At 42.5% G+C, this 288,358-nt stretch overlaps 1 protein-coding gene and 1 non-coding gene across 2 annotated transcripts; both read right to left on the bottom strand.

Moving 5' to 3' along the window:
• Nucleotides 1–106,720: 106,720 nt before the first annotated feature.
• Nucleotides 106,721–244,396, bottom strand: LOC124556398. Its single transcript, XM_047130360.1, has 2 exons — nt 243,568–244,396; nt 106,721–106,800 (listed from the first exon to the last, which is right to left on the bottom strand). Exons 1-2 carry the CDS (start codon nt 244,322–244,324, stop codon nt 106,721–106,723), a joined length of 837 nt encoding a protein of 278 aa, XP_046986316.1. The 5' UTR covers nt 244,325–244,396.
• Nucleotides 161,249–161,323, bottom strand: Trnat-ugu. The gene has a single exon. It is a non-coding gene; the product is annotated as a tRNA-Thr (tRNA).
• Nucleotides 244,397–288,358: the final 43,962 nt, after the last annotated feature.

The raw sequence follows: 288,358 nt of genomic DNA, 5'->3' as shown, positions 1-288,358 counted from the left end.
GTACAAACTTCGTATTAGTGCTAATTCCTCTGATTTTCTTGTGATCATATCACAAGATGTATGAGGGAGAAAGTAATGCTTTGCTATTGTACTACCAGCTTGCTTCTGACTATGGTCCATACTTGACCTGTCTAGATCATCTTTGTCTAGCACGTTTAAATAAGCAACTAACAACCTGTTAACCTCTATGGGTTCTGCTTCACACACTATGTCTGCAGGTAGTTCCTTCCTCACGCTCACCAAGAGTGTTTTCCTGGTGTCTAGCGCCATTTATTATGTGAACTGAACCTTAGAGATTTTGCCTGCAGTTTAATTAGCTGGTCCTTCATGACGGACAAGCCTGGCGACAATAAGGCACTGGCGGTAGTTTGCCCAGCTGTAACAATCTTCCCCCAAGTTCTACTGTATGTCTTCTGAAGGCTGATTTTATCATTACCCTTTCACTATATTGGACACGAATTCCACATTCTCCCCGAACAATTCCGACCCAATTTGAAAACTATATAATGCTGAACCTAGTGAAGCCATATCACGGCCCACTAGTCAACGTAACCTGTAACATGGAGAGTACAGTTGCTCTTTATCTAATATGTCAACCGTCACCAGTGACAGACGTGCACACGTGTCGAATAAACATTTATGTTTCATACCATTTACAACGCCTACTAAGCAACACTCTACATCTGCATATGGTTTTCCAGGGTTGAAACTTAATGGACACGCCCACCGATGGATATGGATTTTCATTGGTTCAAAATGGTTCAAATGGCTCTAAGCACTATGGGACTAAACATCTGAGGTCAGCAGTCCCCTAGACTCAGAACTGCTTAAACCTAACTAACCTAAGGACATCACACACATCCATGCCCACGGCAGGATTCGAACCCGCGACAGCGGCGCGGTTCCAGACTGAAGCGCCTAGAACCGCTCGGCCACAGAGGCCGGCATTCTCATTGGTGCTTAATGGTTTACTATTCCGGCTGCTCATTTCTATTTACATTCCTCCATTCCTGCTACTGATGTCCAAGCATACCACTTTATCAACACTGCGGCCGGCAGACACTACCTCTGAATGTGGCCTGAACGTCCACGTCTGTAGCGCCTTACATCAGCAGAGAAGGCATCTGTTTTACCCCGCACTCCTGTTACATTTATCCCCTTAAGCTCAGTAGCGAACCTGATGGCAGCAGCTAGGCCCTTCAGGATTTCTTGCCTGTACACCCTTCACCGTATTGATTAGACGGCAAATCAATTAGAAAAGCATCTAATGCACTATGCTCAGCCTTCTGGAGAATAACCTTGTCTGCTTTGTGATTCTCCGTCAACTCATATGTATTTAATTAATTTTCCTTATTGTGTCGACAAAACATTATACTGACAAGATCTGCCTCTGCGATACCCCACTCAGCTGTCCCAAAGGAATCTTGAGTAATTCTGCTTCTTATAGCAGCTTACGAGCCACTTAGTTGCCTGGATGTAAGTGCATTCCTTAACCTACTGTGATACCTAAGTGGTCCGCGATCAGAGATCTGTAACCACACGCGTATATTAGAGCAACTTCATGTGTGTGTTTTTTGGGATGTGTAGTGTCACTCTATACCCCTAGTTAGAGAGGAAACTTAGTGGTGTTTACTAATTCAAGTAGCACCCTCAGTTCCGTTTTAATGCGAGAGGTCGCTCCGAGGTGAGCATTACTTTCCACCGAGGCCACTGTATAGAACAGTCGCAGTAAAAATCATGGGAGTACAGCCAACTATTAACGCCAGAATTTTCCCTAGCACGATAGTCACTATGATGTATGGATGACATTGATATAGGTTTTAGCAGAAATAAGTCGTGATTTTCGACAAAGTGGTATAGACAATTTAGACATGTGTATTACGAAAGCAACCCGCACATGTATAAATAACATGTGTACATACAGGAGGAGTGTCATGGCGTGATAGACAGTAAAACAATGCGAAAATATTTCGGTGACCCCGTCCTACATAGGGAGAAATGGTCATTGTAATAGAATAAGAGAAACCAGAGCTCATACCAAAAACTTTAGGCATTCATTTTTTTCCATGAGCTGTTCGAGTGTGGAATGGCCGATAAAAAGTTTGTAAATGAAAGGCCAAGCACTTGGTTATGAACCGCAGATTAATTTGCTACAGTAGTTTTCCTCTAACATGTAATGTATGGAGTAAATAGTCACAATTTTGTTTACTTATCTGTCGCCGAGATTGCTATAGGAAATCCTAAAAGAATCAGCTACAGAAATTGATTTTGAAACAAAATCTTTTGTTTTCAGTAGAGAGTCACTGATTTCAATACAGACATTGCTGATTTTTTCTTATAATTTCAAACATCTGTAAGCTTAGAAATGCTTCTGTGTTCTAACAGGAAGAGCTGATTTTTATTTAAGCTTGTCGCATCAAAAATAGCATCGCTTTCTAATAATTACGCAGTTCACCCGATGTGCAGTGGTCGCAGGTACTTGCTACGGTACGTGACGCCTAGCACAGAACTGCACTCTCGAGGTTGGATACTGAGGCTCCGGCCTCACGAGCGTGTTTTTGACGCTGACATAATAGACCACTGTTTGTTCACTGAGGCTGCCACACGATGCGTCCGCACGCGGCGCACCCGCAAACTTCTGCGTCCACGCGGCGCATATGCTAAGGCTGCATTCGCTTTACATTTTTTTTTTTCACACTGGGCTCGAGTCACTCCTGCGCGAAACGCGCTGCGTTTACATGATGTGACTGCGGAAAGCCTTCGAGGAAGAACGTAAGTCTCAGAACAGCGGAGCTAGTAGCGCTACTATGAGGATGCAAATCAGGTTTGCCTTAAATACACCCTGCAATGGTCGTGAGTGTTAGTTGCCCTTCAGAGTGGACGTGGTGGGTTGACGTTAGTCAAGAATGCCTTTAAGGGGCTCCGGAACGCCCTATACTTGCAATGATAAAATAACGCTTGTAAATTACATCTTTCCTCACAAAATATTTGAGCTAGGAAGTTGAACTTTTTACAGATTATTTGTTGGAATATGGGCTACAACTTAACACAGGGATTTTACAAAATTTTAGTTCAGTTATTAAAGATGACTTTTTTTCAATTGCAATGAAAATTCACAACATTTTTTTGCAATTTTTTATTTATATATAGTAAAATATACAGTGTTTTTGGAAAAAGGCTGTGTTAAATTATGCAGAAGGTACTGTGTAACATTTACTGAAAGTTTGAAACAAATATGTTTGGAAGATCCTTAGAAAACATGTAATTAGTATGAGAAAATAAAAGTTTTGGGAATCGAGCGACAAAGATTGGATTAACTTTTTAGTGCATTCCAGGTCCATAGGATGGATTATCTTCATCCTCTGCAAACTCCTCCTCCAGCTTCCTCTTGTTCCTCCTCCTGCTTACTCTTGCTTGTATTTCTAGACTCTTTACAGCCCTGTCTGCAGCCCGAAGGCGTTCCTTGTCTAAAGCAAGCATCGCTCGTACCATGTTAGAACCTATCTTCATTCCCATATTTCTAAATACCTTGCACCTTACAATGTTGCCATCATTGAAAGTCGCAACAGCATCATACACACCAAAGTGAAGTGTTTCTATTCCAACAAATACAAGAAACAGAATTAATTATGAATATTTTCGAGATAACGACAGAGTAAATAAACATGAAACAATCGACAATCACACCAGCGATATATATTGAACCATCACAGGTTAGCCACAACACATACTTTATCTCACATCACTAAAATGTACCTGATGAACACGGACGTTAATAATAACACCATTTGACAGCAGTTTAACAGCGCCACAGTGGGTCACGCCCATGTAGAACATATTTCAAAAAAAATTTAAAAATAGTTGTAGTCTTCGGAATTGAATAAATTATATATCTATTAAAAGGTAATAGTCTGCAGATTCAGAAAACGCAAAAAAGGAAAAATTGAACTTTTCATGATTTTGAGCCTTTCCAGAGGCCCTTAAGGCGACATAGATGCTATTATCAACACCTCACTGAGTATGAACGAGGTCTTATTATGGGGCTACGAGAAGATGGGTGTACCTTCTGCGGTATTGAAGAATGTCTTGACATGAATGTAGCCACTGTATATGACTGTTGGCAGTGATGGTCAAGAGAGTGTACGGTCGCAAGAAGACGGGCTCTGGACGGCCAAGTGGCACAGCAAAGAGGGAATATCATCGTGTTTGACGTATGCCTCTCGCACACCGTACTGCATCTGCAGCACACAACGAACTGCAACAAAATGGTTACTTCAAGAACAGCTATGAGTCAGACGTCCTGTAGCGTGCATTTCTCTAACCCCAACACACCGCCATTTGCGAATTTTGTGATGTCAAGCGGTAGCTCATTGGAGGGCGGAGTGGAGGTCTGTTGTGTTTTCTAATGAAAGCTGGTTCTGCATCGGTGCCAGTGATGGCCGTGTGTTCGTTACAAGGAGGCCATTTGAGGACTTCCAAACAGTTTGTCTGCGTGCTGGACACACTGGACCTAGATCTGCAGTTATGGTCCGGTGTACGATTCTGTATGACAGCAGGAGCACTCTCGTGGTTATCCAATGCAAGCTGACTGCAAATTTTTACTTTAGTCTGGTGATTTCACCTGTTGTGCTACCATTCATGAACAGCACACCAAAGGGTGTTTTCCAACAGGATAACGCTCGCTCACTTACCGCTGTTGCAGCCCAACATGCTCTACAGAGTGACGACATGTTGCCTTGACCGTCTCGATCACCAGATTTGTCTCCACTAGAGCACATATTGGACATCATAGGACGACAACTACATTGTCATCCACAGACACATTAGCCATCCGTGTATTGACCGACCAGGTGCAGTAGGCAGAGAACTCTATACCACAAACTCACATCCGGCACCTGTACAACACAACGTGTGCAAATTTGCTTGCTTGCAGTCAACATTTTGGCGGTTACACCGGTTATTAATGTACTAGCATTTCATACTTGAAATGGCTTATCTCGGGTTTACATTAACCTGTGATCTTGCAATGCTATTCACTTAAATACGTTACCTAGACAGATGCACGGTTCCCGAAATTTCATAATACTACATTAATTACTTTTAGGTGGCACGATTTTTTCCTGTCAATGTATCTGGAAGCGCCGTGCAGCGACCGGGATTTACCTAAATTCTTATCGTGTACGTTTCTTATTTCATTAACGCTAGTTACTAATGACTGCATTTTGTGTAGCGTCACGTGTCTGTGCAATGTGCCGCCACTGATTTGACAAGCACCTTGCGGAACAATCGATGAAACAACAGTACGCAAATGTTTCTTATGTCATAGCTGGATAGATGGATTGGGGACTCTGAATTTTGCTGCTCAGTCTGAAGACAGACTATAACATCCTCGCATCATTGTCCTTGTAGCCGTCACGTTGTCTCTTATAAAATGTCCAACTGGAGCGTCTGGACGGCGAAGTAATTGTAATGGATATGCAGAAACACCCATGGCTGGATAACACACTAGAGGAAGAGTACAAAAAAAAAGATAAACAGAGAGAATAACGGCGAATATTTACAGCGCCCGTTCATGGATGAAAGTGGAACGGAATGGATGACAAGCAGAAATAAGATCTTGGTGAATACTCACTAAATATTTCGTTAATATTTATAAACAGTGTACACTGAAATATACACTTGAACAAAATGTGAACAAGCCAAATTTTAGACTTAAAAATCTAGTCTTCATTCGAGGATCTTAGCGTAACGATCATGCCATGACACAGATCATTTAGGGGAACAGAAGTAATCAGCAAAATAATGTCTTATACTTTTCCTGCTGTTAGTTCCTTTTGTCCCACGTGCAGGAATACTCTCCATAAGATTGTGAAGTGAGCAACGTGCGTCAATAACACAGCCATATTAACATCGATTGGACGATGGGAGTTGCTCCATTTACTAGATAAAATGCCAAATGCACATTCTACATAATGCTGTGCACGTGATAGCCTGTAGTTAAAGATGTTTGGTTCATTAGTCAGGTTTTCTTGCGGGATATGGTCTCATCAACGTGTCACTCACTGCAAAAGCCTCATCAGCCACCAACAGGTAAGTGCTTTTCATTTACAAGAATCATTTGGAAGTGCCGCTGCATCTGGAAAACTGAAAGTGTGATTTCGACTTTTTTTACGAAAATCAGTTTCTTTGAATACATTAAAGCCTCCCTGATCACCGTATACCCCTATGTCAATGAACACGAAACATATAATTACTGTCTGCTATGGTCATTAGTACACTAGGAAAGCACTTATTGCAGTTATAATATCCGTTGCCTGCTCTCCATGGTTCTTATCTGTTTTCCACCTTTGAATATCACACTGTGAGGGAAGTTTGCTATCTTCTCATACTAGTCGCCAATTTTTTCCATTCTTCTGTTGTCGGTGGTTTCAGATGTTTATCTTTTAGCACCTGCCATATCATCGTAAATGGGTCTCCAATAATTACAGAAATTGTAGATTTGCCGCGAAGAAGCCCAAAATGTAGAGAATGCATCAGTTTTTCAGTTCCTATATCAGGCTCGTCCAAACTGTGCCCCTGGGGCGCTAGCGCCCGCGATCGCCCGCGGCCAGCGCCCCGGGCGAATTCGTGTGTTGCTGCAGTGACCGAGCCGTGCCGCTTAGCTGGCCGTGCGGACCGCCCGAACGCCAGCCAGTAGATATATTTGTTCGCCCGTTTTCCCTTCGGGCAGACGACGTCTCACAAGTAGTTCAACTAAAGCTGATTGACCTACAGTGCCAAATCCGCCTGAAGGACCGCTTTCTTATGTGTAAAACTTTGGATGACTTTTACAGCTGTCTTCCACGAGAGAAATATCCTCTATTGCACAAGCACGCGGCCAAAGTTCTCTCAATGTTCGGTTCCACGTATATTTGTGAGCGCTTTTTCTCTCTTTTAAAGCTTGCTAAAACTAAGAACCGTTCATTCCTTGGCGATAAAAATTTGACCAATTCTTTGAGGTTAGCAGACTCACGGAATATTGTACCAAGCCTAGACAAAATCGTTTCCTCGAAAAAGAAAAAACGTGTAAAATGTTAATTGCCTTGTTTAACAATGTTGACTGTAAGAATTAAAGAGCTTTATAACCTTAATTCTATTTCAATAAGTTTTCAAACTTGGTCAGTTAAAATTATTACGTACAAAACAGGAAACCAAGGATCCGATTTCTAAACTCTGAAAAGGGATACAAAAAATTGTAGCACGAAGTATAACAAAAAATACTTACTTGTAACTACTAACAGTTAACTTACATAAAATTATTTCTAAAATAGAATATTTTGTTTACGTTAGATCTGACCGCGGGACAGTCCAGTGCAGAGCAGTGCTGTGCGGTCTCACTCGCTCCGCAGCTCTCTCTCTCTCTCTCTCTCCCTCTCTCTCTCACTCCTATGCCGACACTAGCGACATACGGTCGCGGACGGGGCGCTGAACTACACTGTCTTGCGCCCGCCGGGCGCAATTATTGGATGAGACTGCTGTAGATATTTGATTTGATCCATTATAAATGGTTCATGGAAGCCTGTGAATTTTCTTCTTATTTATATTTTACACAATGCTTGTCGGGAAATTCTTCCCATTTTCTGGTGCATTTTCTGTGTACTATGTCGTTTACTCGTGACGGTTTCCACATGTGAGGAGCTGATTTATTCTGTTGTCTTTAATGTAACGTATAAAAACACACTTAAATTTTAATTAGTTACCGACCTTTACATAGAATTAGTGGCGAAGCTATGAAAAGATCTATCATTAACTAAAAATATCACATGTTTTTATACATTATCTGACGCCTGTGGAAAACTACCATAGCACAATGCATCCTTACTGAATGAAATTCCGTTCATAGTTGATACGAACTGTGCGCAATAAATGCTGCCGCCGCTTGCAGTGGCGCACTACACATGGGATTTCCTTGGGCTTCACCATGCATGATAAAAGCGCCCTCGGGGCCTGCACTGACAGTACCGCACGTGTTGCGTGAATTCAGGAACAAACGGGCGCGAAAAACACGTCCATGTGGCTGTAGTCGATAAAATAAATAAAACAATACGTCAAAGGCAGAATAAGACTTTAACCTACATTCCCGTCCTACTACATACAGCGGCGGTAATACTACAGATAAAGAAACGACGTGACATAGACATCTACGATTAGGTCACTATATTACTGATCTTACAAAAGACTGTATTCTTCTTCCTAACCAAGGCAAGGTTTTAAGATGTGTTTTATAAATTCATAGTGGTTCTAGTCATTCCTTATAGCAAACAGCAATATTTTGTGTGTGTTCTGTAGTGTGTTCACTGGGGTTATAAGAATACCATACTGTGCACCTAGGAGCTGGAAAGCGTTTCCCGAGCTTTAAAAACGCTGGAATTATTATAACTTGACCAAGATCTTTTTTTAGTTTAGGTGTTATGATGTGGGGAGAGATAACGTTGCATAGATGTACTGACCTCCAGATCTTTGAACACGGCTCACTCATGTGTCAGAGTCGCTGTGACACTGTACTCCTTCTCCATGTGTGTCTTTTGAGAGTGAATTCCGCTCTGGCTTAATTTTTATGGATGACAATGCTCGACCGCATGCTATAGCGCAGGTGGAGGGTGTCTTGGAACGAGAGGATATTCGGCGAATGGACAGACCTAATTGCATCACCGGCTTAAATCGCATCGAGCACCTGCGGGTTCCACTGGGGACATGTATTGCACCATGTACACATACAACAACGACAATTCAGCAGTTATTTGTCGCACTGTTGGAGGACAGGAACGCCCTACCACAAGAAGTCCTTATCAGTCGTGTGGCCAGCATGTAGACTCGTTGCAGACCATGCATTGCCGTCCGCGGTGGTCACACTACCTGTTAACTGTTAACCCACTAACTACCAAGAACCCTTATTTGGTTGGTTTGGTTGTTTGGGGAAGGAGACCAGACAGCGTGGTCATCGGTCTCATCGGATTAGGGAAGGATGGGGAAGGATGTCGGCCGTGCCCTTTCAGAGGAACCATCCCGGCATTTGCCTGGAGTGATTTAGGGAAATCACGGAAAACCTAAATCAGGATGGCCGGACCCGGGATTGAACCGTCGTCCTCCCGAATGCGAGTCCAGTGTCTAACCACTGCGCCACCTCGCTCGGTAACCCTTATTTGGGGACATGTCTTTGTAAAGGAAATTTTTTACTTTTCGTATGTTGGTAGCAAGTGTTAGTATTTTGTATTGCAGTTTAAACCTTTTCCAGGCTTGTACATTCATTGTTAGTCAGTTGTTGTTAAACGAGTGAGCTACATAGGATTATTTATTTGACAATGTAAAGTTTTTCAGAGTTGCAATAGATGAACATTTTCAAAACAGCATAAGTTATATTACTATGTAAATAACTTCCAGTATATGTGCACTGGTGTGTTCTTTAATGACTTTAGATTTTTATCGATTATTTATGTCGAAGGCTTATTTTATTTTCCCATTAGGGCTCTGAATTTCGATCCATATTTGGGGCATAAAACCTAGACAAGACTTTTTTCCTCCCCCGGCACAATGAGTGGAATGAGACCAATGGTACTGTTGAGCTCCCTGCAGGTCTTGTAGGTGAGGATTCTGACTCTGATAACGTCGACTAAAATTTAAGCTTATGCATTACGGATATTTAAAAACCCAAGAAACAGGCAAAAAGGAATACAAACGTCTCAAAAATGAGATCGACAGGAAGTGCAAAATGGCTAAGCAGGGATGGCTAGAGGACAAATGTAAGGATGTAGAGGCCTATCTCACTAGGGGTAAGATAGATACCGCCTACAGGAAAATTAAAGAGACCTTTGGAGATAAGAGAACGACTTGTATGAATATCAAGAGCTCAGATGGAAACCCAGTTCTAAGCAAAGAAGGGAAAGCAGAAAGGTGGAAGGAGTATATAGAGGGTCTATACAAGGGCGATGTACTTGAGGACAATATTATGGAAATGGAAGAGGATGTAGATGAAGATGAAATGGGAGATATGATACTGCGTGAAGAGTTTGACAGAGCACTGAAGGACCTGAGTCGAAACAAGGCCCCCGGAGTAGACAATATTCCATTGGAACTACTGACGGCCGTGGGAGAGCCAGTCCTGACAAAACTCTACCATCTGGTGAGCAAGATGTATGAAACAGGCGAAATACCCTCAGACTTCAAGAAGAATATAATAATTCCAATCCCAAAGAAAGCAGGTGTTGACAGATGTGAAAATTACCGAACTATCAGCTTAATAAGTCACAGCTGCAAAATACTAACACGAATTCTTTACAGACGAATGGAAAAACTAGTAGAAGCCAACCTTGGGGAAGATCAGTTTGGATTCCGTAGAAACACTGGAACACGTGAGGCAATACTGACCTTACGACTTATCTTAGAAGAAAGATTAAGGAAAGGCAAACCTACGTTTCTAGCATTTGTAGACTTAGAGAAAGCTTTTGACAATGTTGACTGGAATACTCTCTTTCAAATTCTAAAGGTGGCAGGGGTAAAATACAGGGAGCGAAAGGCTATTTACAATTTGTACAGAAACCAGATGGCAGTTATAAGAGTCGAGGGACATGAAAGGGAAGCAGTGGTTGGGAAGGGAGTAAGACAGGGTTGTAGCCTCTCCCCGATGTTGTTCAATCTGTATATTGAGCAAGCAGTAAAGGAAACAAAAGAAAAATTCGGAGTAGGTATTAAAATTCATGGAGAAGAAATAAAAACTTTGAGGTTCGCCGATGACATTGTAATTCTGTCAGAGACAGCAAAGGACTTGGAAGAGCAGTTGAATGGAATGGACAGTGTCTTCAAAGGAGGATATAAGATGAACATCAACAAAAGCAAAACAAGGATAATGGAATGTAGTCTAATCAAGTCGGGTGATGCTGAGGGAATTAGATTAGGAAATGAGGCACTTAAAGTAGTAAAGGAGTTTTGCTATTTGGGGAGCAAAATAACTGATGATGGTCGAAGTAGAGAGGATATAAAATGTAGGCTGGCAATGGCAAGGAAAGCGTTTCTGAAGAAGAGAAATTTGTTAACATCGAGTATAGATTTAAGTGTCAGGAAGTCATTTCTGAAAGTATTCGTATGGAGTGTAGCCATGTATGGAAGTGAAACATGGACGATAAATAGTTTGGACAAGAAGAGAATAGAAGCTTTCGAAATGTGGTGCGACAGAAGAATGCTGAAGATTAGATGGGTAGATCACATAACTAATGAGGAAGTATTGAATAGGATTGGGGAGAAGAGAAGTTTGTGGCACAACTTGACCAGAAGAAGGGATCGGTTGGTAGGACATGTTCTGAGGCATCAAGGGATCACCAATTTAGTATTGGAGGGCAGTGTGGAGGGTAAAAATCGTAGAGGGAGACCAAGAGATGAATACACTAAGCAGATTCAGAAGGATGTAGGTTGCAGTAGGTACTGGGAGATGAAAAAGCTTGCACAGGATAGAGTAGCATGGAGAGCTGCATCAAACCAGTCTCAGGACTGAAGACCACAACAACAACAACAAGACTATTTATTCAATATAAATACAGAACTCAACGCACCAACTTTTCTAAATACTTATTTATTCCACAAACCAGTTTTCGAACCTTTTCACGCTCATCTTCATCTCCAACACATGTTGTTGGTTTACAACGTCGGTATCAGCACTTTACTCTTTTGGAGTGATTATTTCTTATATGTGTGTCAGTATGGTGGAGAATTATGGGCAGCAGGCAATTTCATTCCGGTGGATAGCATACTGTAGCATAGGGCACCCCTCGTTGAGTGTTTCTTGTGATTATCTGTCGGTGCAGTAAATGCGCGAGGCGGTCGGTTTCTTTTACGAGAAGGATGAATTGATAGCGCGGACAGTGTGAATCATTCAGAGACGTGATGCATCAAGGACGAAGCCAAAAGGGGAGTCCAAGGGGTCCGGACCCCCCACCCCTAGCACCTAAACGAAATCACACACGACCTAGTTGCTGTGTAGTGAAACTGAAAGATATATTGATTTTCAATCATATGACGAAGAAAGGGTATACGCTGTCGATAGTCAACAATGCCATCGATAGACTTCAGTCATCGATATGTCGATAGCACTATCAGCTATCGCCCATCAATACTTAGCCAAGACCAACTAGTGCAAATAGTTGGCCTTACTTGATCTCTGTTGTTGTTCTGTTAATCAGTTCAGTTCTTACTTGCAGTTGAATTTGATGTAAGTGCTGCCGTTTATTGATATTTTTGCGTGCTGTTGTGATAGTTTCTAATTACAGGTAAGACTGTAACAAGAAAGAAGAGGAAACCCAATTCTGAATCGTCCACTAGCGTTGGTTAAAAATTTGTACGCTTTACTCTAACAGCTTGATTAGTTATCTATAGTAGTTTAATATTAGCACTGAAGTCGTTATTTGGAGACTGTTAGAACTATTGGGCTGCAATACATATATATTTCACAAGGCAGCGGAGCGATAAACACAACTACAAGTAACATTAAATTAAAATCAGTTCATAAAAATGCACTTACATTTGCCTGTGTCGCCCAGAAATAGCTTTGATAAAAAAAATAAAAAACCAGATGGCGGTAGTTGCATTTCTTTAAACAATTTACTCAAAATTCTATTATTAGTAGCCGAGATGGCAAAATATCACCTATTTTGGTCACCCTGGCAGTTCCCAGCTGTGAAAACCAATTCCGATACGAAACGACAGGGAGGGGATTTTGGAGAATGGAAGTCGTATGTAACGGCAGCACATTCTATGGCTTGTTCTTTGCTAAAAGATTTTTTTAGTGGGTGATCTGAATTCGTCCGAGCCAACTGCGCCCTTCATCACTGTCTTTGCCCTCCTTCCCTGTCATCCATAATTTGCTTACGCTGTTGTTACACCATTTTAACTAAAGCGTTTTCAGATGTTCCACGGTTGTCTCCAAAACTACAATGTTTTTAAATTGTAGAGACAATCCTATAAAAAATAATATTTTCGTTACTTTTATAATAGCACTCATCTTAATTTGGGGAATAGTTATATATTTCTCGGGCAGAGAGTATTTAATTTTAAATTGGGTTTGTGAAGATTTCGACAATAATGTGCTATGAAATGTTTGTAAGCCCGGTAGAGGCGGAAGGGAATCACCCTAACGAAGATATGGGCTGCAGGTGGGGAAATCCACTGAGATAAGTGACTCTTTGAAAGGACAGATTATTATTACTCATAGCCTGTGAACGAGTATCTCGAAAACAGCGAAGGTGGTCGAATATTGGCTTGTTATTGTCGTGAGCACCTACAGAAAGAGGCAGGCCAGTGAAACTCCCACTGGGCGCTAAATGGTTGAACGTCGAAGACTCTTCACAGAACGTGGGTTCGAAGGCTTTTCTGCGCTGTAAAGTAGGACAGACGGTGATCTGTGGCACCTCTGCCGAAAAAGCACAATGGTGATGCACGCGCAAAAATGTTTCGGAGCATATTTTCTTCGTAGACTGTTGAACATGGAGCTTCGCAGCAGATTACCTTTATGTGTTCACATGTTGACCCAACTACATCGTTCATTACGATTGCAGTGGGCACGGGACCATCGCGATTCGACTGTCGACCGGTGGAACCTTGTCGGCTCTTCGGGTGAGTTACATTTTTCCTTCGCTAGGTCATCTCCACAAACGCTGTCATCGAGGTGAACGGCGGCTCGAAACGTGCAACGCGCCACGGACGCAGGCTGTTGGAAGCAAATTATACTACGGGAGACATTTTCCTATGCTTCCATGGGACCTGTGATAAGAATCAAAGACGCGCTGACACCTGCGTACCATCTGTATCATTTCATACTCGATGTCTTCTCCGACGGCGATGTCATCTTTCAGCCCATGCTACAGTGAACTCACGTTGATGTCTCGGCGATGAAATTCACATGATGTAAATCCTATGGAACCCATCTAGGTCGCTATCGGACACGTACGCCTATCTGCGTACGCCTATTTACGTGAATTACGTGACCTGTGCGTAGGGATCTAATGCCACATACCCCCACAAACCTACCAACAAATTGCTGGATCCGTGATAAGCAGAATCAGTGATGTATTTCGTTCCAAAGACAGAGAAAAAAGCTATTAAGCAAGCGATCATAAAGTTATGGCCAATCAGTGTATCATCTCTTCAAATTTTACTACAAGGAAGTTGTTCTACTGTGAAATGTCATATTCGTAATATCCTTGGAACAGTGAGTGCAGTCGTCACAACTCTAACGTATCTGTAAATAAATGTCATATAGACGACAACTAATGTTCTACATCACAGAGGAGTTTAATAGCATCAAAGACCGTACTGTATAATCATATCATCATGGATTAATGCAAAATCATCTGTGAGGCCATATACATTACGAATCTAGTTGAAATTAATGCATGAATCAGTGTTAAGATCTCAAAAAAATGGCTCTAAGCACTATGCGACTTAACTTCTGAGGTCATCAGTCGCCTAGAACTTAGAACTAATTAAACCGAACTAACCTAAGGACATCACACACATCCATGCCCGAGGCAGGATTCGAACCTGCGACCGTAGCAGTCCCGCGGTTCCGCACTGCGCGCCTAGAACCACTAGACCACCGCGGCCGGCCAAGATCTCAAAACTGAGTCATAGTATTGTAACGCCGGAAATGCATATCCTTCTATATCCATCTATTGTACTACAGATTTTTCCTTATTTTGTCACCTGAAGATATGACATTTGTCTCTTTATATATTGTAATTGTTTTACGGTTTGTATATATATGCATTTATGTTGGTTTGTTTTGTGAATATTATTTGTATTTATACACTGGGTCTGGTCTAGGGAAAACTATGCTATCGAACGAATACATCGATAGGTCGTGTGGAGAACCAAAGTGTTTAGGATCTTTGGTAGTGTTAACTCTGTCGCGTGGAGCGCGGGCAGAGCAGAGAGAGTCTGGCTGGAGTGGTGCAGTGGAGCAGGTGTGTTGTGTGACGCTCCCGCGAGTTGCCGAGCTTTCGGGGTTGGGCAGCATGTAATTGCGCTCGACTTGCTATGATAGTTTCTGACACGGTGTCGCGGACGGGAAGCATTAGCTGGCGCATATCAAGAGCCCGTTTCGCCTGGTGACCGTGTCGAGAAGAAGGCGCGCCAACATCCAGCTTCTGCAATAGCGACGGCTGACAATGAGTGACTGTCGCCACCTCCTCGATCGACGGCTTCAAACCTTCAATCAACCAACAAGGAAGACTGGAAGCACGTAAAGTTTTAGAACTGTATGGCAGACCTCAGCCTTTCAAACTTTTAAAATTGTTGCATCACAAAATTACAGCAACTTAGCTTGAACCTTTGTTGCTCATTGTCCCAATTGCATTGCCAAGCAGGGTCCCCTCCTTTTCCGAAATGAGCCCGAGTGTCGTTGAAATTCAAACGCCAGCATCATTCGATTTCACTGCTTTAATTTCAAAGTTCAGTTAAGGTATTCATAGCTGGCTACAACATTTAGATTGCACAAGCACAAATTAAGAGTGCGAGTTTTGTTACCGTATTTTAGTTACCTGTGACTGCAGCTCAGCTTGGTACGTACTAAATTTTACTATTGTTAATTGTTCAGAATCATTTAATTCAAGTTCAAAGTTAAATCTCTTATTTCTAAATTGCGTAGTTTCAAGTAGCTTTTGAAATGATTGTTGAGGTAGTCCAAGACTAACCGTATTTTACTGAATTTCGATGTGCTTCAGAAAGAAAGCTCACTATTAACTTCAGTCACTAAATCAACTTTCGATTTTCCGGTTTTATTATTCTTTTGCTAAATTAAGTCAGAGTGTAGCGAAATTTATTACTTCTGACAAACTTTCAGTTTTCACACTACACGTGTCAACCTTCAGTTGCCACGCTTTTAGTGCTAATTATATGTGTAATAACCTTTCTTTTTTCAGTTACTATAGTAATTGTCCTTAGGACTGGCGACCGTAATTTCCCCCAAATCTCAAATATCTAATTACCGCTAGTTAATTGTTAACGTAACGGCTGCACAGTTACTTTCTTTATTAACTTTACCCCTTTTCAAAATTAATTTCCACCAGTTTCATTTGCATTTTTCCTTTCATTGAGATGTAACCCTTTCCTCCCTCTTTACGGACAAATTGACTTCGGTGACGATTGCTTTTTCCCAAATTTCCATTAGGTACACGCGGTTTAATTTTTCACTGTCATTAAGGTCGATAAGTGAGGGGGAGGTTACAGTATGTGTGTGCTCCATTGTGTTTCACAAACAAATTTGATTGCTATAGGATCAGTTTGACTGTTGAAATAGTAATTTATAAAAAGATGGTTCTTGATCACTTAAGGAAACTGTAGAATTTTAATGAAATGAAAGATACTTTAATCAAATTTGAGATTGAACTGAGGAACCTGGACTGCTTTCATATGGTACAGAAACTCCGACTTGGTTTCAGATAAGTGGAAAATTGAAATGGAAGGTTGTAGTAGGAGAAACGTAACATTGTCAGAAGTTATTCAACCCAACGTTATGATTCTTCTGGTCTGCGGAAGTGAAATATATATATGCAGGGTGGTCCATTGATCGTCACCGGGCCAAATATCTCACGAACTAAGCGTCAAACGAAAAAACTGCCAAGAACGAAACTTGCCTACCATTTTTATTACATATTCGTGTTGTACGTAAAGAAATGCGAATCTTTTAGTTGGACCACTTTTTTCGCTTTGTGATAGATGGCGCTGTGATAGTCACAAACACATGGCTCAAAATTTTAGACGAACAGTTGGTAACAGGTAGGTTTTTTAAATTAAAATACAGAACGTAGGTATGTTTGAACATGTTATTTCAGTTGTTCCAATGTGATACATGTACCCTTGTGAACTTATCATTTCTGCGAACGCATGCTGTTAACGCGTGATTACGTGTAAATCCCACACTAATGCAATAAATGCTCAAAATTGTGTCCGTCAACCTCAATGCATTTGGCAATACGTGTAACGACATTCCTCTCAACAGCGAGTAGTCCGTCTTCCGTAATGTTCGCACATGCATTGAAAATGCGCTGACGCATGTTGTCAGGCGTTGTCGGTGGATCACGATGGCAAATATCCTTCAACTTTCCCCACAGAAAGAAATCCGGGGACGTCAGATTCGGTGAACGTGCGGGCTTCAACGATCAATCCACCTGTCATGAAATATGCTATTCAATACCGCTTCAACCACAAGCGAGCTATGCGCCGGACATCCATCATGTTGGAAGTACATCGCCATTCTGTCATGCAGCGAAACATCTTGTAGTAACATCGGTAGAGCATTACGTAGGAAATCAGAATACATTGCACCATTTAGATTGCCATCGATAAAATGGGGGCCAACTATTCTTCCTCTCATAATGCCGCACCATACATTAACCCGCCAAGGTCTGTGATGTTCCACTTGTCGTAGCCATCGTGGATTTTACGTTTCCCAATAGTGCATATTATGTCGGTTTACGTTACCGCTGTTGGTGAATGACGCTTCGTCGCTAAATAGAACGCGTGCAAAAAATCTGTCATCGTCCCGTAACTTCTCTTGTTCCCAGTGGCAGAACTGTGCACGACGTTCAAAGTCGTCGCCATGCAATTCCTGGTGCATAGAAATATGGTACGGGTTCAATCGATGTTGATGTAGGATTCTCAACACCGACGTTTTTGAGATTCCCGATTCTCGCGCTATCTGTCTGCTTCTGATGTTCGGATTAGCCGCGACAGCAGCTAACACACCTACTTGGGCATCATCATTTGTTGCAGGTCGTGGCTGACGTTTTACATGTGGCTGAACACTTCCTGTTTCCTTAAATAACGTAACTATCCGGCGAACGGTCCGGACACTTGGATGATGTCCAAGATACCGAGCAGCATACATAGCACACGCTCGTTGGGCATTTTGATCACAATAGCCATACATCAACACTACATCGAACTTTTCCGCAATTGGTAAACGGTCCATTTTAACACGGGTAATCTATCACGAAGCAAATACCGTCGGCACTGGCGGAATGTTACGTGATACCACGTACTTATACGTTTGTGGCTGTTACAGCACGATCTATCACAAAGCGAAAAAAGTGGTCCAACTAAAACATATTTCTTTACGTACTGCACCATTATGTAACAAAAAATGGGGGTTCCTATTTAAAAAAAAACGCAGTAGATATCCGTTTGATCTATGGCACCGTCATCTAGGGGGCCAACCATAGCGCCATCTGGTTTCCCTCTTCAAGCTAGACGAGTTTCGTTATTTGAAGTTTCTGGATGATTGCCTTCGTAGTATCTTTCTTTTTCACGAATATATGCTCAACGTTATGACTTTTTAAGTGGAACCCTATATTTTTTATTCGGTAATTCATTTCCTCTCCTAAAGACCTATTCAGAAATGTATCACAGTGTACCATTCACTGAAACACAACATTATTAATTACATAACACAACACTGACTTTGAGCCCGGGATCACAAACTCGCCCATTAGCTGGAGTTGTAAGAAAACAAATGAAAACCAAGTAAAAACATAGAACAAAATTGACTTTGACTCCCCTGTACCATTGCTCAGGAGTAGAACATTCAAAGGTGCTCAAAGTGGTGACCCTGGAAACCGATACACTGGTGGACTCGTTGAATGAAAGAATTATTTACCGCTTACAGTGTTCCCTGCTGAAGGGAATTACAAGCAAACACGATACGTTCCTACATGTCCTCTGGAGTTGTTGGAATATCGCGATAGACAACGTCTTTAATGCCTCCCTAAAGCAAAAAGTCCATATGATTTAAATCAGGATACCTAGCAGGCCAAGTAACTGTTCCTCCTCGACCAGTCCATCTAGCAGGATACCTTCGGTTCAGAACACGACGTGCACTCAAGGCATTATGTGCTGGACATCCACCGTGTTGATACCACATAAGCATTCTGGTTTCTACCGGAACTTCATCCAGAAGAGGAGGAAGAATTCGTCTGAGGAAGTTGGCACACGCTGTGCCGTTTAGACTACCATTGATGAAATATGAGCCAGTAAATCTAGTGCCAAGCATCCCACACCTAACGTTAACTCTCCATTGACGCGGATGTTTCACCTGCCTAACCCATCGTGGGTTGTCGCTGGACCAACAATGCATGTTCCTTATATCTACCTGTCCTTTCAAATGGTTCAAATGGCTCTGAGCGCTATGGGACTCAACTGCTGTGGTCATCAGTCCTCTAGAACTTAGAGCTACTTAAACCTAACTAACCTAAGGACATCACACACACCCATGCCCGAGGCAGGATTCGAACCCGTGACCGCAGCAGCAGCGCGGCTCCGGACTGGAGCGCCTAGAACCGCACGGCCACCGCGGCCGGCGTGACTTAACATCTGAGGTCATCAGTCCCCTACTACTTAAACCTAACTAACCTAATGACATCACACATGCCCAAGGCAGGATTCGAACATGCGACCTTAGCGGTCGCGCTGTTCCAGCCTGAAGCGCCTAGAACCGCTCGGCCACAACGTCTGACACCTATCCTTTGTTTGAGAAGGAACATTCATCGGTAAATAGAACATTGGAGAAGTTCAGGTGGGCGAGGATTTGCTGCTGTGCCCACTGACAGAGCAGTACACGATTCCGGAAATCGTTCCCATGCAATTCTTAACGTAGGTGAACATGGTAAGGATGGAACCGGTGATGTGTACGAATACGACGTATACTGGTTTTAGGAATGCCAATCTCGTGTTCAAGCTGTCGTGTGCTCACATGTGGATTCAAAGCAACGGAAGCGAGAACAGTAACTTCGGCAACTTCGCCTGTACGAGTGCTACGATGATTGCGTATTCGTGGGATGAAACTTCCCGTTTCCTGAAGCGTCGCAACAAGACGAGAAAACATCCATCGGGAAGGTGGGTTCATGACAGGATATCGCTCTCTGTACAGTTCCGCTACCTGCGTAGCATTTCGCCTACCTTCAACAACAACAACAACAACAACAGTAAAAGAAACGTTGTTTTGGCGCAGTTTGGAGGAAGGACAGCCTTTACTGCAGGCGTACTCTACACAACAGTATTCAAAAGGACTACACTACTGTACTCAATGTACCCATACATAGGAAAACAGTATTCCAATTACTGTTCTGCTAACTTACATTCCCCATAGATGAGTAGTATTTCTACCTTCTCTTCGTTACTGTGCATTCTACTCACACAGCTGCTCAACTGAAGATGGTTCACGAAATCATGGGTGTGCATTCTACTTATGTTTACATTTGTCCTCTGTCAACGTCAGTACGTGGGTGTGTTCCATTACGCCGAGTACCTGGACCAAGCGCTGGGAGCGTCAACGTCATTGTTGTGTTATGTAATTAATAACGTTGTATTTCAGTGAATGCTACACTGTGATAGATTTTTGAATAGGTATTTGGGAGAGGAAATGAATTGGCCGACCTCGTCTGTTGTCTGACAGAGACCGCTGACAGTTGAAGTGGATCGTAACGTGTAATAAGCACACGTCTATCCAGACCATCACACAGGAATTCCAAACTGCATCAGGATCCGCTGCAGATACTATGACAGGCAAGAGATAAGAAAAATTGGATTTCATGGTCGAGTGACTGCTCATTAGCCAATCACGCCGCTAAATGCAAACGACGCCTCGTTTGGTGTAAGGAGCGCAAACATTGGACGATTCATCAGTGGAAAAACGTTGTGTGGAGTGACGAGTCACGATACATAATGTGTCGATCCGATGGCAGGGTGTGGGTATGGCGAATACCGGCGAACGTCATTTGCCAGCGTGTTTAGTGCTATCAGTAAAATTCGGAGGCGGTGTTGTTATGGTGTGGTCGTGTTATCATAGAGGGGGTTTGAACCCCTTGTTGTTTTGCGTGGCACTATCACAGCACAGGCTTACATTGATGTTTTAAGCACCTTCTTGCTTCCCACTGTTGAAGAGCAATTTGGGGATGACGATTGCATCTTTCAACGTGATCGAGCACCTGTTCATAATGCACGGCCTGTGGCGGAGTGGTTACACGACAATAACATCCCTGTAATGCACTAACCTGCACAGAGTCCTGACCTGAATCCTATAGAACAACTTTGGGATGTTTTGGAACGCCGACTTCGTCCCAGGCCTCACCGACCGACATCGATACCTCTCCTCAGTACAGCACTCCCTGAAGAATGGGCTGCCATTACCCAAGAAACATTCCAGCACCTAATTGAAAGTATGGCTGCGAGAGTGGAAGCTGTCGTCAAGGCTAAGAGTGGGCCAACACCACACTGAATTTCAGCATTACCGATGGAGGCCGCCACGAACTTGTAAGTCATTTTCAGCCAGGTGTCCAGATACTTTTGATCACATAGTGTATTTTTCAAAAGATCATGCTACGCTAACGTAAAGTAATGTATGAGTTAGTTCGATAAGTATTAATGAAATTGATCTAATATAATTATTTTCCTTCAAAAAGTTAAGTTTGGAATAATGTAAAAATATAACGCACCAAAAGGGAATTTAGTTACGTCACGGACTAATTGTTACACAATTTGCTTAGTGCCGTGCGGCGTTAAATCGTTTCTTCTTCAGAGACCTCAAAGAAGCTCTCATTTCTGGAAGATACGAAGCACCACACAACTGTTACGCAGTTGATTCTGCTTTTTGGGGACAAACTGACAGGATGAGGAGCAAAGAAGGTCATATAAACATGTTCTGACACTCTACTCCTTTTCACGTTTGTCATACGTCACCAAAAATACCCTGTGAGTGCGTTAGCGTCGATAGAACCAGCGACTATGGTTAGTAGTGGAGACTTATTCTAGGACACAGCACATTGGTTTTCAGCTGTAAAATTGGTTTATTCCTATTTTGTTGTTAAAGAAGCACGTGAGTTTTCATAGATTGTGACATGACACTTACAGGACAGTTGTCAAGATAACGCATTACGCCCTGTTCAGCAGAGATAATCCTGAACACAACAATATTAAAATTAAATAGAAGTTTCTCTACAAGTTTATTCTTACTACTACACTGTGAAGTTGGCCAATATTACGACAAATCATCATATTCCTGTTCTAAGTATGGTACTACTTAGGATGACAATCAAGTCTATGGAGGATGATTAGTTTTTGTGACAAGATGAGCAAAAGAGTACACAAGGTTGCTCGAGTTCACAGTGGACGCAAGCTGGTGAACCAACAGGTTTACGCGTCTCCCAGTGGCAAATTACCTTAGCTGTGAGGAGCTGTCGGCTGCATGGCTGCTCTTGCGCTCTGAAAATCCATAAAAATCTAATTAAGGGTATACGGAACGCCCTATGCTTACAATGTTAAATTGAGCTAAAAGTTAGGAACATTTTCTCATTGTTATTTGGACGATACTCTTGATTTTTTCACAGAACGCAGAGATATGTTTTGCTTTTATGCTGAATTATTAATTTTAAAAAAATAATGTATAGTTTTCAGATGTTTTTTTTTTGTAAATGTTAAAAAGTTATACATTTTAACAAGTATTTTAAAATTTACATCCATTAATACAAAATAACTCCACATATCTTTTAATTCTGATATATTAGAAGGTCTTAAGGAACAACTACAGAAAATTTCATCTTTCTACTATAAATAGGCCCTGAGAAAATGTACCTTATACACAAAAAAACTAAAGTTACGGGAAATTAGCTTGAAAGTTTTTACTTCAGTACAAGCCTGCTCCATAGCTTGTATCATCAGAATCGTCCAACAGCTTCCTCTTTATGGCTCTGCTATGCTGTCTAGCCATTTTTGAATATACTTTTATGGCATTATCTGAAGACCTGAGCCATTCCTTTTCCAAACAAAGCATAGCTACGGCAGTTCGTAGTCCTACACAGAGCCCCAACTTCTGCAGAACTTTGCACTTTCTTATATTGCCCTGATTGAATGATGAAACAGCATCATAAACGCCAAAGTGAAGTGTGTTTATACCCACAAACACAGTTTTAGGTAGTCTATTCCATATCACATGGTTCACACACTCATTTGGATTTTGAGTCCGGCCATGAAGACATTTCTTTGGTAGACTAATATCTGCGAGGTTTCGGAATATTGGTTTTATTTCATCCATTATGGCAGGTGGCAGGTGATGAGGGTGACTGTATTGTTTCTTAGTTACCTTGCCTCTGTTGTACTTGCACCAACTATCGTCTCCTTTTGGACATAGCCCATGTTGGGGATTCTTATTGTTTGAAACTGTATGAAAAAACAGAGCCCAGACTGCTCTTCTCATTAATTCTGCATCTGCTGTATTCTGTCTTATTGCTAGACCATAGCACTTCTGAATATGATCTATTGCAGCATCTGTCAGTCTATTTTTCCCATCTAAAGTTTTTCCATCGCTCAATTTCTTGCCTTTCATGCTAGCCTTGAGCCGGCGAAGTCTTGATCCCATCCTTTTCTGAACATGGCCAACACACTCCAGTTTGGAAATTTTCACATCGTTACCATAGGGTCTCAGTTCCTCAATTTCTTTGAAAGCCTTTGAGTTACCATCTCCAAGATAATTTATGTATCTAACGTTGTACCATTTTACTGAGCGTTGATAAATACTTCTTACACCAGCAACTTCCATACCACCACTTGACCCATAGTAGTTTGCCATGCACTCCTCTTCATGTTTATTTTTCATTTTCTCCTTGCATTTGCAATGCTTGGAAAGTATTGTCACATCAACTACCTTACCAGTGTCCACACTTGTAGCTGTTACTACACCATTCAGAGATGTGTGGCCTCTCTTCTGCCAGCTTCCATCAAAAGCTATGGACAAGTCTCTGCTATTATTATTTTCAACAACTGCGTCCTTAACAGCATCTTTCATGTTTTACTGTGCCACATCTTCTACAGCAGAGCCTATTGCAATTATGTGTTTGTTAAATTTTGAAGGTCGAGGAAGGAGGTTCATCACACCACACAACATGGCACCTGCAGCCCTGCCCTTTCCTTTACACCGTAATCCATAAACCAGTCTAATGTTTATATCGTATAGTTTACCTGTATCTGCAGTAACATGTGAGGGATTGAAGAAAGTAACACTGTGTTTTCAATAACTGCACATGAACTCTAATTCACAAGCAAGTCCTACATGTAAGTTTGTTTTCAATGAAACACCACATTTTCCACATTGTTTACAGCACATATTGTTCTCCAAAACGTCTGATAATAAAGAGACGTTAATTACCTCATATTTTGTAGTCCCTGCATTTAGTTTCTTGTATTCTTCTTGAATTCCAGCTAGTTTTCTTCTTGAAGCACTTTCCGGTGTAGTGGCAGCAGCATCACTCAATGTATCACTATCAGTGTTGAGGTTAGTCGCTACTGGGACATCAGATACTGATGAAGATGAATCAGACGAATTTTTAGTACACTTTACTTTCTTGCGCCATTGTACACTCTTTCTAAGTACCTTCAGACTAGGTCTTGGCATGTTGAAGGAAAGAAAACTCAATGACTTCTCCACATACGACTTTCACAACAATGAAATGGATGTACTCACAAAGGAAACAATACAAATGGTGCAGAATCTATTGTCAACCGTCTAGCAGTGTAGCCAACAGAAAAGCTAACTCTCTTGTGCTCAATTATATCTCTGGCAAGGCTGTCTATATCAGGTATATTTCGCGTCTCATATACAAGGTGCGCAACATCGTGTGTCGAAATTATTTTAAAAAATTATTTAAAATAGTTCTATTCACATCATCCAAATATTTTATACATGGTATTAAACGAGAGAGTCTAAATTTTTCGAAAATGCATTTACCCAAAAATCGATTTTTTCATCGAAAAACTCATTCCGTATCCCCTAATACCTTGACCGATTTTATCAGCAGAAAGTGTCCTATGTTTCTCGTTAGGCGAAAAAACATGCACTCACCCTAGTCTGGAAAATATGGCCAGATACACGCGCATAGATGGTGCAGCGTGTATGCTTCAATGACCTCTCACTTCTCGCAAGAACAGTTAACTACTTGGCTGTTTCGTTTCTCTGCTATCGGAGCTCAACGACTCTTCAGCTAATTTCTAGCTGAATGCCAGCCAATTCCTCTTTTGGTGTCGTACAGAGCATGATGTGTCCTGTTGTAAATTGACACAGGTTCAGAGGAGAGTCCTCGAAGTTTTAGATCTTTTGTCTTTCGTAGCAAACTGTTCCCCACCTGTGTCCTTTCGTGCTTCGCGTCACGGCTTTTTCAGGTCAATCTGAGCGTTCCTTTCATCTTGCGTAAAACCACCTCTGCCAATCGCAAAGGGCCTACCTTTGAAACTTCATCGAAATATCGGCCTTTTCTACTCCTTCCGACTTTATTTCAGCCAGTCGGACATTTTGTACCCACTCCTGACGCCTAAAAGTTACACGTGTTTCCTGCTCCCCTCGCTGTATCGCCTGCCGCATTTGTCGTCCCTCTCACTGCAGGTCACCAACCCCTTTTTAGAAGCGTTCTGTTGTACTCAGGCTGTGACGGCATAATTCGCGTCTGCCCCCAAACAAAACGTTTCCTCCAGCAGCTCTTTTCACCTTTTGCTCATTGACATGCAGGATTTGGGTTCAGTGTGTTAATACCATCGAATCGAGTGTCATCCCTTTGCATTACATACTGTACGTGTTGATACGCAAATATGCTCATTAACGCCAAAGTGTGTCAGGTGACATATTCATCTCCTTGTTACAATGTATAATTTCTCATGGGAAGTGCAAAATTGACATTCATTCAATCTGCCACCTTACAATGTGTCCGGAAAACCATCCCAAAACACATACACCCCTTTGAAGGTGGAGCTAAAATATCGTTGACTGTGTACATTTCAGAGAGTGACAGCATGCATGAGAACATCTCTGACAAGTGGGAATGTTCTGTCTGTGCTACTGTTTTAGCTCCAGACTCAAGAGCGCAGTGATCTGGAGCGCTATCATTTAGTAGTTACATCAGCATTGGTATCACTAATGACATAACTTCCAAGGCGATAGGCAGGGCCACCCGCAGTACGTAAGCGCAGATAAGCCTCGCCTGCGAGGTGTTTTGGAGGAATGACTGCTCCCACTAGGAATCCGCCAATAATCCTCACTCACACATTTGAGGCTGAGCCAGTGCTTTGTTGCCTCCACAGCATGGGGTTTCTCTGTAGTCCACTCCTGTAAAGGTAGCCTCATCTGTGAGTAAGAAGGATGACAGAAATTCCAAGTCCATGGTGGCCTCTGCAATGAACCACCAAATAAACTGTCGCCTCGGAGGCCAGTCAGTAGGTAATAAGGTCTGTACACATTGTAAGTGTACAGGTAGTGGAAGTAATCATGGAGATTTTTCCGTACGGTCATCTGGCTTACCCGTTGTTTGTGGGCAGCCTGCTCGGTGCTGTTACAGTGGCCACTGTCATGAATCTATCTCCACCAGCAATTGGGGTGCCTCACTTGGAGTGCATTTCCAGCCATATGTTCATATGACCTTTCTTGCACCTCATTATCTCGTGCAGTTTTCCCACATTTAACAAAATCACTGTGTATAGTGAACTGTCTGGGGCAGAGCACATGATTCAATGATTCAGTCGACTAGCGATCACTCTGATTTATAAGTTTGGAATGGTGCAGCAGGCCGAAGATTCAGCTCAGCACGCCCGTAAACTTGGCTGTTTAGGTGGGATAATGCAAGTACATGAGAAATGAATATTTGTGTGTGCTTCATTTTTTCATAAAAAAAGAAACCGCATGTTATAAGACCGTTATAAGGCACTATAAAAAAGTCCAACATGGTTTCTAATTTTTGGTCGTCAATTCTCTACAGAGCTTGAATCAGATGAATGAAACAATCTATATAGCCCACATCCTAAACTCAACAACGAAATGTGGAAGACTTTTTTACAAATGTGAGCTGCTGCCTAATAACTAGGCTTTCGGGTTGCAAACCAGTAACCGTACTTTTTTTTATTAAACTAAATATGGTAAATAATTGAGTTGTTCATTTCATTAAGAAATTAACAAACTTAGTAGCTTTGAAGGGATTCAGGTCCTGCTTCACGCTTCGTCTAACTGGAATTCTACAATGAAGAAACCCATAATAAATAAACAAATAGTATAACTGTCGTTGATATGGAAAAGCTTCTGTCAACAAATTATCACGGTTTTAGAAATCCTCACTCGTGCTAAGCTCACAAGGTGAAGTGCCACATGCAAATTGCATATTCTTAAATTTGCGAAAACCATTTGATTCGGTGCTTCTTTGCTGACTACGAAGGTACGAGCATACATAATAGGTTCCCAGATATGTGTGTCGTTAGAAGGCTGCATAAGTAATAGGATCCAGTACAATTTAACCGAGAGCGAGCGTTCATCGGAGGCAACGGTAATGTCAGGAGTGCTCCAGGAAAATGTGATAGGACCGCTATTATTCGCTATGTACATAAATGATCTGACGGACAGAATGAGCAGCAATCTGTTGCTATTTGCTGATGATGCTCATGTATACAGTCGTGTCTCGTGGCTGAGTGACCATAGAAAGATACAAGATGAGTTAGACAAAATTTCTAGTTCGTGTGCTGAATAGCAGCTAGCTCTAAATGTAGAAAACGCTAAGTTAATGCAGATGAGGAGGACAAACAATCCCACAATGTTCGAATACAATAGTAATGTGCTGCCTTACACAGTCACGTCGATTAAGTATCTAGACGTGACGTTACGAACTGATATGAAATGGAAAGAGTGTGTAAGTATTGAGGTTGGGGAGGCGAGTGGTAGATTTCAGTTTACTGAGAGAATCTTCAGACACAGTGATCCATCTGTAAAAGAGACCACGTATAGAACAATAGTCAGACCCACTACTGAGTACTGCTCGAGTATTTGGGTTCCCTCCTGGTCTGATTAAATGAAGACATGGAAGCAATATGTTGGGGAAGTGTTATATTTGTTACCGGTAATTTCGATTAAGACTCAAGTATTACGGAGATGCTTCGGGAACTGAAATGGGAACCCCCGGAGGGAAGACGACGTTCTTTTCGAGGAACACTATTGAGAAAATTTAGAGTAGTGGACTGCAGAACGATTCTGTGGCGGCCTACATAAAGGACAACAGGGAGGAACTTACTGTCTGGGGTACTGAGGCACGACTCACAACCCTCTCACCACATTACTAAAAATCATTGCACACTGTTCGCCCGAAAAGTTCCGAGGCGGATTTTGTTCATGGCGTTTAAGCGATATGAGCGTACTAACAACGATGGTAACTACAACTGTAGACAACAGATGCGCATTCGACAATTCGTTTGTGAGAAGACACGTGGCCGAGCGGTTCTAGGCGCTTCAGTCCGGAATCGCGCCGCTGCTACGGTCGCAGGTTCGAATCCTGCCTCGGGCATGGATGTGTGTGATGTCCTTAGGTTAGTTAGGTTTAAGTAGTTCTAAGTCTAGGGGACTGATGACCTCAGATGTTAAGTCCCATAGTGCTTAGAGCCATTTGAACCATTTTTTTGAGAAGGCGCAACTAACTGGTAGACGTACGGCCATAGTGTTTCAACGTTGTTGTGTCACAAAACACAGAGGTGCAATATCTCTAAAACAAGTGTTTAAGACATTCTACAGAATGCTATGAAGAACTGAAAAGTATGTGCAAAGTCTGTCCCGCACACCATGACTACAGAACAAAAACAACGATGCGTGGACGCCTGCCGCAACTTGACTGAAATGCGAACCTCGGTCAGACTTTCCTACAAAAACAAAAAAACAAAAAATCGTCACGGCTGACGAGACTTGGTGTTATCAATACGAACCTACCACAAAACGACAAAGCACAAAAACAGGAGTGACGGATCAGAGCTCTGACGACGTAACTGACAATTAAGCCGATGTGAAGCACGAGTCTGAGCAACATTCCAAAGAAAGACTCTTCTGACAGTTTCACGTGGTTGTATGAACGTTCTGTGCTTTGTTCTTTAATGGGGGAATCCTACACAGAAGACTTAAAGCTCTGAAACCACAACTTTTTCTCTCCTTCTTGGCATAAGGGGCAGTCAAATGAAAATGGGACAGATGAAACAGAAGTAAGTAAACAATTTGTTACTTCGAAAATAATAGCCAAAAGTATTAATAAACTTATCCCACTGCGAGAAAAGACGGTCAGTGCCTTCATGGAAAAATGTTTCCGATTCCAACTGAACCATGATTGTACGAAGTCATGCATCTCTTCGTCCGAAGCAGATGTACAATGCCTTTAGGGCACCGAACATATGGAAATCACAAGGGGAAAAAATCGAAACTATACCGAGGACGTGTAAGGACTTCCAAACGAAAATTCTGAAGCGCAGTCCAAATAACCCACACACATGTTGACAAAGTTGTTTCAGATACGCTGCTGTAGTATCGTTGGGAAGGCCTTACACATCCTCCGCAGAGTTCCAATCTCTGTTCATACGATTCTCATACTTTTAGAGCCTTGAAGAAAGACAGTTTTGGCCGTCGATTGGCTTCGGGCGAAGAGATGCACGCTTGAGTACGATCGGTGTCCGGACATTTGCCACGCCGGACATTTGCCACGGTTTTACCTGCTCCCAAGGGTTGGGTCCCATGTCTCCCCCCCCCCCTTCTCCTCCTCCTCCTTCCCCTCCTCGCCCGCCCTCCCAGTTTGCTTTCGAAGTTCCTTACGTGACCATCAGTATGGAAGTAATTACAACGAACAAGGGCAGGCTACCTGCTCATTAGAAAGGTTATGCGTATCTTAAACAGAGGGAATCTAAAGAAGGTGTTGTTACATGGATGTGCTTACGCCGAAAAGCGGATCATTGCAAGGGAAAGCTGCTTTCGAGGAACGGAGAAGTGTTGAGTGTATTAGAACATCTCTGTGGACCACCAGACAATGCAGCTCTGAAAGTGAGAAAGCAAGTGGAAGGAGCGAAGAGGTCTCGAGAAGAAACTACACAGATATCGGAGATATACGCGGATGAAATGGGAAATCTACGTAATAAAGTTTATGACTTTGTTACAGTGATGCCTAATTCAGAACCTATGAAGAGAACCATGTGTCGTCGATGGAGTCAAGAGCGGCGGAACCAACAAGAGCCTAAGAACTCTTACGAAACTGATCTTCATGAAGATCTACTAAAAATGAGAGATGTCCCTCTGGAAGACGATAGATTAGAGGTGAGAATAATGATTTTTAGTGGAAGCAAAGGAAAAGAAAGTTCAAAAACATGTTCCCATTTTTTTATCGATGGAACATTAAAGAGATGCAGCAAGCGCAGATCTACACCATACACGTAGACTTAGGAGGCCCAATTAAAGAAACAAACATTCTTCCTACTGTATTTGCACTGCTCCCTAATAAGAAGAAAGATACATACGTTCGTCTGTTTCGTCCGATAAAACATGCAGTCTCTGAGTGGTATCCTAAACAAGTAAAGGTGGACTTTGAGGCAGCTGCGATACCGGCCATTCGTCAAGTTTTTCCCACAACTGAAATAAATGGATTCTATTTCCATATGAAGAAGAGTTTATGGAGAAGAATTCGAGTTCTCGATCTAACTGAGGAGTAACTCTAGAACGAGGATTTAAGACTTCACGTCAGCATGTGTGCAGCGCTGGCAGTTGTAAAACCGGAGGACGTAAGCAATGAATGGATTGAGATTCATGCAGAAGCTCCTGATAATGGAAGGTTCTCTCAATTTTTTTACTACTTTGTGGACAACTGGCTAGACAATGAGGATACCGCAACAGAAATGTGAGACTGCTACGGAAAAAGGCACCGAACGACGAATGCTGTTGAAGGCTGGCACAACAAAATAAATAGTATTATTGGAAACCCTCACGCTAAAATCAACTATTTGGTGGAGTGCTTGAAAAAGGAAGATGAGCTGACAAACTGCATGTACATGAAATTGGAAATGAATCTTGAAGGTAAGAAGAGGAAGAAGAAGTACTTGAAGCTGGACGACAGGATAGAGAGAATCGTAAAGAATTATGAAGAGACTAGCAACATTAGGCCTTGCTTGAAAGCCATTGCCCATATTCAGAAACTGGACTAAAATACGTTAAAAATAATTTATTAAAAACTATGAAGACCAATGAGTCCTCGCAGATTACTGAGATAAAATTATTAAAACACTGAAGCAGCATTATCGGAGCTAATATTAAGTTAAAATTGTAAATAGAGTGTACATTAGTTCAGCGTGTTTAGGCTAATTTTACACATGCCAGAATGGTAGATGGTCATTTATCATTTTCACGGTCCAAAGCCTGTGCAAGGTGTGATGCGAATCAGCCTTTAATGTAAAAATTAAAAAGTGTTTCAAGCCTCACAAAAGTATCCCTATTGAAACTTCCTGGCAGATTAAAACTGTGTGCCCGACCGAGACTCGAACTCGGGACCCTTACCTTTCGCGGGCAAGTGCTCCACCAACTGAGCCACTGAAGCACGACTGACGGCCGGTACTCACCTGCCAGTACCTCGTCTCCTACCTTCCTACGAGGTACTGGCAGAAGTAAAGCTGTGAGCGCCGGGCGTGAGTCGTGCTTCGGTGGCTCAATTGGTGGAGCACTTGCCCGCGAAAGGCAAGGGTCCCGAGTTCGAGTCTCGGTCGGCCACACAGTTTTAATTTGCCAGGAAGTTTCATATCAGCGCACACTCCGCTGCAGAGTGAAAATCTCATTCAAGTATCCCTATCGTTGTCACGTTAAGATAACTTTTTTCTACCTTCCAATATTATGGCCACACTATTACATAATTGTGAGTTCTAAAATAATTTTCTGAAGCTTCAGAATCGCAACTATCACCTAAAATATCATGGTTTGTTAAACTGATAGTATACGATTTTGTAAAAGAAAATGGGAACTCAACCTCTGAACTGCACCTAAAATTGACATCCCAAAACTGATCTGATCCTAAGGTTGTCAATTTTGGCACCTCAAAAAAATTTTTTTAAGTTTAGCTGCAAACATTTATAGTAGATGTAAATCTACTCAAGTACATTTAGATATAGTCCTTTAAAAATTAAAATTTCTTACTAAATTGTTGATTATCTTTAACCAGGCCAGTAAAAGCAAGGACCTTTCTACTGAAAATTAATTGTTACTAAAGAACATCAGGAACAAATGTATTAGACCCACTTTTCTTACACATTAGAGACTTTTTGAAAAGATATTTGATCATTTCCTCTGTGACTGACAGTGTAATTTCAGTTGCTTTGCAACGCCAGGGATATCTACTTCTAAATTATGTTTGCAGCTGTTCTCATTACGAATTCTCTTTGGTGAAGGAATTTCGGAAAATGCGTTTACTAACTCTACTTTAGTGGCACTGTCATCAGTAACATTACCGTCGCTGTCGCGCAGTAAAGGTACTTACTGAGCCTTTCCGCTGGTTTACTTAACATGGGACCAGTATCTCTCTGGATTTTCCGCCACGTTTCTAGAGCGAGTTTCGTTGTGGAAACTATTAAATGCATCTCGCATTGAAACCCGCACCAAATTTCGAGCCTCAGTAAAACTTCACCAATCTTGGAGATTTTGTGTTCGTCTAAATTATACGTGCCTTTTGCGGTGCTCCTGCAACAGCTTTCTGTCGTGTTTTGTGTACCATGGGGGATCAGTGCCGTCTCTTATTAATTTATTTGGTATGAATATTTCGAGTGCTGTTGATACTATTTCTTTGAACTTAAGCCACATATGGTCTTCATTTACATAGTTTGGAAGGATTGGAGACTATCTCTTAGAAAGACGTCACCCGAATTTTTAGCTGTTTTTATAAATAGATATATTTCGCGTTTAATTTCGGTGAATTTCTTTGTAACGGAAGTGAGCCTCGCTACGACTGCGTGTTCACTAATCCCTGCATCCGTCGTGACGCTCAGGATTATTTGTGGCTAAGAGTCAAGTGTGATTTCGTAAGCATTTACAATTTGTATGGCCTCGTCAACTAATCGTTAAAAATAATTTTAAAAATGCATTTAAAACAATTACGGAAGTTGTTTTCTATTTACAATAGGGTATGAAAATGTTTTTTTGTCAACATGCAGAAGGTAGATTGAAGTAACTGCCTACTATAATTGTATGAGTAGAGTACCTATTTGTGATGAGACTCAAGTTTTCTTTTCTTTAAACTGTTCAGCAACTGTTTCATCTGAGACAGGGGGTCGGTAAAAGGAGCCAGTTATTAATTTATTCCGGTTGTCGAATATAACCTCTGCCCATACTAAGTCACAGGAACTATCTGCTTCAAAGTAGATTGTGAGCTTACATTATTTTTCCTTAAGTTATCCTTCTTGTTTCTGTTGTACTGCAGATAATTACAATTACGGCCTTTCTCTCCAGAACCTAAGATGCTTTCTCTGTGCCCTGAAAATACCAGACCTAAACAATGTAGAACAACAACGTACGTTACAAGCGTAGCATTCTGTATTACTCCATTTCCTTATTTCTAACATTTTAAAATTGTAAGTCGACTACAGATGACATGTCAATCATAGATGTTCTTATCTCTATTTATTGAAGGTGTTTTCAGTTATGTTTTGAACATTGCCCCGCTACACTTTATTAACTAACGTTTTTAGAGAGTAAATTAATATGGAGTATGTCGTTTTCTTTTCAAACATTCACAAACCCATTTATTCTTGCCCTGTTGTCTTTTGGGTATGCAGTTGTAGTAATTAAAGTAGGCACAAATGCAGTGATCAAAAAGAAATGATTAGCGTACATTCGCATTCTCGTTTCATCGTTCGTTTCTTGTTGCTCCCATGCAGATGGACTGTTTCCATCGCAATCAGTAAGCGTGAAAGGAAGCTACCGTACAGACAGAGGTATCTATATTTCTACTTGGCAGAACTAATTACATACTGACATAATCGTCGGTATTGCTTTCGTTTCCCGAAAGTTATAAATATTTCTAATTCGGAAAAGAAGATCTGTATTTGGTCAAGATGCCGAAGAAGATGGTCCCTTACGTACTGGTTGTATCGAGTAAGATGTGGAGACGGCGGTTTGAAAGCGGACAGAGGTAGTGCGGGAAAGGGCGTCCCTTACATGAGGGATCGCTACCTGGCGAAGGGGCAAGTGTGGCAAATGTCCGGCGTGGCAAATGTCCGGCATTCAGTACGATCATGGTACTGCCATTTTTTTTCATGAATGCACTGACCGCCTTGTGTCGCTGTGGGGTAAATGTATTAGCAGTAATGGCTATTACTTTTGAAACAATGTACGATCTGCTTAGGTTTTGTCTGTTTGTCTCGTTTTCATTTCACTATCACTTAAATCCAGTCTCCCAACTTTTTGGGCTAACGGGTGCGAGGGTTCGTGCCGAGGAAGTACATCTTCTTGCGGTTGAGCAAAAAATCTTCTCGCGATGGTTTCCAATCTACTAACAGAAATTCCATGTACTGGTTAACTATTTGGTTTATTAACCACAAATATGATATATTTCCAAGCTGTGTCGGTATCATATATGAACTGAACATTTTACAGTGGGTCTCCAATCCACATTTTTCTGTTATTGGGAAGTCCATGGCAAAGAACTTGTAACCTCCCCCTTCCTAATCGGAATTGCGATATAACTGTTGTAACCTCCCCACCGCAATTTTTTTATAAGAAAATTGACAATACTTAATAGAAATGTGGACCAAGTGTAACCTCCCTACAAAAATTTTAAAAGAAAAGGACGATACTAATTAGAAATGCTGATGGACATGGCTCTATGCGTAACCTGCCCACAATGAAATGTACTGACAATGGCAACAAAAAATGTGAAATTCGCAATCTGACTCAATTATAAATCCTTCAAAAAATTAAAGTCCATTCAGTGACAAGAAAATTCAATTAAACCGAAATATCGGTTTTTGGCCCTGTGTAAAACAATCAGAATTAAAGTCTTACCTCGGAATAAATGGATGTCACATATCTGCTCTTGTTGTTGCGCACCGCTTGGAGGAACTGCATTGCAAATAATAATATTCTGTTTTTTTTTTTTTTTTTTTTTTTGATTCTAGTGAAATTTTCCTTCAAAAGAAGTGGAATGAAATGGGAAGTGCAACGAGATCTTTAGTTCAAAAAAATTAAACTTTTGAGAAAATGCTTTTGAAATAAAAAATTATTATTGGGAGACTTGTTGGAGAATAATTACAATAAATAAAATTTTTCATTATCTAATGATTATATTAATTAACAGTATACCTTATTCCTCATCTTGACCATTGTTGCCGACCGCCTACATCACACAACCGCACTGGGCTGCTACTACTGACCGACCGCTCTGCATGACGACTACAGACTGAGTACTGCTCTCAACTAGACAGAGCTACAGACTCGCAACGACTGAACTGACAGACTCGCAACGACAGACTGACTGCTACTTTGCATAGCGACAACTAACTCGCAAAGACTACTACTGACTGAGAACCGCTCGCAACACTCGCGCGGTCAAGCGCATACTCTCTGGTCACAGATGCTACAATGCCTCGCCATCGCTGCTGCGTTACATACGTGTTTCATAACCCTCCACTCGGGGGGCAAAAATTTGGCAGCGATGGTGAGTCATTTGGACTTGCCAAGCGCGGCAAAATTTTTCTTTAACTAACAAAATCCTACAACTTACAGAATATTTAAATGTTGTGCACACGCACTAAGTACAAAATATATCAGACAAGGACAAAATGTGAATACTAAACATAGTAGCAAATCAGAAAAAAGTATATACAAACTTTTTGACAGATAAAGTGCACAGGCACTGAAAAAATTCTTTAGCATATGCAGAACAAATAAACAGACTGGCAAGAATAATTAGATGTAGTACATAAAGTAAATGTTGTGCACACGCACTAAGTACAAAATATATCAGACAAAGACAAAATGTGAGTACAAAACATAGTAGCAAATCAGAAAAGTATATACAAATTATTTGACAGATAACAAAGTGCACAGGCACTGAAAAAATTCTTTAGCATATTCAGAACAAATAAACAGACTGGCAAAAAATATTATGTTGACAAGTGTACATGCACTGAAAAATGTCTTTAGCATTTTCACAACAAATAAACATAATGGCAAAAAAAAAATTCATGTCCAAAGTGCACATGCACTGAAAAATGTCTTTAGTATTTTCACAACAAATAAACATAATGGCAAACATCATGTCGACCAGTGACATAAGTGTACTCACACTGGAGTTTAGCGAATCGAAAAATGTATAACCTATGAACATAAATGATGTTACCAAAAAAAATTTTTTCTTTATGTGACAAGAATCAGGATAGGAAAGGGAAGGATTGCATCATGGTTGTAGCACTTTAGATTGCACACAGCTGCTCTGAAAGTCCATATCTTTCCACAGTAGTACAACACCAAGTGACACAACTTGAAGTTCTTTTCCCATCAGAATTTATCAGTGTAGCCAAGACACTGAACTGTCGTAGTAATGTTCCATGTTTTCATTTTGGCAGTACATTAGGTACACCAAACAGTGGGACCATAATAATGTCTTCATCGCTCATGGTGGTGGACAGCATGTCGTGTCAACACCACACTCTTACAAGGCACACCAACGTAGAATTAGTGCAAAACCAAATATAGTGCTCCATGATCACTGGGATAAACAGGACAAATGGACATTGCAGTAATTCAGGGTAGTCAGCTTATGAGGTGAAGGACATCAAGTCACATAATATTGTCAATTACAGTAGTAGTGTGCGGCATTCATAGCCCAGTTATTGAACATTTCTGTACCATGTATGTAGTATTACAGAAAAATGTTCATTAATTGTTTTCATAGAATCAGTCATCTTCTTTTCCTAGTTACAAAGCATTATGAAATAATCGCATTCTTTTCGGTTACAGAGTATAATCAAGAATCATTAACCTTTTCCTAATTACAGTTAATTAATCATTTGTCATTAATTAATCATTTGTCTAATTACAGTTAATTAATCATTTGTATAATTACAGTTAATTAATCATTTGTCGTTAATTAATCATTTGTCTAATTACAGTTAATTAATTAATCATTTGTAGCCTTAATTAATTACAAAGCATTATTAAACAGTACCATAGTTAATTAATTATGTGTCATTCCAATCTATTAAGAATCATTAGTCTTTTCCTAATTACAAAGCATTATGAAACAGTCACATTTATTTCCAATTGCAAAGTATGAACATTGAAAACAAGAGTTAATTAATGGCATAATTAATAACAATTTCGTTGATTGACATTAATTATTGGCACTCAGTGGCCATCAAGTATTGAATAGAATAAAACATAGTTCATCATTCAGTATTATTCAGATCATTACAAAGTCATTATTAAAAATCAGTTAATTACAGTCAAATCATTAGTAATCACAGGCATTACAATAAACAGTGGCAGTTATTAGCTAGTGACAAAGCATTATTTTGAATATAGTCTCATTAAGAGGTCATTACTCGAGTGACATGCTATTCAGAGTTGATCAGTATTATTCAGAATTATCATAAACTAGTGACATTATGTGGGACTGGTAATACATTTTTTTGGTAGCAATGCATTGCGTTAGGATCGATAATTAATTGCTGAGGCATAATACTTTTTGCTTTTGACCTATTGCTGCAAATGAGGATAGGTAACGTCATTCGTCATGAGTCAGCTGTAGCAAGATTATGTAACAAGGCAGTACATGTGATCACATTTATAAATGATAAACACAAATGGGTAAAAAATATAAAAATGCAAGTACTAGAACAGGTATAATAAATAACAGGTTTAGTAAGTGTCATGAAAAACTTCTCCTGGAAAAAAATACAAAAACGGATTACTGACCTGAAAGAAGAAACGCACACTATGCTGAAAAGTAGTGAACTTCGAATTAACAAGTAGTGAAATGTGTATAAAAATGTGTTTCATAGCTGTCCTTTCCAAAACTTTCCGTCATCCTACTATGCAATGTAACACCTGCTGTCAAAGCAAACCGCAACAAATACTTAAATAACTACGTGGCATAAAGAAAAAAAACTTATCATCATAACTTCACCATTATCATCACCTGTAAAGAAAAACTTCATTATTCATAATACCATTTCCTTCATCATTATTCATCAGTATTCACTATCATCTGCAAAAAATCACTTCATTACTCATTTCATAACTATTCCTTATCTCTAGCATATTTCATCACTAAAACTAAGATGTGTAGTTCAGTCTGACAGCCTGCATCAATCACCTTGTATTCTGAAAGAAAAAATTAGTTAAGACTGCTATTCTGTGATGAGTATAGTATATTCTTGTTAATGTTTGTTAATCCTGATCCATTTACTCTTCCTCATAAAGTTATTGCATCTCCTTTCGTTTATTCCGTAGGTGAAATTCCCATTTATGTTAAATTTATTTCTTAGAATCATCATTCCTTTCTGAAATTGATGAACAAAGATTAATGTCTTGCATTTAAATCCTATATCCACTAAATAATGACTGGTTTATGGTGACACAATTAACCATACAGCATAACATGACAGAAAACGTAATATGTCCAAGACATTGACAGTGTTCGGATGCGAAAAATGTACACAGAATAATACAATGCAGTAGCAAAAAAAATGTGAAACAGTCACGATGTTGAGATGTCATAAGGCAAAAAAAAAAAAAAAATGTCAAAGTCGACTGGTGTGTGTTATATCTTAACTATTTCATAGTGCATACAAACAAAACTGGAGTACAGTCATATACACAAAAAAAATGGAAAATGTGCACGGTCTGATGTGTAACGACAAGAAAAGCGACCTGCTAACCTTACCTTGCCGGGCACTTGCCAAGAAAAAAAAATACGATAATCATCAATAAGTAGTCACATAAATATAATTGCAGAAATAGTCGTAAATGTGTAAATTCATCTGGAAAAATATGCACGGTCTGATGTGTAACGACAAGAAGAGCGACCTGCTAACCTTACCTTGCCGGGCACTTGCCAAGAAAAAAAATACGATAATCATCAATAAGTAGTCAGGTGAATTAATTGCATTAGTAAATGGCATCATAGTGTGTTGAATCATACAGTGGTTTCACTCAATAAACGGTTTAATGTTTGAGATATGGTGATTGCCTTTCGATTTTCTGGTTCTCAAAGTTTCGACGTGTACAACATTGGGGTGAGGGATGCTGCGAATCCGATACGGACCTGCGTATAGAAGTTCAAATTTACTGCACTTACCTTTTAATTTGCTGGATAAATAGTGTGTACGTACTAATATCTTCTGTCCAACGTGAAAGTCGCGGCGTGTACAAACCTGTTTTTGCTGTCTTCTCCGGCGCTCTGCGGCACGTTTGATGTTGTTCAGCGCAATGTCAATTATTTCGTGGTGTCGTAGGCGACGATTTTTGGGGAATTCTATTAATTCTTTAATTTTGTTCGGTGGTTCAACGTTTTTCAGTATAACAGTCGGAGATAGCATAGTGGAATCATTTGGAATGGAATTAATTACATCTTGGAATGAGAGTATGTGTGTATCCCAATCAATATGTCTTTTGTGGCAGTATATTCTGCACAGCTTACCAATTTCCTTCATTAATCTTTCACAAGGGTTCGAAGAAGCGTGGTACTTGGATATATAGATCGGAGAAATGTTTCTAGCTCGTAACATGCGTGTCCATACACTACTACGAAATTGAGATCCATTATCAGAAATTACTTTCATTACATGCCCTACATGAAATAGAAAATGTTTTACAAATGCTTTCGAAACAGTTTTAGCAGTAGCTTTGCGTAACGGAGTGAAAGTAACAAATTTTGAAGTGAGCTCAACAGCGACAAAAATGTAGCAAAAACCTCTGTTAGTTCTCGGAATCGGACCAAAAATATCTACTGCGGCCATGTGTCTTAATTTCACAGGTATAATGGGATATAAAGGAGGAATATGTGAAGTGGTGTCTGATTTAGCTTTCTGGCAAATTTTACAAGACGCTAAAACTCGTCGTATACGTTTTTCCATGTTGGTAAAATAACAGTTTTGTCTCAGTATAAGAAAACATTTTCGTGCTCCGTAATGTGCGTAACTTAAATGAGTGTACCAAATTAGTTTGTTAACCAGTTCGTCAGGAATGCATAATAACCAAATGTTGCTGTCAGGATGAGAGCGGCGAAACAGAATGTCATTGCGTACAGTGTAGTGGTTCCTAATCGTAACATTTTTCCTATCTTGCCAAAGGTGTTTAATTTCTTTCCACACATTGTCCTTATTTTGTTCTTGTGCTATGTCCTGTAATGACGATGAAATAAAATTTTCAAATGCAACTTGCTGAATGTACATGACATTGAAATTTGTTTTGCAGAAGTTGGTTGCTACGTCTTGCTGATTGTTGCCGAGAGAACGCGATAGTGCGTCTGCTATAACATTTTGCGTGCCGGGAATGTGAACAATTGTAAAATTAAATTCCTGTAAATAAAGTTTCCATCTACTTAACCTGTCGTGAGTAAATTTAGCCGAGAGTAAAAATTGTATTGCTCTGTGGTCTGTGTAAACGGTGGTATGTCTGCCATAAAGAAAGTGCCGAAATCTCGTAAAAGCCCATACAACACATAATGTTTCAAGTTCTGTAACAGAATAATTTCGCTCAGCAGGTGACAAAATGCGACTTGCAAATGCGATGTTTTTAATTACTGTAGAACCATCTTCTTCAATTTCCTGGAAAATGTGTACGCCTAAAGCGGTGTTAGAACTGTCGGTGGCAATGGAAAAATTTCTAGTAAGATCTGGGTGCGATAATAGTGGTGCATTCAACAGAGCATGTTTCAAATAACATTCTCGTGAGCAAAATTCTGCGTGTCAAAAGTAATGTTTGCGTTACTGTAATATGCAATCTGTGCTGTATCTGGTTAAAAACTATCGTACGTATTATTATTTACGGGAGAATGTTGTGGCATATCCACTGTATGAACTGTTCTGTTATTTCATACTGACGTGTTACGCTATGGATGACACCTATTGTCTGGATCATTCATGATAATGTGTTGTTGCTAATGTTCTTGCTGCTGAAAAGATCGACTGTTATTAAATGTACGCTGAAAATTGTGCTCATCATTTTTACGTCTGTCATGATAGTAATTTCTATACGGCGCATAGCGATGCGAGTTGAAATAGTGTGTTGTCTGTACGTAGTTATTTCTTTGCTGCCATGCGTTACTATTTGTTGGGGCTGGGACTATACGTGCACGCGGCGAAACATTAAAGTTTGGTTGGCCTTGTAGACTGCATTGTTGGTTAGGTATGCTAAGCGGCTGACTTTCATGCTATTGTGGTGAAAAACATCTATTGTTACAAAAATATGGTTCCGACTGCTCAAAATTTTATACATACTGATGATTACGATTTTATCTGTAATTAAAATTACGGCGGTAGTTGTCATTACGGGAGTGCCTACTGAAAATTGTCACATTCGGTAAAATATTTGTCATATCCGGTTTTCATTACTTGTTTCTTAATACTAGGTAGAGCAATAGTTAAAGAGCAGTTTTGATAGATATAAAGGATAGTAGAAGAGAAGGCAGCAGTGCAGAAAACTAAAGATGAAATAGCACTACTACAGCTCGGGGCCCTATGCTCGCTACGGCACATATTCATTAAAGCGTAATGAATCCCCTGAGGTCTTTTACGCACTGCAAATAAATTTTAGCTTTTGTGTTACAGGCAATAGCGGTAAAATTTCAAAGGCAAATTGTTGTATCCGTGCTAATTCCAATTTCTTCATTACAGGCAATGCTGTTGTAAATACAAAAATAAATTGTCGCATCTGGTTCAAAGCTAGCTTCTGCATTACAGGTAATAGCGGTGAATGTACAAAGATAAATTGTCGTATACAGTGCAAATCGTTTATCTGTGTTCTGTCATTATTAAATTCTTTACATTTTCTTACAAATGCAAATTGCTCGAAATCTACGTTCTCGTCACTCAGTTTGATAACACGTTCAGGTTTGTGTGTGAATCTGTTCGTCTGTGTCATTTCGGATTTCAAGTTGCGTAGCTTTTCAGATTTTAAGTCGCGTGGCTTTTCGGATTTTAAGTCGCGTAGTTGCTGTAAATTGCTCACATTATACACGCTGCGTGACTCTGACACATGTTCATAAAGTGGCGTCTGTTGTGTATTATTAACAGAAGTGTTTTTCATTTCTGTTACTTCTTGTTGTAAATTTGATAACTTCCGACGTAACGTGTTGTTAGATGAATCGATTTCATTAATTGTCAGCTGTAAATTTTGAAATTCAGGTGTTTGGATAAAAGAAACCGGTGCAGTATCGTCTGATTTATTGTCATTAGTATTTTCGATAACATCAATACGACTGGCCAATTCATCACATTTTTCAGTCAGTATTTTAACCTGATCATCGGTTTTAGAATCAGACGCATTAATCTGTTTTTGCAACTTGCGCGTAGTTTCGCTCAGTTTTTTAACATCAGCTTTGATGACATCGCAATCCTGTGTTAGATCTAGTTGTTCGAATCTATCTGTCACTGTTTGAATATTTACTGTGTGTGTATCCGTTTTTGCTTTAAGATCAGAAATTTCATCCCGTAATTCCGCGTTCAATTGTTCTATGGTATTAATTTTGTCGGACACAGTAGTAATATTATTGTCTACATACGTCTTCGCTTTCGCGAATATTTTACGTTTGTCCTCTTGTCTTTGTGCAGTGATTGTTTCCATGACTTGTCGTTTTACTTTGTTTTGATCCTGAATAAATCTGCGGAAACGCGTATCACTGTTCTGTATGTGCTGATTAAAGCGCTCGTTAATCTGAGTGTTCTGCTGTTCGAATTTCGCGTCTATCTTTGCGTCCATAGTGCGCGAAAGTTCTACCGTCATTGCTCTAAACTCGTCCCGTAATTGTGTAGCTTTTTCAGAGCACTGTTTGGCGACTCCGCTAATTTCGTCTCTGAGTGTATCTGTTGCGGCTGTTTGCATTTCCCTTAATTCTTGTGCAACAGACTTTATTTCTTCGCTATTTTTTCGTGAACAAGCCTCAATTTCCACGCGCAACTGTTCCTTAGTGTCATGGCACTGCGCGGCAACGTCTCTAATTTGTTCACTAAGCTGTCTGTTCTGTTCCCTAAGTTGTTTGAAATTTTCACTCTGTTGTCGGACCTGTTCACTAAGTTTGTCTTGTTTTTTGTCATTATTGTCAAGTTTTTCATTTAAGTGTTTGAAATTTTCGTCATTTTTGTTCTTAGACTGTAGCATTATTGTCATAAATTGTTCCAAAGTAACATTACCTACTTTATTCTCACTACTGTTTGATGGAGTATCTACAATTGTCGCGTTTTGTGTGACCATTTGGTCATTCTGTAATTTACAAAAACGTTTATCAGTCGGATGTACATTGTCAGACACTGTTCCGGAATTAAATAAATCCGTCGTACTTTGTGTATCCTGATCACTTTCTTTAGACAAATTTGCCTGTACGTTACTTGAATTTTCCAAATCGGGTGTGTTAAGCTCTGCAGCGCTCATTACCATAGAGCATTCTGCGTCATCAATTGTCGTCAAGTTAACAGACGAGACAATTGAGTTCGTTTGTTCATCATTAAGGTGAAAGTCATCATTAGTGGTTGGAATGCACTGATTGTTAGTGAACGCAGGATTGTCATCATTACGTTGCGTATCACAATTACTATCGGTCACGTTGTTTAAGTCGGTAATTTCATTCACAATACTTCGCGATACACTATTCACAGTCTTTCGCGGCATTTTTACAATAGTCAAAATTTTTCACAAAACAAATAAGCACAATGCAAAAGCAACACACAAATACAACAAAGCAGCAAATTGCCGTTGACCTGTAGAAAGAAAGTCACAATATTATTAAAAGCGTTGCGCCAAATCCTAATTATCTAAGCAAATAAGAGCAGATATCTGACTGTCGCTCAAAAGACTCTCAACGAAATACGATCCTGGACTGGGTGTCGCCAAGTGTAACCTCCCCACCGCAATTTTTTTATAAGAAAATTGACAATACTTAATAGAAATGTGGACCAAGTGTAACCTCCCTACAAAAATTTTAAAAGAAAAGGACGATACTAATTAGAAATGCTGATGGACATGGCTCTATGCGTAACCTGCCCACAATGAAATGTACTGACAATGGCAACAAAAAATGTGAAATTCGCAATCTGACTCAATTATAAATCCTTCAAAAAATTAAAGTCCATTCAGTGACAAGAAAATTCAATTAAACCGAAATATCGGTTTTTGGCCCTGTGTAAAACAATCAGAATTAAAGTCTTACCTCGGAATAAATGGATGTCACATATCTGCTCTTGTTGTTGCGCACCGCTTGGAGGAACTGCATTGCAAATAATAATATTCTGTTTTTTTTTTTTTTTTTTTTTTTTTGATTCTAGTGAAATTTTCCTTCAAAAGAAGTGGAATGAAATGGGAAGTGCAACGAGATCTTTAGTTCAAAAAAATTAAACTTTTGAGAAAATGCTTTTGAAATAAAAAATTATTATTGGGAGACTTGTTGGAGAATAATTACAATAAATAAAATTTTTCATTATCTAATGATTATATTAATTAACAGTATACCTTATTCCTCATCTTGACCATTGTTGCCGACCGCCTACATCACACAACCGCACTGGGCTGCTACTACTGACCGACCGCTCTGCATGACGACTACAGACTGAGTACTGCTCTCAACTAGACAGAGCTACAGACTCGCAACGACTGAACTGACAGACTCGCAACGACAGACTGACTGCTACTTTGCATAGCGACAACTAACTCGCAAAGACTACTACTGACTGAGAACCGCTCGCAACACTCGCACGGTCAAGCGCATACTCTCTGGTCACAGATGCTACAATGCCTCGCCATCGCTGCTGCGTTACATACGTGTTTCACTGTCTGCGATCGCATATGCCTAATGAAATTTTATAGTGAGTAAGGCTATCGTTACCGAAGGAAATAACGCCAGTTAGTCGGAGGAAAATGTACAACAGACTCTTCTGAAGGAAGACTCTATTCAAAACTTAAGGTAAATACTGATGATGACTTTGGGATGGGTGGAATATAGTACAATCACCCACGAACCTCACAGGGGGAAAAGGGTATCACGTAATATTTACTGCAAAAATCACTAATAACACAAAGAAAATACTGATTAGCTAAGAAAAAGGGATAATTAAACGGTCGCCACCCCACTAGGGCAATGGCTCTCCAGAATCTTGTGAAAGATAATGGCAAAGAAATTTAAGCAAATAATCACTAGCGTATCGACAGCAGGTTTTCACTCTTTTCCACAGCACAACAGCTCACGAGAAAATAAATGAATCATAAAACAATGAGTTTGCAAGAAAATGGCTCTGAGCACTATGGGACTTAATATCTGAGGTCATCAGTTCCCTAGAACTGAGAACTACTTAAAACTAACTAACCTAAGGACATCACACACATCCATGACCGAGGCAGGATTCGAACCTGCGACCGTAGCAGTCGCGCGGTTCCGGACTGAAGCGCGTAGAACCGCTCGGCCACCACGGCCGAAAATGAGTTCGCAGTTACTTATTCTGAGATACAAAATTTTGGTTCAAAATGGCTCTGATCACTATGGGACATAACATCTGAGGTCGTAAGTCCCCTAGAACTTAGAACTACTTAAACCTAACTAACCTAAGGACATCACACACATCCATGCCCGAGGCAGAATACGAACCTGCGACCGTAGCTGTCGTGCGGTTCCAGACTGAAGCTCCTAGAACCGCTCCGCCACACCGGCCGGCCACTAAATTTTGAAAGTAAAATTAAATGAAGTTACTTGTTCAATGGATGAATGGCTTAACTTAAACTCTGTTATGTAAAAAAAATTACTTTCAGTAACCTCAGTGTAACATAGTGCAAAATATAGAAAAAGGCAAGCAATTTACTTTTGATTATTGAACCATCGAACTGAATTTACTTTAAGTAAATGAGCAATTGGTTTTACTATTAAATTACAACAATAAGATACATACCAAGCCAGATTTATTAGATTTGCCAGTGAAATTTTACTTTACTTTAAGGGGCCTGTGTCTTGGAATACACAGCCGCGCGGGGTAGCCGCGTGGTATGATGCATCTTGTCACGGTCCGCGCGGCTCCCCCCGTCAGAGATTCGAGTCCTCCCTCGGGCATGGGTGTGTGTGTCGTCTTTAGGGTAAATTAGTTTAAGTTAGATTCAGTAGTGCGTAAGCTTTGGGACCGATGACTTCAGCAGTTTGATCCCATAAGACCTTACCACAAATTTCCAATTTTTCCATGCAAAACAACAATGAACATTAACTGGGGCAGAAAATTTAAACTGAAACTGGTATTTAGCAAACACACAAAACTGGCAGTACATAGTTAATCAGTATTCATACTCTTACGACACTCGGTGATTGCATGGAAAGGAAAGGGACCTTGTTTCGTAATAATGTCTGAGGACAATGACAACACAGGTGCCTTACAAGTTTTAACTATTGGAATTTATTATTCAAGTTATTCATACTTTGTGAAAGAAATGTTGCTGGGCAATGCCAACGTAAGTTTATAATTTTTTACTTAACAATCTTACGATGTTGTACCTGTGCTGACGACGAATAATGTAGCCGACGACAATGATGAGCTACAGTTTTTGCTGTTGCTGCTGTTAGGTGAGAACCCTGAGTCGGCTCCAGAGCCACTAATAATCATGGGACAGGCAATAGTTGGAATTACAGCTTCCTCCACCTGACCACTCCTACCGTGCTCACAATACTCGCGGGTAAACGAATCAGGCGCGTCTACATTGGCCCGAGCATAGCTGTACACCAGAATGTCCAAAAAACGCTTCCACATTCTTTCATGACTCAAGCTGCTCTGCTTCCTCTCTCCTCTCAACGCGATAGAGACTCTCCATACGCAAAGATACACAACGGCACAGCTACTAAACTTTCGTCGTTGCTATCGATACATTTCAATAAAGTCCCATTACCTATTACCCAGCAATTTACAAAATTTTCGTTATAATTACAACCAACTGTAAACAGTCAAAAATAAATACACTAGTACATCGATTACGTATTAAACATAGTTTCTGTAATACAGATTACACCTTCAGAATCAAAAGTACAGTGAAAGTTATGAACTGATATTAAGTGACGAAAATTTTGGATGGTGAAGAAGGTATTTTATCTGCATTTTCGGTGTTACAAACTTCTCCAGGAAGCGCTCCACGCCACGGCTCTAGGCTTTGGAGACTCCCGAGTACACATGGCATGATGACGTAAGCACGTCGCAAGGAAACGACGCCCAATGAGTACCTCAGTCATAAAAAATACCACCAAATGAAGACACACCATCATGCTAATCTCTTAACTAACAAACACCAATTACATTTTGGCCGAACCTACTTCGAAATATCTACGCTCGCTCAGTCATGCAAGACCGCTGTGGTGCAAACGATATTCAAACGTTGGTCTATGTTTAAAAAGGGAAACAACTGTAACCCTCACACGGGATAAATATAAACACAAGTCTAAATTTAAAAAAAAGGGGGCAAGACAATAAATAATTCATAATCGATATCAGTTACATGAGTTTCGGCACTTGTCCCAACTTCTCTTATGTTTGCATACAGTTATCGTAAGATATTTTCGTGTATACAGTTTACTTTGCACAAATAAAGCTTCCTCAATTTTGGGTGCATAATCAATACAGTAATAACTGCGGCATCGCTTTAAATGATTGTAGAAATAAAATATTCCTCCCCTGTGGCATGGGACCGCCCAGAAAAGCTACATATAGCTCAGTTTTCCTCTTTCACACTTGCAAAAGACTAACACATATCCGAGTTAAGTTTTTTCATATTCGTATAATATTTATTTCTCTACTGAAAATGTAATAACATTCTCAGATAAAGCACTTTCATGGGAAGTATCCGCTAATCTATATAAACGCAACGTGACTGCTTCGCCATATAGGACGTAAAATATACTGGCTGATAAAAGAAGTGTAGCATTCAGAAGTCATATGTAAGTCAATATACGAGCACACTATTGTCGGGTACGTAAGTGATAAGAGTTTTAATTCTCTGTGACAGGTGGAACGGTCACCAGAGTATATCAATTTTGCTCGTGTTTGGAGGTGTTGGCAGGCCTGATGAGGTGTATATGAGGGGCGTGAACAGCGTCAGACTTTGGATAACCACTGTGAAGAGCACGAAGAATACGCATACTCGTGTGAGTCGGCGTTATCACCGCCAAACATAGTTTCAATGGAGCCCCATTGTGTGACTCCTTTTGGCCTTCCAGTCGAATCGTGCAATATCCTGATCTGCAGGGCATCCGAATATGACAATGGCCACCCTTGATCCTCACAAGGAACCTCTCACCAAATTGCGTGCCCAAGGAATATCGTCTCAGTTGAACGACTGGATTCCTGTAGGAATGGTCATAGTTCTTAGTAATCAACGGAAGGCTTCGAATATAATGAAAATGCTATTTGGCGTTCCCCGAGATAATGTTATAGGTCCACTACTGTTGCTAATCCGCGTTTACGATTTAGGAGACACTCTGAGCAGCCCTCTTAGATTGTTTGCAGGTGACGCTGTTATTTACCGTCAAGTAAAATCATCAGAAGATCGTAACTAATTGTAAAATGACCATACACAATATCTTTATGGTGTAAAAAGTGGCAGCTGAACCTAAAGAAGGAAAAGTGTGCAGTCATCCTCATGAGTACTAAAGGGAATCTGTTAAATTTCTGCTACACGATAACTCACACAAATCTAAAGGCTGCCAATTTAAATAAATATCGAGGTACTACAATAACAAAATACTTAGAATGGTATGATCACATGGATAATGTTGTGGGAAAGGCAAACCAAAAACGGCGTTTTATTGAGAACACTTAGAACATACAACAGTCTACTAAACAGACTGGCTACTCTACGATTGTCCGTCCTCTGCTGAAGTACTGATGAGTGGTATGGGATCCTTTCTAGATACGATTAACGGAGGACATCCAAAAATTTGAAAAAAGGGCAGCTCGTTTTGTATTATCTAGGGAAAGGGGAAAAAGTGTCACGGATATGATAAGCGAGTTGGGGTGACAATCATCAAAAGCGCAGGCATTTTTCGTTGCGGCAAGATCTTGTCACGAAATTGCAATCAACAACTTTCTACTGTGAACGCGAAAGTGTTTTATTGACGCCAACCCAGATACGGATAACTTATCATCATCATAAAATAAGAGGAATCAGAGCGCGTACTGAAATATTTATGTGTTCATTTTTCCCACGTTCTGTTCGGGAGTAGAACAATCATAATGTACTACTTTCCTCCCCTTCCGTCCAACCAGAACATCATATTTTAACAGCCATTAAAATGAAAGAACTAATTACAATGTAGCCGTCCCCTTCTCTGTGCTCAAAAATATGCGAATTGTTAGTGTAAAAATGAGATTTTCAATATTTCCACATCTTAAATAAATAACACTGCATAAACTGCGTAAGAAGTATTGTCAATTATGTCTCCATTACTGAAAAATAATAGTATATCGACTGGCTCACCAGTCATATCTGTAAATTTTTTCCTTCTTCACTGTTATTTCAGCCATCTGCATCCCATATGTGCAAGGGATAGGCTGTCAGTGATACATGAAACCCGCCCGTCAGCCAACAGACAATAAAATAGAAAAGAAGATGAAAAACCAAAAACAGATAGCGGAGATATGTACACTGAATTTAAAACTTTCAAGCAGAAAATTAAAATGGTAAATTTGAGATTTACGACGGATAACTTTTTGCACTGCTAGTTAAAAACAAGGTAAAATGAAATACAATAAGCGTACTTTAATACACTTAAAACGTATTGCCGAAAATACTGATACGTGAAAGAAGCACTTTCCTGTCACTAGAAATTGGAAGGACCTGCCACAGGATAGGGAGTCAGTTGCAGAAGGGGAAAAAGTTGGCCAGCGAAGAGTGTGGTGGTATAAGGATGGAGGAGTGGTGCATTGAAGCAAAGGATTAGGAGTGGCTATTGGGACAGGAAAGGGGGTTGATTAGAGAGGGGAATTGGTGACATTGATAGTTATCGGGGAAAGCGGGGTGGAGAAAGAAAGGCAGAAGGGGAAATAAATGGGTCAGAAAATGTAGTGAGGGGAGGGTGAGGAAGTCCTTATAAGGTGGTTTCGGGGGAGGGGGGGGGGTGGAGATATAGCTGGTAGGCTGGGTAAAGGTCAGGGCAGAGTTCATGATCTGTGAGGGGGAGATGGTTGAAATTTCATTGGGAGAGCAAAAGTAGGGTGTGTAAGTGGTGGGTTGGTGGAATATGTTCGTAAATGTGTAACATCGTATGAGGATGGGAAAATGGAAAGGTAAACGGATGCTAAGAAAGTGAGGAGGAGTGCATGATGTTTGAGGATCTGGAGGGACTCATAGAACTTGGAAGGGACAGATATCCACGTAGCATTTGCATAGCAAAGAACGGAACGGATTAGGGATTTGTATATCTGAAGGAGAGTGGAGGGGTATAGTCCCCAGTTGAGCCAGTTAGTAGTTTTTAGTAGTTTTAGTCTATTGTTGGCTTTCCGTTGGATGGTTAGTAGGTGCAGTTTCCACTCTAGCTGTCTGTTGAAGGTTAGTACAAAGGATTTTAGCGTGTTAGCTAGCTCGATGGGACAGTTATAAATGGTGAAGTAGAAGTCATGGAGCAGAAGGAGCAGGCAGTATATCCTATAATAATTGCCTGGGTTTTGGAGGGCTTAATCTTAAGGAGCCATTGATTACATCAGGAGGTAGAGTGATTGAGATGGATTTCGAGGGATGGAGGGATCATTGGGATTTCTGTAGCATACGACAGGGGGCAAGGAAAATGGTGTCATGAGCAAAATGAAGGAGGTGGATGAGAGGAGGGGTTTGGGCATGTCAGTAGTGTATAAGAGGTAAAGGGGGGGACGCAGAATAGAATGTTAAGGAATTCCTGCTGTGGGGTGGAAGTACAGGTGTTGGTGTTGTTAACAATTACGTAGGCTGGGTGACTGGAAAGGAAGGCTGTAATAAGGCGGACATAGTTGATCGGAAGTGCATAAGTCTGGAGACTAATACGGAGACCAGAGTGCGAAAAGCGGTCGCGTACTTCCTCTAGGTCAAGGAAGATAAATATGGCGGATTTAGGTTAATGTACTGCTAGGGCCAGGAGATGGGTGAGGTTCAGGAGTGGATTATCAGCAGAGAAGGAGGGACAGAAGCCACTGGGTAACAGGAACCAGATGATATTGGTGCCGATGGCTGTGGATGCGACAGGAGAGGATTTATCAAAGACCTTGCTAAACTGTGGGGTGAGGCAGATGGGGCGGTACAATGTCACATCTGGGCATTTCATTGGAAACTTTATACCACTCACTGTGGAGTAATAGAACGAGTATAAGACATAACCCCATAAATAGTCAAGAACTAAAAACTGCTTATACAGGGTGTTACAAAAAGGAAGGGCCAAACTTTCAGGAAACATTCCTCACACACAAATAAAGATAAGATATTATGTGGACATGTGTCCGGAAACGCTTAATTTCCATGTTAGAGCTCATTTTAGTTTCGTCAGTATTTACTGTCCTTCCTCGATTCACCGCCAATTGGCCCAATTGAAGGAAGGTAATGTTGACTTCGGTGCTTGTGTTGACACGCGACTCATTGCTCTACAGTACTAGCATCAAGCACATCAGTACGTAGCATCAACAGGTTAGTGTTCATCACGAACGTGATTTTGCAGCCACTGCAATGTTTACAAATGCGGAGTTGGCAGATGCCCATTTGATGTATGGATTAGCACGGGGCAATACCTGTGGCGCGGTACGTCTGTATCGAGACCGATTTCCAGAACGAAGGTGTCCCGACAGGAAGACGTTCGAAGCAATTGCTCGGCGTCTTAGGGAGCACGGAACATTCCAGTCTATGACTCGCGACTGGGAAAGACCTAGAACGACGAGGACACCTGCAATGGACGAGGCAATTCTTCGTGCAGTTGACGATAACCATAATGTCACCGTCAGAGAAGTTGCTGCTGTACAAGGTAACGCTGACCACGTCACTGTATGGAGTGACAGGAGACCCAGTTGTTTCCGTACCATGTACAGCGTGTGCAAGCACTATCAGCAGCTGATTGGCCTCCACGGGTACACTTCTGCGAATGGTTCATCCAACAATGTGTCAATCCTCATTTCAGTGCAACTGTTCTCTTTATGGATGAGGCTTCATCCCAACGTGATCAAATTGCAAATTTTGACAATCAACATGTGTGGGCTGACGAGAATCCGCTCGCAATTGTGCAATCACGTCATCAACACAGATTTTCTGTGAACGTTTGGGCAGGCATTGTTGGTGATGTCTTGATTGGGCCCCATGTTCTTCCACCTACGCTCAATGGAGCGCGTTATCATGATTTCATACGGGATACTCTACCTGTGCTGCTAGAACATGTACCTTTACAAGAACGACACAACATATGGTTCATGCACGATGGAGCTCCTGCATATTTCAGTCGAAGTGTTCGTACGCTTCTCAACAACAGATTCGGTGACCGATGGATTGGTAGAGGCGGACCAATTCCATGGCCTCCACGCTCTCCTGACCTCAACCCTCTTGACTTTCATTTATGGGGGCATTTGAAAGCTCTTGTCTACGCAACCCCGGTACCAAATGTAGAGACCCCTCGTGCTCGTATTGTGGACGGCTGTGATACAATACGCCATTCTCCAGGGCTGCATCAGCGCATCAGGGATTCCATGCGACGGAGGGTGGATGCATGTATCCTTGCTATCGGAGGACATTTTGAATATTTCCTGTAACAAAATGTTTGAAGTCACGCTGGTACGTTCTGTTGCTGTGTGTTTCCATTCCATGATTAATGTGATTTGAAGAGAAGTAGTAAAATGAGCTCTAACATGGAAAGTAAGCGTTTCCGGACACATGTACACATAACATATTTTCTTTCTTTGTGTGTGAGGGATGTTTCCTAAAAGTTTGGCCGTACCTTTTTGTAACACCCTGTATATAGCATGTGTTAGTGGTACATGGCTGCTAAAGATGTGTTTCGCTTTAAATATTCCACAAAACTTAAAAAGGAGAAAGAAAGTCAACTGTTGATTTATTTATCTACCCTGAGAGTCGTGAAGCATGTTTTCTCTGGTATCTGGTAGATATTTCGAATTTCGTTTCTTCTATGTGTAGATGGAGTCAACCCAAACAAATTCTTCTCAACACACCCATCATGTGACACCTGGAGTAAACAGAAAGAAATAGTTTGCGTCTTGTTACAAACTAAATTAATTTCAAGGTGGAATTTTACATGCCTGTTCGATAGAACAGTCACAAATTAGTCTATTGGGATATTTGTTTTTTCGATATGTATCAACACAGAGAGTAAAACACGAGGAGTAGTCAGTACTCCAACAACAACCGTACAGCGCTGTAACACCTCGGTAGCAGTCAGACCTGTACCGAATGGCCACATAAAATTCCTTTTTTAAATGATTTTGTCTGTAGTGGGAAACAAGCCAAAGCTTTCCATCAACGCTGGGCATCTCATGAAAGACGTTATGAGCATCTGACACCTCTTAGGACGAACAACCTATGTGCGTGTATGTGTGTGTGTGTGTGTGTGTGTGTGTGTGTGTGTGTGTGTGTGTGTGTATTACAATGCTGAAGCCTCGCTGAAGTAAGCATCACAGAGGGAAAGAGAAAATTAGTAGTTATCACCTTCTGCTGCCAACGGTTTTGCAGTTAAGTGCCGTCAGTCTTGGCTATCACTTGGATGGCTGGCCGTCCGGGCTACCGAGCGCTATTGCCAAGCGAGGTGCACTGAGTGCTTGTGAGGCCAACTGAGGAGCTGATTGACTGAGAAGTAATGGCTCCGGTGAAATGAAATGTCGTGTGGCTAGGGCCTCCCGTCGCGTAGGCCGGTCGCCTGGTGCAAGTTTCTTGAGTTGAGGCCACTTCGGCGACTTGCGTGTCCATGGAGATGAGATGATGTTCATTAGGACACCGCAACACCCAGTCCTTGAGTGAAGAAAGTCGCCGACCCGCTGGGAATCGAACCCAGGCCCCTTGGCATGACAGTCCGTCGCGCTGACCACTCACCTATCGGGGCGGACAACGGCTCCGGTAACGAAAACTGAGAAAGACTGAGAGAGTGATATGCTGACCACATGCCCCATTCGCTCCACATCCAGTGACGCCTATTGGATGAGGATAACATGGCGGTCGGTCAGTGCCGTTGGGCCTTCTGAGAAGTGTTTGGACAGAGCTTTATGATCTTCTGCTGTTGCTCAGTGGAAACTACATATGACTTCAGTGAATAGTAGTAAAACACAATTGTAGAGGTAAGTAACGTGGGTTGATATGCCTTCAGAGCCATCCAGTCATTACAGTCACTCTATTTTGTCAACAGTGGTGGTTGGGTGATTTTGAAAAGAAGCCAAATGCACAGAAACCTGTATTTCGTATATGTATGAAGATATTTTCGACAATGGTATTGATTCATAGATAAACCCTGCAGTGAAGCACGCATTACAGGAGGAGGAGGAGGAGGAGGAGGAGGTGGGGATGATGATTAATTCTACTGTCAAAATGTAAATATATTCTATGGAAAAATTACTTTCATAATCAATTTTCTTTAATAAATTTTGCCGGCCGTGGTGGCCGTGCGGTTCTAGGCGCTGCAGTCCGGAACCGCGGGACTGCTACGGTCGCAGGTTCGAATCCTGCCTCGGGCATGGATGTGTGTGAGGTCCTTAGGTTAGTTATGTTTAAGTAGTTCTAAGGTCTAGGGGACTGATGACCTAAGATGTTAAGTCCCATAGTGCTCAGAGCCATTTGAACCATTTAATAAATTTTATATGGAATCTGTTTTATGTTTGAGTTCTTTTGCTTTCTTTCATAGTCTCATTATACAGGGTTATTACAAATGATTGAAGCGATTTCACAGCTCTACAATAACTTTATTATTTGAGATATTTTCACAATGCTTTGCACACACATACAAAAACTCAAAAAGTTTTTTTAGCCATTCACAAACGTTCGATATGTGCCCCTTTAGTGATTCGGCAGACATCAAGCCGATAATCAAGTTCCTCCCACACTCGGCGCAGCATGTCCCCATCAATGAGTTCGAATGCATCGTTGATGCGAGCTTGCAGTTCTGGCACGTTTCTTGGTAGAGGAGGTTTAAACACTGAATCTTTCACATAACCCCACAGAAAGAAATCGCATGGGGTTAAGTCGGGAGAGCGTGGAGCCATGACATTAATTGCTGATCATGATCTCATCCACGACCAATCCATCGGTTTTCCAATCTCCTGTTTAAGAAATGCCGAACATCATGATGGAAGTGCGGTGGAGCACCATCCTGTTGAAAGATGAAGTCGGCGCTGTCGGTCTCCAGTTGTGGCATGAGCCAATTTCCGCGGGCTACGCGTGAAACTTGCCCGCACGCGTTCAACCGTTTCCTCGCTCACTGCAGGCCGACCCGTTGATTTCCCCTTACAGAGGCATCCAGAAGCTTTAAACTGCGCATACCATCGCCGAATGGAGTTAGCAGTTGGTGGATCTTTCTTGAACTTCGTCCTGAAGTGTCGTTGCACTGTTATGACTGACTGATGTGAGTGCATTTCAAGCACGACATGCGCTTTCTCGGCTCCTGTCGCCATTTTGTCTCACTGCGCTCTCGAGCGCTCTGGCGGCAGAAACCTGAAGTGCGGCTTCAGCCGAACAAAACTTTATGAGTTTTTCTACGTATGTGTAGTGTGTAGTGACCATATGTCAATGAATGGAGCTACAGTGAATTTATGAAATCGCTTCAATCATTTGTAATAGCCCTGTAGTTCACACAATACTACATTAGCGTATGTCTCTGTCTTAACAGAGTGTTGGCTCAGCTGCGAGTTATCAGGATAGCTGATACATCTGGAGATAACTCCCTGTACTGGGGCTCCCTCTGTCCCACAGCAAGTGTACACTGCGCGTATGTACTTAGCATGTGTATTGTACACATCTGTGTATCTTGCCAATTAAGAAACTTGGCAAGCTCAGAGTATTACCCTGGGTATGTATAATTTGTATTTGTACAGAAATAATGCAACTTGCAACCTCGGAGTAATACTCTCAGATCGCAAGGTTTTAGTTATACTTTTTCTAAATATTGCACAAAAATTGGCGATATTTTTTAAAAATGTTAAGATGTGAGATTTCATGACAAGACAGAGTGATATGAAATACGAAATTTAAAAGACAAGACAATACAAAGTGCAATTTGTTACAATATTGCTCGGCAAGTTATTACGGGTTTTGGGAGAATTTTGTTACAATTTTTGGGAAATTATTACTGTTTGTGGGCAATTTGATATTGTTCGGGGGCAAGTTGATATATATTTTAGGGCCACTTTATACAGTTTTTGTAGTAATATGATACTGTTTGGGAGAGGGGCAAGCTGATAAGAGCTCTCTCTCTCCCTCTTTCTCTCTCTCTCTCTCTCTCTCTCTCTCTCTCTCTCTCTCTCTCTCTCTCTCTCTCTTTTTCTCTGTGTGTGTGTGTGTGTGTGTGTGTGTGTGTGTGTGTGTGTGTGTATGCGCTTGTGTGTGTTTCATACTAGAGCTATGTACCTAGTATTCCAGGCTCCTCCTTTTTCCGGTTTTCATTTAAGGGCTGTTGACGTATATACGTGTCTCGTTCAGCCGACCTCCCACTGCTGCAAATGAGTTACTACGATACGCGAATGAATAAAAAAGTTCATCTACATCTACATGGATACTCTGCAAATGAAATTTAAGTGGATGGTAGAGTGTTTATCGAACCACATTGACAATTCTCTATTATTCCAATCTCGTGTAGCGCGCGAAAAGAACGAACACCTGTATCATTCCGCACGAGCTCTGATTCCCCTTTTTTTTTATCACGGTGACAGTTTCTCCCTATGTAGATCGTTGTCAACAAAATATTTTCGCATTCGCAGGAGAAAGTTGGTGGTTACAATTTCGTGAGAAGATTACGACGCATCGAATGTTTTGATGATATCCACCCCAGATCCTGTACGATTTTAGTGAAACTCTCTCCCCCATTTCGCGATAATACAAAACGTGCTGCCCTTCTTTGAACTTTTCGAAGTAGTCGGTCAGTCCTATCTGGTAAGGATCCCAAACCGCACAGCTGTATTCTAAAAGAGGACGGACAAGCGTAGTGTAGGCAGTCTCCTTAGTAGATCTGTTACATTTTCAAAGTCTCCTGCCAGTAAAAGGCAGTCTCTGGTTAGCCTTCCCCACAATATCTTCTATGTGTTTCTCCCAATTTAAGTTGCCCGTAACTGTATTTCCTAGGTATTTAGTTGCAAGTACGGCCTTTAGATTTGACTGATTTATCGTGGTTGCCCGTAACTGTATTTACTAGATATTTACTTGCATGTACGGCCTTTAGATTTGACTGATTTATCGTGTAACCGAAGTCCAACGGATTCCTTTTAGCACTCATGTCTATGATATCACACTTTTCGTTATTTGGGGTCAACTGCCAATTTTTGCACCATTCAGATATCTTTTCTAAATCGTTTTGCAATTTGTTTTGATCTTCTGATGACTTAAACGACTGTGTCATCTGCAAACCACCTAAGACGGCTACTCAGTTTCTCTCCCAAATTGTTTATATAGATAAGGAACAGCAAAAGGCCTATAACACAACCTGGGGTAACGCCAGATATCACTTCTGTATTATACGATGACTTGCCGTCAGTTGCTACGAACTGTGACCTCTCTGACAGGAAATCACGAATCCAGTCACATAACTGAGACTATATTCCATAAGCACGCAAATTCACTACAAGCCCCTTGTTTGGTACAGTGTCAAAAGCCTTCCGGAAATCCAGAAATACGGAATTAATTTGAAATCCCTTGGCAATAGCACTCAACACTTAGTGTGGGTAAAGAGCTAGTTGTGTTTCACAAGAACGATGTTTTCTAAATCCATGTTGACTGTGTGTCAATAGACCGTTTTCTTCGAGGGAATTCATAATGTTCGAAAACAATATATGTACCGAAATCCTGCTGCATATCGACGTTAATGATATAGACCTGTAATTTAGTGGATTACTCTTACTACCTTTCTTGAATATTGGCGTGACTTGTGCATCTTTCCGGTCTGTGGGTACGGATCTATTGTCGAGCGAACGATTGTATATGATTGTTAAGTATGGAGCTATTGCATCAGCGTACTCTGAAACGAACCTAACTGGTAAACAGTCCGGACCAGAAGACTTGCTTTTATTAAGTGATTTAAGTTGCTTCACTATTCCGAGAATATTTACTCATACGTCAATCATGTTGGCAGCTATTCTTGATTCGAATTCTGGAATATTTACTTCGTCTTCTTTTGTGAAGACATTTCGAAAGGCTGTGTTTAATAACTTTGCTTTGGCAGCACTGTCTTCGATAGTATCTCCATTGCTATCGCGCAGAGAAGGCATTGATTGTTCATGCCTCTAGTATACTTCACATACGACCAGAATCGTTTTGGATTTTCTACCAGGTTTCGAGACAAAGTTTCACTGTGGAGACTGTTATAAGCATCTCGCATTCAAGTCCGCGCTAAATTTCGAGCTTCTGGAAAAGATCGTCAATGTTATGGTTTTGCGTCTGTTTAAATTAGGCATGTTTGATTCGTTGTTTCTGCCACAGTGTTCTGACCCGTTTCGTGCTCCATGGAGGATCAGCTCCGTCGTGTGTTAATTTATTTGGTGTAAATCTCTTAATTGCTGCCGATACGCCGGCTGGGGTGGCCGAGCGGTTGTAGGCGCTACAGACTGGAACCGCGCGACCGCTACTGTCGCAGGTTCGAATCCTGCCTCGGGCATGGATGTGTGTGATGTCTTTAGGTTAGTTAGGTTTAAGTAGTTCTCAGTTATAGGGGACTGAAGACCTCAGAAGTTAAGTCCCATGGTGCTCAGAGTCATTCGAACTTTTTTTTTTTTTTTTTTTTTTTTTTTTGAACTGCCGGTATTATTGCTTTGAATTCAAGCCACATCTGGTGTACGCTTATATTGTTAAGTTGGAAGGAGTCTCTCAGGAAGGCGTCAAGTGAATTTTTATCTGCTTTTTTGAATAGGTATATTTTTCGTTTATTTTTGGATGATTTGGGCGTTACAATATTCAATCTCCCTTTGACAATCTTGTGTTCATTAATCCTTGTATCCGTTTTGATGCTCGTTATTAACTCAGGATTGTTTCTTGCTAAGAGGTCAAGTGTGTTTTCACAACCGTTTACTATTCTCATGGACTCAAGAACTGACTGCTCGAAATAACCTTCAGAGAATGCGTTTAGCACCATTTCGGATGATGTTTATGGTTACCTGCGGAAATAAACATGCATTTTTGCCAACATATCGAGGGTAAATTAAAGTCCCCACAAACTATAACTGTATGAGTCCGGTACGTGTTTGAAATCAAAGTGAAGTTTTCTTTGAACCTTTCAGCAATTGTATCATCTGAATTGGGAGGTTGGTAAAAGGATCCAATTTTTATTTTATTCCGGTTTCCAACAATGACTTCTGCCAATACTAACTGACAGGAATTGTCTACTTCAATAGATAAACTACTTCTAATAGCAACAAACACGCCACTACCAACCGAGTTTAGCCTATGCTTTCGAAACACCGTTAGGTTCTTCCTAAACATTTAGGCTGAGCTTATCTCCGGCTTTAACCAGATTTCAGTGCCTATAACGATTTGAGCGTCAGCGCTTTCTATTTACGCTTGGACCTCTGGTACTTTCCCAACACAGCTACGACAATTTACAACTGCTATACCGAAGGTTCCTGTGTCTACGTTCTGCGTGTGTTCGTCGTGAACCCTTTGTAACAGAAGCCCTTTTTTGTTTTCCTGAGATCCTCTAACTTAAAACACCTACCAGTCAACGCCACACAGCCCCTGCCACCCGTGTAGCCACCTCTTGCGTATTGTGGATTTCTGAGCTATTCAGCGGAGCCTAAAACCCAACCACCCTTTGGCGCAAGTCGAGGAATCTGCAGCCTACACGGTCGCAGAACCGGCTGAGCCTCTGGTTCAGGCCCTCCACTCGTCTCTGTACCAGAGGTCCGCAATCGATCCTGTCGACTATGCTGCAAATGGTCAGCTCTGCTTTCATCTCGCAAACAAGACTTTATCACTTCTGTTAGCTGCTCGAAACCAGAGAGAATCTCTTCTGATCCAAAGTGACATACATTATTGGCACGGACGTGAGCCACTACACACAGTTGGCTGCACCCTGTGCTCTTCATGGCATCTGGGAAGACCCATTCCACGTCTGGAATTACTCCAGCCGGTATGCACACTGAGTGCACATTGGCTTTCTTCCCCTTCTTGGCAACCATGACCCTAAGGGGCCCAATAACGCGCTTAACGTTGGAGCTCCAATCTGTCAATATTCCCAACCTCTGTGATTACAGGCTGTGAGGTTTCTTCTGAAACATTACAGGCTACAGCATCTGGCTCAGCGACAGTGTCGGCCACAGACAGCACTTGGAACCTGTTTGTCAGACTACCGGAGAGGCCTTATGTGCTGCCCCCTAGGAAGTCTCTCGCCGCGTGCTACGCCCCAGGGCGTCCTCCCACCCGACCACATGTGAGTGGTCAACCTCACTGCGAGCATTAACTGTGCTGGTCACTGGTGAGGACCGATCGGAGGACTCGGACGTGCTGGATATCCGTTGGATCCTCACGGTCAGCCAATAACAGTAGTGCCCATCCACTGCAGCTTCAAGCTGTGTAATCAAATACATCACAGCCTGGAGCTGAGGGCGAAGTGTCACCAACTCGGCTCACATCAGCACACAACAATCAACGTGTACTAAAGAGCGTGGAAAACTAAACTGCCCAGATAAATGGACTATTGGCAAGTGCTGCAGAACTCTATTGTGGAAACTGACGAAAATGCAGGAAGTTAGTGTAATAAATTAGTTTAATACGCAGAGATATAAAAACTTAAGTATCAAAGCACTCAGGTGAAACTAAATGCCGGCCGGTGTGGCCGAGCGGTTCTTGGCGCTACAGTCCGGAACCGCGCGACCGCTACGGTCGCAGGTTCGAATCCTGCCTCGGGCATGGATGTGTGTGTTGTCCTTAGGTTAGATAGGTTTAAGTAGTTCTAAGTTCTAGGGGACTGATGACCTCAGCAGTTAAGTCCCATAGTGCTCAGAATCATTTGAACCATTTTTGAAACTAAATAATTCTCCCCTGATTAGTAACTTGTTATGTGTCACAAAATTGGTTTAATTTCCGACGCAAACGAAAACGCGAGAACTGTGGCTACTAGACATTAAATTAACACCCAGTACCTCAAGCAACTAAACTATTAAATCACACATATGATATTATAAAATTCGCTCCTGGTTAGGAACTCGTAAAAGTCACAAAATCGGTTACTTCCCTGTCGCTGCGTCTATCTCGGCTGGCTGCTGCTGCCTGACTGTCATTTGTGTTACAACATACACGCTTCTTTGTGTGCTGTCATTTCCAAGAAAACCTCGTTTCGATATCTTTAACCATAACTCTTGCTACGACCACATACTCCCAATGCATAGGGACGGAAATGGGTATGTCACATCCGACTGTCCACCAGGTAGGAATACCAATATCCTATAAACGAAATGAGATATCTTTCTGCTTTCGATTTTAAACAAAATTTAGATACGTTGTATTTATTCCATACACAGCACTGTATAAGGTGAAATTAACCATACAAAAAATTTACGCAATACTTATTTACCTCTGCAAACTCCTTAAAATTTCATGTAATGGCTTACTTAAATTGATGCAGCACAGTAACTATCATGAATAACGAAAAGGAAACGTCTGTAGTGGTGACAAGATTAATGATGTAACATGACACCATTTTTACGCCAGAGGGAAGTATTTCTTTGGAAATAATGTAACTCTACACCATTCTATGTATAATTTTAATATAACGCCAGGACTATGTATTTGTACACAAGTTATGCACCTTGATGTCATTTTTATGAATCATTTTAATACTTCACTGTGATTGGCTGGAGAGGAGGTGGATGAGGTGGAGGTATGGGTTTTTAATTTCCCACTAGCACATCTGGGCTATTTCTGCCATCTTCAGTTTCTTTGATTGTTTTTTTTTTTCATTTTTGATACTGAGCTGTGATTGGTTGGTGATAGGGTATGGAGAGGGTGAGGGTTGAGAAGGGAGAAGGGACACGCCTTGATGAATTTACTGATAAAGATGACAAAATCAATGACAAGAGTGATGACATCACTACACCAATGACCTGAATAATGTGATGTGATAAACATAAACGAAGTATTCTGGAGTCGCTAAAGCCTTATTACTCAGTATGTTTAATGGAGACAATGAAAATCATTCTAATGGAGAGTAGGAATGGCCGCTAGAGATTGACGCTAAATAGCCTAATGTCTGAGGGTAGAGATGGCACAAGGAATTACTTACTGTTAATTGTACTAACGAGGTTTTAATGTCAGTTTTCGTGAAAGCAGTAAATAAATAATTTGTTTTAAAACCACATTAAGGCGGGCAACAGTCAGAGCTGTTTATAATCCCGCATTGTGCCACGTAACGATTCGTTTTGTTGAGGTGGTTGTATGGCTCCCTCTTCCACGATGAGATTCACGTACAGCAAATCTGCGGCGGGGATTAGTCAGCCTAACTCGCGGCCGTTGGGCTTATCTTGGCGCAGTGGCAAGTGAGCCATTCAGCAGCCAAGTGAATCGAAGCCATTGTTTGCGACAAAGGCGCGCTGGTGGCGGAAGCACGTACCTGCCACGGCTATCTGCAGCTGTCGCCGCGTCCGGCAGCTCACCACAGGGGAGACTCAACACAAGATTCTTACTGCTAACTTAACAAGTTGCATTACTGTTCACTCGAAAAGCGTTAAAGTGGATATGAAATACGACATAACGTTAATTATCAGATACGCAGCTTATCTCACTATTATATGTTTCTTTTTCCTTTCTTAATGCTTCCCTGCTTTTACCGCTTTGCATCCTGTACATGAAGGGTAGGCACAACAAAATACATAACCATATTCAAAATAGAAGTAGACATCGTGATTTCGTTAGCTGCCAACTTGCCTTATGGGTTACTACCTGGCTACTGAGATAGTTTTGATGGAGTGTTGCACATAACCTTGATAAGAAAAGTAGTTTTTTTGTGGGACAAAATTGAAACTTTTTTGAGGTGTGCTTGACAGGCGGTAAGGGAGAAAAAAAATTGGAAATTTGTGGTAAGTTCCTATGGGACCAAACTGCTGAGGTCATCGGTTTCTAGGCTTACACACTACTTAATGTAACTTAAATTAACTTACACTAAAGACAACACACACACCCATGCCCGAAGTTGGACTCGGACCTCCGACGGGGGAGCCGCCCGAACCGAGGCAACACGCCTGAGACCACGCACCTACGCAGCAAGGGAGACTGTAGCTCATTTTTTAAAAATTCTTATAACACTTATAGTGTTTAAAATTGGTTAATATTATAACATTTTATTAAAGTATAAATTGGTATATTTCTAACGCTGCATTACATTTGAGAGTAAAAGTAATTTTATGTTATCGAATTATATCAGATGAGGCTGAGGGAATTAGATTAGGAAACGAGACATTTAAAGTAGTGGATGAGTTTTGCTATTTGGACAGTAAAATAACGGATGATGGTCGAAGTAAAGAGGATATAAAAAATGTAGACTGATAGGGGGAAGAAATGCGTCTCTGAAGAAGAGAAATTTATTGAACATCGAATATAGATTTAAGTGTAAGGTAGTCTTTTTTGAAAGCATTTTTATGGAGTGTAGCCGTGTATGGAAGTGAAACATAGACGATGAACAGTTTAGACAAGAGGAGAATAGAAGTTTTTGAAGTGCAGTCCTACAGAAGAATGCTGAAGATTAGACTGATAGATCGCGTAACAGATGAGGAGGTACTGAATAGAACTCGTGAGAAAAGAAATTTTCGACACAACCTGACTAGAAGAAGGGATCGGTTTATAGAACACATTCTGAGACAACAAGGAAATAGCAACTTAGTACTGGAGGAAATTGTGGTGTTTAAAACACGTAGAAGGAGACCTAGAGATGAATAGAGTAGAATGGAGAGTTGCATCAAACCAGTTTTCGGACTAAATACCGCAACAGCAACATACTTCTACAGCTACACGGATACTCTGCAAATCATATTTTAGTGCATGGCAGAGGGTTCATCGAACCACCTTCACACTCATTCTCTATCATTCCAATCTCGTACAGCGCGCGAAAGAACAAACATCTGTATCTTTCCTTGCGAACTCTGATTTATTATGATGATCGTTTCTCCTTATGTAGGTCGGCGGAGGAGAAAGTTGATGATTGAAATTTCGTGAGAAGTTTCCGTCGCAACAAAAAACGCCTTTCTTTTTATGATGCCCACCCCAAATCCTGTATCATTTCAGTGACACCCTCTCCCCTATTTCCCGATAATACAAAACGTGCTGCCCTTCTTTGAACTTTCTCGAAGTACTCCGTCAGTCCTATATGGTAAGGATCGCACAACATAGGCTGAAGTCGAGTGCATAAACGTGTCTTTGGTACGGTACAGGTTTACGCACTTACGGAGGCATTTTTACGCATATCATAGAACACAATAATGAGTAAACAAAAAAAGTTACGAAACTTTTCAAAATACGTTTTCTTGGCAGTAACAATATCACAGTTCTGCTTACTCCTGTTGACGTGTAATCACAATAATTTTACCGACAGCAAACAAATTTTTTATGAACTTCCAACTGACAGCATAACTTAAAACGATACGTTTCCTTTTGCACAATCGTCGTGAGCCCACCTTTTCTATCTAAGGCACTACTCCCTTCTTGATTTCGTTTTTATTGATTGCATCGTTTCAAGCAGTAAATGCAAAGGAAATTTTCGTCCTCTTCATCAGGCTGCTGCATGTTATAAGAGAAAGGAAGAGGAACTGGATGGAACATTCTTTGACACGAGAGTGCTTACTAACAGACGCTTTAGAAGGACTAGTTTGTGAGAGGTGATTGAGAGGAAGGAGGAGATACAAGTTGATAAGCGACATGAAGGGAAGCGGAAATTACGCTGACTTGAAGAGGATGGCAGAACACCGGAGACTATGTATAGTTACCAAGCGAAAATCTGCCTTTGAGTAGAACGTTAATGATGATATCAGAAGCAGGCCTATCCACATTATTCCTTGTTCTTACTCTTAGCAATATCTTGCACTTATCAGTCCTTGCTCTTATAGAATTAATTCTTTCTGCTTGAGCGTCTTTAGATTCAAATGTCTGTTTTAAAAATATGTACCTTTTATTCTATTGTGCTTTCCATATTTTAGAGTGTGTTTCCAACGGTTGTTGTCTCAAAGTTTCCTTGACTGGGGTAACAGTTAGGACAGAAAAACGAAACAGTGCGTAAGTGTGCCGCGACAGTTTTGAATTAGTATCGCAACTACAGTAGTAACTTTCAGGCTTTCCATTATACAGATGTGCCTTGTAAAGTTGAATAATCTCCTGCAAACTAACATGTATTTATCTATTGTCTATTCTAATAGGTATGCTCCCTACGAGCTTCAATATTAAAGTAACGAAGTTCACTCACTTTTTTCAAAAACACCAATATGTTTTTCGCGCTAAGCCTTGCACCTAGCAGGTGCGGCGAAGTTCGTGAGAGCCCTCAGTATATGGCAAGCCTTATCTTCCACTGTCGGCAGTGCTCTAGGAAGAATAGTTTCCGAGAAAAGTGCTCTGCTTAAACGCGTCCCGTGCATAAACGTGCCACAGTTTCCACTACGCATCACGTTATCTTCATTAGTTCAGGGACGTACAACCAACTTCAAGTGAACACTGTCCAAGAGAACTACAACCATTACCATTCAAGCAGCATATAAAAATGTAGGAGATAATTTTAATTTCGAATTCCTTTTATCTAATACGATATTTTAGGTGAAAAAAATACATTCTTTTCCAAAATCATTAGTCTAGTTTTGAATACAGCTAAAAGAAAGTTCTCCAATTCAAGAAACATAAAAATTTAATATACGTATTTAGAGTACTGGACTGATTATATGTCATTTACGTCAGTGTTTCTGCGAAGTGGAAATTGGTTTAAACTTTGAGAAGAGGTTTCACTTTGAAGGTAAAATTGATTTCCAGACTTCCAGAAGAAAAATCATTTGTTGACGTTCAGTTTTTAGGCAAACCGATATGCTACGCAGCAGTGCTCATGTTCATCTCAGAGACATAAGTGGAATGTGGTCTGGACCTCGACCAAGCGAGCCCAGAAAATAAGCGTGATTGTCCTCAATCATGTATAGGGCCATTATCACGCTAATAAAGAAAATTTTATGCTCAGTCATTTTGTGGTAGAAGCTCTTTTCTTGTCCAAATGTGGTTCTGCCTCGACCAAACACTATTTTTATTGTTTTAATACCCATACGTGTTTCTGAGAAGTTTCTGCATCTTCAGTGGGTTAATTTATTCTCTGTTAAATAACTTGTAAGGAATTTATGTATTGCAATACATAACAGTACTTACGGAATAAAACTACTTACAGAAGTATTAACAGGAAAAGTAAATGTATACCACAGTATTACATACTGTTGCTCATGTGGCTATCTGATGTTCGAAGTAAAGCTATAACCGTTGCCTTCCAGTATATCATCTGCAATGAATAAGCGTCTATCAACGTTTTGTTATGTAATTTTCCAAAATTTTAGCCTCATTTCAAAATTACCGAGTATTTTAAGTATTTTGTAGCACTATTGGCGTTATATTACGTTCTATTGGAAACAAAGGTTCACTACCCATTATTTTCTACGTTACTGTACTAGTTTTCGAAAAATGTGTTGAAATATACGCTGATTGTGAATAGGCTTTGTGAAATAGAGAGTGAGGAGGGGCCGGAGATCGGAATATGTATCTAAATGTGTTTCTTTACTTTTTGTAGATGTCGCGTTTTCATGCTTCTACAGGGTAGTTGGGTGGAGCTTCCTCAAATACACTGTTCACAGTTTGTGTGATGTTCACTTGTTCCGTCATCTTTTTCTGTGTGTCCTGGCTGGAGTTTTCAATTTTGCGGTGTAATTGGACTTTTGTGTGTGTGTGTGTGTGTGTGTGTGTGTGCTCGCGCAGCTCGATCTTCCGATAGTTCTTTTAGGGATGAGAACAGACTTATGCATAGTGCTGTTTATTCATTCATTAATTGTTTGGCTTCCACTTTGGATTTTTGTATATGGTAATTTTCTTCTATTACGAGTTTCTGTCGAAGGCTTTTGCTTCATCTAAGAATATGTAAGTCTGTGTTTATGCCTGTTGGTCTCTGCTTCTTGTCAATGAAATGACCAACAAATATGGAATGACTGTTGTTGCTCGTAAGTGCCCTTCTCTGTTCAGAGAATCAGATGTTGATATTTCTGCTTGTTTGTCCAATATTAACTGAGTTGCCATCTTGACAAGTGAGTTGATAGATTCCAGATGTTCGTGTTTGTCTGCATTTGTGTTAGTTGCCCTTAGTCTCTTTTATAGGGAGTTGCCCTTTCCGTAGTTTTGTTGATGGAGGTGAGTGGGTGCCCTTTGTTAGTAGCTGTGGATGCTTCTTTTTCAGATGTGTTGTGTGTGTTTGTGTTCTGTATGTTGATGTTCTGCGTGCCTGTGGTTGTATATTGGTGTTGCTCTGTTTGATACTCTGTATTGGATACGTTTTTCCTTTTAGTTTTAACTTTTTGGTATAGTTTGTCTATCATATTTCTTTTGTTTTCATTTTCAATATCTATATTTTCGATTATTTGTAGCTCATTTTTGTTGCTGCCCTCATTGAGAGGAATTTGATTCAATCTATGTAGCATGTGCCAGAGACAAGCTTTCTTGTGAGTAATGGGATGGGTTGATTTTTGATGTATAGTTGTACTGGTGCTTACGGGTTTCCTGAATACGAAAAAATGGCGTTGGTTATTGTGTATTTCTATTGTGATGTCTAAGAAATTAAATCTTTTGTACTTTCCTGATTCTAAGGAGAATTTTTTCTACAGGTCAACTGTGTTTATATCATTGTGGAGTTCTAGTATACGGTCGGACGTTTCATCTTGAAGGCATATGAAGTCATCTACATAACGGTATCAGTATATAGTTCTGTCCTGTTTTGGTTTCACTTCGGTTTCAGGTATTTTGTACTCAATACAGAGAAGAACTGTTCAGATATTCTGTGTCACAATATTATCAATAAGCCGATAATAGGCGCTTAAGTTAGGGAATTCAGTAGCAGAGATGGAGTGTGTGGATATCAGGTCCCTTGACGTTAAGTCGAAGTAAAGAAGCTTCCTGTTACATAGAAGGCTACAGAACTACGAAATATAATGAACAAATAACACTCTGTACATCGAAGATTCGAACGAAATCCAACATCTGATCTTTATGAAGGATACACGAAACTGTGGAACAAAGCGAAGCAAAATGCGCAGGACATCATAATCAGTCATGAGCTCTCTTTTGGGTGCTTCGAGTCAAATTCTCCAGTATTGTGGATAAAAACTCTGAAAGACTGTTATAGAAAAGGCAATATGTGAAGCTTTGCTTCAGTCATCAGCAGACGAAGCAAATTACATTGAATTAAGACACTAAGGAATTACAAACGTTGGCTCCGAACGGACATTGATTCACTTCAGTTGAGAAAGTTGAAAACTTGTGCAGGACAGGGATTCGAACCCTGGTGTTCTATTTATTAGGTAGATGTTCTGACCAGTAAGAGATAGGACACAGTGGTCACCGAAACTGCACGGACTACCATAGCACGCCTCCTGTCAGACCCAAAGACTCGTCTTATCAACACACTACTAATACAGTGTCCCTTGCCAATAATCCTCATTACTCGCGGCATTTCGCCGATTCCGGTAAGAGTTGGAGCCTAGTGTGCATCCGCACTGAAGATATCATTGAATGTCTTCGCCTTAATTGTAGGTATGTGGAATCTGTTCTTTCGGAGATGTTTCTGAAAGAACAGAGACCACATATATACACTGATCAGCGAAAATATTGTGATCACTGACTTTCTGTCGGTATAAACCAGCGCAGGCGATAGCAGCATCACATGGCGAAGAATGACTGCTGGTCAGACACACGCACGGTGCATGTAGTATCAGGGAGCTTCCTGTCCGTATGTGCAGGGTGACAATTATTAACTATATGTCAATAACATCTCAACGGTTTGCGTTCGGACGTTTAAACTGCACGGCTGTCCGCGGGGCACGATGAGAATTAGTATGCGCATGCATGGTTTGGTTTAGCGACGAAGCCTACTTACGTTTGGATGGGTTCATCAATAAGCAAAACTGGAGCAATTGGGAGACTGAGAATCTGCATTTCACGATGGGTAAGTCTCTTCACCCTCAACGGGTGGCTGTGTGGTGTGCAATGTCCAGTCACTGAATAATCGGTTACGATTTTCCTTGATAGCACGGTGACTACCGAACGGTACGTGAAGGTTTTGGAAGATGATTTCATCCTCATAATCCAAAATGACCCTGATTTTGACAAGATGTTGTTCATGCAAGACGGAGCTCGACCCCATCGAAGCAGGAATGTGTTTGATGTCCTGGGGGAGCACAATGGGGACCGCATTCTGGCACTGGGGTTCCCAGAGGCCACTGGCATTGGCCTCGACTGGTCGCCGTGTACTCCGGATCTGAAGACATGCGACTCCTTTTTGTGGGGCTATATTAAAGGCAAGGTATACAGCAACAGCCCCAAAACCATTTCTGAGCTGAAAACAACCATTCAGGTGGTCATCGACTGCATCGATGTTTCGACACTTCAGCGGGTCATGCTGTATTCGTCTGTGCCACATCGTCGCCAATGATGACAGGCGTATCGAACATGTCATAACATAAATCCGAATATCTGTAATGACGTTTACATCTTGAATAAAGTGTGTTCACGTCGTATTTTGTAACTAAGTTACTTTTTTCCGTATAGTTCAATACTTGTCACGCAGTAGAAATGGGAATGCACGCGATCCATTTGAGTTTTACCGACGGCAAATTGAGATAGCCTGGAGGCTCGATACGATCGTTTCGGAAACTGCACGACTTGTCAGGTGTTCGAGGAATGCTAGGTGAGTGTCTTCAACACGTGACGAAACCAAGGTGAAACCACGTTCAGACGTCGTTGGATTGGGCAGCCAAACCTTATTACAGATGTCGGACGTCGTTGGCTGGGCGGACTGGTAAAACAGGACATGCGGTGAACTGTGGCGGAAATAACATCAGACTTTAAAGCTGGGTAGAGTACAAGTGTGTCCGAACACACAGTGCATCGAACATTTCTAGCGATAGGTCTCCGCAGCCGAAGACCCATGCATGAGGCAACGTTAAAATCAGGATATTGCAACTACGACTGAAATGGGAACGTGACTGTCGGCACTGGAAGATGGCGCAGTGTCAGAGCGTTGCATGGCCCGATGTATCGCGATACTTTCTTCATCATGCCGATGGGAGACGCTAATCCGTCGTGTTCCAGAGAAACGTGTTACCTGTGCTGCAGGACGGAGACAGGCGGCCGGCGGCTCCATTATGCTCTGGGGGAACGTTCACGTGGGCATCCATGCGCCCATTGGAGCTTTTGCAAAGCACCATAATGGCCAATGAGTATCGTACACTGATTGCAGACCACGTACACCCCTTCATGACGATCGTGTTTCCCGACGGCAGTGGCATTTTTCAACAAGATAATGCGCCATGTCAGGAGTGTAATGAAGTTGTTCGAGGAACACAGTGGCGAGTTTCAATTGATGTGCTCGCCTCCCAACTCGCCAAACCTGCACCCGATCGGACACATCTGGGATGTGATTGAAGGTGGCGTCAGAGTTCATCGGCCCCAACCAGGAATTTACGAGAATTAGGTGACTTGTGTGTGCAGATGTAGTTCCAACTCCCTCCAGCGACCTACCAAAGCCTCACTGCTTCCATGCCACGACGCGTCGCCGCTGTTATCCGTGGACATACTGGCTATTAGATAGGTGATCATAATTAAATGGCTGAAAAATCGCTAAGAATTAGCATCCATAAGACAGCATCTTCCGCAGCTCGTGGTCTCGCGGTAGCGTTCTCGCTTCCCGAGCACGGGGTCCCGGGTTCGATTCCCGGCGGGGTCAGGGATTTTTCCTGCCTCGAGATGACTGGGTGTTGCTGTGTCGTCTTCATCATCATCATTCATCCCCATTACGGTCGGAGGAAGGCAATGGCAAAACACCTCCACTAGGACCTTGCCTAGTAAGGCGGCGCGGGTCTCCCACGTCGCTCCCCTACGCTCTGTAAAGGAGTATGAGACTCATCATCATCAAGACACCATCTTGGTGACAAATCAGTTTTTCTTAAAAAGTGATTATAAAGGCACATTTCGGAAAGAAATCGTGACAATATTTTATGAGACGGTAGATAACGATGGAGTAAACGTAGGTATGTTTAAAAAGATTATCGTAATTATTATTCTTGTTATTATTGACATTTACTGTTTCTCTCCCTTAGTGATATATATCTTACCGAGCGGAAGCCAAACTTGTATGTATTGTATTGTATGATAGCCGGGGACCTAGAGACGACGGAGAGGCTCCGTCCCCGCCACAGCCGCAGTGGTCCGCAACCCCACGACGACTATCGCAGTCGACTTCACCCCTCCGCCGCCCCACACCGAACCCAGGGTTATTGTGCGGTTCGGCCCCCGTGGACCCCCCATAGAACGTCTCACACCATACGAGTGTAACCCCTAAGTTTGCGTGGTAGAGTAATGGTGGTGTACGCGTACGTGGAGAACTTGTTTGAGCAGCAATCGCCGACATAGTGTAACTGAGGTGGAATAAGGGGAACCAGCCCGCTTTCGGCGAGGCAGATGGAAAACCGCCTAAAAACCATCCACAGACTGGTCGGTTCACCGGATCTCGACACAAATCCGCCGGGCCGATTCGTGCCGGGGACCAGGCGCTCCTTCCCGCCCGGAGAGCCGTGCGTTAGACCGCACGGCCAACCGGACGGGCTAAGCCAAACTTAATTCGACCAACATCCAAGAATGACAACGCAAAACCAGCAGGCACCTCTTGACCAGTTAGCCTAAAGCCTTGGAGTACGTCATTCATAAACAGACGACAGACTACCTTAAAATTTTTAACATCCACTTTAAATATCGATCAGGATTCTGAAAACTCCAGAAACAGTAATTTCATTAATCAAAGTGACTGACAACCTTAAATATGCTACGAACAGACGCGAAGCTAATAGGAGGGCGTGCTGAAAAAGTAATGTCTTCGAATTTTTATGTAATAACTAGTGATGCTTTTTAAATAAAACAAACTTTATTAACTTTCTGCATATTGATTCTTCGTATCTACACATTTATTTCTCAATATAGTCACGCTAGTGACAAACACTCTTCTCTTAACGAGATACCAGTTCGCTGATACCGTCACTGTAGAACGTTTGGCTTAGCTGACGCAGCCACAACCTCACCTTTGCTTGCACCGGTTCATCACTATCAAGGTGAAGTCCTCGAAGGTATTGTTTAAGTTTTGGAAACATGTGGAGGACTGTCACACACACTGAGGTTAGTGCCACCGTTTCGGTCATTACGAGCATAAGCAACCCAACGTCACACATTACTAATGTCGATACAATCATCACCGTACACAGCCTTCATTCTTCTACGGACTTCCAATGGAGGTACGTTTTCTGCGGTTAGAAATCCAATTACAGCACGCTGTCGATCACGCATAAACATATTTACAGTACACCCCGCCATGTTAGACGCTACAATTGCGACCCTTCTAGCGGCAGAGGGTTGCAGATCAGGTCAGCGAAGCGAGAAAGCTGACGAAGTAATATGCATGACATTTAAAATGTAAGCTGATATTGAGGACAGAATAAAAAATTCTGAGGTTTTAGTTTTCAGCATGCCCTCGTATTTTAACACTGCTTGATTGTAGTCAGGTGATTTCCATATATCACTTTTTAAAATGAAACCACTGAATTACTAAAACAGCGGAAAACTTTGTGTCGATTGCTACTCAGAAACAGATATCTATGAGTAGCCTGTGTGTCGGGAAAATCGTCATGGAAACATACGATATCGGGTGTCTTCCAAAGTCCAGTCATTGAACTACAGACTGTCAATGCATATCAATGAAATTTCAACTGTGCTATAGTCCTTTGATGACCATCAATGAGCCGAAGACAGAATTGATGCTGCTGTTACCGGTATGAATGACAACATTTATTCAGTATCACGATGAGCAAAACATGTCAGAAGCAGAGATCTGAAATGAGGTCTGTAAACTCGCTTTAAACTTGCCAGCGGGTTGTATGACATTGTCTCCATACTCGTCGTCTCTGTACGTTTGGAGACTCGACTCGCCAGTCTTCATCGCTGCCCATTTGAGGGGGAACGACAGGGTGACGGACGACAATAATGCCCAAATTCAAGTTTTTTTTATCCGTACTAGAATGTAGCAGACAAATGGGATTTGATACAATGAATAAAGGATACATTGAAGTTTTTATTGACTTTTTTATGATCCTGATCCTTACAGTTGTAATCTTAGTTCATCGTAGTGAATTGCAGAAAAAAAAATTGCGAAATTACAGGTATTTGAAAAAATGGCAATTTTTGGACCCCTCTTTTTTGGCCGAAAAAAATAATAAATAGCAGCATAAATAAACCGGCTAATATGAACTGAAGAGAATTCAGTTTGCTTCATGGAGACCAAAAAATATTAAAATCGGATTGTAGACTGGGCTATTAGAACCATGCCGAAGAACATGGTTTTGAGAAAAATGCTTTTAAAATTTGACAAGTATTTATCATATAAAAAAAAGACACAGCCTTAAATTTACGGGATATCAGCGTTGCGTGATCCATAACAGCTATGACCCCGGATAGCGGATGGCGGCTTTCTACTACTTTGACCTGATAAGCCCTTCTTTTCGTCGTTAAAGGTCTTTTCGATGCTGAGCGCATTGCCGCTAGCGTCTGTATCTCTTCAGAATCGGCGCATTTCATCGCTTATTTTGATTTGAATGGCATTAAATGTAAAAATTACCGAACAAAACTGTATTTCACTTTACGCCTAACAATAAAAACACTCGTCTTTGAATGACGCCGACTGACGCTAACTCAGTCATGCTGGCTGAACGTCTACCAGGGGACCAACACAAGAAAAGTGGAAGTCTACTATGTGTTCGAAATATTGGTAAACATTTCCACAGTTAGAATCAATCCTAAACATCTCACGGACGCAACGAATGGAGCGCTCGGCTTCACACGCTCACAGAATCGTTACTTTTTAGAGTTCGCTCATAATATTTTGTTGAATAATTCCTCAATGTATATAAATTAGAATTCCGTAATAAAGAAAATTAGAGTTTTTTTCGATCGTCACCCTTTTGTTCCCCCTTGATTGAAGACTCATCACCTGAATTTGGCCGGCGGCTGTGGCCGAGCGGAGCCGACCTTAGTGGCCGAGCGGTTCTAGGCGCTACAGTCTGGAACCGCGCGACCGCTACGGTCGCAGGTTCGAATCCTGCCTCGAGCATGGATGTGTGTGATGTCCTTAGGTTAGTTAGGTTTAAGTAGCTGTAAGTTCTAGGGGACTGATGACCTGAGCAGTTAAGTCCCATAATGCTCAGAGCCATTTTTGAACCTGGATTTGTCTTCGGGTACGAGTGGACTCTACCAGCCTAGAATGGAGATGAGTACTCGAGTATGCCAGTATAACCACGCACTCGGGCATTGCTGCTACATATGCAACAATTGGGCATGACTGTTATTATATTCCAGTTGAAGGGTTAGCTTTAAATGTCGTTCTGTTTACACACAACTTTATATAACTGGATGTATGTATGTGTGTGTGTGTGTGTATCTCTATGTATGATATGCATGTGTATAAAATATATATTTGTATGTGTATGTATGTGTGTTGTAGTGCTGCCACTATATTTTGGTTGCTACTATGAAAATAGTAGCTGTGCAACAGTAGTTGCCAGAAGCCTTAGAAGGTGGTAAGAGCTAAAGCAACGCCATGGCTGTTGCAGTAACAGGCCTGTGTAACATTGCTAGCCTATCTGGACCGAGCATCACAATTTGGACGACACAGCAAAACGAGACGACTACTGAGAGAACAGCTGGCCGGTTTCTACAAATTCATACTAGGCAGATCTTATGGGCACTGATGGTACACGTTTGGCCTGAGGGCCGTGTTGGTTCCATTTCTGGAACGTCTTTTTGTTGGAACCAGGTGTACAGCAGATAGACTGAAATGAAAGAAGTGTGATGCTCGACCGATATTGGCTAAGGTACGTTATACAATATTCTTGAACATTTTCCATTTGTACTCAAGAGCTTTAGTCTCAGTTGTAGATATCTGATATTACTTTTATGCAGCTATTCTTGGTCACTTAAGATCTGAAAACAGTTTTGATCCGTCATTTCACGTTATGAAGATACACATAAAGATTTATTATTCAAAGGGCAGCGTTCGTCAGAACACTCTTCATCGGTATTGATAAGTATTCGTGCAACGTCGTGTATTATGCTGGTACTCTGGCTGGAACTCTTTTGAACTTTAACTTTGTAGACAAATTTTACATTCAAAGAAATATTTTGACTCTTCATTACATTCAATTGTGCTCGCGTGACTCATCGATGTATCTGAGCCCCTTCTTAGGTGGCTGGATAAGGAAGCAAAAGAAGAGCCATCTGGCGTTTAAAGTTCTTGTGGTATGGCCTGAATCAATAAACCATACTACTAATATACCGAATTCTTCTAGCAGACTCGTGCGTCTGTATAGTATCGAGGTATTCTCTCGACCTATTTCACATGATCCCGTTACTTGCCCAGTTCAAGCAAAACCTGCAGAAAACACCGTTGAAGAAGAAACGTACAAAGACAGCCTTCTTTCATGACCATCCAACGACTCAGACTCTGCCAACCAACTTATTGAAGATACTCATTTGATAAATGATAAACTTCGCGACCTCGAACGGGATGTGGCACTAACAAAAGGGTAGCCAGAACTATTGGGATCACGTCTAAAGGAACTTCATTTACTTGCGCCACGTGCGCGTTTGACACAGACGCAAAGAGTTTGTGCAGTTATTTGCATTGAGTGAGACTAGTTTCTGCTACCCGAAGGCCGCGCGAGATTAGCCGAGCGGCCAAGGGCGCTGCAGTCGTGGACTGTGCGGCTGGTCCCGGCGGAGGTTCGAGTCCTCCCTCCGGCATGGGTGTGTGTGTTTGTGCTTAGGATAATTTAGGTTAAGTAGAGTGTAAGCTTAGGGACTGATGAGCTTAGCAGTTAAGTCCCATAAGATTTCACACACATTTGAACATTTACTACCCGAATGTTATGTCAGGCTTCATTGTAGAACAGAGACCTGAAGCATGGTTACTGTTCACCTTGTCATTTTAGATGAATGTAAAGGCAGTATTGTTACAGATGTACCTCAATATCAGATGGATAGTCTGATTACTAAAAATGAGGGAATGACTGCATGATCATACTTCTTGAAAATACAGGCTAACGTAATTGTAACACTGGAATACAGACAAGATACACTAAGTACTAAAACTCTATCCAGGAGTGGGACAGCAGAGATGTAAATCAGTACTGTAGAGAAGAACGACCAATCAGAGATAGAGTAGAGACAGGAAATAAAAACTTCCTATGTATGCCATTGGTTGAGAGTGACAAAGAAATAATGTAACTGGTGCTTACGAAATTCGTAAAGGGACTAGTCAGTGTGTGAAACGCTTTTCCGCAGTTTCCGAAGGTGAGTTAAACGAAATGGAAAGAAAGTGTGGTTATTGGCCGACAGATTAGAAGACCATAGATGATGGCCACTTCCAAGAATTGCTGAATAGTTCTTAAAGAGATGAATTAGTGACATTTATGCCAAACATGCCATCTTCATTGGAAATAACAAATATGCTGCCTAGGTGGATACTGCGTACAAATTTATTAGTGCGTATTGACAGCTCGGTGCGAAAAATATCTCAAAATTAATCTCCTCAACTGACATCTGCTACGATATCCTAGGGCCTGTCAGTGATGCACATTGTGTACATCTTCTTAGTGACATCATGGTGGTGAAATCTTCGATGGTGCGCTGCAATGTTGGCTGTCGGATGGTGGACGCTTCAGCCTGAGATGCCAAATGTTCATCACAAACGCAGGTCTACTTCCAGGAAAATTAATCCAGACACACCTTAAATTACAAAAGTGTATACTTTACGCATATTTTTGTGTTTTATGTGTACTATGCCTAAAGCGGTGTTCATTAGCATTTCATGAATAGATACTCCAGGCAAGAAATTGCTTGCGTTTCGTTTGCTTCGATACTAACTTACTAATGTATAAATGATTGGTATCACACATCTGAAGAACAATGGGTAACGAAGACAAATAGCCTCCGTATTACGAACCAGCAGTATATCAATTGCAATAAAAACACTGTTGGATGTCAAGATACCTATCGGTTTTTTAAATTAGTGTTATAATAGAGTAGTCATATAATGTTGACGTACGATTTAAACAGTTTCCATTTCTGAGGACAGACTACACACAAACTGTATACGTCTGAAAAAACATTTGATTTATAACTACCATTAGTAACAATGTTGTTACTGTAGGAGCTCAGCAACGAAATAATAGGCAGGGTGAATTTTATTGCCTTCGTATGGTTTTGTAGTTATACAGAACACTCCTTAGTACACAACACGGGAATGGTACCGGTTTACAACGATAAGGGTACTGAGGAACATAAAAACATTATCTGTGCCCTTATTCCTGGGTTTACGCTGACGAAAAATACACACGCTGATTCCATTCAAATCTGATAGCTATTTAATATATTTCGCGTATAGATTCTCATTTTGTAGTTACTGCAAAATATTTCCTTACAGGCTGCATCTTTGTGGGTGCCTCATATTTACTCGTGATAGATAAATAACTTAATAGACAGTTAATATTAGTGAGACATTTTTGCATACGTGCAGATATTAGGGAAACCATGAAATCATATACGATATGATGAATTTTTACATGTGAATTTGGATGTTTTAAGATGAAATCTCTACGGTGACACATGGAAGCGGAAAAGGAAATGAAAAAAGCTACTTATGGACACGACTGCTTGTAAGAATCTCTTCAAGTTACGGTGAAGTAAACAAGTAATGTTCACCGTATAGTTGACACTCGTGTTCAGAGTTTATAATAGTATTTCATCAAAGATTAATTGCATTAGATTCTATGATAGCTGTGATGTAATGTCGTTAACAGCGAAACACAAAGCAGAAACAACTTATATTGGCCTACTGGACGTGAGCCGAGGTCTACGTTGTTCAGTCTGTTTACGTGTTCTCATCTAAATTCAAGGCAGATGTGATGCTGGGCCTTCTACCTGAGAAAAGCCAGACGGAGGAGAAAGAAAAGTACGAGTCGTGTATCATTGTTAGCTGGGAGAAACCGATGGCAGGGTGAGTGACCTCACCAACAATATTTCATTCTTCCCGCGCAGTGGCGTCTTTCCGCGTGTTATATGAAAGTTCACTCTGTGTGTAGCTTGCTGTAATGACTGTGTGTGTGTGTGTTTTATGGCATCATTTCTTTGTGTTAAATGATGATGAGAGGCGGGAGAAAGTGAAACCGGCTGGCGTCACGTGGCCTAGGCCTAAGGAATAGTCATAAAGGACCGCCGGCGCTGACGTCCCAATACGACACACGGATCGATATCAATAGTATGAGACACTGCGATGACGATTGAAATTTAATTCGGATATTGGTACGAAGTCACGTGATCAGTAACTCTATACACCCAACTCTTCCCCTTGTAAGCCAAATACTGGTGGTGAGAATAATATTGTTCGGAAAATGATTTATTTTCCGGCGCAGTCATAATAACTTCAGTACCAAATTACCCGTTTCGGTCATTACTAGCCATTTTAAGGTCATAATACCGATGTCGTAGGTAGCTCCAACCACTGACGAAAACGAACTGTCAATCATTCATTGACATTGTCACCATTCATTTCTGCTTATTACGATCCTCTGTTGCCTCCATTGTTTCATCTCTCAAATGTAAGCATTCGGCTTCTGTTGTATTCTTTTCCCCGGTTTCAGTCAGTCACTGACTAGTGGTCTCTTTGAAACTGACAGCAATCTTTTGTTCTTTCAATTTATCCATATTCCGTCTCCTTAATATCCAATATTCCTTCATTTTCTTCAGTCTTAAAGTACGGTTCAAAAGCAATAAATTATGTACAGAGTCCTCATTTTCCTGGAAATAATATACAGTTTATAATCTGGTTTCAAAAGATGTCTTACTATGAAACCCTCCTTTGCCTCCAAATCTCTTCTACGTATACATTCCTCTTTCAAGGCTTTAAATCAAGTGTTACCGCTGATTAAATCACGCTCAGTGCAAAATTCCAACATATAGTTTCACGTATCAATCATCCCTTTCATTCCATGTTCTCCTACTACATTTCGTCCTCTTGCTACTATCCCAGGGATATATAAATGCAAACACTGTCAAGTGCTTAATTTCCATTTTCTCTCCTTGCACGATATTTCCACGAAAAAACACTGATATCCCTAATAGTTAACGTGCTGTAATGTATGATGCCGTCTGATACACATATACTTATATGAACATAGCCCACTGACTTGTAGAGTGCTAAACAGGTTTGTAGCCCCCCCCCCCCCAAAAAAAAAAATGGTTCAAACGGCTCTGAGCACTATGGGACTTAACTTCTGAGATCATCAGTCCCCTAGAACTTAGAACTACTTAAACTTAACTAACATAAGGACATTACACACATCCATGCCCCAGGCAGGATTCGTACCTGCGACCATAGAGGTTGCGCGTTCCAGACTAGCTCCTAGAACCGCTCGGCCACTCAGGCCGACTTGTAGCCTCAAAATTAACAGCAACGCACAGTATAAGAAACACATTTTAAATATTTACCAATGAACTTCAATGTCTATTTCTTCTCAAATGCATAAGGGTGCTCAACAAATGAAACCAGTTTTCTAAATCCGTAGGTGTTCATATAAATAGCTGCCTGAACTGGAAGTAAAAAGAGGGCTATTTGTTTATTAAGATCCGATGGGTTGCGAACTGGAAACCACAGCAAAAACTAAAATTAAGTACACCTTGAAACTACTTCTCTATGTATTCGCCGCTCTGACTCACACATTTGTCGTAGGGTGGTACCAACATTCCAGTACGCTCGTCATAGAAGGCAGCCGCCTGTGCTTTCCGTCAATCCTCTACACTGGTCTGCAGACAATATTGTCGTCATAGAAGCGGTTCATGTGAACAGAGATGAAACTCAGACGAAGCCAAGTCCGGGTTGTGTGGTGGGTGATTAAGCACTTCCCATCGAAAACGTTGCAGGAACTTCTTCATTGCCCCTACAGAGTGCGAGACAGATTGTCTTGAAGAAGGAAATGAATGACAGTTACGTTGTGAGGGCTGCATGAAAGCAGGCGAAATCTTTCTGCAGGCACTCAGAGTTGACTCGAGGCACAGTTTTCTAGGCATCTTTACGTACTCACTTTGCGCTCAGAACTGAAAAGAACGACGCGATATGATCGAGAGGTGTACTAGATTTACTGCCCAGCACATCTTTATCGGATTTCCACTGAGGTTTACATTTCACGACAGACTGCAATAAACGAATAGCTTTCGTATATCACATGTCGTCTTAACGCACTAAGCTTTGAAACCTTAGATTCGGATAATTTTAGATTACGGAGGTGAAATATCAAAAAGCTGAATTACCCTTTTTTAAATTTTCATACCCTAATATTGTATATTGGATCAACTCATAATTCAAGAATGTGTTTTTGTAATGAGGATAATATCTGGTATCCACTCTAGAGACTCTTGGAGAAAGTTCTTGAAGTTGTTGAGCATAATGACAAGTGGTAGTAGTAGTAGTAGTAGTAGATTAGTGTTTAACGTCCCATCGACAAGGAGGTAATTAGAGACGGAGCGCAAGCTCGGGTGAGGGAAGGATGTGGAAGGAAATCGGCCGTGCACTTTCAAAGGAACCATCCCGGCATTTGCCTGAAGCGATTTAGGGAAATCACGGAAAACCTAAATCAGGATGGCCGGAGACGGGATAATGACAAGTGCACAGTACATTTGTTCATGTACGAAGTGAGTTGTCAACAATCACTCACAGTTCAGAACCAAGGGTAACGTTCATAAAATATAGAATAGTAGAAGGATAGTTCACTTACACTATCCATCACTGAGCCTTCAATGTGTGGCTGATTTGAGATTAGTAACTGTGTGCGATTTTCGGTCTGTCTGTTGGGCTTGGTCGTAATAAATGTCATCCAACATGCAGAACGGGCTGGTACGCTATTGAGGTAGGGAACCTAATAACAGTCGTAAACGAGTTACCTATTGTCTGCATTCCACTTGTCCTCATTTCCACCACAAATGTTTCAAATGGCTCTGAGCATTATGGGACTTAACTTCTGAGGTCATCAGTCCCCTAAAACTTAGAACTACTTAAACCTAAATAACCTAAGGACATCATACACATCCATGCCCGAGGGAGGATTTGAATCTGCGACCGTAGCGGTCGCGCGGTTCCAGACTGTAGCGCCTAGAACCGCTCGGCCACTCAGGCCGGCTTTCCACCACACCTTAGCTGAAAGGAAACTCTTACTTGATGCTGTGCGATAGCGAGGAAGTAGCTACTCATATGACGTGGACAATGTCTCACGAACAAATCAGTATATTCAAATTTCCTTTTTATAACAGGCAGACCAAACTAACTTCTCAGAGAAAAACTTCCACTTTCTCAGCTCCTAACACAGTTAAGAATCAAAACCCGATTTACAGGTCTACAAATACTGTCTCTATTAAACATCTGCCGGACCAATAAAAGATTGTTTACTCGTCTTAAAAGTGGAAAGTTTAATGCTCCATCCGAAACGGATTTTAATTCGAGTGACGCGTAAGAACTCACGAAACGGTAACAAATGAGGGAAATATCTGCTTACCATTCCCACAAAAGTTCAACTCTGTTCAATAGAATTATGTACGATCACGATCACGATCGAGGCCATCGCGCCTTGTCCAGCTGCTACACACTATTTCTCCCTATCTACTGGGATCCTCCACAGGCTTTGGACAAAAATGTGGAAATGTCACGCGAAATGCATGCTTGATAATGAATACAGATAACAACCAAACTTGCAGGTGGCGTTGCTGGATTTAATCATGAAAGTCACCTCTGCAATGTCCTCAATATCTTCTCAGTGTCAGTCGTGGTCAGGACAACACTCTGAGTAGTTGCGACTGCATTATTTCGGAGCTAAGTGAATTCAAATGTGAGAAAATCACCCTTGCTCGTATGGTCGATGCTTCCATAACCAATGTAGCGGAAGTGTTTGGTGTACTGCATCAAAGATTTGTACCGCATACAGGCAAAGCAGTAGAACATCATTAATTTATTTATTTTCCGTAGGACCAAATTGAGGAGCAAATCTCCAAGATCATGGAACGTGTCAGTACATGAAATTACGACATCTAAGTAATAACAGATAAAAATAAAATATTTATGAACCCAAAAAAAGTCAAGCCATAAGTTTAAGTAAGCGCAATCAACAATGTAACATAAGAATCAGATTAATTTTTCAAGGAGCTCCTCAACAGAATTGAAGGAGTGACCCATGAGGAAACTCTTCAGTTTCCATTCGAAAGCACGTGGATTACTGATAAGATTTTTGAATTCTTGTGGTAGCTTATTGAAAATGGATGCAGCAGTATACTACACATCTTTCTACACAAGAGTTACGGAAGTGCGATAAAAATGCTGATTGGATTTCTGCCAAGTGTTAACTGAGTGAAAGCTGCTTATTCTTGGAAATAAGCTGATATTGCTAACAAGAAACGACAGCAAAAAATATATATACTGAGGGGCCAGTGTCAAAAGACCCAGACTAGTGAACAGGGTCGACAAGAGGTTCGTGAACTTACACCACTTATTGCCCGAACTGCCAGTTTCTAAGCCAAAAATGTCCTTTTAGAATGGGAAGAGTTATCCCAAAAATATAATACCATACGACATAAGTGAATGAAAATAAGTGAAGTAGACTAATTTTCATGTCGAGCAATCACTTACTTCAGATACCTTTCGAATAGTAAAAATTGCAGCATTAAGTCTTTGAACAAGTTCCTAGACAGAGGCTTTCCGCAACAGTTTACTATCTATCTGAACACCTAGAAATTGGAACTGTTTAGTTTCACTAACCATATGCCCATTCTGTGAAATCAAAAGGTGAGGTTTTGTTGAATTGTGTGTTAGAAACTGTAAATACTGAGTCTTACTGTGACTTGGCATTAGTTTATTTCCTACAAGCCATGAACTTATGTCATGAACTGTACTATTTGAAACTGAGCCAATGTCGCACACAACATCCTTTACTACCAAGCTGGTGCCATCAGCAAACAGAAATTTTTTACAGTTACCCATAATACTAGAGGGCATATCGCTTCTTTAAATAAGGAACAGGAGTGGCCCCAACACTGATCCCTGCGGCACCCCCCATTTGACCATACCCCACTCAGACCCCACGTCACAGCCATTCTGAACATTGTCAGCAACAACCTTTTGCTGTCTGTTGTTAATGTAAAATGTGAACCAATTGTGAGCTATTCTCTGTACTCCATAAATGTCCAATTTCTGGAACAATATTTTATGTTCAACACAATGAAACGCCTTAGTTAAATCAAAAAATATGCCTAGCGTTCGAAACCTTTTGTTTAACCCATCCAGTGCCTCACAGAGAAATGAGAATATAACATTTTCAGTTGTTAAACGACCTCTGAAGCCGAACTGTACATCTGATAGCAAATCAAGTGACATAAAATGATCAATTATCCTTACATACACAATCTTTGCAGTCTGATAAGTCATAATGTGGACCAAATTGTATGTTGAGTTATCGTGACGCACGGTCATTGAAGCGGATTTTATCGAAAAATAAGAGGACGACAGCTGCAAAAACCATTGCAGAACTAAATGTGGCTCTCGCGAAACTGTCAGTACCAAAACAACACTCAAGGAGCACTGCAATTGGGTACTGCAGGACGTCGTGGAATTCCCAAACCACTCATCAGTGATGCATATGCCCGGAACATGGAAACGTGGTCCTGAAGTCATTAGCCTTGGACTATGGTGCAATGAAATAATGTCATTTGGTCGGATGATTCTTGGTTCAAACTGTTTCTAACTTCTGTCCGAGATTATGATCCAGTAGTGAAACAATGGGGGATTGAGTAATGGCGATGATCTGGGCAGCCATATCGTGGTATTTCATGGTAGTATAGCTACCAATGTTTACGTGATCATTTTCGCTGATTAGGTCCGATGACCGGCCTCTATTTACACAGCCCTCATCGTCCAGGACGGGTATTGTGTGCACGAGGATGAATTATCGCACCTCCCATGGCCTTCACAGTCACCAGATCTCAATGTTATTAAGCTTCTGCGTTCTACTTTGGACAGAAGGGTGTGTGATCGCTATCCAATTCCACCATCGTTACCTGAACTTACCACTATTTTGAAGGAAGAATGGTGTAAGATAATGGCTCTGAGCACTATGGGACTTAACATCTACGGTCATCAGTCCCCTAGAACTTAGAACTACTTAAACCTAACTAACCTAAGGACATCACACAACACCCAGCCATCACGAGGCAGAGAAAATCCCTGGCCCCGCCGGGAATCGAACCCGGGAACCCGGGCGTGGGAAGCGAGAACGCTACCGCACGACCACGAGATGCGGGCGCGGTGTAAGATACCCTTGAAAACAACACGCGACCTGTATTATCCATTCCGAGATGACTGGAAGCTGTTTTGAATGTCAAAGGTTTCCCTACATCGTATTAAGCATGTTATGTTTTGTGTTTGTGGTCTTTTCATATTCTTTTACACCTCATGTATACATATCAGTGGTGCTGACGGCGAATGAAACATTCGCTTTTCGACAGCCAGCGTATTATGTCCAACATAATTGATACACGGGATCTAAACTGGCATGCTACAGCACAGTGCGCCTAGTTAGTGCCTAAAAGGCACCCTCCTCGATACATTTAATTTCTAATACTTCTCCCAACTCAGATTATATCTGCTTCATAAATTTTCTACGGTAGACACGTTTTTGAAGAAGATCCTATTTAAATTCTGGTTCTCGATTACAGTAACTATTGCTGGTACTATAATTTTAATTACAACTTTGAGTAGCCATTCCCCTCTGAACTGCGCTTTCAGTCGCCCAGTCTCCATTAATGTTACCTTAATTATTTTACATTTGGTACATCTATGTAATTTTGTAGCTAAAATATTGTGCTGTGACGTCCAGAACATAATTCTAAAGAGTAGGTAATTTGTTACACTGTACGAAATTCAGGACGAAAATTATTGTAATAACTTATGAAACATTGAACATAATGTAATATAAACTTCTATCAGCATTTTTATGCTAAAACACAGCTACTATTACAATTTAAACTCTGTAGATTCTTATTTCAGACGCTCTGAGGTGTCTAAAGGCCATCGATAACGTGAAAAATACTAACATAGCTCCACAGGAACATTTGCACAATTATTTTTACTAAATGATATTTTCTATTGAAATTTCAGCTTTGTATCGCCTAATTTCAGCGGACGCGAAACTAGTTTAAACATCGACTTTTGTGGAAACTATAGAATTGGAGAAGTTCAAACTCAGGGTTTACTGCATCTGCAAGCTTCTTAATCATCTTAGTAAAAAAGTTAAATGACTTTAAAGTGTCGAAATTTATTCAGTTAGTTGTTGAGCAGTCAATAGTCAGCGCCGTTGCTTAATAGCGTATAGCGGGGTAATGGTTAGGAGAAACGATGCTAGTAGTAGTACAACGTACCCTTCGCCACGCACCGCACTTTGGCTTGCGGAGTATGTATGAAGACGTGGATGCAGTTACACTCACTCCCGGTCTTAGCTCGCACCTGCCGACAGGGATCCCCCGTACTTGCTTCCGCATACGTTATGTGGCACTGAAAGAAGTGAGGTATTTTGGACCAATATTGTAAGGAATTTAACAGACAGTGAAATTAACATCAAGCACAAGCTGAAATCATATATGCTTGACAACTTCTCACATTCCACTGATGGAGTTCTGAATGTGTAATTCATAACACAGTGTTTGTGTGGGGGAAGGCGGGGGTTAGGGAGGGAAAAAATCGAACATGGTTACTTATAAATCACTTCATGTAATTGCAAAAAAAAAAAAAGCTTAAGATAATGATCAGTTCTTAAGTTTATTTTTGCACTGCGGAAGTGTGTTAAAATTGTAAAACTAACTCGTTCCACATCATGGACATCGAAATAATTAAACAAAAAATGGTTCAAATGGCTCTGAGTACTATGGGACTTAACTGCTGTGGTCATCAGTCCCGTAGAACTTAGAACTACTTAAACCTAACTAACCTAAGGACATCACACACATCCATGCCCGAGGCAGGATGCGAACCTGCGACCGTAGCGGTCACGTGGTTCCGGACTGTAGTGCCTACAATTAAACAGACCAATGAATGCGTCACGTCCATTTTGGTGCTGCTATTAAAATATGCTCAGTGCAGCGGTTAGTCAAAGACGACGAAATAAATGATTCATATTGTAACCCTGTGTGACAAAATAAATCAGAAATTACAGTCAAGGGTATATCTTGCGTACGGGGATAATTGTAAAATGAAGTAAGAACCAAACTATCACGCACGTTTCCAATTACTTTCTTCGAAAACTTAATGCGAAAAACACTGATACTGTCTTTTGTGTTATGAAAACGAGGAACTCATGTCTGTGGAATGTTCACTGTGCTGAAGAGTTGATATCAGTCAGTACATGAAAACCTGAGATACTTCTCTAAGCTCACTATACTGCTGACTGGTACTGAATAACGATCCAAACTAAGGTCACATCTTAATTAAACCAGATGATGAACATTATTAACTGAAAGATGACTGCTAGTTTCGACATATCAGTAACTTTAAATCAGAGTACAAGTCGACTGCATCTATACATTTTAAAATTTTGAGTTTAAAAATTATTGTAGACATTCATGTGTGACGAAGTGCAAAGGGAAAAAGAAAACAGCTGGTAATGAAAGCTGTTCGCTGTAGGAAAGCAGATCTGCAGAAATCGCGATTGGGCACCGTGGAAGGGAGGCTGCCGCTGGCCAGAAACGCTGAGGTAGTCGAGTGTTCTTCTTCTTATCTACCATCAAAACGCATCATCCGCTCATAAAAGAAAACCTATTGAATTATTCATCGCATGTATAAAAATCGCTGAGGACACCGGAAGGAAATACGAGCTCACGTCAACAGGATAGCAGTCCTATGCAAATTCTGGTGGACGGGACCGAAACTTCGTGACCGCAGTCTCATCATCATATCAAAGATTTTCACTACTCACTTTTTCTCGTGTCCTGGTGTTATGCTATTATTTTGAATTAGGTAGTCATACTTTCTTTCAAAATTCTGTCGTTCCCTTTCAACGATTTTAGTTTAAGCATTTCACAGTTGGCTGTCTCGGACTCGTTCCGGTTGATATGATCCCACAAACTCTTCGATTTACGGATGAATTCACGTAGTTGATTAATTTAAATACGAAAGATAAAATCATATCCACAGCAAACACTCTAACGATACTTAGATATCTTTGACATTCATTCATCCTTATCCAGTCGCAAAATTCACTCGATATAGCTGAATTTTTCAAGTAGTTAATGTCATTTCCAGTTGATAAAATAAAGGCACTTTTTGTCAGACAAATCAAAGTCCATCGACAGTTGCCAAATGTGATATAAAAGAAATTCTTTTATAGTGAAATGATGGTACACGGCTACACAATTCTACAGTTATGGGCACACTTCTTTACAGTACCGTTTCTTTGTCCTTGCCTATTGCTGCTATTAAGCTACCATGTCTCATCTATTTCTGAAAATGTTAGTTTGTCATAATTTAATAATGGAACTACACTACAGGATATTAAATCTTCAGTATGCAACAAATGACAAACTGACGAGAAGTTTAATGCATGCTTTAATATGGTAATGCTTACTACCACGACATACATATGACAAAAGATTAGGCGCTGGATCTCTCTATGAGAAACCTATTTATAATGTTCTTTGTTTGTGAGTGACACGCCAACGGTGTTTGCGCCCAGTGACACATTGGACAGCGGAGTGTCACTACGTCACCTTCCAAGACGAGTCTTGGTACAGCGTATTCCTGTGTGAAGGCTGTGAGGAGAGTGAATGTTGGTGGGTTTCCACTACTCGTCGTTACACGTGGCGTGATGATATGTTTTACATCGTCTCATTGTCTCTGTACAGCTGCACCAAGGGAAGCAAGGAGAGGATGATGTTTGGTGACCGGTATCCTCTTTCTACTACACAAACTGCACGCATTTAGTACCTCGGTTCTTTATTCATAAGAATAGAAAGTTACTTATCGCAAGATCTAAATCCCCTATTCAGTCACTCGTTGACCACGATGGCACCGAAACAGAGGACGACCGAAGAAAGGCAGAAATACTGGATTCAGTGTTCCGAAACTGTTTCACTGCGGAAAATCGTAACACGGTCCCTGACTTCAGCCGTCGCACGGACGCCAAAATGGAAAATATTGAAATAAACGATATCGGAATTGAAAAACAACTGCTATCACTTAGTAGCGGAAAAGCATCCGGACCAGACGAGATACCCTTAAGATTCTACAGTGATTATGCTAAAGAACTTGCCCCCTTTCTATCAGCAATTTATCGTAGATCGCTGGAAGAGCGTAAAGTACCTAGCGACTGGAAGAAAGCGCAGGTCGTTCCCATTTTCAAGAAGGGTCATAAATCAGATGCGAATAATTATAGGCCTATTTCGCTTACGTCAATCTGTTGTAGAATAATGGAACATGTTTTGTGTTCTCGTATTATGACGTTCTTAGATAATACAAATCTCCTTCATCATAACCAACATGGATTCCGCAAACAGAGATCATGTGAAACTCAGCTCGCCCTATTTGCCCAAGAAATTCACAGTGCCGTAGACACTGGCGAGCAGATTGATGCCGTATTCCTGGACTTCAGGAAGGCATTTGATACGGTTCCGCACTTACGTTTAGTGAAAAAAATACGAGCTTACGGAATATCGGACCAGGTTTGTGATTGGATTCAGGATTTCCTAGAAGAAAGAACACAACATGTCATTCTTAACGGTTCAAAATCTGCAGATGTAGAGGTAATTTCGGGAGTACCGCAGGGAAGCGTGATAGGACCTTTATTGTTTACAATATACATAAATGACTTAGTTGACAACATCGGTAGCTCCGTGAGGCTATTTGCAGATGACACGGTTGTCTACAAGAAAGTAGCAACATCAGAAGACTCGTACGTACTCCAGGAGGACCTGCAGAGGATTAATGCATGGTGCGACAGCTGGCAGCTTTCCCTAAACGTAGATAAATGTAATATAATGCGCATACATAGGGGCAGAAATCCATTCCAGTACGATTATGCCATAGGTGGTAAATCATTGGAAGCGGTAACGACCGTAAAATACTTAGGAGTTACTATCCGGAGTGATCTGAAGTGGAATGATCACATAAAACAAATAGTGGGAAAAGCAGGCGCCAGGTTGAGATTCATAGGAAGAATTCTAAGAAAATGTGACTCATCGACGAAAGAAGTAGCTTACAAAACGCTTGTTCGTCCGATTCTTGAGTATTGCTCATCAGTATGGGACCCTTACCAGGTTGGATTAATAGAAGAGATAGACATGATCCAGCGAAAAGCAGCGCGATTCGTCATGGGGACATTTAGTCAGCGCGAGAGCGTTACGGAGATGCTGAACAAGCTCCAGTGGCGGACACTTCAAGAAAGGCGTTACGCAATACGGAGAGGTTTATTATCGAAATTACGAGAGAGCACATTCCGGGAAGAGATGGGCAACATATTACTACCGCCCACATATATCTCGCGTAATGATCACAACGAAAAGATCCGAGAAATTAGAGCAAATACGGAGACTTACAAGCAGTCGTTCTTCCCACGCACAATTCGTGAATGGAACAGGGAAGGGGGGATCAGATAGTGGTACAATAAGTACCCTCCGCCACACACCGTAAGGTGGCTCGCGGAGTATAGATGTAGATGTAGATGTAGATAGTTGTTGTGGTACAAACTCTCTGTAATAATCCACGTTAACCTCATTGCTGGTGAAGCACAAAGTCCGCCATGTACACTATTCTGGTTGCTATGTGCTGTCCAATGCTACAGCGATCCCACTGGGCTGCGACCGATGACAGTCTGAAACTCATGGGGTGCGAGAGACTCGAACTAACTGGCCCTCTGGTCCGCGGCGAGTATCTAAATACTGGCGACTGACAGGGAGTTGGCAGATCGTTTCCTGCGAGTCTGTCGTTGGCCTCTATCGGTCTTCTCGCAGCCTCTTTGACGCCTGGTATGTTGATGCCAGCTTACACCAGCACAATATAAGGGGCGACTGAGTACATAGCACAATAATCTGTCTCTCATAGCATGTAATCTGGAAGCAGCCACTACATTTCTGAAGTTTTGTGGTGTATTCGCTGTGCCCTATATTCCAAGTTGTCTTTCAACACTATAGCACAAGACATCACGTTGATCGTGTCGTCATGCCCCACTTCAATATAGAGGATCTTTGACTGTTGTCCTGGCCAGAAAGTACTCCAGATTTTTCACCCACTGAAAAAAATCTAGTCATGGGTTTCCAAAAAACTGGCACACAACCAACTGCTATGAGTGCCAAACTCTTGCATAGAGTTTCATACAGCGTGAAATGATGGAATCATATCGGTCATCAAAGGTCAGTTTACGTTGATGTGCAGTGAGGTTAGAGCTGAATAGAAATTTAATCGTGTATTCTTCCTGTTATAATGTATACGCACAGTAACTAAAATTTCAGAGTTTACTGTCCTTCCTGTTGTTGCAACATTAGCGGCCTGTAGTGTAATTAATTACTGATCAGTTCTAACACAAGGTTAACGTATTTTACCATGTGATCTCTTAGACATTCATGGTCACTGCTTGACAAATTGCATGGAGTAATTCTTTGGTCGATGGCTGATTGATAAATTGATGTTCCGAGAGTACAAGGTAATCGTATTCTAAAAGTACATAACCGTCATGGGAGAGGGGACGTGGCTCGTTACCAGGCAGGCACGTATGGAACAGTCGTAGATAAGACAGACTGTAGAGATAGTAAGTACCCTAATAGTTTGAACGGGGAGTGTAGCAAAAGGCAGCCGATGTCCGGGCTCTCAGCGACCACATTCAAACAGGTAACGTGTGTTCGGGAGGTAGTAGCTATACAATACACAAGCACAACTGAATAAACAAATGACAACTGATTTCCATCGAGGTCTTCTTGCAGAAAACATAGCTTGTGTGAGTAAGTTACTCACTCGTTGTTGCTTGACAGTCATCAGCTAAGGTAGTATAAGCACTAATCTCTCATATAATTATCTCATTACCTGTTTGTTGTCCGGGGACATTGCAGTGATATCCAGGAAGAGTTACGTTAGTTGCTCCATGACAACTTAATAGAACGGTATTTTAAGGGATCAACACCTTCAAATGCCAGCGTTTCGGATTTGCAAAGACCACAGCAGACAGTTGGATGAAACGTCTACTTTGGTTTTGTAGTAGTTATTTAGATTCACAGAGTTAATCTATTCAGCTGTCCAAAATCATTTTATTTAAAATATGAAGATATGTCACATACTTTTATGTGTGACATTTGCTACATGTGTCTCTAGGCTATTCTGATTCTCAGAATGGACTAAATAACTCACTTTTATACTCTTTTAAATTTCACTAAACAGTTTTTGATTCAGACTGCCGCAACGACAGCTGACGAACTATCTGAAGTTGGATCAGTAGCAGGTATTATTGGTGTGATGCTAGTAGTGGCTTTGAACGTACTTACGAGTGTGTACGTAGATGAGGGTGGTTTCCCTCCTTCTGTCTATGGTACGTTCTGCTTCAATCGAAATATGGTTTTTCCTGCGGTGTTCGTAGAAATTATTCATCTTCACGACTGTCTGCATGTAATAACTTAAGTAATATTTTCTACATTTTATCCAGTGCGCTGTCCCTTCTTGCATTCCACTATGATAATGGTGTCGCTGTTTCAGATGCTCTACACTACAACTTCTCTCATTTTTTATGCTCTCATACGCTCTGAGTTCTTATTCTGTCTAGTTAATTCCCCTTAATTCCACACTCTTGGATAAAATATTCCGGAGGTAAAATACACTGCTGGCCATTAAAATTGCTACACCAAGAAGAAATGCAGATAATAAACGGGTATTCATTGGACAAATATATTATACTAGAACTGACATGTGATTAAATTTTCACGCAATTTGGGTGCATAAATCCTGAGAAATCAATACCCAGAACAACCATTTCTGGCCGTAATAACGGTCTTGATAGGCCTGGGCATTGAGTCAAAAAGAGCTTGGATGTCGTATGCAGGTACAGCTGCCCATGCAGCTTCAACACGATACCACAGTTCATCAAGAGTAGTGACTGACGTATTGTGAATAGCCAGTTGCTCGGCCACCATTGACCAGACATTTTCAATTGGTGAGAGATCTGGAGAATGTGCTGGTTAGAGCAGCAGTCGGACATTTTCTGTATCCAGAAAGGCCCGTACCGGATCTGCAACATGCGGTCGTGCATTACCCTACTGAAATGTAGGATTTCGCAGGGATCGAATGAAGGGTAGAGCCACGGGTCGTAACACATCTGAAATGTAACGTCCACTGTTCAAAGCGCCGTCAGTGCGAACAAGAGGACGGAGACGTGTAACCAAAGGCAGCCCATACCATCACGCTGGGTGATATGCCATTAGGCGATGACGAATACACGCTTAAAATGTGCGTTCACCGCGATGTTGCCAAACACGGATGTGACCATCATGATGCTGTAAACAGAACCTGGATTCATCCGAAAAAATTACGTTTTGCCATTCGTGCACCCAGGTTCGTCGTTGAGGACACCATCGCAGGCGCTCCTGTCCGTGGTGCAGCGTCAAGGGTAACCGCAGCCATGGTCTCCGAGCTGATAGTCCATGCTGCTGCAAACGTCGTCGAACTGTTCGTGCAGATGGTTGTTGTCTTGCAAACGTCCCCATCTGTTGGCTCAGGGATCGAGACGATACGATACGATAAACCGCAATCGCGATAGGCTACAATGCGACCTTTATCAAAGTCGTAAACGTGCTGGTACGCATTTCTCCTCCTTACACGAGGCATCACAACAACGTTTCACCAGGCAACGCCGGTCAACTGCTGTTTGCGTATGAGAAATCGGTTGGAAACTTTCCTCATGTCACCATGTTGTAGGTGTCGCCACCAGCGCCAACCTTGTGTGAATGCTCTGAAACGCTTATCATTTTCATATCACAGCATCTTTTCCCTGTACGTTAAATTTCGCGTTTGTAGAACGTCATCTTCGTGGTGTAACAATTTTAATGGCCAGTAGTGTAGTCCACCATGCGGAACTCCGGGCGGAGGCTACTCAGGAGGATGTTGTGATCAGGGGAAATAAGACTGGCATTCTATGGATCGGAGCGTGGAATGTTAGACCTCTTAATCTGGCAGGTAGGTTAGAAAATTTAAAAAGTGAAATAGATAGTTGAAGTTAGATACAGTAGCAATTAGTGAATTTTGGTGGCAAGAGGAACATGATTTCTGTGTCGGAAGGAGAAACAGCCCAGATGGCAAACCAGTCCTAAGAAAAGAAGAGAAAGCTGAAAGGTGGAAGGAGTATACAGAGCGCCTGTGCAAGGGAGATTAACTTGAAAGCAATATTATAGAAATCAAAGTGATCGTAGATGAAGGTAAGATGGGAGATGTGATATTGCGAGCAGTATTTGAGAAAGCGCCTGAAGGATCTAGGTCGAAAGAAGACCTCGGGAGTACATGAGATTCCGTCAGAATTAATGATAGCCTTGGGAGAGTCAGCCATGACAAAACAGGAAATCTTGTGTACAAGATGTATGAGACAGGCGAAATACCCTCAGACTTCAAGAAGAGTGCAGTAATTCAAATTCCAAAGAAATAAGTTGCTAAAAGGTGCGTAAATTACCAAACTGTAAGTTTAATAAGTCATGGTTACAAAATACTAACGCGAATTCTTTACAGAAGAATGGAAAAACTGGTAGAAGCTAACCTCGGGGATGATCAATTTGCATTCCGAAGAAATGAAGCAACACGCCAGGCAATATTGACCCTAACAGACAGAGGTTGACAGAGGTTGACAGAGGTTACTCGCTCAACAACGTCGAAAGCTTTCGCTATGTCTACAAATGCTATTAATGTAAGATGGCCTCTTCTTAATATGTCTTCTAAGGTACTCCTTACAAGACATATTAAGAAGAGGCCATTTTACATTAATAGCATTTGTAGACGTAGCGAAAGCTTTCGACGTTGTTGAGCGAGCAACCTCTGTCAAATTCGGAAGATAGATGGGATAAAATACTGGTAGCGTAGAGCCATCCCTGATGTCATTCAATCTGTGCACTGAGCAAACAGTAATGGAAAGTAAAGAAAATTTTGGAGTAGGAATTAAAGTTCAGGGAGAAGAAATAAAATCTTTGAGGTTTGCCGATGAGATTGTAATTCTGTCAGAGACAGCAAAGGATTTCAATAGCGATTGAACGGAATGGACATTGTCTTGTAAGGATGATATAAGATGAACATAAACAAAAGCAAAACAAGGGTAATGGAATGTAGTCGAATTAAATCAGGTTATGCTGAAGGGATCAGATTGGGAAACGACGCACTTAAAGCAGTTGATGGGTTTTGCTATTTGAGCAGCAAAATAACTGATTATGGCCGAAGTAGAGAGGATATAAAATGTAGCCTTCAATAGCAAGAAATGCATTTCTGGAGAAGAGAAGTTTGTTAACATCAAATATTGATTTACGTGTTAGGAAGTCTTTTCTGAAGATATTTGTCTGCTGTGCACTAGAAGAGAACGGAAACTTTTGAGACTAGGCGCTACAGAAAAATGTTGAAGATTAGCTCGGTTGATCATGTAACTAATGAGGAAGTAATAAATAGAATTGGAGAGACAATAAATTTGTGGCACAACTTGACGAAAGCAAAGGATCGGTTGATAGGACAGATTCGGAAATACCAAGGGGTTACCAATTTAGTACTGGAGGGAAGTGTGGGGAGTAAAAATTATAGAGGGAGATCGAGAGGAGAATACCGCAAGCACATTCAGAAAGGTGTCGGTTGCATTAGTTATTAGGAGATAAAGAGGCTCACACAGGGTAGAGTAGGAAGGAGACCTGCATCAAACCAGTCTTCCGACTGAAGACCATAACAACAACAATATTAATTTACATAAAGTGGCAGTTCATACATTTTATTTTATTCGTTACTAAACTACTGTGATCAAAATATTGTTGTATTAGAGTTTGTACTTGCTTCCATGGGAGTCTACAGGAGTTTATCAGGTGTCGAGGTGGTGACGGCTCATTCTAAAATTCACGTTTTTATGCCACTAGATATGTGAGCTCGATGATTTGTCATAGTTACACAATACTTCGGGTGTACAGATTATTATGATACCTAGAAACCAGGGCTACTATCATTGGTATATGACAAAGTAATGCACCTGAGAGAGTTCAGCCCGCACCACTGATTTATGACGTTTACGTAAACAAAACCGTCTTTTACTTTCAAGGTCACCCACAACCCTCACCTGTACCAGTTTTCGATCTATGGGTATGTTGTTCTCTATTTAAATGAACTGGCCACTTGGTTTTGCCTCTTTATGCTACCAAACCTTTCACTCGTCTTCTTAAAGTATATGTATGGCAGAGTAATTTATGACTATATGCTTTTAACCTTATCTTAATTACCATAATTTACTATCTAAAATAGCCTCCTTCCACTACCTCAAGCCAATAGCAGTGTCGCTTGGCCCTAACACCTTCACCTCCCACCCCTACTCAGTGAAGTATGGTGACCATCATCATGAGATAGACTCGTCATTTGTACTCTGTATGCCTTCGAATATCATAAATCATCAGAAGCAGAGATCAGCTACTGCCACCACACGGAATAAAAAGAAGAAGACTGTCGTAATTGAATATAGGTACTGTTGCCCCCATCTCATTAGTCATTACTATTATTGTTATTATTATTTGCGCGTGTTTTCATTTAATTATCTCACACGACAACGGGATCCTGATGACGCAGTGGAGCAGCAGCTGTCTACACCACTGCAGCAGCAGCACACAGTCAGCATACCTGATTTGCTGGATCAGAATACGCAGCAGCTGTTCCGAGACTTCGAGTTTCCTCAATCACCACCACCACAGCCGTGCACCGACGGTCGACCTAACTTATCGCATCAGCCGTACCCCGACTTTGAGTTTCTGGCATCTGCACCGCACAGCGATATATCGGAGCCGCAGCAGCAGAACATACAAGAGTTCTTCGTCCTGGACTTCCACTTCCCACTATCACCATGGAGATAATCGCTCGTCAGGCGGTTACCATGGCATATCTTTAAAATATACAGTCAAAATGTAAGTGGGAGCGCCGGCTGGAGTGGCCGAGCGGTTCTACGCACTACAATCTGGAACCGCGCGACCACAACGGTTGCAGGTTCGAATCCTGCCTCGGGCATGGATGTGTGTGATGTCGTTAGGTTAGTTAGGTTTATGTAGTTGTAAGTTCTGGAGGACTGATGACCTCAGAAGTTAAGTCCCATAGTGCTCAGAGCCTCGGGCATGGATGTGTGTGATGTCGTTAGGTTAGTTAGGTTTATGTAGTTGTAAGTTCTGGAGGACTGATGACCTCAGAAGTTAAGTCCCATAGTGCTCAGAGCCATTTTGTAAGTGGGAGCAAACATGTGATTGTTGGCATCACTTCTATTGATAAGTTCAGTGTAGTGGTAATGTTAGAAAATCTCCAATTTAGGGGAATGAACGGAATGCTTTTATACCAAGAATGGTACAAATTACGTCAGAATTCTGCAAAGGTAACAGCAATGTTCAACCCTGGTGCTTTAATAGTCAACAGTAGTTGTATCTTATCGAGAAATCCTGTGACAAATATCTTTGTGAAAGTTAAGTACATCTTTTATTGCTGTACTTCATGAAGTGAATCAATATGTAATGTGTTCTAGTTTTATTGGTCTTCTCCAAGAGCAATCAAAGAACCCACAGTTGTGGCCAGACGAAAGTAGTTTTGCCTGGTCAAAACAGTTTCAGTTAGCCTTGGGATCGGATAAACCCCTCCTGACCTGATAATATGCCTCAGGTACTGGACTGGAGATGGTGCGTATGAATATTCCTCTTTCTTTAAACTCAAATGTGCACATTACAAACTTGACAATATCTTTCTCAGTCTTGCCACGCGTTCCTCAGTACACTGGAAACAAATATGATGTCAGCTAGACAAACAAGACACATGATATATATCAACAGCAACAAGTCAGCGAATCTTTGAAAAGTGGCAGGCGTATTCCTTAGACCAAAAGGCATACGCAAACACTCACACAATCCAGAAGGAACCACAAAAAGAGTCATTGGTTGTTCTTGTTGTACATTAGGAATTTGGTGGTAACCAGAGTGTATGTCAAGAGGTAAAATGGCAACAATTCCCTAGTTTGTCCACTATTTCGTTACCTTACATACTGGTCACATACCAACGCATAGATGATAAGTTTTTTTCCCCATTGATCGACTATTTGGGTACTACGACAACTGGCGACGACTAGCAGTAACAGATGGTTGAATTATCCCTGCAGCCAACTGTTGTTGAATACTGTTCTCAACAATGGATTGCAGATGACATGATAGTCCGTATGGTTTCTGAGCAGTTAGTCTAACATTTCCTGCGGGAAGTTCGTGTTGTACAAGGTCAGTGGCTGGCAAATACTGCTGTCCCTCGAGTAACCACGGATATTCCTGTAAAACCGGGTACAAAAGATCTCGCTCTCACTCAGGCAAATGTGGCAGTTTCTCTGATAACTGATTTCTAAGTAAGGGTGGAATTGTACAAACTTTTCTTACTGGCATCTGCTTCTTCCTCTTATTTTTGAACTGATTCTCGCACTGAAATTCTTCCTCCACTACGTCCTGATCACTGGCAAGTATCGTTCCATGTGGAATTTCATCATCACCTTGTCCAAAGTTATTAACACATCATGATACATAAAACTTCTTTCCTACTACTTCTCCCTCACTATTACTTCTTTTGACATGAATCTGCAGCATGTCGCGAATGTCTTTCTGACTCAGAAGATCATTCAGAAAGTCTCATTTTGGCGGCATTCAGATTTTGACACAAATATAGAGAATCTTTCCCGTACCTCCGCTGATTGGAACAATGGTGTTAGATTTTTATGCCCACATACATGGTTTGGTCGGGAGCTTGCGGAAAGGGCCTCATTCCACAAGTTCTTCGTGACTGAGGGGCACGCTTACTGTCAAAACAGTGAGTTGGCACGCCGGCACGCCGAATCGGACAGTTCGCGTCTTGTAATCCATCACCACCATAAAACGGTAGAGAAAGTCGTTCTCTAAAATGAAATCGAAATCCCTTCTACGATGTGGCACCACTTTCATATCAGGCCCATACTTTTCCCCATGAATCCTAAGGTTTATAAAACAAGTCGCTGCAGGCACTATTATTTCCTCTCCTAATCCTCATGCATTATACCACGACATCTTAAGTGCAGACTTATCACTATGAGAAACAAGTAATACGCTACCCTGGGCACCTATATTTACTAATACTTTGACAGTCCTTCCCCTAAGCTTTCCTTCTAGAATTATTTTGTCCACTCCGTTCCGGACAGGGTTCATTGTTCTTGTAGGGGCGATGACGGGTGGTAGGGCATGCCCCACACTTTTTCCCCCACTACCGTCCTTCGTAGCATCTGTTATTTTGCAGAGTATTTTGCGGTTGGTTACTTCGCCTCTGATTCTGTGGCAGCTGTCACTTGTGTGACCTACTGTATGGAATTTTGCACAGCACGGCACGTGGAAGCGGTCGACCTTGTGTTTTAACTTTCCACAGTGGTTGAAATTAAAATCGTTCACGAAAATATGACGGGGACTCGTTGCTACGTGAGGAAGTTGAAACAAATCAAACCACCTCCTCTTGTAACAGAGACAAGCTTACGGTCTCTTTTAACGAATTAGAGGAACCCACCTTGACCTCACTATTTATTTGTGGGTTTATTCCATGAATGCATACATTTAGAGCTCTCGTCTCAACCTCTTCAATTAACATTTCACCATATGTGGTATCCTTTCCCTACGCGTACGTACAATAGGGTACAGCCCGTATCTGTTTGGCAAAAACCTCAAAGTCTTCACTGGTTTGTTGTCGTAAAGTCGACAAACAGTCTCAATAATAAGTAACTCCTTAGTCAGAGTAGCACTCAGATAATTCTTCTGCCAGGATATCAACCGTTAACACATCACATTACGCATCAACTGATCCCACATAGGCGCGCGCATCACCAGCCTTTTTCCCCACATCAACTGATTCCACATACGCACGCGCATCACCAGACATGTTCAGTTTTATCATATTTAATAGGAAGCTGTCTGGCCAGGAGCAAGTGCGAGCTACATCTCAGATATTCTGCAAAAAGTTGGTAACATTCTATTTGAGTTAACCCGAAAAGGCGGGAACAAAAAAAAAAAAAAAACTGCATGGAGGGTGTTTGCCAAATTTGGGATGTAAGTCACGGTACAACCTGCAGAAGCCCCGGAGGCGTTTAAAATAGATTGGCTTCATGTATGCCTAGTTTTGCTTTGAGTTCCTGAACTAGCTCAGCCACCTGTTTTTGTAACTGTAACTTTTGCTCGGTTAAAGCATTACTCTGTTCTCGTAGAATAATTGAATGATCTGCTTCAACATTTCCAGCAGCAGATGCTGCCTGCTGTTCATGCGGTCGATTCGTCCAAGAGTGTTTTTCTAGCATGATTTCAAAATACGGGACAAGTGATTTCTGTACGAGCACCAGAACTTTTACATAAGAAAAAAGGCTCACAGTAGAAACACGAAAACTAAAACCTACCTAGGATGAAATCCAACGACGGAAACTTGTAGAAAAGTTGCGAGAGAGAACAGTAAGCTTGCTTGGCCAGTGAGACTTCCTTTAAAATTTCCACCGTTGAGTGGAGTGGTGCGAAGCCGGCGGTGTCTGCACAGGGCAGAGTGTCGACGACAGGGCAGCATCCAGGACATACGTGCATTTGGCAGCGATGACAGGGTCTCGTTTAACGGAAGTAGGACGCTGTAGTGGGCAGCTCGCGGAGGGCTGGCGCCCGCAGCAACAAGGCGGGGGTGTGGTAGTGGCGCAGCCCTCAGAGCTCTGCCACATGGAAAAACGGCAGTCTCTGGCGATGGTGTTCTCCGCACGCGTTTTCATGTGGCGTTGCTTGTTTGGGTGCATCTAAACGCCAAAAAAAGTTTGGGTTACAGAGTGGTCCAGCCCAGCATTGTAGTGCTATGGGCTGACGGAGTGCAACCAGCTCTCTCGCACGGAAATATTCCACAGCAACCATTCCCAAATTAAGACTTCAATAAACTGCACCTAACGGTATGAACGGTACGCATCATGTGTCTGACACCTTATTGTGCATGGATGTACCAACGTAGGAGGTGAGAATCCAAGGTTTTCGTCGGGTGATTATTCAGAATGTAAAACCAGAGCTGGCGAATGATAAAGTGACTCTGCAATGCAGGTGCACTCGCACAATTCTGTTCATGTCCTCCCCCCCCCTCGCATAATTGATCTCTGCCCTCTCATTGGTTGGAAGAGGGTACTTTGTACGTATACCTACATCAGCGACACTCTGCAAGAGTGTTTCTGTCAGCAGTACCACGTGTGGGAACGCTGTTCATGTGGACTGATCGCGGGTAGGTGCAGTATCATGAGACATCTGGTGCTGCACCAGCCCAGTCAAGCCAAGCTACGGCTATACCGTAAGATGCTGGTTGATTGCATCGAAACTCGACGATTTGAGAAAGAACAAAAAGGAATTAATTTCCAATAAACCTTACCGCTCAGTCTGACATTCCACCATACACATCTACCAACGAACTAGTTTGTTGATACCATCACTGTAGATTGTTTGACTTTGTCGATGGTGCCACAACCTCACCTCTACTTGCACCGCTTCATCCCTTTCAAAGTGAAGTGCTCGAAGGTGTGCTTTAAGTTTTGGAAATTGATGAAAAGTGGATGAGGTCAAGTTGGGACTGTATGGAGGATGATCGATGACAGTGATCTCGTGGCGACAGGTTGCTAAAGTTGTTGCAGCGCTTATGTATGGCCTGGCATTGTCGTGCTAAAGTAGATGAGGCTACCTGTGTGGACCACTTTTTCGAATTCGAAACTCAATTACAGCATACAGTGTCTCACGCACCAATATAGATAAGTCATACACCGCTTTGTTACACTCCACAACTGAGAGTCCTCTAGCGGCAGAGAGGTGCAGATATGTAGACATGAAGACTAAAGATGTAGAATGTTAATAAATTTTATTTTCTTTAAAAAGCTTTAGGAGTTTTCACGTTATAAATGCGGAGGCATTACTTTTCAGCATGCTCTCGTAGCTCTCGTGCAAATAAACATATCTGCTGGCCATAAGTCAGTGAGAAAAACATAACTTGGCAAATAAAATAAATTTATATATTCATATATCTAACAAAACCTGGCTGTGTAAATGCATCAAAAAGAAGCTGTAAAAGGAGAAATTAGTTTTTCAGATCATTGTATACTAGGAAAAGCATCTCTGTGAAAAAATCACTGTGAGATGTGACATCAGAAACAAGCAGGTTTGTAAATAATAGAAGAAACTTTGTTAATAAACAACAAATAATCAATCGCGACAGTGGCTACCATCTCAGCACTGCCTGAGAGCCCGCAACCAGGAAAATCAGAGAAGAACGTTGCGTTCCATCAACGGCCACGGACGGAGCAGAGAGAGACGGACGCCGGGACTCGAACACCGCACGCGCGTCCCCTCCCCCTCCCCCTTCCCCCCCTCCCCCTCCCCGCCCCCCCCCTCCGGCCGATACAGGCGCATCGAGCGATTCCGCGGGTGTGTGATTGGCCGACCGCGGGAAGCGGAGAGCGGTCCAGCAGAGATATAAGCCCGCGACCGACGATATCCCGACACTTTGCCTGAAGATGATGGAGACTCATTCCATCGAAACGTTGCTACGAGACGACGGTGCTACTCGGCTGCAACCCGTGAAGACTTCATATATGAAATTCGCCGAGGAAGCCTGCACTCGCATATAACAAATATATCTCTAAGAAAGTGTTGCAAAAACAGGAACTGTTAACAATAAACCATAAAGTTTTGTTGTATCATTGTTATTATACTATTTCTAAATACTTTCACGATAGAATTATTGTTTATCACAAACCTGAAACTCTCCCCATGATTATGAGACCTCAAAAGATGGAACTTACTCATAGTTGAGTTACTTATAAAGAATGATAAGGGGGCGAAGCTCCCGCATGAACCATGGACCTTACCGTTGGTGAGGAGGCATGCGTGCCTCAACGAGACAGATAGCCGTACCGTAGGTGCAACCACAACGGTGGGGTATCTGTTGAGAGGCCAGACAAACGTGTGGTTCCTGAAGAGGGGCAGCAGCCTTTTCAGTAGTTGCAGGGGCAACAGTCTGGATGATTGACTGATCTGTCCTTGTAACACTAACCAAAATGGCTTTGCTGTTCTGTTACTACGAACGGCTGAAAGCAAGGGGAAACTACAGCCGTAATTTTTCCCGAGGGCATGCAGCTTTATGTATGATTAAATGATGATGGCGTCCTCTAGGATAAAATATTCCGGAGGTAAAATAGTCCCCCATTCGGATCTCCGGGCGGAGACTACTCAGGAGGACGTTGTTATCAGGAGAAAGAAAACTGGTGTTCTACGGATCGCAGCGTGGAATGTCAGATCCTTTAATCGGGCAGGTAGGTTAGAAAATTTAAAAAGGGAAATGGATAGGTTAAAGTTAGATATAGTGGGAATTAGTGAAGTTCAGTGGCAGGAGGAACAAGACATCTGGCCAGGTAAATACAGGGTTATAAATACAAAATCAAATAGGGGTAATACATGAGTAGGTTTAATAATGAATAAAAAAATAGGTGTACGGGTAAGCTACTACAAACAGCATAGTGAACGCATTATTGTGGCCAAGATAGACACGAAGCCCACGCCTACTACAGTAGTAAAAGTTTATATGCCAATTAGCTCTGCAGATGACGAAGAAATTGATGAAATGTACGATGAGATAAAAGAAGTTATTCAGGTATTGAAGGAAGAGGAAAATTTTATAGTCATGGGTGACTGGAATTCGTCAGTAGGAAAAGGGAGAGAAGGAAACATAGTAGGTGAATATGGATTAGGGCTAAGAAATGAAAGAGGAAGCCGCCTGGTAGAATTTTGCGCAGAGCATAACTTAATCATAGCTAATACTTGGTTTAAGAATCATCAAAGAAGGTTGTATACATGGAAAAACCCTGGAGATACTAAAAGGTATCAGATAGATTATATAATGGTAAGACAGAGATTTAGGAACCAGGTTTTAAATTGTAAGACATTTCCAGGGGCAGATGTGGACTCTGACCACAATCTGTTGGTTATGAACTGTAGATTAAAACTGAAGAAACTGCAAAAAGGTGGGAATTTAAGGAGATGGGACCTGGATAAACTGAAAGAACCAGAGATTATACAGAGTTTCAGGGAGAGCATCAGGGAACAATTGACAGGAATGGGGGAAAGAAATTCAGTGGAAAAAGAATGGGTAGCTTTGAGTGATGAGATAGTGACGGCAGCAGAGGATCAAATAGGTAAAAAGACGAGGGCTAGTAGAAACCCTTGGGTAACAGAAGAAATATTGAATTTAATTGATGAAAGGAGAACATATGTAAATGGAGTAAATGAAGCAGGCAAAAAGGAACACAAACGTCTCAAAAATGATATCGTCAGGAAGTGCAAAATGGCTAAGCAGGGATGGCTAGAGGACAAATGTAAGAATGTAGAGGCTTATCTCACTAGGGGTAAGATAGATACTGCGTACAGGAAAATTAAAGAGACCTTTGGAGAATGGAGAACCACTTGCATGAATATCAAGAGTTTTGATGGAAACCCAGTTCTAAGCAAAGAAGGGAAAGCAGAAAGGTGGAAGGAGTATATAGAGGGCCTATACAAGGGCGATGTGCTTGAGGACAATATTATGGAAATGGAAGAGGATGTAGATGAAGATCAAATGGAAGAAATGATATTGCGTGAAGAGTTTGAGAGAGCACTGAAAGACCTGAGTCAAAACAAGGCCCCTGGAGTAGACAACATTCCATTAGAACTACTGACAACCTTGAGAGAGCCAGTCCTGACAAAACTCTACCATCTGGTGAGCAGGATGTGTGAGACAGACGAAATACCCTCAGACTTCAAGAAGAATATAGTAATTCCAATCCCAAAGAAATCAGGTGTTGACAGATGTGAAAATTACCGAACTATCAGTTTAATAAGTCACAGCTGCAAAATACTAACGCGAATTCTTGACAGACGAATGGAAAAACTGATAGAAGCCGACCTCGGGGAAGATCAGTTTGTATTCGGTAGAAATGTTGGAACACGTGAGGCAATATTGACCCTACGACTTATCATAGAAGAAAGATTAAGGAAAGGCAAACCCACGTTTGTAGCATTTGTAGACTTAGAGAGAGCTTTTGACAATGTTGATTGGAATACTCTCTTTCAAATTCTGAAGGTGGCAGGGATAAAATACAGAGAGCGAAAGGCTATTTACAATTTGTACAGAAAGCAGATGGCAGTTATAAGAGTTGAGAGGCATGAAAGGGAAGCAGTGGTTGGGAAGGGAGTGAGATAGGGTTGTAGCCTATCCCCGATGTTATTCAATCTGTATATTGAGCAAGCAATAAAGGAAACAGAAGTAAAGTTCGGACTAGGAATTAAAATCCATGGAGAAGAAATAAAAAACTTTGAGGTTCGCCGATGACATTGTAATTCTGTGAGAGACAGCAAAGGACTTGGAAGAGCAGTTGAACGGAATGGACAGTGTCTTGAAAGGAGGATATAAGATGAACATCAACAAAAGCTAAACGAGGATAATGGAATGTAGTCGAATTAAGTCGGGTGATGCTGAGGGAATTAGATTAGGAAATGAGACTCTTAAAGTAGTAAAGGAGTTTTGCTATTTGGGGAGCAAAATAACTGATGATGGTCGAAGTAGAGAGGATATAAAATGTAGACTGGCAATGGCAAGGAAAGCGTTTCTTAAGAAGAGAAATTTGTTAGCATCGAGTATAGATTTAAGTGTTAGGAAGTCGTTTCTCAAAGTATTTGTATGTAGTGTAGCCATGTATGGAAGTGAAACGTGGACGATAAATAGCTTAGACAAGAAGAGAATAGAAGCTTTCGAAATGTGGTGCTACAGAAGAATGCTGAAGATTAAATGGGTTGATCACATAACTAATGAGGAAGTATTGAATAGAATTGGGGAGAAGAGGAGTTTGTGGCACAGCTTGACTAGAAGAAGGAATCGGTTGGTAGGACATGTTCTGAGACATCGAGGTATCACCAATTTAGTATTGGAGGACAGCGTGGAGGGTAAAAATCGTAGAGGGAGACCAAGAGATGAATACACTAAACAGATTCGGAAGGATGTATAGGTTGCAGTAGGTACTGGGAGATGAAGAAGCTTGCACAGGATAGAGTAGCATGGAGAGCTGCATCAAACCAGTCTCAGGACTGAAGACCACAACAACAACAACAACAACAACAACAAGGGGGCGAAGGAGGAGTTCGAATCTTATTGGTCGATTGGGTTTCCCGCCATTTAATTGCGCTCCCATTGGCTGACAAAAATAGGTAGGGGTTCCCCACCAATCTTACATAAAGTGACCACTATCGAGCTACGTCGTGAGCTTTAATATATTTCGCACAATTGCCCCAGGCGTGTGGAGGGCTCTTCTGAGTGACACTGATTAATTCCCGCTGGTTCCCTGGGGATAAGGAGCATGGGATGGCCTTGAATATAAGTTGTCCAAGTGGATAATCTGACACCGGATGTGTAATCTGACACGGAATATATGATATGATTGTTGTATGGCCCACAACGCTTCTTCATAACCTACTACTGATCAGTTGTCCGCACCCGGTAGCTGAGTGGTCAGCGCAACATTATGTCAGTCCTAAGGGCCCGGGTTCGATTCCCGACTGAGTCGGAGATTTTCTCCCCTCAGGGACTGGGTGTTGTTTTGTCCTAATCATCATCATTTCATCCCCATCGACGAGCAAGTAGCAGAAGTGGCGTGAAATCGAAAGATTTGCAGCCGGCGAAGGGTCTGCCCGACGGGAGGCACTAGTCACATAACTTATCAGTTGTGGAGTTATAATATCACAAGCCTGTACTGATAACAAGATTTCTGGCTACCGAGATCCTGAAACTTTTCTGGATGCCTGTCAGAGGGATTTGAAAAGGTGCTCACTCACTGGAAGTGATGCATCACATGATGTTTACCTGCGCTCATACCTAGGCTGCTGCACTATTACAGCTTTCTCTGTCTGAGGAGAATAAAAAGGGTCCTGTGGTGAACCTGTGGAAAAGACTGTATGTCAGAGTGACTGTTAAATACTGGGAGGATATATTTCAAATTACTATAACTGCAATACAAAAGCTGCAACTAAAACAAAGTATATTAAGTCATTTAACATTCGACATCAATAAATGACGTAATAACGCAACAACAAGAAGAATCAAAGACGATCAGCTGTCCAGGTAAGTTCATGTCCTCTCTAGAAATTAAAAAAAAAATGACGAACATTTATGCCACTGTACAAAATAATATGTTGGCGACCTATGCTCAATGGCTAATGGAACAATTCGTCCATCTCGGACCTCCCTCTTCTTTCAACAATGGGCGAACAAAAATATTCAAATACCACAAACGCAATACATTACCATGCCCAATATGTATAGGAAAATCAATGGCGGGCAAAAGAGCTTCCAGTCGTCTCGCAATGAATAAAAGCAGGTACTGTATGGTTTTCAAGGGATTCTTATATAATTCTTCCCGCAAATACTGGTAAGTTTAGGTAACGATGGTGGTGGTGGATAGCGATCACTCACCTATCTCTTCAAAGTAGATCACAATGGTTAAAGAACATTGCCATTGTGTAAATGCAGTGGCCAGGGAAGATGCGTCAGTTCATCCTCAAGTTCACGAAATCAGTCGTGGACGATGCATTCTCCGTGAACGGGGGCTCTGTCGTCTTGGAACACAGCATCTCCATTGGGGAATGAACATTGTACCAGGAGACAAGTGTGATCAGCCAAAAGGCTCACATACTCCCTGGCAGTTAAGCGACCTTGCAGAGTGACCATGGCGTCCATGGAATCCGACGATATGGTTGCCCATATCATTAACGCCATACCTCACTCTTGGTACATAAACTCTGCCAGAAGTTGTAAACAGTTCGACACACGGCTCATCCGACTAAACGACATTCTTATGTAGTCCATGTCTAATGGCTTCGGTACCACGTTTCCCTGTTACTGGCTTTTGTATCGGTGACACTCGATTTTGGAATTCCAGTGTGCCCTGACACTTGGTGGATGATTTTACTCCGCTTTCGCTGAATGCGGTTCACATCTTCGATACTGTGCTTCTTGAAACACCAAACACTCCCGGCTACCATGGTTACGGAAGCATGTACCATACGTGCTCCAAAAGTCTGCCCACGGTAGAATTCACTTAGCTCCAACATAATGCAGTCACAGATACACAGAACTCTGTTCTGACCACGACTGTCACTTGCAATACGTTGGCAACATTGCACAGTTGCCGTTCATGATACAACACAACCTGCATACGAATTTAACTTCAAGCATATGTTTCTTGGGGTTTTCCCGTATTTTGTCGAACGCCAGTGTATGCAACCTTAGCTGTGCGTTTGTGTCCATTTGATTCAATTTCACTCCGTCCACTGCCGTGTGTGTTGCGTGTTCAGCTGTTTGTAGGCCAGTCACTGGTAGATATTATGCAGTGACGAACCCTTCCTCAGGTGCCTTCCTCATCGGATGTCTATTTTCCCTACAGTGATCAGTTTTAATAAATAGCACTTTGAGCTTCCCTGTAGTTGATAAAAATTAAGAATTCACGATTGTTGTGTAATCACCGTTAAACTTCTTCATCTGTCATTCGTGTTCCCCACTGAATTTTAGGTAAACGACGGTGTAGGAGCTTTTAACATCCAAACTCCGTTCTGTACAACAGCACCGAATGCAGATAGTATTTTATGAATCGTACTCTTAAGGGGGGTAGGACGTCAAACGGGCCGAGTTGGAGCAAGAGAGGCACCACAGGACAATTTAATTTTTACTGTCTATACTTTTACAAATAAATTCATAAAACTTTGTCAGCATGACCAGGGAGGATTGAGGAGTCAAACTCATAGCAGTGGAAGTTTAAAAACGTAGCAAAATACCTTTTTGTTTTACATGTGAAATTTCATCATTTTTCACTTACTACTGGCTGCAATTGTTTCTGTAGGTACTTATCTTCCTAAGTAAGAGAGATTTTGCGATGAATTTTTCACAGCATACAAGCAGCACTTACAGATGTATGAAACACTAGAATTTTCCAAATCTATTAAAAACTGTGGTAAAAACTGAGATAATTAACTATAAAATTTGAGTTTTTTCTAAACATGAAGTTTAAAATCTAACAGTTCATTCATTTTTTCATAAATTAAATAACTTTAGAGTTTCATACACATGTAACTATAGTTTGTATGACGCGCAAAATTCATCGAAGAATCTCTCTTACTTAGGAAGAAAAGTGTACCTATAGCAACAAATGCAGCCAGTAGTCAGTGAAAAAATGATGAAATTTCACATGTAAAAAAAATATATTTTGTTAAGTTTTTGAGCTTTCACTGCTACGAGTATAAATCCTGAATCATTTCTGGTCATGCTTTCAAAGTTTTGACAGTGGAAATTAAAATGTCCTGTGGAGCCTCTCCTGCTCCAAGTCGGCCCGTTTGACGTCCTACCCCCTTTAGTATTTAGGTTGTAGCTCGTACTGTTAAGAACTTATTGAAATTTTATAATTGTGTTGCGACCACACTCTATTCGACATCTCAGTTCGTTTGCAACAGGTAATTTTAATTTCAATTATTCTCCTTAACCATAGTATCTGTGTTATAGTGGCTAGTAGGAAATACGTTGTAACAACACCCATCACGCTTTATAGTATTGCATCGGGGTGTGAGCGTTATGTACTCGCCCAAATGCGTACTGATTGTAAAAAAAAAAAAAAAAAAAACACTGGTTTCCAAAGTAAAAGCAATATATCGCTATTTCCCCGTCCTGTGTCTAATTCACGATATAATCATACACATTGTAAACAGATGTTCGTACGATCGTATTCCGAACGGAAGATGGCATTTCGTTCAACGAACAATCACGGCAACAATGATAGGGCACCAATCAAACGGGGTGGTGTTAGCCGGGTAGTTCCACATCCACAATCGCTGTGTACGCAGTCACACCCCGGGCAGTATGGCACAGAGAAGACGCCTACCAGACTCTCTGCATAGAAAAAATGAAAGCAAGACAGTCGCAAACTGACGTGGCTCGATGGCTTAATGTGAACCGTTCTGTTGTTTCTTAGATGTGGCGACATGTTATACGGGGTGTTACAAATAGGTACGGCCAAACTTTCAGGAAACATTCCTCACACACAAATAAAGATAAGATATTATGTGGACATGTGTCCGGAAGGGCTTAATTTCCATGTTAGAGCTCATTTTAGTTTCGTCAGTATGTACTGTACTTTCTCGATTCACCGCCAGTTGGCCCAATTGAAGGAAGGTAATGTTGACTTCGGTGCTTGTGTTGACATGCAACTCATTGCTCTACAGTACTAGCATCAACCACATCAGTACGTAGCATCAACAGGTTAGTGTTCATCACGAACGTGGTTTTGCAGTCAGTGCAATGTTTACAAATGCGGAGTTGGCAGATGCCCATTTGATGCATGGATTAGCACGGAGCAATAGCCGTGGCGCGGTACGTTTGTATCGAGACAGATTTCCAGAACGAAGGTGTCCCGACAGGAAGACGTTCGAAGCAATTGGTCGGCGTCTTAGGGAGCACGGAACATTCCAGCCTATGACTCGCGACTGGGGAAGACCTAGAACGACGAGGACACCTGCAATGGACGAGGAAATTCTCCGTGCAGTTGACGATAACCCTAATGTCAGCATCAGAGAAGTTGCTGCTGTACAAGGTAACGTTGACCATGTCACTGTATGGAGAGTGCTACGGGAGAACCAGTTGTTTCCGTGTCATGTACAGCGTGTGCAGGCACTATCAGCAGCTGACTGGCCTCCACGGGTACACTTCTGCGAATGGTTCATCCAACAATGTGTCAATCCTCATTTCAGTGCAAATGTTCTCTTTACGGATGAGGCTTCATTCCAACGTGATCAAATTGTAAATTTTCACAATCAACGTGTGTGGGCTGACGAGAATCCGCACGCAATTGTGCAATCACGTCATCAACACAGATTTTCTGTGAACGTTTGGGCAGGCATTGTTGGTGATATCTTGATTGGGCCCCATGTTCTTCCACCTACGCTCAATGGAGCACGTTATCATGATTTCATACGGGATACTCTACCTGTGCTGCTAGAACATGTGCCTTTACAAGTACGACACAACATGTGGTTCATGCACGATGGAGCTCCTGCACATTTCAGTCGAAGTGTTCGTACGCTTCTCAACAACAGATTCGGTGACCAATTCCATGGCCTCCACGCTCTCCTGACCTCAACCCTCTTGACTTTCATTTATGGGGGCATTTGAAAGCTCTTGTCTACGCAACCCCGGTACCAAATGTAGAGACCCCTCGTGCTCGTATTGTGGACGGCTGTGATACAATACGCCATTCTCCAGGGCTGCATCAGCGCATCAGGGATTCCATGCGACGGAGGGTGGATGCATGTATCCTTGCTATCGGAGGACATTTTGAATATTTCCTGTAACAAAATGTTTGAAGTCACGCTGGTACGTTCTGTTGCTGTGTGTTTCCATTCCATGATTAATGTGATTTGAAGAGAAGTAGTAAAATGAGCTCTAACATGGAAAGTAAGCGTTTCCGGACACATGTCCACATAACATATTTTCTTTCTTTGTGTGTGAGGAATGTTTCCTGAAAGTTTGGCCGTACCTTTTTGTAACACCCTGTAGAGACCGAAAGTGTATCCCAAAACCAGGGAAAGGCTGGCCACTTATGGCATCAGAAAGAGAGGAACGTTATTTGGCTGTAAGGGCACGGTAACTAGCATCTGACCTCGTAGTATCCATTGGATGTGTTGTATCGAGGCAAACGGTGTACAGAAGGCTACGACAGAATGGCCTTTACTGTTGGAGATCTGCTGTATATATAGCTATGCCACGACTTCACAGAAGGAAACGTCTCGAATGGAGTCATCAACATGCCACCTGGATGGTGGTCGAATAGTGGCCCAGTGTTCTTTCCACAGATCATGACCGATACGGCCTGTACAGTGATTCTCGGCGGATTCCCATCTGGAGGTAATGTGGAATTCAATTTCGGGATCCCAACATTGTGGAAAGAGACTGATATCGTGGAGGATCTCTAGTAGGGTAGGCAATCATCATGTTGACCACTCGAACACCTCTTTATGAAATTGTACGAGTGTATCGGCCAGGTTTAATTACTATCAGGTATCGTGACGAGATCTTGGCACCTCACGTGCGGTTGTTGTGAGGTTGTGTGCGCCCAGACTTCGTACTGATGGACAATAATACTCGACCTCATAGAGGTTTTCTTGGAAACGGAAGATATTACACGCATAGCATGGCCTGCACGCTCTTCCCATTTGAATCCTGTAGAGCATGTCTGGAATGCACTAGGGTGACAAATTGCGTCACTTCGATATCCATCAATCACTCTCTATCATTTGCTAGCAGCTCTGCAGGAGGAATGTGCGTTGTTGCCTCAACATGAGATGGATGACCATCATCCACAGCGTGTCCCGTCCTCGACAGACCTGTACTGATGCCAGAGGCACTGAGCACATTAACCAGTTGTCGAAATGTGTGTGCAAATCCGTTAAGTTGGAAAAAAACGAACATCATTTTTGTCTACCGTTTTGCATGTCGCGTTTGTTTACGTTCTGTATTCTTTACATTGTTTCTACTTGGCTATCAACTGTTTATGCTGTTTTGTGCAAAGTAAACTCAACCTAGAAATATTTTCGTTTGTTGCTTTAATTTTGGACGCCAGTGTAGTATGACACAATAGGTGTTAGCATTCATTGTGACCGCTAAGACATGTTGCAGTTATAGTAATATACTAGCTAGGTATCTGGCATTGCCCAGGTATGTAGTTTTTTCAGTCATCTTTTGGTCCGTCTCCTCCTTCCAGCTTTCTCTGTCCTTCTCCGCCACGGGGTTCGGACACTTGTGAGGAGTGACAGTTGTGATGAGCGACATTTGTGAGGAGACCTGGCCGAGCAGGTAGCGGGCGGTCTACAGGGACACCAAACAGGTAGCGCACCACAATTCAGTACTGCTGTGGACACCAACCACCAGAAACAACTTAGTTTTAGGCGAAGGCAGCCATACATGTATTCCGGACGTTGCGGCTAATGAAATGCGAAAACACGTGGCAAACAACAAAAGGTGTGGAAAAGAAACGGACATTTCAGTTTCTTCTGTTTACGCCAAAGAAGTAGGGTCCCTGTTCAATCAAGGATACGACATCGTCATATCACTGCCGCCACACAGGAGTGCAAAACGATCACTTCAATGCATCAGGCAAAAAAGCATGGGATCTACACAAGATCCGACCGATGCTGCAGGAATATTTCTGCAAGAACATTTTCTAATGAATGATGCGAGCAAATTTTTACTTGAAGATGACGTCAGAGGACCAAATGGTAGGATATTGGTGTTCGCCAGCGAAAGGGGACAATCCTGTTTAACAGACTGCAATTCGTTCTTTGTCAATGGAACGTTCAAAAGCTCCAGCAAGCAGTTTGGACAGTTATTTATTCCTCATGCCGATATTTCTAGTTTTGGGGAGGAAACAAACACAGTTCCAACCATGTACACCTTGCTACCCAATAAAAAGCGAGAAACGTACGATCGCTTTTTCACAGCTGTTAAGAGCAACGTACCTGGATCGAATCCTATAGCTACCATGATAGGTTCTGAAGCTGCAATCATCCAATCAGTAACACATTTGTTTCCTGATGCAAAGATTAATGGCTGCAACTACCATTTCAATCAGTGCTTGTGGAGGCAAGTGCAGAATTCCGGCCTTGTTGCTGCCTACAAGGAAAACGAAGAAATTCGTTTTCACGTAGGAAAGATTGTGTTCCGCTTCGGCTCACATTCCCCTGGACATGATGGGTGGCTATTCATTCAGGAGAGCACGCCAGATAATGAATAACTGCAGGATTTTTACGACTATTTTGTTGAACAATGGCTGGATAATGAAGACATGCCAAGGGATATATATGGAACTACGCAGGAAGGCGTTACCGCACCAACAATGTTTCAGAAGGATGTAATCGGAGGATAAATACATTAATTTCGAAGGTTCATCCAAATTTTTCCTCCTTAATAAAAATTCTCAGAGAGGACGCAGTATATCATGGGCACCAATTTGACCGATTACTTTTAATTCTAGGTGGGAAAAGAAGAAAGAAGTCCGCAATTAAGACAGATGAAATAGTTTCTAAGGCCCTTACAAGACTCCAAGTTGAAGGCAATATAAAATCGTTTCTTACTTGTGTGGCCTATGCGCAGAAATTACAATGAAAAGGAAATGGGTGAAGCTACAGCAATACTTGTAAATACTGAAAAGGTGTTCAGTTCACGCCGATCGCACTATTGTAAAAATCCTATAAATATTGTAAACAAATATAATGGGTCCAGAATGGGGGACGAAGAGAGACTATCTCCTCGTGGTGTTCCCTGGAAACGACACAAAATTGGCTAAATGTCTCTTGCAAATTCTAAAAGATTCACTAATGAAGTCTGGAAAGTCATAGCTTTTCTAGAAATCACGGTCAGCATTTTGTGTTGAGAATTTTAGAAACAATGTCTGAGTGGAGGCTGGCCGAAGTGGCCGTGCGGTTAAAGGCGCTGCAGTCTGGAACCGCAAGACCGCTACGGTCGCAGGTTCGAATCCTGCCTTGGGCATGGATGTTTGTGATGTCCTTAGGTTAGTTAGGTTTAACTAGTTCTAAGTTCTAGGGGACTAATGACCTCAGCAGTTGAGTCCCATAGTGCTCAGAGCCATTTGAACCATTTTGTTTGAGTGGACGATGAATACATCTTGTTTAAATACATGAATTGCATTCCTTAACACTAATTGGTAGCAGGACTCACATTAGATCTCAGTACACTTCCCTGAGTGGTATGGGAAAACTGAGATTTATTTCGGAATAATTAAAGAAAAAGTTTCTATCAAGAACCAAATTCTTTAGTTGGCTCCTCTTAATATATGGTAAACGGTTGCCAGTCCTATCATATCAAATTTTGGGTGAGAGGTTGAAAGATGGAAAACATTTTCGGTTTCTATAGTTACTATAAAGTATATAGTTATGTATGAGGTTGAGTGAAAATTATGCCCTATTTAAGATTAATCAGAACAAAAATTCCAATGAAAAAGGTCCTACGCATAACTGTGCTGCAACTAATGGTTGACATGATATCGTGCGGGCTAAATCAGCTCCGATTTATAATTTGACTAAGGCCACTCTTCCTTGCCCAAAAAAATTCTGAAATAATGTAACCTGGCTGCACTGGACGAATGTGAATGTCCCTTGGCAGCTGCCCGGGTCGGCACAAGCCGAGCGCTCAGTCACACCAAGCATCAGCAGGTAGTGGCGCAGCATTTACGACACACCCTGTGCCGGTCCCTCAGCATCCCGGATTGCTCACAAATGTCGCTACATTCCAGTTTCTCACAATTGTCACTTCTCACAAGTGTCTACAACTCCTCCACCACAACCATCTTTGCGTCGACCCCACCACCTCCTTACTCTCTGTCCATATTCTCTTGTCCCCCTCTCTGTCCATCTTCTCCTACTCCTATCCGTCCATCTGCTCCTCCACCCTCTGTCCATTTGCTTATACCTCTCTTTCCATCTCCTCCTTCCCTCTAATTCCATCCCCTCCTCATCTCCTTCCCCCTCTCTCTGTTCATCTCCTTCCCCTCTCTCTGTCCATCTCCTCCTCCCCCTATCCCTGTCCTTCTCATACTCATTCTTTTCTGTCTGTGCCTCTACTTCCCTCTGTCTGCCCGTCCCTTTTTTCCCCCCTCTACCCATTTTCTCCTCTCCCTCTCTCTGTTCATCTCCTCCTCCTCCTCCTCTCTCTGCCTGTCTCTTCCTCCCCCTGTCTCAGTCCATCTCCACCTCTTTCCTTTCTCACTTCATCTCACCCTCTCCCCTCTCTCATTCATTTTCCCCTCGCCTTCTCTCCATTCATTTCCACCTCCCCATATCAGTGCCCATCTTCTCCTTCCCCTTCGCTGTCTATCCATCAACTCCTCCTCTTTCTGTCTCGACGTTATCGCCATTACCTCAATAGGAGGCTGATGATTCCTACCCACACAGTATTTATTTCAAATGGTTCAAATGGCACTGAGTTCTATGGGACTTAACAACTGAGGTCATCAGCCCCTAGAACTTAGAACTACTTCAACCTAACAAACCTAAGGACATCACACACATCAACATGTTCAAATGTGTGTGAAATCTTATGGGACTTAACTGCTAAGGACATCAGTCCATAAGCTTACACACTACTTAACCTAAATTATCCTAAGGACAACCACACCCATGCCCGAGGGAGGACTCGAACCTCTGCCGGGACCAGTCACACAGTCCATGACTGCAGCGCCCTAGACCGCTCGGCTAATCCCGCGCGGCTCACACACATCCATGCCAGAGGCAGGATTCGTACCTGTGACCGTAGCGGTCGCATGGTTTCAGACTGAAGCGCCTAGAACCGCTCGGCCACAACGGCCGGCGTATTTATTTCCAGATCTTAACCAATATGTGCATCAGATTTCAGTGAAATCATTCGATAGGTTTAGGATGAGCTTTTTACCTGTGGATTTGCCCACGATTTCACATATATTTAACACATTTCACACGTTCTTGAACACACATTTCACCTTTAACTCAAGCTAATTTCGCAATGCATTTACATTTTCACGGAGTTCGACGCTTGTTACGGAACCATTTAGGTATATCCAACGGTGTATGTGACCACTGTCTGCGCAATGCCTTGTGAATAGAGTTAGTAGTAAATCAGAAATAAATTAAAACGTTATGTATGATGCGGCACTTTTTCACGCTTCTGAATGCTTATGACGTCATATATACTTAGATATGTGTCGTACAGTGATATATTTTTCTAGGTACATTTAAGGCCGTATGTGAATGCTGTCTGCGAAATGTGTTGTAAATACAGATAATAGTAAAGAAGTTATAACTTAAAACGTCATGCAAGCATCTTAGTATTTGACATCACATCTCCTGAACTATGTGTTGTACAATGACAAAATTTTGCTGGTACATTCAGTGTTATATGTGAATACTGCCTGAAAATGTTTTCACGAAGACAGTTTGTAGTAAGGAAACAATAAACTAATACGTCAGGTTTCATGCGGCAGTTTTACTGTGTGAAAAACGAAACTGTAATAAGGGATACACATTTTTTTTCCTTTCCACGTTTTGTGGGGGTTGTCTGTGAGAAAATGTTTCGCAAAGGTTTGAAATTATGTGTAAGGATTTTTACAAGTCAGTAAGTGCTTTCACTCTCAAAAAATGGATGACTAAATGAAGAATACTGGCGCATCGCGGGCTACTCTGCTTTGTCACCCCACCCCCTCCTCTTTGATAGGCAGGCAGCGATTTTCTCCAGACAGCATGTGTACCAAGTTTGGTCAAAATCGGTGTTGTGGTTTACAAGGCGATGTGGAACATACGTACTCATGTACATCAATTTTTATAATATGTAAGGATTTATATCGATAATCTACAGCCGGCCGCGGTGGTCTAGCGGTTCTAGGCGCTCAGTCCGGAGCCGCGCGACTGCTACTGTCGCAGGTTCGAATCCTGCCTCGGGCATGGATGTGTGTGATGTCCTTAGGTTAGTTAGGTTTAAGTAGTTCTAAGTTCTAGGGGACTGATGACCACAGCAGTTAAGTCCCATAGTGCTCAGAGCAATTTGAACCATTTGATAATCTCCAATCATTCACTGCGCAATATTCAGGGGAACGTCACTTAAAGCAAGTAAGCGTCTTAAATTTAAAATTACCCTAACTTATTACAGTTGCTCTTATGTAATACGCTTATATTAAATCGATGATATTAGTATCCGAATGTTATTGGATCCATGGTTCTGCTCTAAATCGTGTAAATTTCATTTAGCATAATACTATTCTAACTGTCGGAATTCCCAAGAACCCAATGAACACTAAAAACTGGATGTTGTGCATAGTAACTGGATGTTCTGCATAGTTCATCAACTGTCGATTATCCGAATCTTCTCTTTTTTTGTATATACTTCTCAAAGTGCGGCTTTACGTTGCAGAAATGAATTGTTAATACTGTTCCTATCCACACGGCAGCGAATGACATAGCTGTTCTCTATGTAAATGTGATGGAGGATTTGGGGACACTGTATCGCCTTTCCTAGTTTGAAAGAACACGTATGTAACCACGATAAGTCATGATATTCTATAGTACTTTTAATGAACTCCCAGTCTATTTTGTTGGATACTCATATCTTTCTGGCAAAAGTTACATCATTTGCAAGCGCTCTTAACCCTAGGACGCCTAAGGGGTGGAGGGGGGGGGGGGGGGGGGGGGGTTCGTTGAACTCACAATTTTTTTATGTTCCCTGCTTTTTCCCAAGTTACTTTCATACTACATATTCCCTTTGAGTTATTGTTTGTTGGCTATTATATGAAACGTTAGTGTCAATATATTTTATAGAAAATTTCTGCTTTGAAAGAAAAAATAAATAAACTTATTATGGGTCCAACAAACCCCCGCCCCCCCCCCCCCTTAGGCTATAGAAAATTTCTCTTAGTAGGATTTCGTATTTCTCATCTCTACAACAATGCAAGTTAGTTTCTTGTTGGTTGGTATTCTTGATATTCTCAACAATCGGTTTACTTTCAGAGGAAGTGATTGTTGATGTCAGTCAGCTGTTATTTATCTTGTAAACTTGCAGTGAGTTAGTGCAGTTCCATACTGTTCACACCCAGACTTAGAAATGACTAAAAGAATGCGGGACTCGTCTTTAGAAAGAGTTCTGAATGAAATTTTAGATGAAGATTCTGATTCGGAGAGTGAAAGTGAATATGAGGATGGTGTTATGGAGTATGATTCAGATCGGGAAAGTGATGTGGGTGTTAGAGAAGATGAAGATAGCGCAGCTTCAGGCAGTGACCCTCAGGATGTTATTGTGGCCAAGTCTGGTAGAAAGTACGTAACCGCACAGCCTACAATTCCTCGGAGGTCTGTTGCTATTATAGTAAGAGAGCAGCCAGGAGTAACTCCAGCTGGTGTTTGCCATTCACCTGGAGAAGCCTTGAAGTTACTTCTTACGCCTGACATAGTGGATGTTATAGTAAAACTCTCAAATGAAGAGGCAGGTAGGCGAAATGTTACTTTGACTAATGAGAAAGAATTGTATGCCTTTATAGGGATCCTGATACTTATGGGGGCAAATAAGTACAATTCTGTCAGTGTACACGATCTTTGGTCAGACCTAACGGGTCCGCCAGTTTACAAGGGTATTATGGCAAGAGAACGTTTCAAGGAACATATTGCAATCATAAGGTTTGATGACAAAAGTACTCGTCAGCTAATAAGGGAAGTCGACAAGTTCACAGCAATCATTGATGTTTTCAACAAAGTGAATGATTGGTTTCCACTACTGTATAAACCAGGGGTCCACCTCACCATTGATGAGATGCTCAGCTTGTTTAGAGGGCGCTGCCCCTTCGAAGTATTTATGTAGGATAAACCGGGCAAGTATGGCATCCTTATACGCATGATGTCCGATGCAGTTGACAGGTACGTCTTGAATATGGAACCCTATGCAGGTAACGTTCAGAATTTGTCGAAAGAAGAACGGGGTTCAGCAGCTGTCGTCAAACGTCTGATAACACCTGTGAAACATACTGGTCGAAATATTACTACAGACCGATACTACACATCGGTGGATTTGGTGGAAGAGTTATACCAAGACTAAAAAGTTACTACAGTAGGATCTCTCCAGTCAAACAGGAAGCATATTCCAGACATAATGAAGAACACGTCAAATCGAGAGCTATATTCATCTATGTTCTTGTTCACAGACCTATCGACAGGTAGGCCTCCAGTAGCTTTGGTGTCCTACATAGCAAAACCGAAACCAAGTAAAAACTTATTGATGTTGTCAACAGTGCACCAAGATAAAGGCACTATTGGAGGAGAGAAGAATAAAACTGAGATCAATGCATATTATAATTCCACTAAAGGTGGAATTGATACCATTGATCAAATGGCACGTATGTACACCAGCAAAAGGCGAACAAAGACATGGCTTCTATCTGTATTTTACTCTCTCATCGATATTTGTGCTATCAATGCAACCACCATATTCATCCAGCAACATCCAAGATGGAATGAAAAGAAACACAACAAACGGGAACCTTATCTCCTGCAAGCTGGGATGGAACTAGTGAAATTGCAGGTACAAGAAAGAAGTGACAATTCAAGAGGGTTATCTAACCAAATTGTTCAATCAATGGAGACTATTCTACAAAAGAAAATCAAAGAAGTGACAACAGAAGCACGCCAGCCTCCTGCAGGGAAAGAAGGTCGGTGCCATATTTGTGTAAGAGAAGCTAAAATGTAGTCCATCAACAAAGGAGGTGGCTTACAAAACACTCGTTCGACCTATACTTGAGTATTGCTCATCAGTGTGGGATCCGTACCAGATCGGGTTGACGGAGGAGATAGAGAAGATCCAAAGAAGAGCGGCGCGTTTCGTCACAGGGTTATTTGGTAACCGTGATAGCGTTACGGAGATGTTTAGCAAATTCAAGTGGCAGACTCTGCAAGAGAGGCGCTCTGCATCGCGGTGTAGCTTGCTCGCCAGGTTTCGAGAGGGTGCGTTTCTGGATGAGGTATCGAATATATTGCTTCCCCCTACTTATACCTCCCGAGGAGATCACGAATGTAAAATTAGAGAGATTCGAGCGCGCACGGAGGCTTTCAGACAGTCGTTCTTCCCGCGAACCATACGCGACTGGAACAGAAAAGGGAGGTAATGACAGTGGCACGTAAGCTGCCCTCCTCCATACACCGTTGGGTGGCTTGCGGAGTATAAATGTAGATGTAGATGTAGATTTAAACAAAGAAGCAGAAGTGCAACAATCTATGTAAATCAAAACAATATTGGGGACAGTCTCATAAACGTGTGTGTAACACACATTCAGAAAAAATTGTGAAGTGTGTCTCTTGCCTCGAAGTTGAGGACTCAGATTAGTTTATTGTATATGAACACATCTGTATTTTGTATTGTAATATGTCAATTTTTTATTCACTCAGTCTAATATTTATAACAATTAACAACATTTATAAACCGATGCCTTAGTTAAAATACATAAACCATTTTGAAAGTTGTAATTTTTCGTCAGTAAACTTATTTAATACCTGTGGGCTCACCGAACGCCCCCCCCCCCCCTCCACATTAGCCATCAAAGTTAGAAAAAAAGGCTTGGGCGTCCTAGGGTTAAGTATTTAATCGACGTCAGACATCAAATTAATTAGGTCAAGACCGTGTACTCGAGGCAGTCGCTCAAGTAAACGAAGACACGCCGAGAGAAGGAAAGATTACCCCCCGGTTAATCAGAAGATTCCCCAAGTGGCGCGGTTGCTGTCTAGTCCGCTAGGCATTAGGAGCGAGAGCTCCTGCGCAGTGCAGTGAGCGGCCGCGAGGCCTCTTGTCGACCGTCAGAGAACTTAGAAATGCACTTCTCCAATTTACCCGGCTGTCTCTAAAACTCGATAACCCTTGACGTCTAGTGAGCTTGCTCCGATACGAAGTTGCAGTACCGGAGTCCTGCCTGTCTTCCTTTATACTCAATAGATTTGTGCAGACTCCGTTACCTTCAGTTCAGCTGCTGCAAAACTTTTCACTACGGCGTTATTCACAAGCCCTTTTTATAATTTGACATGAAATAATTGCCAACCGGGCATATTTATCTTTCAGATTATCACTTGCAGTATACCAGCGCAACTAATCTCAACAGCAATCTAATCAATTACGTTACGCGATTGACATGGGATACATTTAAAGATTAAAATCAAATGAATACCATATACAGACGAGACGAAGAATTACTCTGAACTACTAGCATTAGACAGAATTAAGATTTGAATCTGCAGTGAAGTGCACGGTGGTTTGAAACTTCTTGATAGATTAAAACTGTATGCCGGACCGGAATTAAAACAGAACCTCTGGGTTTCACTCCTACAGACTGAGCTATCCAAGCACGACTCTCTATCCACCCCCATAGTTTTCGTTCTTGCAGCGTCTCCCTTCTTTTCAAAATTTGCAGAATCTCTGTTGCATAACTTGATGCACCAGCGCTCATGAAAAATGAATATACAACCCCTTCGTCACAATAGTGCCACTTCATCAAGGATGCTGGGGAGCTTCCATACAGTACTAGAGTTAAATATGTATTGCTCTATTTCTTTCGAAATTTCGCATTTTCTTATGACTATTTTTTTTAATATGTGTACAATATTGCGGAAAGTTATTCTCGTCTGGGATTCAAAAGTCTGTGAGGAAATTTCTTAACGGTCCCATAAGACTTATAATTTTATTTAACTTGTGTAAGTAGGCTGTTTATGTGTTTGTATGTTGGCAGCGCTATGTAGCGCTCTGCATTAATAACTCTGACAGCTCTGCGTGCACTCTGTAAGAGAGTCTGTGTGGCTGGTTGGCCTCGCAGTCGGAGGGGAACAGCCAGCAGTAATGGAAGTTGGGAGTGAGTGGTCAGCAGCGATGGAGGTTAGAGGTTAATAATTAGCAGTGTTGGAAGTTTGCAGTATTAGCGTGAGCGGACGGTCTGAATGTGTATCCGACATGGAGATTTATTACTGATGATTATATAATTTTTTGAACTGGTTTTCACTTGATTAAGGTAAAATCTGCTAAATACATTGTTCGCTCTGCAACAAAATCTTTCCTTTTCTAACCTCATGCCTGTTAGTAGTTAGAGCCTTCAGTAGTTAGAATCTCTTATTTAGCTGGCAGTATTGGCGCTGCATTGCTGTAGTTCGTGTAGTGAAGATTTTCTGTGAGATACGTGACTTATGATATGTATGGGTTATTGTTAGGATTACTTCTATTTCAGGAACATTCTTTTGTATTAATTATTTGAAGTCAGGTTATAGTTTTTATTATTATTATTATTATTATTATTTATTTTTTTTTGAGCAGTCAGACTGCTTTGAGCTAGAGTATTGTGGGTCAGTGTTGAAATGATACAACAGCAAAGAAACAATTTCACTCAGCAGTTTAAGTGAAAACTTAATAAAGAAGTTTCATCTTCTCAGTGTCGGCCCCCGGTAGCTGAGTGGTCAGCGCGACGGACTGTGAATCCTAAGGGCCCGGATTCGATTCCCGTCTGGGTCGGAGATGTTCTCCGCTCAGGTGCTGGGTGTTGTGTTGTCCTAATCATCATCATTTCATCCCCATCGACGAGCAAGTCGCCGAAGTGGCGTCAGATCGAAAGACTTGCACCAGGCGAGCGGTCTACCCGACGGGAGGCCCTCGTCACACGTCACACGTCACACGTCACACGTCTTCTCAGTTATTTCAGTAAGTAAATATACGAGGGTAGTCCCAAAAGTAAGGCCTCCTATTATTTTATAAGTACGTAGACTGTTTATTTCTACAATGGTTTACATCACTTTACAGTTTGAACATTTAGCTATTTTTCGAGATAATCACCATTTCTGTCGATGCATTTTTGTAGACGCTGTGGCAGTTTTTGTATGCCCATGTCATACCAGCTCGACGCCATGCTACTCAGAAAGTTATGAACCTCTTCTTTCAACTCGTCGTCGGAGCTGAATCGCTTTCCGGCCAAATGTTCTTTTAAACTAGGAAACAGGTGATAGTCACTGGGCGCCAAATCGGGAGTATATTGTGGGTGGGTGATTATGTTCCACTGAAACTGTTGCAGGAGAGCAAAGGTTTGCCGAGAGACGTGTGGGCGAGCGTTGTCATGGAGAATGTGTACGTCCTTGCTCAACATTCCTCTTCTCCGGTTGTGAATTGCTCGTTTCAGTTTTTTCAGAGTCTTACAGTACCTGTCAGCGTTAATTGTGGTCCCAGTGGGCATAAAGTCGACCAACAATACCCCTTTCCGATATCAAAAAACAGTTGTCATAACTTTACCGGCAGACTGCAAACTCTCTACACAACTTACGAACCTTTTTGACATCTATGCACGAGTCATCATACACGTCCGTCAATTGACGATGAATTTCAATCGGCGCAGAGCCCTCTGCGTTCAAAAACACAATAACTGCGCGCAATTCGCACTTGGTGGTAACATCCAATGGGAGCTCCGTTCTCAACGGCTGCCAAGCCAAGACTGAGTGCCTCAGCGCGGCGTGCGCATGTTTACACACAGCGCGTGAAGCACTCTTCATAACAGTGTGACCAACTGCCACACAAAAAGAGTTCTGTGCTTATAAAAAAAATAATAGACCATAATTTTGGGATTACTCTCGTATTATTAAGAAATTTTACCTGTCGACTCTTAGCCAAGGTTACCTCATTGGAATCTTCTGATTTTCTTGTACTTTGAATAATTAGTGCATGATTAGGAATTAGTTACTGTTTACTGCTAGCGCTTAACAGTTTAGAGAACTTCCTTTGTAGTTGTAGTTTCTTATTGTTGTACTGTATTCTAATGAGCAAAGCAGTTGTGGCATGCATGTGAATTTGCACCAAGTATTTCACAGTCGCTTTTGCAACTAATTAGATATTTATTATTTTCAGTGCTATTTTAAAGTGTCTCCTAATTTTTTGCTTTTCAATTGTGTTTTTTCTGTGTTATCGTGTGAAATAGTGTAATAAACATGGCGTGTGAAAAGCGTAACACTAGGCTTCAAAGCAAATTGAGAAATGATAGTGATGATGAGCGTAGCTTTTCAGTACCACCTTGTAATGAAGTGACAAATATCCAAAACAATAACTTGGTAATTGTGTAGAGGGAATTGTGTGTAGGTAATGCTAGTAAAGTCCGCAGCTCGTGGTCGTGCGGTAGCGTTCTCGCTTCCCCCGCCAGGGTTCCCGGGTTCGATTTCCGGCGGGGTCAGGTATTTTCTCTGCCTCGTGATGACTGGGTGTTGTGTGATGTCCTTAGGTTAGTTAGGTTTAAGTAGTTCTAAGTTCTAGGGGACTGATGACCATAGATATTAAGTCCCATAGTGCTCAGAGCCATTTGAACCATTTTTTGAATGGCAGTAAATATTGGCGTAGATAGTGAAACAATGCGTGAACACGGAAGTACTGTCGATCGATCGGTCAGTAACAGGTCGCCTCTTAACGGTCCCTAACACTTATTGTTTTATTTAACTTGTGTAAGTAGGCTCTTTATGTGTTTGTATGTTCACAGTGCTATGTAGCGCTCTGCATTAATAACTCTGACAGCTCTGCGTGCACTCTGTAAGAGAGTCTGTGTGGCTGGTTGGCCTCGCAGTCGGAGGGGAACAGCCAGCAGTAATGGAAGTTGGGAGTGAGTGGTCAGCAGTGATGGAGGTTAGAGGTTAATAATTAGCAGTAGTGGAAGTTTGCAGTATTAGCACGAGCGGACGGTCTGAATGTGTATCCGACATGGAGATTTATTACTGATGACTATATAATTTTTTGAACTGGTTTTCACTAGATTAAGGTAAAATCTGCTAAATACATTGTTCGCTCTGCAACAAAATCTTTCCTTTTCTAACCTCATGCCTGTTAGTAGTTAGAGCCTTCAGTAGTTAGAATCTCTTATTTAGCTGGCAGTATGGGCGCTGCATTGCTGTAGTTCGTGTAGTGAAGATTTTCTGTGAGATAAGTGACTTATGATATGTAAGGGTTATTGTTAAGATTTCTTCTATTCCAGGGCCATTCTTTTGCATTAATTATTTGAAGTCAGGTTATCATTTTTTTGAGCAGTCAGATTGCGTTGCGCTAGAATATTATGGGTCAGTGTTGAAATGATAAAACAGAAAAGAGACAGTATAGTCAATTTCACTCAGGAGTTTAAGTAAAAGTTTAATAAAGAAGTTTCATCTTCTCAGTTATTTCAGTACAATTAAGTGAAAATATAATAAAGAAATCTCACTTGTTACAACGAAACTTTGTCGTTGTTCGGTGATATCCATGTTCTGTACATGTTCATCGGACTTCATCAAACATTAAGAAGTCATAAATAGCTTAAATCATTCATAATTTTATCCATAAAATGCCATTATGAGAGGAATAGTTCTCCTAATAATATAACATTCGCAACGTATTCTGATATTTTGGTGAGATATAATCATTCACCTCCCGATAGGGCTAACTTTAAAAGTTAATCGAAGGGTGTGGGGAAATTACAGTCTGTCTACGAAAGCGTCCGCTTACAGAAAGTTTGTATGACCGACATTGGGATATTGCTCAAGTGTAAGAAATACATATGATCTCGGACTGCAGTGGGATACCGTGCGTGTAGAAAAATAGGTGTGAATTTACATAAAGATGTTTGACTGGCGGTTGCTTGTGTCACAAACGCCGTATAAAATGAAACGGAAGGCACGCTGTGAATGACAATGTATATCCCCTAAAACGTGCTTAGCAAAATCAAGAAGTAGGTTCCCAGGGAGAAAGTCACTTTCGTTCAGGAGGTACAGATTCTTATAGCTGATTATGTTAAATTCTTTCACGGCAGCCGGATATGTAGGTGATAAGAGTTAATCTCTGAAGAAGAAAAGTTTAGGGATTGACGTTACATAAACGGCGAAGTTATTAACGACGGGAAACAAACTTGGATTTGAGGATAGGTGAAAAAAGGATATCGGCATATTTATTCAAAGGAAACATCCCGGAAATTACATTAAGTGATTTAGGGAAACGAATGACAATATTAATCTGTATAGCCGGACGAGGATTTGGACCACCGTCTTCCATATGCGAAACTGTTACTTGCAACATTGGTAGTGACTTTCTCTGTACATAATTATATTCAAAAACGCTCATACTGTCTTCTTATGCTGCGGAGTGTGGGAATTGTAACCTTGTTTCCAGAATGAGATTTTCACTCTGCAGCGGAGTGTGCGCTGATATGAAACTTCCTGGCAGATTAAAACTGTGTGCCCGACCGAGACTCAGACTCGGGACCTTTGCCTTTCGCGGGCAAGTGCTCTACCATCTGAGCTACCGAAGCACGACTCACACCCGGTACTCACAGCATTACTTCTGCCAGTTTCAATTGTAACCTTATCGAACTGTTTCGAGCCTCTTTAATCTCATTACAGTACATCAATCTGTTATTCTTCCAAAAATTACTATGTTATTCAAACAGTTAATAATGATGTAACACAAAACAACTGATTTCTGTTTTTCAGTCTTTTCATACACATCGTTACTATAAAACTCAGAAGAAAGGCTTCCTATTATTATAATGCAGATTATTACCAACACAAAGTCCGCACCCGATAGTTGAATGGTCAGTGCGACAGAATGTCAATTCTAAGGGCCTGGGTTCGATTCCCGGCTGAGTCGGGATTTTCTCCGCTCAGGGACTAGGTGTTGGGTTGTCCTAATCATCATCATTTCATCCCCATCGACGCGCAAGTCGCCGAAGTGTCTTCAAATCGAAAGACTTGCACCCGACGAACCGTCTACCTGACGGGAGGCCCTAGTCACACGCAAAAAAAGGATAATTTACTCCTGGTGGTTTGACATAGTTGTCACACAGAGTTAATATAAAGGTTTTCAAAGTTATAGCTTTGCCCTGACTGACAGATTTCTATGTTATGCTTGTTGTACATAATTGCTATAGATGTATACACTTCTACTATCGGGCAGTGACTGACTGAAACGTAGTAACGAAATACTTTTACAGTTCAACCACCAACCATGAGTTTGTGAGATACAACTATTTATAGATGTGCGTATTACAGAAATCATAAAATGGCTAAGTACTTGCCCATTGCAACTCAGATATGACCACTGCCTATGCCGCGCGGGTTAGCCATGTGGTCTCAGGCGCCTTGCCACGGTTAGCGCAGCTCCACCAGTCGGAGGCTCGAGTCCTCCCTTGGGCATGGGTGTGTCTGTTGTCTTTAGTGTAAGTTAGTTTAAGTTGTATTAAGTAGTGTGTAAGCCTAGGGACCCATGACCTCAGCAGTTTGGTTCCATAGAACTTACCACAAATTTCCAATTTCCACAGCCTGTGTTCCAAGTCAACATGCAATAACTGATCGCAGACGGCCGGTGGCAGCCATAACAGTAGAGAGTATATATATATATATATATATATATATATATATATATATATATATATAGTGCCAAGGGGGATACGGTCAACTGTGCAGTCATTGTCGTAATTTGGAAATGGAGAGATTTATCTGGCTCGTTTGATGTGGTACCACACACTCTTTTGATGGATGGCAGTATAACTTTTTAAATAACAACGATTCCGCTATAGACACGCTTTTCGTGATGGAAATTTGATATCTGTGTAGAAATTCGTTGAAGTCAAACACTCCTTCCTATAAACAGGATGATACATGGGACTTAGGGAAAGCAGGAACAGGTGTGTACGGGGCCTAATCAGTTACCGTTTGTTGCACAGTAAACGCATACACTTTATTTAAGGAAATAATTTATTAAAAATAATCACTTTTTAAAAAAAATTGACTGTAACACAAGCTACACTGACAGCTGAAGGCCTTATTAGGAAAGAATTTGTGGGCCGAAGGCCACAAGCAATAGGAATAATTTAAACAAAATATTATTTTTAATTAATTGACACAATCAGACCAAATAAAGAAGGGAGTGATCCACAGACAGGGCTCCAAGGATCGGCCTGAGAAAGTCCCTACAGCTGCATAAGCGGTGAGACAGGCAGCCAAGAGTTATGCCCACCTAACGGGATGGAAACTCAAACTAGGGACAGTTTCAACGCCGATCAATCCTCTTACCAAATCCACCTAAAGTGTGGTAACCAATACAACGATGGACTAATTCAAGCGAGGCTGAAGTGACAGACATCTCTGCGTCTTCAGAATCCATTGTATAAAACATCGAACGGCAGAAGGAACCACTACAACCCAAGGTGGACAAAAGAAACCGCAATCCACACTGCATTCAAGGAGGCTGTCGAACTACATGTCATGCTGAACAGTACACTGCCGCAGAAATACGCTAACCTACAGGGCAGGTAACTGGGGCGTTAGCGGCCACTGGGCAGTAAAATACCGCTGGTTGCACTTTGCAAATAATAACACTAAATTCAAAAACTAATAACAGGCAGTAGAAGACGGCTAATAGATTCCGCCAACTCGACACGCTCCACTTGTTGCTATTCATCTCACGGCGACCCTGCGAGCAGCAACACACGAACAAATGGCATGATCACAAAATAGTGGAGGTTTCACTACTGGATTAATGTTCACTCAACTCAACGTCCTGGGTCCGGTGGACTACGAGGCTGTGGCCCTCACAACAACAGCCCCTCGATCCGGCAATGCCTGCGTGCCACCAGCGGTCCCGGCAAGTCTTTGTGCTGCAGGACCTCTCTGCTGCTTCATCCCTACCGAACTACTGCACACACCCGACCCGAAAAATACTTCACGTCCCTCCAAAGATAGTACAGGTACTAGATATCGATAAACGCTGCTGCTGCCACTCGGGGGCAGACAATGCTAGCAAACATAGTGGCACCAGCAAACATAACAAGAAAACGAGAAGCCATTATCCCTATTAAATGATGCCAACCTACCAACGGCATCAACGCGAGATGCACACGGCTCACAGGATGTGATCTAATATGCGGACTGATACTGCATGGCGAAGATATGTTACACATCTACGAAGATATTGTCAAAAACACACACAAAAAAGTTTTCGATCACCCAGGTTCCCAGAACTCCAGAAGATAGACATTGTCTGTGGATATTGCATCACAGACACGGTCCCTCTGACTGTTCAGAGGTGACACCAAACCCGCCCAAAGATGTAAACAACCATGCATTAGCAGCGCCTATTAGACGGAGGGGGTCCGACAGCTTATCCGTTCCAGACATTCCACCACGAGGGAGGTGCACGGCTCGTGTTGTCTGTAGTTCAACCTAGATGGTCAATACTGCGGTACGATTGCGTCTGCATTGTAACTTTGTGCTAGGAAGGTCTCTCAACAACGAAAGTGTCCAGATATCTTGGAGTGAACCAAAGCCTTGTTGTTCGGAGATGGACGAGATACAGAGAGACAGGAACTGTCGATGACATGCCTCGCTCAGTCCGTCCAAGGGTTACTACTGCAGTGGATGACCGATACCTACGGATTATGGCTCGGAGGAACCCTGACAGCAACGCCACCATGTTGAATAGTGGTTTTCATGCAGCCATAGGACGTCGTGTTACGACTCAAACTATGCGCAGTAGGCTGCATGATGCACAACTTCACTCCCGACGTCCATGGCGAGGTCCGTCTTTGCAACTATGACACTATGCAGCGCGGCACAAATGGGCCCATCAACATGCCGAATGGACCACTCAGGGCTGGCATCACTTTCTCTTCACCGATGAGTGTCGTATCTGCCTCCAACCAGCAATCGTCGGAGACGTGTTTGGAGGCAACGCAGACTGGCTAAATGACTTAGACACACTGTCCAGCGAGTGCAGCAAGGTGGGGGTTCCCTGCTGTTCTGGGGTGGCAACATGTGGGCCCGACGTACGCCGCTGATGGTAGTGGAAGGCGTTGTAACAGCTGTTCCATATGAGAATGCCATCGTCTGAGCGATAGTGCAACAATATCGGCAGCATATTGGAAGGCATTCGTCTTCATGGACGACAATTCGCTCCCCCATCGTGCACGTCTTGTGAATGACTTCCTTTAGGATAGCGACATTGCTCGACTAGAATGGCCAGCATGTTCTCCAGACATGAACCCTATCGAACATGCCTGGGATAGATTTGAGAGATCTGTTTATGGACGACGTGACCCACCAACCACTGTGGGGGATCTACGACGAATCGCCGTTGAGGAGTGGGACAATCTGCACCAACAGTGGCTTGATGAACTTGTGGACAGTATGCCACGACGAATACAGGCATGCATCAATGCAAGAGGACGTGCTGCTGGGTATTATAGGTACTGGTGTGTACAACAATCTGGACCACTACCGCTGAAAGTCCCATTTTATGGTGGTACAACATGCAATGTGCGGTTTTCTTGAGCAATAAAAAGAGCGGAAATGATGTTTATGCTGCTCTCCATTCCAATTTTCTATACAGGTTCCGGAACTCTCGGAACCGAGATGATGCAAAACTTTTTTTGATGTGTGTATTGATTTGTAGCATGGAGTTCACGATGACAGTGAGGAGATAACTGTGGATATAGGAGTGTATATGTGGGCTCTACCCATGTCCGCTATTATGACTCCTAAGACTAAAACTAAACTCCTTCCGAACAGGCCATGGAGGCCCAACGGTACCGATCGGCCGTCGTGTCATCCTCAGCCCATCCTGGATGCGGATATGTCGGGGCGTGTATACAGCACACCGCTCTCCCGTCCGTACCTCAGTTACCGAGACCAGAGCCGGTACTTCTCCATCAAGTAGCTCCTCAGTTTGCCTCACAAGGGATGTAGTACGACTCCAACAAAGAGAAATCCCATACATATACATTTTGCAGTAAGCATTCATAAGTCTGTTAGTGTTCCAACAGGATTGTGGGAAAAGCATGCTAAATATAAAGCATACAGTAAAAGTTACTTCGGAAGTATTGCACATTGATGAATAGAGTTGATGTAGAAAAAAAGAGATCGACAATTTTATTAACAACTGTGATTTATTTCTCACAATTCAAAAACTATCAAATGCATATTAGCAATGTGTAGTAGCTGTGTTGAATAAAATATATTCCTTCATATCCATATACCATGAGACTTAACAGTTCAGCTGTTGGGGAGAGAGCTTTAATACTTTATACGTTTGCAGTGACAGAGAGACTTTAAAATTCGGTTGTCGCTGTATGAGAGAGACTTATCACGTCTGTAGCCTTCACACTCATATACTGTTCAGACGACGATACATTAGATGCTTTAGGAATAACAACCATTACAGATTCCAGACGTTTAATATTACCTGCATCCCTTGTTGTATTTAATATGTCTTTTTTAGGCGTATAGCATGGATAAAATTCTTTCTTAAGAACTTTACTCCATATACAACTTCTATGGGAGTCATCCAGTAAAACTGACGGAATTTTGTTAACCTTCTATAATTCGATGGAAGTGGTTACAATGATGGGCTGCTTGTTCCAACGGACCAATAGATGCAACAGATTAGGCAAAAGCACAATCAATTGATGTAAGAATTGTCTCAGATTCTCCTTTGTCTGCCAATTGCATTTACCGCTTCTTCTTATTAGACAAAGATTTAAGGCTCCTTACATATACTTCAAAACCCAAGATGGAAACCTCTCCTGTGGTAGATAGTGATCATATATATAGGGTGATTATAATTAAAGTTAAACTTTCAAAACGCTGTAGAGATAACACCACTGCTCAGAATGATGTCAAATTGCAGCGGATTATTATCAGAGAAGGGGGAAACGTATGCAAGAAGGAAACAAACTAGCGTGAAAATCGATCAATAGATGGTGCTGTATGTGTCAGAATAAAGAAATGAAAACACCTGTCATGATTACAACCCACTGAAGTTGGTATAAACACGCGGGGTGCACGGCTGTTCCTCCTTTTGCCTCTGTGACGTTCGCCATGACTGTCGCAATGCAGGATCGCGCTCTGCTTTTAAAACTGTATAACAAGAATGATGACTATGCACACGTCGCTCTGCAGAAATTCCGGCCACTGAAGGGTTTGAAAAATGGCGTTGGTCCGATGACTGCCATCTGTCTGAAGAAAATGAATCGGAAATTCGAAAAGACTGGTTCTTGTGGTGTGCAACCTAGAAGAGGGAGGGAACGAATTGATTCGACCTCAATGGAAGCAGTGGCCTCAGCAATGTAGGAGGAGAAGAGTGGTGGTGTGCAAACGTGTAGTGCACGGAGAATCGCCCGGACATTGGACATACCCGTGAGGACGGTGCGTAAAATCCTAGGAAACATCCCTCTTTGCTATTCATTCAAAATTGCCCATGTGCACGAGTTGCTTCCTGTTGACCTGCTAGGAAGAGAGACCATTGCTTTAGAATTTCTTGCTCGCATGGAAGTGGACAATGATTGGCCGTGGAAGATTTTGTGGACAGACGAAGCCAACTTCCATCTGACAGGATATCTCAACACACAGAATTGTCGAATATCGGCAACGGAAAATCCACACGCAAATCAATCAGTAGCACTTCGTATTGAAAAGGTTGCTGTGTGGTGCGGGTTTCCGGCATCATTTATCGTAAGGCCATGTTTTTTCGAAGAGACAGGTGGTTCCGTTTTAGTTACTTGTACCGTCACTAGTAAGCGCTATGTGTGTCTTTTGCGTAACCACGTCATTCCAGCTCTCCAACAGCGCCGATGTGTGGATGGGATCATTTTTATGCAAGGTGGCGGACCTCCGCACATTGCAAATCCAATTAAGAAGCTGCTGAAGCGCCATTTCGGAAATGCTAGAATTATCAGCCGCCATTTCCCTACAGCCTGTCCGTCCCGATCACTTGACATTAATCCGTGTGACTTCTGACTGTGAGGCTATCTGAAAGATGTGTCCAGTGTTCCGACTGCAGACTTAGCTGCATTGAAGGCACGCATTGCGTAACACAATCGGAACGTGACCCCGGATACATTTCGATAGGTTGTGGAACATGCTGTTACTCGATTTCAACTTGTTGCAGGAAACGGTGGAAAGCATATTGAACATGTTTTGTGCCAGTCACACGGAAATTAATTATCAGATTTGATTTTGATTGATGCTTTTTATGCGGTTTTTGGCCTCCGGACAATTAAAAACAGATTTTTCCCATCCGATAAGATATGACCTTGCCGTGATGAATGGGATTGCGTAACTAACAGCAGCACGCCTGTACACTATGCACACTGAGTAGCACAGTTTGTTTAACGACGTACACCTTAGGCATTGTTGTAGGATTCATTTGTCATTTTTAGTCGACCACTATTAAATTATTATGCTTACAGCGCCATCTAGTGCTTCATTTCGTAACTATTTATTTTTCTTCTGCCATACGTTTTCCCCCTTCTCCGATAACATTGCGTTGATATTTGACGTCATTCTGACCAGTGGTGTTCTTACTACGGCGGTTTGAAAGCTTAATTATAATAACCCTGTGTATGCATCTGATGTGTGCCCTATATCATGTATTATGACCATGTGCAACTAGAATTATGTATCGAACATGTGAATCACAAATGATTCAAATGGCTCTGATCACTATGGGACTTAACTTCTGAGGTCATCAGTCCCCTAGAACTTAAAACTACTTAAATCTAACTAACCTAAAGACATCACACACATCCATGCCCGAGGCAGGATTCGAACCTGCGACCGTAGCGGTAGCGCGGTTCCAAACTGTAGCGCCTAGAACCGATCGTCCACTGCGGCCGGCTTGTGAATTACACACCAGGTGTTGTGGCAAGGAGGGATGGAAAGAATGCCCCTGACGATGGTGGCTGTTTCTGTTGCTGTGGCTCTGGTTGTGGGCTGTGTGGGTACCATTTTCGGTGTGGGGTTGGATGTGGGGCTGAGTGTGGGGCTGTAGTGGTGTGGTGGTGGGAGGTTGGGGCTGATGGAGTTGGGTTGTGGAAGTACCGTGACTCGTCGATGACATCATTGATGATATCACCACTAACATACACTCTCCTTACATATCTACTTAAGGATATTTTTTCCCACACCAGACTAGTTCTGCAGAACGACGTCTCGTCAGTAAAAAGAACATCTCAGAAGAAATTAGGTTTACCCAGAAGTTGTTGCTGAGTCCACTGACAAAACTGGACCTTATTGTTGAAGTCATTTCCATGAAGTTCTTGGTGTAAATGAGCATGGTAAGGATGGAAAGTATGACGTTACAAAATGCGTTGTGCACTTGTTTTCGAGACACCAACTTCATGTTGAATTCGTCGTGTGCTGCCTTGAGGATTCACGGCTACGGCTACTAGCACAGCGACCTCAGCAGCTGCGTCTGTTCGTATTCTACCACGATTTCGAGTTCTTGCATTTAAAATTCTCGTTTCGTGTAGACGACAAAGGAGACGACCAAACATCCAGTAATAAGGCGAAAGCTTGTCAAGGAATCGACAGATGTACAGAAGTTGTGCCTGAACAGAATTTCGTTCGTCTACAACAAATCACAGTACATGTATGTACATAGAGCACAAGATAGACATAATACCATAATAATCACAATTTTCTATAACAGTAATGAACATAAAAATGCAAGTTACTGAATTATTTCCTGTCAGTGTACTTTCTCCGTGCAACAGCAGCATTTCTACCTTATCATCATGCGTGTACATCATATACCGTTACACAATAAAAATTGTATCTACAATGTATACTACCGCCATGCAGTTACTAAGTTACTCTGACGCACGACTTCATTACTATGAAGTGTACTACACGCTAAAGCAACAACAAATGTGGTGCGCGAGGGGGGGGGGGGGGGGGGGTAGAGGAGTACCTGTGTTTACGTGAGTCGGAAATCAGAAACAAAACCCTCACCTCTACTCAGTACATTGGGAACATAATGTGTACAATGAAGGCACGAAACAGTTCGGTTTCTTCTTTATAGTTTGCACATCTACGTTTTACTGACAAAAATGGTACAGGGTATACATTTTCGAATAGCTCTTGGATAGGATAAGTGCATTCTTGAATAACATGTGCATAGTTCCATTTAAAAAATTTAAACTCTTCCCCGTATCTCCCACATCTGTGGGGATACATAAAACGGATTCCCTCAGCAAGAACTATCCAATGATGTTAAAAACATTGCTTGAAGCAATTTTTCGTTTAATGCATCAGAAAAAAGTTATTTTGGGTGAGCAAGATAATTGGGACACCCTCTATGTTATCTGAATATCGTCCGAAATCAGTACGTTAAATAATGAAAATCGTGCTCATGGCACTCCGATTTACCCTACACGTATCTCAAGGGAGGATAGATACTACTGTTTTCCAGCTTGTAATCATTACATACTTTCGCCTTCATCTGCATATATTTCAGACCTCTATACTGTAAGCCACACCAGTAAAATGCCACCCTCTCTCTTCCTCTAATGGCCCGCGGTCCAAATCATAAAATCAATAGTCATAACATGCCTCATTGGGTCAGGAACACAAGCACTAATGTGCGCGGGTAAACTGCCTTATGTCACTCGAACAGATTCTCTGTGGTTACAATTTCCTGTTCTATTTCAACTTCATTTCTGCAAAAACAAAAATATCGCATATTATATACAGAAGTTATTTTCTTATTCTTATTGATTTCGCGATCTTTGTACTTCACTACAATTGTTTATTTCATATACCCACTATGCGTTGAGCACACGACTGTGCGATTCCTCCTATAGTCTTTAAAATTTTAAACTCTGCCGCAGCGAAACGCGTCGCAATTTAACCGCTCGCCTGTGATAGTCAAATATGAATCTCATCAATTCGGTACATTAACGAGCTATGAAAAAGTGACTCGGCGTTGTTTCCTGCAATTGTTTGACAAGTGTTTGGATTGTTCCTCGTTTTTTTTAGGTTACTTTATATAAATGAATGCGAAAAAGTTAATAGAACTGGTCATCAAATCGTTAACGACTGAGCCTCGCGTGAAAACCGAATGATGTATTAAACTTTCGACACAGAAACGGCGTGAGACTACTAATACAATTAGAGTTCCAAGGGAAATATAAACATAAAAAACAAGACCGCATGCAAGTATTTCAGTAAATATGATTAAGAAGAAAGAAAATTATTAATGATAGTTTGTAACTACATGTCACTAGATAGTAAAAAAGCAGGAAAACAATCTCGTACAATAGAGAATCGGGTGAAATCAGACGTAAATCTGCTATTGTGGGTATGGTTTGTAGGTGCTTTCTCAAAGTCTCACATAATGGTTGTGTTCTCATTTCTGATTAGTTTATACAATATTCCCTGTGATAAAACATGAAATCATGCAGAATAGAGAAAACTGTCTGCACAGACATACACTGTTTCCTACCCTATCTTAGGTTCGACGATGTTATGGAAACAGAAAGATAACTGAGCGTGGCCTGGCGGTTCTAGGCGCTACAGTCTGTGACCGCTCAATCGCTACGGTCGCAGGTTCGAATCCAGCCTCGGGCATGGATGTGTGTGATGTCCTTAGGTTAGTTAGGTTTAAGTAGTTCTAAGTTTTAGGGGACTGAGGACCTAGGCAGTTAAGTCCCATAGTGCTCAGAGCCATTTTAACTGAGCATAGAATAGATGAGCGAAATCAAACTAAGCAAAACTGAACTGATAATGATTAAAAAGAATGAAGGATAGTGATAAGAACATGAGGAAGAGAAGGTCCAAATGAATTTTACTGTCGACCTAGGCGGCACAGGATTTATTTACAAATTTTACTGTGCCATACCGGTACTGTTCATGCCCATCTTCGGTGGCACACTGTAGAAGAAGGAAGGAAGGACGATCAGGGTTTAACGTTCTGTCGACATCGAGGTCATTAGAGATGCAGCACAAGCTCTGGATTCTTCAAGGCTCGAAAGGAAATCCGCTGTGCCCTTTCAAAGGAACCATCTCGGCTTTTGTCAGGAGCGATTTATGTGTGTGTATGAATTCCTAAGGGATCAAACTGCTGAGGTCATCGGTCCCTAGACGTACAAACTACTTAAAGTAACCTATGCTAAGAACAACACACACACACCCATGCCCGAGGGAGGACTCGAACCTCTGGCGGGAGGGGCCGTGCCATCCGTCTCATGGCACCTCTAACCCCGCGGCCACTCCGCGCTGCTCTAAAGAAGAAAATCATAATGTGAAAATATACATTGTTACGTAGCTATTACCGAGCGAGGTGGCGCAGTGGTTAGCCCACTGGACTCGCATTCGGGAGGACGACGGTTCAATCCCGTCTCCAGCCATCCTGATTTAGGTTTTCCGTGATATCCCTAACTCGTTTCAGGCAAATGCCGGGATGGTTCCTTTGAAAGGGCACGGCCGATTTCCTTCCCAATCCTTCCCTAACCCGAGCTTGCGCTCCGTCTCTCATGACCTCGTTGTCGACGGGACGTTAAACACTAACCACCACCACCACCACGTAGCTATTGACTTTCTCGACATATTCATGCAACATGTGGAAAGAGCTTATTTATACGGTTGAACATTCCGTTTTGTTTCAAAATGGTTCAAATATATCTGAGCACTATGGGACTTAACTTCTGAGGTCATCAGTCCCCTAGAACTTAGGACTAATTAAACCTAAGTACATCACACACATCCATAGCCGAGGCAGGAATCGAACCGGCGAACGTAGTCCCGTTTTGGTACTTGGTACATACAGTGTCTACCTGAACACGTATGGCATCCAAATCAGCAATTTTAAGATCTCTTGTCTTACGGAAGGTCTGCATACAATGGTTAAAAGGATCATATACATAAGCACTTCAACAGATATATAGCGCCGGGCGCGGTGGCCGATCGGTTCTAGGCGCTTCAGTCCGGAACCGCGCGACTGCTACAGTCGCAGGTTCGAATCCTGCTTCGGGCATGGATGTGCGTAATGTCCTTAGGTTAGTTAGGTTTAAGTAGTTCGAAGTTCTATGGGACTAGCCGGCTGGAGAAGCCGAGCGGTTCCAGGCGCTACATTCTGGAACCGCGCGACCGCTACGGTCGCAGGTTCGAATCCTGCCTTGGGCATGGATGTGTGTGATGTCCTTAGGTTAGTTAGGTTTAAGTAGTTATAAGTTCTAGGGGACTGATGACCACAGCAGTTAAGTCCCATAGTGCTCAGAGCCATTTTTGAATCTATGGGACTTATGACCTCATATGTTAAGTCCCATAGTGCTCAGAGCCATTTGAACCAGTTTTAGATACATAGTGTGCAGCACAAGTGTGGTTAAGAAGGCAGTATTCAACTTTATCGTTACTATTTTGCTCTATGAATACAACGATAGTAATGCGATCTGAACATCCTCATAGTGACGTAATGGACCATGCCCTCCATTAAACACAAAGTATAGTTGAGTGTCTCAATGCAGGGGACGTGGAAACTAAACACGAAAGCAGAGCCGTGTGATAGGACTGACTTGGAGACCCCGAGGGGCAGGTTCAGTTACCTAATTGGAAAGGTTTTCCCTAGCCTTCTCGCTCACTGGTATCTTTCCTCTACAAAGTGGCAAATTTGTGTGTTAAGTGTATCTCATAAGACTAGATTATATGTGTGTGTGTGTGTGTGTAGTGTGCTGTCATGTTTGCGTTGTACGATGATGAGAGAAGAGAGAGGGTGAAACCCGTTGCCGCCACGTAGCTTACTCCTCTCGAACAGCACTAAGGGGACCGCCGGTCTTAACGTTCCCATCTGAAGGACGGATCACCATCAACAGTGTCGCATGTTCTCACTCCGTGACATACTGCAGACAGGTTTGGAATCTATCCAGGCCTTGGCGCAAAATGGTTCAAATGTCTCTGAGCACTATGCGACTTAACTTCTGAGGTCATCAGTCGCCTAGAACTTAGAACTAATTAAACCTAACTAACCTAAGGACATCACACACATCTATGCCCGAGCCAGGATTCGAACCTGCGACCGTAGCGATCGCTCGGCTCCACACTGTAGCGCCTAGAACCGCACGGCCACTCCGACCGGCCCTTCGCGCAAAGTCTGATGATTAGGAACCTCACACCACCAGTCTACCCCCCTTTGGCGGGAAGGCAAAGGGAAAATTGCCAACAGCGCTTGACATACCCAAGCAGTTGTTCTTTGAATACCGGCCACACTCGTCAGTGCTTAACTTTATCTGTATTCAGTGAGGCAAGATCGTTGGCAAGGTGGAAACTAATATCTCATTACAATAAATAGAATGAAGGGTTACCGTTATGCAAACAAATCACATCTACAAACAAGCACAAACCCAACCGCTGTTAAATAACCAGCGTCAATTAATCATACCAACCCGCGTACGTATTGGAAATTGATGGCCGAGCAGTGGTGCCTGGTGGACGTGGCGAATGGCCGCTAATTTACTACACTGAATGAAGCACTCATCTTCACTACTTCTCAAATGTACAAGCTGCCGGTCATTGTACCACTGAATATTTGTACAGCTTCTTATGGATTGTATTTCATTGTAGATAACTGAAACATCTGCGAAAAACTTGACGCTACTACTAATAGTGTCCACAAGATGATTAATATACAAAATGACCAGCAGGATACCCAACACACTTCCCTGGAGTACATCCGAAGTAACTTCTGTATCTGTCGATGATTGTCCATCCATGATAACATGCTGCGTCCACCCTAGCATGAAATCCCCAATCCTGTAACATGTTTCGTCTGATAATAGATTTGATGTTGCTTTTGATAATAAGCGTAGCTGCGGTACTGAGTGAAATGCTTTTCGGAAAACGAGAAACACCTGTCTGCCTTGATCTATGGCTTTCGATGTGTCTGTGAGAACAGTGCGACGTGGGTTTCACATGGTCTATGTTCTCCAAATCCATGCTGGATGGTATGGGAGATTTTTTTCTGTTCGAGATACCTAAATATGTTTCAGTACAGAATAATTTTTAAGATTCTACAACAAATGGATGTCACGGATATTGAAGGGTAGTTTCGTGGATCTCTTTTGCTACCCTTCTTGTAGACAGGTGCGACCTGCGCTTTCTTCCAACTGCTCGCCACGGTCGTTTGCTCGAGGGACCTAAAATAGAGTATATTTAACAGAGGGACTAACTCAGCTGCGAATTGGGTATAGAATCTGATAGGGATACCATCGGCGCCCAAGACTTTGTTCAATTTTAACTATTTCAACTGTTTCTCAATGCCACTGACTCTCACATCTACATTACTGGCCGTTAAAATTGCTACACCAAGAAGAAATGCAGATGATAAACGGGTATTCATTGGACGAATATATTATACTAGAACTGACATGTGATTATATGCCGGCCGAAGTGGCCGTGCGGTTAAAGGCGCTGCAGTCTGGAACCGCAAGACCGCTACGGTCGCAGGTTCGAATCCTGCTTCGGGCATGGATGTTTGTGATGTCCTTAGGTTAGTTAGGTTTAACTAGTTCTAAGTTCTAGGGGACTAATGACCTCAGCAGTTGAGTCCCATAGTGCTCAGAGCCATTTGAACCATTTGTGATTATATTTTCACGCAATTTGGGTGCATAGATCCTGAGAAATCAGTACCCAGAACAACCACCTCTGGCCGTAATAACGGCCTTGATACGCCTGGGCATTGAGTCAAAAAGAGGTTGGATGGCGTGTACAGGTACAGTTGCCCATGCAGCTTCAACACGATACCACAGTCCATCAAGAGTAGTGACTGGCGTATTGTGACGAGCCAGTTGCTCGGCCACCATTGACCAGACGTTTTCAATTGGTGAGTGATCTGGATAATGTGCTCCCCAGGGCAGCAGTCGAACATGTTCTGTATCCAGTAAGGCCCGTACAGGACCTGCAACATACAGTCGTGCATTATCCTGCTGAAATGTAGGGTTTTGTAGGGATCGAATGAACGGTAGAGCCACGGGTCGTAACACATCTGAAACGTAACGTCCACTGTTCAAAGTGCAGTCAATGCGAACAAGAGGTGACCGAGACGTGTAACCAACGGCACCCCATTACTTCACGCCAGGTTGGTTGGTTGGGTTAAAGATTAAAGGGACCAAACTACAAAGGTCATCGGTCCCATTCACGCCAGGTGATACGCCAGTATGGCGATAACGAATACACGCTTCCAATGTGCGTTCACCGCGATGTCGCCAAACACGGATGCGACCACCATGATGCTGTAAACATAATCTGGATTCATCCGAAAAAATGACTTTTACCATTCGTGCACCCAGGTTCGTTGTTGAGTACACCATCGCAGGCGCCCCTGTCTGTGATGCAGCGTCAAGGGTAACCGCAGCCAGGGTCTCCGAGCTGATAGTCCATGCTGCTGCAAACGTCGTCGAACTCTTCGTGCAGATGCTTGTTGTCCTCCAAACGTCCCCATCTGTTGACTCAGGGATCGAGACGTGGCTGCACGATCCGTTACAGCCATGCGGATAAGATGCCTGTCATCTCGACTGCTAGTGATACGAGGCCGCTGGGATCCAGCACGGCATTCCGTATTACCCTCCTGAACCCACCGATTCCATATTCTGCTAACAGTCATTTGATCTCGACCAACGCGAGCAGCAATGTCGAGATACGATAAACCGCAATCGCGATAGGCTACAATCCGACCTTTATCAAAGTCGATAACGTGATGGTACGTATTTCTCCTCCTTACACGAGGCATCACAACAACGTTTCACCAGTCAACGCCGATCAACTGCTGTCTGTGTATGAGAAATCGGTTGGAAACTTTCCTCATGTCAGCACGTTGTAGGTGTCGCCACCGGCGCCAAACTTGCGTGAATGCTCTGAAAAGATAATCATTTGCATATCACAGCATCTTCTTCCTGTCGGTTAAATTTCGCGTCTGTAACACGTCATCTTCGTGGTGTAGCTATTTTAATGGCCAGTAGTGTATTTCACTCGTCTTTTCAGTTGTATTAGAATTAAGGTGGGGCGATATTCCTGCGTTTTACTTTGTCCAGGAACATTTGAAAATAGAGCTGTGCATGTATGATTTTGCTTTGCTACTCTCAACTTCACTTCCATTATCGTCCATGAGTTACTTGACGCTAACTTTGGTTCCACTAACAGCCTTTACGTATGACCAGAATTTCTTTGAGTTTTGTGAAACATCATTTGACAACATTCTGCTACGGTTGTCATTAAAGAGTTCACGCATTACTCTCTTGACTGGCAAACACCTTTCATTCACAATCTCTCCATCATTAGAACTATGCTTTGTTTTTATGCAGTAGTCTCTGTTTCTGTAGAAGTTCATGACGTTCATGCGAGCTACAGATCACCGTGTGAATAAATAAAATTCTCATAAGTCTGTTGCGCTAGCCCACGCCATGGCAATACGTCACGGAGGCAGCTTCGTTTGCACTTGGGCAGCAACCGCACGTTATCACTGCGTGCGCAGCTGTGCTTGGTTCTCTCCTGGCCGCAGTGCGCGTACTTCGAACCACTAGCGAGTCTTTCAAAGCGTGCGCTGCTGCTTTGGTTGAGGCATGGAGCCAAATTCGATAAAAGCGGGCTTCAGACCTGCTGTTGCTTATACAAAAACAGGTTTTCCGTAGTTCCCGTAAGTGATTTAGCGTAATGCTGCCATGTATCCTTCGTCCAATCTCAGTTTGTGCTCCGTCATTAATGATATTATGGTCGATGGGACACGAAACAATAATTTTCCTTCCGTCTTTCGTGAGTTTTCTATCATACTTTGCGCTTATTATCAAAGACGTTGTGTACGTTGTTGTGCCATAATCGCTCCGGAGTACATACAGAAGATCCCAGAATGGTGTGAACAGCATCGGTGCAACTGTCAAGTACGCTGTATTAGTAAATACACAACAGCATCATATGTGGCGCCAGGTAACAGGTAGGACTTTCTTGCTTTATGTCTACGTGACCAGAATCATTGCGTCACAGTTCTTGTTTTACAACAATTTATCCACAAGCTTAGCTGCACTTTAATTTATTTCTTGGACTAGTGATTTGCCATCATCAATCCCCACGCAAATTTATACGTGCACTCGAAAGGCCATATCCACTACTGCTAATAATAGTTGCAATAAAATACAAGTGCCACGTACTTATAGCGTACAAAGATGGCACGTAATTTCTACATCTATGACACAGCCAAAAGAAAGCTCATGGTGTAGTGAATAAATAGACATTTTATTTGAAGAGTGACGTCCATTAATTTGACAATGAGTGATGTTACTCTGCAATTAATGGTGTTATCAGCAGCAGTTGGACGTCCGCTAATCAGAAAATAATATCAGTCTATTGAAAATTGTATTAGATACACAAATTGTACCTTTAATGGGTGTCTATGGATTATTTTTCCTCCAGAACAATTGTTTACTTGGTGCACATGGTGAGTCATAAAAACTGTTAACGTACAACTTTTCCGATACCGTTTAAGATATCGTAATTCTGTTTCCGCCGAAATGGTTTCCAGGAAGTCCTCACTAAAAGAGCCGGACTCAACGACATTTAATTCTTTAAACAATTACAGTACTTATAACTTTGCATTTGTCTCTTTCAAACATCTAACAGAATACTGTGAAGTGCGGAACTTCGTGATATCATACAAAAGAGTCACTCCCGTATGATGGGTAGCTTCGGCATGGTGGAAGTGACACTATTTCCAGAGTCCAAATAATATACAGAGAGAATAAAAAGCTGAATATCTTATCTGCCACTTATATACCGGGTTCACTGTGGCGCAACATCCACTTTTCTTCATATATGTTGCGATGTAGCGCTTGATTTGAGTTTTATATCACAGAACTGTTCAAAAAAGACATTTTTGATTCTAACAACAGTAATTTCCCCGATTTATACGACTTAATATAGTAAGGCACCTCTTATTCTTCTTTCAAATCTACCCTACTAGGAACAAAAATTGCTGTAGTAGTATGGAAAATTTGGTCCCGATGATTAATATTGAAACATCACAAGGTTACCCGTCCCTTAACGTGGAACTCAAACAATTCATCTGGATAAAAACAGAACTACAACAAATTCGTTGGTTCCGATTACTGTTTATATTTACGGCTTGTGTGACTCAGGCGATATGACGACATACTGTGGAAATACGAAATGGAGAGTGATGAATTATTTGCGGCGGACACTGCAAGCCCGTACAGCACAAAAGTTATATTCGTGTGCAGTGGAAACATGTTTAATGGCGAGCTAGGTCGTCGCTGTATGTCAGAACGAGCAGGAACATAGATATTTTTTTCTTCTGGGGGAGGTTCACTTCTGTTCGTGTACATAATGGTAATTCAGATCACTGTCCCTAAGCATCAGAACTCAACTGTCATAAGATGTTGAATCCCTTACAATTTGAACACAGGCTATTGAAAATTCTTATAGAATGACTGGAAAAAAAGCGGTGCAGTAGGAAAATTACGACGCGTATTGACGTTGATGTAAATCTCAAGTATTTAGCGTCTATAAGCTTAATGTTTAGACAAGAAGAGAATAGAAGCTTTCGAAATGTGGTGCTACAGAAAAATGCTGAAGATTAGATGGGTAGATCACATAACTAATGATGAGGTATTGAATAGAATTGGGGAGAAGAGGAGTTTGTGGCACAACTTGCTAGAAGAAGGGACTGGTTGGTAGGACATGTTCTGAGGCATCAAGGGATCACCAATTTAGTACTGGAGGGCAGCGTGGAGGATAAAAATCGTAGAGGGAGACCAAGAGATGAATACACTAAGCAGATTCAGAAGGATGTAGGCTGCAGTAGGTACTGGGAGATGAAGCTTGCACAGGATAGAGTAGCATGGAGAGCTGCATCAAACCAGTCTCAGGACTGAAGACCACAACAACACAAGCTTAATGTTATGCGACAGTCCTCTTCAGACGCTTTCTTTCTCAATAATTATCTAAATGTTACTTAATATTTCAAATCGGTCAGAAATACTTAAGTCACTTCTATCAAGAAACAAGTAAATGTAATTTTTTATGCATGTAGTTGGAAATAGAGAAACGTTAACACAGTCATTCCTATCTTTTCAATTCACTACATCTGACTGAGAACAAGAAGTGAAACTGGAGCTAGCTTGCTGTATTTTGAACATTTTGTCACCACTATATTTAACGTCTTCACTGGGTGATTCCAGTTTTGCTACTTTGAAAAATGAATTAATGGTTGCTTGGGAAGGTCTTTTTTGAGCAGCTCGCTCCACGATAGTTTCTAAAAAGAGGCAACAGACATCTAACATGTACAGCGTTGTAGTATTGAGACACATTATGGTTGAAAAATTCACAAAGATTGTATTTCAAAATAATAGAGTCAAAGTAATCTAAGTAACGTGATTTTCAAGAAGATACGTTTTTTTAATACATAATACGTAAAGTGAGAAATTACATAAGCCGAAATGATTATAAATTGCTCGGACTGACTTTGGTAATACTCTAGAAGGTAAGCCCATTCAAAAAAGTACATCAGTGCTATATTACTTTTTATAGCAAAGTGACTAATAACTTTGAAGGTATTAGCATGGCAGGCAATAAATTAGTTTTATCATTACTTGGTTAACTCCAGTGTGTAAATTTGTCACTGTTAGTTATGTTTCTACGACACGCACACACACACACACACACACACACACACACACACACACAAGTCATACGTAAGCGTTTGTATCAAGTAACCTTGCAATTTCTTACTTCGAACGCTAGGGGTCACTGCATTCGCGTAACGCGACCATAGTACGGGTGTACACCTTCTTTCCTTTAGGCACCGCTTCCTTGAACTGCTCGGAGTTCATCGATGGAACTCGCAATTTTCCTTGCTTACCAAAGTACATGAGATGACACGAAGTGGTAATGCACACAGTCTGCATCTACATGACTACTCTGTAATTCACACTCAAGCACCTGGCATAGGGTTCTTCGGACCACCTCCAGACCATTGGTCCATGGTCGCGTCCAACAAACAAACAAGTGAATGTTTCCGTGCGCGATTTGATTTCTCTTATTTTATTACGAAGATCATTTCTCCCTATTTAAGTTGGCAACAGTAAAATATTTTCGCATTCAGAGGAGAAAAGTGGTGAGTGAAATTCCGTAAGAAAACCTCGCCGCAAAGAAAAAGTATTTCTTTTAATGATTGTCAACTCGCTTATCATACCCGTGACATGCTCTCCCCTATTTTCCGATAATACAAAACGAGTTGCCCTTCTTTGAGGTTTTTCGGTGTCCTTCGTCAATCCTGTGTAGTAAGGATCCGATATTGCACAGAAATACTCTAGCAGAGGACAAGGAAGCGTAGTGTAGGTAGTCTCTTTAGTGGATTAGTTGCTGCTTCTAAGTGTTCTGTCAATAAAAAGCAGTCTTCGTTTGTCTTGCCCACAACTGTATTTATGTGATGGCTCCATTGTAAGTTGTTCGTAATGTAATTGGTACGTATTTAGTTGAACTGACAGCCTTTGTATTTATGTATTTACTACGTAACCGAAATATAACGGACTTTTTTTTTGTACTCATACCGATGAGCTCGCATTTTACCTTGTTTACAGACAATTGTCATTCTCCGTCACATACAGATATCTTGTCTAAATCATTTTGCAGTTAGTTTTGATCATCTGATGAATTTATGAGACGGTAAATGACAGCATCATCTGCAAACAATCTAAGAGGGGCCACTCAGATGATCCCCTAAATCGTTTATATAAATTACCAACAGCAGAACACTATTTATTTTGCACATGGCACACACATTCGAGTTCACAGCACTACTATGGTACTATAGCTGTTAAAAAGGATGACAACTGACGGAGCTGATTCCGACAAGCGGCTGGATTTATAAATTTACAAATTTAAAAAATCGTTAGAATGCTATTCTTCTAGGTCTAGCTTAAAAAATAGCATAAGACGCTAAGCCATAAATGAAATTAGACAAATTAGGAATCATGATTTTAGTTAAATATTTCGTTTTCTTAGATTATATTCATGGGATTCCTTTCTGAAGGACGCTAAGCCATAAATGAAATTAGACAAATTAGGAATCATGATTTTAGTTACATATTCCGTTTTTTCGATTATATTCATTGGATTCCTTTCTGAAAGACGCGTATAATGATAACATTTTCTTCGAAATTATAATTATGTTGTACTTTCTTGTACTATGCCTGAGACAAAGACGATCTCTCAGCTACTGGTATGCATTCTATGACTTTATGTCTTTTAAACGTAATTTGATAATTTCATCCTGTCTGTCCTATATTCAGCATGAACTGGAAAGGAAGCTTTGTATTTTATAGGTGTATGCTGTCATAGATTATCGTGGTGGTACTAAAGTTAGAATGAAAAATGAAAAAAAAGTTGAAACTGTTTTTTTGACAAAAATACAAAATGTAAAATTATTGTTTATGAAAAGTAATACAGCTAATTATAATTTCAGAAACACCATTTACGAGAACATAGGATCATAAATAGTGTTATATTATGTAGGAATATTTTTCGTAGAGAAAAGGGATGCAATATGAACCTACACTACATTGAGTGTTCAATGAACTGTGGATAAAGCCCGACCATCAGGCATTACATGCATTGATCAGAAATGATAGTGCATTGAGAATGGCTAGTTTATAGCTGAAATCTAGATCTGCCAATAAAGTTTAAAAAGGATGACTGATAGCTGAAATCTATTATTTGCACGAAAAATTTTTTATTTTTGTGACACGAATGAATCTGATAATGGCATACACTTTTTTTTTTAAATTACTCCGCTAAATGTAAGCACCAGGCTCAACAGCAAACCTTTTTCCCTTTTATTAAGGAACACTAAAATTCACTATCATCCTTAAAACAGAACAGAATCAGGTCCAAAATAAGTTGCCAAAGAGAAATTTTTGTCTGTATGCATAAAAATATTCACAGCAGTAACAGACGGGAAGGCAAATGCAGCACAAAAGATCATGAAGATAAAATTTAGTAAAAGAGAGTAAATGTTTAACAATGAGCCCATAAAGTTGATGTCAAAGTGAAAAAACAAATGGGAAAATTGAGTTCGCCTATTCAGAGTAATGGATCTGAATAAGACGTTCAAATTGTGTCAGGCAGTATTTTTTAAAATCTGGTTGAAAATATATAATCATCCGAAAGGAATAATCAGGTATGGAACTGCATGACCTTTCAATTGACAGGACAACAGCAGAATACAGTTTTCCGACGAAAATTGAGGCTCGTTTCTACCTAATTTTCAAGGGAAATAAAACTCAGCAATTTCGGTGGTCTTCAGATCTGAGACCACAAACGCCAGATGACGGAATGCACTAGGTTTTCCGATACTGCATTTAGAATTTAATTTAAGAAAATGTCTGTATTTTGATGTGGTATTTCACTAGAAGATGTTATTTTTACTGATTTTCGTATAGAGGAAAGGTGCCTATTATGGGCTCGCTAATGTGAGACAGTTATATTCTGACTAAAGGAAGTCTTCAGCTTTGTTGGAAGTATCAGAACTTAGTTCTCACAGCGCCTGAGGCTTAGAGCAGTGACAAGAAGCCAGTTCCAGAGTTGAACATTGTCGAGAAGTCTTAATTTTAAAGGTGTTGAAAAGCTCGATTTTTCAGTGTATGTGCTTGTAAAGGTTTAATATCTGAAGTTGAGTAGCTGATGCAACAATGTTCATACGGTTATATACTTCACAAAGTACTCTTTCATTTTCTGTAATGAACTGTCCTAGTCGAGCGGCATTACCACGAGGCTAGGTTTCTGGCGCAAGATGGCTTATTCCAGATATGCGATGTCATGGGTATCCTAATGCACAACAGTATCACATTTTAGGACACGCTAGCTCACGTTAGGATAATTTCGACTTGTCAACGTATTAGCTGGATTCAGACTCATATTTTTACGTCGTTTCATAGTTTTGTGAATTTGGGAAGCAATGTAGTAATGATCCCGTTGTGGTGTTCTTGATCGGCATCCTATCACGTTTGTGTGAAAGACAACGCAAAGGAAAACCGTCTTCACATCATTTGATTATCATCTTATTTCATGCAACAAATGCAGTGCTTTATGCGGAATTCATGAGACCCTTTGAAACGAATTATTCCAATGATATCAGAGAACAGACTCGTGAAGGTAACATCTTAGATCTGCTGGTGACAGACAGACGCGATATTTTCGACGTAGTTGGCGTAGAATATGGACACAGTGATCATAAGGCCGTTACAGCATCCCTGTATATGGCAATAAATAAGAAACAAATAAAGGAGGAAGATCTTTCCACTTTACAAGAGCGACAAGAAACAGATTTCAGATTGCCTGAAAGGTCAGCATGACATTTTATCTCCAGCATTAATAATCTTGAGTATCAATGGGCAGGCGTCAAGAGAATTTGACAGGTATGTGCCGAGCAAAGTTGTGGGGGATGGAAAAGTCCCGCTGTGGTTCGACAGCAATGTTAGAAAGCTGCTACGATAACAACGAGAGCTTCACTGCAAATTAAAACGCAGCCTAAGCCTCGAACACAAACAAAAATCAAACCAAGCCTAATTAGCATAAGGAGAGGTGTGCATGAACTGTTCAACGAATACGAAAATAAAACTCTATTCACCAACTTGACAGAAACCCTGAGAACTTCTGGTCTTACGATATATCAGTAGACGGATCTAAGCCATATGTCTAGACACACTGTGAAGACAATGGCTTTGAAACACAGGACGACACAGAAACGGCCGAAATAATGCTAAACGTCTGTTTCTAAAACTGTTTCACAGGGGGCATGTTCCACTGCAGTACCTCCTTTAAATCATTGCACAATCGACGACAAAATTGCTAATATCGAAATAAGTGACGATCTGACAGAATAGCAACTGAAATCGCTCAACGGAGTGAATACCACTAGACTTGACGGGATACCAATACGAGTCTACACAAGGTATGAGAAAGAACTAACCCCTTTTCTAGCAGCAGTCTACCGTAGATCTATGGTAGAGTGAAATGTTCTTGAAAATTAGAAAGTACAACTATGGAACATGTTTTATGCTCACGTGTATTGAAATTTCTGAAGACCGAAAATCTGCTCTTTATGAATCACCATGAGTTCCGACAACAACGACTGTGTATAACCCAACTCGCTCTGTGCGTCCACTAGACCCAGAAGGCGGTATGTATCTGCACCCAGATTGATGGCACGTTCCCTGACTTCCGTAAGGCATTCGATACAGTTCCGCGCTGCGGCCAAGTGAATAAAATACGAGCGTACGGAATATCAGACCAGCTCTGTGATTGAATTGAAGAGTTTCTAGGAAACAAACCACAGCGTGTCATTCTCAATAGACAGAAGTCTTCAGATGTGAAAGTGACTTCGGGCGACCCCAAGGGATTGTTATACGTTCACTACTTTGCACATTATGAATAACTGACATAATAGACAACATCGGAAGTTCCGTGAAGCTTTTAGTGGATGATGCTGTTGTATACAGAGATGTCGAAACGCTAGAAAACTGTAGCGGATTGCAGGAAGGCCTGCAGATGATCACCACTTGGTGCAGGGAGTGGCAATTGACCCTCAAAATAAACAAATGTAACATATTCTGCTTAAACAGCCGAAAAGACTGACTATTGCGTGAGCACACGTTTGTAGAACAGTCACTGGAAGCGACCACAACCATAAATCATCCAGGACTATGCATACGGGGTCATTTAAAGTGTAAACGACCACATAAAGCTAGTCACAGGAAAGCTAGTGTCACACCGAGATTACTTGGAAAAATCTTCAGGAAATGTAAACCATCAACAATGCTGGTCGCAGAAAATGTAAACCATCAACAATGGTGGTCGCTTACAAAGCTCTCGTTCGAGCAGTATTTGAATACTATTCATCAGTATGGTATCTTTACAAGGCAGGATTGAGCGAGGAAATAGAGGACTTAGGAAGCACGAAAACGTCAGAGATGTTCAACTAACTCTAGTGGCAGATGTTTCAATAGAGGCATTTTGCATCACAGTGTGGTTTACTATTAAATTTCCGAGAGCGTATGTTCCCAGAAGACTCATAAAATATAATGCTTCCTCTTACGTATATTTCGCAGAAAGATCATGAATATAAAATCAGAGATTTGAGCCTACAGTTAATCTTACCGGCACTCGTTCTTCCCACGAACTATTCGCGACTGGACAAGGAAAGGGGGGAAGTGGCAGCGGTACGCAAAGTACCCTCCGCCACACGCCGCAAGGTAGCTTGCAGAGGTTAGATGTAAATGTGGAAACAGAAACCTGGCATGAAAATAACCCAGGAAAAGTAGTGTCTCATTTTTGATTACGTGGTTATTTGGAGCGTGTACTTGAGAACAGTAACAATAGAAAATGCTATAAACAACCTCTGGAAACTGGGACTCTTCTCATGTAACAGACATATACTTCGAGAAACTGACTTTGCAATACAGCAGAAGTGTGACATGAAAACAACGGAGTAAACGTGAGTCCTAAAGTAATCAGGCAAGCTCCCAAATTCAGTAACTCACATCAAGAGCCAGCAATACTTTTAAAATCAACACGTTCTGAATCTATTAAGTTGCTGACATCGTCTCCATACGGGAAACGTTAGAAACTATTTAAAAAGAAAGAAAGTTGTAGTAGAATCAAATGAGATAGAAGCAAATGTATTGTTCTTCAAAAACCAAAAGCGAAGAAACCGTGAAACATAATCTTCCAGTCACTCGAAGTTTGATACAAATGTAATTAAGGACAGTATTTATGATTTACAATCTGAAATAGAAGACACTCAATGCATATTCTGTAGTTGTCGTTTCTCTGTAGACTAACAGGGGGACATGGGGACAGTGCATGGAATGCTATCCATCGGCTTCCGATGAATGTTAACTTGTAAAAGAGCTTCGGTGTCCCCACACTGCACTTCTTCTGCACAATAGAAGCTGAATGTGTTGTAGAGGCAGGAAGGAAGAGAATATTATTATTTTAAGTTCAAAATGGCTCTGAGCACTATGGGTCTTAACTTCTGAGGTCATCAGTCCCCTAGAACTTCGAACTGCTTAAACCTAACTAACCTAAGGACATCACACACACCCATGCCCGAGGCAGGATTCGAACCTGCGACCGTAGTGGTCGCGCGGTTCCAGACTGTAGCGCCTAAAACCGAACGGTCACCTCGGCCGGCATTTATTTTACGGTTTACCTGTTCTTATATTAGTCAGTACTGATTGTTCGTTCTGACGGTCTCATATTATGACACTACTTCTATTTCGATTCGAATTGACTCGTCTGTGCTCTCCAAATTATCATGTATTGAGTGTTAAGTAGCACTAAATCAAATAATAATATTGACAGTACATTGACTGCATGCAGATTTTCAATCAACAAACATATAGTTATCTTAAATGTTATGATATAAAGTGGAATATTGAGTGACGAGGAAAGTTTCTCATCAGGGAAGAGGCTAATATGATGTGCACCCACCATTGTCTTCAATTGCCTGGCTCACACGGTGAGGCGTGGAGATGGTCAACCTCAGGAAATGTGTCTCATCGCCCGCGAGACTGCCCTACACATTCAACACTAGGTTCCACAGTCGGTCAGCTGTGCATGGGGTCAGTGTCGACCAGTGTACGTTAATGTAACGCTTCATTTTGTCCCACAAATTTTCAATGGAATTCAAGTCCAGCACTCTAACAGGGCAGTCGATCTGGAGGACGTTTGACTTTTGCAATAACCATTGATGAACAATTTGACTCGTGTAAACTAGGTGAGTTGGGACCTGATCACTCCATTGGAATAGTGCCTCCTTACCCTTACACTCGGCACCGTGGTATGTTTCATGATGTGCATATACTGATCCGCCGCTAGATGACCATAAATTCGATGAAGAATCCCTTTTTCACCTTATGGTAGCTCACCCCAGCACGAGACTGTGATGCGGTCGTGTACTGTGGGCCGTAATGAACTCTACGTCGCCTGTAGATCATCACTGGACCCTCATTCATTGACCTAAATATTGACTTATCTATGGAGATGAACGAAGTCAGGCCTATGAAGTTTGAGATCATAAGAGAGGTCTCTCTGTTAGCAGCTCAGTGGGCTCTAAGGCCAGGATCTCATAAACAGTTGCGAAAAGTTTGTGGACATCCAGTGAAATTTGTCTCGTTCTTCAGTTATACGTTTGAAAACTGACGTTACAAACAAGAGTCAACTAACACGTTGTCTCGGTGAGGCATCGACACGTTTCCTAAGCCTGGCCCTCGAAGCCGACCAATGACCGCAGTGTGGTACCACCACGTTATCCAGGTCTGGGCATAGCGATGTTGAACGGAGCACCTGGCTTTCGCTTCAGGGTGCGTTGTTCAAGATGCGACAGTGGCCTGGGGCTACAACTGGATAGCCGCCCGGGGTGGCCGGGCGGTTCTAGGCGCTACAGTCTGGAACCGCGCAACCGCTACGGTCGCAGGTTCGAATCCTGCCTCGGGCATGGATGTGTGTGATGTCCGTAGGTTAGTTAGGTTGAAGTAGTTCTAAGTTCTATGGGACTGATGACCTCAGAAGTTAAGTCCCATAGTGCTCAGAGCCATTTGAACTTTTTTTTTTTTTTTTTTTTTGCAACTGGATACCACGTGGCGATAGGGGCTCTTTACATTCGGGCTTTCGGGCTGCCACACGCTTCTGGTCCAGCTGCGGCAGCAGAACTGAGCCAGTGATCAAACACCGTGCCACAGAGCCTTACATGCAGTATTGTCGCCAAAGTAAAGCGAAATGACACGCTCACAGGGAGCAGAACGCTGTTGTGAGATCGTCTCTCAACATCAGAGCTTCTTCAATTTAAAGCATCCTATGTAAAGGAACATTTTGTTCCAAGAAGTACAAAGTTGGGAACTGCCATTTAATTGAACATTCCTTTGCTTGTTCCAAATGTGAATCCGTCGAAGGAGCTGGTAAATAAATATAAAGTTTGCAGACAAATACGGGCAATACTTCTTCCACGATTCTGCTGAATCCGAAGGAATATACTAGAGATGGATAAGATTCTCTCGTTGCCAGGAAATGAAACTATAATTAAGCTAGCATGATTTTGCCTTTAGTATACCTATATTTCATGGCGTTGTAATTGAATTTTTCAAGATCGTATAGAGAAATTTTAGGGACTTACGTGATAGAAACAGACGAGAAAGAAAGCTGGAAACAGGATATAATGTATCAGTGAAACCAAAGAAATGGGTTCAGTATGATCACTTGGCCATCCTGCATACATTTCTATATGAAGTCAAAATTAAACTTGTTGATTTTAAGGACACAACTCTCACCTACCAACATTATTCTCTTCTTTGCTTTTGGGAATAATGAATTTGGAATATTATTGATAAATTTAACGAACTGCAACAAGATATACGAGGGTTGGATCTTAAGTAGTGGCAACTATTTATTCACAACCGATACAAAAGAGTTACATGTTGGCACCTGTTGCTGTCCTTCAAAGTAGTCACCAGTGTTGTGTATAACCCGCTGCCAGCGATGTGGAAGGCGTAGTATACCATTAGCAGAGCCTGTTCTGTTGATGGTGCGACTGTAGTGGTCTACTGCCTGTCGAATCTCTGGAAAAGTTCTGAAGCGAATGCCACGAAGCGGTTCCTTCATCTTCGGAATCAAATCAAATTCACAAGGACTTAAGTTCCAGTCCCATCGACCTAACAGAGCAACCACAGCTTGATGGGTTGCGCGTCGAAGGTGTGTCAGATCACCAGTATGGCGAAAGTTATGGTGATTCTCGTGTACGACCGTAACGGTATTATCCTAATGTATTACGTTCCCCCACAGCAGACTGTTAATGCGCAGTACTACTGTTCGTTTTTGGAGTATCACCTGCGACCAGCTTTGTGAAAGAAGCTGCGACACTTTCTGCGCAATCCACTCATCATTTTGCACGACACTGGCTGCTCTGTTCGGTCGATGGGACTGGGAAGTACTGTACCATCCACCATACTCCCCGAACTTAAGTCCTTGTGACTCTGATTTGATTCCGAAGATAAAGGAACCACATCGTGGCATTCGCTTCAGAAATGTTCCAGAGATTCGACAGGCAGTAGACCACTCCAGTCGCACCATCAACAGAACAGGCTCTGCTAACGGTATACTACGCCTTCCACATCGCTGGCAACGGGTTATACACAACCATGGTGACTACTTTGAAGGACAACAACAGGTGCAAACATGTGACTCTTTTGTATCGGTTGTAAATTAACAGTTGCCACTATTTAAGTTGCAACCCTCGTATTTAGTTCCAGACCTATCTCCAACCTTTCCTTCATTAAGAAGAAAAGACGCACATTATTATTTCAAACATAGTGACTGATTCTGAAGACAATACAGGAGCTGAATCCATATCACTTAATCTGGAAGAACCTGAGATGAGAGACATGTAATATCCATCAAGTGTTTCAGATAAACATACAACTCCGTTCAGATAAACGAATGGCTCAGAGGAAGAAAATGAGTGCTCAAGAGATGTCTCTCGTGCTCCAAAAAACAGACAGACTGAAAGGAAAAAATCATGGGCAGAATTCAAAATAAAATATCAAGATTCCACTGCGAAGGAAGATGATGTAAATTTATTTTTAGTAAGCATGAGTATGGCTATAAGGGCATCCCACTCCACTATTTCAGTTGAGTCAATCATAGAGAGAAGCACACTGAATTTAGTGACTGATATACAGTTCGAAAATGAGAACGCCGCCAGACTGATATTATTTGAAGGAAGTGATCTTGGAAAGATGATGTACTTCCTTTCAGTATAAAGTTAAAGGGATGTTTAATTTTTATTACATTTTGTAAGCAGCTGGGCTTTTTAATAAGTACTGTTTATATTAAATTCTTTCTCTCTACTCTGCTGTAAACCTGCCAATGGTGGGAGAGTGACGCTCTACTTACAGAACTTATTACCTACATAATATACAAGATATTTAATAAATAGCTAACTTCCAAACGTTGCAGTGGCTAAAGCTTTAAGGCGAAATATTGCAACATATAACATGAAGGGATTCAATTACCCCGTGAAAACATTCGCTCATAATAAGAGACAGCCGCGCGGGACTAGCCGAGCGGTTTTGGGCGCTGCAGTTATCATGGACTGTGCGGCTGGTCCCGGCGGAGGTTCGAGACCTCCCTCGGGCATGGGTGTGTGTGTTTGTCCTTACGATAATTTGGGTTAAGTAGTGTGTAAGGTTAGGGACTGATGACCTTAGCAGTTAAGTTCCATAAGATTTTTAAAAAATTTGTGAAACTGAGAAGAAAATTAGAGTCATTGAGAGTTTTCCAGCTGTACTGATGGCTTTCTTGAACCAGTTAGATTTTTTTTTTCTGTGTATCTTTTCTGTATTTTGCAAAACATGTGCAAACTTCCTAACATTTAAACTAAAATAAAATCTGAATTTTGTGTCGCCATTTACAAGATGCTTGTAAATCTAAATGTTATTGCAACGATTACCGCCATGTGCCGCAAAGATGCTATTTATCCTCTTCTTCTCCTTCTTCTTCCTCCTCATTTTTCTAATTCCTGTAGTAAAGATATTGGGTCTACCACTTTGCGTCCGTCGTTTTTTTCTCGAAGATCTGCACTGTATTGTCAAAATTTTACAAAAAATTTACGATTCAGAATGTTGGACATCACTGGCCACTACTTCCTCCCGTCTTTTGGGCAGCATACGAGTCCCGCGCCGTAGGCACTGGGCGTCTTATGAGGAGATCCACGAATCGATCCAGTTTTACACTTCTTCATATTATCGAAAGTGCTGGTCAACCAGACCGTGTGTCATGGATTGTAAAAGATAATAGAGGGAGCAATGTCTGGAGAATCCGGCGGGTAGGATAGGACTTAGCACTTCAAGGTTTTCAGATATGTTTTGGCAGATTTTGCATCATGGGATCGAGCACTGTCATGCTGCAAAATCAGTTTTTTCCTGTCTAACGCTGTATTCTGGCCGATTATCCTTCGGTGATCGTCTCAGACGCATCATTTGCTTTCGACAACAATAACTTGTGATTGTTTCCGTCGGTAGCAACTTCGAAAACTTTCTCTCTTCCACCACCATGCCGATTTTCGATGTCAAAGTTACCGTTCATGAAGCACTGAAACCATTCTCTGGACGTTGTTCCACCAATACGTGATTGCAGTGGACTCCGTTCCGTTGTGTAAAGAACTTGTTTCGTTGTAATTAGAAATTGGTGATGCGTGGTGTGAGTCATAACTTAGTCGAATATAATGGTGCCAGTAACTCGCAATGGAGAGCCTTAGTGGTGGTGCCGGGAACTCGCCAACTTCGGCGTAAAATGTTCATACATGAGGAGAAATACAGGGTGATTCAAAAAGAATACCACAACTTTAGGAATTTAAAACTCTGCAACGACAAAAGGCAGAGCTAAGCACTATCTGTCGGCGAGTTAAGGGAGCTATAAAGTTTCATTTAGTTGTACATTTGTTCGCTTGAGGCGCTGTTGACTAGGCGTCAGCGTCAGTTGATGCTAAGATGGCGACCGCTCAACAGAAAGCTTTTTGTGTTATTGAGTACGGCAGAAGCGAATCGACGACAGTTGTTCAGCGTGCATTTCGAACGAAGTATGGTGTTAAACCTCCTGATAGGTGGTGTATTAAACGTTGGTATAAACAGTTTACAGAGAATGGGTGTGTGTGCAAAGGGAAAAGTTCTGGACGGCCGAGAACGAGTGATGAAAATGTAGCACGCATCCAGCAAGCATTTGTTCGCAGCCTAGGAAAATCGACTCGCAGAGCTAGCAGAGAGCTGCAAATTCCACAATCAACTGTATGGAGAGTCCTACGAAAAAGGTTAGTTATGAAACCTTATCGTCTGAAATTGGTTCAAGCACTGTCTGCAGCTGATAAGAATAAAAGAATCGATTTCTGTGATTTTACCCTTGCTCAAATGGAAACAGATGGATCTTTCGTTTCAAAGATTGTGTTTAGTGATGAAGCAACTTTCCACACTAATGGGAAAGTCAACCGTCACAATGTCTGTATATGGGGCACTGAGAATCCGCAGGAAACAACTCAGTATGAACGTGACTCGCCTAAGGTGAACGTTTTCTGTGCCATTTCAGCCAATAAAGTTTTTGGTCCCTTTTTCTTCGAAGGTGCTACTGTAACTGGACTACAGTATCTGGAGATGTTAGAGAATTGGCTGTTCCCTCAGCTCGAACAAGAAGCACAACAATTAATATTTCAGCAGGATGGAACGCCACCACATTGGCACTTATCTGTCCGTAACTACCTGAACGTCAACTACCCGAGGCGATGGATCGGCCGCCAGGCAGCCCGTGACAGAGCACTTCATCACTGGCCTCCAAGAAGCCCTGATCTTACCCCCTGCGATTTTTTCTTATGGGGGTATGTTAAGGATATGGTGTTTCGGCTACCTCTCCCAGCCACCATTGATGATTTGAAACGAGAAATAACAGCAGCTATCCAAACTGTTACGCCGATATGCTACAGAGAGTGTGGAACGAGTTGGAGTATCGGGTTGATATTGCTCGTGTGTCTGGTGGGGGCCATATTGAACATCTCTGAAGTTGTTTTTGAGTGAAAAATAACCTTTTTAAATACTCTTTGTAATGATGTATAACAGAAGGTTATATTATGTTTCTTTCATTAAATACACATTTTTAAAGTTGTGGTATTCTTTTTGAATCACCCTGTATATATAACATAGTAATACACTCCTGGAAATGGAAAAAAGAACACATTGACACCGGTGTGTCAGACCCACCATACTTGCTCCGGACACTGCGAGAGGGCTGTACAAGCAATGATCACACGCACGGCACAGCGGACACACCAGGAACCGCGGTGTTGGCCATCGAATGGCGCTAGCTGCGCAGCATTTGTGCACCGCCGCCGTCAGTGTCAGCCAGTTTGCCGTGGCATACGGAGCTCCATCGCAGTCTTTAACACTGGTAGCATGCCGCGACAGCGTGGACGTGAACCGTATGTGCAGTTGACAGACTTTGAGCGAGGGCGTATAGTGGGCATGCGGGAGGCCGGGTGGACGTACCGCCGAATTGCTCAACACGTGGGGCGTGAGGTCTCCACACTACATCGATGTTGTCGCCAGTGGTCGGCGGAAGGTGCACGTGCCCGTCGACCTGGGACCGGACCGCAGCGACGCACGGATGCACGCCAAGACCGTAGGATCCTACGCAGTGCCGTAGGGGACCGCACCGCCACTTCCCAGCAAATTAGGGACACTGTTGCTCCTGGGGTATCGGCGAGGACCATTCGCAACCGTCTCCATGAAGCTGGGCTACGGTCCCGCACACCGTTAGGCCGTCTTCCGCTCACGCCCCAACATCGTGCAGCCCGCCTCCAGTGGTGTCGCGACAGGCGTGAATGGAGGGACGAATGGAGACGTGTCGTCTTCAGCGATGAGAGTCGCTTCTGCCTTAGTGCCAATGATGGTCGTATGCGTGTTTGGCGCCGTGCAGGTGAGCGCCACAATCAGGACTGCGTACGACCGAGGCACACAGGGCCAACACCCGGCATCATGGTGTGGGGAGCGATCTCCTACACTGGTCGTACAGCACTGGTGATCGTCGAGGGGACACTGAATAGTGCACGGTACATCCAAACCGTCATCGAACCCATCGTTCTACCATTCCTAGACCGGCAAGGGAACTTGCTGTTCCAACAGGACAATGCACGTCCGCATGTATCCCGTGCCACCCAACGTGCTCTAGAAGGTGTAAGTCAACTACCCTGGCCAGCAAGATCTCCGGATCTGTCCCCCATTGAGCATGTTTGGGACTGGATGAAGCGTCGTCTCACGCGGTCTGCACGTCCAGCACGAACGCTGGTCCAACTGAGGCGCCAGGAGGAAATGGCACGGCAAGCCGTTCCACAGGACTACATCCAGCATCTGTACGATCGTCTCCATGGGAGAATAGCAGCCTGCATTGCTGCGAAAGGTGGATATACACTGTACTAGTGCCGACATTGTGCATGCTCTGTTGCCTGTGTCTATGTGCCTGTGGTTCTGTCAGTGTGATTATGTGATGTATCTGACCCCAGGAATGTGTCAATAAAGTTTCCCCTTCCTGGGACAATGAATTCACGGTGCTCTTATTTCAATTTCCAGGAGTGTAATATCTGAAATGAAGTAGATGGAATAGAGAATCATATAAAATTTTACATTGTATATTTTTATCATTGTTACTATTTACTTTAGGTACCATGTGACGAACATCATACACGATCCAGCGTTCTATGGGCCTCAGCTGCAGAAGCCTTCATGATAAAGCAGAAAATTAAATTCCTGAAATTGACGAGGTTATAGCTCGAAGGATGATATATTCAGTCTAGGGTAACTTAATCATATAATTACTGCTATGTCGTCAGAAAAAGACGCAGGTGGGGCAAAAGCACCATAGGCGCAAATGTAGGACCTACTGCCAGTGCCATAGAGACTCGCCACATGCGCAAGTTCCACCAGCGCCACGGGCGGAGCTGAGGATGAAGATATGGACTTCGCCTCGGCCAGTTGCCGATCGAGTAAAATCCGCCAATGAGCAGACAACAACGGACAGAAGCGAATTCGGAAGATAGAACAGCAGCTATCGCCCACTTGATTATAGGTCATCGTCCAGGGCTGACTCAGACAGAGAAGGTCCTTTAGCGAACTGCTAGAAGTGAACAGAAAGTTGCTGGAAATTGCATTTGCTGTGTACTGTGAAGTCTACCTACGATTATTTGCCCTTAGCTATTGAGGGCCTATTTTGTGTTATGTTTCATGCAGTGTTGCAGACTTAATAATTCAACAAGCCATAAACACAATTAAACCTTTTAACACGTTTGTGTGACTCTGTTACTAATTCGAAATTAGAATTATATTTATACCGTCAGCTGCGCACGGGCGTTGATATAGATCAACGGGGACAGGTGAAAATGTGTGCCCCGACCGGGACTCGAACCCGGGATCTCCTGCTTACATGGCAGACGCTCTATCCATCTGAGCCACCGAGGGCGCAGATGATAGTGCTACTGCAGGGACTATCTCGCGCACGCCGCCCGCGAGACTCACATTCTCACCTTGTATGTCCACACACTACATTCGTAGTGTCCCACACCAAAACACTCATTACTCGTGGAAGACATTCTTCCAAGTCCCGTAAGAGTTCGGGGAATATGAGTGCATCGACACAGAAGAAGAAGGTCCGAAAGAACAGACACCATATCCATATAAGTATACTGTTACTAATTTGTTGGAGTGTTGTAGAACCTTCCTTCTCCTATCCTTTTACCTGACCCTGGGACATAGCTGTGTAATAGTAGCAGGAAGAAACTGCCTTAGCGGTGTACTGCACCAGAAGCTGCTTTACGAACTTACCAACTCAGCCTCCATAGCTGTGGCGACGAGACCTCTATAAAACTGGCGACAAGGGTTTACAAAAATTACAAATCAACAGGCATTTAGCCGGCCGCGGTGACCGAGAGGTCCTAGGCGCTTCAGTCCGGAACCGTGCGACTGCTACGGTCGCAGGCTCGAATCCTGCCTCGGGCATGGATGTGTGTGATGTCCGTAGGTTAGTTAGGTTTAAGTAGTTCTAAGTTACAGGGGACTGTTGACCTCAGATGTTAAGTCCCATAGTGCTCAGAGCCATTTTAACCATTTGAACTAACATTTTGATAGTGTTCTGTCTGCAAATGTCTAATCTTAATAAATGACACTTAAGACCTACGACCTGCACCACCGCTTGCCGCTGCTGCCATCTATTGCAAAACGGTGGAAGCAAATTTGTCAACTTATAGTTCAAAGTCAAATCGAGATTGACCAGCAATTCTCTACATCCCATTGTCAACTGTCCGCTGTGGCCGCGTCTTCAGAAACAGAAGTGTTGTGGCCGGATGTATATCCCATCGCCGTATGTGTGAGCGACAAAACGTGCTGTAACAGCCGCATTCGTAGGCAAACGCCGCACCTTGGACAACCCACCTTCACACGCACTGAAACCATCATACTGGACGAGTACCGGGACGCTGTCTCTCGTGCTCTGCGTATGCTGACACATACTAGCAGTAAATAACATTCTCGTCTGTCGTGCTGTGTGTTATCATGTTTGGCATACTTGATCTATATTAGTGTTGTTCTTGCAGCACATCAGCCTACCCCAACTGCTTCCAGAGCTCCTTACGTGTTTGAAATTACGATGAAATCCATATCATTAGCTGCGTGTGTGTGTGTTTTTTGTAAGGTGCCTCTTACGTGAGGAAGACATTTTTACCAGTTTTAATAAATTATTGTCTCTTATTGATGTATTCACGATAGTTAGGAAGTGCTGTAGTCCATAGCCGGCCATGAGTCGGAGAGCATTTCCCACGCTGGCTGGCTAGGTGACGAAGCGACCATTTGTCGCGCGTAGTGGGGTGGGGCTCGGCGCTGGACCATAGCAACAAGAGTCAGCCTGGGAAATATACATGACGGGAAGTACCGCCATCTTGGCGCCAAAGTCTCCGATTTTGTTTATTTATATTTAATAATTTAAGTCATTTATGACAACATGAATACTAGGAGGAGCCCCTGAATGTTTAAAACTATTTATCATAATTTTGCCTCGTTAAAATTCACACTCGTTCATTAACAAATGCATATCTTAGTAAGTACGAACTTGATCGGAAATCCACGAACTGTGACGAAACTAGTAAGAGATACGGACTGCGCGCCAAAGTCGTCAGTCGGCGTTAAGAGCTCTTCCTGTCTTGTTCGATGGTAGCCATGCTCTCGGTTACGAGTAGTTTGTGACATGAGTGTTTCATTATTGATATAATAGGAATGAAAGTGATATTACGGCATTCTGAATGTTAATTTCGAGTAAATAGATATCCCAAAGTTGATCGACAGGAATTTCAGATAATTAGCTTCCACCGACAGAGACATCCAATGCGCCAATGAAGAATCTGCACGGGACGACATTTACGAGAACTGCACCGCGCACAGGTAGGAGGAAATTCGACGACACGATCCACCAAGGCGGATCAAGGAAGGTCCGACTTACACTCGCAAATTCCGGGTGGAAATGCTGCCCAGTCATACTGTACGTCACATATACCACCCTCTACGGACTCGCGGCTAAGCTGAGTAATAACAGTATCAGTTTAGAAGCGAGGGGATCTTGCAGTGTGTGTGTGTATTAACAATATGTGGTCATTCTACCCAATCACGGGAAATCAGGAAGATCTATAAGAAAAATAGTTACCATGAGGAGGGAACCAATACAGCGCTAAAAGCGTGTTACTTGCGACGCTCTCGCCGTTGTCAGTGTGTGTTGCGATACCACTGGTGCGAGCTGTGCACAAATCAAAGTAACCGAGCTTATCAAGACATGGGAAAAGATTTGTTTTGTCGACTGTACATCTATGTTCCGCAAGCCACCTTATGGTGTGTGTGTGGGGCGGGGGGGGGGGGGGAGGGGGGGTACTTTGTATACCAGTATCACTTCCCACTTTCTTGTTCCAGTCATGATGGGTTGACGGGAAGAACGACTGTTGACTAGCGACCGTGTGAGCAAGAAAATCTCTGATTTTACTTTCATGGCCTTTTGTGACATATACATAGGAGGAAGCAATATATTGGTTGACTCTTCTAGGAACGGACGCTCTGGGATTATTAACAGTGAACTATACTGCAATGTGTCTGCCACTAGAGTTGGTTGAGTATCTCCGTGACGCCTTTCGCTTACTAAATAAACCTGTAACGATACGCGCTCCTGTTTTCTATTTCCTCGATCAATCGTCTGTAGTATGGATACCCGAATGACGACTACTAATCAAGTACTGGTCGAACGGGGGTTCCTGAGGATTCTACCAGTGAATCTCAGTCTGAGATCTGCCTTGCCTGTGATTAGTATTATGTCGTAGTTACACTTTAAAACGTTCTGCACACATGCTCCTAGATATTTTATGGTTGTGACTCCTCCCAATGATTGTTCTGCTCATACATAATGAATCTTTCTGCCTATTTATCCAGTATACGTTACATTTGCTTATATTGAGAGTCAATTTACATTCCGTACACCAAGCGACGATCCTCTACAGATCTTCCAGCATTAGGCTACTATTTACTATAATTGCGATTTCTCCGTATATGACAGCATAATATGCGAAAAGTCTCCTGCAAATTTCGACCTTATCCAACAGAACATTTATATACATTGTGAAAAGTAATGGTCTCATAACACTCCCGTGTGGTAGTGTAGATGTAGTAGAGAGTCTTACACAGTTTTACACTTTATGTCCCCTAAATAGCTGTTCTCATGACGTGTAACTGATGATTATCCACACTTCAGCAGAATCGTTCTCAGCTGTGCAGATATTTAACTTTCTCCCCCTAGCAGTCCCAGCTCTGCGGGGAGTGAGGATGGATATTTTTGTATATAACTGCATTCTGGCCATTGACAGATTACTGATAGCTCAGTGGCTTCAGTTTTGTAAAACAGAAATGGTAGTTTTTTATTCATGTTATGAGTAAATCAGGAAGGTACTAGAAATGTAGATTCATCTGTTTACTATGCTACACAACCCATCGGTGTTTCGTAAAATATTTTTCTATATAATAGAAGTTATTACGAAGAAATGACTTCGCATAGTTTTAAACATTTATTTACTACCTGCAAGTATTTTGTATTGTTGCGCAAATAATCATAGATTTCTAGCAGCAAATAGAACTTTCTTCTGTGCGCCGACGGCTTTAGTAATGAGTAACGGTTATAACAGATTTATTTTGTGGTAAAATTACATCGACATGGCTTGGCTCGTCAATTATACTTCAGTGTGACAATTTATCTCAGATGTACCTCTACATCTACATCTACATCCATACTCCGCAAGCCACCTGACGGTGTGTGAACTGCAGTACTAGTGTATAGTATACGTTGACGTCGTGACAGCTGCCACATCAGAACGTGTTATGTCATATAATGTATTTATCATTTCATCAAATAATTTGACAATGCAGATGCTTCCTTTACCATGATACAGATTAGCTGGCCGATTTTCAAGGAGATCCTTGCGGGGTGGGGGAGTTGCCATGTACGTAAAAAACAGTTTTCCATTTGAGTGCATAGACTATCACGGCACTGCACTGAACAGATATTTGCATTTTGTGCAGGGGCAGTTGAATTTAGCGAAACTAAACTTCTAATTGTTGTTGTTTGTAGGTTCCCTAACTCTGACTTCAGAGCATTTCTGCTCAAGCTAGAGAGGGTTCTTGATTCACTTTATAGGAAGTACCACAAATTAGTTATAGGTAATGACTTCAATATAAATTTTTTATATGATGGTACAAGAAAAACGATGTTGGTAGATCTCATAAATTCATACGATTTGATGCAGACTGTGTTTTTTCCAACTATGGTGCAGGGGAATACTAACACAGCCATAGACAGTATTTTTATTCGTTCTTCATTACTAGATGGGCATTCTGTTAGTAAGATAGTGAACAGCCTTTCAGACCATAATGCACAAATTTTAACACTAAAGGGCTTTTATACTCAAACAAATGTCACATATAACTAAATATTATGTAGGAAAGTTAAACCAAGAGGAACAGAGAGTTTTTTAAACCTCTTCAAGGAACAACAGTGGCAAGATGTTTATAGTGTCGATAACATAGATGACAAATATAATGCTTTCCTTAATACATTTCTCATACTCTTTGAGGGTTACTGTAGTGACTTGGCAAGACAGCCAAGCCACTCGGAGGTAGCCGAAAGGCACGCGTTTAAGCTCACGCAGACTGGCGTGAGGCCTGGAACAGGACAATGTCTTGAGAATTGCAAATAAAGCACGAAGATCTTGGAATACTTAACTTTAATCCATAATTGGTGTACATCGTTCTTGACGGTACATTAATAACAATCTCAATATAAACTGGTAATGGCGCCTTGCTAGGTCGTAGCAAATGACGTAGCTGAAGGCTATGCTAACTATCGTCTCGGCGAATGAGAGCGTATTTGTCAGTGTAGCATCGCTAGCAAAGGCGGCTGTACAACTGGGGCGAGTGTTAGGAAGAGTCTCTAGACCTGCCGTGTGGCGGCGCTCGGTCTGCAATCACTGACAGTGGCGACACGCGGGTCCGACGTATACTAGCGGACCGCGGCCGATTTAAAGGCTACCACCTAGCAAGTGTGGTGTTTGGCGGTGACACCACAGTTACTTTCCATTAGCACGTTCTAAACGGGCTACTAGAAGCAAAAGGCAGCCTGGGTGGCTGACTAGTGGGATAAGAACATCATGTAGAACAATGCGGGAATTATGTCATAAAGTTGGAAATAGTCACAACCAAGCAACAGCACCTCATTACAGACGCTACTGTAATAGGCTTGAAAATGTAATTACGAAGGCAAAGAGTATGTGGTACGCAAATAGAATGGCTAATTCACAGGATAAAATGAAAACCATGCGGTCAGTTGTGAAGCAAGTGTCTGGTCAGCAGCACAAGGTCGTCGATATACAATAAGTTCGAAGTAACAATATTTCTGTTACTGGTAAGTCAGATATATGTACAGTATTTAGCAATCATTTTCCGACCATTGCTGGTGAATTAAATAAAAAATTAGTTTCTACAGGGAATCATATAACTTTCTTGGAAAATGCCTTTCCGAAACTGATGTCTGAAATTCTTCTCTGTGATACTGACAAGGGGGAGACTGAGTCAATAATTAAATCACTGAAGACCAAGGACTCTCATGGATATGATGGATTGCCTAGCGGAATATTAATGTACTGTGCTGCTGTTAGCCCTATAATTAGCCAAATATAAAATTTTTCCTTTAAGAATGGTCAGTTTCCTCAACTATTTAAGTACTTAGTAGTAAAGCCGCTTTGTAAAGATGGAGAAAGGTATAATGTAGACAATTTTAGACCTATTTCTGAGCCGTCAGTGTTTGCTAAAGTTCTTGAAAGGGCTGTGTATGTAAGGGTAATTGATCATTTTATATCATATAATTTGCTATCAAATGTACAGTTCTGCTTTAGAAGTCGATTAACAACTGAAAATGCTATGTTTTCTGTCCTCTGGGAAGTAGTGGATGTGTTGAACAAAATCTTTCGAACGCTAGGCATATTTTTTGATTTAACTAAGGCATTTGATTGTGTTGATCACAAAATATTGTTCCCGAAGTTGGAGCATTCCGGAATATGGGGAGTAGCTTACAATTGGTTCACCTCTTACTTTAACAACAGACAGCAAAAGGTTATTATTCACAGTGTTGATAACGGCTGACGTGGGGTCTGAGTGGGGTACGGTGAAATGGTGGGTGCCCCAGAAATCAGTTCTGTTCCTTATTTATACCAACGATATACCCTCTAGTATTACAGGTAACTCTAAAATACTTCTGTTTGCTGACGACACTAGCTTGATAGTAGACAATGATGTGTGTCACATTAGCTCGGTTTCAAATAGTGCGGTTCATACATAAGTTCATGGCTTGTAGAAAATAATACAACGCTAAATCACAGTAACACCCAGTTTTTACTGTTTCTAACATACAATTCAACAAAATCAGACGTTTTAATTTCACAGAATGGGCATGTGATTAGTGAAACTGAACCGTTCAAATTTCTAGGTGTTCAGATAAATAGTTAACTGTCGTGGAAAGCCCCCGCTCAGGATCTTGTTGAAAGTCTTAATGCTGCCATTTTTACTATTCGAACGGTGTCTAAGGTGAGTGATAGTTCGACACGAAAACTACTCTGCTTTGCTTATTTTCATTCGCTTGTGCCGTATGGTATTATATTTTGGAGTAACTCTTCCCATTCTAAAAGGATATTTTTGGCTCAGAAACGTGCGGTTCGTGCAGTAAGTGGTGTAAGCTCACGAACATCTTGTCGAGCCCTGTTCACGAGTCTGGGTATTTTGACATTGGCCTCTCGATATATATATTCCTTACTGTCTTTTCTTGTTAACAATATTAGCTTATTCCCAAGAGTAAGCAGCTTTCACTCAGTTAACACTCAGCAGAAATCAAACTTGCATTTGGATCGGACTTCCTAAACTCTTGTGCAGAAAGGTGTGCAATATACTGCTGCATCCATTTTCAATAAGCTAGTACTAGAATTCAAAAATCTTAGCAGTAATCCACGCGCTTTCAAATCGAGACTGAAGAGTTTCCTCATGAGTCTCTCTTTTTATTCTGTCGAGGAGTTCTTTGAAAACTTAACCTGATTCTTGCTGTATTGTTGATTGCATTTAATTAAAGATATGGAGTGACTTTTTTCGGGTTAATAAATATTTTATTTTTGACTGTTATTACTTTTAAGTTGTAATTTCATGTACTGACACGTTCCATGACCTTGGAGATTTGGTCCTACGGAACTTGACATATAAAAAAAAAAAAATAAATACTCTATCCAGTAACATTCATGTTACCAGAATGAGATTTTCACTCTGCAGCGGAGTGTGCGCTGATATGAAACTTCCTGGCAGATTAAAACCGTGTTTCCTCATGAAGCTGTGAGTACGGGTCGTGAGTCGTGCTTGGGTAGCTCAGGTGGTAGAGCAATTGCCCGCGAAAGGCAAAGGTCCCGAGTTCGAGTCTTGGTCCGACACACAGTTTTAATCTGCCAGGAAGTTTCATTCATGTTACCACCTGTCAAAAGCCTGAATAAACACCTTTTGCAGCGCCACTGCTCTGAAGCGTGTAGGAAAAAAGTCAGTGATGGTCTGTAAGATACCGATGGGGATGTGGAGGCAAGCCGACTCAGTGCCGTGGCCAGTTGCGCTTGGTTCCTCGGTTGAGAATCTATGGCGCGAAGGGCCCGATCAAGGTGATCCCAAGGATTCGCGACTGCGTTTAAATCCGGTGAGTTTGGTAGCCAGGGGAGACCGGTAAGCTCATCGTGGTGCTATCCTAACCACACGCGTAGACTGCGAGCTGTATGACACGTTCCATTGGCCTGCTTGTAGATGGCACAGAGCCGAGGAAAAACTAACAGCATGTATGGGTCGACATGTTCCCCAAGGATAGATGCATACTTGTAATGATGTACTGCGTTTCCGAGAATAACGAGATCACCCAGGTTATGCTACTAAAACATTCCCCAGACCATAACGCTCCCTCCTTGATTACTTTCAGACGTTTCACGCCGTACACGCCAACGGCCATCTGTCCGATGGAGCATAAAACGTGATTCACCTCAAAAGACCACCTTTCGCCACTCAGTGAACGGCCAATTGCGGTATTAGTTACAAAATTCCTGCCTTCAACGCCGATGAACAGTGGTCAGCATGGGTGCACGAACCAGGCGCCTGCTGCGGAGGCCCATACGCAGCAACGTTCTCTGAAGGGTAGTTCACGAGACACTGTTGGTAGACTCTTGGTTCGTCTGAGCGATCAGTTGCTCAACAATTGCTGTTCTTCGCTTCTATCGTTCACCTCTGGTATATATTGGCCGTGGTGTACCACAGTTGATCTAAGTCGGTTTTAGATAGCGACATCTCGTCATGAACAGTATACTATAACCATGACAGCAGGTGTAAAGCTTACAAACTTAGCATCTCTTCATTTACTCACTGAGTCGGCAACCGCACTGTTTTCTGTGTCCCCTATACACGCTCTATATACCCTTCATCGCTAAGGATGCCACCTGCATTCTTTATGTGGTTACTACCCGTTGGTGTCGAAGATGGGCGGTGGTCTCATTAATGTAACTAGACCGTGTATGATGTTCGTCACATGGTACCTAAAGTAAATACACTCCTGGAAATGGAAAAAAGAACACATTGACACCGGTGTGTCAGACCCACCATACTTGCTCCGGACACTGCGAGAGGGCTGTACAAGCAATGATCACACGCACGGCACAGCGGACACACCAGGAACCGCGGTGTTGGCCGTCGAATGGCGCTAGCTGCGCAGCATTTGTGCACCGCCGCCGTCAGTGTCAGCCAGTTTGCCGTGGCATACGGAGCTCCATCGCAGTCTTTAACACTGGTAGCATGCCGCGACAGCGTGGACGTGAACCGTATGTGCAGTTGACGGACTTTGAGCGAGGGCGTATAGTGGGCATGCGGGAGGCCGGGTGGACGTACCGCCGAATTGCTCAACACGTGGGGCGTGAGGTCTCCACAGTACATCGATGTTGTCGCCAGTGGTCGGCGGAAGGTGCACGTGCCCGTCGACCTGGGACCGGACCGCAGCGACGCACGGATGCACGCCAAGACCGTAGGATCCTACGCAGTGCCGTAGGGGACCGCACCGCCACTTCCCAGCAAATTAGGGACACTGTTGCTCCTGGGGTATCGGCGAGGACCATTCGCAACCGTCTCCATGAAGCTGGGCTACGGTCCCGCACACCGTTAGGCCGTCTTCCGCTCACGCCCCAACATCGTGCAGCCCGCCTCCAGTGGTGTCGCGACAGGCGTGAATGGAGGGACGAATGGAGACGTGTCGTCTTCAGCGATGAGAGTCGCTTCTGCCTTGGTGCCAATGATGGTCGTATGCGTGTTTGGCGCCGTGCAGGTGAGCGCCACAATCAGGACTGCATACGACCGAGGCACACAGGGCCAACACCCGGCATCATGGTGTGGGGAGCGATCTCCTACACTGGCCGTACACCACTGGTGATCGTCGAGGGGACACTGAATAGTGCACGGTACATCCAAACCGTCATCGAACCCATCGTTCTACCATTCCTAGACCGGCAAGGGAACTTGCTGTTCCAACAGGACAATGCACGTCCGCATGTATTCCGTGCCACCCAACGTGCTCTAGAAGGTGTAAGTCAACTACCCTGGCCAGCAAGATCTCCGGATCTGTCCCCCATTGAGCATGTTTGGTACTGGATGAAGCGTCGTCTCACGCGGTCTGCACGTCCAGCACGAACGCTGGTCCAACTGAGGCGCCAGGTGGAAATGGCATGGCAAGCCGTTCCACAGGACTACATCCAGCATCTGTACGATCGTCTCCATGGGAGAATAGCAGCCCGCATTGCTGCGAAAGGTGGATATACACTGTACTAGTGCCGACATTGTGCATGCTCTGTTGCCTGTGTCTATGTCCCTGTGGTTCTGTCAGTGTGATCATGTGATGTATCTGACCCCAGGAATGTGTCAATAAAGTTTCCCCTTCCTGGGACAATGAATTCACGGTGTTAGTATTTCAATTACAATGTAAAATTTTATATGATTCTCTATTCCATCTACTTCATTTCAGATGTTATTACTATGCTATGTATATTTCTCCTCGTGTATGAACATTTTACGCCGAAGTTGGCGAGAACAAGTTCTTTACACAACGGAACGATGTCCACTGCAGCCACAGTTACATCATCAGTAGAACACATATGCTTGACACCGTCTCCAATCCACCCATGGCCTTTCCAACCTGCCTGTCGACGATCCTACATCATCGCCCGTCCACTGACTTACGTCGTCGGATCAATAGATGACTGCTATAAAACGTCCTCTATTTTAGTCGCAATAGGGTCCACAACCACAGCAAAGTCTCTAATGATTATCTTCTGTCACTTTTGCAGTCATTTTGTGTTTTAAAGTTTCTGTTTTTTTGACATTCAGTACTGCGCATTCAGGCTGCATGGCCATTTTCGAATGATTGTCTGAAATTAATACCAGAGTTTGTTACTCAACCCACCATTGATGATGCTTTGTAAATAAAAGCGAAACATGACTGGCGTAACACTCTCGTGTATGTCAGTATGGCTTTAGATAAAAATAACAAATAAACACTGAATATATAAGAGCTACTGCAGAATATTGCCATCCAAACAATGATTGTCTGTTTAAACGAAAGAATAAATGCAGAACTTACATCAAATGCTAATACCTGGATCAAAATCAGGCATTCCTCAAACTTAGTGGTTTTGCCGTGTATGCAATAACTTTGAACATAATATGAGTAGAATTATAAATGGTGGATATACTACAACGTGGAACATCAAGCAATAAAACATATTACCACATTACCAGACTTCACACAATTAATGGCATTTTACTACATAAGAGTGAGAGTACTAGACCGTGTACAGCGATACCTCGTGGCTATATTGTCACAGATAAACTTGCAAACTTGCAAGGTAAGATAAGTGTTTCCTTATTCTTATTCAAATATTTATGGGGCGGTTGCGTGATCTGTTAATACATTCTCCCAGGTCCCTCACGTTCCCCAGATGTCAAAGCACCGAAGCCGTTGCCTTAGGCAAATCGTCCAGTCCTTAATTAGGGCTGTAAAATTCAACAACACATTTTAGTAGTACTTTTCTGTAGTGGCACGTCCATATCATTGGCGGTTGTTGGGAAATCAATTGTTCTACCGCGTTAGTTGGTCTTTTACATACGTGTAACAGGCGACGCATCATTATAACTCATAAGTGCATTTTTTTATTCTGATTCTTCACTGACATAACTTGTCACTTACGAAATCGAATGGGACAGTCTATGAACACTTTTGAGAGACAGCGGAGTCCGGAGCACTGGCTCCATAGTTTCTCTCATCCGACAACCCCTTCACCCCATTCTCATTCGCCGACAACTGGAGTTGCCTCATTCCTTCTATACGTTAGTACCGTAAACAAAACAAAAAAACACATTTACGCAGTACACTTCTTGCTTACGAAATCGGATATGGCTTCTCTTGTTGTCGTTGTGGACAGTCCGTGGCTATTGTTTTGATTCCAGTAGAGAAAGAAGAACTTTGTGTTACATGTAACATAAAGGTAAAAATCTGTTGTTTTATGCAGTCATTGCAGTTCCTTCTTTGTTGTACATGTCACAAGCGCAGGAAACGTCGCAGGCGAAGCAGCCGCTAGACCCAGCTCTTCGTGTCAGCGTGTGCGGGTTACAGTCGAGTGCCCTCGTGATATTGATTCCGCCTCAACCCAATCGCACTTGGCGGGAGCAACAGGGCTCTGGCGTTGTTAGCATGTGAGTGATCTTGTTTGCGCACTTACGGCTCTCACTCCAGGCATTAATTAACATGATGTTACTAGTTAAGTGGGCACTAATTCACTACAAATACCTTTAGTGAAGTAGGGGAGAATCTCGTATCGTTGAGCCGATTAATATACTTAGTATCAACTGTGGAAACTCAGCATATTTCATCAGAGCGAAAAGCAAAACGTCTTGCAAGGCAATCACATGACTGTCTCGAAATTCTTCACTAATAGACTGTACTCGAGAAGGCTCTTTTCAAATCTTTTGATTATATACGCACGACATCGTTTCGAAAGTGCTATCAAACCGACTGGTAATAATGACCTTGATGCTATTACAGTTACGATGCTCACCGATAGCAAAATGTTTATCATGGTAGCTAAGATAGTGTTTGTGTTCGGTAGAGGTGATACATCGCTAAAATCCGACTTGACGAACGAACTGAGGACATTTACTTAAAAACTGACAAACGTTGAACGGTTGATACAGACATTGAAATACGTCATAAATCGTACTCCATATAAATAAGTACCACGCTAAGGTGCTAAAAGAGTGAAAAACTTTGATTTCTACCCTCATAGTAGAAACAAAATTTTAAGAAGCTGGCAGGGCAAATTTAATGGCAGTTCGTGCACCCGTAGGAATGGTTATGCGTGGAACTTTCAACTACTTCCTCTGTCTTGGTGAAAGGCCTTTCAGCAAACAGTAAGAAGTTCTGGCTCTAAGTAAGGCCAGTGAATGGTGTATAAGCCTGACGTTGAAACTTAAGATTAAACAAAGAAAGAAAGGTGAAATATTATAATATGTATTTAAAAATACGTTTTTGAAATGCATTGAGACTTCTCAAAATGAAAAGGCGATAGAAACTGATGGAATTCCCCTTTGTTGTTATACTGAATACGCTTTAGAATTAGCCCCTCTCCTAGGTCACATAAAAGAAAATCTCCTGAACATAGAATGATCCTACGTGACTAAAAATGTGTGCACGTCGCTCTCGCTTACAAAAGAGGTAAAAGGACAGAGGCACAAAATTACAGAGCAACATACCTAATTTCAGCCTTTTGAAAGACCCTACTGTACTGTTAGCTCAAAATTTATGATAATTCTGTGGTAAAAAAGCATGGATTTAGTTAATAATAGTTAGACATAATTCGTTTTCGTCAAAGCAGTATCTTACAACATGCAGACGGAGAAGGGCTGGTGCATTCCGTCTTTTCCGATTGCGGAGAGGCGTTCAGTACTGCATAAAATTATCGACTTAATAAGTAAAATATGACTTCAAATGCGAACATTTTAGGTTAGGCTTTACCGTGGCTTATTGACATTAAATGAAACAACAAGTTTACTGTTACCAGTCACCGTTTTATTTATTTCCACGACGCGTTTCAAAGGTTTACGCCATATTTGTTTACAAATGTGACAGTATACATGTGATGTTTTACGACAGCAAAAGAAACCTGTGACCACTGGAGGCAGTGCCACAAGTTCCTCCAAAAAATCGTAACACAACACACACACAAATGTCATACTAGCTAATGATGGAGGTTTAAACCTTTGAAAAGCGTCGTGGAAATAAATAAAACGGTGACTGGTAACAGTAAACTTGTTGTTTAATTTAAAGTAAAATATGATAATACGGAGTAGTTTCACAAATTGGTCCGAAGTATGTTTGACTCGCATCACCAAGTAAATTGTTATATACGACTACTGTAACCTCGGGTGAAGTCCAAGGAGGGCCTCGTAGGACGCAGGTTATCAGTATGTAAACGGCTTTATTCCCACTTGTTTTGCTAAAAAGAGCCGGTCACGGTGGCCAAGCGGTTCTAGGCGCTTCAGTCCGGAACCGCTACGGTCGAAGGTTCGAATCCTGCCTCGGGAATGGATGTGTGTGATGTCCTTAGGTTAGTTGGGTTTACGTAGTTCTAAGTTCTAGGGGACTGATGACCTCAGTTGTTAAGTCCCATAGTGCTCAGAGCCATTTGAATCATTTTTTTGCTAAAAAGAAGCTGTTTATAAATGTGGATAACTACTAGATAATATCATAACAAATGAAAAGTTTCAGATAGCATCCGGTACAGGTATAGTGGTAAACGAATGGAACCTGTCACAGCACTTAAAAACCTCGGTGTAAGACTACGAAGCGATATGAAACGGAACACACAGGCAGTTGTGGGGAGGACATATCGAAGACTATTGAACGGGCTACAGAGTTAAGGAAATCGTATATGTACGCAAGTACACCTCATATAAAAGCGTAACGGAGCTGCTCGGAGAATTCAGATGGAAACTTTTCTACGAAAGATATCTATGAGCGTATAATATGCGTGATGTAAGCTGAATAACATGACACTGCACCGGTTGGAATAGTTAACATCTATGTAGACCAGAAGGTACATGTCTCGTAAAATTGATGAGAATAAGATAAGCTAGATTAGGCCGCGTACTGAGGCATATGACAGCATTTTTTCTCACTCAGTATGCGAAACAAATACGAAAGAAAATCGATGATATTGACAGGATGTTCACTCCGCCATGCACTGTACATTGGCTTGCGGAGTAGCTGTATGTATCACGAGCCCCAATCACAGCGTTTAGCGACAGTAATTATATGAGATATTAAGTCCCAACCCACACGGCTGAGCAAAAATGCTTCAACAATCTTATGAAGTTCTTAAGAATGCTTTGGTAAAAGCAGCTTTGAATTTCCTCACACCGTAATTAGTTTACCTATGTGTTGGAAGCTGAATGATGTAATTTTCAGTTGGTATCATGATGTCATTCTTCAAAAGTGAAGGAATCTTTTAAGGTATTTAGACTCATTGAAGCTTTTGTTGGATTTTGAAGCATTATTAATATTGAATTGTTAATGGAACAGTAAAATGTAAATGTTCATAAATATTCATTTCAGTCACGAATCGACGCACTGCCTATATCGCATTCAGTAAACAACTGATAAACGAAGTAAGCCTAAATCTCCTTAGCAATGAGTGAATGCCAAGGAAGTTGATCAAGTTCATAACTTATTTTTAATCGTCGATCAATCATTCCTCCTGAACTCTGAAGCAATATCAATGCATTAAACAATGACTTTTTTCAGAATACATAAATGTTTTGCTAACAAACAATTTTACGGAAAGCTGAGCAGATGTTGAAATGTTCAAATGTGTGTGAAATCTTATGGGACTTAACTGCTAGGGTCACAGTCCCTAAGCTTACACACTACTTAACCTAAATTATCCTAAGGACAAACACACACACCCATGCCCGAGGGAAGACTCGAACCTCCGCCGGGACCAGCCGCACAGTCCATGAGTGCAGCGCCTCAGACCTGAGCAGATGTTTCAGCTGGTTATCAGGGAGATAAGTGGTGGATTAATGGTTGGTTATTGCTCTCTGTGCACTGCCAAAATTGAGAAAGAATCATAACGTGTCCATTCCCGGGATCAGTCAACTTCGTTAAGGTGAAAGGTGCCACACACTGGCAGCTTTATATGCCACAGAATCTACGTGTCTCGTGCATTATACGTCCATCATTTTTTATTAACTTATTTGCCGCGGAATCTAAGCATCTGGTGCATTTTACCTCCATGATTATATGTTAGAGATTTGAGTTACAGTGAAACAGAAGTGGTGCTTCAAAAACCACATACTTGACGGCCCTGAATCCGTACAGCAGCCTGTATAACATCGCACCAATCACCATAATTTTTAAATCTAGCCATCACTACCGAATCTCGTTTCTTCAGGAGCCTTATGGTATTGTAACGATACAGAACTTGTTAAACTGTCAATAACAACCATTCCACCCCCCCCCCCCCTCCTCTCCTCTCTCCTCCGCCCCAGTTACAGCTTTCGATCACCTATACGAGATATTAAGTCCCAACGTACACGGCTGAGCTACAAACGCTCTACTAATCGTATGAAGTTCTTAAGAATTGGTATGCTACCAGTAGCTTTTCAACTTCCCACAGCGAAATTAGTGTATCTGCATGTAGTAATTTTTTTTCTTTTTTTTGTGGTTTTAGGGCGCACAATTACAATGGTCATTAGCCCCCAGACTAAGTTAGAAATGCACCGCGAGGCACAAGGTTAAAACAGCAACTAAAAGGGACAATACTGTAAAAGACAGACAGGTAGAGGATTAAAAAAAAACAGCATAATCAAATGTCCTTAGGCAGGTTTGTCAAGTTGATAAAACGAAGAACGCGAGCAGCTGCTCCTGGGTCATCCGCTAAAATGGCATCCAGAGTACATGGCAAACCAAGATCAAGACGCAGTGTATTAAAATCCGGACAGGACGTTAAAATGTGGCGGACCGTTAGCAATTGCCCACATGGGCAGAACGGCGCCGGCGCAGCCGTCAGCAGATGGCGATGGCAGAACCGGCAGTGTCCAATTCGTAACCGGGCCAAAACGACCTTCTCCCGCCGAGAAGGGCGTGAGGAGGACGTCCAAGCCGCGGGAAGAGGTTTCAAGGCCCAAAGCTTGTTGTCCGTAAGTGCAGCCCAATCGGCATACCACAGCGATTAATTGCGCCGACAAATGGCCGTGCTACAATCTGATGAAGGGACACAACAAGAAGCTGTCCGAGGCTGGAGGACTGCAGCGTTGGCCGCGGCATCTGCAGCTTCGTTCCCAGGGATACCGACATGGCCAGGAACCCACATAAAGCTAAGTGGATAACCGTCGTCCACCAGCTGCTGAAGAGAGCGTTGGATCCGGTGCACGAAAGGGTGAACCGGATACGGATCACTGAGGCTCTGGATGGCGCTCAGGGAATCGGAGCAGGTGACATAAGCAGAATGTCGGTGGCGGCAGATGTAAAGAACAGCCTGGTAGAGGACAAAGACCTCAGCTGTGAAGACCGAACAATGGCCATGGAGCCGGTATTTGAAACTTTGTGCCCCGACAATAAAAGAACACCCGACCCCGTCATTGGTCTTAGAGCCATCTGTATAAATGAAGGTCATATTAATGAACTTCGAACGAAGTTCGACAAAACGGGAGTGGTATACCGAACCGGGGGTAACCTCCTTTGGGAGCGAGCTGAGGTCAAGGTGAACGCGAACCTGAGCCTGGTGCCAAGGTGGCGTGTGGCTCTCGCCCACTCTAAAGGTTGCAGGGAGTTAAAAATCAAGGTATTGAAGGAGGCGACGAAAGCGAACTCCAGGGGGTAGCAGGAGTCGTCAAAAAAGGAACGATAAGACCGGTGGTCGGGCATGACAGTAGCCGACAGGCATACCGACAAAGCAGTATATCGCGCCGGTAGGTGAGTAGCAATTCACCGGCTTCGGCATGAAGACTCTCGACTGGACTAGTATAAAACGCTCCGATCGCAAGACGTAAACCCAGATGTAGTATGGAGTTGAGGCGGCGTAAGATGGACGGCCGTGCAGAGGAGTATACGAAGCTCCCATAATCCAGCATGGAGCGGACGATCGACCGATATAGGCGAAGTAGGACGGTTCGATCCGCTCCCCACGACATACCACTGAGAACACGGAGGACATTTAGAGAACGGGTACAGCGGCCAGCCAAATATGACACATGTGGAGACCAGCTAAGTTTCCTGTCAAATATAAGACCTAAAAATTTTGTTGTCTCCACGAATGGGAGAGCAACGGGACCGAGTCGTAAGGACGGTGGGAGAAACTCTTTGTAACGCCAGAAGTTAATACAGACCGTCTTCTCGGCAGAAAAGCGGAAGCCATTGGCGACACTCCAGGAGTAAAGACGGTCAAGAGAGCGCTGAAGACAGCGCTCCAGGAAATATGTACGCTGCGCGCTGCAATAGATGGTAAAATCGTCCACGAAAAGGGAGCCTGATACATTAGTTGGGAGGCAATCCATTATTGGATTGATCGCTATGGCGAAGAGAGCGACGCTCAAAACTGAGCCCTGTGGTACCCCATTCTCCTGGCGAAAGGTGTCTGACAGGACAGAACCCACACGTACCCTGAACTGTCGATCCATTAAAATGGAACGAATAAAAAGAGGGAGGCGACCGCGAAGGCCCCATGTATGCATGGTGCGGAGAATGCCCGCCCTCTAACAGGTGTCGTAAGCCTTCTCCAAATCAAAGAACACAGCCTCGGTCGGGCGCTTCCGCAAGAAGTTATTCGTAATGAAGGTCGACAAGGTAACCAGATGGTCAACAGCAGAGCGGTGCCTACGAAATCCACATTGTACATTGGTAAGTAGGCGTCGAGATTCGAGCAGTCAAACCAAACGAGAGTTAACCATTCGCTCCATCGCCTTACAGACACAACTGGTAAGCGAGATGGGTCGACAACTGGAAAGCAAGTGCTTGTCCTTCCCCGGCTTAGGAATCGGTACAACAATAGACTCGCACCAGCATGCAGGAACATGTCCCTCAATCCAGATGCGATTATAAGTACGAAGAAGGAAACCTTTACCGCAGGAGAAAGGTTCTTCAGCATCTGAATATGAATAGAATCAGGCTCTGGAGTGGAGGACCGTGACCGGGCAAGTGCATTTTCGAGTTCCCGCTTGGTGAATAGGGCATTATAACTTTCACGATTCGAGGAGCGGAAGTTAGGTGGCCTAGCCTCCTCTGCCTGGTTTCTGGGGAGGAAGGCAAGGTGGTAATGAGCGGAGCTCGAAACCTCTGCGAAAAAGCGGCCGAAGGCATTGGACACATCCTCAGGGGCCACAAGGACGTCATTCGCGACCGTCAAGCCAGAAACTGGTGAGTGGACCTTAGTGCCAGATAGCCGGCGCAGGCTACCCCAGACAACAGAAGAAGGAGTAAAACTGTTGAAGGTGCTTGTGAAAGCAGCCCAGCTGGATTTCTTGCTTTCTTTAATAATACGACGACACTGCGCACGTAATCGTTTATAATTGATATAATTCGCCACTGTACGGTGGCGTTTAAAGGTGCGTAAAGAACGTCGACGAGCACGTAAAGCGTCTCTACATGCTGCGGTCCACCAGGGGACCGGTACGCGACGTGGAGAAGAAGTAGTGTGAGGGATGGAATATTCAGCAGCAGTGAGAATGACTTCGGTGAGGTGTGCGACCTGACTATCGCAGCTTGTGAAGGTTTGATCCTGAAAGGTCGCCCTGGAAGAGAAGATCCCCCAGTCTGCTTTGGAGATGTTCCAACTAGTTGAGCACGGAGAGGGGGTATGATGCAGGAGATGGATAACACACGGGAAGTGGTCGCTCGAATACGTATCAGAAAGTGCATACCACTCAAACCGGCGTGCAAGTTGGGTAGTACATATAGAGAGGTCTAAGTGGGAATAGGTGTGAGTTGTGTCCGAAAGAAAAGTGGGGGCGCCAGTATTGAGGCAGACAAGATTGAGCTGGTTGAAAAGGTCTGCTAACAGGGAGCCCCTCGGGCAGGATGCTGGAGAGCCCCAAAGGGGATGGTGGGCATTGAAGTCTCCAGTTAACAAAAATGGTGCAGGTAGCTGAGCAATAATTTGCATCATGTCTGCCCTGGTAACGGCAGACGACGACGGAGTGTAAACGGTACAAATGGAAAATGTAAAAGTGGGGAGAGTAATTCGGACGGCAACTGCCTGCAAGCCTGTGTGCAATGTGATGGGATCGTAGTAAATATCATCGTGGACCAGCAACATAACCCCTCCATGAGCCGGAATACCTGCCACAGGGGGTAGACGAAAACGCACAGAGGTGTAGTGTGCCAAGGCAATTTGATCGCATGGGCGTAGCTTCGTTTCCTGGAGGGCTACGACGAGCGGACGGTGCAAGCGGAGCAGCAACTTTATGTCCTCTCAGTTGGAGCGAATTCTGCGAATGTTCCAGTGAATAAGTGCCATGGTGAGAAGAAAAAGAAAAAGAAGATGCAAGAAGGGGTCACCTCGAAGGCCGCTGAGGGCCTGGCTTCGAGCGAGCACTGCCGCCGCTATCAGTAGGCGGACAGTCATCGTCCATTGGTTCTATAGGTTCATCGGCTCGTCACAATACGCCAGTCACTACTCTTGATGAACTGTGGTATCGTGTTGAAGCTGCATGGGCAGCAGTACCTGTACACTCCAGCCAAGCTCTGTTTGACTCAATGCCCAGGCGTATCAAGGCCGTTATTACGGCCAGAGGTTGTTGTTCTGGGTACTGATTTCTCAGGATCTATGCACTCAAATTGCGTAAAAATGTAATCACATGTCAGTTCCTGTATAATATATTTGTCCAATGAATACCCGTTTATGATCTGCATTTCTTCTTGGTGTAGCAATTTTAACGGCCAGTAGTGTATACACTTGGTGGAAAATTGAATAAATGTAACTGGAGGACACTAAGGGAAAAGAAACAATAGAAAATATCAAGAGATATCGGTCTGAAACGTACGTCACATGTGTTTCGAGAACTGGCCTTTCCTTCCAAGTCTGATAGTTGAACAACACGCTGGGAGACATGTCGTTAAATTAGCTCAATTCGCCAATCACCGAAGTTTTATTACTCCCTTAGGTTGGTATTTCTGTTGTCATTACTGTTAATTATAATGATAATTTTACAGTTTACGTCTGATAGACGTGTGCTAACCAAAATAAATAAATAAACAAATAAAGCATAAAAGTGGTGAAACTACGTTAATGCTCTACCTCGAAAAAATCCTCCCTGCTTCAGCTGTTGAAATCCTCATACTGTTATTGCTCTCTCGTTATGTGACAGTGAAGCGAAATCGTTGCATAAGCACAGAAACAAAATCTCATTGGATGAAAATTTCTCTGGATAAACAGATCAGTGGAAAAGGAAACAACATGTGTCTAATTCATCGTCAACCGTCTGACAATTGTGACCTTTCCGTACGGGGACTCATGGGACGTGCGATTTTGGACATTTAAAGGAGACGGGAGCGTGGCAATAATATTTGAAGTGTGCGATAAACACTATTTGGATCTAAACGTTACTCAAATTTTTTCCAGACTATGCAAAACGTCAGGTAGGGCCATTTGGAACACCCTCATCGTACAATCCTGGTCCCTGTCCTCAAAAATGTGCTCGTTTTACAACGTGTTGAATGTAGTAGACTGTCGAAAAGTATATTCACTGACACAATTGCATGCTGAGCATCTATTTTTTAAGAGACGCTGTTCCATAGACTAATATTGTTTCCGAAATCATGGTGTCTGTGTGGAAAACGAGCAGCACAAGTATGTCGACTGTGGTATAAAAAGCTTGATCGTTGGAATCTTTTGTACTCATTTGGCGTTACGTTTCAGGTGCTTCTTGTTTGTGTGTGTTTCTCAGGTAATAGTTTTATATGTTGAGCTTAATATTTCACCTGAAGCGGTAGTCTTGGTTTTGGACAATCACTTAATGGTTTTAGAAAAAACAATTTATTTTGATTTCTAGATATTGTGAACTTCCACCGTTGACGCTGATATGAAAGTATTTAGCGTGCTACTCACCCGTTTCCTGCACCACAAACAGGCATTGTTTAGCTGACACTGTAAGTTTGTAGGTCATGAGTTGTTAAGTTAAATGGGTGCCTAGAATTTCAACGAATGTTATTGGAAAGCCTTTGTTATAGTATCGTGTGTGTGCCAGTTACATGTACAAGAGCCCACCCCAGAGGGAATCCAGAGTCGGGCAAATCCCCAGCAGCGAGAGATTTCCCCTGGGAGAAACGTAAAGTCGGTGGGGAAGGAATTCTCCAACAGATATCATCTATTTCGTAAGATTAGACGCACGGATAATTTGGGTGCTTAGGCTGTTAAGTATCACGACAGTAATCCAAAGTGATTTGTACTTCCATTCGCTTGTCTATATAAAATACCGCAATTAGGGAAGTTTTTGTGTTTGTCAGTAATATGAAATGGAATGGAAGTACGAGTTCCACGCTAATCTCTAGATATTTCTATTTATATGAGATTGAACTGACTTACTGGTTGAAAGCAGCTATGGAACAATACTATCATCAAGATTTAGATGCCTGGTAAAGCTTTGTGATGATAATCAGAACCTATATATATCTAACTTAAGGTCGGACCAAATCAGATCGGTACGTGAACAAGTTAATGCTGTGCATTTAAAGAGATAGTCCTTTAATTTTCAGTAATACTTTTCCTTTACATAGACTAATTCTGGTTTTAAATCGTCGATAAATCTCAAGTATCAATTAAAAGAGATTACTTGTACAACAGCTCGAAGTGAAAATACATTCTTCCATTAACAAACTGAAACGAAAAGAGAAGAAACAGAAATATTAAATGCGACAGTCGCAAGTCGGTGTCGCTACAAGTATACGTGCAAGGTTCTTCATGATATCACAAAACATTTATTCCATGCAAAATACACTTGTAGCATATCCCAGTCTGTATTTCGCACTTTGTAATGAGAATCCCATCTCACGAGACGAAATGTACAGGGTCGAGAGCGAATGTCCTTATTCTCTCGATCAACTGTACGATACCCACGCTTTCAATGCGCAACAAAATTAAACAATCGCTTTTTCGTAACCTCGCAATTCTCTCCGATCACGACACTTAAGTTCGAAATTTAGCTCGAAGATGACTACAACCTTCCCCTGTAACGGTGCACCCTGTGACGTCACTCTCGGGCTCAGCGAAGCTTCCCACAAAGTGGGCTAACGATGTCACGCTTTCTTTCAACACCACCGCGTTGGAGATCAGAACCGCGAGAAAAATGGTTCAAATGTCCCTGAGCACTATGGGACTCAACTTCTCAGGTCATTAGTCCCCTAGAACTCAGAACTAGTTAAACCTAACTAACCTAAGGACATCACACACATCCATGCCCGAGGCAGGATTCGAACCTGCGGCCGCAGCGGTCTCGCGGTTCCAGACTGCAGCGCCTAGAACCGCACGGCCACTTCGGCCGGCAGAACCGCGAGAACCAGAGATGAAATCGCGCGGTTCTCTTTTTGGGTGGCGGAGGACAACATTTCAGACACACCACCGCTCAGAATCGATCAACATGACAACGCCTCAGAGGGCGTGGGGTGGGGGACATAAAGCTTGTCGATGGACCCATCCCTTCATTTTTGCTGTATAAAACGACTCTGTTCTCAGTTGCAATGAGCAGCACTACAACGTCCTTGACAACGTTCGTCACTACTCCCACTCTCTGTGCTTTTCAAAGCCAGTGTAAGGACGTCGTGGAGCTGCAACCACATTGAACGTGATCTGAACCGAAATTCCGAAATTTTTGCTGTGCTGTACAGCTTTGAATCACCAGGGACTGTTAAATACAGGGTGATTCAAAAAGAATACCACAACTTTAGGAATATAAAACTCTGCAACGACAAAAGGCAGAGCTAAGCACTATCTGTCGGCGAATTAAGGGAGCTATAAAGTTTCATTTAGTTGTACATTTGTTCGCCATTTCAGCCAATAAAGTTTTTGGTCCCTTTTTCTTCGAAGGTGCTACTGTAACTGGACTACAGTATCTGGAGATGTTAGAGAATTGGCTGTTCCCTCAGCTCGAACAAGAAACACAACAATTCATATTTCAGCAGGATGGAGCGCCACCACATTGGCACTTATCTGTCCGTAACTACCTGAACATCAACTACCCGAGGCGATGAATCGGCCGCCAGGCAGCCCGTGACAGAGCACTTCATCACTGGCCTCCAAGAAGCCCTGATCTTACCCCCTGCGATTTTTTCTTATGGGGGTATGTTAAGGATATGGTGTTTCGGCCACCTCTCCCAGCCACCATTGATGATTTGAAACGAGAAATAACAGCAGCTATCCAAACTGTTACGCCTGATATGCTACAGAGAGTGTGGAACGAGTTGGAGTATCGGGTTGATATTGCTCGTGTGCCTGGAGGGGGCCATATTGAACATATCTGAACTTGTTTTTGAGTGAAAAAAAACATTTTTAAATACTCTTTGTAATGATGTATAACAGAAGGTTATATTATGTTTCTTTCATTAAATACACATTTTTAAAGTTGTGGTATTCTTTTTGAATCACCCTGTACAATCGGAGGAAATCTGAACTTAATCCGAAGCAGCAAAGCGTGTTTGCTCTTTTTACTCCCTCATTTTTCGCGCCCTACTATTGCGTGATAATGGGAGTGGAGGGGAGGAGGTGAAACACTGTGAGGTGCGTTAGTAAAACAGTAAAGGGTCCCCTCTAAAAACTTCCATTTCGCCAAAAGCCCCCATGCCGTCCACGTACCTTAGTTGAGCACGCTATAAATGTACCTGTCAGAAACTTCGGCACAAATTCAGCCTCGCGGGTTCTCTGCCACCTGTGGATTAGTCAGGCCCTTCGACGCCCCTCTGATGGTGTTTGCCTGCCTTCAGATGCTAGAGCAGCAGCGAAGCAGAATCTTGTGACATACATATGTAAGATGATCAACTAAGGTGCGCAGTTGGCACCGAGGTTGTTGCCAAACTGGGATTGGGTGTCTTAGAATGAAATGGTTCAAACACGCTTCGCTGCTTCGGATCACGTTCAGATTTCGACTGATGGTTTTCAACTGTCCCTAGTGGTTCCATTCTATACACTGGTGCAAAAATTGTAGTCGCATAACACTTCCAAAGAGTAGGATAAAATTCAGTGGGGTTTCAGCCCCAGTATGTCCTTAGAGTAGGGCTGAAAACTCCGGGTGCGGGGGGGGGGGGGGGGGGGGGTTAGCAGTGTCGAACGATGTGGAGAACGTCATCCTGTTGCTTATCGCACTACGACCTATAGTTGTCGCTCGCGAAATGTGTAGGACTCAACTCCCCAAGAAAGGGTTGGTTTCATCAACGCCCTTTATTCCATCCTGTGAGGCCTCTTCTTCTGGATTCTGAGCCGTGGTATGTCTGAAATGTTTTCCTTGGCCACCCATACGAAAGCCGGGTGATTTCAGCGCTGAGTGTCGCGGGGTCGACCTCCATCGTAGAGACCTCAAAAAGAGGGGTAAAACGTGGGCACGAGGAGGGATGACGACCTTCCCATCGTGCGACACGCGCATGGTGGTGCTGGGCAGCATTGTGATGGAATCTGGTTCAATCTGAAATCATTAACCGACTTTACATCACACATGAACTTCTGAGCTGTGGCGTCATTCTTGCATACGTCTGTATCTTGCAGTCTGAAGCGTCGACGAGCCAGAGACTGACGTTGCAGGGCACCATGCTTTTGCACCATTACAGAGGAACGCTACTGGCATCTTCCAGCCAAATTTCAAATGTATACATCGGAATAGGAGACAATTACAGTGTTTCGAAACAGTGAGCTTCTAATTTTGTTGCTCAGTGTATTTTACAATGCCTAACAAAGAACATCAAGCAACCAGAATGGGAGGAGGAAACGATTTGAAGCTTCACGGCTTGAGAGGTACGTTTCGCTATTTCATTAATTCCAAAATCGAGTTAAATTTACAAAAAAGTTGGCAGCATATGCCCTCTTATCATTATGAGTTTGCACACTTTCTGGCGTTGTTACAATCTGTCTCTTGGGAGGGATGTCCTTCAGCCTTTATATCCTCCCCTGTGGCAAGCTGGCCCACAACTGTTGTAACTGGTCCTTGACAGCATGGATAGAGGCACTTGCACTAGGTTGACATCCGAGCTGTTCTCACTCATGTTCTGAGTCGAGTAAACGAGAAACTGTTTCTATGAAGACGCCGTATCAGCTCCAGTGCGTTCAGGACGCCATGGAGCCATGTGGTACATACAGAAAATTTACGGGGAAGCTGAATCCTGAAGCTACGACCAGGCAGCACTACTGAACAGCCAATGGGGTCCCCCTGATTGGAGCCAACAGTGTACACATCTTCAAAACTGTAACTATTTAAAAGGTAAATCAAAGAGATTGAATAGTAAGATACGGAGTGCAATCCTTCTCATAATTTGTAAAGTCTAAAGCAATACTACCCTCTCCAAAAGTTAAGGTGAATACACTAGTGGCCATTAAAATTGCTACACCAAGAAGAAATGCAGATGATAAACGGGCATTCATTGGACAAATATATTAAATAAATATGGGTTCATAAATCCTGAGAAATCAGTACCCAAAACAACCACCTCTGGCCGTAATAACGGCCTTGATACGCCTGGGCATTGAGTCAAACAGAGCTTGGGTGGGGTCTAGAGGTACAGCTGCCCGTGCAGCTTCAACACGATACCACAGTTCATCATGAGTAGTGACTGGCGTATTGTGACGAGCAGTTGCTCGGCCACCGTTGACCAGACGTTTTCAATTGGTGAGAGATCTGGAGAATGTGCTGCCCAGCGCAGCAGTCGAACATTTTCTGTATCCAAAAAGGCCCGTACAGGACCTGCAGCATGCGGTCGTGCATTATCCTGCTGAAATGTAGAGTTTCGCAGGGATCGAATGAAGGGGAGAGCCACGGGTCGTAACACATCAGAAATGTAACGTCCGCTGTTCAAAGTGCAGTCAATGCGAACAAGAGGTGACCGAGACGTATAACCAATGGCACCCCATACCATCACGCCGAGTGATACGCCAGTATGGCGATGACGAATACGTGCTTCCAATGTGCGTTCACTGCGATGTCGCCAAACACGGATGCGACCATCATGATGCTGTAAACAGAACCTGGATTCATCCGAAAAAATGACGTTTTGCCATTCGTGTACCTAGGTTCGTCGTTGAGTACACCATCGCAGGCGCTCCTGTCTGTGATGCAGCTTCAAGGGTAACCGCAGCCATGGTCTCCGAGCTGATAGTCCATGCTGCTGCAAACGTCGTCGAACTGTTCGTGCAGATGGTTGTTGTCTTGCAAACGTCCCCAACTGTTGATTCAGGGATCGAGACGTGGCTGCACGATGCGCTACAGCCATGCGGATAAGATGTCTGTCATCTCGACTGATAGTGATACGAGGCCGTTGGGATCCAGCACGGCATTCCGTATTACCTTCCTGCACCCACCGATTCCATATTCTGCTAACAGTCATTGGATCTCGACCAACGCGAGCAGCAATGTCGCGATACGATAAACCGCAATCGCGATAGGCTACAATCCGACCTTTATCAAAGTCGGAAACGTGATGGTACGCATTTCTCCTCCTTACACGAGGCATCACAACAACGTTTCACCAGGCAACTCCGGTCAACTGCTGGTTGCGTATGAGAAATCCGTTGGAAACTTTCTTCGTGTCAGCACGTTGTATGTGTCGCCACCGGCGCCAACCTTGCGTGAATGCTTTGAAACGCTAATCATTTGCATATCACAGCATCGTCTTCCTGTCGGTTAAATTTCGCGTCTGCAGCACGTCATCTTCGTGGTGTAGCAATTTTAATGGCCAGTAGTGTATGTGGCCCAAAATTGGTGTAAAAGTCTCAAACCAGCCACAGCCATCTCTAAGGGGCACTCTTACGACCAAATCCTACAGTGTCCTGTTCGTCGTTTCCGATTATGGAAAAGCCCTTCTATTGACCACTGTTTCCGAACAAAGGTATGGAGTGCAGGTGTGTATGGCATGGACAGTATTTTGTAGGCCTGTTGCGCCATCAGTGGTCGTCGCCACATGCGAGGCAGCGGCTCACTAGCCTCGCCGCAAAGGCCTGTATGGGGCTCGTTCTAAAAGTCCCAGTGCCCAGCCGAATTCCTTTATGGTGCACCATGTCTAACCGTTACAAATTACAAGGTGTGCCAACCCACACACGAAGCACCCGTAATCAAATCGATATCGGTAGATGGCCCTGTAAAACTGGAGCAGACAATTTGGACCTGCTCCCAACGATTTGTAGTTAAGGCATTTTATGGAAATATTGAGTGCTTTTAATGACAGTCTATTCAGGCCTGGAAGGTGTGGTAACCATATAATTGAGAGCTAAATGTGAGACCCAGAAACGTCACCGTGTCTTTAGGCGTAAGAACGAGTGTCCTCCAACCGCAGCTTAGGTGAGCTTAAAACAGAGCGTGAAAAGTTAAAAAGAGTGCACATAGACTTTGAATTCTGTCGCTTGCCTTAATCATAAATATATCTCCGAGTGATGCTAAATATCATCTTCACATAAAATAAGTATTATCTTCTCAGTAACCTTGAAATTGTGAGCTATACCCTCAATTTTTTATATATGAAGTAAGCGAATTTGTTCGTGGTACTTTTGTTCCGTGTCTATAGTTACTTTGAGAATTCAAATTAATAATCAAATTAACTAATTTAATAAGATTGAACCTTGGGTTGCTGGTGCATCCATGTATCACCACAATAAAATAAAAACAGTCAATAGTTGAGGGAGTGTGAATGACAACGAAGGCGTATGCAAGTTTACAAAAATAATGACAACTACAACGAGCTGATAAATCTCACAAAAACGGACAAACACAAATCAGAAAAGGGATGGCGCTTGGTTGGCAAAGCATTAATTGGGGTGGAAGCTATACAATTTCTCCCCTGAATTAATCCCTTTTACAAAGCAATCTGATTTTGTTTACATGAAATGGTTCAAATGGCTCTGAGCACTATGCGACTTAACTTCTGAGGTCATCATTCGCCTAGAATTTAGAACTAATTAAACCTAACTAACCTAAGGACATCACACACATCCATGCCCGAGGCAGGATTCGAACCTGCGACCGCAGTGGTCGCTCGGTTCCAGACTGTAGCGCCTAGAACCGTTCGGCCACTCCGGCCGGCTGTTTACATGAATCCCTTGTGAGGCCCACTTCTATTCAAATGGAATCAACTACGACCAAGTACACCACGAACTATGGTTCACGGAGAACAACGAGCTATGAATATCATTTTCACCCAACGCCGGTTCAGCAGTAGTTTACTCTTTCACCTCGATTCAGGTGGCAGCAGAAATAGATGAGCTGTGGGCGAGGAACGGCGCGCTGCGGCAGCTGGAATGTTCTGATGCGTCCACGAAAATTGGCAAACTACGCGAACTGGCGTTCTGATTATTGGAACGCGAGTAACTTACACGTGAGAGCCCCGAAATGCAGGTAGGTTTCAGTGTGAGCTGCACCCGTTCGCTGGTCTGGCAGGACAAATTTGACTCACAGACTCAACAGAGCGTGCTGTAATTGTCACACGTCTGGCGGCCGATTCAGCTCGAATAAGTTCACCCTCGCGACATACACGATATGTCCGAAACCATATGCATTTCCACTGTCGGTACAGTAGGAAACTGCCACTGGCTCTTATTCCACCACAAGTTACGGACCACAAGCCGCATCCACTAGGGAAAGAATTAAAGTTCTCCACCAGTGGAGGACCAGAAGACGAAGAAGGCAAAGAATCACAACCACTTTTCACTAGGCCTCGGTACGGGAGCCGAATTAGAAAAAACGAAACAGCCTCCATATTATACAAACCAGTCGAACTACCCTATACTCATTGAATCTCCTCTGTTGGCTGTTCTGTTGGCCCGGTAGCCAATCTAGACACAGTACCGGTCTTCCCACTTTGGGGGAGCAAGCCTCTGCTATGCATATCCTGAGAGGAGCTAATCAGTGACTCAGCATCTCTCTTGCCTAAAAAAGAACATTTTAGACTAGGGAGGCGTCGTTCTCACGGTAAGCATGGCCATGTTTTGGCAAAACAACGTCTACCTAGATGGGACCACAGTCCCTTATTTGCGAAGAGATTTAATCTTTCCAGGCCGACCGTTTCCAGTTTCTGAAGTAAGGAGGTTGAGCGTCTAAGATAGTCGCGCCCATGAAATATATGTTTTTGTCGCTCGTTGAAAGAACCTGGCGACTTCCTGCCGTCAGGGCAGTTACAGTCTTGCCTGACTAAACACGTGCACCAGCCTCTCTGTTGGTATCGTCCCAGCTCCTAACACGAGAATGCTCGGAGTTTTATGGCCTGCCCACTGTTTGCACAAACGCTCAGATTCAGCAGTCTCTGCCGACCGCTGTGGCGAGCGATTCTAGGTGCTCCAGTCCGGAACCGCGCTGCTGCTACGGTCGCAGGTTCGAATCCTGCCTCGGGCATGGATGTGTGTGATGTTCTTAGGTTGGTTAGGTTTGAGTAGTTCTAAGTCTAGGGGACTGATGACCTCAGATATTGAGTCCCATAGTGCATAGAGCCATTTGGATCAGCAATCTCTCTTAAATGGCTTCCTCCACTCACTTTCCGGTAACTGGCCACCTTCACGTCAGACTGTCGCCTGGCCCAGGTAAAATATTTTGCGAACCGGTGCCCTCCTGCTCCGACCCTAAGTGGGAAAATGGGAATGCCTTGGCCCGAAGTCTCTCTGCAGGTATAATCCACAGAGCGCTGCTTCCCAGAATGACTCGCACAGATAAGTCGCTGTACTCAGCATTTACGGCTCACAATCCACCTGTGACTCTGTTTTCCGTTGCCTCCACTACTACTCCTCTGGTACGAGTTCTCTACAGGCTACACATGCAGTTATGTGAACACCCTGCCCACGATTTCCTCGTGTAGAAAAGTCATAAACCAAACATACCAAACGTTGTAATGGGTAACATCAAAATCATGTCCTAAAATATGAATAATGATCGGACTGATTGTTAAAGTGAGAGTGTAGCGTGACACCACTCAACTTCGCGGGTGGGGAGATTATGACACATCGTCTCTGCGGAGTCGTTCAACCGTCAAAGAGTCAGTTGTGGCTGAAGAGTTGTAGTTGAAGGCTCCTGGAGGAATAAAAAACAGAAAAGTCGTCAAAAAACAAATAACACTGGACAGGACGTTTAACTGTTGGTATGATACTATTAATAGCTACGGCAAAAACATTTAGATTTAAAACACTGCCGAGCGGGATTAACCGAGTGGTCTCAGGCGCTGCAGTCATGGACTGTGCGGTTGGTCCCGGCGGATGTTCGAGTCCTCCCTCGGGCATGTGTGTGTGTGTTTGCCCTTAGGATAATTTAGGTTAAGTAGTGTGTAAGCTTAGGGACTGATGACCTTAGCAGTTAAGTCGCATAAGATTTCACACACAGTTGAACAGTTGAACATTTAAAACACTATTTCGAGGGACTCCGTTCTTGTGCTCAAAGCGATCAAAGGGGAAGTCACCGACTCGGTATCTACAGTAGTGTGGTGAGAGGAAGGAATACATGATGATGGGAAGACATGCTCAAAAAGTGTACCGAGGACGTAATGAAGTCGCAGGAATGTCTTATGTAGTCGCTTACAGGAGATCCAGGTTATAAAAGGTGAAGTGATACCTACTAGTCCACACTGAAACCGACTAAGGAGCTGCCTGTATTCTGAGATCGAGATGGCGGCTGACTATCCGCTCGAAGATCTCTCAAATGCTGCTAGTGAGGGCACTACTGCGTTAACTGCTCTAATATGTAGTCCTTCTCGGATATCAAAAATTGAATTAAAATTGCCTCTCACCACGACTGGAGAATGTGAATTGATACTCAAATGAGGTTGAAATGGCGAGGAGGATGCCTTTGCTCGTCCCTGCGAGTTGCTGTTAACACTACAATGAACCCTGTCGTGACCAGATGAATGTCACGAGCTGCAGATAACGCAGAATTCTGCTCCCACTTGCAGAGGGTGCAGTTGCAGTCTTCATCAGTGGTAGAACTGAACTCGAAATTGCCTCTCTTAGCAACCACTGTGTAGCATCGTAAAGCTTAATCCTGACTGCACTGGCGGAAACTGTGGCAAAAGAGGCGGCCATAACCTGGGCAGTGTGTAGGGGGTTGATCTCGAGACTTCCATTTCGCAGAACAGCAGTCGCTCGGCACCTCCCTTCTGTCCCAAAAATCGTCCTAATTGTCTCCCATACGACTGTACTCTCAGAGGAACGGTTTGTTGTTGTCAGCGACTGTTGTCACGATCTCTTTTTGCTGTATCTAACAATTCGGCGGAATTTTGCCCTTGCTATACGAAACTCTGCAAGATTCTCCTCAGTTGGCCGGTACACAGAATTGCCCATTAGGTCCTGATTGCAGAGTGACATACGTCGCTCAGTCGAGATGCAAACTGCCTTTCCAGTTTCTCCTAAGACTCTGGAAGGGATCCTTTAATGGCGCTGTGATATGAAGTAGCTATTCCTGGACGTTGTTACAGCGTTCAAACACAGCAAGTTCGGTGAAAATCGTCCAGTCTCCTCTATTGAGCACCCATCATGGCGGGTTTCTTTCGGCACCAGTCTCTCTGACAGGTGAATCCAAATCGGGAAGAGATCACCTGAGAGCAAGTGATCGACCACTTCCCATTTAGCGGTGTGTGCAAGGGTTGGAGAGCATATCAAAAGATGGACAGCAGAGAACGACTACGTTGTAGTGCTGAAGTGCGTGGTCCATCCCATGTTGAACAAACGCGCACGTGCTGTACCCCTATGGCAGGTGGTTGTAAAGCCATTTGCACACTGTATGCGCTAAAATCAACACAGAGGATGAAGATTGGGGGAGCTGAGTACGGTGATCAAAGTGAGTCTCTTGATCCAGCACTTCATGCGGGTGCAGATACAGAGAATATATGGACAACCGATAACGTACGTGCACTGATACCGGTTGGTTGTCGGGGAGACAAGCGAGGAATGGTTGACGTTGTTTACGAAAATTGCCACTCCTCCTTCAGCTCTCCCTCTACTAATACCATCAGAATGCAGCCACGTATTCAGGGGCTTCACAGAATTAAAAATGTGCCTCCTGAAGACAGGGACACATTGGTATAATCTTAACAATGAGGTTTTCCTGTGTCTTTCCCCATTTCGTTCCTCTGCGATGGGGAGATTGCAGCGGAGGTATGATTACTTGAGTGACTCGCTCGTTCACTTGTGCAGACATTGACGGACCATATCATCGATAGTATAATCATTGTCTGATCCTCTAGACAGGACCAAGGGTGCATGGTCTGATGGTTTTAGCTCTGATCGTTTTGGCCTGTTGGTTTCCGTTCACAGCTTGGATTTTGGGGACACCGGCTAGGCCGTTGTAGCAGAAACATTTTCTGGGTATCTTGAGCTGTCTGCTGTGAGGTTCGGCTATCATTTCCGACATTAGGTTCGGTAATCACCATTATGGTAGTCGCAGGTAGGCTTGACTATTGGACTACCGGTGCATACTTTTAGCTGCGTTTACAGATGTAGGTTAATGTAGTCTGCTCAGCTGCCAAGGTCTGGGTGCCAGGACTAGTCTTCTGTACAGACTGCGTCAATGCTGAGACAAACGACTTCACGAAACTGAGTGGCTGCATGACCATAAACGCTTCTTCGCATTAAAACTGGAAATAAGTTGGGTGACTTAAACATCCTCCATTTCTTCTCTTCTGCGAAGATAGGGCATTCCTTGCTCCAAACTACAAGGGCCTGGAGCAGCTACCACACTAGGGTGTGGCAGTCCGTTGAATACCTAGTTCGTGGGCAGCCGATCCGCGTCTTCCAGACGTAGCCTGACCGTTACAACCTATGGTGGTGTCGCCGTAGCGTTGACACTTAAAGCAGCGCGTTGGATTATGTACATGGGGTTTAACTTCGAGGGCGGAGAAAGCATGTCGTTATATACTTAGGCAATTTCGATGGATTTAATGCTAGCATAAAAGATGCTGACTTCTGTAAATCACCATCAATCCTTTTAATAAAATTCTGTATTTCAGTGACCCATTCAGTTTCCCATTCCTTTTGAAATTCCTTGGCATCTATAATAATAATTTCCCCGTATGTCACAACTCAATTACAGTATTTTAACTGAGTGTGCAGCTCACTGTTGATGGCATAGTCTCCGAGTATTTTGGCGTTTAACAACTTCTTCATTTGGACAGTCTTCAGTGTCTTGATAAGGAGTGTACGTTTGTGCAGCCTCTTGATAGTTTTAAGCTGCCCAACAAGCCTCTCAGGAACTTTACAGACGTATAAAGGTGACAGTTATTTAGACGAACCTTCTACATGTTTAACAACAATGAATACATTATAGACCACATGATGTGGTCCGTTGTAATTCTTTCGCTTTCATTCACGGATGAGCTACACAAAGTCTGCACTTTGGATGTTAATACTGACCAGTGGACTACCTGTGCCTCTGGGAGCAGAAAAATGTGATTTAGACTTCGTGGAAGTCTCACGAGCAGTCAGGGAAATAAGCGCCCACCCGCACAGTGATCGCTTGCTCAAACAATTCAGGTGCAGCAGGTTCTCCAGAGGTTGCCCACAAAGACTGTTCTGCCTCAACAGCAACGCATCTCATCGGTGCCCAGCACACGATGAGACTGTGTTTTTTTCCGTAGATATTTTTACCATTCTCGCGATACTGGCGGTTAAGCCAACATCCCCGTTCTCTGTGACACACGATGTTCCATAGCTGCGGCGTACACTGGTCGCTGAACAATGCCCAGAGCTTTCGGTGACAGAGAGCTGGTAGCAAACGAAACCTGTGCTCCCTGAGGTGCTCGCCATTTAGAACGACTCGGGGGCGAGTCTAGCTTTATCGAAAATACCACGAACGTGGCGAGCATTAGCAACCTCCCCTCCTCTTGGCAAGACATGAGGACGCAGGATATCTGTGACACACTGTTTTGTGGTCAAACATTACTCAATCACTACCTGAAGACATTCCCGATGGTATGCAACACCATAATGCCAGGAGTAACACCGCAGTGCCTCTCCAAAGCACTGTAAGAATTTGACCACTCTCCAAGTCACCGCCATACTTTCGGACGATGGTCATCCGCGGTCTAAAGCGCTGCAGTCATGGACTGTGCGGCTGATGCCGGCGGAGGTTCGAGTCCTCCCTCGGGCATGGGTGTGTGTGTTTGTCCTTAGGATAATTTAGGTTAAGCAGTGTGTAAGCTTCGGGACTGATGACCTTAGCAGTTAAGTCCCATAAGATTTCACACATATTTGAACATCTGCGGTAGTGCAAAACCGCAGTTCAGTGCTGACCACAATGCGACGCTATTCGTCAGTAGTCCATGGTTCCCAGTCGTTGCACCACTTCAAACGCAAAGGTTTTTGATGTGGTGTTAACGGCAGCATACACAGGGATCGGTAATTCTCTAGTCCGGCTGCTGCTAGTCTGCGACCAATGGTGCGGGATGATACGGAATGCTGCAGCGAGTCCATTGCCCGTTCTCGAATGGCAGGTGCTGATTTAAGGGGTTATGATCTATTTGGTGCACCCTTTCAGAGGTCAGACGTGGTCGATCGCAACCTTGAAAATGAGTATCCCTGCCCTCACTTACCCATAAATATGAACATCGGATTACGGTTACGTCCCAATGCTCCACAAATCTGGATGGTGTATGAGTCTACCTACCGGCTGTATAGAGGCCACAATGAGGCTCACTTCAAACACTGTCGGATACCGATAACGCTGTCTCACACGAGTACGAGGCGTCTTCGTTTCCTTCACAGCGATCACTCAACATCTGAAGCCTGTTCGCATCCCTTATGCACACTCAAAGACCTGATAACAACTTTAAACATGAACAGCAGCAATGTGCTCCGGTGGCCGTTCTTCCTGTCACAGAGATTTGTCACTCTGTCATTTAGACGCTCGCGTAACGAATCGATGACTACAGAGCTACATTGACCAGCCAGTGTATCTTCCAGACAGTGAATGTCGTAGAACCAGAATGAGATTTTCGCTCTGCAGTGGTGTGAGCGCTGATATGAAATTTCCTGGCGGATTAAAACTGTGTGCCGGACCGATACTCGAACTCGTGACCTTCGCCTTTCGCGGGCAAGTCCTCTACCAACTGAGCTACCCAAGCACGAATCACGCCCCATCCTCACAGCTTTACTTCTGCCAGTACCTCGTCTCCTACTTTCCAAACTTCACATAAGCTCTCCCGCGAATGTCGTAGTTCTTTGTTATTACTAGTATACAGGTTTCTACCAAATAAATTAACAAACGACGAAGCTGATCCTCTTTGGTACACAAAATGGGTCAGAACACTTTTGAAGAAACAACGAAAAAAACATGCCAAATGTAAACGGATACAAAATCTCCAAGTTTGGTGACCTTTTCCAGAAGCTCCAAATTTAGCACGGACTACAATACGAGGTGCTTGTAGTACCTTCCACAATCCATGCCTCTCTGCACGATAGCAACGGAAATACTATCTACGAGAGTGCTGCCAAAGCAGAGTTACTAAACACAGACGTCTGAAATTCCTTCACCAAAGAAGACGAAGTAAATATTCCAGATTCTAATCAAGAACAGCTACAAATATGAGTAACGTAGAAGTAGATATCCTTAGAGTAGTGAAGCGACTTAAATCGCTTAATAAAAGCAATTCTTCTGGACCAGACTGTATATCAATTAGGTTCCTCTTAGAGTATGCTGAAGCAATAGCTCCATACTTAACAATCATATACAACAGTTCGCTCGAAGAAAGATCCGTACCCAAAGACTGGAAAGTTGCACAGGTTACACCAATACTCAAGAAAGGTAATAGTACCAATCCAGTAAATTAGAGACCCATTTCATTAACGTCGATTGCAGTAGGATTTTGGAACATATACTACATTCGAACATTATGCATCACCTCGAAGAGGACGGTATATTGACACACTGTCAACAAGGATTTAGAAAATATTGTTCTTGTGAAACACAACTATCTCTTTACTCACATGAAGTGTTGGGTGCTATTGACAAGGGGTTTAAAATTCATTCGTAATTCTAGATTTCCAGAAGGCTTTTGACACTGTACCACGCAAGTGGCATGTAGTGAAATTGCCTGCTCGTGGAATATCGTCTGTTATATGACTGGATTCATCATTTCCTGTCAGACAGGTCACAGTTATTAGTAACTGACGGAAAGTCATTGAGTAAAACAGAAGTGATTTCTGGCGTTCCACAAGGCAGTGTTCTATGGCTCTGAGCACTATAGAACTCAGAACTACTTAAACCTAACTAACCTAAGGACATCACAAACATCCATGCCCGAGGCAGGATTCGAACCTGCGACCGTAGAGGTCGCGCGGTTCCAGACTGTAGCGCCTAGAGCCGGTCGACCACCTCGGCCGGCGGTAGTGTTATAGGCCCTTTGCTGTTTCTTAACTATATAAACGATTAAAGAGACAATCTGTGCAGCCATCTTAGGTTGTTCGCAGATGATACTGTCGTTTATCGACTACTAAAGTCACCAGAAGATCAAAACAAATAGCGAAACAATTTAGAAACGATATCTGTATGGTACAAAAATTGGCAATATAAATGAATGTCTGAGGTTATCCACATGAGTGCTAAAACAAATCCGTTAAACTTCAATTACACGATAAATCAGTCAAATCAAAGGACCGTAAATTCAACGAAATACCTAGGAATTACAGTTACGATCAACTTAAGTTGGAAGGAACACATAGAAAATGTTGTGAGAAAGGTTAACCGAAGACTGGATTTATTGGCAGGACACTTAGAAAATGTAACAGATCTACTAAAGAGACTGAATCCACATTGCTTGTACGTACTCTTTTAGAATACTGCTGCGCGGTGTGGATCCTTACCAGACAGGACTGACGGAGTATATCGAGAAAGTTCAAAGAAGGGTAGCACGTTTCTTATTATCGCGAAATAGGGGAGAGAGTGTCACTGAAATTATACAAGATTTGGGGTGGACATCGTTAAAACAAAGGTGTTTTTCGTTGCGGCGGAATCTCCTCACGAAATTTCAAATACCAACATTCTGCTCCGAATGCGAAAATATTTTGTTGACACCGACCTACATAGGGAGAAACAATCATTGTTATAAACTAAGGGAAATGAGACTCGCACGGAAAGTTATAGGTGTTAGTTTTTTTCCGCGCGTTGTACGAGACTGGAATAATAGAGAGTTAAAGTGAATGTCGTTCGATGAACACTCTGCCAGGCGGTTAAATGTGATTTGCAGAGTATCCTTGTAGATGTATATCTATATAACTTACTTGCTTGCCTCATGGTTGAAACGTTCCACACTTACTTCCGGAGACAATTCCTTATTGAAATAAAATGTGTTTTAACGTGTGTAGTTTGGGCAATAATTTCGTTTTCTCTTTGATGAGGCAGCTATGCTTGCTATGAGAGGAGATCAATTACGCAACTTAACAAAAAAGTGACTTGTTTACGGACATTAATTTGTCATACACTCTTTGGAGCATAGATTTACAATTGAAAGAACAAATGAGCAAGTGTAGCTGTATAGCTTCCACCGAAATATCCTTTCACAAAATGTTACCACGTTCTACTTCTAATAAAATTTATGCCCAAAACGCGTGACTCACTTTATTTTACTTATACTAAATTGTATTCAATTTATAGGAACAAGCCAGGAGATTCCGTGAAACCGCCTAAAACCATGATCACTGTCCAAAACGAACGCTCGTTAGTCGGGTGCTCGGATTCCAGTAGGCTATGGCATTTGTCCACTCCTCAAGTGTGTGCTGAAACATACATCAGATCCCCAGTTTCACTGCCCGGAATTGTGTCCCAAGCATTCATAGACGTAACAAATCGTTTGCCAACTTTTAGTACTCTGGAGCTCATTTATCTACGTGGCAGAACCATGCTGCTTAATGGTCAAATGAAAAATGACAGCTAACAATCTGCGCCTTCACGTCCGAAAATTGCTGACATTTTTGTCGTAAGTGACGTTATCGCCCTGAAATATTAGTAGAGGCCACTCCAGTATTAAGTAATTTATTGAAATTTGCATTACCTATACATAATCTTGTAGAATTGATGAGTGTTTCAAGCAATTGACCAAGCTGATATAATAAGGTTTAAGCATCTCTATCACATCACGCTTTTGAACGAATACTTAAAAAACCGGACAAGTGCGAATAGTACTTGCGCCCTGAGGACTCTGCACGAATTTAACTATCTATAGGTTTTGATGAGTGAGTTTGCGAGTATCAAAATATGTGACATACACTATGTGATAAAAAGTATCCGGACACCGGCCGGAAACTGACTTACAAGTTCATGGCGCCCTCCATCGGTAATGCTGGAATTCAGTATGGTGTTGGTCCACCCCTAGCCTTCATGACAGCTTCCACTCTCGCAGGCATACGTTCAATCAGGTGCTGGAAGGTTTCTTGGGGAATGGCAGCCCATTCGTCACGGAGTGCTGCACTGAGGAGAGGTATCGATGTCGGTCGGTGAGGCCTGGCAAGAAGTCGGCGTTCCAAAACTTCCCAGAGTTGTTCTATAGGATTCAGGTCAGGACTTTGTGCAGGCTAGTCCATTAGAGGGATGTTATTGTCGTGTAACCACTCCGCCACAGGCCGTGCATTATAAACAGGTGCTCGATCGGGTTGAAAGATGCAATAGCCATCCCCGAATTGCTCTTCAACAGTGGGAAGCAAGAAGGTGCTTAACACAGCAGTACAGGCCTGTGCTATGATAGTGCCACGCCAAACAACAAGGGGTGCAAGCCCCCTCCATGAAAAACACGACAACACCATAACACCACCGCCTCCGAATTTTACTGTTGGCACTACACATGCTGGCAGATGACGTTCACCTGGCATTCGTCATATCCACACCCTGCCATCGGATCGCCACATTGTGTACCGTGATTCGTCACTCGACACAACGTTTTTCCACTGTTCAGTCGTCCAATGTTTACGCTTCTTAACCAAGCGAGGCGTCGTTTCGCATTTACCGGCGTGATGTATGGCTCATGAGCAGCCCCTCCTCCATGAAATCCAGGTTTACTCACCTCCCGTCTAACTATCATAATACTTGCATTGGATCCTGATGCAGTGTGGAATTCCTGTGCGATGGTCTGGATAGATGTCTGCTTACTACGTATTACGACCCTCTTCAACTGTTGGCGGTCTCTGTCAGTCAACAGACAAGGTCGGCCCCTACGCTTTAGTGCTGTACGTATCCCTTCACGCTTCTCCTTAGCCATCACATCCGAAACAGTGGACCTAGGGATGTTTAGGAGTGTAGAAATCTCGCGTACAGACGCATGACACGTTGGAAGTACTTGAGTTCCGCGGAGCGCCCCATTCTGCTCTCTCAGGATATCTAATAACTACCGATGTCGCTGATATGGAATGCCTGGCAGTGGGTGGCAACCCAACGTACCTTACATGAAAAACGTATTTTTCGGGGGGTGTCCGGATACTTTTGATTACAAAGTGTAAATGGACGTACCTTTTTATTTTATTGACTTAAAAACTTAAATATTTCACACCACCAAGGGACTGTGGATCTTAGGATTTGACATAAATTTCAAAGTGATAACTGTACGTGTTGTTGAGAAAAAGCGCCCTCAACAGACTGGCCTACAGATCGGAAAGGTCGTGCGGTAGCGTTCTCTCTTCCCACGCCCCGGTTCCCGGGTTCGATTCCGGGCGGTGTCAGGGATTTTCTCTGCCTCGTGATGGCTGGGTGTTGTGTGCTGTCCTTAGGTTAGTTAGGTTTAAGTAGTTCTAAGTTCGAGGGGACTGATGACCATAGATGTTAAGTCCCATAGTGCTCAGAGCCATTTGAACCATTTTTTGGGAAAACATTTCATGTGATGTAATTGAAAACTAAAATTTGTCGGATTTTTTCTTTACTTGTGCTGAAAAACTTAGGAAGGTTTTGATGAGTGAGTTTCAAGTATCAAAACGTATGACATAAAAGGCCGCATCTTTTTATTGCACTGTTTTTGAAGCTTAAATGATTTATATCGCCAAGGAACCGTAAACCCCAGTACGTGACACAAATTTCAACTTTTTACCTCTACTCGTTCCTGAGAACATGGGAACCTATAAGGGTTTGCCCGTTCAGGAACGGAACCCTAAAAAAGTTAGATTTCTCCAGTTGAAATGCATACCACGCTTAACGTTTTAGTGTTATTTTCATCCGGAGGTATTAATAACGTAAACTTTAATGAAATGGTTATTCGGTTGGAAATTGTTGGCAAAGAGATGGTCCATGCACCTCATTGATTGAAATGAGGACAGGTTCGTCTGATACAAGTGAATGTGTGACTTTTGTGCTATACTTTTATTTAACGAATAGAGCTGTATTTTACAGGCTAATAGAGAAGTGTAAGTATTTAATCCTGATCCACGCTTACTTATTTTCCCCAAATGTTACCGTCTTTTAATAATTTTATTTACCTAATTCTCATGATGAATATACATTCTTCTCTGCTGCTGTAAGTATATTAGATTTCAAGCAACTTTGTCACTGTTATAGCGGTTGAGGCCTTTTGTGCAAAAGTTTTCTTCGTAAAAATTAACTTTCTCTAGGACTTCATGACTATGAGTTACTGGCCAAAGCTCAACCACTTCATTGAGAGTTTACCTCGTGATTAATTTTGAAACATCGAGGCATGTTAAAAACAGCTTGGATAGAACAACTTTGATTACAGTTGCATATGTATTTACTGTTTATTTAAATTACGTACAGTTATAGATACACAGAACATAAATATCGTGGTCTGTAAGGGTTATATAGAATTCAGCAATGAACAAAAAATTTCTCCGTAGGCTCTGCAACTGCAAATGCCGCTCCAGTCATATGCTGAATCGTTAATGTTGAAAACGGATACATTTGAAAATAGTATTGACGTGGAGCGCTGAATAAATATTAATAAAATATACTTCACAAATATTTCCATATCAGCAGAAAACTGCCGTTTATTTCATGACATACCTCTAAGTAGAAACAGCAATATGCGAATACAAGAATTAACACATGCTGTGATGCCATAGCTCATTAACAAATGGCGTAACTCTGCTATCACAGTTTAGCCGCCTGGATAGCAGTTCGTGTTTAAGCGCCGCTTCCGGGACGGCAAGGGGCGCCGACCCTGAATCGAATCTGCCCGGAGGACTAACGGCGACAGGAAGGGCATCCGGCCATTCCTTAAATTAACCATGGCAAATTCATTCTTAACCATGCCGACCCTGCGCCAGTGGGGGACAAAGGCACAAGAAAAAGAAAGAAGAAGTTACTCCGATAGCAATCACTCCCGACAGTACTCCGAGGAGACAAATGTCCTGGGATAGCGATATGCTTGTACACAGATTTTGGTAGTATCGATTACACAAGGTGTAAAAGGGCAGTCAACTGGCGGAGCTATAATTTGTATTCTGGTGATTCATGTGAAGAGGTTTCCGTCGTGATTGTGGGAGCACGTCGCGAATCGACATACTTTGAAAGCAGGAACGATAGTTGGAAATAGACGCATGGAACATTTCAGTTAGGGAATTCAATATTTCGAGACACACAGTGTCAAGAGTTTACCGAGAATGCCAAATTTCAGGTATTACCTCTCACCACGGACAAAGTAGTAGCCGATGGCCTTCACTCAATCACCGAGAGCAGAAATGTTTATGTAGAGTTATCAGTGCAAACAGACAAGTAACGCTGCATGAAATAACAACAGAAATCAACATGGGACGTATGACGAATGTATTCGTTAAGAAAATCCGGCCAAATATGGCATGAATGATCTATAGCAAAAGACGACCGACGCGACTGCCTTTACTAGCACCACTGTATCACCTGCAGCGTCTCTCCTTGGATCGTGGCCATATCGGTTGGACCCTATACGATTGGAAAACCGTCACCTGGTCAGATGAATCCCGATTTCTGTTGGTAAGAGCTGCTGGTAGGGTTCGATGGTGGTACAAACCCCACGAAGTCTTGGACGCAAGTTGTCAACAAAGCACTGTGCAAGTTGGTGGTGGCTCCATAATGATGTGGGCTGCTGTTACAAGGAACTGGCTGGGTCCTCTTGTTCAACGGAACCGATCATTGACTGGAATTGGCTGCAAATGGAGACCATTTGCAGCCTTTCATGGACTTCACTTTCCCATAAAACGATAGGATTTTCAATGATAACTCGCCTAGTCACCGGGCCACAATTGTTCACGATTGGTTTGAAGAACATTCCGGACAGCTCGAGCGAATCATTTCGCCACCCAGATTGCCCGACATGAGTCAAGTCGACCACTTATAGGACATAATCGAGAGTTACATTCGTGCACAAAATCTTGCAACTTGCACCAGCAACACTTTTGCAATTATGGACGGTTACACAGTCAGCGTGGCTCAATATTTCTGCTGGGTATTTCCAAAAACTTGTTGGGTCCATGCCACGTCGAATGCCCCACTATGGCGTGCAAAAGGAGGTTAGACGCGGTGTTAGGAGGTATCCCACGACTTTTGACACCTCATTGTATATCACAGTCATGGCAATACACGTGGTGTGTTCTGTAAGTAAGGTCCGTTTGTAAGTAGGCTGTTTAGGTTTTCTTATTGGTAACGCCACCTCTGTATGAAAATCACTGGCTGTGCTGTGTGCAGTCTGTGGCTGCTTTGCATTGTTGTAATACTCGCCATTGTAGTGTTAGGCAGCTGGCTGTGAACAGCGCGTAGCGTTGCGCAGTTGGAGGTGAGCCGCCAGCAGTGGTGGATGTGGGGAGAGAGATGGCGGAGTTTTGTAATTTGTGATGAACTGCTATATATATTATGACTTTTGATGATATTAAGGTAAATACATTGTTTGTTCTCTATTAATATCTTTCATTTGCTAACTATGCCTATCAGTAGTTAGTGCCTTCCATAGTTTGAATCTTTTATTTAGCTGGCAGTAGTGGCGCCCGCTGTATTGCAGTAGTTCGAGTAACCAAGATTTTTGTGAGGTAAGCGATTTGTGAAATGCATAGGTTAATGTTAGTCAGGGCCATTCTTTTGTAGGGATTTCTGAAAGTCAGATTGCGTTGCGCTAAAAATATTGTGTGTCAGGTTAAGCACAGTCTTGTACAATTGTTCAAAGGGGACGTTTCACTTTTTGTGGTAGACACTAGCAGTTCGCGCGCATACCGCAACGAGCGCGTGTGTCGTGTACCGGCATGACTCGGGAACAACTGTGCTCAGTTTCTGCTCTGTAGCTAACCTGTACGGTTCTGTTCTGTGCTTTCAAAATGTTTAAGACTATCAACTCGCCCGCCGCGTGTGAGGTTCGCTTAGTGATACGGTTTTTGTGAGCAAGGAACCTGTCTGCTGCAGAAATTTATCGACAGGTTTGCGAAGTGTATTGTGATACAGTTATGAGTGAAAGCAAAGTGCGTAAGTGGGTACGAGAATTCAAAGATGGCCGTGACAACGTCCATGATCAGGACCACTCCGGTTGCCCTTCTTTGATTACAGACGATTTGGTGGCTTCAGTTGAAGCGAGGATTCGTGAGAACAGGCGATACACAATAACAGGTCTCTCAAACGAATTTCCTGACGTGTCGAGATCAGTGCTTCACAACACTGTTTGTGAACACCTAAAGCTTAGGAAACTGTACTTCCGTTGGGTCCCGAAACTCCTAACAGTGGACCACAAAAACCAAAGATTTGAGTGTGCGATGAAGTTTTCGACTCGTTATCACGAAGAATGTGATGGCTTCTTGTGTCAGATCGTAAATGGAGACGAAACATGGGTTTCAAATATCACGCCCGAATCGAAGCAACAGAGCATGGAATGGAGACGCAAACACTCGCCTGTAAAGTGAAGACCAAACAGACTCTGTCCCAACGCAAAATCATGGCGTCGGTGTTTTGGGATAGGCATGGTGATTTGTTAGTCGACTTCATTCAACGAGGAACCACTATCAATTCAGGAGCATAGTGCCAAACCCTGAGAAAGCTACGCAGAACGATTCAAAACAAAAGACGCGGCATGCTGACAAAGGCAATTGTCCTTCTCCATGACAATGCAAGACCTCACACTGCAAGTCAGACCCGCGATTTATTGGACAGTTTTGGCTGGGAAGTTTTAGACCACCCACCCTACTGTCCTGAAATTGCGCCGAGCGATTACCATCTATTCCTCCACCTGAAACAACACATCAGTGGCAACCGTTACAATTATGACGACGACGTGAAAACGGCAGTGAACTCTTGCTTATCAGAGCAGGTGGCAAGTTTTTATGCAGAGGGTATTTTAAAATTGGTTGAGAGGTATGATACGTGTTTCAACAAACTTCGCAACTATGTCGAAAAATAGAGTGAAGTATGTACTTTGTGAAAATAAGTTTACTTATGTGATATAACCTTTCGTTGCGTACTTATCTACAAACGGACCTTACTTAAAAAACACGCCTCGTAGTTAATCGCACTCATTGAGAACGTCGTTCTGCGATGTACGTGGAACGTGAAGGCCACTGTCTAATGTAGGAACCCGTACATTACACTTTCAAAATGTAGAAAAGAAGCCGGTTCTGGCGTTCTTGAGGCTGTAGATGTGTGTACATTCCGTGATATGTATCGTCTGCATATTCTCATGAGACACGATCTCAAAATACTTGCTGCGGCAAGTATATTAGCATCTTTAACCATCAGCCCCCTACCGAGCGAAGTGACGCCGTTGTAAGACAATGAACTACCCATCCAGACATTCATATTTAAACTTCTGTAATTTCTCTAAATCGCTAAATACAAAATCCTGGATGATTTCTATGAAAGTGCGCGGCCGATATATATCGCTACGCTCCTAGGATCCGAGCTTGCGCTTCACCTCTAATGACATCGTCATCGATGAAGTGTTCAACCTAAATCTTCCGTTACTCCTTCTGACCATGCTGCACCCTGTAATAGTATTGAGAGAAAAATAAAGAAACAAACCTTCAACTCTTCGGAGAAAAATGATACAAATCGTACGTTGTCCACTCGTATTACTATTTTACTTCCTTACGGATCTATATCATCGCTCTGCTCAGAGTACGAGCATTGACTTTTTACTTCCCTTATCGTGTGCGTACTGCTGTTAGAGAATACCTGTTGTGTGCTAAAACCGAGTCCGCATTTGATCTTCTATGGACAACTGATATTCCGTAATGTATGTTAACTAAAACTACAGATATATACACGATCGTTTCGTAGCATCTGTCAAAAATTGTAATAGTTGAGAATGTATCTTCCGTAGCAGTGGATAATATTGTTAACATGTTTCTTATAGCAGATGACAAATTTCTCATAATCCAGGTAATAATTAGAATCATTTATACACTGATTGAAATCACAACATCAGGATTATAAGACACCCATTTTAATCCCCACAGTTTTCATTCAATTTTTCACATAAGGGGTGTCAAACGGGGTGTCAGCCTTCAGACGCTAGAGCAGCCGCGAGGCACCACAGCTGAATGAATGTCGAACTGTCGGACAAGAACATCCTGAGCGCGCGCAACAAAGGTGCGTGGGTAGCACCGAGGATATTGCCTAACTGGGAGGCATTAGAACGACCCTTTGTTGTTTTAGTCATGTGCATGTCAGTGTCGCATCCCCCTGTGGTCACCTCAACGAAGGGTGTGAAATAGGAGGGGTGAAAAAGTGCTAACACCCTATGCTGCTTCGGCTCACCTTCAGATTTCGTCGAAAGGTTTTTAATAGTCCCTAGTGGTTGTACCCTGTGTACCAGAGCAAAACGGTGGCAAGACTCTCGAAAGGCGTCAAATCACGTTGAGTATGGTTGCAGCTTAACAATGTCCATAGAATGGAGGTGAGTCGTCCGGGAAATGTTAGCAGCGCTGAACGTTGTGAAGAGCATCGCGAGCGGTCTAAGGCGCTGCAGTCATGGACTGTGCGGCTTGTCCCGGCGGAGGTTCGAGTCCTCCGTCGGGCATGGGTGTGTGTACGTTTGTCCTTAGGATAATTTAGGTTAAGTAGTGTGTAAGCTTAGGGACTGAAGACCTAAGCAGTTGAGTTCCATAAGATTTCACACACATCTGAACATTTTTTTGAAGAGCGTCGTCCTGTTGCTCATCGAATTGTGAACTGTCGTTTTCCCTGGCGAAATGTGTGGTGCTCAGCGCCCATGGAAAGGGATAGTTTCGCTGATACCCTTAAGGCCACATCCTGAAGACTTTCCGTGTCGATTCACGGCGGCAGTGTGTCTGAAATGGTTTCCTCGGCCTCCCGTAAGAAAACCGCGTGACGTCAACGTGGAGGAGTCGAAAAAAGGCGTGAAATGTGGCAAAGGGGGCGGGGGGGGGGGGGAGGGGTGAGAACTTTTCCATTATGTGACACGTCCACAAAAGCGTTGGGCAGAATTTTGATGAAATTCGATGTCAGTGTAAAATCATTAATCCACCTTACAACTCATATGAACTTCTGGGGTTCGGTGTTTTGATCACATGCATCTACACCTCGCTGTCTGAAGTGTCGCGAGCCGAAGGTGACGCCGCAGGGCGCCGCGCTTCTGCATCTTTACAGAGGGATGTTGCTTAGGCACTTTTGATTAAAATTTCAAACTTATGCATCGCAATCGGCGACAGTTAAGGTGTTTCGAAGAAGCTAATCCTTTTTTTTCCAGTTGCCAGTGTCCTGTAGTTGTTTTTCTGACAGTTACAGCAACGAAAGTATAGTTTTTTAAATAAGGTATTAAACTAAACCCAGCCCGAACAGCCCATGAAGGCCCAACGGTACCGACCTACCGCCGTGTCATCTTCAGCCCACAATCGTCACTGGATGCGTATATGGAGGTTCAAACGGTTCAAATGGCTCCAAGCACTATGGGACTTAACACCTGAGGTCATCAGTCCCCTAGACATAGAACTACTTAAACCTAACTAACCTAAGGACATCACACACATCCATGCCCGAGGCAGGATTGGAACCTGCGACCGTAGCAGCAGCGCGGTTCCGGACTAAAGCGCCTAGAACAGCTCGGCCACAGCGGCCGGCGTATATAGAGGGGCATGTGGTCAGCACACCGCTCTCTCGGCCGTATGTCAGTTTGCGAGACCGGAGCCGCTACTTCTCAGTCAAGTAGCTCGTCAGTTTGCCTCACAAGGTCTGAGTGCACCCTGCTTGCTAACACCGCTCGGCAGACCGGATGGGCACCCATCCAAGTGCTCGCCCAGCCCAACAGCGCTTAACTTCGGTGATCTGATGGTAACCGGTGTTACCACTGCAGCAAGACCGTTTGCAAATATGAAATTATTGTTCCATTATCTTAGGATATTTGTTTAAACCAATCGTTCACAATTTAGTCTAAACTAAAGTTCTGTCAGTTTTGATTAGGGAGCCAGTAACGTTCAAAGCTTTAGGGACCGATGCCAAATGATAAGCATAGTTGGTTGTGTTTGGGGCAACGGTGTAGTAGCGCAATGTTCATTTAGGTGAGATAGCCAAACGATCGTCCAATTTACTGAATGCACTATTCAATGTGCCTTCTAAATTACCTGCGAATGTGATGTAAAGTTGCTGATGTTTGGGGTAGACAAGTATCCTCGATACGCTGATGGAAGTCATGCTGAGCTAGATTGTAGAATATATCCTTATACTGCCATTACAAGGCAGGCAGGAGTACACAAACGGGGTCCGGTCTACCACTGATATTGAGGTGTAATAAACGTGGCATATACATGAAGGGTTAATTTCAATAGTGGTACAAGTCCATTTTTGTTCATTCTGAGACACAGAGTCCTAAAGTTAAATGAACGCTGAAAAATATTTCTGGTATCTCAACTGAAGGTTTTTCAGCGTTCATTTAACTTTAGGACTCTGTATCTCAGAATGAACAAAAATGGACTTGTATCACCACTGAAATAAGCCCTTCACATGCAACCAGTAAGTTGAAATATTGCTGCCGAATGCCAAGACGATGCAAATGAGAAAGACATGGCTTATGCCGCGAGATGTTCTGATCGAAGAGCCCCATCAGTTATTGCGTTCTCAGGTGCTGAACAAACACTTCGAGAAACAAGTACCCTGAGGGAACGGGGTGGCGATAGGCGAAGACTAACAAGAAGTGAGGACATGACGGTGTTTGATTTAGGTTCAAAGCATCACGATCCTCATGTCAGCTTGCCAGAAGTTGATACTGTCATTAGTATCATCCTTTCGTTTGTATGGCGAATAATACACGGCCACAAGTTTCACCCGTACCACATGTGACGGACACGGAATTTTCATAGAAACCATTTCAGTCAGTGAGTTACTTTCTGAGAATCGTCCGAGAGTAATTTCGTTCTGGACCCCATGCAAAATAGTATATTCTCTGATAAACCTACTTTCACAAATTATGGCGCAGTGAACCGTCGTAACATTCATTACTGTGCCACCGAGTATCCTATATGGGAGCGTCACGTCAATCGCCAAAAGAGGTGGTCAGTGAATGTACGGTGTGTAATTCTTGGAAATGAAATCATCGTTCCAGAATGTTTCGCAGGTTCTGTTATATTTAAGATGTATCGAGCTTTCATCGTCGAAAATGTAGGAGCTCTCCTGGAAAATGACAGTCTATACATTAGACGCCGTATGTGGATGCAGCACGATGGTCATCCAGCATATTCTGAGTGTGATGCTGTGCCAGAAGTGGACAACAGATTTCCTGCATGATGGTCAGGACACTGCGGTTTTCAAGAATAGCCCACGGTTGGCCAATACAGCACTAGTAAATTTCTTTTTTCTTTTTTTTTCGGTACCTAAAAAATCGTGTTTCTGCCACCGAACCCACTATCCACGATGCCTTCAAATAGCGCATCGAAGAAGCTTGTCACTCCGTGGCACCAGCAACTTTATATTTTGTCTGCAGGTCCTTTAGAAGGCGCACTGAGTTGTGCTTTCAGGAAAACGGGCACTAATTTGAGTACATCACTTAAATAAACATTTTGCAGTTGAAACACTTTTCTGAACACAGACAATTACGTTCAGTGTGTCGCGTAAATCGCTAAAACTTTGTACTTCTGTAGCGCCTTCACTAAAAGTTACAGATCTACACGACAGAAAAAAACAATATTTTAGTTCAGAAAATTATACCTGGTTGTTGCAACTCTCTGAAAAATAACTAAGTAAACTATGTTCATAATTCGGTAGAAGGACTAACGTTTCTTTTGCTTCCTATTTAAATACATATTCCTTTCACTTATTACTTTGTAAATTACAGAGAGTATATCATATCTGAAACATCCTGTATGTCGTTATTGAACAGATGGTTCATTCATTGATCACTAGTCTCTGGCATAGTAGCTGCGTTGCGGATACATGGTCTTCGGCATTCTAAAGCGTTTATTTGCTGAGCTTTTGTTAGAATCAGGTGTCGTATCTTTCTGCAAACTTTTTCCAATCACTGTGTGTGTATGTGTGTGCGTGTGTGTGTGTTCCGCTCCACTTATGTCTTTGAAAGAGAGAGATGTGGACAAATCTTCCCTTTCCCGTCAATCGGGTGTTTCAAAACATTTGCGTAACAACCCTACGAATATTTTCTTTTTCTTTGTAAGCAAAGTGTGCCAGACAGCGGTTTTCATTTCTTTTATCAGTTCTTTGTTACATACACAATGTATGTTTCATACGCACATTCATAGCTACAAAAGATACCACTAGTACTCTCCAGTGAATGCAAATTTACAAATAAAATACTATTCTGTACACCGAAAACAAATAACAGCACATGTAAGCTGTCTACTGTTTTTGTAATCTAACAAACGTCAAAACAAAAGTTCTTCATAAACACCTACATGGTTACCCTGCAGATCACAGTTAAGTGCGTAACAGAGAGTTCATCGAACCACCTTCAAGCTATTTCTCTAGCGTTCCCCTCTCGAACGGCACGGGGGAAATACGAACACTTTAATCGTTCTGTGTGAGCTCTGATTTCTCTTATTTCATTATGATGATCATATCTGCTACATGTAGGTGGGCGTCAACAAAATATTTTCGCAATCGGAGGAGAAAGTTACTGATTGAAATTTCACCAGAAGATCCTGCCGCAACGAAGGACGCCTTTGTATTAATGATTGCCATCCCATTGCACGTATCATGTTTGTGGCTATCTCACCCCTATTTCACGATAATACAAAACATGGTACTCTTCTTTGAACTCTTTCGATGTCCTCCGTCAGTCCCATGTGATGCGACTCCACAAAAAAATGGCTCTGAGCACTATGGGACTTAACTTCCGAGGTCATCAGTCCCCTAGAACTTAGAACTACTTAAACCTAACTAACCTAAAGACATAACACACATCCATGCCCGAGGCAGGATTCGAACCTGCGACCCTAGTGGTCGCGCGGTTCCAGACTGTAGCGCCTAGAACCGCTCGGCCACTCCGGCCGGCGCGACTCCACACCGCGCAGCTATTCTCCGGACAAGCGTGGTGTAAGCACTCTCTTCAGTATATTTGTTGCACTTTCTAAGTGTTCTGCAAATAAATCATAGTCTTTCTTTTGTTTTACCCACATTATCTATGTGATCGTTCCAGTTTAAGTTATTCGTAACTGTAACCCGTAAGTATGAGTTGATTTACAGGCTTTAAATTTGTGTGATTTATCGTGTAACCGAAGTTTAGCGGATATTCTTTAGAAATCATGTGAATGACTTCACATTTTTCATTTCTTAGAGTTAGTTGCCACCTTTCGCATCATAAATATATATTATCTAAATCATTTTACAATTGGTTTTGATCATCTGATGACTTCACAAGACGGTAAATGACTGCATTATCTATAAACAATCTAAAAGGTCTACTCAATTCAATTTGTCTCCAATGCCGTTTATGTAGGTCACTAACAGCAGGCGGTCTATAACACTCCCTTCGGGAACGCCAGATATGACTTCCGTTTTACTCAATGAATTTCCGTCATACTACGTCCTGTTTTTTTTGTTTCTTTGTTTTGTTTTGTTTTTACAGGTAATCACGAATCCAGTAGTCTCACAACTGAGGCGATATACCATAGGCATACAATTTTATTAGAAGACGCTTGTGAGGAACGGCGTCGAAAGGCTACCGTAAATCTAAAAACATTGAATAAATTTGACATCCCTTGTCGGTAGCACTCATTACTTCCTGAGAATAAAAGAGCTAGTTGTGTTTCACGAGAGCGACACTTTCACAATCCGTGCTGACTGTCTGTCAATAAATCGTATTCTTCGAAGTAATTCGTAATTTTTGAACACAGTATATGTTCCAGAAACATGCTGCTAATCGATGTTAGTGAAACGGGTCTGTAATTCAGCGGATTACTCCTGTATCCTTTCTTGGGTTATGGTGTGACTTCTCCACCTTGCCAGTCTTTAGTAATGGATCTTTCGAGGTGCGTGTAGTTGTATATGATTGGTAAGCATGGAGCTATTTTATCAGCATACTCTGAAACGAAACTCTGAACCACAGACATTACCTTTATCAAGTGAGTTAAGCTGCTTTGCTACACAGAGCATATCTACTTCTGATTTATTCGTTTGGCAGTTGTTCTAGATTCGAATTCGGGAATATTTACTTCGTCTTCTTTGGTGAAGGAGTTTCGTAAAACCGTGTCTAAAAACTCAGCTTTAGTGGCACTGTCATTAGTGACGACACCATTGTTTTCACGCAGTAAAGGTATTGGCTGCGTCTTGCCGCCGATGTATTTTACACACGACCAGAATTTCTTTGGGTTTTCTGCCAGATGTACCTCACATTGAAGTTAGCACTAAATTTTGAGCTTCTGTAAAACTTCCTCAATTTTTGAGATTTTTCGTTCTGTTGAATTTGGGATGCCTTTCTTGTTCCTTTCACAACGCTGTCCTGGCCAGTTTTGTGCACCATGGGGGATTAGTAGTATCTCTTACTCATTTATGTGGTACATATCTCTCAATATTCGACGATACCATTTCGTTGAATTCATACCTCACTTGGTCTACGATTACATAGTCAGATAGGAAGGAGTGGAAACTGTCTCTTACGAAAGCGTGAAGCGAATTTTTATCTGCTTTCTTTTTAAATAGATGAACTTTGTGAACATTTTTGGTGGGTTTGGATTTTGCGCTATTCAGTCTGAATATATCTGATTTGTGGTCTGGTCACCAATCTGCGTATTCGTCATCATGCTCTTTCTTTGCTCAGGAATATTTGTTGCTAACAGGTCATTTATGATTTCGCAACCATTTACATTTCGAGAGGGCTCCTGAACTAACTGTTCGAAATAATTTTCTGAGAGAGTATTTAGTACAATTTCGGACGACGTTTTATGCCTATCGCCGGCTTTAAACACGTATTTTTGCCAACATATCGGGGGTAGATTGAAGTCACCACCAACTATAATTATATCAGTGGAGTACCTATATCTACATCTACATCTAAATCTACATGGATACTCTGCAGAGGGTTTATCGAACCACCTTCACAATTCTCCATTATTCCAATCTCGCTCGTACAGCGCGCGGAGAGAATGAACACCTATATCTTTCCGTACGAGCTCTGATTTCCCTTATTTTATCGTGGTGATCGTTCCTCCCTATGTAGGTCGGTGTCAACAAAATATTTTCGCATTCGGAGGAGAAAGTTGGTGATTGGAATATCGTGAGAAGATTCCTCCGCAACGAAAAACGTCTTTCTTTTAATGATTTCCAGCACAATTCCTGTATCATTTCTGCGACACTCTCTCCCATATTTCGCGATAATACAAAACGTGCTGCCTTTCTCTGAACTTTTTCGATGTACTCTGTCAGTCCTCTCTGGTAAGGATCCCACACCGCGCAGCAGTATTCAAAAAGAGAACGGACAAGCGTAGTGTAGGCAGTCTCCTTAGTAGGCCTGTTACATTTTCTAAGCTTCCTGCCAATAAAACGCAGTCTTTGGTTAGCCTTCCCCACAACATTTTCTATGTGTTCCTTCAAATTTAAGTTGTTCGTAATTGTAATACCTAGGCACTTAGTTGAATTTACGGCTTTTAGATTAGACTGATTTATCGAGTAACCGAAGTTTAACGAGTTCCTTTTAGCACTCATGTGGATGACCTCACACTTCTCGTTATTTAGGGTCAACTGCTACTTTTCGCACCATTCCGATATTTCTTCCAAAACGTTTTGCAATTTGTTTTGATCCTCTGATGACATTATTAATCGATAAATGACAGCGACATCTGCAAACAACCGAAGACGGCTGCTCAGATTGTCTCCAAAATTGTTTATATAGATAAGGAATAGCAAAAGCCCTGTACCACTACCTTGTGGAACGCCAGAAATCAGTTCTGTTCTACTCGATGACTTTGCGTCAGTTACTACGAACTGTGACCTCTCTGTCAGGAAATCACAAATCGAATCACATAACTGAGACGATATTCCATAAGCCGCTTGTGTGGTACAGTGTCAAAAGCCTTCCGGAAATCCAGAAATACGGAATCGACCTGAAATCCCTTGTCAATAGCACTCAACACTTCATGTAAATAAAGAGCTAGTTGTGTTTCACAGGAAGGATGTTTTCTAAACCCATGTTCACTATGTGTCAATAGACCGTTTTCTTCGAGGTAATTCATAATGTTCGAACACAATATATGTTCTAAAATCCTGCTGCATATCGACGTTAACGATAGGGGCCTGTAATTTAGTGGATTACTCCTACTGCCTTTCTTGAATACTGGTGTGACCTGTGCAACTTTCCAGTCTTTGGGTACGGATATTTCGTTGAGCGAACGGTTGTATATGATTGTTAAGTATGGAGCTAATGCATCAGCATACTCTGAAAGGAACCTACTCTGAAGCGCCAAAGAAACTGGCGTAGGCAAGCGTATTCAAATACAGAAGAACGTTAACAGGCAGAATATGAGACTGCGGTCGACAACATCTACATCTACGTGATTACTCTGCTATTCACAGTGAAGTGCCTGGCCGAGGGTTCAATGAACCATCTTCAAGCTGTCTCTCCACTATTCCCCTCTCAAAAGGCACGCGGGAAAAACGAGCACTTAAATTTTACTGTGCCTGGCCCTGATGTCTCTGATTTTATCGTAATGATCCTTTCTCCCTATGTAGGTGGGTGTCAAAAGAATGTTTTCGCAATGGGAGGAGAAAACTGGCAATTGAAATTTCATGAGAAGATTCCGTCACAACGAAAGACGCCTTTGTTTTAAAGATTGCTGCTACAATTCACGTATCATGTTGATGGCACTATTTCCCCTATTTCGCGACAATGCAAAACAAGCTCACTTCTTTGAACTTTTTCGATGTCATCCGTCAGTCCCACCTGAAGCGAATCCCTCATCGCACAGCAATACTCCAGAATAGGCGGACAAGCGTGTTGTAAGCAATCTCTTTAGCAGACCTGTTGCACTTTTAAGTGTTCTGCCAATGAATCGCAGTTTTTGGTTTGCTCTACCTACAACATTATCTATGTGGTCGCTCCAATTTAGGTTATTTGTAATCGTATTCCGTAAGTATTTAGTTGAATTTACATTCTTCAGGTTATTGTGACTTATCGCGCAATCGAAATTTAGCGGATTTCTTTCAGTACTCGTGTGAATAACTTCACACTTTTCAGAAGACGGTAAATGGCAGCATCATCTGCAAATAATCTAAGATGGCTACTCAGATTGTCTCCTATGTCGTTAATATAGATGAGGAACAATAAAGGGCCTATAACACTTCCTTGGGGAACACCAGATATTACTTCTGTTTTACTCGATGACTTTACGTCTATTACTACGAACTGTGACCTTTCTGACATGACATCACGAATCCAGTCGCACAACTGAGGCTATGTTCCATAGGCACGCAGTTCGGTTGGAAGACGCTTGTGAGGAACGGTGTGGAAAGCGTTCTGGAAATCTAAAAATACAGAATCAATTTGACATACTCTGTCGATAGCACTCATTACTTCATGAGTATAAAGAGCTAGTAGTGTTTCACAAGAACGTTGTTTCCTGAATCCGTGCTGACTATGTGTCAATAAATGGTTTCCTTCGAGGTAATTCATAATGTTCGAATGCAGTATATGTTTCAGAACCCTACTGCTAATCGACATTAGTGATATGGCCTGTACTTCAGTTGATTACTCCTATTTCCCTTTTTAGGCATTGGTGTGACTTGAGCAATATTCCAGTCTTTAGGTGCGGATCTTTCTGTGAGCGAGCGGTTGTATATAATTGATAAATATGTAGCTATTGTATCAGCATACTTTGAAATGAGCCTGACTGGTTTAATAACTCTGCTTTAGTGGCACTGTCATCAGTGACTACACCGTTGTTATCGCTCAAGTAAAGATATTGATTGCGTCTTGCCACTGGTGTGCTTTATGTATGACCAGAATCTCTTTGGGTTTTCTTCCACATTTCGAGACGGAGTTTCGTTGTGGAATTTATTATAAGCATCTCACATTGAAGTACACGCTGTCTTTTGAGCTGCTGCAAAACATTGCAATCTTCGGGAATTTGCGTTCTTTTAAATTTGGCACGCTTTTTTCGTTGCTTGTGCAACAGCGATCTGACCCTTTTTATGTACCATGGCGGATAAGTACCATCACTCAATTGCCGTCGATACCATCTCTTTGAAATCATTCCAATCTTTTCAACGCTTACGGGATCAGAATGGAAGGGGTGGAGACTGTCTGTTAAAAAGGCGTTAAGAACACTTTTGTCAGCTTCTTTAAATAGATGTACTCTGCGTTTCTTTTTTAAGGTTGTGGGTGTGACGGTATTCAGCTTAGCAACAACTGCCTTGTGTTCGCTAATCCCTGCATCCGTCATGATACTCCCTGTTTGTCCAGGATTATTTGTTTCTAAGAAGTCAAGTATGCTTCCGCAACAATTTACGCCTATATTAGACAAGTGTCTGGCGCAGTTGTGATATAGGTTACAGCTGCTACAATGGCAGGTTATCAAAATTTAATTGAGTTTGAACGTTGCGTTATAGACGGAGCACGAGCTAAGGGACACAGCATCTCCGAGATAGCGATGAATTGGGGATTTTCCCGTACGACCATTTCACAAGTATACCGTGAATATCAGGAATCCGGTAAAACATCATATCTCCGACATCACTGCGGCCAGAAAAAGATCCTGCAAGAACGGGACCAGCGACGACTGAAGAGAATCGTTCAACGTCACAGAAGTGCAACCATTCCGCAAATTCCTGCAGATTTCAATGCTGGGCCATCAACAAGTGCAGAGTGCGAACCATTCAAGGAAACATCGTCGAGATGGGTATTGGAGCCGAAGCTGTACTCGTGTACGCTTGATGAATGCACGACACGAAGCTTTACGCCTCGCCTGGGCCCGTCAATACCGATATTGGTCTGTTGATGACTGGAAACATGTTGCCTGGTCGGACGAGTCTCGTTTCAAATTGTATAGAGCGAACGGTAGTGTACGGGTATGGAGACAACCTCATGAATCCATGGACCCTATAAGTAAGCAGGGGGCTGTTCTAGCTGGTGGAGGCTCTGTAATTGTATGGGGCGTGTGCAGTTGTTGACCCCTCATCTGCCTAGACTCTGACAGGTGACACATACGTAAGCACCCTGTCTGATCACCTGCATCCATTCATGTCCATTGTGCATTGCGACGGACTTGGACAATTCCAGCAGGACAATTCGACATCCTACACGTCCAGAATTGCTACAAAGTGGCTCCAGGAACACTCTTCTGTTTTTGAACACTTCCGCTGTCCACCAAACTCCTTAGACAAATGGTTCAAATGGCTCTGAGCACTATGGGACTCAACTGCTGAGGTCATTAGTCCCCTAGAACTTAGAACTAGTTAAACCTAACTAACCTAAGGACATCACAAACATCCATGCCCGAGGCAGGATTCGAACCTGCGACCGTAGCGGTCTTGCGGTTCCAGACTGCAGCGCCTTTAACCGCACGGCCACTTCGGCCGGCAAACTCCTTAGACATGAACGTTATTGAACATATCTTAGATGACTTTCAACGTGCTGTTCAGAAGAGATCTCCACCCCCTCGTACTCTTACGGATTTATGGACGGCCCTGCAGGATTCATGGTGTCAATTCCCTCCAACACTACTTCAGAAATTAATGGGGTCCGTGCTACGTCGTGTTGCGGCACTTCTGCGTGCTCGCGGGGGCCAGACACCACGTTAAGCAGGTGTACCAGTTTCTTTGGCTCTTCAGTGTACTTCTGGCAGCAATAGACACTCCACCATCAGCTGTATTTAATCTATACTTTCTGAATACGGTTACGTCCTTCCAATTAATTTCGGCTGAACTATTTCCATCTGTAGCCAGTTTTCCATACTTACAACGATTTGAGCTTCATTGTTGTCTGTTAATGTAGGTGCGGCAGGGCGGGGTTGGCGCGCTGCGTTGTGATTCAATTATTGATGTCCATCTACCTCAGTATAGCGTCCATTCACCACCCGTTGTTCTGCATTCGTAGGTACTATGTAGACGATGAGAAAAACAGCGTTGAAGAAAATTACTGTCCATTATTACAATTACAATGTCCGTGTAGCTCAAGTAACAAGATAAACCTGTAAATCTCTATCAATAACGGGCAAAGTGGGTGCTTCCTCCCTTCATTGAAAATGTTTGTTTGTAGATACTGATGTTTTATTACGGTCCTTTTCATTTATGGTGTCACCAAGCCCACATTTACGTTGGTAGTACATATACCAATAGTTCGAGCAGCTTACATCACACGTAAGACAGTCAGAACAGGCAGTACACTGTTACAGAACGAGTTCACATTCGGTTCTTTTCAGTGGATTCTTCGAAAGAAGATGCTCTCCAAAATGTTCTGTACATGCATACGGAACACGCCACACAGAATTATACACAAAGGCCGACAGATTCACACGTGGTTTTGTCTGCAACTAACATGGCAAAACCTCTCAAAATTTCACCGAAAAGTCCGTAATTGCATCTGATAGCACGGCGATATAAACCGAGCGCGATTTAACGGTCATTTCTTCATCTTACAGATATTTTTTTCGTACACATTTAACATGACCTTCTCGTCCGACAGCGACTCCACGACTGCCTGAATGCCGTCGCTCACAGGGCATATAACTCATTCATTTACGCGGGAAATATTTTTCTCTCATTGGTTGATCAAAACTATCATCCAATCAGATTAACCTTTCATGATCAATTTCGCACGCAAACTGCTGTACTCCAATCAGCATTCGCAGATGCATCTAATTCACAAAATGTTCCACAAAACCAAACTAAACAAATATTAAAAGAAAACTATGCTTGAAATATACTTTTTACTGTCTTTCTGGCTGCCTTATTACAAAAGCAAACACTCCTAGACATACGTCATCCACCAGTTTGGGGGATTCACCGTTTTCAGGACATCCTGGTTACGTAACACTTGCTAGTCATGGATGCTGTAATACATTATAAAATTGAAATTTGGGGTATGTCTCCACATACACACTCACATTCACTCTCATATACTCCCACCCTAACACAAAATATTAATATCAACCTTTAAACTATTATTTCCATTACGAAAACAAAATTATTACAAGTTTAGAATCAAAATTCCTTATAAATAACTTGTGCTCGCTGAGAGTGCTGTTATTGTTTTCAAATAACAAAGAAACTTAAACTGTCATGATTCCTATCTGAATTTACTTTAAGTGTCGGTTAAGTAGTTTTTAATAGATTTTTTATATTTTCAAAACTATTAAAATTATCCCCATAAAAATTTTACACACTGTTCTTCTAAATTATAAAAGTTCCTATACGAAATTTGAAAACAAACAGATCATATTTATCATAGTTATTTAGTTTCTTAGGTGAGTTGAATAAGCGATCTTAGTACGCTCCACACTGAGCAGTTCTCACCGTCCGCATAATGTGACACATGAGATTATGACGCCAGCAGCCGACCACACAACGGCCGGGGCTGGAGGCTTCATTGCCAACCTTCAATGCAGCTTGACCTAACGGAATAAAACTTACTGCAAAACTCTGCAGCCGTGTAAATAATTGCGACGTAACATGGGGTCCTCGTTCTTCCGCAACACAGCTACGACACTACGACAGTTTACAGCTACAATACCTACTGTTACACATCTAGCTTCATGTGTTTACTCTGCACCCTTTTAGACTGATGACCTTTCTACGAGCCTCTAACATAAAAAGCCTCCCAGTCCCTTGCACACTGCCCCCGGAAACATATATAGCTGATTCCTGTGTGTGGTGGACTCTTGACCTATAAAGTGGAACCCAAAATTCCACCACCCTATGGCGCAATTCGAGGCAACTGCAGCCCACAGGGTCGCAGGTCCGCATGAGCCTCTGATTCAGACCCACCACTCGGCTCTGTACAAAATTACCGCAATCTGTTCTGTGAACGATGCTGCAGATGGTGAGCTCTATCTTCGCCTCACAAGCAAGACTGGCAGTCTTTACCACTTCGGCTAGCCAACCGAAGCTGGAGAGAATCTCTTCTGATCCAAAGTGACGTAACCTTTGGTACCGAGAAGAGGCACCATCTGCAGTTGGCTGCACTGTTTGCTCTTCATGGCATCCAGAAGCACCCTTTCCAAGTCTGGAATGAGTCCTCTCGGTATGCGCATGGAATGCACATTGGTTTCGCGGCAGACGCGCTCCTGCCGTCGCAGCGAAAGGAGCTCTCAGCCGGTGATGGCCGATGCAACGGTAGCTATTGGGGTTTAGGCCTCGCTGACCGCTCTGCTCTACAGAGAGTTCCCTTCCGAGGCGCCAGTAGCGCTCGGTGGATCGGCGGAAGGTTGAGCTTTGCTCCCTTTCATCGAAAAGCCCCGTAGCTCGCGGAGAGGCTTAATTGTCGCAAGAGTCACTGACTCGCAGCAACCCGTAACTTCGGTTACAAACTCCCTTAGCGAGACTATCTCGTTCTGTGTTAGGGTTGACCAGTGCCAGGGGCCCGTTCACGTCGGACCACCCCGCGTACTGTAGGCCACTTTTCTTCCTCCGCACCTCCTTTAGCTGCCGCGCCACTGCACCAACGGCGCACACTAGGCCGTAGGGCATTCCCCCTCTTCAGTAGGACCCATTTGATAGCTCTTTCTTTTCAGAAAAAGCAACATTGTCGTGCCCACACACACCTAATAAAGCTCCTGACAGCACCAAGATGGCAGATTCCGCCGGTGTTTCCCCCGCCCTAACCCGCAGCAAGGCTGCAGCGAAAGAGGCGCGTGAGTCGGCTGTTCCCGTCGACGTCAACGTCCCGCTTGCAGCCGTTGAGGAGGTGTTGACCGACAAAGATCGGCAGATCGCTGCGCAAGCGCAGGAACAGCTGAACCAGCGTCGATTAACAACCGACCTCTGTGGCCCAAGTGATTCCGCCACGCGGGCAAGTACCCTCCACATCACACTACATTCACCTGCAACTGGTGACTCATGCACTACCGTCCCACTGCGGCAGCTGATTCCAACGGCGGAACCAGCGGCTGCAGATGCGGTCACAGAACACCACTACACTGGGCCCTGGCAGGTGGAGGGCCCACGACGCAAACCGAGAAACAGCACGCAAACAAGCGAGCAACCACACTCGCTAGGTAGCCGAAAGGCGCTGCTGCCTACACCGAAACCCACACTTCCGGTTAGGAACAGTACCACAACAACAAACACGACCCGACCTGCGGTCAGCAACACCACAAAAATACCAACCGCAGCTACGACCGCACAACAGAAGACTGGTTTTCCCCCAGTCGTAATACAAAACTACGGGGACCTCAGTGTCCTCAACACAACATTCGCGGAAAGGCACACTCCTTGCACGCTACACACGAAGTACTCTGGGGATAGGGTCTTACTGTAGGTGTCAACTAACAACGAATATAAACATCTCCTTATCTTCCTCACGGAAAAGGGGGTCGAACATTATACGTACAGGACTGCTGAAGAACTAACACAGCAGTACGTGGTAAAGGGAGTGGACCCCAATACCCCAAACACTACAGTACAAGCGGCGCTCAACTTCCTGGGATTCGACTGTAAAAGTGCTTCTAGGATGACGGGTTTCCGCTCCCATCATTGCCTACCACACTACCTGGTCGAGATGGCCGACACTACCGCCTCCCGCGGCCTTCTGCAGATAAAAAGCCTTCTGCGGATGGACGTAAGGGTAGAGATATGCCAACCACCACAAGTCCCCCAAAAATGTAACAACTGCCAGCGGTTCGATCATTCGGCCCTTCGCTGCGGCCTGGCACCCCGTTGCCGCGGGTGCGCTGGCAAACACGCATCCAACGCCTGCACACTAATTCACCAAAACATACGCCGTTGCGCCAACTGTGGCCAAGGCCATGCGGCCAACTACAGGGGCTGCGACGTGTACAAAGAGGCGCAGAGGCGCAAAAATCAAAAGTCGAAGCCACCCGACGCCAGAACACGTCCAAGGCCCGCACCAAACCCTGTTAGGAGCGGAGTATCGTTCGCCATGGCTACACGCCCTGGAGGAGCGGTGCAGGCTTCGGAACCTCTGGGCCCAGCACACGCACCTAACACAACCGCTGCGACAACAACATAGCCGTCTCAGCCAACATGCAACAGTACAACCACAGCGGTACCAACACCAGTCCCCAAAAACAACACAACCCCACCCCCTGAAGCCACTGCCTGCGAACCCACACACGACACACCGGAAGACACACCTACACAAGGACCCCCGAAACCAAAAACCCAGAGAAGGCGTAGGCGACCACGAGGTAACAGGAGTGGCAACACACGTGCACCACCGCCCGCATCTCGTGGTCGTGCGGTAGCGTTCTCGCTTCCCACGCCCGGGTTCCCGGGTTCGATTCCCGGCGGGGTCAGGGATTTTCTCTGCCTCGTGATGGCTGGGTGTTGTGTGCTGTCCTTAGGTTAGTTAGGTTTAAGTAGTTCTAAGTTCTAGGGGACTGATGACCATGGCTGTTAAGTCCCATAGTGCTCAGAGCCATTTGAACCATTTTTGAACACGTGCACCACAACAAAGTACCCAACGACAACAAAACAATGACATACAGGCACACAGTCAGCAAGCCAGTGATACCAGCACACACACTACTCCACCCCTCCCCACAACTGAAACACAGGCACCTCAAAATGCTACACACAACAACTACACAAGCGCCAGCCCACACATAACGCCAACACCTGCACCAGCGGCCGCCAACACTACAACCGAGCCACAGGCCGACACACACAACACCAACACAACACTTGAGGGTTTATTGGCAGCAATATTCCCCCATCACACGACCGCTCAGATCTTCAACAAGTTCGCGGCGGCCGTCACCACACTCGTCACACGGCTCATGACTGCTCAACCTGGGCAGTACTGGGCCGCCACACAAACAGCGCTCACCACACTGTTTACACCCATACATGGATAACAGGCCACACCCGGCCCCCATCGCAAATAACCAGACACTGACACAGATCCTGTTCTGGAGTGCAGACGGGGTCAACAACAAAAGGGCGGAATTTGCCGCGCTCATGGAGCGTAAGGGTATCCTTATCGCACTACTGAGCGAAACTTAGCTCAAACCACGCAACCAACTAAACTTCACCGGCTACTGCGTCTATCGTACCAACCGACCGGACGGCTCCGGTCATGGCGGAACAGCCATCATCATACACAAACACATAGAACACACAAACATAGTGCTCCCTGAACTTGAAAAACTAGAGGTAACCGCCGTCAGGGTCATGTCCAACGGAGCCTGCACTTCACTGGTGTCAGTATACAACAGCCCTAAAAACATCAAAACACGCGACATCAGCACAATATTCAACATATCACTGCGCGTAATCGCCGCTGGAGATCTTAACGCAAAACACCGGGACTGGAACTCACGAATACGAAACTCCAACGGCAAGAAACTATACGAACACGCACTAGGACGAAACTACATCACACTAGCGCCGACCGAACCGACGAACATTCCCTACCGGAGGGGACACAGGCCAGACGTGTTAGACATGGCCCTCATCAAGGGCATAACAACGACACTCAACGTTGCCGTTATAAACGACCTGCCCTCAAATCACCAAACCGTTATACTTTACATTGAAGAAACACTGCAGCACATGGAACAACGCAGGATGTTAGACTAAAGGCGCGCGAATTGGACCCAGTTCAAGGAAACGCTTGACAGTCGCATCCCACCCACCCAAGCGATTAACGAGGCAGCCCAAATCGATGAGGCAGTTGAAACCCTCACCGGCGCCGTCCAAGACGCAATAGCCGACACCATACCAATCCGCACACCACAATAACACAGTGCTGCCCTGCCCCAGGAGATCCTGCGCCTAATCTCAATGAGGAACCGCCTCAAGAGACATTGGCAGCGTACCAGGCGCCAGCACTTCAAGCAGCACATGAACAGGCTCCAGGGTATAATCCGGGAAAAAATACAAACATTTAAGACACAACAGTGGGACCAGAAACTCGAAGAGCTGGACACCACACGACCAGGCGTGTGGCAGCTGGCCCGACACTTCACCAGGGAGAAACTGTACACCTCCACGTCACAAGGGGACTGATGACCTTGCTGTTTGGTCCTTTCAACACCAACCAACCAACCCACGTTACAAGGGCCCGACAGACCAGTATATTCTGCGGAAGAAAAAGCGAAACTGATGGCCCTCACCCTCGCAGCGTCATTCACACCGAACCTGGATCCCTCAGACCCAGCGTTCACACTTGCTACGGACCAGAAGATCACACGCATCTTGGCCTAACCAGCGCGCAACATCATCCGACAAGCTAGTACAGCTGAAGTCAAATGGGCCATCATGCATACCACCGCTAGGAAGGCCCCTGGTCACAATGGCATTCAAAACCGTGTCCTCCAGGAGTTCACGGACAAAGCTGTAGACTACCTAACACAGATCACGAATGCCATACTCAAGCACCAACACTTCCCCGCCTTTTGGAAGACAGCCAAGGTCCTGATGTTCAGGAAGCCGGGGAATGACCACTCCCTCCCACAAAATTACAGACCCATCAGTCTGCTGAGCGCGCTCAGCAAGGTCGTTGAGAAGGTAATATTAAAACGACTCACCAGGCACTGTATCACAAACGACTCCCTGAGACCGGAGCAATTCGGTTTCAGGAATCACCACTCAACAACGCAACAACTCTTCCGCGTCGTTGAATACATAACACACGGATACAACACAAACAAAGCGACTGGGGCGGTGTTCCTGGACATCGAAAAGGCTTTCGATCGTATATGGCAGAACGGCCTAATACGCAAACTTAGCTACGCAGGGTTCCCCGACGGACTCGTACGTCTCATACACTCATATCTCACGGACAGCAGTTTCAACACCGACGTGCAGGGCAAACAATCGACACGACATGGTATCCAGGCAGGAGTACCCCAAGGAAGCATCCTAGGGCCCTTACTGTTTAACCTCTACATTAACGACCTCCCAGCTACACACAACACGACGGTGGCAATCTACGCGGATGACATCGCCATCCTTGCGTAAGATTGGAAGCCGTCTAACATTAATTCACGACTACAGACTGCACTCAGTACGGCGGAGCCTTGGCTGGTGAAATGGCGTGTTAGAGTAAACGTCGACAAGTGCGAGGCCGTTCTGTTCACTAGAAGACCGAAGCAACTGCGCAAACATCAGCACTGCAACCCAATAACACTACACATACGCCAATACGTTTCCGAGAGAATGTCAAATACCTCGGTGTCTGGCTGGACAGGAAACTACTCTGGGGGGACCACATTCAACACGTGACCAACAAAGCTAACGCGAGGCTCAAACAACTCTACCCTATGCTTAACAGGCGTAGTACACTGAACAGGAGGTGTCTAGGTCCATGTACATGACACTTATTCGACCCCTGATGACGTACGCAGCCCCTGTCTGGGGATACGCTGCGCCAACTCGCCTGCGCCGTCTGCAGCTCATACAGAACAAAGTACTCAAAATCAAAAGCAACGCTCCGCGCTACACACGCATCGCGGACCTTCACCGGGAATACCGGCTAGATACTATCTTGCAGGTATTCCAAAAACTCTCCACACGACTGTGAAATAACACTAGACACTCGCGCAACCCGTTTATCCTTTTTCTGGGTAACTACGACCACAACCATAGATGGAAGCATAACAGAACAAAGACACTACTGACTAGGAACTAAACATCTATGGTCCATAGCACGCTAACACGGAAGTACTGGCGAGCCCCTGCAACACAGCTACTACTTGCAACCCCAGATGTTCGACCAGCCGAAAAGCAGGCAACCGCAGGGGAACCGTACTGTACACAGCACGCAAACCAACCACACACAACCCCTACACTGTCAGTGAGCCGATCTATGACCGATCGCCCACTAATGTACAACGACCTTGAACTGTTGCAGGGACGCAGCAACTGCAGCCATCCCCGCAACGAGCTCCAGCAACGACAAAGGTAACGATGCACGACACCTCGCACTAACATAACCACACCTTGCATGCACTGTCGCAGATAGCAAGCCGCTGCTGTCCTTACTACCCGTCCTACTGTCGCAGAGGTTTCTTTTCCCTTGGCGCTTGCCTTGGCACTTTTTTTCCTCTGCCCTTACAACCGCTACCTTTCGATCGCTTTCGCCCACTTTCTGTCTCCTGATGGACCATGTTAATGAGTAATCTTACCCAGACGCATGGATAACATCACGGCCCGCATCCTGTGACTCCTGATTCAAAAACTAACGTGTTATACGGAGGTGACAGTAGAACTTTTGGTTTGATCACCACGTTAGTGTGGGCGTGCAGGGGCCCCATCGTTTATAAAAAAGCACATTGGTTTCCTTCGCCTGCTTGACAGCCACGTCCATAAGAGGCCCCATTACGCGCCTAACGTTGGAGTTCCTCACAACCAGTAAACTCACACTCTAGGAATGACCAGAATATGACGGCCGACAGGCTTCCTATGGAACATGGTGAGCGACTGCATCTGGCTCAGGGACTTAATCAGCCACAGACAGCGCCTGAAACGTGTTTGTCAGACGAACACGGGAGGCCCTCCGATCTCCGATCGGCCCCTGGGAAACTCTTTCAATGCATGCCACTCCTTGACACGACCTTCCAATCGACCACTGGTGAGTGGTCAGCCTCACTGCAGTCAATACCCACGGAGGCCACAGCAGTGGACGGCTTGGGGGTTACATGGGGAAACATGAGATATGCTGGACGTCTCTCGGATCCCTACGTCCAGCCACCCGCACTGATGCCCATTGGCAGCCACTTCAATCTGCGTGACCGAAGTCATCACCACCTGCAGGTGTGAGCCAAGGGTCACAGCTCAGATCGCATCTGAAAACCGCAATCACAGTTCCTATCCACACTAAAGACGACGAAAATGTACTCTAGGCAGCTAATAAACGCGGGACTGTGCCCACGAAATTAACGAGTTTGAACTGAAGTGCACAGAGGAAATTTAAAATATATCGCTTCTTTTGAGAAGTTGTGCCAGTGTCAAACTCATAGAACGAAAACGCTTTCCTCTGCTGTGCTGCAGACATGAAAGCTAGTACTAGACTGGGACCTGTAACTACTGCAGTTACTGTTCAAACACGAAACAAATGCCTGGCGCTATGCAAACAGCGGTGCTATGCACTACACAGAAAATAAATCGCGGAACTCTGTTTGATAAATAAACAAACACTCACGAAATTAACGAGTTCAAAATAAAGAGGCAAAGCGAACAAGGGACCAGCAAGATGGAAACTGTAAAAACTTTTATGGGTAGGGTTTGCGAAAAGGTGTTCGTTACCACACGTTGTTTTTGCTTACGAGCTGTTTCCTTTTTCTTATCGTCCTTATATCGTGTAAACGGTGAGTTACAACACGAAAAGAGTTAATGTCATTAATTTGTCTTTCGTGCTATTTATGCGATATTTCGTTTTGGCACGAACTCTGAACAAAGGAATTTTTACATTTAGCATATAGGGCAATAGATATGTACACAATACTTTGCCTCTTAAAATGCAAAAAGGTGCGATGAACGTCCGGGTAGGCATAATAAGAAGTGATACCCCACATACTTTTTGACTAACTTTTCTAATCTGAACAAATTAGTCTGGATAGCAAGTATTTTGCAGTAATTTCTAGATTAACTGGCACAGTTTTGTTCTTTCATTTTAAATAATCGAACTACATTTACCACTTCACCTTTCCCAAGTTCCATTCGATTTCCTGGATCACTCTTCTACACTTCCCATACTTTTCATCCCACCCAGTATATCCACTAAGTTTTGTAAACTTTTTAATGATATCCCACTGTCTTCCAAAATTTTAAGGAATCAGCTAAGTAGTAGACAACAGGCTTAAAGGTTGCACAATGCTCATATTTTTTTGAAAGCACTATCTTGTTTCGACTTAATTCTTCTACTTCTTTTCGTCGTCGAGGGAAGGAAGATTTTAACGTCCCGTCCACAGCCCCGACGGTTTGTCTTCGAAACACCTACGCATACTAGCAGGTACGACTAGGTCACATCCCCATTGCAGGGGTGTGAGAAAGAAGTTAGCTGCTGCTCGCAGATAGCTTGGAGATTTGTTGCCAACCGTCGAGTGGATTCATATGACGACTGCGGATGGCGCTGGTTATGGTGCTGCGAACGAAACGCGAAGAGTGCTAGAGCCACAGGTACCTCTTTTCCCTTCGCGAAACGCAGGGAACCTTGGTCTGGCATTAAGTTGTCACCTGATGGTAGCTGGTGTGGTAACTGTCCGAAAATCTAGCCCGTACCTCTAACAGACTTGTTTGAGGTATTGCCTCTCTCTGACAATGAGACAGAAGCACCGGTCTTGTCTTTCCTACTCGAATACCGTTCTCTTCCCTCCCAAGGACGGGAACCGACAGAGAGGAAAGAAGGAGCTGTCAATTGTGAGCAGTTCAGATGTTACGCGCGTGGTGGTTTCTCTTTAGAAAATAGCGTCACAGTAGGGGAACTAATAACATGTGCAATCGGTGTTCATTAGAGCTCAGATTGTACGCAGATGCACATGTTCACTTGCGTCGGCATTAGCGATGTCGTTCGCCTGGATTCTGAGAACATTCTCGCTTCATTCTGGAGACTGGTGGAAGTGGTGATGACAGTTAGCTTCATTTATGATGTCTCTCCACAACTGTCGCTTGCAGCGTCTTTCTGAAGTATGAGTAGAGATCCTCTGGTCTGCAGTTGAGAGTAGCGTGTAAATAAGAGGCTTGGCAATTTATGTGACGAGCTCGCCTGTAGATTCCTAGAGCTCAACGGGTACACTATACACCATAAATGGCCATTAGAAACAACGAGAACCTCCAGAAAATAACATAGTATTTAATTAAGCAATTACTATGACAGCTCAGATATCAGGTTCGGAGAGTGTGAATTTCATAACGTTAGTGGTTAATTGCCGCAATATTCGAAGCTCGACTGTAACTCAAGTCGTTCCTAGAAAACAGTCGTCTTCACGTCATACTAGGAACTGAAAGTTATTTCGAAATCCGAAAAAGAGAGTAAGGAAATTTTTATTACATCTTGATCATCTTGATCGTATATGGTAAGAGCTACATGGAGGAGGAATATTGTATCAACGAGCAGGAACATTAGGTCTATTGTGGTCCACAATGAATCCGACTACGAAATAACATGGATAATACGTAGTAACAGGAGTTGGTGAACATAGGTTAGTATCTCGATGTTTCTACCGGCCATATGATTCCCACATATCGATCGAAAAGTTACTTAAAGATTGCTTGTTCTCTATACCACGGAAATATCCGGTGCACGTGGAAGTAGATGGTGCTTATTTTAAACTACCCTGTGCCAACTCGTCGAACAACGTACACATTACCAATAGTTAAGGAAGTAATAGTATGATGTAATACAGAAGATATTCTCAGGCAACTGCCTAGAACAATTAGTTTAGCAACAAATTTATAGGAGAAATATTTTAGGTTTTCTGCCTACAACAAGATTCTATCTTTTCCAGAGTGCCATCAATGAGAGACTGATTAGTGACCATCATGCTGTTAGAGGAACGTTGTTCAACAACGACAAAATGATCATAAAGAAAGCTATTGATCGAATCAAACAACTAGACAGTAACTGACAGGCTGCTCAAAAGATGAACTGAAAAAGCCTGGTTGAAACTCAGCAAACACAGAGCTGTTGTGGCTAATACTCAAAAACATTATATACTGCGACCTGATTAAATACTTCCCGAATGATGTTATTAAGACGGAAAAAACCGCTTTGGTTTAGTAGTACCGTTAGGAGAAAGTTGCGAAGTCAGAGACTACTATACTCTCTTCACAAAAGAGACTATTGTATGTAGCTTAATGGAAAATCTCCTGTTTCGTAAGAGATGCTATGCGTGAAGACTACAATAATGTGTACCATCATAAAATCGCAGGAAGTTATCGTCACAAGGCAATGAATAGATTCTAGTCTCCTGTTCAACGTTTCGTGGTTCAGTCTGGCATTGGAACTGAAGACAGCTGACATAAAGCAAAACATATTAAATAAAAATTTAGAAATGTATTCCAGAATAGAGATTCTACCAGCGTGTGAGGACAGTCTGTACCAATGACTTACAAAGGCGAGCTATTGATATAATCAGCCGGCCGTTGTGGCCGAGCGGTTCTAATCGCTTCAGTCCGGAACCACGCTGCTGCTACGTTCGCAGGTTCGAATCCTGCCTCGAGCGTGGATGTGTGTGATGTCCTTAGGTTAGTTAGGTTTAAGTGCTTTTAAGTCTAGGGGACTGATGACTTCAGATGTTAAGTCCCATAGTGCTCAGAGCCATTTTTTACTGACATAATCACACAGCTTTGAAAAATAACTATTACTGCTGAAGGAGAATTAGGCACCAGTTACTGACGGAATTCCAGTAAGGTTTCACTTTGAAAACGCTACCAAATCAGCACGTTTCTTAACTCATGTTTATTAGTAACCTCTTGCGCTGTTAACAGTCGTGCATAACTGGAAAAGAGAGCGGGTCGATCCGGTTTACAAGAAAAGTGAAGGGACGGTTGCTGATAAAATGGGTGGCATCAGTCTGTTGCGCGACCCTACAATTTATTCTAAGTTTAAACGTTGTGACGCTCAGGGAGGAAAAACACTTCTCCCAGAGAATGAGGACAGATACAAGAAGATCCACTATGCGAAACGCATTGTGCTTTGTTCATAAACGACATTTCACAAGCACTAGATTCATGTTTACAGGTGAATTTCGTCTTTCTAGAATTCCAAAGCGTTCGACGCTACAACATCCGCTAATAACCAATATATTATCGTATGGAGTTTCTTCAAAGATGTGCTATTAACTCCTAGAATTTCGATAGCAATTAGCCAACTAATTATACTAAACGGAGGATGTTCAACAGAAGCAAAAGAACATCTGGCGTTCAATAGGAGTTATAATGTTTTCAAGCCGCCCGGTGTGGCCGAGCGGTTCAAGGCGCTTCAGTCTGGAACCCCACGACCGCTACGGTCGCAGGTTCGAATCCTGCCTCGGGCATGGATGTGTGTGATGTCTTTAGGTTAGTTAGGTTTAAGTAGTTCTAAGTTCTAGGGGACTGATGACCTCCGATGTTAAGTCCCATAGTGCTCAGAGCCATTTGAACCATTTGAATGTTTTCAATGCACATAATAGATTTACAGTAAGAGGGCAAAAGTCATGAGGTACCTCCTAATACGGTGTCAGACCTCCTTTTGCTCGGCGTAGTGCAGCATCTCGACGTGGCATGGACCCAATAAGTCGTTGGAAGTCTCCTGCAGAAATACTCAGCCATGCTGTCTGTATAGCGCCCCATATTGTAATAGTGGCGCCGATGAAGGATTTTGTGCACGAGCTGACCTCTCAGTTATGTCCCATGAATGTTCGATGGGATTCATGTTGGGCGATCTGGTCGGCCATATCATTCGCTCGAACTATCCACAATGTTGTTCAAATCAGTTGCCAACAACTGTGGCCTGGTGACGCGGCGTATTATCACCATTAAAAATTCCATCGTTTTTGAGATCATAAAGCCCATGAATGGCAGCAAATGGTCTTATGTAGCCGAACATAGCCATTTCCAGTCAATGATCGGTACAGCTGGACCAGAATACCCTGTCCATTCAATGTAAACATAGCCCTCAGTATTATGGAGCCACCACCAGCATGCACAGTGCTTTGTTGACATCTTGGGTCCATGGCTCTGTGGGGTCAGCGCCACATTCTAACCCTACCATCAGGTGTTACCAAGTGAAATCGGGACTCATCAGTCCAGGTCACGGTTTTTTAGTCGTATAGGGTCAACCGATATGGTCACGAGCCGAAAACAGGTACTGCAGACGATTTCGTGCTGTTAGCAAAGGTGTCTGCTGCCATAGCCCATTAATGCCAAATTTCGCCGCACTGTCCTAAAGGATACGTTCATCGTATGTCCCACTTTCATTTCTGCGGTTATTTCAAGTAGTGTTGCTAGTATTTTAGCACAGACGTCGCTGCACTCGGTTGTTAAGTAAAGGCGGTCGGCAAGTGCGTTGTCCATGGTGAAAGTTAATGCCTGGAATAAGGTATTGTCGGCACACTCTTGACACTGTGGATCCCGGAATAATGAATTACCTATCGATTTCCGAAATCGACAGCCCTATGCGTCTAGCTCCAACAATCATTCCGCGTTCGAAGTCTGTCAATTCCCTACGTGCAACATTAATCACGTCGATAATCTTTTCACATGAATCGCCTGAGTACAATGCACTGCTCTGTTGTACCTTGTGTGTGGGATACAACTGCCATCTGTATATGTAAATATTGAAATTCCATAACTTTTATCACCTCAGTATAGATCGGCATGTGCAATACTAAGAAGCGATGTGAAAACAGATGAACATGTAAATAGTAGTTTTTACAGGCGAATGAAGACATACATTTTTACGAAGGGTGCTCGGAAAGACACTAATGCGCAAATTCTATAGCACAACCCCAGCCTTGGCGTCTCTACCAGGAATTCGTGTCAGCAGACAATCAGTTGACGCAAGAGATTGCTAGTGAGGTTGTAACGTATCGGCACAGCCCATATGAGAGTGTGACAGGAACGCTCAGGGAACATACCGAAAATCTTACAAGAAATGTGCCGTTGTGCTGACTAAACCCTGTTCGGTAAATAAAAAGTACCTATATTCGAGAAAGACAATGCGTCACTCCAACTGCCACCATTGTATATTTCCCGTGGGGATCATTTTGAAATGAGAGGCTCTCAACGTACATATGAAGTAAGACAGAAACTTCCAAATATAGCGTGAACCCGAACTCCAATGACAAAATTTCGGAAGTTGTTCTGGGATATTCTGTGTGTATTTTGGTATTAGAGACCAGTGGTCCAAGCAGCTCATTACATAGTAGTAGTTTTATTACGATTTACTCGTTGTGTTAGGCAAGTTTTCCCTACGGTAAATAGAATGCATCATACAATTACCAACACCTATCAATGACGCAGTGTATCGCTGTTAACATGCAACTCACACAGACATAAAAACAATCCAGACACAGAACGGAGCAGTACATATTACAAGCTTGTTAGCAAAGAGTAAACTGCGTGTTACTGCTGTTAACAGCAAATGGTTCAAAAAGCTCTAAGCACTCTGGGTCTTAATATCTAAGGCCATCAATCCCCTAGACTTACAACTACTTAAACCTAACTAACTGATTTGGTTTTTGCAGAACAATGCTTGTGACAGTGACATTGCACTCGTGAGCAAACAGTATTGTCGTCGTTTCATAACTGAGCTGCATTACGTAAACTGTGAATTCAATATTGTTCAATTTCTTGACTACGATATATGACGTATGCTAAAACACTAACAAGCAATGTGGAAACTGTTGCTACGTAAGTGACTGTTCTCGCGGGAACAGTGTTATCGTGAACACTGTATATTGACTGTAGATGGACTGTCTAACTTCGCAGTTGGCAAATTATAGCAAAAGGAATGTTAATTTAAACTCGTCATATGGACTATTCCAAACTATGGTGTGTGGAAGTTGCAGTTGAACTAATAGGCTCAAATGGCTCTGAGCACTACGGAACATAACTGCTGTGGTCATTAGTCCCATAGAACCTAGAACTACTTAAACCTAACTAACCTAAGGATATCACACACATCCATACCCCAGGCAGGATTCGAACCTGCGACCGTAGCGGTCACGCAGTTCCAGACTGTAGCGCCTAGAACCGCTCGGCCATGAACTAATAGGACCTTGAGGTGCTGCATAGGCAGTTACTTTGTTCCAGCCTACGACAAATGGATGCTACGCAACTTATTACCACCGCCAGCCAAAACAGGATGTAAGGAAAGAGGATATCTTAATGCCAAGGACACGACTGGATGAACTTACAGGATTCATATCAGTAACTTCAAACTGCTTCTATTGTCGTCGCCACATCACGCCGACCCAGAACAGATAAGACTCAAAACCAATCCTCTCTTCGAGAAACACGATTGTAACCAATTTTCTGCTTTGTAATAGACTATCTCTTAATGTTTCTCACTGTAAATAAAAGTAGTGTATTGTAAAGACTGTTCACCTTCAGTGATTGTTGACCCACCACTAACAGTAGTTAGTTACAGTAATCATTTATTTGTTTTTGGCCGGCCGGAGAGGCCCAGCGGTTCTAGGCGCTACAGTCTGGAACCGCGCGACCGCTACGGTCGTGGGTTAGAATTCTGCCTCGGGCATGGATGAGTGTGATGTCCTTAGGTTTGTTAGGTTTAAGTAGTTCTAAGTTCTAGGGGACTGATAACCTCAGAAGTTAAGTCTCATAGTGCTCAGATCCATTTTTTTATTTTTTTATTTTTTTGCTTTTAAAATCATCAGCCTTTTTCTCCGAAAGCGGAAATATTTTTTTGACTCAGATCTACACAGAGAGGAACGATCACCATAATAAAATAAGTGAAATCATACCCAGTACGGAAAGTCTCGTCTTTTCCGCCCGCTGATTGAAAGTGGAATAATAGAGAATTATTGTGAAGGTGGATCGATGCACTCTCTGCCAGGCACAGGAAAGTGACTTGCAGAGTATCGATGTAGATGTACACGTAAATATAGGTATACTGTACGTTCAGAAAAATCTTAGGTAAACATGACAGTGGTAAGTCTGAAACTTCCCCTTTGAACAATTTTACAAGACTGTGCTTAAACTGACACACAATATTTTGTTAGCGCAACGCAATCTGACTTTCAAAATTCCCTACAAAAGAATGGCCCTGACTAACATTAAACTATACCTTTCACAAATCACTTACCTCACAAAAATCTTCGCTGCTCAAGCTACTGCAATACAGCGAGCGCCACTACTGCCAGCTAAATAAAAGATTCAGACTATGGAAGGCACTAACTACTGATAGGGATAGTTAGCAAATGAAAGATATTAATAGAGAACAAACAATGTATTTACCTTGATATCATCATATATAAATATAGCAGTTCATGACAAATTACAAATCTTCGCCATCTCTCTCCCCACATCCACCACTGCTGGCGGCTCACCTCCAACTGCGCAACGCTACGCGCTGTTCACAGCCAGCTGCCTAACACTACAATGGCAGACAACAATGCACACTACCCACAGACTGCACACAGCACAGCCAGTGATTTTCATACAGAGGTGGCGTTACCAATAAAAAACCTAAACAGCATACTTACATAAAGAAAACATAAACAGCCTACTTACATAGCCCCCATGCTCCCCACAAAAATTTTTACAAATGGTGTTGGGCACTGGCCAATACAGATTTGACAAAAATTTTTCACAATTACAGTAACAAAGATATAAAATGCACACACTTATTAATATTATGTTGGTCAAAAGATCAAAATTTCTCACAGTCCATAAAGACAGTCCACATTGTGCATCACAGTAAAAATGCAGAGTTTTTCTCAAAGTCCAAGCAGTAAAAGAAAATGCACATAGAAGTAGTGGATTTCCATGCAGTCTTGAAGAAGTATTGTTGACCTTCCAACGGAAAGACAGTGCTGACTCTTGACATGCTGACAGGTAATGGGCCACAATATAGCAAACCCACAGCAGAGTCATTCGACGTTTTGAAGAACATTGGAGGTAGGTCATCACAGAGCAGACCCACCGTAGTCCTGGTAGAGATTACGATACTGGTGGGCCACCAGAGGTGCAGACCCACTGCAGTCCTTGTAGAAATAATGGTATTGATGGATCATCAAAGATGTAGACCCACTGTAGTCCTTGTAGAGATGGCCAGCAGCCATCCGTTGCGACTGTGCAGGTGCACAATCACCACTGAAGAGTCTTGCGGATAATATAGCAAGTCCATAAACCACCACTTGTGCACTCACAAAGTTTTTGAAATTGTCCTTAGAACCAGCAATGCTGTTATCCAGTCCCTTGCTGAATTATTAATACACTTGCAAACACTGACAGTCCCTACTTCTCACATATTGTCCATATACTATGACCAACAGAAACGTGTGCATTGAAATGGAACTTACAAGTTAATAATATCATGAACTGGTGACAATTACAATTTTATAACAGAAGAATACAATAACAAAGGTACAAAATACATCATTAAAGAACATAACAATACAGATAACATTTGTAGTAAAACAGGCGTTACAAAAGAATAGAAATAGACATATACATCAGTGTTACAGGAATTATGACATAAGTACATAGATAAAAGATCAGAATAACTTTCGAAACATCAACTTCACACATGAGCATTAACACAAAGTAGAGTAAATAATGTCTAAACATCTTTACAAAGTAAATAACACATTATTAATGCCAATTATATTCGAGGATAACAGTATTCCTCATCATAGTGAATGTAGCTTAATATTAAAAGAGAAAAAAATTCTATGAAACTGTACACAGAGACAGGAAGAAAACAAATACACAAGGGTACACAAACATATAGTGGGATAACACAAAAGGGAAAGGACAGGGTTCGTTTTCAGTGTAACATGTGGTACTGCAGTCCAACCCAAAACTTCATATATCTTTCCTCTTATTTCATCCTTTGTTTCCACCCAAAAATTCTATCTAAGCATGCTTTCTGTATTTATATGTTCATACATTTCTTACCTCAACATTTATTTCCAAGAAAATCCTACCTAAACCTGTTTTCTCAATGCATTTCTTTACCTATTCTCCATAGTCAGTTTCTCATATAGTCTACCCCCTCTTAAGCTAACTTAAATCTACTGAGCTCAGATGCTAAACTAAGGGACGAGGCAATGCAGCAGCACGTAAAACAATTATTATAAACAGCAATGAAAAAAATGGAAAATTGCAAAGCAAGCTACAGTATAAATTAGCAAAAGTCAAATTCAATAACACTATGCCTGGCAAACAGCAGCAACTTATACCTAAACATGACATAGCGCAAGCACAAAAAATATTACACTAAAATGACCATGTCTAATACCTATGTCACATCTTAACATTAGAGTGATGCATCACAATTTATTCTACAAAAGAAATTACCAAGTACTTGAAAAGAAAATTATAGATGCAGTTACTGGTTCCTTCTATGAAACGTCCCCTTTCATCAATTATACAAGACTGTGCTTAAACTGACACACAATATTTTGTTAGCGCAACGCAATCTGACTTTCAAAATTCCCTACAAAAGTATGGCCCTGACTAACATTAAACTATACCTTTCACAAATCACTTACCTCACAAAAATCTTCGCTGCTCAAGCTACTGCAATACAGCGAGCGCCACTACTGCCAGCTAAATAAAAGATTCAAACTATGGAAGGCACTAACTACTGATAGGGATAGTTAGCAAATGAAAGATATTAATAGAGAACAAACAATGTATTTACCTTGATATCATCATATATAAATATAGCAGTTCATGACAAATTTCAAAACTCCGCCATCTCTCTCCCCACATCCACCACTGCTGGCGGCTCACCTCCAACTGTGCAACGCTACGCGCTGTTAACAGCCCAGCTGCCGCTGCCCAACACTACAATGGCAGACAACAATGCAAACTAGCCACAGACTGCACACAACACAGCCAGTGATTTTCATACAGAGGTGGCGTTACCAATAAAAAACCTAAACAGCCTACTTACATAGAGAAAACATAAACAGCCTACTTACATAGAGAAAACATAAACAGCCTACTTACATAGAGAAAACATAAATAGCCTACTTACATAGCCCCCATGCTCCCCACAAAAATTTTTACAAATGGTGTTGGGCACTGGCCAATACAGATTTGACAAAAATTTTTCACAATTACAGTAACAAAGATATAAAATGCACACACTTATTAATATTATGTTGGTCAAAAGATCAAAATTTCTCACAGTCCATAAAGACAGTCCACATTGTTCATCACAGTAAAAATGCAGAGCTTTTCTCAAAGTCCAAGCAGTAAAAGAAAATGCACATAGAAGTAGTGGATTTCCATGCAGTCTTGAAGAAGTAGTGTTGACCTTCCAACGGAAAGACAGTGCTGACTCTCGACATGCAGACAGGTAATGGGCCACAACAGAGCAAACCCACAGCAGAGTCATTCGAAGTTTGGAAGAATATTGGTAGGTAGGTCATCACAGAGCAGACCCACTGGAGTCCTGGTAGAGATTACGGTATTGGTGGGCCACCAGAGGTGCAGACCCACTGCAGTCCTTGTAGAGACGGCCAGCAGCCATCCGTTGCGACTGTGCAGGTGCACGATCACCATCGAAGATTCTTGCGGAGAATATAGCAAGTCCATAAACCACCACTTGTCCACTCACAAAAAATTTGTTTGACATGTCCTTAGAACCAGCAATGCTGTTATCCAGTCCCTTGCTGAATTACCAACACACGTGCAAACACTATCAGTCCCTACTTCTCACATATTGTCCATATACTATGACCAACAGAAATGTGTGCAGTGAAATGGAACTTACAAGTTACTAATATCATGAACTGGTGACAATTACAATTTTATAACAGAAGAATACAATAACAAAGGTACAAAATACATCATTAAAGAACATAACAATATTGATAACAATTGTATTACAGGCTTTACAAAAGAATCGATATAACATATACATCAGTGTTCCAGGAATTATGACATTAGTAAATACATAAAAGATCAGAATAACTTTCGAAACATCAACTTCACACATGAGCATTAAACAGAACGGAATTAATGTCTAACATCTTTACAAAGTAAATAACATATTATTAATGCCAATTATATTCGAGGATAAGAGTATTCCTCATCATAGTGAATGTAGCTTAATATTAAAAGAAGAAAAAATTCTATGAAACTACACAGAGACAGGAAGAAAACAAATACACAAGGGTACACACACACATAGTGGGATAACACCAATAGGAAAGGACAGGGTTCGTTTTCAGTGTAACATTTGGTACTGCAGTCCAACCCAAAACTTCATATATCTTTCCTCTTATTTCATCCTTTGTTTCCACCAAAAAAAATTCTAACTAAGCATGCTTTCTGTGTTTATATGTTCACACATTTCTTACCTCATTTTTATTTTCCATTATCTTACCTCATCATTTATTTCCAAGAAAATCCTACCTAAACCTGTTTTCTCAATGCATTTCTTCCAATTCATCGCAACTCATTCTCTTAGAGGCTACCCCCTCTTAAGCTAACTTAAATCTACTGAGCTCAGATGCTAAACTAAGGGACGAGGCAATGCAGCATCACATAACAAATCAACACCAACAGCAATGCAAAAAATGCAAATTGGCAAAGCTAGCAGCATAAATGAGCAAAAGTCAAATTCAATAACACTATGCCTGGCAAACAGCAGCAACTTATACCTAAACATGACATAGCGCAAGCAGAAAAAATATTACACTAAAATGGCCATGTCTAATACCTATGTCACATCTTAACATTAGAGTGATGCATCACAAAAACTTACGCTAATAGATAAGTTACCAAATCGTAAAAAAATTATTTATGCAATTCCTGTGAAGGGAAATGTTTTTTTTTTTTTTTTTGTGCTCCCTCATTTGTTTTGGATAGATCATAAAATTATTTACTGGATCTGTAGGCATAAAATATTTATATTAGTACATATATTAAATTTTATTTTAACCAATGCTGCAGTGCAGCTAGAAACTTGATATTAAACAAAATGTGTAAATAAATACATTAAGCAAGCCATATGGCATTTTTCTTAACTAGCAAGGCAATAGCTGTGAAATGTTTCTCATCGTTTCATTAGGCATTTCAGTAAATATCATAAATTACGAGCTCCACAGTATGCTTTCAACAAGGAGATGTCAGTAGCGCGGACAATGGCCTTTCCTTTCTTTTTTTTTTCTACCTGTGCCGCTGAAAAGGGCTCGCAATAATGGCTTTTTCTCCAGGCGTCTGACACAGCTGGGTGCCCGCGACGCATTACGTGCAGGTGGTCACTTTGGTTTCCAACATCCTGTTTCACAAGTCAAGAGTCCCTACCCACTATTCATTACTCCTTACCTTATTACACATATACGTATCCATCGACACTCGTCAATATTTCGTCATTATAAATATGAAGCATATTCAAATAACTCATATAGTAGCCTCAGCCTATTAATCATAAACATACCTCAGCAGCATAATACACATCGTCGTCGTAAAAATAACCTCATAACACTTCAGTCAAATCTTAAAATCGTCGTAACTTCCTCCAATAATAAAAAAAAATTCTCTGCTCATGTCAAAAGTGTCATCTGCCTCAAACGTACTTTAAAAATCATAATCCCTTTACCAAATACATCATTCAAAGCTCTCATAGTATCACAATGGTTCCGAAAAAATATGAACAGTTTACAATGCACAGACAAAATACAGTTTCATAAGTGTAAAGTTACCCAACTGTGTATTGCGTAAACATCTGTCACTGATGTAATAAAAAAATGTTTATCTCTCAGTTAAATGATCAGATAGCTGTGTAATTTGTGTGTTAGAGAAATATGGTACCGATGTGTAAAGTTGTATAAGCAAATACCATATTAGCTAGGGTTCCTTGTGGTTGCCACACACATGGTACACAAAGTAGGCGTGTACCCCCCTGAGGATAAATGTAATTATGCCCTCAGGTGTTACAAATTACAGCAATGGAATGAAATGTATCACGGAAAACTTTCTTTGTAATTAAAAAATCTTTAAAAATAAATGTTTCAAGTACAAAATTAATCACTCAAATACGTGTACTGTAGCGCTAAATGTGCGTCTTGTTGCAACATAATCTGTGTGGAAGTGTCGTAGTTATCGTCCTCCGAAAGCTAAGTTCTGCAGAAGCCAATGTACTTACCTCATGATAAACAAAAGTGAAATGCTTTGCGTAGAGATATCTTAGTTATTACGCTTATTGTTGTGATGATGAAAGTACTGTGCTGTAACGTATTGTTGTGCTATGGAAAAGGCTGTCTCCTTGTAGCTATACCACAAAAGTTACTAATAAAACATGTTTTGATTTCCAGAAGAATTCAGAAAACTGTGCAGATATAAAACAGATACACCGCAAAAGCAACATTGTAAATTGTCACTCATTAGTAGCGTCGTGATAAAAATCGTGTAGCTGTCACATAAACTAACCTCTGTGTCATCTGGTATCTCTCAGAAAGCACTTTAAATTCAGAATGTATTTTCAAATAAACCAAAATGTTGCATTAAAATCTCATTAGCAGTACTGGTAAATGTTCTAAGTATGTGAGCCTTATAGTCGTTACGTAATCGTGCAACAAACAAGCAAGAATGTACACACACAATAACACTGTGACGTCTGTTTACTATAACAATGCATTCGTCATTTCTGTTTAAATAAGTTCTCTTGGTTCTTGATTGGATATTTAACTTCAAACATTGTTGCATGGTAACAGTTTCTAAAGCATACTAGTAACGTGAAGTGAAACGTTTTATGGCAAAGACAAAGTTAAAAGGCAGATTATCTGTCAATAAATGGTTTTACATGAGAAATGTGGTGTAAACCTTTACTCTTCCTAGTACGCAGAGTTTCAACTTCAACGCAATTATCATGTGGTATACGTCGGATTCTGTAAGGTCCATTGTAAACTAGAAAGAATTTGTGACTCAAGTGTTTCTTCTTATGTGACAATGAATGAGCTTTAATGAGAACTTTCTGACCAATATACAACTTCTTTGCATTTGCTTTACCGTGTAGTTTTCTCCTTTTGTCTGCTGCAGATTTTATATTTTTAAGAGCCAAATCAATTATGTCTTTGTGTCGAAGTTTACGTGTATTCGGGAAAGGTACAAGCTCTCTGATTCTGTTCGATGGTTCTTCATTCTTCAGTACAAGGGTAGGTGGTAAAGCAGTGGAGTCGTGAGGCATTTCATTCAGCACGTTTTGAAATAAGTGTAAATATCTGTCCCAATGCTGATGCTTTCTGTGACAATAAAGTCTGCAAAGCTTATTGATTTCTTTCATAATCCGTTCAGACGGGTTGCAATGTGGTGAGTACAATGAAATAAAAACAGGTTTGATTTTATGGTTGCGAAGCATGCGTGACCAAACAGCAGATCTGAATTGCGGTCCGTTATCTGAAATGACTTTACTAACGTGTCCAACTTCACGTAAGAAATTTTTAACAAAGGCGTTGGATACAGACCGTCCAGTGGCTTTACGTAACGGTGTGAAAGAAACAAATTTTGAAGTAAGTTCAACAGCGACTAGAACGTACGAAAATCCATTAGATGTTCTGACAAGCGGTCCCAAGAGATCAACGGCAGCAAATTCTTTTAATTTAGAAGGAATGATAGGAAACAACGGAGCACGATGTGAGACAGTGGATGGTTTCGCCTTTTGACAAAGTTTACAAATAGACAAGACTCTTCGAATTCGCTTTTCCATATTGTTAAAATAACAAGTCGTTCGAAGAATATGATAACATTTTCGTGGGAGTAAATGATAAGAACGTCTTTGGTATCGCTGCACTTGTTCCTTTGCTCTTGTCACAGATTGCCTTGCTGCTTCATTACCGGTATATGTGATTTCATGAATATTTTGGTCCTGCACATCTGGAATTTCTGAGGCAACATCACGCTGGGCCTCAAATATTACATGACATTTGTGAGCCAATTCTAAATATGATTCTGACAGCTTCAGCATGCCTTCTTTTATTCTAATAAGCTTGACTGCTTCTTTCTCTTTCATGCACTCCATTGCTTCATATTGTGCAAGTTCTTTTGATTGCTTAGCCTGCACTAACTTTGCTTCTAGCTGCTGTAGTTCTTCTGCTGTGCTCTTTCTTGCTGATTTCTGTATTTCCTTTCTAATTTTTTGCTCCTTATTCTCACATACACTCAACCGATTTCTAACTTGATCCATGTGCTGCTCACCTTCCAGAATCATTTCAAACTGATGGCTAAACTCCTTCAGATTTTCTGAAAATTCCTTCTGCACTTCAGTCCACAAAGAATTCAGTTCTGCTATATAAATGAACGTATTTTTTATTGCTTCATTTTCATCACCAGATGCCCATTTCATCAATTCCATAACAGCTGTATTCTGCGCCACAATAAAGGCTTTTGCTGTAGATCGCACGGCTTTAAGCTCTGAGATTACCATATTCAGATCACGATGGCCCATTCCCATTGATTTTATACAAACACTGCTCCTTCGCAAAGCTTTACTAGCTTTATCCATCCTCCTTAATACCCGCAACAATGTAACCTTCTCGGTCCTATGGTATGCAATTTGATGCCAATCATCGTTCTTCATGCAGCCTACTTACAAGTCCTGTTTTTAACCACTGAATCACATAATTATTCTTGGTCCATTTGCTGTATATATGTTTATAGGAAGTTACTATGATCTGAAAGTTGTAACATATTTGCCGACCGTTGTGGCGGAGCGTTTCCAGACACTTCAGTCTGGAACCGCGTGACCGCTACGGTCGCAGGTTCGAATCCTGCCTCGGGCGTGGATGTGTGTGGTGTCCTTAGGTTAGTGTTCTAAGTTCTAGGGGACTGATGACCTCGGAAGTTAAGTCCCATAGTGCTCAGAGCCATTTGAACCATTTTTTTTATTTATTTTTTTTCCTTTCAGTGTGTCTGTACTAGTCGTTGCATGTGTTGCATATTTCTTTGGGAAGAGTGTGCTGCGATGTGTATATACAGTAATGTAGACAGGAGAGTTTATGTGTTGCGCTGTGAAATGTGGCCAAACGTGTAATCTGAGGCATCTGCCATTGAAGTTATTTACACCGACCATTACAAAGAAGTAGCTTTTCTCCACTGGTTCAAGTTAGCGTATTAGAGGGAACTTTGAATCTGACCGCTGTCGAAGTACGTGATCTTTGTTTACATGCCACTTAATGTCAGGCCGAGCGGTTAAAGGCGCTCCAGTCTGGAACCACACGACCGCTACGGTCGCAGGTTCGAATCCTGCCTCGGGCATGGATGTGTGTGATGTCCTTAGGTTAGTTAGGTTTAAGTAGTTCTAAGTTCTAGGTGACTTATGACCACAGCAGTTGAGTCCCATAGTGCTCAGAGCCATTTGAACCATTTGAACAACTTAATGTCATATTCCCATTCGTTCATGTTTACATGCAAGTTTATATTGGTTTAACTGTTACTGGTAATCAAAATTACAATATACAGTGTCATTATTTATCAAACTAGTTTCAGAGTGTTTTGCTGTTTTCCACTATCAAAGGATTTTACCATCAGGGTTTTTACAGGACTGGGAAACTTCTCATATAGAGATCTGCTTTTGAAGTTTTCGGAAATAAAACGGGTTCGTGGGGCTTACACAATATTAATTTACTTCAAGCAGTTTCTCTTTAAACATTTTCTGATTACAAATTCACAGGCATAGTAAATCACCAGGAAACGTTTTCTTCACAATTTGCTGTAAAATTCTTGTTTGTCATAGGAATAGGTCCACAGTCCTAACAAGACAGTTGTCGCTTAGCATTTCAACTGATAAATCCCAAACAGATGTCCCCAACATAGATTGAAAACCTAAAGTATTCTTTTTCAGTCGCAGCAGTGCTAAACAGGGCTCCAACTCTAGATTTGATCTCCACTGGCCAATTTTTGCGATTTTAAATGTGCATATTTGGTATGAATGCTGTGTATCCTAAATCAAAACAATGATTTGAACTAACTGAAACATAATATGCCATTTCGGGGAATAAATGATATAAGAAATGTTTCCAAAGACCTATAGTTTATGCATCTTTGAGTTTATTACTTTGGTTATCAACAGTGAATCAAGCGTATAATATTCAAAACTTATAACTGGAATGACGTCTTCGTGTTTATGTTATTGAAATAGTAGTTTTAGACATTTTTCCATAACACGCATAGAACAGGCAAACTGCCACCATAGACGTATGCGTTAATAAGCCAGGTGACCTACCCACACGCAAGTGAATGGACGGTGCTGGAAACGCATTGTACAGAAGTGAAAAATGTTTTTTTTTATATCTTAATGTGGCATTTAGTGACTACTGAGTTCCTAGACACTGTAATGGTTGAATAAAACAACATTGCTCGTGATAACTGAAGAATGAAAACAAGAAATCGAAACGTACTGTCAGCAATAAGATGTGGCTTATGCCAACTGATTAAAATAGCATTGTATTTTATAGCAGTGAAACAATGGTTGTGTCATTGATTGGTCGTCCTTTAGTGATCCTTGTGCTGGTGCCCTTAGTTATTTGAAGCAATTTCATGCCAGAACATATAGAAAATAATCTTGTAGTTATAGAGTGTGATTTTTTTTCACTTCACGCACATCAAAATTATCGGATCTATCGAACATATGCGGTTAAACTACCGCCCCATATATGGCCATACCGTCTGACTGGAGAGATTGGGACCTACCAAGCGCGCAGGTACAGATGAGGTGCAAAATCTTTCCAGAAAAAAAGAAAGAATGACAATTTAAGGGCTAACTCGGAGAGGTACATAAGTTCCCTCGTACCCATCGTACCCACATTACTATATTCTGCCTGAGAGAAACGTTTTCCTCGTCGGTCGATAGTACAGCCAAATGGTGCTCAAAAAGGCTAAATAGCAAAAAGTTTTTTTGAATTTTTTTTTACAAGCTTTCTCTATGTTTGCAAGGGTGCTGAATCCGAATTTTCTAGGCCCTACCAAAATTTCGGCCCTTGCCTTGTGGCTTATAACTCTAAAACGACGCAATTTCCGACAATGTTGACTATTTATGAAAATAAAGAGAATAAAATTTCCCACAAAATTGGTGTAAGTGATGGTTTTCGTCAGACGAACCCAGTAGGGTGCAGCGCATGTCGAAATAAGCGCGATTCCAAAGTTGAGGAGATGGACCAACTCAGGATCCATCCCTCGGGCCCTTACCGTACTTTGTTGCCCGTCCATTGCCGATTTCCATACTCCAGAAGTATGTCGATGCTACTGGAGTGGTTGGTAGTTGGTACTTCCGTCGTAGAGGGGTAAGAAGTTTGTGAGATGGCAATAATCATCCCCCTCCTAACAGGGGGAAGGCCGGTCCTTTGTGTAGGTCTTCTGCGTCGGAAATTGTTTACGAGTTCACCCTGGGATGGTTGCTTAAAACGTATTTACGGTCGATTATTGAGTCACGTGTATAAAATAGTCGTACATAATGAGATCAAGTGACACCTGTGTCTATGTGATGGTGTACTGATTGATGGAAGAAGTATGTCATTACTTAAGCTCAAAGTGGGCTTGAATGTTTTTGAAATAAGTAAGAAGATAATGGATGGAACAGCTGCCCTTTTCAAGGGCAAAATTGTGGTAAAGATTCGTGAACAATGTTGAAGAAAGTTTAGTAACGAAAAATTAATTGTTGTGGAGACTAAGAGGGTTGCTGCTAGCTGCAGCCGAAAAGAAACTCATGTGCTCAATGAGTTTCCTTTTTAAAAACCTACTGTTTTTGTGTGTTTCGGCTATTGGACATCTGCCTAAACAAAACAAGCTACCAGCCAATAGATGCTCCCGAGCATATTGCGTCCGCCCCCGGTAGGTGAGGGGCCAGGGCGACAGAATGTCAATCCTAACGGTCCGGGTTCGATTCCCAGCTGTATCGGAGATTTTCTCTGCTCAGGGACTGGGTGTTGTGTTGTGCTAATCATCATCATTTCACCCCCAGCGACGCACAAGTCGCCGAAGTGGCATCAAATCGTAAGACTTGCACCCTGCGAATGGTCTACCCGACGGGCGGCCCTCGTCACACGACATTTATTTAGCATTTTGCGTGCATAACGTGGCGCTGCGAGAGACTGCACTGAATCTATGAGAGTTATGGCTCTCAGAAACTAGTTGATGTACTGTCTGCTTTAGGACGCAGCGCCTCGTTTACAGAATCAGTACGTTTTGAGGTGTCAGCAATGATGGCAAAGGCACTGTGACAATGCTGACTCAAACTCTTTATGGAAACAACAGTTTCCATGTAATGGGGATAAATCAATGTACCACACCACCCGAAGGTGAACCATATTTCACATTATTGTTTTTATAATTTCCCACTGTGAAATCTCATGACCTCAATCCTATAACGAACACTGTACCATTGGTTTTAGATCTAATTATTTACCTATTATATGGTATGTACTGAGATTATTAATCTATTATCTTATTTAGCTGTAACATACCTATATGGATTCTCATTTTTCTGATGAATCAAGTAAAGATGGAGTCAATAAACCACGAAGAAGAAGAAACTTCTTTGAAATATTTTAAGTTATTGTATCAATGATATACACTGAAGAGCCAAAGAAACTGGTAAGCCTGACTAATATCATGTAGGGCCCCAGCGAGCACGCAGAAGTGTCGTAAAACGATGGCATGGAAACGCCTAATGTCTGAAGTTGTGCTGGAGGGAACTGATATCATGAATCCTGCAGGGCTTCCCATAAATCCGTAATGGTACGAGTTGGTGGAGATCTCTTCTGAACAGCACTTTGCAGTGCATCCCAGATATGCTCAATATTTTTCATGTCTGGTGAGCACATGAATGGATGCAGGCGATCGGACAGAATGCTTATGTACGTTTCAGCTGTCAGAGTCGTATCTAGATGTATCAGGGCTCCCATATCATTCCAACTACCTACGCCTCACATCATTATGGAGCCTCCACCTGTTTGAACAGTCCCCTGCTGACATGCAGGGTTCATGACTTCATGAGATTGTCTCCATAACCATACTCATTAATCCGCTCGATACAATTCAAAACGAGACTCGTCCGGCCAGGCAACATGTTCCCAGTCATCAACAGCCCAATATCGGTGTTGACAGGCCCAGGCGAGGCGTAAAGCTTTGTGTCATACAGTCATCAAGCGTATACGAGTATAGCTTCGGCTCCAATCCCCATATCGAAGATGTTTCGTTAAATGGTTTGCACGTTGACAGTTTTTGATGGCCCAGCATTGAAATCTGCACCAATTTGTCGAAGGATTGCACTCCTGTCACGCCGAAGGAGTCTCTTCAGTCGTCATTAGTTCCGTTCTTGCAGGATCTTTTTTCGGCCGCAGTGATGTCGGAGATTTGATGTTTTACCAGATTCCTGATATTCACGGTCCACTCGCGAAATGGTCGTACGGGAAAATCCCTGCTTCATCGCATCCTCGGATATGCTGTGTCCCATCGCACGTGCACCGACTATAACACTGCTTTAAACTCACTTAAATCTTGATAACCTACCATTGTAGCAGCAGTAACCGCTCTAACAACATTTTTTTGTCTTATATGGGCGTTGCCGACCGCAGCGCCGTATTCTACCTGTTTGCATATCTCTGTATTTGGATACGCATGCCTACACCAGTATCTTTGGCGCTTCAGTGTAATATTATTATAATTATTATTATTGTTACCAAGTTCAAACTAAAGCATAATTATTATGTCATTAACGTAAGTTATTTGAACACAATTTTATTGCAGGAGTGATGAACGCTTTCATTTTGCCGTTTGAAAGTACATCACAGCGTATTACAAGATGGGAAGTTGGGTTTTGGTTTGGGGCCTGAAATTACGCTAATTCAAGATGCACTGCACGCCATACCGTTAGTCGGACAAAAACAGACATTGAAACCATTTTGTGTGGCATTTTATACTTTTTATTTTTATAAATAGTAAACCATGCTGAAAACTGCGCTGTTTTCGAGCTATAAGCGGAGAACCAAAAAATTACTATTTTCCCCTTATGTTTTCGCCATTTTAGACAAACTTTCTAGCTGAAATTTTGGTGGGGATTGAAAAATTCGTATCCAGTTCACCAGAGAATATATAGAAAGATCATTATAAGAACTTCTACAGAACTTTTTTCTACGAATCATCATTTGACTAGATTAATACTGTAAGCGCACACTGTTGTCACGTTGTCATTCAAACTGTGCCTATCGTCCAAACAGATGCGTTAATCGCTAACATGATTCACGTAGCGACATTGCGCTTGGTTCACGTAGCTGCTTCCTATACAGCTCGCTCATGTTGAACTATCGAGTCCTTGCTGCTACTTCGCTGGAGCGTTGTAGCATCTCAATAGTCGGCAAGCTATTGTTGAAGCAAATACCAAGCTTCGGAATTTTGCCGATTTCTGCCAACTGGAGAATGGAGCGAGAAATACGGCAGAGAAACCAGCAAAGAAAGGTGCCGGGGATACACGAGAGCATGCTGAAAATTTATGTCTGCCATTTTTGTGTGAAAACTCTTATCGCTTATTAAATAAAACAGTAGTTTTTAACATTCTACATTTTTATGTTTTATGCCACTATGTTTAGAGTCACGAACACATTTCTCCCAACGAGAGACTAGCTTGTTGATAACATCATTGTAGAATGTCTTACATTGTTGACGGAGCCACAACTTCACGTCTGTTTGTAGCACTTCATAATTACTGAAGTGAGGTAGTCGAAGGTGTTCTTTAAGATTTGCAAATAGATAGAAATCGGATGAGGCTAATTCGGGACTGTATGGAGGCTGATCGATGACAGTGAACTCAAGGCGCCGGATTGTTGCAGATGTCGCAGCGATCGTGTGTGGCCTGGCCATGTCATGCTCAGCGACGGAGTATTCCATGCGTGGACGAACACTAAACTCGAAACTCGAATACAGCATGCTGTTTCTCACTCACTGAGGTAGTTATATTACACACAGCCATGTTGTATGCTTCTATTAGGAACTCTCTAGCGGCACAGGGCAACAAATATCTATACATGTAGAATAAAGCTGTCACTAACGTTTCTTTTATTAAAAAGCCTTAAGAGTTTTCACATAAAAGTTCAGAGGCAGTACTTTGCAGTACGCCCTCGTATAATTTACCTTCCCATGAAGCCAGTACTACACCGTACTCAGTTTTCGATTGGTACGATCTACTGAGATAATTAAGATGATTTAAAACTGAAGCTTTTGTGAGTGATTAATTGTTTTGAATGTAGTAACTTAATGCTGCTATTGATTCAGCCCAAACATGCGCCGCAGCAGCAAAAAGGTTTCCTTGCTATAGTTCCTCAAATGTAGCTAAGATTATTAAGTAAACTCTTGTTGTGACAGGGCGCACTATAACAGAACTATTTCAACACAGTAAGAAATCACTAATAATATTTATTGGAAAAAAATGGAAATGATCGTATGGCGTCAGTGGCCGGGAGTTCCCATGCGGGAAGGTCGGCCGCCAAGTGCAAGTTTTATTGAGTGCGACGCCACATTGGGCGACTTGCGCGTCGACAATGGGGATGAAATGATGATGGGGACAGCACAACACCCTGTCCCTGAGGGGAGAAAATCTCCAACCCTAGCCGGGAACCGAACCCGGGCCCCTGTACGTGGCATTCCAACGTGCTGACCGTTCTTCTTATCTCATTTTGTTCTATAGTGTTCGTTGTATATGTTCGGGGCGAATGTCCCACGACACCATTTTATGTTGTTCATTGAGCCGTTCACTCAGTTTGTTTCTATTTTTTTTTTTTATTAATTACAGAGGACAGCTAGCCCTCTGACCGAACACGCTGAGCTACCGTGCCGGCCCCGTTCAGGTATTGGGGCGGACATAACATTTATTAAGAGTATGTTACCAAATGGTAATTAACTTGGGTACAGTTTGATGCCCGGCAACGGCCTTGCCACAGTGGATACGCCGGTTCCCGCGACATCACCGATGTTAAGCACTGTCGGGCGTGGCCGGCACTTGGATGGGGACCATCCAGGCCACCATGCGCTGTTGCCATTTTTACGGGTTCACTCAGCCTCGTGATGCCAATTGAGAAGCTACTCGACCGAATATTAGCGGCTCCGGTCAAAGAAAACCATCATAACGACCGGGAGAGCAGTGTATTGACTACACGCCTCACCTGAGGATGACACGGCGGTCGAATGGTCCCGATGGGCCACTTGTAGCCTGAAGACGGAGTGCTTTTACAATTTGATGCCTGGTACTTCTCCTAAGCCTAAAACAATGAAATCAAAACAACTTTGCTGTCTCATGGCACTCGATGATATTTTCACTATAACTGAATGTAGTACTGGAGACATTCTCCTAGTGTTCCTAGTTCTCTGTAAATAGTGGGTAGTCGTCAGAGCACTGTACTGAGTTGACTTCAGCTCTGAACTGAACTGTCTAACTGTTGGTGCAGAACTGTTGAAGTGCCTGCTGCACGTCGTGTTTTTGTACCTGTTGGCGGAATGATTTCCAGATAACCAGTACAAGACGAAAGCAATTAGTCCGCCGTTGACAGAGGTCTCTATGGTGGCGGGCCACGCTACACTGAAATGACAAAACTCTTGCGATAGCGATATGTACACCTTGCTCGGTGGACTCAAGTTGTCAACAAGGCACTCTGCAAGTTAGTGGTGGCTCTTTAATGGTGTGGGCTGTGCTTATGTGGAGTTGACTAGACACACAATTGGAATTCTAGAGAGCATTCACAAAAGGACACTCTGAATGTTTACTCAACCTGAATTCAGTGCTACAAGTGAAAATGGCTGGTAGGAAGTATGCAGGCATCTTCGTTGATTTTAAGAAAGCATCTGACTCTATTGACAAATCTTCTCTCGCGTAGATGCTAGAGAAACTACAACTTGAACACAAGGTCCATAATCTTATCCAGCAGACTTTAAACAACACCAGGTCGCGAGTGAAGTTCGGGGGAACACTTACAAGAAGTTCTGAAATCAATGTAGATGTAAGAAATAAAGATGGAACCTCCCTTCTCCCCATTAATTATTCATTGGAAAAGTAATGAGAAAGTGGCGAAGGGAGTTAGCTGCACAGGAATGTCCATATATTATCTTTCTGGCGCTAAGCGCTATAGGCTCATTGTCAGTTGCCTAGCATTTGCCGGCTACCTGACACTTCTCTCTAAATTCAACAAAAACATCAGTGAATCGTCTCAGTTATCGCAGATAACAAGCAGCAAAGGTAGAGCTAAACGTGTCTCTTGAAAAATCAAATACATCACTATCATCAACATCAACATCAGTGATTTTCCTAGCACACTACGTTTGAGAGCAGGGAGAAATCAGGAAAACCAACAAGTCTAAATACCTGGGAGAATGCCTGGTAACCAGTCATTGTAAAAGAATAGAATTATCAACTCACATAAACAAGCTGGAACGGGCATACCAACTGAGCAAGAGCAACTGTAAAAAAGTGTCTTTCCTGTGATACAAAAATGAAACGCTACCAGTCAGTCACCCACCAGAAGCCCTTCAGAGTGTCTGTTACGCAACAGGATGACCCACCGACAGCCCTTATATCCATTAGAGCAAGATAATGGCGAAGGTAGTGGGACCAGTGGAGGTAGGTAACGATTATAAAAGAGGACCAAACCAGGATCTCTACAAATCCTGTGAAAAAATTACGGATGTAGCATGGAGGAGACATCTAGCCTTATATGTACATGTCTATAGCATGCATGAAAACAGGCTGAATAGTAATCTTGTCATATACTGGCATAATATGAAGAGCAAGTCACCAGGTTGATGGGAGTGGGAGGTACAGAAAGAGACTTAAAAGACCGACCATCCAATCCGACATGCCGAAACTAGCCTGAAAATATTTTTACAGGAAGAAGACATCGACGGGAATACACTGTCAAAATTTTAGCTGCGAAGACACAACGCAAGTAATTAAACAAAATGTTGAAGAATGACAAATTCGTAGCTCGCCTGTTGGCTGGAGACGTTGTACCACTACTGTAGCTGTAGTATACAGCACATGCGCTACATGGCAGGCACATGCCCTGGATGATGGCATATCAGTAAACAGATAACACGGCACAACGCGATCGTAACTTGAAAATCGAATTTCAGTTTCTATTATGTTTCACTGACACAGTTGTTCACAGCTACTATTCGCTCGAATTTGCAACTCATTTAACATCCATGATAATGAGCAGTTGCCTTTACGGTATCGCTAGTGTTAACAATGGACTTCAGACGGAATCAGTTTTCTTTCTGTTTTCTTCATATATGCTTGCTAATAGCATCTGTCTGTGTTCAGACTCCAGCGTTTCACAGTAATGTGGTAGCCAATTAATGTTTTCCACTTTACGAAGATAAAGTATGCAATCGAAATCTCCTGCTTCTCCTGAAGACCTGCATATGTGACGCGTGGTGTAGCCACGCGGTCTGAATCATCTTGTCGCGGTCCGCGTGGCTCTCCCCGTCGGAGGTTCGAGTCCTCCCTCAGCAATGGGTGTGTGCGTTGTCCTTAGTGTAAGTTAGTTTCAGTTAAATTAAGTAGTGTGTAAGCTTAAGGACCGATGACCTCAGCAGTTGGGTCCCATAAGACCTTGCCACAAATTTCCAAAAAACCTACATATGTGTTATGTACTAGTTAACTGCTTGGATACTCATTCGAGTGATGTAGACATTTCGATAGAAACGGTGGGAACGTTAGAAGAAAGAGGCAATGACTCTGACGATTCCATAAATTGTTTCTCAAAGGATGACCACTGTGCAAATTAAAAGTCCACTGCAGAAATACAGCTACTTTCTAGCCCAAAGGAAACATGGAAAATAATACCTTTCAGTGGCAAAGATAAGACTGTACACTTTTTAGTTAAACAAAGGAAGGAGAAAACGCTTATTGTTAAGGTATGTGCATAGCCTGTTTCGTTTCGTAAAATCTGAACATGAAATGTATAAATGGAAGAAAGAGTTACACGCCGTACGAAATATGCACCAGAGTGAATCTCACAAAAGTGTGAAGAAAAACTATTTGGAAGATTTAGAACTGCTCGTGAGATTCAGTGCACCGTTACCGAGGGAAATCTACGAGACTAGGTGTTGTGTACATAGTTCCGCGTAGTCAGCGCGTATACAACTTTCCCAATAGAGCGCGCCCCGCTAAGTACAACAGCGCAGGCGCAGCGCTCGTCCATCTCCACACTACGAGATGGCGCTGCCTTAAAGACGGACCAAATTCTGCTTCCGCCGATCCGCGTATTAATATGTAACGCAGCCAATGAGATTGCTGCTAACGTAGAACCTTTTCTCCTCGTGGATCACACTTGCGCAGTGATACCTGAATGCGCGAGGTATTATAACGAGTGTACAGACCTCCGATAAGTCAGTCTGCATTTGTCTGCACCAGTCTGTACCAGTCTGCATTAGTCTGTACCAGTCTATAGTCAAGTTGCAGTCTGCGCCCAATAAGATTACCATATTCCTGTACATAGCCATGAAGATATATGAATAGACACTTTGTCAAGTATCAGAGATATGTGAGAATAAGATTAACGTACCAAGACCAAAGGAACTTCAGATTGTCAATTGCAAACAGCATCCTGAATCAAGTTACGTAATGTCTGTTATTTATTATTTTAATAAATGTGTGTGAAAATTAATCAAGTTCTGTTTAAAGTTGCTCACCATCAATCTGCTACTCTAAGCATGCAAGTGGCATTTCTATCGTCTGACCTAATGGCAGAAGATAAACACGCCATGATAAGACCACGAGACATATTGCTGACACTCGCCTACTTCGTTAGAGCGACAAGTCAAATAATCTGATGGTGTGTGTACCGAAGGTCTTACAGTACGCACACCACACTAGGCCTTCTGAATTGCAAGTGAGATGAAGATAACAGATTTCTAGGTGTCTTCGAGCTGGTTAAACAGATTCGGAAAATTGTACAGAAAAGGAAGTTGAGAAAAATACGAATTTTACTCCAAGGAAAGCTTAGTGGCGATGTCATTAATACATAGTATTATAGACAAATTTGTAGCTTCTTGTTATCCCGTAAAAGGCTGTACATAAGGCCAGTCAATCAGGTTTCGCGCAAAAACCGCGCATTGTTATTTCGAGTGAAAAAAAGACAGACTCGCTTGTGCGGTTGATACAGTCATATGCAACAATGATATGTTTCATCGGATTATTGTTTGCACAGCGTTATATCTGTCTTCAGGAACCTCAACGCAAATTAGTACCACGAATTAAAAATATTACTGTTTAGGTGCTAAAATCTTGTAATCAGTGTAGCAAAACCTGGAAAATGGGATAAATAATTTTCACTATCACATTTGAAACCCCTCTTACCAGTTGCAGATAATAGTTCGTTGCTTTTGTTAGACTCCTGGCCTGGACATAACGACATCTCTGTCTTCAGGCGAACGACGAAAAGTGTTGATATAATTTGGATTCCGCCCAGAACTAAAAGTGCGTGTGATTCAGTCCCTTGATAAATAAATTTTCCGACGATGTAAATCATTTTTCAGAAAATTGTCGGACATTGGAAGCTGCAATAGTTCTCTGTCATTTCAGGCTTATCAGCAGAAGATTATTGTTAAATTTCACTCATATCTGCATTGTCAGTGTGTATCATCAAGCTTTACGAATTTGAGCAAGTACGTCTGGTATGCAGCACAATATGTAAACCATTGTTTTCTCCACGCTAATTTTGTCTAGATAAAACAAGGAATTACTGTGAAGCGCGTGAATGAACTAATTTTTCTTTTAAGAGGTGTGCCTGGTGTAAGGAAAAAGTTTGTTTCCGTCATCAAGAAAACACTTCACATTTTTGTGAATAAATGAGGAACTGTTTCATTGTCAGAAAAATATGCATTGGTCAAAATTTATCATAATAATTGTGCTACAGGAACTGTTATAAATATTTCATGTCAATAAATTTAAGTCCTAATTAATGGAAGCAGTCTGTAGTGAAATATGATACACTGTCTTGATTTCTTTTTCCTCAACTAGTCACTTGTGTAATACTTACATTTGCAACAGTTTAGCTGTCGATTTAAACTACAACTTCTTAAAAAAATTTATGATTTTAGATATTTATGCTATGGAGTAAGTGCTTAAAATTCGCGTGTGTGCACTTTGGACTTCGCGCTACGTGGCGCTGCGTTTTCTTATCTCGGTTTTCTCTGCGCCCTAATCGGGAAGGGCTCTACAAGCCCCAGTTATATGCGATTTTTAATGTGGCAAAACTAAATAACGTCAGATCTGTTATTTAAGAACTTGAAGTGCGTCTTAGCAGCTAAAATTTTTATGGTGCATTTCCTTCAATGTATTCTTCCTGCGTAAAAAGTTCCAGGATAGGTTTCGACATGTCGGATTGGACCATTCCCTCGTCAGCAGAAAGGTTAAGCAAGTGGCTTTATCATTTCTGTTAAACAAGAAGTTGACAATACAATTTATGGACATAAACCTTGCGCTTTTGTGAAAAAGTATATCAAATACGTGTGTAACAGCTAGATATGACAGCAGTAAAAGATATAAGTGCTTTAACACGTCATAAATAAGGGAAGTAAGACCACAACATTAACAATATCGTAAGTAATACGCTAAATAACGCGACATACCGCTCTACTCATTCTGAAATAACGAAGAATCGCAAAATGGAAAATATTTTGCTGTTTACAGATGGCAAGCGGTAGAATTTGTGGTATATGTAATACTGCTAGCACACACAACTAAAACCGTCGTGTGGGATACGAGAAGATCTATATAGCTGCATTCTTTTCCTTTCAGTGTAGTGTAAGTGAACAATAAATGATGTATCATCTCGATGACATGAGTCTATAACTGTACACCACATAAAAACTAATGTAAAATGTTTGACACCTACCTATCGCTCTTTTGGCTTCTAGCCAAAATTTCACATGACCTAAACTAGAAGTTAACATGTAAATTGATTTTTCAGAAGGAAAATATATAATTGCTGAAACCTACTTGAGTAATAACAAAATATTAAAGCGGTGTTTTGCATGTGGTGGAATTCTCCTGTTCTTCTTAACAAGCACGGAAAGTAAGAAGAGTTTCAACATCCAAAAGATGAATATTTTCGTTATATGAGTATTAATAACATTCCTTGAATTTTTCATTGTTGTGTTATAACGGCATTTCATAAAATGTTTCTACTCCGTTGTGCTACTAGGTCTTCACAAACATAGGAATACAAGTTCCCGCTTACGCTAAGTGCCGTTACGTTCCAGTGGCAGCGAAACGAGCGCACAACGGCGAAGTGGCGAGTGCAAAATCCCCGTGCGAGAGGCGGATTGGAGCCTCATCATAACGCTTCGCGTATCCCAGCCGCTTCCGCTAAAGCGATTTCCGCGACGTGATCCCGGGGGAGTTAACGGAGGCCGGACGGCCGGCCGGCGCGCCAATATCCCGCCCGCTCGACCCTATTCTCTGTCTCTTCCCGTCCTCGTACGTCCCAGCAGATGCGCTGCTAACCGACAGAAACGCCACCAGTGTGACAACTGGGGCTTCACTAAAAGTGAATGATTAATCGACGGTTCTGCTTTGTGCGCTAACGAGGGAGCGGAACGAGGAGACAAAACGTGTAACAACATTAGGAGAATACCACTGCAAGTTACATCTGATACAGTGTTACCTGCTTCCACTCACATGTATCGCAAAAGTGACCATTGCGCCGTTCAAAATGGCTCTGAGCACTATGGGACTTAACATCGGAGGTCATCAGTCCCCTAGAACTTAGAACTACTGAAACTAACCCAAGGACATCACACTCATCCATGCCCGAGGCAGGATTCGAACCTGCGACCGTAGCAGTCGCGCGATTCCAGACTGAAGCGTGTAGAACAGCTCGGCCATCGCAGCCGGCATTTTGCGCCGTACTTCCACGTCATCAGTTCCTTACATAATTCTTAGGAACAATGAGCCTTGTGTTATAACAAATAAACAAACACCGAATGAATGACAGCTTTTTATTTACCGACAATCATTTTCAGTTCGCGTTGCAGATCACATTCGTCTCTAGGTTGGAACAAAAAGACAATAACAATAATTAACGTACGGAAATGTGATATTAATTACACTTGTCTCATGGATAGTAGAAATGATAACAAGATAGTATGAACTCACTCATACCTGCCGCCGCAAACTGCAGTTTGTCAACGTTGTGTGAAACTAATATAAAATACAGGGATGTCGTGGGGAGAAATATTTTCGTATAGTCACGTGACATGTGCATTTGTCATAGATGAGTTCATTAAAACTTTCTGATGCTGCAAGAATTTCTTAGCTCGATGCACTTAAAACATGAATGTTCAGCATATACATTCGTTAAAAAATCATTTTGTACATGCACCAGAAATTCTCTTCGGAGTTTTCAGTAGTCCACGTACACAATCAGCATAAAACCCTCCAACATACAGGACACATACACAAATTCCCCTCCTCCAATAGTCCATGAAGATTTTGAAGGCAAGACAAAGACTGACTGATACAAACCACCTCCTCTTGCTGAAAGAAAATATGTGCGTTAATTATGTGGTGATATGTTATGATCGTTAGTTCCATGATTATTCAGGTATCAACAGTAATTCTTTCTCCACTGTGATGACTGTTGAAGAACAAGGCAAAGCTTTCAACTGACAATTCGTAACGTTGTGACTACTGAATCATTGTGTCGTGAGTTATGTAATCCTGGACAGGCGGCTCCAATTCCCTATGTTAGGCTGCAGCTGAGCAATCGACATACCCCTGCGGATGTCAGAATGTCCTGTACTAGGTCAGCATTCTGATAAGCATATCACTCCCCCAGGAATTTAATTACATATGTCATACAATGCGTAACTGAATGATGTCAGTTAAACAGAAGTGGTCTTAACATACATGAAACAAGGGTGTTGTAGCTTACAAAAATGTTAGAAATAGGGAATTCATCAAACTAAAGAACAGAAGATAAAGTCACATTAAAGATTTATGTTTTAAACTCCCTGTAGACTTCAAATTAAACACAAAGTGGACAAATAACAAAGAAGAGTTACATTCATGAAATGCTAACAGAGGTTACAAGTGTATTAAAGTATGAATTCCTTGGAAAAGGTTTGATAATGTATCTGGAATGAAATATTAAGATCAGCACAATATATGGTGAAGCAACTAAGTTTGTGGAGGCCACACAGTGACTGCCGATTGTTAATCAAGAAGGAAGTAAAGAAATACACATGCACCTACTACCTAGATTGAGCACACTTTGTACCTGCGATTGCTTATAAGGGTACCTCAGATTTAAAAGTGAATGTCCTGAAATTACTCTGAAGTCTTCGGATGCCTCCTATATATGTTTGTGAACGCTGTTACCACTGTCAGCATGAGGTTGCTGCGGTGGATGCAAAACTCTAAGATATTAGTCTGGTACTGAAAGCTGCTTTTCCACAGGGCCTGGAATAGAACACTCTAACTCACTTCCTGGGATCAAGGTGATCTCTATTGGACACTCATAGGAGGAAATGAATTTTTACTTTTCCTTCATGAGGGTGTGCGTTATGCACAATTTCGATACCCAATGAGGGAGGTTCTTCTGAGTGCTTGCCAATTAGATACTTACTACTAAGGCAGCAGTCTCCCTTCCATACTCAGTTTTAATAAAGTTAACCATTAACGAGGATTTTAAGAGCTGGATCCCAGAATCTGACAGTATCTGTCTCCCACTATGTGTACTGCTTCGCGTTTCAACGAATCACGTTCCTCCACTTATGCACAGGCGAACTCCATTATCCCACTCCATAATTTATGCATATTAGCCAATGGTAGCTGCTCTTACCGCCTCTTAGCACGCGTGAACAATCTCAATAGACTTGGCGTCAGCCTGACAGCTGTTGGTGCCACGCTGCCAAGCACAAAGGAGCTGGTTGGCTCTTCTCATTACACCTCATGGGGTCTTTTCTCTGAATTCTCCCTTTCCCAGTTTTTGCCAGAATATGGTACTTCTACACAGTTCAGGTCTTTACGATTCTGCATGGCCTGCCAAAATTGTGGGAAAGAGTCGTGTTGTGTTCCTGGCGCAAATGGACACAGCACTTTAATTACTCAGTGGCCTTCCATGGCTAAGGACACAAACATTCTTGCTGTCCGAGAAAATCTATAAGGCGCCTGTCTAGCGGACTCAGCTCACATACAGTACATTGGCTTGTCCTACCCGCCTCTAGTTTCCCTCGGCACCACTTGTTTTTTCTAACGTGGCCTCCTCAGAACTAATAATGGCCCGATACTGGACCTCTCGTCTGTGTTCTTCTAGGCTTCGCTCAATAAGACTGTGAACTACTCATTTAACTAATCATCAAATGGTGCGAATGGCTCTGAGCACTACGGGACTTAACTGCTGAGGTCATCAGTCTCCTAGAACTTAGAACTACTTAAACCTATCTAACCTAAGGACATCACACGCATCCATGCCCGAGGCAGGATTCAGACCTACGTCCGTAGCGGTCGCGCGGCTCCAGACTGGCAACTAATCAACCAGACCATGAAATTGACATGGAAAATTAGTTCGTAGATATTTATAAGTACTCGCATTTTCATTTCTTGATGGATTTTAATTTAGATTAAATACTTTTATCAATTTAATGCAGTTTAATTATAATGCGTGGTGGTTTTGATAAAAACTGTCACGTATCGGTATCTGCTTCCGCAACAGAATTTAAATGCAATAATCACAAGGAAATAATTAAAGGCCACGGTGATTGCGAAAATCCCAAGTGTAAAAGTAATAAAAATCAAACATTTTAAAATCAAGGAATAAATTTACTCCATTACACTCAACAAAAATGAAACCAGAACTGGACTTCACGTACCCTAACGACCATGTAATTTTTGTAGATGACAATGCGACATGTCACCGGGGCACAACTGTTCGCAGTTGGTTTGCAGAATACTCTGGACAATTTGAGCGATTTATTAGGCCACGCAGATCGCCCGAGATGAATCCCATTGAATATTTTGGCACATAATCGAGAGGTCAATTCGTGAACAAAAACCTACACCATAACATTTTCACAATTATGGACGGCTATACAGGCAGCATGGCACATTATTTGTACAGGGGACTTCCAAGGATTTGTTGAGTCCATGCCACGTCCAGTTGCCGGACTACGCCTGTTAAAAGGAGGTCCGACACGAAACTGGGAGTACTCCACGACTTTTGAACCTTTGTGTATTGAATCACTTCTACTGAGTTCTGAAACACTTATGGTATTCTAGAATTTCAAGAAATGAATATGTTTTTTTAGAAATCGTTTGCACCTAGTGGTGTTGTAATGCTTTTAATGTGCCGTCACGTAGTGCATGTATTGCACGAACGAGGGCCGAATCCCACTGAAACTGACAGACTTTGTCAGATCTAATGATTTACCACTAAGCCGACGATATATCGTATCACGGACACTGGTGAACCAAAACATTTTGACCATCCGCTTAATCTCATCTTATGGTCTCGCGGTTCTAGGCGCTCAGTCCGGAACCTCGCGACTGCTACGGTCGCAGGTTCGAATCCTGCTTCGGGAATAGATGTGTGTGATGTCCTTAGGTTAGTTAGGTTTAAGTAGTTCTAAGTTCTAGGGGACTGATGACCACAATTGTTAAGTCCTATAGTGCTCAGAGCCATTTGAACCAATCTCATCTTAGTTCACCTTTGGAATGCAACACAGCAACGATTCTACTTGGAATGGATCCAACAAGTCCATCGAAGGTTTTCTGAGGTATGTGGTACCTCATTTTCACGCACAGTTCACGCGATTACCGTAAATTCCCAGCCGGTGGTTTGTGGGCAAGGAGCTGGCGCTCGGTAGCATCCCAGATGCGTTCCGTTGAATACACATCAGGTGAATTTGGTGGCCAAGACAGCAACCTCAACTCACTATCGTCATCCTCAAACCACTGTACGACGATTCTGGCCTTGGGACAAGGGTTGTTACCCTGATGGAAGATGTAAAGGATGTTGAGGAAGACATCAAGTACGAAAGGATGCAGGTGGCCCGCAGTAATGTTGACGTAGCCCACAGCTGTCATGGTGCCTTCGATTATTACCTTAGTTAACACGGAAGCCCGTGTGAATGACTCCCATAGCATAATAGCGCTCCCATCGAACTACGTATTTGCCGCTGTGCACGTTTAGGGCCGTTGTTCCTCTGAACGACGTATCTAGAGATGACCACTGACCTGATGTAATAAGAAACATAATTCAGACGACCAGGAGACACGATTCCATTGGATCACGAACAATCTTGATGATCCCTTATCCACTGCTGCCGTAATTAACGAGATTGTTGTATCAACATAGGGATTATGTGCTACGAAGCCCCTGTTCAACGATGTGAGCTGAACGGAGTGCTCTGAAAGTCTTTTGCCTGTATCAGCATTGTATTCCGTCTTGGTAACTGCCGGCCGGTGTCGCCGAGCGGTTCTAGGCGCTTCAGTCTGGAACCCCCCGACCGCTACGGTCGCAGGTTCGAATCCTGCCTCGGGCATGGATGTGTGTGATGTCCTTAGGTTAGTTAGGTTTAAGTAGTTCTAAGTTCTAGAGTACTGATGACCTCAGATGTTAAGCCCCATAGTGCTCAGAGCCATTTGAACCATTTGTCTTCGTAACTGCCACAGGCCTCCACCTATGGTGCTGCACAGAGCGAGAAAGCTTCCGACCGGAACATTCTGTGATGAGGGGAGGACATCCAAAGCCTTGCCGCCTACTTGTGGGTGTCCGGCCTTCAACCACTTCCTGTAGCTGCTCAGTATATTAGCACGCAAACGGCGGGCAGAGAACTTCCTCATTTGCGATCTGTATCGTCACTACAATTCTTGTCCTTTCCTCTCTGCCTCAGTTATATACGAGGGCTATTCGTTTATTAAGGTACGATCGGTTGCGGAATGGAAACCAAAGTAAAAGTAGAAAAATATTTTATGTGCATCAGTTAGCTACCTTCCTGCTACCTGTCTACATAGTCACCGCTTCGGCTGAGACAACTGTCGTAGCGTTTTACCAACTTTTGAATACCCTCATCATAGAAGTCAGCCGCCTGTGCTTTCTGTCAATTCTCTACGCTGGTCTGCAGCTCGTTGACTCTGCCAAAATGTTGGCTACATAGCCAGTGATTCATGTGAGCAGAGATGAAACTCGGAGGGATCCAATTCCAGGCTGTGTGGTGGGTGACCAAACACACCTCACCGAAAACGCTGCAGAAGTTTCTTCATTGCCCCTGTAATGTGCAGCTAAGAACTGTCATGAAGGAATAACTCCCATAAAAAGTGACAGTTACGTTGCGTGTACTGCATGAAATCGGGCTAAATATGTCACCAGGCACTCTCATACTTGGTGGGAGACACTATTTTCTAGGCATCTTTATGTGCTCACTGTACAATCAGAGTTGATATGAGTGACGTAATCAGATCTAAGTGTATACCAGAGGCACCATCTGTAATATCTGTGCAAAGCTTAATCGGATTTTTACAGTGATTTGCATTTCACGACCGATCGGGCCTTAATCTGAGCAGCCCCCTTAGATTGTCTGCACATGACGCTGTAATTTACCGTCTAGTAAAATCATCATATGATCAATTCCAATTACAAAATGATCTAGAAACAATTTCTGTGTGGTGCGAAAAGAGGCAATTGACACTAAACAAAGAAAAGTGCGAGGTCATCCACATGGGTACTAAAAGAAATCCGATACATTTTGGGTATACGATAAATCGCACAAACCTAAGGGCTGTCAATTCGACTAAATACCTAGGAATTACAATTACGAGCAACTTAAATTGGAAAGGCCACGTAGATAATATTATGGGAAAGGCGAAACAAAGACTGCGCTTTGTTGGCAGAACACTTAGACGATGCGACAAACCCACTAAAGAGACAGCCTACATTACACTTGTCCGTCCTCTGCTGGAATATTGCTGCTCGGTGTGAGATCCTTACCACGTAGGATTGACGGAGGACATCGAAAAAGTGCAAAGAAGGGCAGCTCGTTTCGTGTTATCGCGCAATAGGGGTGAGAGTGTCACTGATACGATACGCGAGTTGGGGTGGCAGTCACTGAAACAAAGGCGGTTTTCTTTGCGGTGAATGCGAAAATATTTTGTTGACACCCACCTACGTAGGATGAAATGATCATCATAATAAAATAAGAGAAATCAGTGCTCGAGCGGAAAGATTTAGGTGTTCCTTTTTCCTACGCGCCATTCGAGAGTGGAATGGTAGAGAAGTAGTATGAAAATGGTTCGATGAACCCTGTGCCAAGTACTTAAGTGTGAATTGCAGAGTAACCATGCAGATGTAGATGTAAAATAAACGAACAGACCTCGTTCATTCTCTACCGCGTCACACACCCGTAACTCCACCAGATGGAATTAAATCTCGCGGTGGGCTGTGGCCATAATGTTTCGGCTCATCAGTTTATGTGAAACTACGATTTCATACATCCATCACCCTTTACTTTTGTTTGGGAACTTTCCTCAGTTGGTTAAGCAGCTTGCGCCTCTCCTGTTGCGCTCCACTTGTTGTCGGTATTATTCATCTGCAAGTTTATGCTTAGAGTTCGAACCGACATTGAGCAGTTACATATGAAACCATATAGCATAAAATCTGACAATATTTCTTGCACTGATTATTGGTTTATTCTTTACTGTGTAGTTCGTTACGTTTTATGACGAATTCTCATCTTTTTCGTAGCTGAACTGACTTCTTTGTTGATTTACAGATTTTAATATTCTTTTTGAGTCAATTTTACGACAGCATTTGATAGCGACAAGAAACTCGTTAGAGGAGTTAATATGAAAAAGTGTGATAATGGCAGTTATATCATTCTATAAGTATAGCGTCGATACTGACTTTCATTAAGGTTTTTGCTTTTTTCAGAGAAAATTGGGTGTTAGTTAGAAAATAATCATTATTTAAAAGATTACTATACAATGTGTAACGCATATAAATGCGGCTATTTCTGTTGGTGACTGAGGACGATGTACTGGACCACATTCCGTCTTTATTTACTTGCAGGTTAGTAATTACAGCTATTACAAGTCATATGTATTTAGGTCTGGTAGTACATCTAAGTACAAGTGTCAAGTGCAAGTCATTAATGCTTATTTTCCCCTGGGCAGCAGGTCAGGTGTTGAAGTGTGGATGCAACATTGATAGTCTATACTGACAGGCGTAGTACACTTAGTGGTGCAATTACGACAGTGCAGAAAAGAGCAGGTCGTAAAGTTCGTGACGTGTTTGAGAGACAACTGTTCGATTCAGCGAAAAAACAACCAACACACTGTAAATATTAGGTTACCACATGTAAAAATATCTAAACTTTATATATACCGCTCATCCCCTGGAACTACGACTTACACACCCACACATATGTTTCCTTACCGCTGAATATGTTATGACTGGATTATATCGGTGTTGTAAAATAGGCATAAGAGAGAGAACGGCTTTTTTTCATTATTATAGGGAGCATAATGGCTGAGCTAAACATGTAGTTACACCACATAGTAATGGGCACAATAGAGCCATAAATTGTCGTTTCTTAAATTAAACAGGAGTATAGCTTTCCCAGTGTTAGGAACAACGTATTATAACACAATCTAAGTTAGTTTATTTTACCATATACAGAAGGTCGAACAAATCGGCATGTGGGAGACAACGAAAATTACTGTATTAAAACGATGGGGGCAACGACATTTAGTGAGAAGAAAGAAGGATTAGGATTTAACTTTCCGCCGACAACGAGTTTGTTAGAGACGCAATGCCAGCTCGGGCTTAGGAGGCAAATGGGCCGTGCCCTTTTCGTAGAAACCACTCCGGATTTTGCCTTAAGCGATTTAGGGGAATCACGGAGAACTTAAATCCGGGTGGCCAGACGGGAACTCGGACCGCCGAATACGAGTCTAGTGTCTTCCAACCGCGCCACCTAGCACTATACTATCTTTACTACAAAAAAAAAAACGGATCTATGTGAACCTCAGTTGTAGTTTACATGGAGAGCTGCATAAATTAATCACACTCTGTAGTACATGCGTAATAATTCAACAAATATAGTCGCATTATTAATGACTTTTGAGATATATGTGATACTAGTCGACTGTGGAGGAAGTTGTGCAATCTGTTGTGTAGTATTTAGCCGTTACGACTGATATTCATTAACAAAGAGGTAATAAAAATGGAACATATTATTAAACGTATGGTACTGTTGTCACAAGCTGTCTTACAATTAATTTGAATTTTACAAAACCATAAATTTCACGTGATTAAATGTGTTACAAAAACTTTATAGAGAATTAATCGAACGTGTGGTAGTTGTGATGTGATGAATTTGAAAAGTTGCGATTAATTATTAAGGGAATTAACTGTCAGCCGGAAAGAGTTCAGCGCCGGAGAACTAGATCGATGAGAAGAGCGTAGTGCTGATGGGATGAATTACGTACAGTAGACGCCTTGATGGTTTCATACCGCTTCAGACTTTCGCAGAGCGGCGTACACAGGCCTGGAAAAATGCGTCTCTTCAAGGTCAAAGTTGTCCCTACTAGGAAACAAAAAAATGCCATATTGGCCAGCACGCAGTAAAGCATATAACGTGCGGCTGTTTCACCAGCTTCCAGCGCCGCTTGCACTGCATTTGAGGGGGCATCACGCAGCACGTAAAGACCAGACGACTCTAAAACAACAACATCGCAGCTAACGTATATGTAACTTATTAACACCGAATGAGAAATATTTAGGTATATAAATCATATAAAATCTACTTCTGTGGCTTACACATGAATATCGTTCATTATTCATTCAGTCTGTTTCACTTTTAACATTACAAAACTGATTAGACTTAGTTCTTGTATTTTCGTCTCAGAAAAATTGGGTGTCACCGGAAATCGAAACCGGCCACTATCTCAGTAGTAAGTGAAGCTAACCGTCAGATTCCGCAGGCACTACAAGTACACACAACTCAGCGGTTAGACAAAATAATTTAAATCCATTGTTTTCCCATAAGTACGCGTGCAGTGTTGCTATGCATTTAAGATCAGAACTATTTAATAAAACGATAAAAATTAAGTTCGTGGATGCCATGCATTCCTGACACGAAACGTGCGACAGTTGTTACACCAGAATATGACAGTCCATTTGGTGCTAGTTGCTTCGGAGGCCATCTACTTCCACTTTGCAAAAGATGACAGACATCACTTACGTCATTACACACCAAGCATTTTTATAGTGATATCGCTTTTTTTATAGGCTGATACTTCACAAAATGTGTGTACTTTTTCTGTGAAATGTCTATTGCAAATCGGCGCCATATCTGGAGTGTAGATGTACAATATTGTTTTCTATGTGCAACACAATGAAAGTATACATACGCTTAAAAAGCCTAATACATTAGATTTGGTAAATAACACGAAAATGATAACAGAACGGTGCAGTATGTTTCACTATTAGGATAAAGTACGATCTGAAATCCTACCCGGCTGCAGTAAGAATGCATGAGTGTATTGTCATTGAAGACTGGATCACTTCCAAAAATCTCCTTCTACATAGTTCTTATGCGAATTCATAGCCGGCCGGTGTGGCCGTGCGGTTCTAGGCGCTTCAGTCTGGAACCGCGTGACCGCTACGGTCGCAGGTTCGAATCCTGCCTCGGGCATGGATGTGTGTGATGTCCTTAGGTTAGTTAGGTTTAAGTAGTTCTAAGTTCTAGGGGACTGATGACCATAGATGTCAAGTCCCATAGTGCTCAGAGGCATTTGAACCATTTGGGAATCCATAAACATATTGACTAATATTCCGCAGAAAGTTTGATGTTTATGTTGTTGTTGTGATATTCGGTCCTAAAGCGGTGTTGATGAAACTCTCCACGTTAGTCTATACTGGGCACCGCTATCCTATTGTTCATCGCCCACGTTTCACATCCCTATAACGTTACATTCCAGGCGAATGCCTTCAGAAAAGACTATTATTTCAGTTTATGTTAAATGTTAACTTATTGCCATTTTTCACAAACTTATGGCTTCATATTACGAGAATGCATTTTATTATATTGTTAGCTTCGAAGTCATCTGTTACTTTAATCTTCATTCAGCAAATCTCGTCTACTACTGTATTTGCATTATCTGAATTCCTAATCTAGTACCGTTAGAGTCAGACTATTTATTTCGATTACACTCTATTAACTTAGTTTTTTGTTGTATGATTTTGTAACAAGTTTTCAAGACATTAGTAAGTCCGTTCAACTGATCGTCCTAAATTTTTACTGTCTCTGAAAGAATCAGAGTGTCATCGACAAACTATTACCTTTTTTTTCTTCTTCCTGAACTGGAATTCACTTTTTAAATTTACCTTCGTCTTTATTTACTACTTGCTCAATGTATAGGTTGAATTACGAGGGGACAGACTACATCTTTGTCTTACTCCTTTCCTAGTTGTATTTTATTGCACTGGGGACCGAGAAACGACGGAGAGGCTTCGTCCCCGCCATAGCCCTCAGTGGTTCAATTATGATGTACGCGTAAGTGGAGACAGTGTTTGTGCAGCAATCGCCGACATAGTGTAACTGAGGCGGAATAAGGGGAACGAGCCCGCGTTCGCCGAGGCAGATGGAAAACCGCCTGGAAAGCAGTGCGTTAGACCGAACGGCTAACCGAGCGGTCTCATTTCTCAGATACTTCACCAATTAAATACCCTTGGACTCCTGGAAATCTAGTCTGGTTTCTCTAAGAGTTTTAGATAACATTTTGCTCCTTCTATGTGATATTTGCTAATTTCATAACTTTAAAATATTTATTCCACTCAACGTTGTCAACAACGTTTTATAAATCTACAAACGCTGTAAAAGAGGGTTGGCTTTTCTTCAACCTATCTTCTAAGGATAATTTGTACTGTCAGTATTGCCTCGCGTGTGCTTACATTTCTCTCGAAACCAAACTGATCTTACCTGAGGTTTACTTCTATCATTCCTTCCATTCTTCAGTAATATACAAAATGTATGTTGGACGAAAAGTCAGGCGAAACTGCTGGGTAAGGAAGCAATGGTCCTTATTGTTCTTCGAAGCACGTCCCTCGACGTTTGTAGCCAGGTATTTTGAAATATAGATTTTGGAGTTTTATGAACGCGAGGTAGTACGTCGGGCCTGATGTAGTGGTTGTTGATAAAATTGTCCTGACCGTCTAGATGACATGGACGCGTGCTGTGTCCAGTGACGGCTAAAACCCTCACGCTTTATTTTACCGTTATGCCTTTCAGTAATTCAATCTACTTCATTGTGGTCACTACTCTAAATTAGTGACTAAGCTCATCGCATCGCACATTAGACGCAGCTCATGTGTCTGCGTGATTGTCATCACAATGAACTCTTACTCAGTTCACATTCTCTGAGTTACGATTCATTGGGGCCATCATTCAGGTATTTGAAATTTTTACGAACGTTAACGAATATCCGTATCTTTGTGTACTTATATTTCCACTGCGTACTTTCCATTCAGAGGCTACAGTAGCAGCACAGACTTTGGTACTTCATATTCGCAATCATTGGTCTGCAGCTGAGGTTAACTAACTATATCAGCTGCACACCAAGAATATCTTTGGTTGGCCAGCATGTCGAGAAAATATACGTATTCACATTTGATATAAAATAAGGTTACCATCTGCACGAAGGATAGTTTCGTCAGCAAATAATCAAGCATGCTTCTTTAAAGTACGAGTATCGTCATACTGATAGCATTAAGAGCTTTTCCCCTGACATGTTAACTGGGTCATTCTGGCTGTATGTGGGGGCGCATTGTTCTACGAGAACTCGAAACGCCGTGCTGTTCGGAATTTTTTAGATAAACAAAGAATTGCAAGTGTTTAACTCAGGTTCGCTAAGAATAAAAGAAGTAAATACCTAACTCGATAAATAGAGAATCGAGCTGAAATCTCTAAATTTCGTAGTCTGGCACTTACTTCGTGATCCAGCAAGTAACGACCTCTGAACCTGGTGTGCGAAGGGAAATTTAGATCAAAAGGATTTACTATTTGCCATCCTTGAGACGGGTTACCATATGACAGAAACTGGAGACCTGTTATATGACAGCTCCAGAATCTGATTTTATTTTAATCGTATGGCTAGGGCCCCCCGTCGGGTATGCCGTTCAACGGGTGCCGGTCTTTCAATTTGACGCCACTTCGGCGACCTGCAGTCGATGAGGATGGTAGGATGAGGATGAGGGCAGCACAACATCCAGTCCCTGGGCGGAGAAAATTCCCCAACCCAGCCGGGAATCGAACCCGGGCCCAGAATATTGACAATCAGTCACGCTGACCATTCAGCTAGCGGGGGCGGACCAGAATCTGCTAAAGCAAACGTATTCATCGTTTAGGTACACCGAATAGGATCTTAAATAACGTCAATGTGATTTTTAAGCCATGTAAGGAGGTACACCATAAACATCGGCACAGACCGTGATAATGCAAACACCTTTAGATTTCGTGCTAATATTTGAGAGATGCATTAGGTACTCATTTTTTTCTGTCCCTGCCTACTTTATGTCCAAGAGAAAGGATACAATCCTGGTCTGAGTTGGTAACGCATCCCACATAGAAATGAATGCTGTGGATTGATGTGATAAGTTGATTATGAAGGTATTAAAATGTGTTTCGAATCAGTTTCCTGACTAAAACGTTTATGTTACTATAAAAGTAAGTTGATTGATAACTCTTAGAATTCACCGGTAAAACGTGACAGCTACCATCGCGGTGTGGTAATAGTCTGACATGTATTGTATGCATTGATCTCTAACTTCTGCCAAGAAACCTTGATGGATCTTAACATTTACTCGTGCGAACTGGTATAAACGTATTCATTAAAAAATCATCTTAGCAGTTATTGAAATAGGTTGTATTCATTGTAAAATTACGTTTTTTAAATATTCTTGCATTCTAATGTGATCATGATGAACAATATTCCATATTAAAGTTATCGAAATAGTTACACAGAAATGTTATAAAAAATGTTACCTTCTGAATATTAATTTTTGTTACGACAAGGTTAAGTCTTTTGGCATTTGGAATTACATCACATGGAAGACGATTCGCACAAGCATTTTTAGTTGAACGTTTTCTTAAACAATTGCATTTTTTGAACCCTTGTCCTCCAATGAAAGATAGTTTGGCAACCACTTACTGTACAGCAACTTTTTGTCTTCATCTACATCTACATCTACATCCATACTCTGCAAGCCACCTGACGGTGTGTGGCGGAGTGTACTTTGAGTACCTCTATCGGTTCTCCCTTCTATTCCAGTCTCGTATTGTTCGTGGAAAGAAAGATTGTCGGTAGGCCTCTGTATGGCTCTAATCTCTCTGATTTTATCCTCATGGTCTCTTCGCTAGATATACGTAGGAGGGAGCAATACAGGGTGAGTCACCTGACGTTACCGCTGGATATATTTCGTAAACCACATCAAATACTGACGAACCGATTCCACAGACCGAACGTGAGGAGAGGGGCTAGTGTAATTGCTTAGTACAAACCGTACAAAAATGCACGGAAGTATGTTTTTTAACACAAACCTATGTTTTTTTAAATGGAACCACGTTAGTTTTGTTAGCACATCTGAACATATAAACAAATACGTAATAAGTGCCGTTTGTTGCATTGTAAAATGTTAATTACATCCGGAGATATTGTAACCTAAAGCTGACGCTTGAAACATTGTCCTCACTTCATTGCAGGGGCCCAAACAGCTGCAACATACATCGCGTTTCTACAGAATGATCTGCCAACGTTGCTCGAAAATGTCCCACTGGAAACGCGTCGACGTATGTGGTATCAGGATGATGGTGCACCTGCACATTCCGCAATTAACAATAGGCTGACCCTTGACAGGATGTTCGACGGGCGTTTCATAGGACGTGGAGGACGCATAAATTGGCCAGCCCGTTCTCCTGATCTTACACCTCTGGACTTCTTTCTGTGGCGTACGTTAAAGGAGAATGTGTACCGTGATGTGCCTACAACCCCAGAGGATATGAAACAAAGTATTGTGGCAGCCTGCGGCGACATTACACCAGATGTACTGCGACGTGTACGACATTCATTACGCCAGAGATTGCAATTGTGTGCAGCAAATGATGGCCACCACATTGAACATCTATTGGCCTGACATGTCGGGACACACTCTATTCCACTCCGTAATTGAAAACGGAAACCACATGTGTACGTGTACCTCAACCCTCATGGTAATGTACATGTGCGTCAGTGAAAAAGACCAATAAAAAGGTGTTAGCATGTGGACGTAATGTGCTGTTCCAGTCTCTTCTGTACCTAAGGTACATCACCGTTCCCTTTGGATCCCTACGTAATTCGGTGCTCTCCGATACACACGATCGAACAGCGGAGGAGTGGTACTCAAGCGTCAACTTTAGGTTACAAATTCTCCGGATGTAATTAACATTTTACAATGCAACAAACGGCACTGATTACGTATTTGTTTATATGTTCAGATGTGCTAACAAAACTAACGGGGTTCCATTTAAAAAAACGTAGGTTTGTGTTAAAAAATATACTTCCGTGCATTTTTTATGATTTGTAGTAACCAATTACACTAGCCCCTCTCCTCACGTTCGGTCTGTGGAATCGATTCGTCAGTATTTGATGTGGTTTACGAAATATATCCAGCGGTAATGTTAGGTGACTCACCCTGCATACTGCTTGACTCCTCGGTGAAGGTATGTTCTCAAACTTCAACAAAGACCCGTACCGAGCTACTGAGCGTCTCTCCTGCAGAGTCTTCCACTGGAGTTCATCTATCATCTCCGTAACGCTTTCGCGATTACTAAATGATCCTGTAACGAAGCGCGCTGCTCTCCGTTGGATCTTCTCTATCTCTACTATCAACCCTATCTGGTACGGATCCCACGCCGGTGAGCAGTATTCAAGCAGTGGGAGAACAAGTGTACTGTAACCTACTTCCTTTGTTTTCGGATTGCATTTTCTTAGGATTCTTCCAATGAATCTCAGTCTGGCATCTGCTTTACCGACGATCAACTTTATATGATCATTCCATTTTAAATCACTCCTAATGCCTACTCCCAGATAATTTATGGAATTAACTGTTTCCAGCTACTGACCTGCTATATTGTAGCTAAATGATAAAGGATCTTTCTTTCTGTGTATTCGCAGAACATTACACTTCTCTACATTGATATTCAATTGCCATTCCCTGCACCATGCGTCAATTCGTTGCAGATCCTCCTGCATTTCAGTACAATTATCCATTGTTACAACCTATCGATATACCACGGCATCATCTGCAAAAAGCCTCAGTGAACTGCCGATATTATCCAGAAGGTCATTTATGTCTATTGTGAATAGCAACGGTCCTACGACACTCCCCTATGGCACACCTGAAATCACTCTTACTTCGAAAGACTTCTCTCCATTGAGAATGACATGCTGCGTTCTGTTATCTAGGAACTCTTCAGTCCAATCACACAATTGGTCTGATAGTCCATATACTCTTACTTTGTTCATTAAACGACTGTGGGGAACTGTATTGAACGCCTTGCCGAAGTCAAGAAACACGGCATCTACCTGGGAACCAGTGTCTATGGCGCTCTGAGTCACGTGGACGAAAAGTGCGAGCTGGGTTTCACACGATCGTCTTTTTCGAAACCCACGCTGATTCCTACAAAGTAGATTTCTAGTCTCCAGAAAAGTCATTATATTCGAACATAATACGTGTTCCAAAATTCTACAACTGATCGACGTTAGAGATATAGGTCTATAGTTCTGCACATCTGTTGGACGTCCTTTCTTGTAAACGGGGATGACCTGTGCCCTTTTCCAATCCTTTGGAACGCTACGCTCTTCTAGAGACCTACGGTACACCGCTGCAAGAAGGGGGCAAGTTCCTTCGCGTACTCTGTGTAAAATCGAACTGGTATCCCATCAGGTCCAGCGGCCTTTCCTCTTTCGAGGCTGATAAAATTTCCTTTGCACAATGCAAATTGGGTCCTAGTGCACAATGACTTCAGTTTGCCAGGTCTCGTATCTAGTTCATAAAGTTCGTCATCCTGAATGTTTATCGCCACTGCTATTATTGATTTTTCATTAGTTTTGCCGGGTCTACATCCGGTACTTTAATCCTCACATTCTTTCCAACTGAAGATTTTGGAATTTTACTACATGTGTCTGATTTAGTTTTCTTCGGTTACAATTGAAGACCTTCTTTGATAGCCTCTCGGACCCGCTTCACTTTTTTAAAACAGTTGGAAATTGTCAGTATCTCGTCACAACTATCAATTGGTGCCCGTATCTCGGTGTTAGTTGTCTTCAGGTCTGGTATGTCTGCCGCTTCTTCACCTGCTGCAACCGCACTTACTACTTGCGTTTCTTCTGTTTCAGTATTTGATTCACTGAAATCACCTCCTTTACCGTCATCTTCCATTTTCTGTGAGTCACTCGTTGTAGTGTTCAACATTGTTTCCAAATCATATCCAGTGTTTACATTTTTTATTAAGTCACCTGGAGGAACTGATCTGGTAATGCCCGTTTTCATTGGAACGCCAAACATGGCTTCACATAGTGGACATCTGATCTCTTCACGATAAGCCCTATTTTTCATTGCTTGCACAAACCTTAACCCTAGAGGCCATTTTAAAGTTTAACTGTTTTCAATCACTTTGATAACATTTTTTCAATGTCTTGATTTGCTCTTTCGACTGATACCTGAGGCTGATTGCGCCTCGGCTTCTCATGGATCATCTTCATATCATTCATCAATCCACACAAACTTTGGATGACTTGGTTACAATACTCTCTACCATTATCAGAATGAAGGATATTTGGGCGCCGAAGGTGGTGAAAATATTCAAAAGTTGAAACGCTACTTCTTGGGTTTTTCAAAGTTATTGCTCGGAGGATAAAAATTTTGTCAGATGATATAGTATGTTTGTTTGAACTTCAACTTATTGTCTGGGTTTTTCTGTATATTAATCAAGTCTATTTGGCATACTGATATTCGATTCACAGTGTATGATAGGTTTCACTAAAACATTCTTTTTCAGTGTTTTGCGTTATTTTTTTTTTTTCATGGTTCACCTAATCTCAAATATGTAACTACTGATCAACAATCAAGTTCTTGTATTCAAGATTCAGTTCCATAGTCATTCGAGTTCGACTGCCATGGCCTATACAGTGTGAGCCACATGTATTACGTTACACAGTTCATCAAAAGAAACGTAACAACGAATTTGTTCTTTTCCAACACACATTGATCCTACGAGTTTCTCTTCACCTCCGATGTTCAGAACATCATAACGCTTCAAACTTCTGTAGTGAAAAGGTGTTTTATAAGCAACGGTTTTTTCATTTTTCACTTCCGTTGCAGAAAATATGTTGCTCAGCAGATAGATAAAAACTGTTGTCGTCTTTCTTATTCACTGATTCACTTAACAGTTCTTGAAACCTGTTACGGAAAACCTCACTCATCCTGATGTAAAGCTGCACAATAAATAACACCATTAAAGCGAGTCGCTAAGATGACCGTACATGCACTCACGATAAAAATTGCCAACAAAGCAACGTTTCTGAACATGCACGGCAAGGGTGGGACTCTTCGATTCAGCTTTTACCTATTCGTATGGTGTAAATCCTAAAATTTACCATCGTCTCTTGGGACAAGTTCGGGATCTATGCATTTAATAAGAAATTTTTGACTGTTTCACCGGCAAATCCTAGGATTTATCAATCATATTTCTTTTACAGTAACGTATACAGGGTGACTTTCGCACCGTGTGCCAACTCTAGGGTTTGATCGATGAGAGGATACAGAACAAAAAGGGTCTAATGAAGTTATGTCTGGAAATGCGTAGTTTCCATTCTAGAGATCATATACTCAATCATTTATTGTTACAGAGACTGCGGTCTAATAAGCGCTGTACCGTGCAGCCACAATTACAGTACGTGTTGAAAATGGTTTCCATGTGCCTACGCGCCATAGCATGTTCTGTCTCACACGTTCACATCGCCCAGTGTCAAAGGCAGCATGAATACGCTGCTCCACTGCCCCCACATCTCGAATGGGTTTTACATACACGCTACTTTTCAGATGACCCCATAACCAGAAATAGCAAGGGTCGACATCCGGTGAACGAAAAGGCCACGCAACTGAACCCCCTCGTCCGCCCCATCGACAAGGGAAGACACGATGGAGATGCGTCCGGACGTTAACGGCGAAGTGGTATGGAGCTCCATCATATACCAGCCACATAACCCTTCGAATTATCAATCGCACTTCTTCCAGCAGGGAAGGCAAAGTCACCTGCAAGAAACGCCGATAGTTCTGGTCAGTTGGGGTACGTGGAAGGAAGACTGGTCCCAAAATACGGTCGCCAATTATCCCAAGCCACACATTCCGGCTGTACCTATGCTGATGATTCGCTGTCACCATACCATGGGGGTTCTGAATACTACGCCACAGATGACTGCTGTGAAACATGGAGATACCACTCTGCGTAAAGGTGACCTCACATGTGAGTAGGATGCATGACACAAATCCCAAAATCGTGGTTGCCTGGTGAAGAAACCAGTGACAAATCTGCTCCCGATGAGGAAAGTCTGTCGCTAGTATGCCCTGCACACGCTGTAGGTTATGAAGGTAGTAGCAATTGTCATGGAGAATGTTCTACACGGTCGTCTGGCTTACGGTATCTTGCACTGGCGGCCTAACTGCCTGGTTCTGACACAGCGGTCGCCTTCCACAGTGCTAATCAGATTTTCCTCCTAGTCTGGTGTCGGAACATTTCGGGTTTGTCCTATGTGATTCCCTGCTTCCTGAAACGACCTTGTCTCAGACAAACTGTAAAACACTTTTGCAAACATTGAATTTGTGGCTGTTTTCACCGGGGATATGTCTCCTGATACAACTTTGTTGCCCATCGCCCTTGTCTTTCCGTAAATAAACACCATGTCGGCAAGCTCTTGTTTCGAATGTGGACCATTATGTACAACGCTATGTCACATCCACTATAAGACGAGTCAGCAAGAGAAGTGAATCGGATATAATATCACCAATTACTGTGGCAGAAGAGGGCGCTGGGGCATGACGTATGAGGAACAGTGCCACCCTCTAGGAGAAGACCATGCATACTGTAATTGTGGCTGCATGGTACATCTCGTATTATACCGCAGTGTCTGTAACAAAGTATGACTGAATAAATGGTGTGTAGCATGGAAACCATGGATTTCTGGGCGTAAGTTCATTAGACCTTTCCTATTCCGTATCCTCTCATCGATCAATTCCTGGAGTTTGTACACGGCAGAAAAAATCACACTGTATAACACATTCCCTGTCAGTATGTGAGTTATTGTCGGTTCTGAAACAACATTCTTGAGGGACATTATAAGTTTTGTACAATACTGTCCCCACGATGGTTCACCTGGATAGTGGCTGTGACATGACATGCTGTAAGCTGAGCTGAAGTGATTGATTTTGGACGTGCGCGGCGTTTGACTTAAACGCGTGGTCGCACGGAGTCCAAAGCCGGTGCGGCTCTGACGGCTGAATGGATGGCGTGGTGGCCCACGGAGCGGCGTGACTGGGACCAAGCACGCGGAACTGTCAGATGTGTGCGCTACGAGCGGTGCCCACGGGAAATAAAGGCAACGCAAAGAACTTGTAACGTCAGACTAGTAGCCTTTCGCGACATATATCATGAACGCTCGGCCACATCCAGGGCCCGGAGGGAAATTAGTATGTAAATGACAAATATCCACTCAAGTTCTTAATTTTGCCATGCGTTAATGAGAGATTGACTGTATTTAAAAGTGCAGCTACAAGTATAAGTGTAAACTAGTAACTCGCTCCCAGCAGGAGACGGTCGCTGGAACTCGTAACATCTGTAGTGTCACGTGCTGTGATACGCGCCGCAGGGCCTGTATATCTCGATGGCCGTGCTACCATAATGTTATGTCTTGTCCACTCAGCTGCAGTTACGAACGGATAAATGACTTTGTAAATGTTTGCGCCAGTGCACAGATAACTATTGTCATTAAGTAAAGCACTACAGCCCATTTTATAGAGGAGAAAAGGATGGACCAGTGGATATACACATTTCTTTCTTTCTTTTGGCCTTTTCCCCCCTCACGCGGGGTCGGCCATGTTATGACGGATCTGACAATATTATTTGCAGAGTGTGGCCGTATGCCATTCCTGCCGCCACCCCGAACCGGCTGGGACGGAAGTAGTGTACCCCAGCTGAAACTTCCTGGCCGATTAAAACTGTGTGCCGGACCGCGACTCGAACTCGGGACCTTTGCCTTTCGCGGGCAAGTGCTCTACCATCTGTGCTACACAAGCACGACCCACACCCAGTCCTCACAGCTCCACTTCTGGCAGTACCTTGTCTCCTACCTTGCACTTGCCCGCGAAAGGCAAAGGTCCCGAGTTCGAGTCTCGGTCCGGCACACTGTTTTAATCTGCCGGGAAGTTTCATATCAGCCCACACTCCGCTGCAGAGTGAAAATCTCACTCTAGTGTACCCCTGCTGTCTGCGTCTAGTGTAAGCCATGAAATAGTGCGAACATTTTCAAATGCCTGTGAGTCGTGTAACTGAGGCGGAACGTGTGGACCAGGCCGGTATTCTCCTAGCGGGAGATGGAAAACCGCCTAACACCACATCCAGGCTGGCAGGTATACCGGCCTTCGTCGTTAATCCGCCAGTCGGATTCGATTTGGGCCAGGGTGCCTTCCAGAGTCCAGGAAGCAGAGCATTAATGCTCCCGGCTACCCTGGCGGGTACCAGTGGATATACAGATATATTGTGGAAATTATACGTAAGTTACCAAGGTTCCTTTAACGGAAGTTTAGTAGGTAATAATTAATAACCATCATAACTGTAACTGAACCTATCGCTTAGCAGTGACCATTGATACGCATCGACTGAGCTAGTTACATATTCTCTTACTTAAGTAAGTAATCTGTAGGAGAAATTTTAACTGAACATTTTATAGATCAAAACAGTTCCACTTCCGACGAGGCAGTATGTTGGTAGACATATAAGCACCTCAACGGAAACATTTAGTTTACTTTATTTATGTGTTTAGTTTTTTAATTAATTGTTTATTATTTCTACAAATCTATAATCCACAAGTCATTTTACAGTGTGTGGTGGAGGGTACTTTGTGCACCAGTATGACTTCCCGCCTTTACCGGTGCTAGCCACGTATAGTTCACAGGAAGAATGATTGCTTGTAATCCTCTGTATGGGCTCCAATCTCTCTAATTTTAGCCTGACAGTGTTTTTGCGAGTTATGCGTAGAAGGAAGCAATATATTTCTTGACTCTTCTAGGAACATACACCACCGGAACTTTAACAATAAATCACACCGTGATTCAGAACACCTCAACTGAAGTTCTCTGCCACTGGAGCTGGTTGACCATCTTTGTGACACTTCGTGTTTACTAAACGAATATCTAACGGAACACGCTGCTCTTCTCTGAATATACTCTATTACCTTCATCAGTCCTATCTGCTAAGTATTCCATACTGACGAACAGTATTCAAGTATTGGTCGAAAAGTATTTTGTAGGTGACACCCTCTGTGATGGACTACAATTCCAGAGGATTCTCCCAATGAATCGTAGTCTGGCATTGCTGTTACTAGCAGTTAACTTTATGGGGTCATTCCGCTTCAAATCACGCCGTACACATACTCCCAGATATTTTTTGGAACTAACTGCTTCCGTAATCGTACTACAATTGTGTAAACGTATAATAAAGGCTGTTTCTGACCATGTATTCGCAATACGTTACATTTGTTTATGCTGAGGAACACTTTTCACTCACTTCACTAAGCGTAGACCCTCCACAGGTCTCCTTGTATTTCGCTACAGTTTTCTGGCGTTACGACTTCTTTGTGTAGAACAGCATAATCCGCAATAAGCCTCCTAAAGGCGTTCTGTAGGATTCAGGTCAGGGTTCTGTGCAGGCCAGTCGATTACGGGGATGTTACTGTCGTGTAACCGCTCCGCCAAAGGCTCGATCGTGTTAAATGATGCACGCGCCATCCGTGAATTGCCCTTCAACAGTGGGAAGCAAGAAGGGGCTTAAGACATCAATGTAGGCCTGTGCTGTGATAGTGCCACGCAAAAAAACAAGGGGTGTAAGCACCCTTCTTGAAAAACACGACCACACCATAACACAACCGCCTCCGAATTTTACTGCTGGCACTACACACGCTGGCAGATGACGTTCACCGGGCATTCGCCATACCCACACCCTGCCATCGGATGGCCACATTGGGTACCGTGATTCGTCACTTCACACAACGGTTTTCCACTGTCCAGTCGTCCAATGTATACGTTTCTTACACCATGCGAGGCGTCGTTTGGCATTTACCGGCGTGATGTATGGCTAGTGAGCAGCCGCTCGACCATGAAATCAAAGTTTTCTCACCTCCCGCCTAACTGTCATAGTACTTGCAGTGGATCCTGGTGCAGTTTGGAATTCCTGTGTGATGGTCTGAATAGATGTCTGCCTATTACACTTTACGACCCTCTTCAACTGTCGGCGGTCTCTGTCAGTCAACAGGCGAGGTCGACCTGTGCGCTTTTGTGCTGTACGTATCACTTCAAGATTCCACTTCACTATCACACTGGAAACAGTGGACCTAGGGATGTTTAGGAATGTGGAAATCCCGCGTACAGACGTATGACACAAGTGACACCCAATCAACTGACCACTTCGAAGTCGGTGAGTTCCGCGGAGCGCTCCATTCTGCTTTCTTTCGATGTCTAATGACTACTGAGGTCGCTGATATGAAGTACCTGACAGTAGGTGGCAGCACAATGCACCTAATATGAAAAACGTATGGTTTGGGGGTGTCTGGATACTTTTGATCACATAGTGTAGCTGTGTAGGTGGTAATTGTGTGAAGCAAGAGCACTGTTGACACATAATTCATGTGACATCTGTTCGATGGCAGTCATTTCTTTTTGATACAACTTGGAAGAAGTGACACTGGAACGACTGCGTGTGAATACATCTCAGGAAGAAGAAAAGATCGCAAGTGGAATAGTGAGGGCAAACTAGAGGTTTGCTCCCCACTAAATATGCACAAACTGGCTAAAAATGTTATACATGTTACTCATCCCAGATAAGAGCTACACGAGCTTATCACGGTTTCTAGCTTGGGGGAGACTTTTGAGGACCGAACAGTACCAAAAGTTTGGACTTTTTCAGCTTTTCACGTATAACCTGAAAACTATGATTCAAATGGCTCTAAGCACTATGGGACTTAACATCTGAGGTCATCAGTCCCCTAGACTCTGAACTACTTAAACCTCACTAACCTAAGGACATCACACACATCCATGCCCGAGACAGGATTCGAACCTGCGACCGTAGCAGCAGTGCGATTCCGGGATGAAGCGCCTAGAACCGCTCGGCTACAGCAGCAGGCTGAAAACTATGCATCCTGCTAATATACTAAAATGAAAGAGCGTAAAATGTCGCTTATAATGAAGTACTTCGAAGTCAAAATCGGTTTAACCGTTTAGCAACAGTCGATGGTCAAAAATTGGGAATTTTTACCAACTTGGCAGAAAAGTGAGTTAAGTTGATGTCACGAAGACTGTAATTGAAAAACGGCAACTTGAAATGAATAATGGCACATGAAAGTTGTAAAGTATAACATTGTGTATAAAAAGCGCTCCTAAATTTTAAAATTAGCTCACTCCTATGCTAAGGTACCAATGAAAATATCGAAGTATTCGTAGCTCTGAATTCCTGCTAAGACATATTTATGAAGTTACTTTCCTCTTCAACACCAAATCATACACATTCGTTGAAATATTCAAATGTAAGGCCAATTTAGTTAGTTACCTAACTATGTAAGTAGTTATCTCTATGTACTATTATTAATTAACTCCCACGCTAGTCAAAAGTGGTATAAACAGGTTCAAAAATCCATAAGCAGTTATTCCTCTGTACTTACATTCACTTGCAGTTTATTTCTTTCATGTTTTTTGCGTTTCGTAGGAGATGGCCTCCGGGAGAAAACGTCGTCGTCTAATTCTCCATCTCCTTCTGGCTTTGCTGTATGTAGCCGAGCACTTTATAGACGCCGGAAAAAGCTGCTTGGCATCCCTTCTTGCACGTGCAGGAAATTGCATCGAGCAGTTACTGTGGCGCTGATTGGTTGGTTGAAAACGGGATGACATGGTTTTCTTCTGGTCTTCCATCTCCATATAATCGGATCCAGATCTGAAACTGTAAGTTGTACCTGAGAGAGTGCTGCCGAGGAAGGGCTTCGGTGGGAGGCCAGCACGCTAAATTGAGGTTCTATTTTTCGGTAAAGGTCTGTGGAACAGTTGTATACGAATTTCGCTCAAAGTTCTCGAGCTGCCACCCGTGTACAAACACACAATGAACTTCACGTCTGCCTCAGCGACCTTATCAGGAATGACGTCGAGGTCCTTAGAGTCTGAGACGACATGTTAAGGTTCGCGTTCTTTTAAAATGTTTATAAATGTGATTTCACCCCGTGGAAAAAATTTAGAGGTGTTGTCAGAGTGACTGCCAGAGCAGAGAAGTAACACAAGTTTCTTTTGCCTTGTCAGAGGGCTTAGAACTGTCGAGCGTGTAAACGGATGTTTCCTGGTTGCCTTTTCCAAGTTTCATGAGCATGATATTGGCGATGGGCTCTACCTGCTCACTAGTGTCAGTTAAGTGGTCTGTCAACAGGGCGAACAAATCAAGATCTTCACCGAAAATAAACACGTTGCCTCCCTCTCTCGATTTTTCTATACAAAAAATATATCGCAGTTGCAAATGTCGCCACTGCTATTATATTTCATGTACTTCATGACGACTGTAATCGTCGCAGTGCCTGTTCCTTCAGACACGCATGCATGTCCGGAAGGACATAGAATTTCGGCATACCCGTCCTTGATAAGTAGGAGGATAGGGCCACAGCCCATAGGAATTTTTACAATTTTCAGTACTATCATCAGTTGTAATTTCACTAGCAATTTATTGGAAACCGTTTTCGGCGATATACTTCGTCATCATCTGGCCGTCAAAATATGGAGGTTGAATTGTCCCGACAGACATCAGTCAGGAAGTCCCACGTGTAAATAACCTGCATCCGATCCTCATCAGCTCTTGTAGTGAGCAACCACACACGGTGAGATCGCAAGTAGAAAAATAATAACACTACATCATACTTTTTAACAACACAGGCTCTGCAGTACCGTATCGACTTTTCTATGGCTGTGCCAACAGTAAAGGGATCACCGTCCTCAACGGCCTGTTTTACCTGGTACCTTTGAGCCCATCACTTTTCTGTCAGAATTGAGATAAACATTTCTTATTAAGTTCACTTAATAAGGCACGTTCCTTTGACATACTTGGTGACACTGGCTCCTCAAAGAAAACAGGAGAGAATGACTTAGTGCTGGCTCTTCGGGCACATTCAGCAGATTTTATGCATATCTCAGCCCCCTCCTCAGGGTATCCATAAAACATTACGGTGCAACTGGACCCTAAGTGTTCTTTGAGGTAGTTCACGTATTTTTCAAGAATGGAGGAAAATATTGCATCAGTGTTACATACAACTCGGTGTAATAGAAACCGACCTCCAATGAAAAAGTCTACGTTGCTTGTGGTTTTAACATTGGCTGGACTGAACAGTTTAAAGAGGTCTCATTATTCCGTCGTCATCTTATATGGCGGAAGGTGAAATATGACTCGAGCTGCTGTGGTGACTTCAAACGGAAGGGAATTCGACAAAAAATTGTAACAGGACTGAGAGGACTGGTTCACTATTCGTCTTGACTGTGCACTTCACGGCCTGTAGGGCACTAATCCACTGTTCCTCAAGAACTGCACACCCTTAAAGTTTTTAAAAAGAGTTTGCAAAATAATGTTAGCAGGAATTTAGGGCAACGAATACTTCCACGTTTGTCTGCTGCATAGGAGTGAGCGAAATTTAAAATTTGGGAGCCCTTTTTTCATCCATGACATTTATCATTTGAAGAAGCCGTTTTTGAATTACTGGCTCTGTAACATGAGCATAACTCATTTTTCCTCCATGTTGGCCGGCCGGAGTGGCCGAGCGGTTCTAGGCGCTACAGTCTGGAACCGCGCAACCGCTACGGTCGCAGGTTCGAATCCTGCCTTGGGCATGGATGTGTGTGATGTCCTTAGGCTAGTCAGTTGTAAGTAGTTCCAAGTTCTAGGGGACTAATAAACTCAGTAGTTACGTCCCATAGTGCTCAGAGCCATTTGACTCATTTTTGAACCTCCATGTTGATAAAAATTCCCGATCTTTGACGATGGGGTGTGGCTAAACGACTGAATAGATTTTAACTACCAAATATGTCGTTGTGCGCGACATTTTATGCTCTTTCGTTGTGGTAATTTGATAATTTTCTACAGGATGCGTATGGTCGTGATATAAGCGAAACACTGAGGAAGTTCAAAGGCATTCGTTTTTTTTTTTTTTTTTTTTTTTTTTTTGTGCCTAAAAGTTTAACACCAACCAGAAACAGTCGCAGACCCATATAACTCTTATATGGGATGCATAACGTCGATGTATAGTTATTTACAATTTGTATACATTTATTGGGCAGTGCGGTCTTTTTCCGGAGTAATTTCCCTGGCCTAGTAAGACAACCCGCCTACGTTACCCCGTTTAATTCTTGAATCTTTTTTTTTTTTTTTTTTTTTTTTTTTTTTTTTTTTTTTTTTGTCACTTATTTTGATATCAGTCACTTTGCCGTTGGTGAGAAGATTCAAAGGAGGAACTACAGTGCGATCTTCCGCTATGAAACTTATTTGGAAAAAGACGGTTAGTATTTCGGCCTTTTCTGTGTCATTTGCTGTTTCAGAGTCATTACAGTCACAGAGTGCCTAGACAGATAGCTTCGATCCGTTTACTGATTTAACATAATACCAGAAAATCTACGTTTTTTCTGTCAAGTTGGTAGATGGAATTTTATTTTCTTATTTGTTGGACGGTACACGCATACCTCTCCTTACGCTAATTTTGGCTTCGTTAAGTTTTGTATCCATGTGAAGCCTTGGGTACCTTTAAATTTGCAGTGAAGTTCTCTTTGCTTTCGTAGCAGCTTCTTAACACGGTTGTCAAACCAAGGTGGACCTTTACCATCCCTCACAGTTTTACTCTAAAGCTCTTTACCTTTGTCCATTGATTTTCAGAATTGTCAGTGCTGGAGACGAAATTTCCTTGATGAACCAGTAGGTATTATGAAATCTGTCTCTTGTCGATCTTGCTAAACAGAAAGATTTTCCTGCCTTTCTTTGTATTTGTATTTACAGCCGTATACAGTAATGCTATAAAGGCCTTATGATCACTCATTCCCATTTTGAGTTGAAAAGTTCGAATCTGTTTGCCGCCAACAGGTCTAAGATGATATCTTCACGAGTCTGTTCTCTGATTAACTTCTCATGGCAATTTTCTGATAAGGCACTTAGAACAAATTGACATGATTCTCCATTTCTACTACCCTTCCCAATCGCTTGAGTCCCCCAGTCTACAGCTGATAACTTAAAATCTCCACCAGAAACTACAAAATGACCAGGAAATATTATCCAAGATTTCCCTTAACTATTCCGCCACTACTCCTGCTTAGAAAGGTGTCTATAGAAGTATCCGATGATCATGCATTTTTAGTTTTGCCCTTAATTTAAAAATGATTAATTTTAAATTTATTCTAATTGTAAAATTGGAAAGAAAGGGCCTGTTCCTGTGAGAAATGGAGAATCGCGGTTAGCAAACAATCTATATAATTAAAATATCTGGAAATTGATCTCAAATTGTTTAAAGTAAAATCAACACTAATACACTGAAATTTAAGACTGATAGGCGCAGTATTTAGCAGCCCTATGTCTCGACCAGCGATGAAATAATCAAAGTTCCCACTAGCACTCTGAGTTACAGTCATGGCGTATAATTACAAATCTAAACCGGCTTAACACATGAAAAGTACAAAATCCACCGGACTACTGGCAGAATAAATCAGAGCTTCAATCTCTGAGGATTTACCTAAATTCACACTTAACCATCGCGAAATATTTTCAAATATAATGACCGTTGTCAAGGAAAACTTCTACGTCCAAAAGTGCGGGGCTAGACCACTGCCCAAACTGACATATGTCTTACCTCTATAGCTCCATCCATGTCAGCATTCTTGAGGTATGATGGCTGTCGCCTTTTTATAAGTTCGACACCCCAATGCCCAAGAATTCCAAGCATCTACGTCACTCAACGACTTCAATTACCAGCCCTGTTTACAATTATTTAAAAGATAATACAATCTTAAGTCTGGATGCAGCATTAGATGCACTCTGCAATTATGAATAAAATCACATATTACACTTGATCAACCTAAAGTAGTTTGTCCACAAGTTAGAGCTAAATAAACGCATATTTTAACAGCAATGATGAAATTCAGTTTGTGCTCTCTGAATCATGAATAATTACTGTTCAAACATTTAAGTCGGTCCCGACTTGTAATTGTATGCCCTGGGGCTAACTCTGTTTTCTAGTGGGAACTCCGTTTATTTCAACGCTGGTCGAGATTTAGGGTCGCTAAATATTGCGTCTGTCAAACTTGCAGTTCAGTGCGTTAGTTGTTATTTTACTTTGAACAATTTGCGTTCATTTATTGTTATTTAAGTTACATAGTATGTTTGCTAACCACTATATTGGGGGTACTAGCTATTTTCGATTTACTTAACTGTGTAGTTGACTTTAATTACCAGTCTACATCCAGTACGTCTGAGAAAGCAGAATAAACGCTGTATCTGAATTTTAACAGTGTTTAGTTAGGGAACATTGCTTAGATTGCTGCACCTACGTTCAACCTAACATTATTTAAGTCTGATTAATACACCAGAAGCAGTTTTATCATTTTTATTAATTAAAACAACTCTAGAAGTAGTTAAGCTGAACTGGCCTTACAACTCACCAGAATCACAAATAACAGAAAGTTCCTATCACGAAATCAAAAAAATAAAACATTACAATACAAAAATAAAATCGGAAGCCCTCTATGCAGCCGACTCATTGTCCATCAGCAGCCATGGTCCAGCTGAAAGGCTGGACATCATAGCAAGGGAGCTATTAAGAAAATCCGTGGCACCAGATTTCATAAAAACAAGCTAATTGACATCAAAAATGAAACGCTTTGCCAAACTATCAAAAAACCCCCAGATTCAATAAGGAAAAGAAGAACTGATTTTTATGAACATATCCTCAGAATGAACACAAATAGATTGACAAAAATTGCTTTGACTACTTCAGCAACAAGAAAAAAAACAACCAAATTAGTTTCAGGAAACGGAGAAGGACTTAAAGAACTCCAAATCACAGAAAATATGCTCTTAATAAAACTTCGGAAAAGAAACTAAGAAAAAATAAAACCAAACGAACAATTCAGATCTCTGAGAAAGAAAGGAATACAAGATCAGAAAAAGTGAAACAGTACTGGGC

This window comes from Schistocerca americana, chromosome X (assembly GCF_021461395.2).
Source record: "Schistocerca americana isolate TAMUIC-IGC-003095 chromosome X, iqSchAmer2.1, whole genome shotgun sequence".
In the NCBI taxonomy this organism is placed as follows: domain Eukaryota; kingdom Metazoa; phylum Arthropoda; class Insecta; order Orthoptera; family Acrididae; genus Schistocerca; species Schistocerca americana.
Note: the sequence above shows the minus strand (reverse complement) of the source record. Positions and strands in the feature narration are given on the sequence as shown.

Coding starts and splice junctions, on each gene's coding strand:
- LOC124556398 (XM_047130360.1), bottom strand. CDS start 244,324: ATGGATAAAGCTAGTAAAGCTTTGCGAAGGAGCAGTGTTTGTATAAAA. Junction 106,801..243,567: donor TCATTTACTCCCACGAAAAT/GTTATCATATTC, acceptor TCTTTTCCACAG/GTTCACCACAGGACCCTTTT.